This window comes from Miniopterus schreibersii (genome assembly GCF_964146895.1).
Source record: "Miniopterus schreibersii genome assembly, chromosome: 17".
In the NCBI taxonomy this organism is placed as follows: Eukaryota; Metazoa; Chordata; class Mammalia; order Chiroptera; family Miniopteridae; genus Miniopterus; species Miniopterus schreibersii.
This window is the reverse complement of record NC_138117.1, coordinates 20,775,279-21,031,510: the sequence shown is the minus strand read 5'-3', so window position 1 is coordinate 21,031,510 and position 256,232 is coordinate 20,775,279. Positions and strand designations below refer to the sequence as shown.

General features: G+C 44.2%; 1 protein-coding gene and 1 pseudogene across 3 annotated transcripts; one reads left to right on the top strand and one right to left on the bottom strand.

The window, feature by feature from the left end:
• The first annotated feature begins 49,809 nt into the window (after positions 1 to 49,809).
• LOC308546955 (ribosome production factor 1 pseudogene) lies at positions 49,810 to 51,181 on the top strand (annotated as a pseudogene). Its single transcript has 3 exons — positions 49,810 to 50,044; positions 50,265 to 50,402; positions 50,601 to 51,181. The product of its transcript is annotated as a ribosome production factor 1 pseudogene (transcript).
• A 13,409-nt stretch (positions 51,182 to 64,590) lies between these two features.
• On the bottom strand, positions 64,591 to 242,652 carry CHD7 (chromodomain helicase DNA binding protein 7). Of its 2 annotated transcripts, none has more exons than XM_081117201.1 (38): positions 242,308 to 242,652; positions 180,866 to 182,702; positions 145,859 to 146,289; positions 131,627 to 131,765; positions 126,386 to 126,523; positions 125,251 to 125,316; positions 119,239 to 119,294; positions 113,104 to 113,218; positions 109,829 to 109,912; positions 108,252 to 108,389; positions 108,033 to 108,154; positions 107,429 to 107,672; positions 106,262 to 106,438; positions 102,074 to 102,217; positions 100,725 to 100,980; positions 94,822 to 95,032; positions 94,100 to 94,295; positions 93,332 to 93,499; positions 92,926 to 93,105; positions 90,084 to 90,194; positions 89,790 to 89,995; positions 86,866 to 87,065; positions 86,545 to 86,704; positions 82,238 to 82,327; positions 81,666 to 81,769; positions 80,197 to 80,326; positions 79,736 to 79,808; positions 79,520 to 79,577; positions 78,617 to 78,845; positions 78,174 to 78,382; positions 77,383 to 78,048; positions 76,117 to 76,277; positions 73,531 to 73,758; positions 72,855 to 73,298; positions 69,741 to 69,962; positions 68,572 to 68,712; positions 68,268 to 68,372; positions 64,591 to 66,565 (listed from the first exon to the last, which is right to left on the bottom strand). In XM_081117201.1, the coding sequence occupies exons 2-38, from the start codon at positions 182,522 to 182,524 to the stop codon at positions 65,654 to 65,656; spliced, it is 8,973 nt and encodes a 2,990-aa protein (XP_080973327.1). In that variant the 5' UTR covers positions 182,525 to 182,702; positions 242,308 to 242,652; the 3' UTR covers positions 64,591 to 65,653. The 2 variants fall into 2 exon arrangements, with proteins under 2 accessions (XP_080973327.1, XP_080973328.1); XM_081117202.1 differs by having other exon boundaries at positions 76,117 to 76,274.
• Between the last annotated feature and the right edge of the window lie 13,580 nt (positions 242,653 to 256,232).

Genomic DNA, 256,232 nt, shown 5'->3' with positions numbered 1-256,232 from the left:
AGCTTGTTCCTTTATATCATTCAAGCCAGGTTTGAATGTTGTTTCCTCACTGAGCGCTCCTCCCCTACCATCCAGTCAGAAAACAAAAAACAACCTCCCAGTCATTCTGTATTAAAACAACTCATTTTATTTTCGACCTAGCACTCTCATTTCCTGATATTTTCTGGTTTTAGTCACTTATTTATTTTCTGTTCCTCCCCATTAAAACGCCAGGTCTAAGAGAGCAAGGTTTCCTTCTGCCTCTTCCACCTGTAAACCCCAGCCCCTAGAGCAGTGAGTGGCATGTGGCAGAGGTTCAGTAAACACGGCTGAACAAGGTTTCCGAAGGCCACATCCATACATAACACCCAAATTTCTTCCAGTCCGTCCTCTGACATGACAGAAGAGAGGTCGGGATGTTAGTATACCTCTTCTGAAATCTTGCTAACTTGAGACTGTAAGCTCTCAGGTGGAAGAGGAACTGTAAATTGATATGACAAGATGCTAAAAGTCTAAGGGAGATGCTTAGGGAAAAATAGATGGTTGCCATTTAGCTAATGTGCCAAGTTTTGTTTAGCTGAGAGGGTATGTAAGTTAAAGAGAAGAGATAAATTGTTGGGTGTTGCTCTTAGAAATACAGATGACTAGATATTTTGAAAATTTATGGAAAATTCCCAGAAACATAAAGTAAAATAAAGCAAAACAAAATGTGCCATGAGCAAAAAAATAAGAAATTTCAGGAGCTGGACTGCTCAGGGGGAAATGACAATTAAGCAGACCATAGCACGCAGGTCAACCACTTGTTTTGTAAATAAAGTTTTATTGGCACATGGCCATGCCCATTCATGCACAGTCTATGGCTGCTTTTGTTCTACAACAGCAGAGTTCAGTGGTTGCAACAAAAACCATATGCCAGCAAGCCTAAAATATTTATGCTAATACTTTAAGAAACCCCTTAATGGCTTTGCAAATAAATGGGGTCTTTGGAGTTTGTACAAAGTAGAGGAATGAACCTGAGACTCACAAAACTTGAATCTTCAAAGGAGCTCACTCTCCAGGAAAAGGGTAGACTAGACAAACACATCTGCTGGCAAAACAAGTCAAAGGGAAATCTACTTGTTTTTGCCACAGATCCAGGTGGAAGACATTAATGATAATAATAATAATAATTTTAAATAATAATGATAGTCTCTCCTGGGAATTTGTAACTATAGGCTTGATGTCACATGAGTCCAAGGTTCAAATTTTTACTACCCACCTAATCTTGAAAGTCCCAAGCAAAGAAAATAAAGTAGTGTCCTAGTTTGTTACCACCTACATGCCTAGCAAAGGGAAATGCAGATCCGCTCCAGAGCAAAGCCTTCTTAACCCAGTCACATGAGGATTCTGACAGTTTATATTCAATTAAATGTAAGTTTTAAAAAGGAGAGAAAATTTACTAAACCACAATGATAACCAACCACCATTAGTGAGAATCAGCAGAAACAAGCATGACTTAAGCCTCCAAGAACTTTGAATAGAATAGAGCTATCAAATATAGAATGTAAAATAGCTATGTATGAAATGTTAAGAGATAAAAGATAGAAAAAGGAGCAAGGAAAAGGGAACCAACAAAAGTGACCACAGATTTGACAAAGTACCAAACAGAACTTACAGAAATAAAAATAAAACTATATATAATTTAAAAAGTGTAAATATATATACTTACATACATAGATACATACATAGATACATTAAACTATAGATAGATACCTAGATAGATGATAGATAATAGATAGATGATAGATGATAGATAGATAGATGATGATAGATAGATAGATAGATGATAGATAGATAGATGATAGATAGATGATTGATAGATAGATGGTAGATAGATAGATGATAGATAGATAGATAGATAGATAGATAGATAGATAGATATGTGTGCATACTACTAGATAGGCAAAACAGCAAAATAAAGATGGATAAAAAGAGAATTAGTGAATTGAAATCAAATTTTAAGAAAATAGAATGCAGCACAGAAAGATAAGAAAATAGGAAACAGAAAGAGAAAGGAAGGAAAGAATGAGTTCTAACATATATCCAAATTTACACAAGAGAAAATAGAAAGAATGAAGAAGAGACCCTGTTTCAAGAGATAAGAGCTAAGAAAATGCCAGAATTAATGAAAGACATAAATCCTCAGAAACAGAAAGTACAATATATCTCAAACAGGATAAGGTGGGGTTTTTTTGGTGATCACAAACACTAGGCACATCATGTGATACTATAAAACACCAAAGCTAAAGAGAAAATCTTGAAAGCAACAAGAATGAAAAGACAGATCACCTACCACAGAATGACTGTGGTCTGACAGCAGACTTCCAAAAAAAGCAATGAAGCAAAAGACCATGGAACCATATTTTCAAAGGCCAGAAGAATATTACTGTCCATCTAGAATTGTGTTCTCAAAAATATTATCTTTCAAAAATGATAAGGAAGTTTTGAAGTAGCCAAACAAAAACTGAGACAGTTTACCATTAAGAATCTTAGCAAAGAAACTTCTAAAGAATGAGCATCTAGAAGAATAAAAAGATCCTAAAAGGATGCTCTGGAATAGAAGAAGAAATACTGAACTGAATTGCTCGGGAAAATAGAATTCTGAGGCCAAAGAAGAAAGGGAGACAAGAAAGCCGGCAAAAAACAAACACTTTGTAGGAGTCAAAAGAAATGTCTAATAGGATATTTTATTATGTTTTTACAGTGTGGAATATATTCTGAATTCTTCCTCCTCAATTCCCACAATACCTTCAGTAAAATGTACATTTTTCCTAAGTATTTTGTAGATCTGAATCTATTTCTCAACATGGGATTAAGAACCAGATACATGCTCAACATGTATGCAAAGCAAGAACAGGGTTACACAAGTCCTACCTATGGTGTGTTGGTAAGGGAGAGGGCACACTCTAGATGTGGTCCCTAGCTCTAGAGGGAGCTACCTAAGTATTTTCTGGAGGACTCTACTGCTCTTGTTTCTGTAGTGCACTATCATTGCTTTTCTCTCCACACCGACTCATGATGAGCACAAGGGATTACTCACCAGGTTGAATTATGGAGTAAAGGAGGTGCCCTTCTTACCTCAAATGAAAAGTTAGGGCAGCACCTCCATTTCCACTAAGGTCAGGCCTCAGTGTCATTGATACCAGTTTCCAAGCACAACCTTAGGGGAAAAGGGAAATCAGGAAAGGAACATTTACTGAGTTTTCACATAACCAGGCACTGTGCACCACTCTTTTCCCAAAACATGTCATTTTACCCTCACGTATAAGCTACATGTGGTCTACAAGGTTTGTGTGGCCATTACATAGTGGGAAAGAGGCATGGAAAAGGGGGCAGCCACCATGAGACAGGCCCTCAAATTTGGAAATGTTTGTCCCTAATAATTACATTGTAAAATCAACACATAATGGATGAAACCAATGATCCAAGAAGTTTTCTAATTAGAGGCAACCTGACTTTTGCCTAAATGAGGAGTCAGCAAACTATAGTCTGCAGGCCAAATCCAGGTGACTACCTGATTGATTTTTACATTTTTGTGGTTGAATGATTGAAATAAAAAAGAAAGAGAAATATTTTTTGACAAGTGAAAATTATAGGAAAGTCAAATTTCAGTATCCATAAAACTTTATTGGAATACAGCCATGACCATTCGTTTACTTATAGTCTATAGCTGCTTTTACCCATAGTGACAGAGTTGAGTAGTTGCAGTAGAGATAACAGGGTAGTGGATGCATAAGTGGCAAGTAAGAGGCTGCAACTTTTATTTCAGAGGAAACAGTGCCTGATAACATCAAGGGTTCCCCCAAGAGGCACATTTGATCCATCTGCTCCAATACCCCACCTTCTCCTGCTGCTTCTGCTTCTTTTTCTTTTGCCCAAATGATTGGCATTAATATATTTAAAGAAAAAAGTGTAATAATCAGAAAGGTCAGTGGATGTTTAAGGGAAAAAAAGTCAAGAAAATGAAAGCCAGTTGTACCCACATGAGTGTTAACTTAGGAGGTTAGCTTAATGACGACTCAGTTGCGAAATCCTGGTAGGACCTGTTGCGAAAATGAAGGCATCACCCTTCAATAGTGTATCAGTAGTTGCTGTAGCGCCCTTTACTGAGCACGTCTGAGTGCCAGACATCTCACTTAGCACTTTATATGCATTATTTAAGTTAATACTCAAAACAAGATTGTGAGTGAGGTAGGTGGGTGCTATGTTCATTTTAGAAGTGAAAAAAAATACGAGGTTCAGAGAGGTTACATGACGTATCCAAGGCTAAACAGTGAGTAAGTGGAAAAGCTTGAGTCTTGTACCATGTGATTCTAAAACTCCTAGCACTAACCTATACAGTCATAACATTCTAATGTTCTACCTACTAAGGAAAAGTCAGTGTGGTCACCACTACATCTGCAGCACCCAGCCCAAAGCCTAGCACATCTTAGGTGATTAGAAGTTGTTTGTTGAAAATGCAAAAGACCCTCTGCTCACTCAGCAAGTTATCTATCGTAGTTTGGCTTCCCATGACTACGTGGAAACATGCATCAAAATGCAGAACTCCAGACTCCTCCCTCTTGCCAGCCCATTCTGGCTCATCATCAAGTAAAATAAAAATGGAGTTTAATTTACACATGAGTCATTTATGAAGTTGGTTAGTGTAAGTCAGTCCCTGATCCACTCTTGGGGGATAACAAAATCAAGATTTATCGCCTGCAAAGCTGTGGGGACCAAGTCCTGTTCACACATCAGAACCTGTGGAGCTCCAGGGACCCGCCAGATGACAGCACTGGGCCTGGCTGTGAGCCCTCACCAGTGGGAGTAAGAAACAAAGACCAAGTGCCAAGGCCACCTCACTAGTAAGAGCACAGCTGGGATTCTCCCTCTAGAGTCAATGCTAGCTCTTTCCACCATATCTTCTCTTTTTTATGACAAGATGTCCACAGTCTTCCATTTTCTTTAATTACGCAGGGAATCCATATTCATTTTAGGAAAAATTAACATAATAAATTAGAAAAAAAGAAAAAAATTACATATAACCCCTCTCCTAGAGATAATCTACTAATATTCTAGGTTATATTTTTCCACATTTTTTTTCTTATGCATATTTTAACCAAAAATGCAATTATACTGTTTTAAAATCTCCTTTGACCTCTAATAGAATGTGAATATTTTATGACAATCTAGATGCACATATAATCGTTTTAATGTTATTGTGTTTTTTTGTATTGCTATGCCATAATTTATTTAACCAAAATTGTACTGTTAGATACTGAGCTTATCCTGGTTTTTAGCTTATAATCTAATGTGTCTTTTATTCTCAGTAAGCAATTTCCCCCAACTCCAACCCTAATCCTCACTTGATCTTGGTCTCAAGTGCTGGTATTAAATCCCGCAGTGTTAGCATTTTAGCAGTGATAATCACAACTCTTTTCTTCCTTGCTGAGTTCAGAATCAATTCAAAGTAAAGTCTAACTCCAATACCATAGTTTAGATATGACCACAACTGTGTCTTCCTAGTGGGAGACCAAGTCTAGACCTGAAGACAACCCAAACCACTGCCTGGGACCCTCCTCAACGCAACCAGTTTACAGCAAGCAACAGGCCCTGCACTGGGAGCAGGGAGAGGGTGGAACCCAGGACGTATGTGGGCCAGCAACTCTTTGATTGAGGAGAAGGGCTAAGATGCCACACGCGCTTCTCACAGCCTCACCAGTTGGATAGAAATAGCCCCATACCTGGGCTGAGGGAGGGAAGAGGGAGGCATGTCACACACAGGCTGGGAGGGTCAGTCCTGAGGAAGTAGCCCAGGCAGTTGATGACATGCGCAGGCCAAGGCCGCCTCTCCTGCTTCAGCTGCCCCTGTGTCTCTCCTCCCTCCTTCCAATTCTAAGGCAGGATTGCTCCCCATAGCTTCCCCATATGTCACATGCCTGTTAGAAGGCCATGACCACAGAGCTACGCATTTGCTCTGGCCACAGCCACTGGTTCAGTGTGGTTGCCACCAACCCCACTGACTCAGCCCTGGTCAGGATGGTCAGTCTGCAGAAGGCACTGGGTTTTGCCCCTACATGAGTCATTCTGAGTAATGATAACAGCTGATGAACTCTGAGGGAACTTATTCTGCTCTCCCATGAACTGAGGCCCAGAGGTCTCTCTTCTGTCCTTTCAAGAGGGCTTTTGAAAGTCCTGGCCACCTTTGAACTGCTCCAGCACTCTACAGCTCTGATGGCCACCTGCCCCATCCCAGGAGGCCACACGTAGGCCCACCTTGAGTTTGGATTCCAGCTGCCCTCTCTTCCTGAAACAGCAAGGTCAGCAGATCAGAAATCTAGCTCTGCTTCTGGGCTGTGTGACCTTGGACAAGCAACCAGGCTTTCTGAACCACCATGCCCTCATCTGCAAGCCCCTTTCGGAAACTATTGAAGTTGGTGTGGCAGGCAGGGCACCCCTTTAGCCTTCCCCGCTCCACACCCCACTCACACTCGGGGTCTCTCTGCCTCGGCCTCTGATATTCCCTGCCTTGGCATCTCCCTCCATGCTCAGCTTCCCCAGGCAATCCCTACACCCAGGTTTGTATACATGTTACTCCCAGGTGCCAGTGGCCTCCCCTGCATACCTCTTTCAGACCCTGACCTCAGTGCTTCGAGATTATTTCCACACCTGCTTCACCTGTCCAAGGTCCCCCAGGGCGGGAAGCTTGATTTTCTGTCCCTCATCTCCATGCTCAGTGCCTGGCATGTGGCAGGGACTCTGATGAAAGAAAGGTGAGGGGAAAGGAACAGGAGAAAGTTTTCAAATCACAGCATTTCTGAGTTCTGGAAATCTATGCAATCTGTCCCTTTTGGTGTCTACAATCCTCCAAACACAAATTCTGACCTGTTATATTGAAAATGCTCTTTAAGGGCACTGGGGTACAAACCACGGCCACTCAGCAAGAAGCTGTGTGTGCTGCCCACTGGCCCTGGATCAGCAGCTCCGCCCCCAGGGTTCCTGAGAATCCAGGGCAAGAGTTTTGTGTGCACTGTCAGTGGCCTCTCCAACACAAACAGCCCCGAAAGACAATACCAGTTTGTTTCAAAGAGAGAGGGGAATGCTAAGCAGTTACCGTTTCCTGAATGATTGAGCAGTCTTTACCCTGCCTACCCAGTCTCAACAGAATTTATTCAAAGCATCTTCTCGCCCCTGTTTCAAATTAAGGGGTCAGTGTTACCTCTGACCAGTTTGTAATAGTGATATTGGAAACAGGGAGGCTTCTAAGGGATATTTCAGTACAAGCCCCTCCAAGGCGTATGCAAATTCAAGCAGAAAAACCAGACAGGAGAGTGCACCGGAGAATGTCAAGTACTCGGCAGTTTTCTGCGAGACCTGTAGGTATAATTTCCACCTCTGATCTGTCTCATTGTGCAAATGATTTTGCATGTAACATATAGACTTTTTTTTTAAGATAGCTTGACTGTTGGACTAAGGAGAAAAACACTGCGGCCTTTTATAAGGGAAGGGGTCTCCCTAAGGAAATAATTGAAGGCCCCAATTGCTCAAGTCTTTCAAAAGAGACAGTACAGAGCTCTCCTGAAAACACTGCAGGGAATACTCCTGTGTTAGCTAGGGAATTGGCTGGATGATCTAATAGGTTTTTGCCCTCACTCTAATTTCTATGATTCATGTGTGAATTATTTAATTGTTATCAGCTATTGCAGATATATAAAAGAATGCTTTTATTCTTTAAAACAATCTAAATTCAAATCATCTTTAATATCACACCAAGTTCTTACTCCCATCACCCATCAGAACACTGACATATTAACTTTTTGACCTGCCCCGAACCCTCCTGCTACCTCCCAGGATATAAAAAGTACATCTGCCACGCGAGGCTGGATGTGAGGGGGAGCCCCCACCCCACAGTGCACTGAAAACAGGTTTAGGAGAGCTAAGGGTTAAGTGAAGTCCCCCAGGAATTCCAATCTGTTGCAGCCTGCTAATTCAGAAGCTGCCTGGGGCCTAGGTGTAACCACAGCTAGAAAACAATGCCTACTGCCTTATCCTCGGCAGCGTTTAGCATTTATCATGGTCAGAAAACCACCTGTTACTTGGGAGAGATTCAAAAGAATCCTGAGCCATAATTAAAGCAATAATGAATAAAAACATATTGTGAATCACTACCCGAACCCCAGGCAGATGTGTTATTTAACTGTGGGCTTGATCTGTGCTATTAATTTGGAATTAAAAATAACAGACAACAAAACATATACCAAGCCAACACCCTGACTGCCCCCTTTCAAGTTCTTGACAGTTGTGGTTAGCAACCCATTGCAAGCAGAGCTGACTGATCTTGCAGACCTGAATGGTGTCTGGCAGCTGGCAGCCAATCAGAATCAAAGGAACCACTGGATCCCTGTGACTCCCCATAAATGAACTTGAAGGAGATGGGCGAGCTGCAGGAGCCAGGTTGCATCCTCCCAGGCTGCTGAGGGCTCCGTCCCGCAGAGGCCTTTTAACCCTGCCGAAGCCAACAGCAGATCCGCTGCCCTGGAAGAACACACACAGCCGAGGACTTGGATCCCACCAGGAGAGAGCCGGTGTTTCACCGGGAAACATCTTTCCAACCGCCGGCGGAATTGCGATTAAATACAGAAGCGCGCAAGGAAGGGTCAGTGACAGGGTGGGGTCAGTTTCTACTGGCAACTTCTGTTTGGTGGCTATCGGTTTGTGTTTAAGGCTTTGATTCTATCTCTTTAAGCTCCTGTGGAGCGTTCAGAGAGGAACGTGCTCTAGAAAGGGTGAAGGGAAGGGCAGTGGGGGTGTGAAGCGAAGAAGAGAGGGCAAGGCGATGCTGTGGTACGCGGGTGTTCAGAGCTCTGTAGCAACGCTGCTCTTAAAAGAATTCAGAATTCAGTTGACAGATCTATGCAAATGTCTGAGAAGTGGAAAAAGACAAGTTAGCGTTCATTTCAAAAGTTGAAAGCCTCACTTTGATTTGCAATGATCTTTAATCTACCTCTTTTACCACAAAGAAACACTGCAAAGAAAGAAGCCACAAATGTCACGAAATAAGCCTGATAATGTTCTGTTGGCATATATTTTAATTCTTGAACAATTACTCTGCCATATACATTTATTCTTGAATTTTATATATTGACACATTAAATTTTGAAGCTGTAAGGGAAAATGACACTTATAAATACCCCCAAATGTAGAACTGTCTTTAAGATGTAGCCTGCTCATATGTGTGCGTGCGTGAGTGCTCACGTGTTTGCTGCAGTAAATCTGGGACAAGTGCAAAGTAGTGCTGATTTATTGCGCTTGGCTCAATGTCACCCTCAGCAACTAAATATACACGTTTGTGCCATGAACAAGTTTTGTGCAGGTATTTTCTGGAATAGACTATCATCTATTTAGGACATGATCTCTAAACTAGCCGAAATCAGTTGCACTAATGTGAATTCATAGTGGAGAGTGGCCTTTATGTGATTGCAATCATTTTATTGCCCTTCGATGGCTCTCCATTGCCTTTCAAATTAATTACAAAATTGCTTAAATATGGCCCCAAACACCTTTTCTGAGTTCACTTTCCATTACTCTACAAACGTCATCCTGGTCACAGATGACTCCTGATCATTTTACAAAGCTTGCTTATTTTTATCTGTGTCTTTACTCACTTAATTTCCTCCTTTGAAAATGCCCTTCCAAACCAATCCCAGTTGAAATCTTATCCCAAAGACCACTTCCTGGATACCACGACCATATCTTAGTCATCACGGTACTCCAGAGTCTGTCACAGTAACTGGCGAAGGGTAGAGCCTCAACATGCATTCAATGGACAGATTTTCACATCTTTTTCAAAAATTAGTTTTTTAACTAAGCCTTTTCTGATCCTTTCTCTCCTGGACCCCAGATTGCAGTGTTGGGATTCTTTTGGGGAACTTTCCATATTCAGCCTGGTATTATAGTTACTTGTTTACTTCTCCCCAGCCCCTCCCTTCAGCCCCCCTCCCCAATGGTAGTTGCCTTGTCTTGCTGACTGTATGCTAAAGCTATTAATTCACATACCTTACAAGTACCTTACACTCAGTCAGTGGGTTTAATAACAATACTACTATCTAACATTTGAACAGTGCAGGATATTTTATGAAGCACTTTTGCATTCATTATCTCCTATCGTCACTACAGTAAGTATATAAATAGAAGGAGTCACCATTTGATAGATAGTAATAAGAGGTAACACTTATTGAGGGCTTACTTCAGGCCAAGCATGTTAAATGCATGACCTTATTTAACCCTCACGACCTCACGAGGACACCCCTGTTTTGCCCTCCTGTTACAGAGGAAGAACCTGTGGCCTCCATCTGCTAAGTAAAGGACACCCAGATGGGAAGTGGCAGAGCAGGGCGTGTGAGCCCGGATCTGTCCTGCTCTGGCGTCAGGGCACTTAGTCATTGCCCCCACATGAAGCTTAGAGAGGCCGTCTGGAAACAGAGCTGTAAACAGCAGAGCCGGACAGGAAGTCAGGCCTTTCGGCTACACTGTACCACTTCTTCTGTCTTCTCTGGAAAGGACCTTGAAAAAAAGAAAACTAAATATAGTTTGAGAGCAGAAACTTGACTGGTGGAATAGTAAAGAGCACTAATAATGGAACCTCACTTCCTGAGTTCGAAGTACAGTTCCAAATGAGCGGTGTGACATTGGGCAAGCTGGCTTATTTCTCTGCGCCTCTTAACTTCAATAGCACCTACCACTTAGGGTGCTGTGAGGACTGATGAGGAAATACCTGAAGAGCATGAGGAATGGTATATGCTTTATGCACATTTGGCCCCTCGCGCCATCTGTAGGGTTCTGAAGCCCATCGGTAAGAGTCTTGGTCCAAAGGGGCTTCACTTGGAGTTCCAGGATCTCTGAATCCCAGCTAGGGCCACTCCTAAAAGTTCAAAAGGATGATTTTCACTCCACACGGAACAGGCCCTCATGTCTCAGCCCCAGGATAATGACTTGGTGGGTACTCTACCATCTCCCCAGCCTCATGTATAAGCAGGAGAGATGACTTGGGCTGAGGGTGAAGCTTCCTGCTGTGAAAACACAGGTCTTCCAGCCCACCCCCTCCCAGAATTCACTCCCAGCCATTAGGGAAATACTAACGACCATACAGATGCTCACTTTGCCCTTATTTCACACATGGTCCTCCAGATGGGACTGACATTCTACACTATCCCATTTTCCATTTGTGTGCACTTAACCCAACTAAAAGGCCACCAACAGTGCCCGTCTGGACACACTCCCAAGCCCTCTTATCTGTCCATCTCTCTACTTCCAGCTCTCTGTTTCTTTCTTTGTTCCTTTCTCTGTCTTTCTCTCTTCTCTGAGTCTCTCTCTCTCTGAGTCTCTCTTTCTCTGAGTTTATTCTTCCACCCCCACCTCTCTTTCTCTCTCTCTCTCTCTCTCTCTCTCTCTCACACACACACACACACACACACACACACGACATGCTAATTGGGCTCCTAGGTGAGTTTTGCCTCACCCTTACAAGCAAAAGTGAGTAGAGACGGGTTAGAAAGGACATACTTCACACCAGTCAATTAAGCTCAATGGTTTGTTGTGTGAAAATAGGCCCAATGCCCAGGAACAGGCAGACCTGGCAGAGTTGGGCCCAGCCTCAGCTGTCCCTCCAGAGTGGGCTCAGGGAACAAATGCTCCTTCTGTTCTCAGTGGATGAGTGTCTCCTGGAATGTCTCGGGAGCAGGTGTGGGCCTTTCCATTGGGTGGACACAGAGGCCTGCTCCCAGAGAGTTTATAGAGCTATCTGTGCTGCAGTTGGTCAGCTATTTTTACAAAATTCCAATTACACAGCAAAAGGACAAACACTACACAAGGAGGAAATAGGTGATGTCCCTCTGCTGATGTCACTGGAATATATCAGTAGCAAGGAAATGTCTTGAGAGCAAACTGGCCATAATAGGAAAGAAATATTACCAGAAACAAAGGTGCCTCTCTTAATATATTACTTTCTATTTCAAATGGGCTGCCAGCTGGAGCAGAGCCCACTAAGAGTGAAAGCTGGATGCTGCTTCGAGGGAAGGGTGGGAATACTTGTAAGGTTAGGCTGAGATCCAAGTCTTCTCCTACCATTTCATTCACTTGACAATTATTTGAGGGCTCATGGTGTGGAAAGCCTGGTGCTCGGCAGAGAATGTCCCCCAGCTTCACAGAGCTTACAGTTTAGAGGAGACTGAGAACTAGTGAACAAGAGATGACCACTATATGTGTTGACTGGAGAGAACGGGAGGACTAATTAGTAGAGCAGTTAGGAAAGGCCTCCAAAGGCAATGACACGGAAGTTGGGTCCTGACCAATGTGCAACATTAACAAGGAGAGGGAAGGAAAGTGTGTTCTGGGTAAAAGAGACAGAAAGGGCAAAGGCCAGAAGTGAAAGAAGTTGGAGGGGGACGGGAAGCCAGATGACAAAGGGTCTGATTGGCCTGTTGAGGAATCTGGGCCTCATTCTAAGGTCAATGGAAAGTTATTAAAGGGTTTTAAGTAAGGTACAATGTAATAGAATTGCAATTCAGAAATATCACTCTGGCTGCTGTAGAAAGAAAAGAAAGGAGTTAAGCAGGAGCCTTATAGTAAACGATGGAGGGAATGAAAGAATCAAGTGGTATTTAGGAGGCAAACCCATAGGGCCCGATGGTCAATTGTAGGAGAAGCTGGTTAGGAGAAGGAATCAAGATGCCTCTCTGGACCTTCAGTTTGAAGGGTGGCACCATTTCCTACTACAGCAGGGAAGAGGAAGAGGAGCAGAGTGGTCAGGAGGTGACGCATCTGGGGCATGTTGATGACCCTTATTGGTCATCTGTGGCACTCAGACGCTAGAGTGACTCATGATCCAACCTCCTGGTGTTTATGCCCCTGTATAATCCCTTCCCCTTAAGTATGGGCAGGACCTGTGGCTTCCTTCTAACCAACAGAATATAGCAAAGGGGATGGGATGTCACTCCCGTGGTTACATTATGTTATAGAAGACTCTCTCTTAACTAGCTGGGAACAGAGCCTCTCCTATAGGCTTGAGGAAGTCAGCAGCCCTGTTGGGAAAACTCATGTGGTGAGGAACAGAGAGCAGCTTCTAGAACCTGAGAATGGCCTCCAGCCAACAGGCGGGCCCCGCGTCCTATAGCCACATGGATGTATTACACCAACAACTTCAGTGAGTTTGGAAGTGGATTCTTCCCCTGGTTAAGCCTCCAGGTGAGAACACAGCCCAACCGATAGCTTGCAGCCAAGTAAGACCTTGAGTGGAGGACCCAGCTAAGCCATGCCTGGACTCCTGGCCCAAGAAAACGGTGAGATAATGAACGTGCATTGGTTTAAGACACTAAGTCTATAGTAATTTGTTATGCAGCAACAGAAAAAAAATACATCACCTAATTGCAGATAACAAACAAACAATTGGATATTTGAGTCTGTACCACATGACAGAGGTCAAGCCTGGAGATACTTATTTGGCCAGTGTTAAGATGAAGATAGTAGCTGAGGCCATGGTAGAGTGTGCAGTGACAAGGAGGTCTAGGACAGAAACTGAGGTCCACCTTCATTTACTTGATAGGTAGATGAGAAAGAGTCTTAGGATGAAAAGGAGTGCCCAGCGGGCCAGGAGGAACTGAGAACGAGGTCATATTAATTATGGAGTTCTTATATTTATTAAGAACTTCCTGTGTGCCCGGCCCTGTTCTAAGTGGATGATAAATATTAACTCAGTTCACCCTTACAACTCCTCTATGAGGCACTGTCTTGTTAGTATCCTCATATTGCAGATGAGGTGACTGAGGCACAGAAAGAATAACTTGCCCAATCACACAGCTAGTAAATGGCAGAGCAAAGATTCCAACTCAGGTGGCTGCCTCCTGAGTCCACATTCTCACCCATTTATGCCAAAAAAAGCTCTTTCTGTTCTAAGGAACAGAAACCCAATGCAAACTGACTTAACCATATGCGGGAATTTACAACTAAGAAGATGAGGAGTAGAACTTATAAAAATTTCCGGCTCACCTGGGACGAAGTGAAGCAATGTCATCTCTCTCCCCCTCCCCCCCTTCTCAGCTCAGCTTTCCTTGTGTCAGCTTTCTTCTCACACCTGCTCCGTTGACAATATGGCAAGCATTGCTCCCAGCAGGTCCAGCCTGACGTCATCACTTAACAACACTAAACCCATTATTGGGTCCAGATAGATGAGTTCCTCCTTCCTCATCCCAAATTTAGAATCAATTGAGAGATGGGTGCAAGAACCAGACCAGTAAGAGTCTACATGTCATGTTTAAGTGGGAAGGGGGTGCTACACTAAAGACGTGGCTTAGGCATTTGGCAAAATGGGCTTTCTAGTATTGCACTTAAGAGAAGTTGCCCCCAGTCATAGGCAACACTGGACAACTGGCAGTGGCCCAGCAGGGACAGAGCCTGGGAACACAGCCTGCCCAGCTAGGCTTGCCACGTGGCATCGTATTTCACCTTCTGCATCATGATGCACCTTGTCTGCAGGCAGAAGGATAGAAGGGAGCCGAGTCACACAGGCCTCCCAAACTCACCCATCAGATGATTCACCTCTCTACGCACCTTCCCTCCCCTCCACCCTCCCCTGGAGAATAATGAAGAAGAAAAACAATAACCCAGGTACACTTCTATTAGAATGGCTAAAATTTAAAAACCTGATGATACCAAGTGCTGATGAGGGAAGTCTCACCCATTGCTGACAGGAGTGCAAAATGGTACAATCACATTGGAAGGCAGTTTCTAATGAAGCCAAATGTACCAGCAATCCCACTCCTAAGTATTTATCCAAGAAAAATGAAAACATATGTTCACACAAAGGTCTGTATGTGAATGTTTACAGAAGTTTCATTTATAGTCACCAAAACCTGGAAATCATCCAAATGTCCCATCAACTGGTGAATGACTGAACAAACACTAGTGTCCACACAATGGATGCTACCCAGCAATTAAAAAAAACAAAACCAACCACTGATACACAACATGGATGAATCTCAAAAGCACTGTGCTAAGTTAAAGGAGCTAGTTTCAAAGGGCCATATACTATGTGATTCCATTTATACAATATTCTGGAAATGGCAAAATTACAAGAACAAAAATAAGACTAGCAGTTGCCAAGTGTTGGGGGTGGGGGGAAGATTAAATAGAGAGTGGGATAGGGGAATTTTTGTGGCTATGGAAATATTCAATATCTTGTTAATGACAGTGATTACCCAACTGTATACATTTGTCAAAATTCCTAGAACTGCATGTCAAAAGAGTGCATATTACTGTTTGTTAGTTAAACTTCAATAAACCTAAAATAAAACAAATGACAAACAACAAAAAAAAAGGAGATATTAGCTAGTTCTCAAACTTTAATGTGCTTCAGAATCACCAGGAGAGCTTGTAAAACAGATTGCTGAGCCGCACCTCAGTTTCTAATTCAGTGAGCCTGGGGTGGGGCCTGAGAAGCTGTGTTTCTAATATGTTTCCAAGGGGTGCTGATAAGAGGGGAAGGAAGTGCGTGTTCCTTTCTAGCCGGGTATTTGAGCCAGCAGCCCAGGGCAGGTGGTGGATCTCTGAGGGAGACCTGCCTTTTCATGGCCAGTCCCACAAGTAAGGCTGGGAGTGTCCAAAAGCACACGAAGGTTCTTTTTCCAAAGGAGGAGGCTCAGAAGGTAAGTTGCCCAAAACAACATCTACTCTGAAGGCAAGCCAAAGGAAGTGTTTCTTCAAGAAAGAGCTGGGAGTGCTGTGAGATGCTCAGACAGGTCAAGAAGATAAAGACTAAAGTGAATTCACTGGATTTAGCAGCATGGAAGCAAAGTCACTGTGACCTTGGGATGACCATACAGAGAGACGGTGTTAAGTGCTGACAGTGGAGCCAGATTGCGGAGGGGTGGGGATGCCCGGTGGGAAAATAAATGTGGGAATTTACACAACCCATCCAGTAAGTGTGGAGCACATATGTACTTAAGCAGGGAGGTGTGACGGGGGAATTACATTTCTTTTAAATATGGGAGATACTTAACTGAGAAAAGGAATCAGTAAATGACAGGAGGTTGACGCTATAGGAGGAAGAGTCTGGTCATTGAGGGGGGTCCTTAAGAAAGCAGGCCAGGGTGGGGCCCTGAGCACTGATGGATCCCGTAACTGCAGAGAAGCACAAGGTAGGTACAGGGCAGGAAGGTGGGGTGTGATGTAGGTAGGTTTGTAAGTTTAACAGAAGGAAATGAGTGTGCTCCCATTTGATGGCTACTATTTGTCTGGGGAGAAGGTAACAAGGCAATCAAGGGAGGCCCTAATGCATGGGGTTGAGAATTCGGTCTTTCAAGTCAGAGTTCAAACTTGCTTGGTAATATTGGATGAGTTACTCCAATGCTTAACCAATGTCTGTAGAGTGGAAATACTAATAGGACCTTTCTCGATGTAAAAGTGCTTAGAATTGTGCCTGAAACACAGCAAATGCTCAGAAAGTGTTTGTTTCCTGTGAGTGAAGAGGCTGAGGGTGAACACAATATTTGAAGTAGAGACTATTATCCATAGAACTGCTAATAGGTCGCAGCTATTAAAATTTAACTCTCTACCCAAAGAAGTAAAACCCTCGTTAATTCAGTCACCTGCAGTTCAGGCAATCTGTGGCATGTCATTAGTTGACCCTCTTCAACCTCGAACATAAAGTCAACCTTATTTGTAAAACTCTGAGAGTCAAGATGCTCTAAAGTGCCAGGTTTTCCCAACACCTGAGCCTCCACCAGCTGTGGGAATGTGAGCATTTTGTAGGCAAAGCCATTATTAAGGTCACCTCTAAAGTTCCATCAAGACCCAACACGTTGGTGTTTCAGAGGCTCAGAAGTGAGTCACTAGCCTACAGCTGGCACCTTCAAATGGATCCATTGTGTAAGACACCTGGAGAGCAAGAGTAGGGGGCCACTGGACTCAGTTAACCTGGGAAGACCGAGGGTGACTCTTCTCCCCACTCAGACCACCAGCCACCAGCCAAGGCCATGGGTTAAGGACACTGCTTCCATTTCATATAACAAGTTAAAAAGGGAGAGCTTTTTTATTTCTTCCCCCAAAGCATTCCTTCTTCCATTTTGTGTGCCAGAGCTGAGCTTGCATTTCCAAAGAAGCTTTTTCTCCTTGAATTCTTTGGGCATGAGCAGGTAAGCGAGCTGTCCCAGGTGTGGGCTTCAATTTAATCACAGGAAAGCAGAACTGCTCCTGTTCCTTTGTTCCTTTCCAGAAGGTGAGGCATTTCTGAGCTTCTGTTTTCCCCTTTATGACCTTTTCACTTAGGAACTCACTAAAAGGCAGTTACCCTATTTCATCAGTTCTAGAATGCACATTTTCCTCCCATTTTAACATCTGGGAAAGGGGAGTACATTTTACAGTCCATGGCACCTTAGCTTTGTGTAATAGTTTAATTGCCCATCTGACAACTAGTGTCTACGTTTTGATAAACTGTGGAGGTTGTCCTTCAGTGAGTGCCTCAGTGCTGGAGCTTTACTTCAGTGTTTTCTACAGGTCTAACAACAGCCTGGGCATCTGGTAGGAAACCTCCGTATTAAGGTAGAACACAAGGATTAGACAGATTTAGTGACCTACTTGAGGCCACATGGTTAGCAAGCAGCAGAGTGGGATGGTACAAAGTCACACTGCTTCTTGGATCGGAATTATCAACCAACCATATCCATGAACATTACAAAGGAGATGAACAAGGTTCGCAGGAGGATTTCAACTTAAACTATATCATAATGTATGGACATGTGCAAGGAAATTCAGAACCAGCTATGGCAAGAAGCAGCCAGAGAACTGTGACTTTCCCTGGGCCTCAGGGCCCTTGTAAATACGGCCACCACTTCTTGAGGACTTGCCTATCGCTGGATCTGTGCCAAGCATTTTACCACATTGTCATATGTATTTCTTTATTTCTCCAACAGCCCAAAAAAGTAGATATCATTTTCCTCATTAGAAACTGTTGCTTAGAATGTTTAACTCACCCAAGATTACAGGTCTAGTAAGTATCAGAACTGGAATTCAACTCCGCCTGGTTGGCTCCAAGGAGCCCTTAAGCCCCGTTCCACTCAGCCCCATCTGTCCCAGGGAGAACGCGACCACATGACCTCCGAAGTCCCGTTCCTGGGAGACAGCGATCCTGCTTTCACAAATAAGTACTCAATGACACTGTGCTCGGGGACCATGCTCTGTGACGAGGTGTTTAAAAGTGATTTGGGGTTGGTGCTTCCTCAGACACTGACACATAAAATGGCCACATGACCCAGCAATTCCGCTGCTGAGCATATACTCAGAGAACTGAAAGCAGGGGCCCAGGCAGATATTTGTACACTAATGTTCACAGGGGCATTAGTCACAATCACCGAAAGATGGCAACAACACAAATGTCCGACAGAGGATAAACAGAATGTGGTATATACTTAAAATGGAGTATTATTAGCCTTGTAAAGGAATGAAATTCTGATATATGCTGCAACAGGAATGAATCTTGAACATTATGCGAAGAGTAGTAAGCCGGACAAATTCAGTATGATCCAATTGATGTGAAGTACCTAGGAGAGGCCAGTTCACACTTACAGAAAGCAGGAGAGAGGTTACCAGGAGCTGGAGGGGGGGAGGACGGGTACAGACCTGTTTGGGATGGTGGAAAAGTCCTGGAGCTGGATGGTGGTGATGGTTGCACAACACTATGAATGTGCTTAAGGCCTCTGAACTGTGCACTTTGAAATGGTGGCTTCATGTCATGTGTATTGTATCCCAATTTTTTAAATCACAAAAAAATATATATACTGGGGACTGATCATGCCACACCAAACCAAGAACGGGAAACCTTTGAGACGTGTGTAAAGGTAGAGTGAGGAATCGTGTTCGTCCTGGAGACGGTGAGAGCGTGAGAGGGGAGAGGTGCATGTGCTGGGAAGAGGGAAGGTGGAACCCGCAGAGAATGCGAGTTCTGCTAGACAATCCCGGGCACAGACCCAGAGCATCTCAGAGCAGATGGCAATTCGGTCATGACAGCAAGGACAGAGCAGAGGGATTCCGTGTCGTTGAGAAATAAACCATCTATCTCAGGACGCTGGGGAATTACTTTCAAAACAAGACACACAAGCTCTTTCACATACCAAACAATACTGTATCCTTCCTCAACCCTGTAAATAAACATCCGTGCCTCCTAATTTTCATTGCAAGGAAGCTGTTGATTTATGAAGTCACTGCTTGGCCTTCAGGGAACATTCAAGTAATCTAAGATGTTTATTCACACCAGATCCCAAATATCTGGGTTATGGTGTGCTGCTCACGATAAGTGTGTGCTGAGGGGTGGGAAGGGTTTTGCAGGTGGCTCTGAGAGCTCCGTCCCCTGCAGGGAGGCGGGGCTGCCAGCTCACTGCCTTTCTGGATGCCTTGCCTGCCTCCTGTTGGAACAAGCTGAGCCCCCATGGGATGCTTTCATACTGTTTTTACAGAGAAAGGACTAAAGCACTCTGTTCAGAAGAATCAGGAAGGACTCTCGTATTCAACCCGTCTCAACTCTTGTTTGTGTGGGTGTTGTGGGTGGAGATGAGAAGGGAGATGAGACAGTGCACGTCTCATCTGGGTATTGTGGGGGCTGCGGAAGAGCCTGCACTGGTTTCAAGATTTATCAGAAAAACAAACAAAGGAAAGTATTCTCTGAAAATGTAGCAAAAGTCCCAACTCAGGATCACAGGGCAATCTCACTTAATCCCTCCTGTCTTTCCGCTGGCCCGCATAAATCTAAGAACCAACCCAACTAGCTCGGTGCAAACTTGACCTGCAGGGTGCAGGCAGAGCTCGGAGCCTTGGGGCTGGGCGGGGCTGAGGTGCTGGCAGCTCCTCCGTCGCTCTGTGTCAGCTTCCTTTCTCCAAAGCGAAGAGGCTGAAATAGGTGGTTTCTAAGGGTAACGTATGTGCAGTGTCTCCATTCATTTTGTGTTTATAATCTTTAATGATAAAGGTAATATAGCAACGGTAAAATTAAGGAAATGGAGACAGTTAATCACCTCTAATCCTACTATCCTAACATAAGTCGCTTGGTTTCATATTTAAATGTTTAAAACCTTGCAGCGTAAGTGGTTTTGCAAGGCATAACTGCTTCTGAAAAGTACTGAAATGTTTTACCTGTGGTTTTTTGTTTTGTTTGTTTTTGTCTTTAGAAAAAAAAATTCTCAATACTTTTGATTTTTTTTCATAGTTAAGCCCTTATGCATTCTAGACTCCAAGGCCCTGTTCCCTGTCATGACAGTTCTTGATGAGGGTTGTGGATTGAATGGTCAATCCACAAATGGTCCCCATCAAATTCATATGCTGAAGTCCTGACTCCAGATACCTCAGAAAGAGACTGTATTTGAGGGAGGTCTTTAAAGGAGCTAATCAAGCTAAAACGAGGTCATTATGTTGGGATCTTCATAAGAAGAGATTAGGACAGACTCACACAGAGGGACACACACAGAGGGTTGATCGTGCGCAGACCCAGGGAGGGGAGGGAGACTACAGGCAATGGAGAGTTTCCTCAGGAGCCGACCCCGCAACACCTTCATCTGAGACTTCGGCCTCCAGAACTGTGAGAAAACAAATTTCTGTTGTTTAAGCCACCCGGTTTGTGGTGGTTTGTGTGGCGGCCCTAACGGAGCAATGCAATGAGATGTCACTGTCTTCCTTGGTAAACTGTGCTCATCCTACTGACGGCCACTGATCACAAGGCCCTCCGCGTAGTCACAACACCCAGATAAGCACCCACGCGGTCGTGCGCGCCTGCCTGCACGCACACGCCCGCATGCACACGGTTCCAGTGGCTAAAAGTGTATTAAATTCTAACATGAGTGTGTTTTGCAACAATTTTTTTTTGATCCTGTAACAGAACAAGGTCTTGCAAAGTAACCACATCCTCTCCTTCAGCCGCTTCTCCGTGCCTGCCTGCCCGCTCCATCAGAGATGCTCCGAGAGGGGGTAAGTGGACAAGGGGGTAAGTGCAATACCCTCCCTTCACCCGGGGAGGTTTGGGTAAGTCTATCAGCTTTTCCAAAAAGGGGATGAGCAGCCTCCTCACACACCCCGAGAGCCCGCAGCCTCCTCAGAGCAGCTGGAGGCAAGAAGCATTCTCCAGGGATCAGACTTTCGACGGCTCATCCCTCCTGCTCCGTCCTGACAAACACAGTGATGTCCCAGCAGCGTCTAGAGTGGCCTCATTCACCTGCCTAAAGCGGAAGATGCTTCCCAGCGGCACTGTATTGTTTGCTTTTGGATTTAAAGCACCAGCTTCCCCTGTGCAGACCTGGTGCCGGGCATGGCAGATGCGCAGACTCTTGAGCGTAGCTACCGCAGCAAACAACAGAGAGGACAGAGAGTGGGCTGCTTCACTTCAGGGGAGCAGGCCACTAGGCCCCTCGGCTTTAAGTGGGTATAACCAGGAACCACCGAGAACTGGAAAAGGGAACAGCCCATCCTTTCCTCATTTTCTACAATGTTCTGAAGCGAGTGGAGGCTGAAAGGGACTGGCCCCCTCTGGACCAAACTGCATGAAGGAGTTGCTGAAAACAGCCGCAGGCCGGCACCCAGGGTGACCTCTAAGGGGTGGGAAGTAGGAATGAGCATTAAACGCAGTGAGTGCAGGAAAGGGTGGGGCCTGCACATCCTGGAGGCTGTCTGGTCTGTCAAACAACCAGTAGCAGCACTTGGGACAATTGCTGAAGGCACAGCAACTTTAATGAACGTCGCTACCCACTGCTGCGGTTACAACTGAGTTTCAGCTTTTGCCTCAGCCAGACAGTTCCTCCTCCTTTTAAGGGGAACTCTCCCATGACCAGACTTTACCTCCTCTCATTAAAGATCAGCCTCTGCATGATCACTTCCTTTGCCTTGTCATTGAGGCCACAAAAATGTAAGGGAGAGAGTGACACCCACTAGCCCTGCCCGTTGGTGCTTCCTCCAACCTCGGTGACATCATTTTTTGCAGGGTTGGGAAGCCACTCAGTAGGCTTCCCACAGAGGCGCTCCTCCAGGCCAGGGCCCACCTCCAGAAGCAGGTAACAGAAAAACAGTGCCAAAGCCCCCAGAGGGGCCCTCACCTTGGGCTTAGTCAGCGCAGATGGTAACACTGCCATATCAGAAGAAGGCATCGACAGGACAGAGGCAAGAGGCTCCATCTCTGTGGGCATGCCTTCCACACACATCATCCCACTTACCCCCACAAGTTTGTGAGTTATTCATCCCCCATCCTGTCCTGCCCAGGAAGCTCCCTCCTTCTGGCCTTTGCTCAATGTCAACTTCTCAGGGAAGCCTTCCCTGGCACCTTGTGGCCTCCCTTCCTGGCAGAAGTGGACAAACTGCTACATCAGCTGGCAACGTGGGACAAGTTGACCAAACAAAAGTAGATGCAATAGAACCCACCGGGGAGCAAACATGTGCTGTTTGCATTTTCTCTGAGAAGGGCTAGGAAAGCAAGGGCAAGCTGGAGGACCCATGAGAAAAGAGAAAAGTGACGGCTGATTCCAGGCTGCCGAAAGAAGAAAAACATAGGAAGGGGAGGCAAAATAAAAATAGAAACAGAGCTGGGGGGGGTGGGGCCCACCCCTTCCCCCGGGCTTTCTTTAGCAGCAGATGGAGAAAGGAGCAATTCATTCAGCTTCCGGTAGAGTCAGGAAAAGACAGAGAGCAACCAACGTATGAGAGAGTGGGCTTTTTAACAGCCTATGGAAGCTCTGAGGGTTGGAGTGGGGGTGGGACTTTGAGAGGGTGGGATGAGAAAGTTGGGGGTGGGGGGCTTCTTTTGGAGTCGTCTGAAGAAGTGTCGAGGAGCCTGGGTAGAGGTGTCATATTGAAGATGAGCCAAGTGGAACAGCAGCAGGAACTCCATGACTCTCTGAACAAGAGCTGCCCACACAGCCAGACCGTACAGGCCCCACTGATGCAGGTGTTCCCGGGGTCCGGGGACCTGAGGGTTTGGCACCCACTGTGGGCACTTGGCTTTGAGCAGGAAAGAATTCAAATTCGAACTGGCATAGTGTTTAAAGTGTAAGTGATGTTACTAGTGAAGCAGTGAGACAGTGGGCTCCTCCACAGGCAGAGAAGCCTATGTTAGCAGAATCTGCTTCTTTTATTGAGGTTCATTTCATTGGGGGGTAGGGTATTCAATAAGGAGGAGAAATATTCAGGATCGTCCTGGGAGAGGGGTGATTTCTCAGAGGAGCTCAGGCAGCCATGTTGTGTCCTTATATGAGCTTTCCCGTTTCCAGTCCTGGTGCAAGGTGTCTCATTTAGCATGCTAATGTATTACAATGAATTATAGTATAATGAGGCTAGGGGTTACCATTAGGTGAAATTTGTCACCATGTTGAACCGTGCTAGTCTCTGCTGGGTTTAAGTCATAAACCTATAAACCCAGTGTGGGGTGGTCTTCTTTCTATGTGACAGTTTCTGTACCTTTTATCAATTGCAGCTCTTTTGCCACATACCCTATCTCGCCACCACTGAAGGAAGGTTAAACCGGGCTTCACTGATGGCTATTGCCAGAGGCTCTAAGCTGAAACCTCCCCTTTCCCGGTACCAGGAAGTATAAGATGGGCAGGCAGCCCATAGCGCCTTCCGGTGGGGTATGAGCCCAGGAGCCTCGGAGGATACACCAGGCTTGCACTGGTGTGGATTCCACCCCAGCCCCTGAGGTTCAAAGCCCTGTCCTGGGAAAGGTGCCTTGTTAGGAAAACACTTGAGGGTAACTTGTGGGATTACATGATGACAGTCTGAGGCTAATGACCCGAAGTTGAGAGATGGGGGCCAGGTGGTGCCCCAGTCCACTTCCCAGCTTCGTCTGGGAAAATCCAGCGGCGTCTGGGGACTGGACAAGCTTTGCCGGCGAGGAGCTCTTTTGGGGTGGTCTCAGAACCTGGATGCATGGGTGGCTTTCACCGAGGCTCTGGACTTGCCCCAGGGTGAACTGACCAGAAGGTAGGCTGAACGGCCAGCCCGGCTCAGAGCATTTAGTCCTCTTGACTCAAGTAACCACTGAATTAAAGATCATCCATATGGGTGAAATGACATCAGGTCTGGGATTTGCTTAAGTCTCCAGCAAACCAAAAAGTTAGGGGAGGGTACAGAGGAAGCAGGACGGGGGAAATGTTATACATCTTGGAGCTGGTGAGGGTTACAAGGAAATTCATGATACCAGTGGATGTCACAGTCCCCTCCTTCCCGACCAGCACAGCAGAACCTGAGGATTCTAGCAAGTTGCAAAATCTCAGCCTGGAGCAAGAGACCTGAGAGATACTAAATAAAAAACTCCGAGAGTGGGGCCCAGCAATCGGTGTTTCCCAAGCCCTCTAGGGGCTTCTGCTCGGAGATTCTGCTGCTTTCTCACATTTAAGACCCACTGCATCATACCATTTTCTCTTCTCCAGTGTTGGTGCGATTATTTCCATAATAAAGGCTTCCTAAAAGCCATCCCAATGGGCATATTTGTTGTGGAGTTGTTTATTTCTTACATCACTTGTCTTCAATTGCTATTTAACTATTGTTTTGATCTTTTCCTGAAGCCAGAACAAAAAGCCAGGAAGCAGATGCGTCTAGGGCTGTCTCCCTCTCTCCTCGCAGTTTGCAAATGTAAACTTCCTGTAAGAGACGCTGGGACGGCGACCAGCACTCACACCTGCAGAGCCGCGTCTGCCAGGCGGGTGGCCCGGGAGCAGCCCGGGCCAGGTGCGGCGTTTAGGAGAGGCCTTCCCAGGGGCTGGGCCGGTGCTGCGGGCGCGCGCCCGGCCTCCTAGCGCCCGGCCCTGACCGCACGGCCACGCGTGGACCCGGGGAGGGGGGGGGTCACCCAGACTGCAGCTCACAAGGCATGGGTGCCCTGGCCTTTTCCATTCTCCCCTGCAGAAGTTCTTCCGAGAGAACAGAAGCCGGCACCGTGGTCTTCCCCACTGCTCCCCCCCCCCCGCGGTTCCCAGCCCTGGGAGGCCCTGGGCGGCCGCGGGAGGGCAAGGGTTAAGAGCATGGGGCCACCTTCCCCCACCTTCCCCCTCCCTGCGCGCTGTAAAACAATCCCTTTGTCTCCTCTTTAAGTCGTTAGCCTCAGGGGCCATTATGGGAAGGAAGGTAGCCCGGCTCTTTTATCTGCGAGAATCCATTAAGCTTGGCCTCGGTCAGCGGGGCTGCTGGGCTGTGGGCTGCTGCGCGAGGGGGCCCTGGGGGGACCTCTCCCCGGCGAGGACCCAGGAGCACCTGTACCCCACTTCACTACCACCCCTCGGAAGCTGGGCTGCAGGGGGAATGGGCAGTAAGAAGCCCCAAGCCAAGCATATGTTGCAATAGCAGAGCCACGGAGCTCTGCCGCTCTCGGGGCGTCCCCCAAGGCGCCCAGTTTCACACCTTCCTGCCCTCGCGGCCTGACCTCGTGCACAGCCCGAGGAGGAGGAGGGGACCTTCGAAGGCGAGAGGGGACAGGAGCTTTCCCTGCGGGCACGAGCGGCTGCCCCGGAGGGCGTGGGCAGGTGCGCGCGTGGGCCGTGGGGCCGCTGGGACAGGTCGCTCCAGCGCCCGCCTGGCGCTCGGCCGCCCAGGCACCGGCTCCGCGCGCCTGCCCTGGCACCGCGGCCCGGGCGCGGTTTCCCGCCGAGGGGCTGGAGGAGGGCCCCTCACCTGCCTTAGGAAGCTGTGATGCAAAATGCCCGCTGGAAAGCCTTGGGAAAGGCATGAGAGGTTTCAAGCAGCTCATCAGAAAGTAATCTAGCCCCGATTCATTATCAAGCGCCAGACAGACCAAGTGCCCCCTTGGCCAGTGCGCTCGGTTACCCTGGTGACTTTGTGTCCCCGTCAGAACGGGAGAAACGCCGAGAGGTCCAAGGCCCAAATGACCAGAGAGTGGCTTTGAATTCTGGTCTGGGGATCAGAAGCAGGGGGAGGGAAGGCGGGCAGAGCTTGGCAGGGCCCTGGGAAGGTCCAGTGTGATTCATGGAGCTTAGGGGGAGGGATAGCCCCTTTTTCAAATTGTCAACAATTCAGATTAAGAGGAGCAAAGGAGGCAGGAAAAGCGACAAAAGAAAAGAAAACAGAACTCTTCCATTTCTCCCTCGTATCCAGGTCAGAGACAGAATATCAAGGCTGCGCGTCTCCTGCTGAAATCTCTGTGGAATGACCTTGTTTGGATCTTCTCCTGCTCTTTCCCCATGAATATAAATATTTTCTCCACTTGCCATATGTTACCCACGCACTTCCACAGACCCCACCACCCCTGCCCTGCTGGGCTCCTTGCAAAAGGAAAGCCTGCCCTCCTCTCAACCGGGAGGGCAGGGGGAGGGGGGAGCCGTGTTGTTTAAGGGACAATGTCACTTTCCCCTTCGTCAAGATTCTTTGTCAATTGCTGGGGAAATAATTGACCTCAAGCTACTTCAGTCACAACCAATAGAAAAGTGGAATGGTGATGTGTCCAGCTGTTAAGGGAGGCAGGCAGGCCGGCTGGAAAACAAAGGTGGCGGGAACAGAGCTGGCATGAAAAATATGTAAAGCTTCATGTTGGAATTCCTGGAAAATAGAAGAATGTCACCTAAAAATACAACGAAACAAAAAAACCCTGTATTCTGTTGACTTGCCACATCTTCAAGTTTGCAGTTCTTGATTTATGCCTTTGGATGGCTTAAAAGGAGAGCCCCAGCACAGAAGCCCTTCAATACAGCTGCAGTCTTTTGGGTTCTCTGACCCTTAACTCGCACAATGGTACTTCTTTCCAACATCCTCCACTCAGTCGGCAGCCAGAATGACTCAGTTCTGTCCGATTCAGGGGCCTAGGGAATGATTTGAGAGCTCAGTGAGTATTGTTTGGGGGTTTTGTTTGTAAGCAGTGGGAGAAAGTAGCAGGAGGGAAGGGGGCCACCAGGAGGACCGGGAAGGGTTGTAGTTACTGGACGGAAAGCCAAGAAGAAATTCATAAATTGCCTTTGCCTGATTCCCTGGGAGAGATGCTGGTTGAGATGGTTTGTTAAAACAAATCTCATATTTCAGACCACAAGATGTCCCATTTACGAAGCTGATCCTGTTCCAGGTTGGACCAATCAGGAGAAAATCAATAAGGACATTTGATGCCACCAATGTGGTAACAAGCAAGAACAATCTCAAACAGCAGCTCAACTGGGCCTCAAACATGAACTCTGAGCCTGAACTGTGCGGTTGGTCTTGCAAAGGGGAGAAAAGATGATGTCAGAGGAAAAAAACTCCAGATGATACAGAAACAGCCCAACAGCTTTGCGGGTATGAACTCTCTCCTCTAATGAGACTAAACTGGTATGGGGGATGGGTGAGTATTGACCAACAGTCACCATACAGAACTAAGGTCCTGCCTTCTCCAGGCTTAGCAATGAAACAGAGGGTGAGGCATACTATCAATATGACACAAACCCTGTCCCCTGGGTAAAAGAAGCCACCAGAGCCCACACATGAATTTCCCAACTATCTCCATCTTCTTCGTGGAGTTGCAAGAAGGGTATGTGTGCTTATCATCTTAGAAGAAAGCACATCAGTGCACAGAAAAGGCACCATGGTAGAGCTAAGAATGGTAAAGCTTGGTGCAAATGTTCAGCAACATTCAGTGTCACTGTAGAAATGCCCTCAATAGCACGATGCTTTTTTTCTCAAATAGTATTTTTGAAATTTGTGTGTCTGCTCTAAGAATACCTCAGGTAAACAGGTTAATGGGCATGTTTCCAAATCTCTTTAACCTTTCACAGGTACTTTCCAGGATCTTCTCCAAGGTTCATTCAAGTCATAGCCCAAACAGTAGCTACACTTTACTTCTCTCAGAATTGCTAACTCCAACCAGTGGGGTATATTACAAAGAAAGAAAGCCTGTTCAAGGAATTCTCTAGGTTCCTCCCTTATTTGAAGCTGTTAACCCCTATTTCATTTTAAGCGAGAGATTTTTTTTTTTTTTTTTCCACAAACCATCCTTGAAAAGAGATGGATCTGGACTAGTTTTGTTCTAGCTGCATCTAGAACTTTTATTCTAGAATCCAACAATTGTTCAATCATGAAATATTCTGATTGTGCCTATTAAGCATCCCCCACCAAGTTCACCTAATGGTTCAAAGGTGAAGCCTGTGAGTTGGTTGTCTAGTCCTGGCAATGGATTTGCATCGAATGCTCCATGTTCTCTTTCATTCTCCCTGGTGACTCCTGCCATTCACATCACCAAGCTTGAGGTGAAATCTGTGGCTGTAATAGTTAGTAGGGCTAATTGGCTCATGGGAGAAGAATAAAACCTATGGCTTGGCCTCGTTAGCCTTGCATTAAATCCAACATATCAAAGTACGATTGAATGGACATAGCTCTTGCCTGGAACATATTTGCAACTTGGTAGAATTAAATGTTCTAACTGAACATTGCCTCATCTGTGAAATGTTCTAGACAAAACAGGAAATCAGAGTAAGATGCAAATCAGTATCCCAGATTTAGGAAAATTAAATGCTTTTAAAGTGTATATATTTTTATCTTACAAATAATTTGTTTAAACATTTTAAAACTCTTTTTTATTATGTGTAAACTATTATTCTATTTCATTTTAAAAAAAATGCCCAGGAAAAGAACTGACAAGAAATACAGTTTTTATTTAGATGGCAGGATTATGGGTAAATGATTTTTCCTCATTTCAGTTTTCCAAAATGTTACTGAATGATTACAACTACTTTTAATGGAATAAAATACTTGATTATTCTATAAAGACTTATTAATACTCACGCATAAGCATCACTATTAAAAAGTGACTTCACTACAACCCTGTTTTCTGGGAATACAGTGACTTGAACAGGCAAGCCGAAAGGAGAATAAAAAGAAGGAAGGAGCAGTCGCTGAGTGTCTCCTGCCATCTGTCAAGCATTTCTCAGCGTTATCTCATTTAATTCTCTCTCCCGGAGAAGTAGACAGAATCACTGTCATTACAGAGTAGAGAAATCAAGCTCTGAGTGTGCATATAAACTCCCCAACATCTTACCGGGAAAGAAGACATGGCAGAATCAGGTTTGCCAAAGCTCTTTCTTCCTGCTACAGGGAACCCATAGAAACAGCAGAATCGACCATTAGGTGAACTTGGTGGGGGATGCTTAATAGGTTAGACAAGTAAATAAATAATGTGTCAACCTTGTATCTAACCAAAAGTCCTGTACTCAACCGCACAACTGGCCTGACCATTCCCCTTATCCAAAATCACCCCTCCACTCATATACACACATCAATATATACACACATCTGTGTGCACACACATAGACATACATATACATATACACATACATACACCCCAAAGCACATATATATATACACAGACACACACACACACACACAGCATTTAAAACCCTCCCATGGCTTTCCTTTGCCTTTTAGGGTAAAATCAAAACCCACGTGCACCATCTACAGTGCCCTGCTCATTGTACCCCCTCCAGTCCTGACTCTCAGCATCCTGCCCACACTCTGCCCAGGCCGGACCTCTTTCAGTTCCTCAGAATGTCGTGCTCCTCTGCCTGAAGGACTTTTGTGTACCCTGCTCCCCTCTGCATGGAACTCTTCCTCTACCTGGCTGACTCCTGCTCTCCTCTAGGGTCTCAGCTTAGCTTCCGTGTCCTCTGCAAAACCTCAGCTGACTCTCAGCTTGAGCTGAGGATCCCCGGTCTGCGGTCCTGGGACCCTCTGTGCCTGCTCACCCACAGCGCATGCTCACCTTCATCGATTACTGTCTCCCCTGCTGGCCTGAAAACTCCCTGCAGGCGTATCCCCACTGCTGGGCCACAGTGCATGCTTAGAAAGTATTGCAGGGATGGGTGCATTTGTACATGAAAGTGGTGTTCTCATGCTCCTAGCACACGGATGCTTTTGTGACCAGCTCTTCTACGCGTTTTGTTGTAGCTTATATTTCTTAAGGATCTGGTTCAGGCCTGAAAGGGAAGGCAGGCAGTGAGGCTAGAGAACAAGGTGAATGATAATATTAACTGTTACTATTATTAGCACACCCTGAAATGTCTCCCTTTTTGCACTATCCCCTCCTTACTCTGATTACACTTTGACTCTCCTGCCCCTTCCAGGGGTCCTTACCTGGGACCCTCTTGGAACTTCATGCAAATCAAACCACACAGACCTTTCCAGAAATCCCGCCTCCTAACATCAAACTTAGGGTGGACATAAGCCAAAAATCTCCACTATACACATGCAAAAGCATGTGATTCAGATGAGGAAATCAAGTGCATACGCAGTGAGGCTGAGCTAAGAGGCCAGACTGCCGTCTCTCTTCCACAGGCTGCCTATGGGGGCCAATCAGTTTACTGCAGAACAGATCAGAGAGAACGTGGAGCTGGGGTAGGGAGGCAGGTAAGGTAGCAACTAGAACATTATAGGCAGGAAGCACTCAGGAACTGGACGCGTAGGATGGTCTTGGAAAGAAAATTGCTGTAAGAAGGGGACACACTGAACGAAGATGCTTTAGTCTCAGAGTCTCAGAAGATAGAGGCTGTGGTGGGGAGGATGGGTATTCAGGAGAAGATGGAACCACAATAGCTCCAAGAATAGAGTCATACATCTGGAAGTGGGAGATTTCTGATTTAGAGGGAAGATGATGAATTGGTTTTTAAACAGGGTTTGTGATGGAAAGCCAGCTGGAGTCATGGAAAGCCAGCTGGAGAGAGGTGAGGGCTGGGCGCGACAATCTGGAAGTGACCCACGTAGAGCCGATAGTTGCAGAATGGATGAGGGAGATTCTACAAGGTAGGCCATGTACACGGCCAACAGGAACTCCCCAGTTAGATCAAAGAGAGCAGAGAAGATTGGGATAAGAACTTGAAGGAGATAGAAGAAGGCCGAGATCAGAGGTCATCTGGGCATAGTGTGAGGTTACAAAAGCCAGGGCAGGAGGGAGCTTAAGAGGAGTTGGTTCGCAGTATTCAAAGCGGGTCATTGATCTCAGCCCTTACCATGGACTAGGCATGTTTCAAGGGAGTCTTCATCAGTGATCTCATTTAATTCAGTTATTGAATTAAGAGGGGCTATTATTACCCTCATTTAACAAATGACTTAACTGAGACTCTGAGAAAACATAGAACTGATCAGGGTCCTATGGCCAATAAAAGGCAGAGTTGGATTCAAACCCACTGTCTCAGAGGCCAGAGCTGGATCTTGGCGGACAAAGGGAACGAGAGTAAGATGTACATAGGTTTGCTATGACTCTAGGTAGCTTGACGAAACAAAACAGAAGTCTCTATTCTGGATGGGAATTGAAGTTGAAAGAGATAGGAAGCCTGGAGACTCTTCTGATTAAGTGTGGCCAGGTTAGGGAGCAAGTGTGAGAGAAGGAGCCCAGGCGTCAGGGCTGGAATCCCGGCTTCGGCTTCTGCTTCTGCTCAGCTGCTTCCTCTCCTGGGCCTGAGCAGGGGAGGCTGCTGAGAGCCTTCTCCCTGCCGGGTTGCGACTGGCACTGTAGACCAGGGTTGCCATTCAGGACGCCTTTCAGTGGCCGAGGAGCCAGGGGGAGCGGACAGACCAGAGATGGAGAAGCCCTCAGCCACTTCCCAGGCGCTGTAGTAAAACTCCCCAACCCAGCAAGGAGGCAGAGGCCCTGAGAGGAGTGGGCAGCCCAGCCAGGTTAGAGGCCCCGCTGGCCGCTCGTGTGAAGCAAGCAGCTGTGGGGGGAATGGGGAAGGCGCCCAGAAAAAAAGAAAGGCCGAAAAAGTCAACTGTGGGGCACATGAGTTTGCTTACAGGTAAAAACAATTCTTCCCCAAATTTACGAATCTAGGGATTAAAGTCAGAGGTGTCATCCCACCCCTGCTGCCTCACTTAATATTCCTTTATTTCTTCTTACTCATATTCTACCCCCAAACTGGAAAACCCCTACGCCTCAAAAATCTAAATTTAGGAAAGAGAAAAGCAGGAAGCGGAAAGAGGAGAGCTCTTTTCCTAGAAAACTCAGAGGCGACTTTTATGGGAACGAACCATGAAATCTGTCACCTCACACCCTGGATGCTGTGACAGATGAAGAGAGTGAGTGAGGGACGCCCCAGGCCTCCTGGAAGAAATCTGAAGCAGATCTGGGGCCTGGATGTCGTCGGGGCCCTGAGATGTGTAAGTTAGAGGAAAGGGAAGAAGAGAAATGAAGGCCACCCCAGGTCTGAGAAATGAAGGCCATCCCAGGTCTGAGAAATGAAGGCCTCCCCAGGCTGGTGGGCACAAGTCTCTCCGGAGGGGGACCATTGGTTCTGCTTTGTGTCATTGATCTCTCACCTCAGAACTCTGTAACCCAAGACTGTTCCCCACCAGTTGGCCAACTCCACGGACACACACCTCTCTACTTCCCCTCCCCCATCTCAGGCCCTTTTTTTTTTTTTTTGGCTCTACAATAGCTGTGTCTTCTGCTTTCAATCAGTATTGCTGGCTTTCAAGTCCAGTCAAAGAAGGTTTGTAGATAAAGGGACTGCGCCTGACCTCTCAGTTGTTTTGCTGGTTTGCATGTGGAAGTCAGTCAGGGCAGATGCTGGTTGCAGGCAGGCTGGAAGTTAGGACAGCGCCCCCTGGAGTTGTGCAAATCACCAACCCTGGAGAGCACGGAAGAATCTGAAAGTGAAGGAACCCTGAACCTCTCTGCCTTACTTGTCCTCCAACCTGAAATACAGCTTCTTTCTGTCTCTGAACTCAAGCAGCTCATCCCAGCCTCAGGCCAGACAAGTCTCTCTGCGTGGACTACCTCTGACAGGAAGCTGCTTTCCATGACTGCCTCCCTTTTGTTTCTAGATCTCAGCTCAAATGCCAGCTCCGTAGAGAGGCCTTCTCTCTGCCCTGTTTTATTATTTTCAAAGCACATATCCCTCTCCAAAAGTTATTCTTAAGTTACTTATTAGCACTCTCCCTGACTAGAATATGAGCTCCAGGAGCGCATGCCTTGGGATGTCTTGGTCCCTCCCGCGTCCCGTCCTTTGCACCCAGGCCGATCAGTAACGGTGCAACAAATTGAATTCATTTGAATCGAAGCTTCCACTCACAAAAAGTGACCAAATGTTTAAAATTGTTTATAAACAATTAAAATTTCGTTACAAATCATTATTTTTGCCCATCCCTACAAACAGCTGTCCACTTTCCTCCTAATTATTTGCCTCTCCCCTTTCATCTCACTGGACGCTACATCCGGAATGTCAGGCATGGCTGTAAACTCCCAATGGTTAAAGGGAACCTATGACTTTAAAAAGACGCTCATCTCTGAAGATTGTATAAAACACGCTGTAAAGAAAAATCTCCAAAGGAGATAAAGGGCATCAGGAGTAGGGTGTCTCCTTTTTATGAATAGTTCCTGGGTGGTGCCTGGCCAGCTGCTCCACCCAGTAAAATAGGCCAGCGGGGGGAAACCTGCCCCAGGCCTGGCTTAACCCTTCCCTGCCTCACCTCAGTAAGATGCTGGGAAAGATCAGAGGAATTCAAGCACCGCTTGCCAGACTGGATAAAAACAGCCCAAGTGGGGGGAAGACTGATTCCAACGTTGCTCCCCACCCCGCAGCTTTCTTCTCCCAAAGAGCCTTCTGTTCAGAGAAACTAAAGGACTCTGATAGCAGATCACAAACTCAGGACAGAAAAGCTTCACTATGCCGCCGGAGCCTGTATTGTGGGGAACCAGACGCTGGACACTTTTTGCTTATGAACTTTTGGAGACCATTCGAATAAAAGACTATTTGTTCCTGGACAAACACTCACAAGCAAAGAAGCCTTTAAGAAGACAGGCAATTTTGTTTTGCATTTCCTCTTTGGGGGGGAGCAGGGGTGGGGGAGGGAGAGAGTCAAAGATAGAGACAGACTAGCTCTACTTACTTTTCAGATAAAAGAACCTAGACTAATTTGTTTACTATTGCTGAAGATTCATATTTACAAGTTCCTGTGCCATTGTGGTAAAAAGAAATGCTATTTTTAAAAAGTAGAAACCCACACAAGCCTCCATATGTAGGGCTCTTCACCCCCTTCCTGCCTCCCCACTTTCATTTCACAGGTGGGCCCTGAACAGACAAGCCAAGTTGGATAAGTCAGAGGCGCTTGCTATCTCTCCCACACTCCCTTCCAAAAAGGCCATACCTCAACTGGGAAAGCAATCCCTAGTCAAAATTCTACGTGTCTCAAAAGTCACACCCCAGATGTGCTCCTTTTCAGAAAACCAGCCTCCTGGCACAGTGAACCCACGCCCTAGGTTTCCATCCTCCTGCCCCGTGCAGTCTTCATTTTCCTCATACACACGGAACATTTCTGAAATCGAACTAGCAAGAGGTTGAATGATGTCCCTTTAAAGAGGGTATGCCATAACTGGGTCACTAACTCTGTGACTAATCGCAGTTGCCTGTAACCACAGCGACTGTGGCTTCAGCCTGACATGGTCATTTGTAAACCACCAAATGACCCAGCCATCTGCAGGGGCTGCTGGCTCTGGAGTTCGCAGATCATCCCAGACCTGCTGCCTCCTCGGCCCAGGTGGAATGGGCCGCTGGAATGGATGTGACCACTTCAGACCTCTTCTTCGTCAAGTCTACCCACATTTCTGCGGGCGCCGCCTCAGCAAGCATTTGCAGCAGTTGCACTCTGGTCTGCATTCTGAGGAGCAACACTGAGCCCAAAAGAGAAAAAGAAGGCTCCTAGGATAAATTTCCAGAAGAGAAAAGGAGCTTGGGCAGGCATGGCTCAGTGGTTGAGCATTAACCTAGGATCCAGGAGATTGCAGGTTTGACTCCGGTCAGTCAGGGCACAAGCCAGGGTTGCAGGCTGGATCCCTGGTAGGAGATGTGCATGAGGCAGCCAACCAATGACTCTCTCTCATCATTGACGTTTCTCTCTTTCTTACCCTCTCTGAAATCAATAAAGATATATTTAAAAAAAAAACAAAACGAAAAAGAGATCAGGAAAGGAAACTTACCCCAACTTAGTTTGGGGTCCTTTGTGGGGCCGATCACTTACTCATTTATTACACCAAAACTTGATAAAATCCGTAAGTCTTTCCCCAATCACTGCAGTAATCACTTTCAGGGCAGGAGCATCCTTTGCCAAAGGGTCCCTCACGGTGTCCTTTCACCTTGCAAGTAGGAGCAGGTAACCCTTCCCTTCCTGTGACCTAAGTCTTCATTGTTGCAGGCCTGTGGTGCTAAAAGAAATCACTAAGGCCAAGAGGTTCTTTCTAAATGGGCACATGATGGGTGGTGGTAGCCCTGGGAGATCTGTTCTCCCTAAGTCTGGGCCCAACTCTCCCACCCAACCGCCTGGGAATAGAGTTATTTTTCTCTAGTCTGAGTAAAATCAGTGGAAGGTATCCAGTCCACAAGGCACTCTCTTTCAGCCCCTTCCCTTACCTGTGTCCCCCGCAGCCCCCTCAGCCATCTCAAGTAGAACCCACTTATTTTTCCAATCCCAATAATTCAGGAGGTAACCGCCACTGTGTCGGGAAGGCGAAGCGGCGGCTTCTCCAAAAGGGTGGAAGCAACAAATGGGAAGGGACCAGACAGAGCTTGTGAAATCCCAAACCGGACGGGTAAGAACAACATCATAAATTATGGATCCCTCCAGCCGCCTCCGGCCTGTCACCGCGAGGTCTGTCTCCATGGACTTGCTCGGCTGCGACACTGTTGTCCGGGAGCAGAGTCGCCTGGGTCTCCGAGGGCCCCCCCTCGCCCGCCGCCAGCACCCGGAGGGGTGCCGGGGCCCAGGGCCCCCGGGCAGCTGGGAGCTCGGCGCTGCTGGACGCGCCAGCGGCGGGGACCCCCAGCCCCCGCCGGCTAGCACAGGCCTGTCATTGTTCCCGGGGACCCCTGCAGGAGCACCAAGCAATGGCCTCGGCATTCAGGTCCCAGCGGGGCCAGCCGGGGGACACCAGGGCGCACGCGGGGAGCGTTTGGGTGCCCCGCCACCCCCGGGCCTGGCGCACGAGGCGCGGGGCGGCGCGGGCGGCGCGGTGGGGGCCCCGAGCGGCGGCGACATCTGCGCGGGAGCTGGGAGGCGGCGGGAGCGCTCGGGACGCCCATCTGGCCCGGCGCCCCTCCCGCGCCAGATGCGAGGAGGGAGAAGTCAAGGTTAAGCGCTGCGCGGGGCTGCGGGGCTGCGGGGGGGCGAGCCCGGGGCCCTCCGCCCGGCCGGCCCGCAGGCCGCGCGGCCCCACCTTGCTCTTTGTCTGCCTGGGAGCAGATGCGCCGTGACCCCCGCATTGTTCGTGCGGTCGGGATTAAAGGAGCCCCCGCCCCGGTGAGAAACTGCAACTCCCGGCCCCCGCCCCCAGCAGCCCACCTATTGTTTTGTTTATTGGCAGCAAGTCAGGCGCTCGCGGTAAGGTGGGCAAGCCCCGCGGCTCACATTTAAATCTGTTTGCGTGCCAGACCCGCCTGCTGCTCTCCCGCACCGCAGGAACAATGACTGACCCGGGATTAAAGTTACGAAAACCCGCTCGCCCTGCAGATGTGTCTGCTGCAGGCTGCGCCCTGGCCAGCCTGTGAAGGGTCTTTGTGTGTGTGCGCGCGCGTGTGTGAGTGTGTGAGTGTGTGTGCGCGCGCCTGTGTGTGTGTGTGTGTGTGAGTGTGTGTGAGTGTGTGTGTGTGTGTGAGTGTGTGTGTGAGTGTGTGTGTGTGAGAGTGTGCGTGTGTGTGTGAGTGTGTGTGCGTGAGTGTGTGTGTGAGTGTGTGTGTGTGTGAGTGTGTGTGTGTGAGTGTGTGTGTGTGAGTGTGTGTGTGCGCGCCTGTGTGTGTGTGAGTGTGAGTGTGAGTGTGAGTGTGTGAGTGTGTGTGTGTGTGTGTGTGAGTGTGTGTGTGAGTGTGTGTGTGTGTGTGTGTGTGTGCGCCTGTGTGTGTGTGAGTGTGTGAGTGTGAGTGTGAGTGTGTGTGTGTGTGTGTGAGTGTGTGTGCGCGCCTGTGCGTGTGTGTGTGTGCGCGCCTGTGCGTGTGTGTGAGTGTGTGAGAGTGTGTGTGAGAGAGTGTGTGTGTGTGTGTGTGTGAGAGTGTGTGTGAGAGTGTGTGTGAGTGTGTGTGTGTGTGAGTGTATGAGTGTATGTGTGCGCGCCTGTGTGTGTGTGTGTGAGTGTGAGTGTGTGAGTGTGTGTGTGTGAGTGTGTGTGTGCGCGCCTGTGTGTGTGTGTGTGAGTGTGTGTGTGAGAGTGTGTGTTGCGCGCTCGTGTGTGTGCGCGCTCGTGTGTGTGAAAAGCCACATTTGTTCTTTGGTAATTTGTCTTCAATATGCCTTTTTTTTTTTTATGATGATGAAAGGTCAGTCATGGGACTCAAAACTGAGCAACCCTATGTGGCCAGCCAGGGCCCCCAGAAATGAATGGGGGGTCGGGGATTCTGGTGGCACAGGGAAAGGGGGCTCCGAGTCAAGCTGGATCGTGTGAGTCAGGCCCTGGAGAAAACTGTGGGTAGAGGAAGCGTGGGGGGCGGTTTCCTGGATTTCTGTCGCAGGAAGAAACCGCCAGTGGGAGGGAGGGAGGCAGGGAGGGCGGAGAGGGGAAGGGCAGGGGGGAGGGCCGAGGGGGGGGGAGGGCCTCCCGCAGGCCGAGCGGGGCGGGGGGGGGGGGGGGGGGTCGGTGGGAAGGCTGTGCGGGCTTTGTTCTGTGCGTGGGCAGGGCCCGGGCGCTGGCTGCGCCGAGTGCGCCAGGCGGTCAGCTGCCCGGCGAGGTAACAGCTGGCACCTGTGCGCGAGGAGGCAGCGAGCATTAGCCGCATCATTATTCAGCAGGAGAGCATTACAGGCATAATTACTGCCCGTTAGAGAGGCAGAGGACAGGGGGACTGGAAACCCGGACCCCTTGGCTTATCCAGCTCCCGGGTTAAGTGTAATTTCCAGCAGCCTTGGGAGGGCCACCGCGCACAGAGCTGCGAGTCCATGACTTTAGATCCCTCTAGATCCGACAGCTGGAGCCAGTACCCTGGGGCTCTTTTCCAAATCTCATCCTGGCTCTAGGGCCAGGTTAGGGTCACAGATAAAATATCAAAAGTCACCACACTGAAGTTTTCTGATAACCAAAGCAGTTTTTACCTAATGCCCAAACTCTCTTTTTGTCTGGAATTAAAGGGATCAAATAAAGAAGAGCAGGCACTTTGGTCTTCAAAGAGCAATAATAACATCGCTAGTTAGCAATTGTTGAGCTCTTGTTATGTGTCTGACACTATGAAAGTACGTTAGTGAATTCCCTTCCTTTATATCCTCACAGCCTTAAAAGGACACGATTGTTACAACCATTTGATAGATGAGTAAACTGAGGCTTGGAGAGGTTCAGGAGAGCGCATTAAGTTACCCAGCAGTTTTCAGTCCTACCCTACTGCCTCCAGGTGGAGATGTCATTAGGTGCCCAGTACTGACCAGAGAGCAAAGAGTGTACATACATATACTCTGGTTTTCTATGGCCACTAAAGACCCTTCCCCAAAGCTTGAGATTTAGTACATAACTGCTAATTCTCCAAACACATTCTTTTTACATATATTCTTTGTTGGGTCAGAAGTAAATCTCACAGAAGGACATGTTATGATTTTTGGAAAACAGAGTGTTTTCAAGAAGTGTCTTCTTAAATGTCTAACCACCATGGTGTACCCCTGAAACTAATATAATATTGAATGCCAACTGTAATTGGGGGGAAAAGTGTCTTCTTTTATAGATTGGCATACTAATTTAATTAGTGTAAAAATGTTTCACAAACTTGCTCATTAAAAAGCTTGCACTCACCCTGGCCACATGGCTCGGTTGAAGTATCACCTGGTTCACCAAAAGGTTTTCAGTTTGATTCCCGGCAGGCCACATACCTACATTGCTCATCCGCGGTCAGGGGCATCTGGGAGGCAACCGATCTATGTTTCTCTCTCTCTCTCCCCTGCCTCGCCCCTTCCTCTCTCTGTAAAATCGATAGAAACATATCCTCAGGTGAGAATTAAAAATTAATTAATTAAGGAAAAAAGTTTGCACTCAACACATACAACTTACTATATGGACAATAATTAAGACTGGCTTTATGTCTGAGGCCCAGCCAGGCCAATAAACTCACTTCCCAACTCCTGACCTAATTTTTTTTTTTTTTACACTGTACTGAATGAAATCAGAGAAGACATTTCATTTCAGATGTACGTGTCGAATTCGTGCCATCAGATTATGATGCCAAACTGAAGTATTATTGTTATTCATATGGACAATAATTACTAATAATAATCACGAACATGAACTAAGTAATTATTATGTGTCAAGGTTTGCACCAAATGCTAAGCATTCATTATCTCATTTAATCCTTACAAAGAAAGCCCTGGTTTCCATGGCTTTCCAAAGTGTTGAGGAAAACTCCAACTGCTTCCCTTGGCCTACAAGCCAGTACCAACTACTGCCCATTTCCTCCAGCAGCCTACATCACTGTCTTCCAACCAGGAGTCGGGATCATGCTTCACTGAAGATATTCATACCTCAGGGCCTTTGCACATGTTTCTCCCTCTGCCTAGGATATCCTGCCTTTGCCTGGCTAATTTTTTTCATTCTTCACTTTAAATGTTTCCAAGTCGTGGAGATCTTCCTTTGAACCATCAGATCACTCTAGTACTCTTTTTTTTTCCCCCCAAGACTTCACATGATGTAAAATGACTTATTTTTTGTTTGCTTACTTTTTCATTTCCCTCTCTCAGCCATAAGAGCCAGCAGGACAGGGACATACATTCAGTGTTTTTCCCCCACTCCATCTCTGATGCATGGTGCTTCTGGGACAAGCAACAATGGTTAATAAGTAGAGAAGCACTCTCAGAGATAGATACTATTTTGAAAACAAAATGACATTCACCCATGACCATGAAGAAATGTTAAAATCAAATTGGAGTCTATAGAAAATGAACTTATGGTATGAACAATTTAAATTTACATCAGGGTAATATTCCCAAGCCCCTCAGAGATTAATATATCAGCTTGCACATTTATTCCAGCGACACAGGTTAACATTAACTATTCTAGGACTTCAGATGTCATGTTTCCTCCTACTTCTGATTTTTAAAAAGTTTTAAAGTATTTGAGCATTTAAACTATGTATGGGCAGATGGGCATTCCATCTGGTCATTTCTGCTCTTACCTAAGAAAACCAGCAGAACGTGATTTTATTGCACAATAGTAGGAGCCCAACATAGCCACAAACCCAGTGACCTAGTCTTCCAGTACTTCTAAATCTTTAAATAACTCATATGCAGTCCTCACCCAAGGGAAGGGTGAAATTCAGATAAACGAGGAGGGGCCCTGTTCATCCTTCCATTGACAGAGGCCCTTCAAAATCAACGATTCTCTGTTTCTCCAGATAGTAAGCAGACAGCTTTTTTGCAACACGGAAAACATCCTGGGTCTTATCTTTGTGTTGCTTTCGTGATTTAGCTAATCCTGCATGTCTACCAAGAAAACGGGTTCCAGTAAAATGGGGTTCCAGTAGAGGCCTGTGTGCTGCACACGGAGTAGCTGCCGTTCAGAGAACCGAAGTTTTCGGTTTCCTTCCAGCAGGAACCATAGGTGCTCTGTTGGAAAATATAGGAATTAGATTCACATAGGACAAAACACAACAATGCCAGGGGTTCCTGAAATATATGCGTTTCCCTGGCCTCACATGACACTGGGTGTGGTTTGTAATTCATGTACCACAGGAGGCTGAAATTGTTATTTCCTGGCACCTCCAGTGGTGGTTTTCCAGCGAGGAGAGCATTCTGACTAATCAGTGCTACTTTTTTACTCGCTCTGAGTCTTCATAGTAGTGGAAGAAAGCCAACCTATACTTGGGGGAAGGGTTGAGAGGTTGGGCTACAGAGAAACAGCAGTCGGTCCTGTTATCAATCATCTCCACCTTCTGTGAGGGTTTTAACAAGCAATCTACCCACACAGACTGGCACTGAGGTGCATTTTCAGTGTGTTACTTAGAGCATAGATGAGCCAGCACCTATCTGTCTATCAGAAGGGCTTTTTAATATAAATATTCAGACCAAAGTGAGATTTTTTAGAACTTTGTAAAATCCAGACTAGATTGTGAAAACATAGGCGAGAGATTTTATGCACTTTCAGGGTTTTTTGGCACACAATCATATTTTCACTGGTTCACCCCCTCTTTTGTATGTGGACGTGTGTGAGTGTGTGTGTTGGGTGTGAAGTTTTCAAATTTTGAGACTTCTGTGTAGCATTTCTTTGTTGTTATACTTAAATGCAGTTGACCTTCAGCAGAGGTGGGCAAAATGAACCTTCAATTTGCTCTGGCATCATAGATACATCAGTCATTTCTCCTCTTTTGTGTGAACATGGAGGCGACATCAGGGCCCACTCAGCCCTTCAGGAAGGGCCCCTGTGACAAGGGGAAAACCTTACTAGATGAGATCAGCTGTTTGCAGAAATGATAGGCACTAAGGGATAGCCAGTGAATGCATGGCTTCCAGAAATTTAAGAACCCCAGACCCACAGAGTGATGAGCTTACATTCTCAGGAAGGTAATATCAAGTCACCAAACAGGAGCTTGGGCCAAGCATAGTGAGTGAATGACGTATACAGTCTCAAGAAAGACTCTCTTACAAAGTGGAGATGATCAGTGTGGGAACTAAAAAGGGACTTAGATCCAAAAAGTGTCACTCTTTCCCCAGTATTGTTGGGGGAAAGAGGAAGAGGAGGATGACTTGACCAATGAATAATATTATTATGTGCTCTGGGATATACCTCCCTATGATGGACATGGAGGCAGGAGGCTTTTATGGACAGATGTCAGCAACCACCAGGGTTGTTCATATTCTTGATCATTTGGTTGGTATATTTATAAATATGAATTAACTGGACTTATGGTTGATATGTCAGTTTCTTGGTTTTGATTAAGTAAGAGGCAATTCTAAGCCAAACACTCCCAGGTGCCCTAACTAATCATTTCTTGCCCTGAGAAGCCCAAGATCAGACTGGGGACTCGCCATGATAGTGCCCCCTGGGAGACCATCCTGACTAGCCGAAATAGCCCCTAGATGACATCACCAGCTTGACACTAACTGAAATAAACAAGCTGAAGCAAAACCCCACAACATTGTGAGCCCACGAGAGGGAAAGTGCTCATTTCTTCACAACACTCCAGACCAGAGTTGCAACACCAATATTTGGTATTTTTTACATGATTCATATCTATTAGTAAAAAAGCAGTTATTTTTCAATATAGTCTTGAAAATAGACACCCCCAAAGTCAGGGTTTCTAGGGATATCCCCTCCAGGAATACATGTTTGAAGAAGCATCTTCCTGAATGAACTATGTCTAGTGGGCAAGAAGCCTGGAATATTTTCCAAGGAAATTCCGTGCTTGCTATTACTCAGCTTAAACGGTAAGGCCTCTTAGGAGGTGGAAAAAAGACTCAAGGAATGAATGAATTCAGCGCTGCTCAGACAGCAAGGAATTGAGGACTAACAGGGCCCATGGTTTTCTGGGGGGAAGTGCTGAAGGAGAGCCACACACAAGGCGGTTATGTTGGGCAGCCTCGAGACAAGCCAGATTTTCAGTGAGCATCCTGGTCCCATCTAGGTTGGTACTTGAGGCAAAGCTCAACTCATCAGCCTCGAGTGACTCAGGTGATCCTTCAATTTACCTAAAGCCATTAGAGGGGTAATGTAAAAATCTAGAAGAATTGAGCTCACAAAGTGATAAGTAACAGAACTCTGCCAGCCTATTAGAGAGGAAAATTGAAAAGGTTGCAGCCAATTATTAATAAGACTGGTGAACAGGAGATGTCTGGAGGGGCACTAGGTCTATAGGAAACAGATTGTGGATATGAAAGTGCTCAGAGCACAGGTGGCCACCTGGCAGCCCGGGGATGAATCCAGACAGGAGAGGAGGGGTTTGGATGGTCCACAGGGATTATTTTTTTAAAAAGTGAGCTAGCCTGAAATTAAGATTTTCTTTTTTACATTTAGGAAAGTCTGAATTTTTACCTTCTCTGTCTCACGTGCTTACACACAAAAATCTTTATTTTTAGTTTGATTTCTCTACCAGGGTCAGAAAGGGCAGAATAAAGTGATTCATCTCATCTAAATGACCAAAACGTTTTGCTTTTAGGAAAAGGAAACCACCACACTTCTGTGAAGAGGGCCAGGACTCCGGTGCTGACAGCAGGAGCCCAGGACACAGGAGTTAAGGGGACACTGGCTCTCGGGCTCCTGAGAGCGAGGGCCTCCTTAAATTTTGTGCTTGCCTCACCCTAGTTCTGACCTACTAGAGATCACAGTAGGCTGGAAGGAAGACAGCCTGGTAGATAAAATGAAGGCTTTTTTATGAAAATGAATTCGAAGAAGTATTGGGCTTCCTGTTTCCTATTATATTTCAGAACTCAAATGACAAAGTGATAAATTTGAATCCCCCTGACTGCCCTCAAGTAGTCAGTCATCTGCTCTACCACCTCATCAAAACCATGCTCTTAGGAGCTCCTCTCAGTACTGCAGCCCAGGGTGCAATACGGTGGTTTCCTGCTACTGAAACCCCTCTGCCAAGTTCAACACCCCCGTACACGTGGAATAGCTGAGCAATGTCCTTTTTAACCTTTATTTTTCTAAAAACACCCCATGGTCACCTTTTAGCCTTTCGAAACCCCTTTCTCCTTTCCTTATCAAACCCATTTTCCTTTACTCATTGAGATGGTTGGTTTCTAGAGTTTCCATCTGGTCACACGCCCAACAGTGGGATATGAGTAAACCTAGATTTGAAAAAGGGAAATCGTTGTCTCTACAAGATCTTTCTTTCAGCAGAAGTCGTTTTAGGTTTACGTGGCACATACTTGAATTCATGGGGGTGATTCTTTAGCACAAAAATACAAATATGTTCTTTAGGTCACAAAGCTCTGATTGTCATGCTCTCTAAGCAGAGCTGAAGATGACACCTTCTGCATGGGCTCTTCATTGATAGCATGACACATGGCTTCATTTTCTGGGTTGACTGTCCTAGGATAGGGGTTGGACCTGAAGGAAACACCTGTAGGCTGGTTGGAGGCCACGAGGAGGCCTGACGTGACCACACTCTGCACTAAACGCTAATGAACACTATCAGATCCACTGTCAGGGAACCGAGCGTGAGTCATTAAAGATGAGCCACAGTAGAGTGAGCAGAAATGGAACAAGGCCCAGAGAAGAGCATGGGCAGAAGGCAGGAAGGCGTGGAAGCCGGGGGCAGGAAAAGCCATGAGCTAATAGTGCCTAGGAGGAGAAGGGAAGGAGGAGAAGAGAGAGGCTGGATGGCAGTGACAGGAGAAATGGAAGCAAGAAGTGGGGGCTGAGAGGGGCTGAGAAGCTGGTGTGGGCTGCGTTTGCCTGTGAACATCCGTGGTCCTTTCTGCAGGCAGCAGCAGCATGATTTTCCTTGGAGCATGTCACCTCCCTGCTTTCAGTCACTTTATTTTTGTAGGGAGTGGACTGGACCTAGCTCCATCTGAGCTCCAGCTCTGGGGCTGGCCCACCAGAGCATCACATCTACCTGGCCACAGGGACTGATGCGGGGACGGGCCTGGGACCCAAACCACATCAGTGAGAGCCACTGAGCTGACCCAAACTCACTCTACAAAAAGACGCTATTTTTGCTGCAGTTGGGAAGCTAAGAGTGCCAGAAACCACCATGTGGGAACGTCAGCCCCAAAGTGAAGTCAACCCACAGAAAAGCAGAGCCAAGGGTGGACGGGGACCGCCCAAGCAGTGAGCGAGGCCTACCCCCAGGCCTCTCTGATGGAGCGGAGGCATCACAATGGGGCACCCGCCGGGTGAGCGCCGCCAGACACCGGCTCCCGAGGACAATGGCATAATTGGGTCCAGCTTGGAAGGATCGGCCCTCATTATTTCCAGTATCTACTACATAAACCTGACACAGTACTTGCTGAAAGAAAGAAGCTCGGGATACAATTGCTTCTTAGCAGGTGAGAGTTCCTATCAGGACGCGAGCCACTCGTTAGCATCCAGTGGAGTCCCTTCCCAGAGCCGCAGGGCAAAGCCACCAATTTTCAAAAGTACCCTTGAAAATTCCTTAGGAAGCTGTCACATTGGAGAGAGCTGCTCCAAAGTCCAGTACATCTAGTTTTAACTCATTTCTGGACAAATCACGGCTCCTTCAGCAAAGCACCAACTGGGCTTGTGGGTTTACAGATGGGAGCGTGAGGAGAACCCATCTCTACATGCCAGAGTCATGGAGCTCAGACCACAAAGGCACGTGGCTCTGAGACTCACTGAGGGGATGACAGACTTCTGACTCCCACATCAGCCTTCTAGGGGTGTCGCTCAGTGGGGGGACACGCAGACATTGGTTGCACTATTGTGTTGTGCTGTGCCTCTATCTGTGTGGTGTGTTTTTTTGGCCTGAGTGCCCATGGCCAAACTCACTTAGGCAAATACACACGTGACTGTTACGCTGTAATATTACTGCCAGTGCAGGCTGTTATCACCATCAAATTATGTACTATGTGGATCAGCACCCAAATATCAACTGCCAGGTAAACCCATCTGGAAAATACATTTGGATCGCCTTTCCCCCGACATGTTAGGACAGCTATAGGAGGCATTTTCAGGAAGTCAACTTGGTGGCAATTCTAAAATCATTCTCTAATACTTTAAAATACAACAGTTTAGTAACGCAGAGGTCTGGCTTTCCCCAGAAAAGGAATAGTTGATAACACTAGCACATGCATCGTTTCCTCCGTGACCCCACTGGCCTGACAGAGTGAGCGTTTTCATGGAGGCTGCCCAGGGGGAAGCAGCGTAGTGAAAATGCTCACCACGGGGACACTCAAGTGAAGGTGTTCTCAGAGGGCCTACGACCCACCTCAGGGGAGGACACTTCACTCAGCACCCTCTTCACGCACTGAACCTAGATGGGATGGAGACTGGATATGATTTGAGAGGGAGCAGGAGGCCCTAGAAAAATTGAGACCACAGCCCTGGCCGGGTGACTTGGTTGGAGTGTTGTCCCATGCACCAGAAGGTTGCAGGTTTGATCCCAGGTCCCGGCACATTTGGGAGGCAGGCAATCAACACTTCTCTCTCTCTCTCTTCCACTTCCTCCCTCTCTAAAATCAGTTATAAAATTGAGACCATAGAAGAGGGGTGGGGGATGGGAATGAGCTGAAAGTCATTGAGGCAAATATTCTAGTCAACTTTCTGGAGCCACGCCTGCCACCTGGGAGAATTAGAGGATGGGATGCTTAGTAGAGCCAAGGAACATTCTTGAAAGATCAGAAATAATCTGCCAGAAGGCGTGGGACCCTATCAACTATTGGTTCTGGGTCTCTCTATGCCTCTTCCCTCCAAAAGACTACAGACAAATAAAATGGTTGAGTTCAGGGTCTGGGTCAGATACACCTGCATTCAAGTCTTGACTTTGTCACCTGGTAGTTGGATGACCTGAGACAGGATATTTCACTTCTCTTTGCCTCAATTTCCTCATCAGTGAAGATGATAATAATATTGTCCATCCCCCAGGCTTGTAAGAGATGATGGATGAGAAGTGCCCGGCACATAGAAAATGTTCAGTAAATATTGGTTGCTGCTATAATACTGTTTTCCTATCCTTAGTTATTTACAAAGTGCCCTTCGATAACTGATTACTGACAAAGCACCATTCTCCTCTCGCCATCCTGAGGCTGCATAGAATGCTTAGGATGCCACTTTGATCTTTTATGTGTTTACAGTCAGCAGAAATTAATTCACATACTAGCTTTGTCAATTGCCATAGCCTTCAGGGTCCCAATCAGGAAAGACCTTGAGCAAAATAAGAAAAACATTCAATGTCAATAAGTGGGTCTGAATCTTCACCAAAGTGGCCTGTTATTCAAATAAAATAGTATAAAATGTGAAACTTCTTGGAGTGATCTCTCTTTATACTCAGGTGAAAGCTTTGGTTTTTACATTTCAGAGAGAAATTACAAGAAATGGGCCTTGTCAATGACCCCGGATTCACACCAGAAAGAAAACATCTAGAATATCTCCACAGAAGCTCTGTCGTACACAAACTTGTTGGAAAGTGGTTATACATATCTTTGTAACTTCCAATGTCCATTGAGGGTGGGTTTCCCCAATGAGGGGACTTAAATTGGGTTGGCTATTTTAGAACAAAGGGAAATCCTTTGATGATGACAATATCACATCTATTTTCTGCTGAATTACCCAATTAACTGTGGTTTGCCACCTTCTGCCTTTGCGTAAGGAGATTTAGATTCATGAAGTCATCTACTCATCTTTGAAAAATAAACCGGTTAAGAAAGTAGCTCTGGTAATAATATTCATTACAGTCTCAAACAACTCTCTCTTTTTCCATTTCATCACAGTCGTAATTAATTTCGTGGCTCAGGTACACGAGGAGATTTAAAGCGATGTTTATGAAATGAATTAGCCTCTCCCTCATCTTATTTAGAGTTCTCCATTGTGAATATACTCAAATTGTAATGGAGAGGCAATTTGTGAGAAAGCTCTCTGGTGTCCTTGATTCTGTATTCTCTAGAGGATTTATTATTTAGTTCTTTGTTTTATTTATTATTTAGTTCCTCCCTCAGGGCCAGAAGACAGACCTTGTGGCCGAAAGACAGTGGCTTTGGGCTACTTTGATGAGGCTCAACAGAGGGGGGCTATGGAGAAGCGAGGCAGGTGGGGAGGAGTGGAGTGGGGTGCATCCATCGCTCACCAGCATGTAGCAGCCAGAGCATGAATGCAGTGCACACGTAATCTTTAGTTCCCCGTGCGAGAGGCCACATGCAATCATGCTCAGCCCTGGAATGGGGTGGGGAGACTTGGTTCTGGTCCTACCTCTGCCCTGGAAAAATCACATACTCCTTGTGGTCTCCAGCTTTTTCCAGTAAAATGAGGAGGTTGGAACAGAGGAGCTCTAAGGTGTCTTCCAGTTATGAAATCCCACGATCTTCCCATTTACTAACTGTAAAACTGTCCATTTGGCTACTCCTTATTTCAACTTGTCTTTGTGGTTTAAGTAGTTGATTACATGCATACACAGGCCTCTTGAAAATGATCTCTCTTTATCTGTATTGGGTCATATCAAGATCAACAGGAAAAAAAGGCTTGAGCTAGTTACTAGAGGGCTCTGTGCCATGTGACAGCTGTTAGTGAGGAGTGACTATCTCGTTTAAATTTGTTCTTCCATGACGTGAGCCACATTTCAGGTGCTCCACAGCCACGTGGGTTAGTGGTAACAGCAAAGGGCAGCACAGGTCTAGGACGTTGCCATCATCACAGAAATTTCTATTGGGCAATATTGTAATTAGGAGGAATATCGTTTCTAAATAAGAGACCAACTCTTCCTCCTAACCCCAGATTGATAAATTACGATCTCCAAAGTCCCTGCTTGAAAATATCTTCCCCAAGAGCGTGTTATGGGGTCTCCCCGCCACCTCTTGCCCACTTCTCTCTTTCCCCTCCCACCCTGCCTACTGTCATCCTGCTGATCCCTGGTGCCTGGTAGTCCTGATGGGATCACTCAGGGAAACAGCAGATGGAGAGGCGAAAATACCGCATTTTCCCTCCATTCAAATGTGCCGTTGGTTATAGGGCATAATATTGTTTGTTTTTTGGTTTAACTTGTCATTTTGAGATAATTTTAGATGTATAGATGAGTTGCTGAAATAGCACAGAGTACACCTTTCATACAGCTTCCCTAAATTAACACCTTACATGCCCATAATACGATGATTAAAACTAAGAAATTAATGCTAGTGTAATTCATTAGCTAAATTGCAGACTTTCTTCGGGTTTCACCAGTTTTTTCACTCTGCCATTTTTCTGTTCCAGCATATTTCCGGGCTAATACCAAACCCAAGCAGAAAAGACTTACCAAACAAGGAACTGACTTTCTCACAGATCTGGCAGGTACTTACGGGGCCTTGGGAAAAGCCACACAGAGGAGGGAGGACATATCTGTAGACTGAGCTGACTTTAGTTGATACAGGTATTTCCAGAGAGTCTGGATTCGGGGAGCCAGCTTAGGCCACTCAAACAGTCGCAGCTGTTTACTTGTTTAGTCAACTGAAGTCTGTACTCACTGATAGTCCCTGCTGGAGACTGAGATGCCAAAAATCAGTTGATAAAATGTAGTGGAAGGACTCGAAGGACTTGGAGTCTGGAGAGAGAGTGTGAATAAATGAAACACATTCCCTCAGACCTTACCACGTCTCCAAAGCGAGCCCCGTGAGAACAGCCTCTTTGTCAAAGCATCAAGAATGGCACGGATGAGGTGAGGGCCACGTTTTGTATTCGCCATAGGCTGGCTTGCTGGTGGCCTTAGGAAACAGCAGTCCTGGAGACCAGAGCACCACCGTAGCCCTCTCGTCAGAGTGAGGCAAGAAATAGGGTTTTGACCAAGGTCCTCTCCCGGGAGATTCTGTGAAATCCTAAAGCCCTCCCGCAGTCACCAGTGTGTCATCTCAACAATCAAAGAATCCTCACTTTGGTTCGCCCTACGAGGTGAAGTGAGGGCTACTATGGTCAACGAAGTGGATGGACGTCTCTAAAGCACATGGGCTACCCCAAGCAAATAGTAAACCAAAAACCATGCTTTATTTTTGGGAGAACTGCAGGGATAAGTTCTCTCACCACAGACCCAGGGGTTGCGCAGCATATAAATCAGCCAGAGTCGGTTACTGTTGCCTGTTATTAAGGATGTCCATCGATAAAGGAATTGAAAGCAGAAGTGGTGACGGGCAGAAGTGGTGATGCAGAGGATAGGTGGGTTTTGGAGAATGAATGACGGGGACTTATCGCAAAGTTAATAAAGTGGTCACTTGTTTCCATACAGATGCCAAGGAGCAAACACCATGGGGAAGACCGGCAGCAGCAAAAAGAAAGGCCTGCAACACAAGGCACCATCGAAGGACCTCAGGAGGCTGCAGTGGTTGACGATGGGGCAACGGAAAGCGCCTGCCTCTCCTCCGGGCTTCAGCACTTCAGAGATTAAAAAATAACAGCGGTGACACTTAATGTTCACTCCGTGGAATCAGCGGCAGCGGAAGGAAAGGTTGGCAGCTAAGAAAAAAACTTAAGAAAGAGAAAGGTTTGCCTGGCCAGAGTGGCTCAGCGGTTGAGCATCGACCTATGATTTAGGAGATCACAGTTGGATTCCCGGTCAGGGCACATACCGGGATTGCCCGCTCGATTCCCAGTCGGGGGCGTGCAGGAGGCACCCGATCAATGATTCTCATCATTGATGTTTCTGTCTCTCTCTTTCTCCCTTCCTCTCTCTGAAATCAATAAAGACATATTTATCCCAAAGCCTATGTCCAAGACCATTGACAAACAGCGAGTATAGGATGAAAACACAGTGGACCCTAGTGATGAAGAGGTGGCATATGCTGAAGCTACAGATGAATTTGCTTCTGACTTCCACAGACAAACTTTTCCCAAGGTTCTCATTATGGATAGACCTCATCTATAGATAGACCTCATCTATAGATAGGCCTCATCTATAGATAGACCTCATCTATAGATAGGCCTCATCTATAGATAGACCTCATCTATAGATAGGCCTCATCTATAGATAGACCTCATCTATAGATAGGCCTCATCTATAGATAGACCTCATCTATAGATAGACCTCATCTATAGATAGGCCTCATCTATAGATAGACCTCATGGGAGGACGGTTTGACTCTGTGAACAGCTCACGTGTTTATTACAGAAGAGGACTGGCTCTGAAAAAAACTATTCCACAGTGCATCTCATAGACTTCACAGATCTAATCATTGTTCATAAAGATCGTAAAACACCAGGTGGGTTAATACTGAGTCACTTGCCAAATGGACCAACTGCTCATTTATGAGCTGTGTTCATCTGTGTTAGAATTTAAGAGAAGAAGAAAGGACCCCACAGAACACATACCTCAAATAATTCTGAATAACTGTACAACGTGGCTGGGTCATCCTGTTGGAGGGATGTTTGCATCTCTCTTTGCCCACAGTCAGTTTATCAGAAGGCAGGTTGCCGCATTCCACAGTGGGATTATATTGTCCTCAGATTCCACAGATACATATTCAAGAGTGGAAAGAAAATGGGAATTCAGGAATGTGGGCCACGTTTTACCTTAAAATTAAGATATTTTCTGAAAGGAACCTTTGATTCTAAATATAGAACATATGAATGGATCCATAAGCCTTGGAAATGGATACAAGTAGAAGAAAAGTCCATTTATAAAGCACTGAAGGGATACTATTGGATTTTGCTGAACAGGCCTGTCTTGAATTTGTGACAGAAAACTCTTCAAAACAGCATTTACTGATTTCATACAACCTCTTCCGTGTCTGGACAAATTACCAAGTGCCATGAGTTACCAACCACTGTTTCTGCAGGAAATACAAATAAAAGTCATTTTGGTGAGAGTTTAAAAATATAAAATAAAATTTAAAAAGTGGTTGCTCTCATTGTGCCACCACTCTTCCCAATGTGATCTCCCTCTACCGAAGTAAATCGTCGCATCCCCGGGTGCTGATCTAAAGAAATGCTTTTTCTCCACCCCAGCGAGCAGAGGGCATCGGACGTTTGCTGTTGCCTGGCCGGGCAGCAGGACCTCGTCCTGTTTCAGGGCCCTGTGCCAAAGGGTCCCTGATCATCTCTCTTTCCCCAAAGACATCGCGCTGGTCCACTGCATTGAAAACATCATAATAACAGAACTTGCAGAGCAGGAAATAGCAGGTGCCATCGATGTCCTGGTAGGATGTGTGTCAGCCTGAACCGCACCTCATGCAGTGGCCATCAACTCGGGCATCCTCAGAAGCACCCATCATTCCAGCTGAGCGGGCACTGAAGGCGCACAGAAACTGTATGAACAGGTAGCTCACACGCCCAGCCTGCCTCCTCCTACTCCATTACCACCCTTATCTCAGCCCACACCCGGGCCTCGTAGAGAATCCTCCTGCTCGGTTGACTGAAAATGATCTGAGCATAGCAGGTGGGGCAAAAGCAGGTTTAAAGGTGAGTATGCAAAACACAGCATTTATTCTTGCATTATTATTTATTAATTATTGTATTATTTTCCATACCAACAATTCTGAAAGTTTTCTGAATTTTATTCCTCCATTATATGTCCTAACTAAATTTTAAAGTGATCCATAAAAATAAGAAGTTGATAAGTTGTACTTCATCAAAACTAAAAACCTTTGCTTTTCAAAAGACTCTCTTAAGAAAGTGAAAAGAAAGCCATAGACCAGGAGAAAATTTATTGTGTATCTGATGAAGTACTTATATCCAAATTATAAAATAACTCTCAGGATTCATTAATAAGAAAATAAACACCCTCCTCCACACCTGGGCAGAAGAAAATATGGATACCTCACCAAAGAAGATATGCAGGTGGCAAATAAGCACATGAAAATATCCTTAACTTCATTAGTCATTAGGGAAATGCAAATTAAAATTATAATGAGATACCACAATGCGCCTATTAGAATGTCGAAAACTAAAAGGACTTTCTATACCAAGTGTTGGCAAGTTTGTGGAGAAACTGGAACCTTCAAACGCTTCTGGTAGGATAATGAAATAGGGCAACTGCTTTGGAAAGAAGTTTGGCAGTTTTGTAAGAATTTAAACATACACCTACTATGTAATCCAGGCATTCAATTCCTTTGCATTTATCCAGAAGAAATCAAAGCATTTGTCTATGAAAAAAGTAGCACATGATTGTTCATTGCAGCTTTATTTGTAATAGCCAGAAACCGCAGGAAACCCAAATATCCATGAGCAAGCAGGTGACTAAGTAACTAAACTGATAGATTCACACAGTGGAATGCCACTCAACCACAGAAAGCAACGAGCTCCTGATGCCCACAACATGAGTGAATCTCAAAAACAGCTCTGCCTTGTAAACGAACTCAGACAAAAAAAAGACTAGATACCATATAATTCCATTTATAGAAAATTCTAGAAAACGGAGACTAATCTATAGTGATAGAAAGCAGATCAGTGGTTGCCTGGTGATGAGGGGGCGGGAGGGTGGGAGGCAGGGCTTACAAAGAGACAGGAGGAAACCTTTGGGGTGATAGGTTCATTATTTTAATTGTGGTGATGGTTTCAGAGGCATCCGAACTTATCTAAACATGGTCAGTATAACTTAAGCCAGCGAGACCTCAATAAAGCTGTTAAAAATAAGATCAACTCATAAAAGTTAAAAGAGTAGACTGACACATAACAAAATGTCATTTATATAATTAACTATATGTATGTATTTGCACACAAAACAACACATTTTGAAAACAAATATATGAGCAAAAATAAACATATGAGAAAGCTGTCCTGTGGGTGAGTGGGAGCCGAGGAGGTGGAACTGGGGGAAAAGAGAAGAAGGAAAGAAACTGAAAAGGAGAGAGCCTTGTCCACATCAGTGATGACGGGTGACAAACATGATAAACCCTCTCCAGAAAAATTTATTTTCTCTTTATTGATTTTTTTTTTAAGTTTCTTACAAGATACGTTAGTTTTCATTGCTGAGATTATTATGAAACTGGTGCGATAATTTTGTCTCCGAAGGGAGACAAGTTACATTTTAGAGCTTTTGGAGGGTGACTTGTGGTTTGTGCATGTCGCATCTCTGGAAATCCTGCTAGAAAACCCGCTAGCAGCAAAATGCCGCCATTCAGTACGGGCACAATTACCTTGATGTTTACAAAACTCCATCACGCCCTCTGTGTGGGCCCATTGCACAGATGTTCAAGCACCTTCGAGCTGTGCTTTCATATGCACGGCTAGTAATTCCTAGGTGGGTTTCCCTTTAACTAAAGCTAACAGTAACCAGAGATACGCTGGCAGAGAGGTTTCCCTATGTAAAACATCGTTTATTTTTAGTTTATTGCAGAAAAATGTGCGTGTGTAGTGGGGGAGGGTGGTGGTTAGAAAATAATTAAAAGTGTGTGCGTCCTTATAGCATGCTATCTCCACTAACTGAACTTCTAACCTGACATAAATACATTGCCTACTGTAACCTGTTTCTCCTGATTATTAACCTTGAGCGTGGCAACCTATAAATCATCCCCGAAACAGCTGGCGCTCAGCATTGCCCCAAAGGTACATGATTACGATCGTTTTATATATATCTTGGTATGCAGACATGAAAAATTCATTGAAGAGGTTGGTATTGTAAGACTCATTATAATGAATTTTCTCAAAAACATAGATCATGCTTAAAATAGGTGTCTGCTTATTATAATGCAGCCATTTATATCTTCTTGAATTACCTTGCCCATAGCTCAGCCATTTTCTTAAAGTCAAACACGATGATACCTAAACAGATTTACTGCAGTCACTTTGCACAGCTTAAAAGTAGAAGTTTGCTGGTGGGTTTTTTTTTTTTCCTTTTTGTGTCAATGTCTACAGAATCCAAGGGTACAGATTTTTTTTCAAGGGAATCATTTGGAAGGTCACTCCTGAAAGGCATCCCCATTTACTTGGGTTTGTCAACCACGAACACACAGAGCATAGAAACCCCCAAAAGTATTTTGCGTCTCACAACTCACCAAGGCGTCCCGTTACTCCCTGCAGAAGGGTTCATATCAATATTCATCAGGCTGATAAAAGGTTAGAGCTGAAAGGGTGCTAACTATCACCGTGGTCTTCAGGTTCCAGTCAAGCAGCCCCAGGGAGGCAGTGACTCCCTCAAGGTCACGCGTGTGGAAAGGAGGGGGTTCCAGATTTGGAGCCCTGACCAGGTTTTAATAATAACAAAAGAATCACTCAGAAAAAAATTTTTAAATAAAATCTCTCAGAGAGTGCTTTCTAGGTGCGGGTGCGGTGCAAATGCTGGGCACGCGTTAGCCCGTGAACCCTCCCCGCGGGCGGAGCGCGTGGGCACCGCCATCGCCACCCTCCCCCTCCCCCTCCCCCTCCCCCTCCCCCTCCCCCTCCCCCTCCCCCTCCCCCTCCCCCTCCCCCTCCCCCTCCCCCTCCCCCTCCCCCTCACCGCCACCTTGCAGGGAAGGGAGCAGCCCCGGGAGGTGGGGGCTGGCTCCGGGCACGCGCCGTGTCCTCGGCAGAGCAGGGCTCGGTCAGACACGGCAGCCGGGGCCCGCGCCTGCCTCCGGCCGCATAGCGCTGCCTTCATCCAGGGGCGGCTCTTATCTTACCCTTTTCTCATGTGGTTGGCCAGACTCGTCAACCATTGTTATAGGAATTCGTTAAAAAGATTTCCTTGTTTAATTTTAAAAAATGCACTTGGTCTGAGTTTGCTCAAGCTGCTGTAAAAAAGTGCCACAGACTGGATGGTTTAAAAACCAAAACTTTATTCTCTCCTGGTTCTTCTAGAGGCTGGAAGTCCAAGATCAAGGAGTCAGCAGGGTTGGTTCCTTCTGAGGCCTCCCTGCTCGTCTTGTAGATGGCAGTCTTCTCCCTGTGGGTCTTCACATGGTCCTCTCCCTGCCTGTCAGTGTCCTAATCGCTTCTTTAAAAAAAAAAAAAAAAAATGTCTTTATTGATTTCAGAAAGGAGAGGGAGAAAGAGAGAGAAACATCAATGATGAGTCATTGATCGGCCAACGCCCGCACATCCCGCACTGGTGATCGAGCCCGCAATCCGGGCATGTGCCCTGACCAGGAACAGAACCTCTTCTGGATCCTAGGTCGACGCTCAACCACTGAGCAACACCAGCCGGGCCCTAATCTCTTCTTAAAGGACACCGGTCAGACTGGATAAGGGCCCACCCACAAATCTTACTGTACCTTAATTACCTCTTTAAAGGCCCTATGCCCAAACAGTCACATTCTGAGGCGCTGGGGGATAAAATTCAGCTTGTAACACACACTATTCCTTTTCCTGGTGGAAAACCTACACATAAAAACATTGGATTGCAAACCAGTAGGCCCAGTCCCTGTAGGTGCACAGATCGTCATTCTTTACCAGGTGTGAGCTGTTAAAGCCAGTAAAACCTCTGTCTCTGTCACCCTTTAAACCAAGCGTTGGAAAAAAAGCTGCTTCCTGGCCGAGGACTTGTTTGCCTGCCTTTCGCCCTCTCCTTGGGGACCTGATCCACTGTCCACTTGTGTCCTGCACAGCCCGAGTCTGCTGCATTTCTGACTGCTGACCCGAGTTGCTGCTGCGTGGGGCCCCGGCTCCTGTGCCTGAGCAGCATGGATGCAAATTATGTGGGGAACCTTTTAAATAAGAAAGCAGAAATCCAGACTTCCCAAAGGCAAGCACCTCATGCAAAAAGACCTTTTCCCTTTCACCTCAGCTTCTTCCTGAGAAAGCTGAGGGCAACTCTCCAGGACCTATTTTGTTATATTTTAATTTGATTTTTATACCACATGTGGGGGCCAGAGCTCGATGGAGCGAAGGAAGTGGTGACTAAGGTGCTCTCTGCCATCTGGCAGGAGTGGGCACACCTGTGTGCCCAGGAACCTGGGTCAGCTGGGCAGGGATGCTATCCAGGTCCAGGGGCAGCTTCCAGAAGCCAGATGGGGAGAAAAGGTCTTGTTTTTGTCTTCTAGTTTTTCTTGAGGACCGAGAGAAAGGCCTCGAGATGTACTAGGTTGCCCTGAGTTTCCATCAGCCTTGGTGCTGATGGGTGAGAAAATAATTCATCCCAGTAAAAACAAACACACTCACACAAGAATGGGGCCGATACAATGGGGACGACCTTCCCTGTGGTACCATCGTCACGCAGGGACAGTATGGACAATACTTGACATTGTGAAAGTGTTTATTTTGTGCCAGTTCTGCTCAGTAGCTCCGCATGCATTACCTCATTCAGTCCTCAAAACAGGCCTAGTCGGTAGGTGCTATTACCATGCCCACTTTGTGCAGGAGAAAAAGAGGCAGTCACGACTGCTGGCTGGGCCACAATGGAGACAGGAGTCCTCTGTGCAGGAGGCATGTGGAGGGAATACTCCGTTTAATTGCAAACTGGGCTTTCCTCTTCAAGGACTGGTCTTTCGTCAGATTCCCATTTCCAGTGGCATTTAAATGCGACCCCAAATGTAAAGTATAGCAGAGGGAATACAGTCAGTAACATGGCAGGAAGTATGTCAGGTGTCAGATGGGTACCGGGCTTAAGGTGATCACTTTGTAAATGTCTAATATAAATGTCTAATCACTATGTTGTACACCTAAAACTAATATTTTGTAAGACAACTGTAATTGAAAAATAATTTATAAAAAATTAGAAAAAATTAAAGCAATCCCAAGTCAACTCAAATCTAATTTTCTGGTCCTTTCTTACTACCATCTCAAAGAGGGAGTCATAGATACATTAAGGGCCGGATGAAACTTAGGGACCCTCTTTCCAGACACACACACATAATTGTACATCTGACTTCAGAGGACGTGGGGCTACCTTTACCTTCCTTCCTCAAAGCCCATCTAAGGACCCATGTTAAGAATCCTTTTTTAAAAGCACAATTTTTCAAAAAGAAGGCCGCCACCCATTATTGAATGTTAAAATCAATTTAGAGGGGAATGATAAATTCTTTAATGAAATAGAATACAACAAAAAGATTAGAGTGCATTACAGGGAGAAAGAATATGTTGCATTTTGAGAAGTTTTGAAAAAGTTCTTACCTGAATATGAATGTGTACGAGGTCCCAGTATAACTCTCTCTCTTGCTTCTGAGAGCCAGGGCTCCAGAAAGCCTCATGCCCACCGACTCCCTCCTCCAGGCCCTGCTCTGCTCTGGTCCACTGAGAACCTCCTGTGTTTTCAGGATGGCACCAGCCTCATTTCTGTGAATGTCCCTTACAGACCACATCACCCAGCCACGTCCTCAGGGCTCTTCACTGCCCTCTGCTACGTCACGTCCTCAGAACTCATGAGATGATGGTTTACATGGAGTGTCAGTCAGTGCTGGACACTAAGGACGCCCCAGATTCACCCTAATCCTCACACACACTATCAGGAAGCAGTATTACGATCAGTATGATTATTATTCCAAACTGACAAGCGAGGGTGAGGAAGGCAAGGCTCAGAGAGGAACAAGCTCTTGTACGCAGGGCTGCCCGCTGTGCAGTGTGAGAATGTGCTAGAAAGAAGGATCTCTGGGTTTAGAGTGCAGGCTGCCTGCAAGTCCCAACCAAGCCCCTTGCTAGCCTTGGATCTCGGAGCCTTAATATCTTTAATCTCTAAAACGTGTGGTCTCAAGGCCGTATCACTTGAGATGACACATGCAAAATGTTTTGAACTCTGTAAATTGCAGGCAGATATGTTATTTATATAAACTATGTCTGCAACATGCTAAGGTCCTTGAGACTGAAAAAACACCTGACTCCATTCTCTGCCCCTCAGGCCCAGCCCCAGCATAGCCTCCAGCTGCAGTGAAACATTCCCCGACGGATTGCTGCTTAAGGACAAGAATGATGCCTACTATTCCCTTTCTCCAGTGAACTGAACCCAAAGTGTCCTCAGTATACACCGTGGCATTTGCCTTGAGAGAGAGGAGGCTACACGTAGGGAGGCCCAAAGCGCGACACGTCTGCCTTGAGCCCTCAAGCAAGGTGTCCAGTCCCAGAAGGAAACTGGCCTGTGGACCCTGGCAGCAGGGGTGCTCTTCTCCATCACTGCTGCCATCATTTTTAGGCCACTGTTGGTGGCACCACCAAGCGAAATGGCATCATAACCGTGCTCATGCAGGAGAGGCTGTTGTGTGAGTCATTTAACTGAAGCTTCTAAAGTTTTTTTTTCTGCAATGAAAGCAGCCTAGATGACCTCGCCTTCAGGTAAAACCAGGTGAGTTTAAGCTGCCTGGGCTCTGGGTGAGGCTGTCAGAGCAGGGAGGTGAAATTACCTGCAGCCGAGGACAGCCAATCGGGCCCTCTCCCAGGATCTATGGGCTCAGGACCTTCTTAATTACTCAGTACATTTTGCTGCAAGTGATGCTCAACTGGCCAGGCTAATTCGTACCGGTAACAGCCATTCGAGCTGTGGGTCTGCCTAAAGCCTCTCGTTATGGTGGAGTCAGTGTCCCCTTGAGGGCAGGGAGGACACCATCCTTCGCATGGTCCCGAGAAGAAAGGTGCCTCATCAACCGCGTTTCAGCTCTTGGGCACATGTCCAAGAGCATGGCCCTGCCACCCGCCCTCTATCTGTCTGCCTCGCTACTGGGCCACACCACAAAACAGCAAACTGCTGAGAGGAGGCTTTCGGACGCGCAGACAGGCAGGCGACAGAAGCCTGGGCGGGTCTGAAGCAGGTCGACCGAAGATGAGTTTTTAGCTCTGTCGTCATTTGAGCTCCAAATACAAGGAGAAACAACAAGCGAGTCTCAAAGTTGCTTTTCTTCTTGCGAAAATTTTACACCTTTGGTGTCTTGGTTCCATCCCGCCTCTCACAGGTCAGCGTTGTTTGCGCACTCGGCTTGCTCCCAAACCGCGTGAAAAAAACCAACATAAATACAAGCAGCTTTTGTTTCCTTGACATCAGACAGTGTTCAGATTTTTCGCAGTAATTATCCCCAACAGGGTTTTAATGGTAATAAACAGTTGATACTTGTATTAATAGACAGGTGTGGGGCTGAAAAGTAAATTTTAAGCTTTGCCCCCCCCCAAGGTACCCCCACCATATGTTCTGATAGCCAATGGAATTGTTGTCTCAATTTTCCCGAGGGGACCGAGGGGCAGGGCCAGGCACCTTGCCACCGCCACCGAGCTGCCATTACTGTTAATCAGTCTGGCTTCTGTCTTAGCACACACAGGTTCTCTGCAAAATGGGACTCTAAAGAAAAAGGGGCTATGGGGTTGGTTTGTAATTTTACTTCGTGGAGAGTGAGGGGGAAAGGGAGGTTTTTAAATGGTTTTATGTCACCCTTCGGGCTATTCCGATTAGCCCAGCTGCTCCTCAGCAGCTCGCCATGGCGAAGCTGCAGAAACTGAGGAGCAGGCCCGCTCAGGGGGAGCACGATGCTCCGCGGCCGGACACAGCGGCCGCTCTCAGCCTGGGAATCTCACAGTAGGATGCAAAGGACCCTGGAGGTGCCTCGCAGGGCCCCTGGGCCCAGGGAGAGAGCGGTAGCTCTGCAGCTACGGGTTTGCAAAGCCGACAGCCCAGAAAACCTGCTGCTGGGGTTCCCATCCTCGCAGGAACTTCAAGTTTCAGACTTAGCTGGGGCCGCCTTTCAGAGCGATTCAGAAATTCAGAGCTCACTCACTACCCAAGCCCTACAGGACAAGCTTTCATAACGTACACAAATACGCAAGACTGTCAGTTCATAGGTGACACATAAAATCAGCACGGATGGGAAGCGCGATCGTAACTGCTTGTTTTTTAACTTGAATATCTTTCAATTGTCCTTCTCTAGTTACCTTTTTCTTGCAGCATGAGAATCTGGAACCTTCTGGTTTGTTCTTCCTCAGATCATAACATCAGTTGTTATTAAAGGAGTTTGTAGCTTATTCTAATTTAGGTTTGGGGTTTTTGTTTGAGACTGTATGCAGACCGAGTTAACGTGAATGGCAGGTTTGTACTTGAGACACAGAGTCCACAGCTAGACACCCCCCCGAAGTCTAAAGGTCAGTTCTCCCCACCACACTTGTCTTACCACTGGGCCTTGGGCAAATGACCCCGCCTCACCTAGGGTGGTGGCAAGAACACTGGGGTGTGGCCTGGATTCACTCACAAGTGTCTATTAACAAAAAAAATGCTGAATTCTAAAATGTGAAGAGTTTCCCGACTCCCGAGGAAACATGGTGAGACATGCTGGACAGGAGGCTTCTGTTCTAAATGCGATGTGTGCTCCCCAAACTATTAAATTTACAGCCTGCTTAGGTTTCAGTCGCCCAGCCTACCTCCAAGTCGAGGTCTCTTGAGCTGCGACTGGCGAGTGGGGTGGTTTTGGGTTGCAAAGGATACGAAGCCACTGCGGTACCTGGCTCCAGGCACAGAAAGAATCAGGTTTCTCTCATTTGTAATTTTGAAATCGAGCTTTCAGATCAAAATGCAGAGGCAGCCAAGCAACAATGGAGGAAGCCACGTCAAGTAGAGTATTAAGTGATTACTGAACAATATTTTGACTTGGTGTTTCTCTGTATTACACATCAGAAATCTATTATGCTGTCCTTTAGCTGTAACTTAAAATTCACCGTGACAAATTTATCTCGGAGTCCAGTAAGGGCCTCGTGAATACGGCAGGTTCACAGGAAGGAGCCGTCGGGGGAAGCACCACCACACTCACTTGGAGGCGGGTCCCACCATCTCTGTCTGCTCAATTGACGAAACTTTTGTTATAGCTTAGGAGCTAAACAAGTTATAAGAGTAAAGTGTTGTGAAGATGATGCTGGATGAAAGAATATCTGAAATTTTAATTGTTGTTACCCTGTTCTTCAATTTTATTTAAATCACATGGTAAACATTCACTGATTAAGGAAATGCAAATTAAAATTTAACTCTACATTGGTAGATCCAAAATAAGATCTACTGACCAACAGACCCAGTAGGAGGTGGAGCCACATCGCCAACACATACACACAAGGAGTATTTTTGTGCTGCTTTAGACTTAGAGATTCAGTAAGAATGGGAGAACAGGGAAGTTGAGCAGAAACCTTAAACATAAAAATGACTTAATAGTTCAAAATACTTTGAAAATCACCATCCTAACTCCTACCAGAAAAATCTCCAAATTGGGTGACTCTCCCAATAAAAAATTCAAGATGAAATCCTTCTCACCGAAGGAGTCTTACATTCGATTAAGTAATCCAGATGTTAATTTATTCATCTATTTTGCCAAATGTAGTTTACTTTACTTTATGAAACTGTGGTAAATCTTATCCATGCTAAGAAAATACATAAAATTGCTCATTAGAGAGCCAAGTTGAATGAATTAGATATAGTCTAACTTTTAAGTGCTTGTTAGTAGAAGTCGTTTGCATTGTTTTGCTTCCTAATTTAAATTTACTGGTGGCTCTGGAGACACGGTGATGCTCACGGCACACACACATTTCAACCACACACCAATGCACATACCGTCTGACCTCCGCTACCTTTAAGAAATAGTTTAAAACTCCTCCCAAACATAATAAACAAGTAATTCTAATTGAACTGAACAGATAATCTTGTAACGGCATGGAGGGAAATTTTTCTGTTCCCTGTACCTTGTAACACTAATCATGGAGTTCTTTTTAAAAAGCATAGTGTACATTCACCTCTTGGTTTTACTTTAGGTATATTTCAGTAGGAGTAATCCTGAAGAGTTAATACAAATTATCCAGCTAATGTAAACAGGAGGCTCCCTCTCTAACATTCATATGACCAGGTCACTTTCCTGCATAAATCCTTCCAAAGACTTTGTACCGCACTTAAAGGGAAACCCAAACCCCCACCAGGGCCACCCTGGCCCCTGCCTTCCCGTTCTTCCAGGCAGACAGGTTCCTCGAGCCCCCTCATCTTTCAAACTCACTCCCAATTCATGGTCCTTGCGTTGGCTGTCCCCTTTGCCTGGAACTTTCTCCAATCAGCTCTCGTCCGGCTCCTGCCTCTTATCCCTTGGGTGTAAGCAAAGCTGTCCACTCCTTAGGAACCCCCTTGACCACTCACCACATTATTTAATACATTCCTCAATCTACGTAAGTTTTATTTGTAATCTGCTTATCACCTGTCTCTTCCTTCTAGAGTGTAAGCTCCGTAACAGCAGGGGACTGGGCTTTCACTGCTGTATTCTCGCTGCTGAATCAGCAGCCAGCACCCACTGTGTTGGAGAATGTTCGTTACGCTAGTGCACCGGTCAAGGGCCTGGACCTTGAAGTTGCATCCATCTGGGTTCCAATACCAGGTTTGCAAGTTACTAGCTCTAAAGCTTGAGTAGATTCACCTTTTATAAGAGCTTGATTTCTTAATAAAATATACTCATAGGGCAAGATAAATCCAAATTTGAGTTAACTGGGACTTGAGTTTCTTTAGCGCTCACACTCTTCCAGGCTCTACTTCATATAGACTTTCTCTTAATTCTCAACATCAAACTTCAGATTCCTTATGGAGGAATTTGTGGAAAAAACAGAAAAATACAGAAGCCCCCAAACACTTCAGCTCATCATATAGTGATTTTCCCTCAGAGGCCCGAGAGTGCAGTAGCTAGGAGAGCATAGGTAGGCTCTGTAGCCAGCGTGCCTGGGTTCGAATGCAGCTATGTTTACTGCTGGCCAGTTCCTTAAACTCCCATGTGTTTTCTCTGGAAAAACTGCATTTCCCTCTTGAGAAGTGATGATTAGGCAGCCAGGCCATGGAAAGCACTCAGCACCTTGGTGCCCAATTTACACTAAGCACACAATGACCACCACTTAGCACCAGGCTGCATTTAAAATATTTCTAACTTAGGTCAATTCAAGACCTAATGTCAAAAATTAATTCCATTAGGAGAAAGAAAAAAAAGCATTTCCCAACGTGGAAAATGGAATGTTTTAACAGGTGAATTCCAGAAAACCCAAAGCTGGCCGTGGACTAGCTACTCAGGGTTCCTCTGGCAAGAGCTAGCGATGCCTCTGCTTTGAAGACCATCGTTGCTCTCAGCATTTCCTTCTCACAGCGCCAGGCACATCATACGCTCTATTTACAGAAGGTTACAGGAAAACTTCCAAGACTATAAAGAATTTTAGAAAAAGACCCTTTTATGACTCATTTTATTAAACAGAAGTCTCCCTAAGTCTTATTTTAAGGCTTAAAAAAAAAAAAAAAAAACCCTTTCAATTATTTAAATATTTAAATTCTCTGCACTTCACGCAGATCTAGTTTTATTTCCCATGTTCAAAGAATTCCGTTTCGGAGGATCTTCTCTGAAAGGCACTTTCCTCAGTGCACACCTCCCACTGGGTAACTTCCAGGCAAGAACGGTAACGAGGGAGAAACAACCACGGGTTCCCTGAGGTGGCGGCTTCACGTCGTTCCTTTTCCAGGTCATGATGGGCGTGTTTTCATCTTGGGATGTAAATTAAGCAAATCTCACTGTCTACAGGGACTGAGACGGCCGGTCCTGTAACATCGGGTGGGGATGGGCTGTGTGCGCGCGTGGGGGAGGGCGTGGAGGGAGGCGACATTCGCAGGCCTGAGGACACCCCTCTTCTCTTTTTTCACTGCTTGGAAACACAGCTTTGTGTTTGGTCAGGTGACATGAAAAGGTAAGAACAGTAGCTCTCAAATTGGACTTTACCTCAAATATCAGAGGTCACAGAGGGGTGCGCGGATCCGCCGCTCCCGAGTCTGTGCGCGCGTGTGCACTTGGCGTGCTTAAGCGGGTCCCTTTTCATTCCGCCTGGGTTTTCCGCCGTTCCTGGCATCAAGCACTGGTCCGCGGGACACCAGCGTGCCTTTGTGTCCCTTGCTGACACTCGGCATTGTGTTTTTCTACCCATTAACCAAGGATAAATGACCTAGATATTGTGCCTATTAAAGCTTCATTTTTCTCCTGCCCTTTTGTTCTGCAGTGTACCACATTATCAGGCGCTGCACACATTTTTAAGTATTCTCGGGCGCCGATGCCCTTTGGAGGGAGTAATAGGGGGTTTTTGTGTGTGGTTCTGCTGAGATATCTGGAGTGGAATTATGTGCAGGTAATTTAAGGTTTCTCTTGCCGTCTCGTCTGAAGACAATCCGTTTAGCGCACTACTAACAGCTAATCTAGTAGAATAGGATATATCAAGAAACTGTACAAAGGCCAGAATGCTGTATTTGCATCTATTGCGGATACAAAAAATAGAGTGAACACCAGTTCCCCTACACGCTACATTCTATAATTACATTTCTGCATATCATGGGTCACTTTTATTAAAAGCATCATTACTACAGTTGGCAGCAATTTACATTTTATCTTACATGATAGCAGTTTTCAAGGAAAAAAAAAATAAAAGGACATCACAACAAAGAAAAACAATACATTTACAAAGTCATGTCTGTAAACTTCAAGGCTAGTTTAGAGCTGAGGTAATGCTGTTTTAGCTTTGTGGCTAAAGTAACAAAGTCCTTTAATTTAAAAAAGGTACCTGATTCTCTATTCTCTCACTCTTTATTCATCTATTTAGTTTGTTTATACCAGTGCATTACAAGACCACGAGACAATGGAACTGTAGTTCTATCTGGCAAGAACCCTCCCAGTAGGTTAATTTCCAAAGGGACCCTTCACATTCAACAGCTGCCTTATTATTGCTGCGCCTCCGGACAGAGACGTTCACACTAACGTGGAGATTGTCAGAGTGTACGGTGTGTGTCTGTGCCAGTGTGGGAACCCCCTACCGTCAGAAAGGGAGACAAATGAGCAAGTGTGATATGTATGGTAAATTTCATCCTGACCTTCACAGCAAAGAAATTAAAATTAAAAAAATTAAATATATAACTTCATACTTCCTTTGAGCAGCGCTTCCTTCCATTAGTGCCACTCGGTTACAAATTGCTCTTTATTATAATACCAATGGTACCAAAAGAAGAGGGGAGAAAGCAGAGCATTATGTGAGTTTCCTTAAAAAGACATGATCACCTCTCAAATTTCATCTCTCCTAGGGATAATAAATAATGCACTGCACAATACTTAATGACCAAGATACCTTTTGACACACCTGTATAACATGACTTGGACTTTTTTTTTTTCCTTTTTTTTTTTTGCTACACTATGTTACAGAACAGCTTATAAAACTAGGTATGAACATTAACTGTGAGTGTAAACAGTAGGACTACCACTTGTCAAAAGTTTTAAACACTTCAACGGGAACTGGTACTGGTTACTCGTCGTTCTCATTGTTTTCTGCTTCGTCCGCCCCGTCCAGCGAGTCCAGCTCTTCGCCCTGTGCCATTTCGTCTTCTAGGAGGGAGGACTCGGCAGTCTTGTCCAGGTTCTCCTCGGCGTCGCTGCCCTCGAGGTTCTCCTCCTGGAAGGCGGCGCCCTCGGCCTTGTCGGGGGCCTTTTCCGCGCCGGAGCCCACGGCGTTCTGAAGTCCTGCGAGCGCGGGGAAGCCGGGCAGCGTCAATCCCCCCAGTCCCGGAGGTAGAAACATGGACGGGTAGAAGAGGCCCGGGGCCACGGTGGACAGGAGGAAAGGGTTGAAGGCCAGCGGGTTGGAGGGCAACCCGGCCGGGGCGCTAGCAGCACCAACGGAGCCGTTGGCGGAGTCGGCGGCCGAGGCGGCGTCCGCGCTCTTCTCGGAGTCCTTGCTCTCGTCCTCGTGCTCGTGGCCTTTCTCCTCGCCCTTGGGGGCGCCGTCCTCCGGCTCGCCCTGGCCGGCAGCAGTAGTGGCGTTTCCAGCAGCAGCGGACAGCGGGCTGTTGAGCAGCCCGCCCAGCCCGAACACGTTGGGCAGGCCCGCCATGCCCGGCAGCATGAGGGGCAGCACGGCAGCAGGGTTCTTGGCGTCGCCTCCGGCAGCGGCCGCCGTCGCCAGGCCCGGAGGGAAGCCCATGAGGCCCGCCAGCTGGAGGGACTGGAGGCTCTGGAGGTTCTGAAGGCTCGTGAGGTCCATGCCAGCGAACAGGCTGTTCACCAGCAGAGGGTTGATGCCCGACGTGGAGGCCGCGGCGGCCGCGGCGGCTGCCCGGGCGATCTCGCTCTTGGGCCTTCTTCCTCTCCGGCTCGCTCCCTCTCCCCTCACCACAGGTCCGGTGAGAAGCCGGTCAAACATCGACTCGGGAACAAAACCCTGAAGGGGCAGAGGGGCAGAGTGGCCATCAGAGCCGCTGAAGGCGGCTTACCGTCAGCGGGGCCTCTGCGCCGGCCTCAGAGCTGACGTTCCGAATGGAAACACCAAGCGAGTATTTCCGCTCTACAACTTACGAAAGCAAAGTTTCTATATTTTAGCATCACATTAGCTCACTGGATTGTGCTGAGGTGCATAAAAACTGTCAAAGGCTGCTCTGCCAGTGAGGTCACTGTAGAGCCAGAGGGCTGCTCAGCAACGAAAAGGAACAAACTTCCCCCACACACATGCAACCACCCGGCTGAATCTCAATGTAAGTGAAACAAAAGGTTACACACTTTATGCTTCTGTTTATGACATCCTCAGAAAAACAGAACTCTAGGGACAGAGAACAGATCAGCAGGTGTCAGGGTGGGGGGTGGGAGGTGGTGAGGGAGCCACTGACACCGGGGGTTCCGGGGGGTGGGGCTGCCTGCATTCTGATCACGGTGGCAGTTCACGTGCTATGCATGTGGTAGGGTTGGCATTACTAGACACCAAAAGAAAAATAAACTGTTTTACTGTATACTTCAAAACAAACAAACAAACAAACAAAAAAGAATTAAGACATCATTAACAAATTAATCTTAAAAAAATTTAGGCAGAATTGTTGTATTTTAGTGATTTTTCAACCAGTGTGCTGCAAGTATTTTTAAAATGTGGACTACCTGACTATTTAGTAAGAGGCACTGACCTCTTTTCCCTTAGATTGTCAAATAAAAAAATGACAATAGCCAACACAACAACAGCCATCCAGTGTGAATGCCCTGTCTTGAACCATAAATATATAGGTCATATAATAGAATTGCATCTTATTGGGCACATCACATAATAAAGCTGTTTCTGATTGGTTAATTCTTGGTACCAGAAATCCTTGTATGCAAGTAAGGCACCTGAAGTTCTAAAAAGTCACTTTGGAGTAAAACAGGTAGGTAATCAATCAAAATTATACCTATTTCTTTTGTGAGATTGGCAAAAAATATATTTTTTGGTATGCCGAGGAATTTTAGGAATTATCAGTTTATGTGTGCCATGAGATGAAAAAGGTTGGAAATTGCTGGTTTTATTTAAAAAATTTTTTTATGTATCTTTATTGATTTCAGAGAAAGGAAGGGAGAGGGAGAAAAAGAGACAGAAACATCAGTGACAAGAGTGATTGATTGGCTGCTTCCTGTACGCCCTCTATCGGGGGATCGAGCCTGAAACCTGGGCATGTGCCCTGACCAGGAATTAAACCTTGATCTCCTGGATCAAAGGTCGATGCTCAACCGCTGAGCCACGCAGGCCGGCTGCTGGTTTATTTTAATATCAGAAATCACAGTTAATCTTAATACTCTAATCCACCATAAATTCCATTCCATAGGTAGACTGTTAACTAAGTTTACCTGGGGGGGGGCGGTGCTCTGTAGGAAGTTCACCTCTGAGATTGTGAATGTGCATTTCAACACAATCCTCTTAAATCAGAGCTAATTAACACGCTTGGGATTAATGATGTATTGACACAAGACACACTGTATTTATGATGTATGAAAATGATGTATTATGTCAATTCTCTTAGGCTATTCTTCTACATCTTTCTATTCGTGGCCAGTAGAAAATAAATAAAAATTCAGGAAAAGTTTTGTTTAGATACCTTCCTCGGCAGACATGCAGAGCGTGTACTTACAGACTGTTTAACGATATCAGTCCAGTCTGGAGCAACTGCAAACTCGGGGTTTTCTTCCAGCCACCTGGGCAGATCCTTCATTGGAGGCGCCATAGCTCCACCCATCTGGGGAGAGGAGTGGGAAACATAAGTTCTCCCCTTCCCTGTACCATCTCTCTACATACACTTTTCATGCACATATCACATACATACATTCAGAAAGAAATGTGATCTTTTTTTAAAAAAATTAAAAATATCAGGATAAAACATTTCTTTCTGGGATAAGAAATCACAGAGATCAATTCCCCTTTCCAACAGCGTTTACCTTCTTTCCATTTCGTTTATTGACAACAGGCACCCTTTCCTCTCCTGTCAAAGTGTTTATATCCAATTTATTAGGGTTTCGACACCTATGTCGTTTCTGTTTCGGTTTCTGAAACGAGGAAAACAGCACATCTGCATTCTTCTGCAAAAAAAAAAGTACATATTTAGTAAAACTGTATTTAAAACTTATTTTTCCTGTATAAATCAAGTCATTTTCAATTATTATGGAAGTTTCAATAATTATTTTAATTACTGGATATAATACTTTTCTTTGAAAGGAAAGTCCTATTCCACCCCCCCCCAACCTCAGTACACATTAAGAAACTAAACAAACTCGTAAGCTGAGAATCTGCTTTGCCTTTTGTCTATCAATAACACCGCTAAAAGTCTTTTCTTCACATGTTTAACCACGTCATGCTATTTTTAAAGAAAACTTTCTCTAGTTCCTTTGTTAATTTCTATGCAGTGATGGGAATGAATGCAGAGATGCTATCCCATCTATGACACGACTGTACACGAGGCGAACCAACCAAGGGACAGGAGGACCTTTGTAGGAGGGCCATTCTGAGGGGCAGAAAACAACTCAGGCTGAACTCAATAAAATGAAATGCAGAATCCTACCATAAGTGTTTAAAAATCAATCACGTTTAAGTATGGAAGTAAAAGATTTGCGTTGCTAGCTAGTAAACACTGTATATGACAAATCATCTGGAGACTGTCTGTTTAATCTAAGGCATAACTATTAGTTAGTTGCTTTAAAAAGAAGCTAATAAAGTCGTGGGCTGCATTAGCTGGTCAAATCTCTGCAAGTAACATCTTCATAGCATTCTGAGCGGGTCAGACCTGGGATGGAGACCAATTAAAGTGCATTCATGAGTGTTATCCCAATAATGAGACCACCTGACAACCATGCCAGGCAGGGAATACTGAAGAACTCATGTCTAGTTGGTGAGAGATGGAGAAGTAAGAAAATGCACAATAGGTGTCTTCAAACAGCTACAAGGCTGCCCTTCACGTGGGACAGACCTGAAGCTCGCTTTTCTAATGTAGAATTATATAATGCCAAAAACTGGGAAACATTCACGATGAGAAGGCATTCAAGCTAAAGGCAGAGAATGAAATGGATTGTCCTAGCAAGACTCCCCCCACTCCAAGCTCCGTGACACTTACTGGTACATAACTTGGCATATCGACAGTGTAAGCAGGGTGCAGCTTCAGCCATTCAACTAAGTCCTTATTTTTAGGAGCGTCATCCCCCACCAGCCTTGTCCCATCTTCGAGATTTATAACAGGGATCCGCGTGTCGGGGTCCAGCTGTCCAGGAGAAGGAATGTTCCTTGTTGGTGGGGTCTCTATATCTTCTTCAAAAGCTTTGGTCACCTCAGCATCCTCCTGCAGAAAGTTGACAAGGGTCTGAATTCTCACACGGAAAGAGATTCTGGGAACGTACTACCCCAAGAAAAAGCTATCCCAGCGCAATGAATCTTTGCTCAAAAAGGGAAAAAAGTTACTTGAAACAATGTCAGTTTTGGAACAGCTTTTATATTAGAGGGTGAAACACTAACATCACTCTTTACACTGTAGAATTACTAATTAGGTAGAAAAATCACTGGGAATACAACATTGGCCGTGTAGTCTGACCTCATCTGCACAAAAGGCAGCCTCTCAATCTCTCTTGAAAAATCCACAGATAAAAATCATTAAAAAATTTTAAATTAAAGAAACGTTCCAAAAGTCAGTTTATACATAGCTTTCTGGCACTTTGTAAATAGTACAATTTTGTTGTGGTAGAATATTTTGTGTTAGGTGTATGTGGCAACACTGACAAGATCAACTTTAACTTAAGTCTAGACTCTACCATCGTCCAGCCACTGGTCCTCAAACTGGTTTTTCAAGCTCCCGACATCTTTTATGTCAGCCCGTTTCTCAACTCCTCCTGCTCTGACTTCCCACCCATATTAACTGCAATATTCCTAAATGGTCTCCATGATCTAGTTCCATCCCACCCTTCTTTAATCCAACCTCCACACTGCTACACTCCAGTCAATTTTCTAAAATGCACTCTTTGTAGTTTAAAACCTTGTCATACTCTCCTGTTTTAAACTATTTTGATAACTGAATCCCCACCACCTTCAATATAAAATCCATTTTCCTGGCATGGCAATCAACGCCCTCCACAATTTGTACCCCACTTTGCCTCCAAGCTCACCTCTGCTGAACCTCGCCTGCTCACCAAATTCCCAGCCAACAGCTTTCAGTTCATCAACCATGTTAGGCTCTCCCTGGCCTCAGGCCCTTTGCACATGTTCTCCCCACCCCTCCTCCTTTAAAACGACCAGCTTCTATACAATCTTCTGAACTTAACTGAAGAATGACCACCTCTAGGGACCCTTCCTCATCTGCTTCTTCTCATATCTTCTTCCTTCCATTCCCATTCTTCCTTTGGGCTCACAAAGTAATCCTACCATAGCCCACAACTATGATGATTATTATTTATCTTAAACACTGAGCTGCCTAGTGCAAGCACCTGTCAGGCCTTCATTCTCGCACGCCGGTGCATGGCACAGGCGCTGGGCCAACGCTCGTATTGCTGCACCCTGACTTTTCATGGCAGCACAAAATGATCTCCAGGTTGAGTGCGGACATAGCATGTAACCCTCCACAACACCAAAACAACAACAAAATATATATATATTTTTAAGTATATTCTCTAACATCTATTGGGAGTTCTGAGCTAAATGTGACTTTAGAAAAATAAAAATATCAATAAATTCTTAGGTACAACTTAAGATGTATGAAATGAATAAAGTGAGCCTTAAGTTTATAGGTGTTTAATTACAACAGGGAAATAGCACTGGTTGCAACGACTATAAATTTCTGTATGTGCCACGATTCAAATATTGAACACAAGAGTAAATGAAAAGAGGTGTGAGCTGCAGAAAACCTCCAACTTGTTGATGTGGACAAAGAAATGATTTTCAGTGAACAAAACCTGTTAAAGTGTTAACAGGGTGGGTTTAAGCAGGAAGGTTAATCACTAGAGATACAACTTTGGGGAGCACACACCTAGAAACAGAATTTTATCTTTTGAAACAACCAGCCACAGATGATCCACTATGAGACATATGTTCACAAGATTCTAAAAGTAACCATATGCTCGACAAAAATGACCATTATTGCAACTGGAGCATTGATAATAAATTTTGAAAATTAACTTTAACCACCTGGATGCTTCTGTTTTACTCAGACCTCACCAGGAGGCAAATTCCAGTGAATGCTATTTTGCAACAACTAGATTTTAATTCAACCACGCCTTTTCCTACCCTTTTAAGTTATTAACTTTCTCTTGGTTGAAGAAATAGAAAATGGGCAAATAATAACAGGAATGGAATAGAACAAGAAAAAGAGTATTAAAACAAACAACTGCTCCCCTGTTTCAAATTGCAGTGTTTCCCAAACTGTCCCGCTTGCCCTGGGGAAGGGCCCAGGGTCCCTGGCAGCCCCCCATGCAGACAAGGAGGTCCAGGGCACCAGTATTTGATTCAGGTTTCAATTCAACAGGCGGAACATGTCCAATACTAATCAGCCTTTAAAAAGGAGCTGCATGGAATTAGGCTCTTTGGAATAAAACCCTCGCCATTTTCAGGCAGCACATTTTTAGGTGGTGTGGTTGACACAGACTAGGGAAGGGAGTTTTGATTACACTGCACTTGTTTCCTTTAAATTGAAGAAAAAAAAGAAGTCAAAATCCATTGACACATACATTCCCTTCAAACCTAAATAAGCACAGATCCTTATGCAGTTGAGATTTTTTAAAATATCTAGTTATGGAGATAGGGGAATTACAATCGCCATCTTGTATATGAACTTATACTTTAAGTCTGAAACTAAACATTTTTGATAATCTAATAAACACCAGGCCCCAAAAATATCAATATTTGTAAGAGCAGAAGCTTCTTCCACCTCAAGAACTCAGAGATGGCAACTACAGGCCCCCAAGACCATGTTTCTGTTTGGGGCTGGTCTTCTGAGAGTAACCAGTGCCTCAGAGTCTTGGGAAGCATAAACCTCCAGCTACACCTGGTCGGGCTGAGTGATCTGCATCAATGCTCGACGCAACTGCAGCTCGGAACCATGACTCTGTTCACTGCAACTCTCTCTCTTTGGTGGAAGAAGCCAGCCTTAGGCCACATCACTGGGAGGCACGCAGACCAGCGTCACCGGCAGCGAGGGACCTGGCTATCGGCTTGGGCACAGACCATGGAAGCGAGCTCTTGAACTTACTGCACTCAATGACGTCCGTTTGTGGCTCATGAAAAGCACATCGAGGCCCTCCACGTTTTTCCTCCTTCCCCGCCTCCTCTTCATGGGAGGCTCTCCGTCCACGAGGGAGCCGTTCAGCAGATGCCTCGTGGGTGTGCGTGACAGCCCTGCCTGCAGCAGCTCCATCTGAGTCTTAAAGGCATCGGACACCGGTGTCGAGACGTTAGGCAAGATAAACTTTGAAGTAAGAGATGAAAAATTTGAGGTAGAGCTTGTTGCCTCTCTTGAGGCCTTTGATAAATCGACAACTTTTTCTTGTCCATTTTCTGAGACCACCTGAGACTCCCGAAGCTGGGCGACCATCTCCATGAGGTTTCTCCGCTTGGCAGCTCTTTCGGCCTCGATTTCAATCTTCCGCCTCCTTCTCCTCCGCTGGCGAGGGACAGAGAGGTTGAGAGCATCTTCCTATTGAAAAATGCCAACCAAACAATGAGCGCCGACCATGTGCGACACAAGCTGGCTTTCAGAACGAAAGAGCAAGCAGCTTAAGGACTTAGATATCCCTGGCTGTTCGACAGAGCTGGGGAAGCAGCAGCCGTGTTTCTCAGCAGGACCACTGGAACACAAGCTTCCAAAGTGAGAGGAGATTCAGGGCCAGCTGATCTTACAACCGCAAAGACAAACCGCTCTGACCTACCTTTGACACCTGGGGAGAGGTCGTGAGGTCCTCGCTCCCGCTGACGCTAGCCTGGCCGACCATGGAGAGCTCGGCAAAGCTCCTCTTCTGCAGGGGACTGTCCACGGTGGGTGGCGTGTAACCAGGGAGGAGGCCCTGGAAATCAAACATCTGGCGCCTATTGACCGGCCATTTGCCTTTCAACACCGCTTCACAGATACTGTCTAATCGGTTTATCATTACCCGATCCTGGAGGGCCAAGAAAAATCACATGAAATTGCAATAAAGACCTGGTGAAAATTACTAGATAAATATTCCTATCAAAATGATAACGAACATAAAAGGTTTGAAAGTCAATTCGTGGGCCCTGGCCTGTGTGGCTCAGTTGGTTGGGCACCCTCCCATGCACCAAAAGGCTGTCAGTTCAATTCCTGGCCAAGGCACATGCCCAGTTGTGGCCTTGATACCAAGCAGGGGTTGTGCAGAAAGCAGCCGATCTGTTTCTCTCACTGATGTTTCTCTCTCTCCTTCTCCTTTCTTTTCTCTCTAGAATCTTTTTTTTTTTTTTTTTTAAGTCAATTGGTGGGCAAAATGTAAAAGAAAACCAAAAAACAAACAAGTAAACAAATTCCATACAAACTGTCTGGCTATAATGGAAGATCCTCGGGTGGCTCCAATACAGAAAACCTGATATTCTGCAATTACGAACACAGAACCACATAAATTAGAAAACACTGCATGACTGCCACCTCTAAAATGTCCCCATATTTAAAAAAATAACTTTTATTCAAGCTGAAGAACTATTGGTGAAGGTCAGCAGATAACAAAAGAGCCCTGCATTTGGCTTCTGGAAGCTCCTGTGCTTCAGATCCACAGGCAGGATCACAGCCTGTCCCGGGAAGTGGGACATCATTAGCGTCACTATTAATAAAGTTCAGCATTATGAAATGGGCAACAACCTAGGAACACCTAATGAATGTCAATTTGCATTCCCCACCTATTATCACTCAAATTTCACTGAAGCGTGTACATTAAAAATTTCTAATTACAGCTCAGACCCAGTTTCCATAGATTAAACGTGCCTGCCTGCTACTACAGACTTGACTGATCTGGGCAACTCCCTTCTATACCTGATAAGGGAGATTAGCATAACAGGGGAAGTGAGAGGGCATATAGAGAAAAAGATATCTGCGATAGTACACTTTACAGTTAAAAATTTCACATGGTTTCTGATGCAACTAACAGTATGGAGTGCCAGCCTAGGGATGAGTCGACTGAAGCCATTTTTGTGTTGTTTGTTTTAAACCAGACAGGCTCTGTTACAGCAATTAGGATAATTATTTCCCCACCCTTAAAAACAGACCCTAATTATACAGATTTATTATAAAATTATGCTAGTCAGCCTAAGAAAGTAATTTCCACTTTGCTTTTGGTTATAGATAACTACATTTGGAATTACCGCATAATATATTGGACCGAATGGGTTAACAGTCCACCTCCTCCTGACTGAAGAAGAGTAGATTTCCAAATATATGAAACTTGTCTTAAATCTGAAAGTCCTACTTCAGACTAAAAATAATTAAAACACAGGTTTAAAAGTCCACACATTTTCCCTTGTGCACTGTTGGTGGGATTGTAAATGGTGCAATCACTATAGAAAACAGTAAGGAGGTTCCTCAAAAAATAAATCTAGAACTACCATATGACCCAGCAATCCTGCTTCTGGGTACATATCCAGAAGAACTGAAAGCAAGATCTCAAAGAGACAGGAATGCACTCATGCTCACAGTAGCACTACAAGGAGGCATGAGGTATAAGGAACCCAAGTGTCCCAATGACAGATGAATGAAGAAAGAAAACACAGTGTATATGAACAATGGAATATTACCTAGCCCTGAAAAGGAAGGAAACCCTGTCACATGGATAAACCTGAGGACATTATGCTAAGTGAAATAAGTCAGTCACAAAAGGACAATATTGTATGATTCCACTTATATGAAGTACCTAAAGTAGTCAAATTCACCGAAACAAAAAGTGCAATAATGGTTGCCAGGGGGCAGGGGAAGGGGCTGTTTAATGGGTATATAGTTTCAGTCACACGAGATAAAAAAGTTCTGGAGATCTGCTTCACAACAATATGAATATACTTGAGAATACTGATCTATACACTTAAAACTGGTTAAGATCATAAATTTCATTTTATACATTTTTTTACCTGAATTAAAAAAAAATTAAGTTAAGTCCGTACATTTTATATCACCAACAGGTTAGTCTGTTGAAACAATAATCCGTATGTACTGGTAACACAATTACCACCCTAAAAACCTCAAGGAGCAAACAGTCCATATAAATTTATGGTTCTATTTCTTAATATCTTCCCTTTATGTCACCTTTCCTATCCTATTACAAAAGTATTCTACAGACTTTTTTCTTTGGGCTTTTCCAGATCAGTCTTTAAAACATGAGAAACATCTACAGTCTTTGTACATTCTGTCAAAGTTTACCTTAAAATTATTTGAAAGATCAAGCTAGAACAGTTCCTTCCACCCCACACTCTCTTTTGGTCAACAAAACAAAACAAAACAACACAGCACAGGACCCACCCACCTTCGGCCAAAATGAGAAGGCAAATGTTCTCTCGTGGAGGAGCTGAGCTACCGAAGGATCTCCTTCCTCCATGTAGAATCCATCTCGGGTTTCGTCTCTAGCAGTGCTCATAGAAGCATTGCTCTCCTCGTCAAAATTCTTCCCTCTAGAGACGGCTCCTGCTGAGGAATGAGTGAATGTGCGTTACTCACAACCAGAACATCACTGGAAAAGAAGTTTAGGAAGGACACAATGAGAGGACTGAATGCCAATCCGCTCCGTTTTACTGAGTACCTAGAGCATGGCTGGCATGGTATCAGGCATTTCACAAATCCTGTCATTTAAAGCCTGTGACAGCCCTTTCGTGACATGGTTATTCCCATTTTACGGACGAAGAAGAGGAGTAGCTTAGGGAGGTTACATCACTAGTCGCCTGACGTCGTGCAAGAGAATCTCAGAGGAGGCCGAGGGATGACCAAGGCTCTGACTCAAGAACCCATGTCCCCGCCCCCCCCCCCCCTCGGGAAAAAGGGCTAACCTTTTAGGCCAAGTTCAAAGTTCCAGCTCCAGCACTACAATATGCTCAATATTGTGATGTACAAAGAAAACTGGTTATTTTCAGATTCTACTCCTACCTTTTCCTTCTGAATTAAAACTGCATTAATGAAGCATCATTTGTTTAAATATAACTAGCAATGTTTACTCAGCGCATGAATCTTGTCCCTCACAATTAACTGCTCAAATTAAAATCGCTTGGGCCCGGCAGGAGTGGCTCAGCTGGTTGGAGCACCATACTATGCACCGAGAGGTTGCCGGTTTGATGCCTGGTCAGGGCACATACCTGGGTTGCAGATTCGATCTCCAGTCAGGGCATGGACAGAAGGCAACCAGTCAATGTTTCTCTCTCACACTGATGTCTGTCTGTCTCTCTCTCAATCTCCCTTCTCCCTTCCTCTCTCTCTCTCAGTATGTCCTTAGGTGATTAAAAAAATAAAATCACTTGGCATTTTTAATACACTGCTACTATAAAGTTAACCCCTATCCTTAATCCAGAAATTACGTGTCCGCAAACCTCTTCTAAGAGATTAACTTATTGGAAATATCATGCTTCTGTGCCTTATTAGAGCAGAACGTACATCGAAACCAAACCTAAAATTATCCCTTCACAGAAGGAAATGCACACTAATTACCCTTAAGAAACGAAAAAAAGAGCCCCTGTGGCTGAGTGACATGGCAAGTGGGCGCACTGCCACAGCCTCACAGGAGGCGCCTGGGGGCAGGCGTTACCTTCAGGCTGGGAAGACTCTTCGGACTTATCGTCGTCCTCCAGCTTCTCCTCTTCGTCTTCCTCGGAGCCCTTCTCGGAAATCGACTTGGGCCCCGTGTCGGCACCGGCCTCCACGCCTTTCAGCTCGCTCTTCACAGAGCTGGCCTCGGCCTCGCACTCCTGCTTACCGCCCTTCTCCCCGCCCTCGGCTTCCTCCTCCTCCTTCGCTGCAGGCTTCTCTTGGGCAGCTGCGTTTTCAGGCTCCTCCACTTTGCCTTCGGTTTGCCCCATCACCTTTTCGTCCTGAACGTGAGTGGATGAGATGACTGCAGGAGCCTGGCCAAATCCAACCGCCAGTGGGTTCAAGGTCGCTATGTTACCAGCCCCTCTGTTCTGAGCGAAGTTTTTGTGTGCATCCAAGAAGGACAGCTCAGGGTCGTTGAGGATGTGGTAGTCCGTCCGGCTGACCCCGTGTTTAGCAGCACCCACCAGCAAGTCTCGGTCGTGCCTGCCACATTCCCACCACTCCGGCAAGTCCAGGCTCGGCTGGCAGAGCTTCAGCCTCTCCCCCAGCTGAGGGTGGTGAAGAACCTGCTCCCGTATTTTCCGGAGCAGTTCGATGCGGTAGAGAGTTCGAGAGGCGCGCTCTTCTGTGATTGGCTCGATCATGGAGAGGTCTGGTGGTTCTGAAAACGTGAAAATAACTGTGTTTACTTGCGAAAAACCCAAGTAGGCTTTAAATTGTTCACTCTCTTATTTTTCATTTTATTGGCCTTTTAGTATATTGGACTTTTGTAACTAATGGACCTACCATCATCTGGCTTAGTGGGCATTCGACACACTCGCCTACACATGGCCACGAAACAGCTGAAGTATTTCTCCAGACTTTCATCAGACTTTTTGTCCAGTCTGGCAAAGGCTCGAAATTGGTTCCAATCAAACTGCTGTTTCACAGGGTCAAAAATAACCCCAAAAGTGGACACCACACGGTAAAAATCAGCCTCTTCTCTTCTTGTCCACCTATTAGGAAAGAAGACATTAGCTTGAATTGTACTTGGGTAAAAAGGCTTCAAATGTATTATTTCTTTTCCTCTTTTGCCCCACACTTAATACATGGTACTTATTTTGGGGGTGGGGAGACGAACTGCTTTGATGGCCATTATCTCTCATGTGATTCCTGCCTCTTGCTGGCCTAGAAGAGCAGAGTGAAGAGGAACGTACCAGGAATTGGGTAAAACCCTGAAATAAACTCACTTTTGCCGCTTCTCAGATATTATAGCTTCCCTTTCCGCTTCCAGTGCTCTCACTTCCTCCCGAGGCCGCCGCCGCCGCCGGTCAGTCTTCATTAGGGCCTCTTGCCTCATCTGTTGCCTTTTATAGCTGCGCTGATAGGCAGTAATGAGCCGGCGCAGCCGGGTGGTCAAGGTTGAGGTGTTAGGCCAGTAAAGTTGGCCTAACTCAGCAGTACTCTCACTGTGCTTCCCTGGGGAAGTGGAAAAAGGAGTTTTGAAATGTGTAGCTTCGATCTTCTAACACATAGGATTTTCCACCAAAACAAAATGACTCATTAACATTCAAATGACAATGTGGGAAAGGGCATCAGAGTGCCCTCACTTTGAAAATATTAATAAAAAATAATACTAGTATGAAACCTATAAACCATTTCTTTTTAAAATCCTTATGGGGAAAAATTTTATTTTACATAAAGATACATACTTTGTCACAAACTACATTATAAGGGTGTTCTCTTGTAATATAATAATCTTGAGCTTAAAAATATCACATAATTGTTAGCTAATGATTTTACATTAGGCAAAAGGTCAGTATTTTCTAAAAACTGCCAACATTTCAGATACTTGGCAAATGCCCAACTCCCAAGAGCTACATTTCTTTCATTTTTTATATTTTTTTGGAGATATATTTCTAAAGAGGCTTAAAAAGTTTTCACTAACTGATATAAAACAAATATATAAATTATCTTAATCCAAAAAATAGTCATTTTATCAAAGAAATTCAATGTAATGAAAAAACCAGCAATAAATAAGAATTAAAATTATTCCCAAGAGAGGGGCATTGGTCTACACAAGATAACGTTTTGAGGGAGCTGCCCACACAGCGCACGTGTGCTCTGCTGCCCAAGCTCTGGTGGAGCCATACCTGTGGCACGAATTTCCACAGATTCTTCCTTGTCTTCAGGAGGAGAATTGGCAAATTCCTTGAAAGCAAAGCGAGAAACTGAATTATTTTAAATTTGGGATTTCATTTTGCTTTATCTTCTAAAGAGAAAGCCATTATCTATAAAGTTTAACAAGTCTTATATGGGCATATAACATCTGACTGGTGCTGTAAAAATCAATACACTCAAGCTCTTACATCTAGTTCATCCTTGAACGGTGTTCTAGTTGGTTTATATTCCGGGTCTTCATCTTCTCTATCAAATTCTCCCCTATATAAAAAATTTAAAAATGTTTAAATCACACCGATAGGAAGAGATGGAAGAGGACTGCCTAATGCAACGTTTAATTCTGGGTTCAACATCAAAAGCCATTCTCTCAGTATTTAAAACATGTGGCCGTGGAGGGAGGGGGACTGTGGGAGGACTGGGGGTGAGAATGGGGGTATCTGTCATCACTTGGAAAAGATGAGTTTCAGATTACCTAGATACTATATCATGTTTAAATAATCACGATGATATGTATGCACACTATATTGGAAAATGCCACTTTGTTCAAATCAGACACAATATAGTGCACCGTGCAGTGGAGGAACTGAGCCCTGCCAATAGATGCAACACTGATGTAAAGTTTATTAAAATTTTAAAATGTCCTCCTTACCCGTCACCACCATCTGCTAGCATGTCTGTTCCTCTCTGCTCAGCAGCAATGGCCTTGGCATCAGGCATACCAACTCGTTCCAGGAAGCACAGCGCAGGGTCAGCTCGCATGGAATTGTACTTCTCGTAGCCTGTGCCATCCCCGCCAGCCCAGAGGACACACACAGAGACAATGAGAGGCCCGTTACTGACAGAACACAGCGCTGCCACAACACATAGGCTCCGTTTCTCAACTGAGGTGATCATTTATGTTGTATGTAAAAGAACCTTGTTTTAGCAGAGCGTTCTATGAACTGCTCAATTCCAGGGCAGATTTTGGGGGCCAAGTTATATTCCAGGGACGTTATCAGAATGACCACAAATACTAAGAGAAAAACAGGTTCACCATAACTGCAAGGTGCCTGGGAAGATATCTGACCCTATTTTCCCCAAGATCTAACTTTGCTTGACATTTAAAAGACTTCATAATGCTCCTCTACGACCTCCACAGAGGGACTCCAAGACCACCCTGTCCTGCCGGTGAGCAGCCTCAGCTCTGCAGAAACTTCCACCGCTAGCTGAAAACCCCCGTCCACGTCAGGCCAGCAAACCTGTCTTATCAGGTTTAGGATGATGCATGTCAGTAAGATGACACTGTTCCCTCTATGGCTTTCAAACTGCAATTTGCTTTTTGACTGCCCAAGCTGACTAGATGGGAAATGGCAGATCCCAACAGTGCAGTGCGGGGAAAATGATTTTAAGGCTGAGCTCACAAAACGTCGCTGCAGTACGTAGGCAGAACAGCACAATTCAATTAGGATGTGTACTACAACACACCGCTCCTAACTGCTGTAGAGCCGCAAGCCAAACTATAATCATGAAAGGTTTTATAAGCCATCATTCTCCCCTTTAGTCAGGCCGGGCTGCTGAGGCTACCTCGGCGACCTCCAGAGAATTGGGATTATAATCAGGAATCGCTCACTGTATATATCATGCCAGGTCTGCATCCCCAGCCTTTCAAAGTTAACAAGGCTGCATCCCACTCAGGGGAGCCGGGAGTTCTCAGCACTGACATTTGTGAAATATTGCTTGGAACAAAGCCCAGGAGGCACTTGTACAGATTAATAGCAGAGGTTAAGCCCACCGTCCACTTTGACACGGATTGGCAGAGTTAGCAAGGGGAGCCGTGCTGGAAGCAAAGTTTAGGGAGAGCTATAGGACAGTTTGGCTATTCTTAAAACAAATATGTTTTTGGTTTTATTTACAGCCAAGAAAGAAATGTTTTCTTCTCAAATACTCAACAAACATTCAAAAACAGCATCTGATATTTACAGTTCGTATTAGATTTTTAGTGTAGGAAAATGGCAGATGCCAAGAGTCCTTTGGAACTATCCTTGTTAATATTATGACTTTGGAAAAGAGTATGCAAAGAGCTCTAAGTAAAGAAAAGGCCACACGGTTGAGATGTGGTCGAACGGAAACATCACTTACCGTGTTTGAACACCCCAATTAGGAGGGACTTATCCGCTTCCTTATCCCACCAATCTGCGGGGACCTCGGCGTGGAAAGGCTCAGGTATCCACACATCAGCTTCACTATAAAGACAACCATTTGTGTGATATTTAAAACAAATACCAGTATTAAAAAAAAAAATCCAAGTAATGACCATGTTACACGCCCTCATGTGCCCCCTTCCCACAATAAGCACCTGGGCGTCACGGAGAAGAACGAGCCAAGGTTAAAACAAAGGGCGTAAGTCAGCCGCTTTCCACCATGACCAGAAATGAACTTTATCACCAGTGTCCCATTTTAAAGGTCATCTCAGAACACCTGTAATTTAGTTCATACCTCTTTATATGAGCGCACACGCACACACACACACAAACAGGCTCTCCCCGATTCTCATCACTTCCCCAAGCTCATAGGACCAACACTGCATTCAAGATGCAGGAGAGGAGGTGTGCGTCTCATGGTTTACGAAGGTTCTGAAACACGATCCATGATGTTTTCCGACTGCCCGATTATTGCAGGGAGGCAGGGAACCCATGTGCGCTTGCACTAACCTTGAGTCAGCACCCTCTAAGATCTTATCTGCCTGGTCTCCTATAACTTCTTGTCTTAGGTAGTACAGCATGCGGACACGCAGCAGGACCCTGGAGAGGAAGACAGAGGGGGGAAAAAGTTCTTAACTTCAGGACTGTTTGCCAACAGTGGCTTTTGGCAGCTGCTGCTGTTCATCCATCATCCTGCCAAGGCTGATTAGCCATGCTGTATGGTAGGCTTGAAGCGTGACAGATGGTGGCACATAATCACCTCTGTGTGGTGCTTTCTGCTGGCTTCCAACAGGCCTGCCTGGCAACCGCTCACACTGCACAGAGAGGGACCGAGCTCAGCCCAGCCCAGGCGCACTTCATTTAGTTCTACCTAGTGCAGCTTGTGAAGTTTAGACACGTACCCTACCATTGCCTCTGAAGTATTGAAGCAAGTTTGTAAACAACTGAGCAGATGGCTTTCAGTAACTGTTCTGCTTCATTATCTCATAAAATTTCCTCAGCTGCTGCCTTAATGCCATTTTTGGAAGCACATCAGAAGTTGTAGGAATACACGCAATATAAAATCTGGTTTTACTACCTTACAATAAACCCTCAATATGGAATGTCAGGTTTTTCAGATTATAGAACTTTGCTTCCGAGAAAGGAAGATGGCAGTTGGGGTGGGTCTTCATCTTCTCCCTGAAGGAATATTCAACGTTTTTTATTCCTTCTAGTTTATATTACCTGGAAGCCTAAGTTGTAGATTAAAAAATAATAAAACATTACTAAGGTGATTAAAATACGTCTACTTCACTGAAGCTATTAGTCATTTTCAAGGAATTATGTGTTCAAAAACCCTTGGAATTCTAGGAACCAGATTTTCAATCTCACTTGGATTTCCTCAATGGCTGTAAACATAAGTCTTTCAATAAAGCCCACCTGGTAAAGCCCCAAGGCCTCTGTCTGCTCCAAGTCTAGCATCTCCTGCTGGACAGCCCTGGTGTGCAGTCAGGATGGATATTGGAGACTACACCTCCTTGCCATGAGTAAATGACAACACCAAGTGCTATTTCCTCAGCCGGGAAATCCCAGCATACACTTTAAAACCAACATTTCACATATACCAGCTCATTTCATCTACACAACGACACTATGACAGAATGGGGCAACTTAGAATTTCTACAATTTCCATTTTACAGACGTGAAAATTGAGACTAATAGAACACAAGTGGCACAGCTAAGGTCAGTCACTTGAGCATGGACCACTCAGAATCAGGCCTTCTGACTACCACTTCACACTGTCTCTTGGGATGTGGGAATTGTCCTTGAAACTATTACATGATAACTAAGGGCAGCTTCACCAAAACATACTACTCCTGATCAGACGAGAGTAGGCACACCTTCCTCCACCAGGAGTCTGCTCCAGGCCAACGTGGGCTCAGATGGGCAAAGTGTGAGGCTGTAAACGTCTGAATACACTTCAAGATAAACCACCACTCTGGGTAACATTTTTCTTTCTTTCTTCCTTTCTTTTGATAAGATTAAAAACTGGCTGTGCCACGACAAGCCATCAGAAGAAAAGACAGTACTGGCCTCTGTGGCACACCTTGCCTTCTCTGGTTAGAGGGCTTGCAGGCCAGCTCCTCCGAGAACTTACAGAGGATGTTCAGACATGGTAGCTCCAAAGGAAATACCCTCCACCTTAGGCTGGATTCTCTTTTATTCACCAGAACTTGATACAGTGGCAGCAATCCTGCCAGTTTCTCTTTCTTTTGGTAGGAGACAGAGTTTTCTAGGTCGGGGGAATTTCAGTTACGTGGAGGCTTTTGTGTCATCCTTTTTCTGGAGGAAAAAATTCAAACCAGCAAAACCGGCAAGCTCAGTGCCCTTGTGAAAGCCACGGTAGGTACTGGCAGGGTAGTGAGGTGCGCGGGAGGTGGCCTCTGACCTGAAGTTCACACCCGGTAAGTCAGACAAGAGAGGATGGTCCCCAGACCTCATTTCCATTTCATTGGCTGTCTTATCCCATGTGACTGTTCTCCGGACCAGTACCCAGTCTGGGACCACACATGGCAGTAAACTGTCCTGTCCATTTTGTCTCTTTTAACCCGAGACAGTTCCTCTGTCTTTGTCTTCTTGAAGAGAACTGGACAGGTCTTTTCTAGGAGGTTCTCAATCTGAGTCTCATTTTCTCTTACCAGTCCTAACACTTCCTCACTTGAGCTCCTGAGGTCTTAGGAGTGATTGGGAAGGACGAAGGGACTATTTGCTCATCCCAGGGAGCGGATGGGAAGCAATGCCAGTCTTGAGGCCAAGGGGAAAGATGTGAAGAACGTACTCTATGCAAGCCTGTTTCTGACATTAGAAAGGGAAATTAAAAACCACTGCCGCCACACTGGGCCCAAGGCTGGAGCCACCATTCCCACGGCTGACCCCTTCACTTACATCTGAATCCAGAACTCAAGAGGCTACTGACCCAAAGTTCATATAAACTACAAAGAATCAGAAGTTTCAGAACAGCTATCAGCGGGGCAGGACTTCAGGGGAAACTATCATGCTACAGTAATAACAAAACGGTTCCTGAGGCACCAAAATGGTTTGAGGTAATGGTTTTGAAGACTTAAAAAGAAAAATATTTGTCAGTCAAAAGTCTAAAGATAGCGATCCAAGGTAGGCCCTGAAAGCACTTTCATTTAAAAAGGGGTGAGAGCCATCAGTCAGTGCAACCTGGGGTAGCAGGTATGCTCCCGGAATTGTTTCATGTGGGGATGGAGACAACCCCGAGGAGGTGACGGCGTCTGAGGTGGTGGTGGTGGGGGGGGCCACGAGCAAGGGTGCGCCTCATCTGGTCTGGGCCTCCCATCCGGCCCTGCCCCTGAACTAGCTGAGGGACCTTAAGTACCTGAGTCTCGATTTCCTTGTCAGAGAAATAGGATAAAACAGTACTTCCCGCCTTAGACAACTCAAACACAAGTCCATGTGAAGTGTGTGGCATGCTGAAGCAGGATGTGCTCAGACTTTGGTTGCTAATTTTAAAGAGCAATACAATACATTTCTTTATACCCTGCCTCATCAGACTGAGATCTGTTGCAGGCTCTGTTTGACTAGCATGGAAAGGGAATCTCAGAGAGGCTGAGGCACTTGCCCAGGTAGCACAAGGCCAGGAAGTGGTAACGCTGCTCAGCAGCAGTGTGGCTTGGACTGCTGGCAGTGAGTAAGGCATGCCCAGAGCAAGGAAGGAATCAACATATGTAGATGTTAGTTTAAGAGGTAGACAGCTAGCAGAGCTCCAAGCAATGAAATAAACGTAGATTCAATATCGTTCGATTGTATATAATCAATTCTGGACATAAAGGTAAGGAATATGAGTCTCAGCTCATAAGGTTAGCAAAACAAGACCAAACAACTGAGGTATTATTAAGTGAAAATTCCCCAGTCCTTCCACTGACAGCCGTCAGTTGAGGATGGGATCATACAAAGCTAACCATAATTCCCTGACACACACTGGTTAAAACTTAGTTATCCACAGGTACACCTGAAACTAATACAAAGTAATATTTAACGAAAACTGCAATTGAAAAATTAAAAAAGAAAATTAAAAAACTTAGCTATCCGCAATGTCATACAGCACTATTCACAACAGCCAAAAGGTGTCTGTGAACCCAAGTGTCCATTGACAGATAAATAAATGAATGAAATGTGGTCTATCCACACAATGGAGTATCATTCAGCCATTAAAAGGCATAAAATTCTGGTACAAGCTACCACATGGATCAACCCTGAAAATACTATGCTACGTGAAATAAGCTGGACACAGAAAGACAAATGCTGTATGTCCCACTTCTGAGGTGCCTAGAATAGGCAACTTCATAGAGAATGGTGGTTGCCAGGGGTTTGGGGATGCGGAGGAGGGGAAGGCGAGTTACTGTTTAATGCTACAGAGTTCATACTGGGGTGAGTGGAAAGGTTCTGGGTATAGAGAGTGGTGAGGAGTACACAGTATTTCGAATGTAATTAATCCCAATGAACTATATACCTACAAATGGTTAAAACTGTACATTTTTATAATTGTGTTATACATCTTTATCACAATTTTTTTTAAATCAGTCATCCAAAGGTATGCTGTGATATGATGTGGCATCACGTGTGAAGAAAACCAGTAAGGCTGTGCAAAGACAGTAACTACAGCTTAACAGCCTTTACACACACATGCACATATATACACACATAAACACACATATATATGTATATACACATATATACACACATATTACACACACACACATATACACACACAGGAACAAGCTGAGCTCTCCGCCTGCCCCTGGAAAACCTACTTGTTGCAGTGGTGCTTCAGGTGCTTCCTGTAGCTGTCCTCCTGGAACAGGGCGTCAGGGTTGCAGCCGGCCAGCCAGTCGGCATCCTGCACCACCGGGTGCGCGCTCTGGGCTTTCACCTTCTTTCCCTTTCTCCCCCTCGGCACTGGGGCTGATAAACCTAGAATCATAATGGCGACGATAATTATAATAATTATTACTGTAATAATAATAGAAGCTTTCTACCATCCCAATTTTAGCGTCAGAGCCAGATGCTCACTTTCAAGGCAGGGAAACGCGGGCCCAGCGGCTCTGTGACCCTGCGGCGCAAAGACGACCCACCTGAATGATTGACCAAGGCGCGGGTCTGGCCGTCAGCCGTGGGCGTGATCAGGTCCCAGATAAAGCTTTTGATGTTCTCGTCTCCCTTGTAATGGTTGAGACAGTACACGAGGATCGTTCTGCAGATGGTTTCCACATCTTGCTCCGTGAGCTGACGTTTATAACGTCCATGGGAAAGGATGTCCGTCCACCGTCCCCAACTGCAAAGCAAGCACTCGGCATGCACGTGGCGCCTTTGGTTCAGGTCTGGGGCTTATTTTCAGTCAGGGAGCAGTGTTAGTAAATCTTGGGTCAAAACTAGCGGTATTTGGAACCTCTCCTCCATGTGGGGTCTCTGACTTTCATGTACATGGGTTTCTCAAACAAAAGGCAGACATTAAATGTGGTTATTTTCTCTTGCTAAACAACAACAAAAAACCTAGCAATATTTTATGTCAGGTGAAAGGAAAGCCACCCAGGGCCAACAGTTAAAGACTCCCCTCACAGCGTGGGCTGTAGGTCACTGCTCCTCAGTCCAGGAGGGGGACTGTCACTGAAGCATCACCTACGGAGCTGACACAGGCTCTCCCACTCAGATCCAGACTGGCAGCAACTCCGAGGGTGTGAAAGCCAGCCAGGAGCTGGACATTTCACACGCTCCTTCACTCTGTCATGGTTTGCATGCTTTGATGGTGACCAACCATTTGAAATGAATGGGGACTCGAGGTGGGCGTGACGGCCCCCAAGTCAAGGATGCAGTGCTGAGAAGTGTGGTTTCATCAACCCACCTCAAAGGGGTGTCATGATAATTAATGAAAGACTGTGAACAGGTTCAAATTTCCTTTATAAAGAGAGAACGCTAACTCCAAGTACAAGAGCATGCACAGGAAAAACATTTGGCCGGCTCTCAGGTCCTCATGTAAAATGGGTGGGAGAAGGGGCTGTGGCTAGGACCAAATAGACAGCACACTGCACAGCCTGGACCACCTATTCAGTTACAATTGCGGTTTAACACAGTGCTGTGCTCTCTCTCCTGGGTTCTGTGGACAGAGCCCCCAGGGCTGTCCCAGGATAGGAATGAGCCTCCACTGCCTTCCCGACTGAGCATGGTGCCGGCTGGTGGGGAGTCTTAGCTGAGAAGCACAGTGCATGCCCTGCCTTTTGTCCTGACCTGGTCCTCCCTGGCTTCCACGAACCTCAAATTGCAAGGCTGGCCCTCACCTCTAGGCCTTTGGACACACTGCCCTCTCTGCCCAAAACTCCCTCTTACCCTGGCTAATTCATGATGTCCATCAATTCACAGACTACACACATCACCTTCTGTGATTCCTCCTTTTATTCCCCTGTGATTCCTCCTTTTATTCCCCTGAGCCCCGGAGGTAGAAAGAGAACACCTGAACTGTGTCTTAAAGGAGAGGAGACATGCTTCTATGCTCCATTTGCATAGAGCTTCCTGGCCAAGGCATTATCACCGTTTACTGCTTTCTACTGTTCACCTGCCTGCCTTGAGGCGGGGCTGCCACTGTCCTGCTCACAGCTGTGACCCTGGTGCCTGAGAGTATCCTATCACAGTGCCCAGAACATAATAGTGATGCCTGTGGAAGGAGGGAAGGGCTTTACTAAAATGCAGTATGCCCTAAGCATACTTCCTAGCTTCAAGAGTTATGAATATGTTCCATTTCTGAGGTTATCAGAAAATTCTCAACTTTGATCATTAGGCTGAAACATGGGAGCAGGTAAAAGCAGCAAAGGCTTGGGTGGGGGGAGTCTCTCCACCATATGAGAACAGACAGACATATTACTTGTCAAGCTTGCACAAGTAATAGTAGAGGGGATCTAGCGACCAGACATAGAATGGGCTTCGGTTGAACTTCATTTATTCCACAATCAGTGTCTGAGCGCTGTGTCTGCTGGCACTGCGCTCTGCCTGAGGACACAGAGAAAGAGCCCCTGTCCTCAAGGAGCTCCTAGCTGGGTCTCTAGCAGAAGAAGCCAACTATGTAAAGTCATGGAACAACATGCTGAGGGTGGTGGAAAATGCAGACCAGACTTTCTGGTGCAGGGTGCCAAGGTGACACCTGCCCTGGACGTGAAGGACAGGAGAGGTTGGGCAGATCAAGCTGGAAGGGAGGGAAGCCCTAGGCAGTGGGAAGGGCTAGTGGAAAGAGAGAGATGAGACAGAGCACGGCACATTGAAGGAGACAAGAGGTCTGTCCTAGCAGAAATCTGGACTGCCCATGGGAACAGTCAATAAGATGGACAAAGGCCAGGACAGGGCCCTGCTACATTAAACAGAATGTTTGTATTTATTCTGAAACTAACGATGACCCACTGGAAAAAAATTATCAAAGGATATCTATGATCAGATCTATAGAAATGTTGTTTTGGTGGCAGTTTTTTATTCGAATGCCTCCAGTCCCCAAATATGCTAGAGATATCTTATTTACAGATTCAGATATTTACTGAGCATCTTGACCTTCAAAGCACTGTGTGGGGTGCCCCAGAGACTCAGAGGTGACACATTCAGAGATTGAAATGACCATCCACTGGAAGAGCTTTACAAGTAAAGTATTTGCCTTTAATAAGTTTTAAGTATTAAAAGTATTAAAAGTAAGAAAAGTATTAAAAGATTACTATAGTCATAAATTTCATGTGAAGGTAAAAGAGAGAAGATTTTGTAATTCTGAGACTGAGTTATTAATAAACAACAAGTAAATCTAGATCTGACATAATTCTTAGGGGCAAACTTGTGCTCCTTCAAATCCATGACGGTCTGAACAACTCTGAGCACTTTAATCAGCGACCCAGGCCCCACCGTAGTTGCTGCAGAGTTCGCCCAACTATGGGGAACCACAGAAATCCAAACACAAATATTGTTTTTCTCTGTCAACTGGAATTCTAACTATTTTAAAAACAACGTTCCATTTCTCACGAGTCCAACTTACCCGTAGACGAGCAAATTCTTCTCCACTCTAAAGCACTCACTCCGTGCGTAGCCCTGCGACCTGTCCTGTGGCCGCCGGGGCTTCACACAAGGCTTCTCTTCAGAATCGCTTTCCAAGTCTGAGAACTCCATCAGCTCGTCTTCCTTCACGGCACTGTACAGCCTGGTTTGCTTCCTCACTCTTGGAGTGTCAATGACCAGGTTGTTCTAAAACAGACAGCAGATATACTTGAAACGTCTATAAAAGCAACCTTGGGTTAGATCAGATAGGGTTTGAAGGGAACCTCTCACTCACCCTCCCATTTAAGGCATCAATATCCAATTCAGCCTTCTTAGCCCACTTTTGCCAGAAATTTGGATCATCCAGGGAAATATCTGTCCTATTTCCAGACGCAACAAAACTGGCCTAAAAGAGGGAAAAAAATACACATTACTTTGAGATGCTTTCTTCAGAGGTAAAATGCAGAGTAGCTTTCATTTTTCCATCCACTCAAACATGTATGCATTCCCCCACTGTGTGCCAGGATGAAGACCGTCCCTTAGGTAGCTCACGGGCCAGGGGTTGAGGCAGATCAGGAAGCAAAAGATGACCACACAGCACAATAATCGATAGGTAGCAAAGGTATGTACAGGTGCAACTGATACACAGAGGAAGGCCCTAACCAGGTGAGGGTGAGGGTGGGGGTACAGGGAGGGCACTTCTGGGAAGAGAGAACAGGCTCTCAAGAAAATAATGCCTGGAGCAGACTGTTAAAAGCTCAAAGCACCGGAAAGCATGTGCAAAGGCACAGTGGAGAAGATAGGGGATGTGTCCCGTGGCCGGGGTAAGGGTAATCAGGAAGAGTAGCCAGACGTCAAGCTGGTGAGGCAGGCAGCAGGTCAGGCAGGGCTTGTGTGTCCTGTAACAGAGTCCGAACTCTATCCCGAGGAAGCGGCGCTCTCCGAAACTGGGAATATCAAGATGGGGACCATCATGTGCAAAGGCACAGCTGTCTTGGAGGGTAGAATGGGGTAGAACAGGCTACTATAGTTTAGGGAGGAAACAATGAAGACTGAAAACAGCTATAGCAGAAACAGACACAGGTTCTTTAAAAGGTAAAATTGAGGGAGAATCTAGGTAAATGTGAAGCGTGAAGAAAGAAGCCAGGAAAGACTGCAGCATCCAACTTTGGCATCTGAACGGTGTTACTCAGGTGAACAAACGGGTGTGTGTGCGCACGAGCATGTGTGCATCCACACGCACACAGGGTGGAGGTACAGGGTCATGGATTTGGTTTTGCACGTCCTGAATGTGAAGTGTGTGTGAGGACCAAGGAAAGAACCTGAGAAGAGGCAGAGACATGAGGGAGACATGCTGGGTCACAGAGCCCAGAGGAGGAGTGGCCGGGACAACAGGATGTCCGCACGCAAAAGGAGGGAGGTGGGCCCTGTCTTACATCACCACACACCAAAGCTCACTCAGAAGGGTTACAGATCTGAATGTAAGAGTGAAAACTATAAAACTCTGAGAAGATGACAAATCTTCGCAACCTCAGGTTAGACAATGCAGAAGCACAAACAATAAAAGAAAAGAAAACAAGGGGTAAACCAACCAGGCTTCATTAAAACTAACCACCATTGAGGAAAGACTAGAAGAAATATTTGCAAACTGTATTATCTGATGAGGAACTTTTATCCAGGATATATAAAGGATTCCTAAACTTCAATAATAAAAAGACAACTCAAAAGGTGAACAAAGAATTAGAATAGACATTTCTCCAAAGATGATACACAAGGGCCACAAAGGAGAGGTGCTCCGTGGCATCAGAGAAATGCAGACCTAACCCTAGCGGCTCTCACTTCACACTCACTAATATGACTACAATCAAAACGTCAAGACAATAAAAAGTGTTGCTGAGGATGTGGAGAAACTGGGACCCTAAAAAACACTGCCAGTGGGAAAAAGCAAAGGGTACATTCACTTTAGAAAACAGCCTGGCAGTTCCTCAAGGGTTAAACATGGAGCTAACACATGACCCAGCAACTCCATTCCTGGTATATATGCAAGAGAAATGAAAACATGTGTCCACACAAAAACTTGTAGGCAAATGCTCATAACAACATTATTCATAATAACCAAAAGTTCCACTATCAACTAGTGAATAAATAAACACCACCAATGTCCATTGTCAACTGGTAAATGAGGTATAGACGTAATGGAACACAGCTCAGCAATAAAAAGGAGGTGCTGGCCTGTGCTACAGGGTGGATGAACCTCGAGCACAAGTGAGTGAGGCCTGACACAAAAGACATGTTGAACAATACGATGTATATGAAATGTGCAGAGCAGGCAAACCTATGGGGATAGAAAATAGATTAGTGGGACACAGATGCATGCACACACACAAGACAGGAATGACCGTTAATGCGCATGAGAATCTTTTTTGGGGTGCTAGAAATAGTCTAAACTTTTGATGTGGTGACAGTTACACAAGTCTGTAAATATGTTAAAAACACTGAACTGTACACGTAAAGTAGGTGAATTTTACGGTAAGTAAATGACATTTCAGTAAAGCTATTAAAAATAAAAGTGCAGACTGGGGCCCGGGTGTGGATGGGTGGATCAATACCCATGTGAAGCCTAAGAAGAGGCTCTTGGTGGAGTGGCTCCAAGTGGTGGCCTTTGCCAGAGGCGGGCTGGTGAAGAGGCAGGGGAGGCTGCAAGCTGGAAGTTGAAAAATACGTAGAAAGGAAGGCAGCGGAGACAACTGGTGTAAATAATGCTCGTGTGGATGTCAGCTATGAAAGAAGAGCTATGGAATTGAAGCTGGAGGGAAACCAGGAGGGTTGTGATCCTTCCTAGAGGCTGTGTCAGGAATGGGGATCTCAAGAAGTGGAGAGGGTGGGGTCAAGGACACAGGTAAAGCATTAGCCTGGGAGCCGGGAAGCAGATATGAAGACGTGGTGAGAGTAGCCACCGGTGCCATATAAATAGAACAGAGCCCCAAACACAAACAAAGAATGTTTTATGCATGAGGGGCTCCACGGGGAGTTAATTAATTTCTTAATTCGGACTAGAAAGCAAACGTTCACAAGGCGCTGTGCGTGCACCCTATTAAGCTTCTCTGGAAAACCTGCCTCCTCGGATCTATTCGCACCTTAGCGAACGTGGAACCCTTCCCTTCAGACTCAATGGTGATGGTGTGGGTTCGCCGGAGGAGAATCTGGTCGATGTCTTCTTCGCAGAATTTAGACCCTTCATCCCCCTCGTCCATGAGTGCACCATAGGCCCCTTTTCGCAGAAGATCCTCTATCTCTTTCTTGGAAAGCTGTTGAACCTGTTTTAAGGATCATTTAGAATTGAAATGTTTTTAGACTAAACAAATGTTTTTTTTCCTCAAAGATGATAAACCTAAATCCTAACAAAGGAAATGTGAAGTGGAAATACTGCCTAAAATAAATACTGAAGTTGAAAAACAATCTGATGCTCGAGAATTTCTCACTGTCAGCTAAATTGAGTCCAGGAACCGGAGCAAGTGATTGGGCTGGGCAATGTGGCCTTACCCCATTGGTAGCGTTTTCCCTTCCGCTCATGGACTGCAGCACCGCTTTATCCAGGCCGAGCTTCAAACTAGCCTTGTCGAACATCTCCCTCTCGTAAGAATTTCTTGTAATCAGCCTGTAGATTTTCACAGATTTGCTCTGTCCTATCCTATGACACCTTGCCTGAGCCTGGAAGAACAGGGAAATTAATGACGACCAAGGAAAGAAAGACTCAATTGTCAGCTGGAAGAGCATCTGTTCCATAAACAGAGGTGCGGTTTAGAAGAGGGTTAACATACAAAGAAATTACTTTTACATTATTAATAAATTGATTACTAGTTGGTTCATTTGCCCCAATCATGGGACACCATCTGAGTGACTACATGACTTTAATTTATTGGCTTGACGGGGATTCTCTGTCACAGTAGAATGACTTTTAAAAGGGGGGGGGGGGACCCCAGCCGGGCGTGGCTCAACGGTTGAGCCTCGACCTAGGATCCAGGCGATCAGGGTTCGTTTCCCGGTCAGGGCACATGCCCGGGTTGCGGGCTAGCCAATCAATGACTCTCTCATCATTGATGTTTCTCTCTCTTTCCCTCTCCTTTCCTCTCTCTGAAATCAATAAAGGTATATTTAAAAAAAATAATAAAATAAAATAAAATAAAATAAAATAAAATAAAATAAAATAAAATAAAATAAAATAAAATAAAATAAAATAAAATAAAATAAAATAAAATAAAATAAAAAAATAAGGGGTGGGGCATCGGGAAGATTCTCTTGCATGTTTACCTGGAGATCATTTTGGGGATTCCAGTCAGAATCAAAGATGATGCAGGTATCAGCAGCAGTAAGATTAATGCCTAGACCTCCTGCCCGTGTACACAGGAGGAAAACAAACCTATCAGAATCAGGTTTGGAGAATCTGTCAATAGCTGCCTGGCGGAGGTTGCCTCTTACTCGGCCGTCGATCCTTTCGTAGGGGTACCTGGAAAATGTCAGCATGAACAATGAGGCCTGACAAAGAGCTACAATATACCTGTTCCTTTTTATTTTTAAGACAATAATACAATTTTGGTTATCTATTAACAGAATGATATTATGTACCAGAAATAATTTCAGAGCAAACAGGTTTTGTTGCTTTTCACACAACTGGTTGAATGCCCAAAGATGACATTTTGTTTTACTTCCTTTTCATTGAAACATCTAAACTCTAAAAACAGCTGACACCTCCAACAGTAAAATAACAAACAATTTCAATTTTAGGTCAGAACTATTCTCTCCTGGTCAAATGAAAGAAACGGGAAACAAAATTGCCCACAAAATTATGCAGACCTACTGCAGTCACTGCACAGAATAACGGCCGTGTACATCTAGAGCCTTTAAAAAGAGATGTGACACACTTCCCCGATTCTACCCCCTTTATCCTAGGGATCACTTCGAGGGGAACCACGTAGAGCCCTGTGAAAGGTCATTTTTATTTCCCTTTTTATTCTATGGTACCGTGGCCTCACCGTCTTTGAATGAGGTAGTCTTCCAGTATGTCCAAGCAGCGCACCATCTGGGAAAAGATAAGCACCCTGTGGCCACCAGCCTTCAGTTTTGGCAGCAGCTTGTCAATCAGCACTAGCTTGCCAGCAGCCTGGATCATCGCCTGGAGCTGAAAATCTGGAGAGTCTGCATTGTGTGTTTCTTTAAACTCTTCCAAAATTTTCTCTTCAGCACCTGCAGAGATTGGACAGCATAACATGAATACAGTAAAAGGTTTTTATTACTGAAAACAATGGACTAGCTTTCAAAACCCACCGCAAACCGTCGGAACCAGAACACCATTCTCGTGCTTACGAACACGAGTCCACCCCTTCCTCAAAGTTCTGTCTGCACAAAACCGGGAAAGCACAGAAGGGATCAAAGTTTTAAGCACAACACACTTAGGCATTTGGAGGGGGAAAATCACATTTTTCAATAAACAAATGTTTGCTGATTGTAGAAACCGAATTTCAACAACAGACTGTCGGGCTAGAAGTGGCAGAAACAAGCCAAGGGCCAGATACCTACAGAAAATTTGGAACCTAAACTGCTGAAGAAATAAAGAACTGTTTACTAGCTGAGTATAAACACAAACAACAAAATCTGCTCTGAAAGGAAGAGCAAGGAGACAGGGAGTCCTAACAATTACAGGGTAAGGGCAGCCGCCTGTATTTATAATTGTACAAGAATACAGCCAAAAGGACTGCAACAAAAGGGAACTCATTTTTCAGGATCATTTTTAGGGATTTTTTTTTTTTTTTAACCCTCACCCAAGGATATTTTTTCCATTGCTTTTTTAGAGAGAGTGGAAGGGAGAGATGGAGGGGTGGAGAGAAAGGGAGAGCGAGAGAGAGAGAGAGAGAAACGTTGATGAAAGAGAGATACATCGATGGGTTGCCTCCCGCACGAGCCCCCACCAGGCCGGGGTTTGGACCTGCAACACGGGTACGTGCCCTTGACCGGGATTTGAACCAGAGGCCCTTTGGTTCGTGGCCGATGCTCTAACCACTGAGCACGCTGGCCAGGGGTTAGGGATGTTATTTTTTGGCGGACAGCACACATCTTCTACGGCAAGCTCTAAATCTCCTTCCACATTCATTGTCACCTGGTAATTTCATAAGGGACAAATATTCTATCTTCAGTTATTCAAAGCTTGAAAAACTTTAGAAATTAAAAAAACCCCTCTGTTTCGTGTAAGATGTCTATGCCTAACCCTCTTTTCATCACAGCCCCACAGAGATTTCTGCTTGTTCAAAGATTTGGGGGGCATCACAGAGAAGCCTCAAGAGAATGACATCTTTGTCAGGGCCTCCTTCCCTGACCCCAAACACAGGCTTATCCAGGAAACAGCAGGCTAAGCTTCCTTCAACTGCTTAGGTGGCTTAACTAGAATTACACAGCACCGCCCGGCCTCCTCCCATCTCTGAGGTTAATCAGGGCACGGCTGCCTGCTTAGCTCCTCTCCCCAAGGACTGGGATGCAGTCACCTAGCCTCTAGGAAATACAGACAAACAGATCCATCTAATGGGATTGGTTCCCAACCTTAAACCGTGTCAGAAACTTTAAAATACCCTTGTTACCACCGGTTTTAAACATGTGGACTGACTACTGTACACAAGAGGGGGATACACAAACCTCAAACGGACTGTAAACATTAGGTCAGGGAGGCCACCAGGCCACTCACACAGCGGGTCCTTTGGCAAGCAGCGGCCAGTGCAGCAAAGGGCCTCCTAGCTCCATTTTAAGGGCACTTGCAGAATTAAGTTATGACACGGTCATATGTACAAATAAAGCTTGCTAATCATTAATCAACAAAGAATCTTACTGAGAACAGATTAAAGTCACTTAACACCTTTCCAAAGCACTAAGGCCTCTGGAAAGCACTTTGCTATTTCTTTCGAAGGGGGACTGGCAGCAAATGCCAGTTTCTCTCTCCTCTCCACAAGTAACAGGCTAACATGCAGGATTTTCCTCTAAGTGAAAAAAAGGGCAATGGTTTGACTAGAAAAATAGCAAAAACCAAAATGCTATTTAAGAGCATTTAGCAGGCAGGCTCTTGAATAGTTAATGTTTTTTGAAATGTAAAGTTTAGAAAGGTAGGTTCTACATTCAGGAGACAGCAGAAACAGATTTAAGTCCATATACTACATTAGGTGTTTTTAAAAAGTTTGTTCCTGTTGGACAATATATTATAAGCTCTTTGCAATTCAGGAAAAGAGAGATTTTACTCTTATGACATTTGGGTAGTTATATTATCCACATTAAGATTATAATCCATACTCAAAATAAAATATAGTGTTTTAGTTTAAAACAAGTTAATGGTCAATGAATAGATTTCAAAAATGAAATAATCAGTTTTGACAAAATAAATATCAGACATGTTTGGATTATTTTAGTAAAAAAGTTAAATATATATATATAATTCAGTCAAAATAATAAAGAAATTTATTATTTTTCATTTTAAATTGATGCAGAGATGAGAAAAATAACTTTTCTGCTTTTTCAATGCTACCAATAATTTCTCATCTTATAAAGAATAGTCAAAATTAAAATATGCTCCTTCTTACCTGACAAAAGCTACTTCTGAATTAATCAATTCAGATCTTTGTTATGAATTCTGGTTCTTGAGTGGCAGTCAGTTTACACTAATACTACTTCATTTTAAAACATCAAGCAAACATATTTCCTATGCAATTCCTTTAGCACTGAATTTATTATGGCCAGACTGAAGGGAAGGGTGTAGGAAAGGTGTTGGGGAAGAAAGCAATTTCTACCTTCTGATGTCATAGCCAAATTTTCAAGTTTATCAGTTAGATTTACCTTGAAGTTAACTGTAAATATCAATCAGAAAACGAACTGGAAATGGGTATAATAAGACAAAATACATAGTTTGTTGGCACCACCCTAAAGTACCACTCGTATTACTATTAAAAATGTGTGTATCAAAGACATTTTAAAAATAATGTGTAAATCACTGCAGTGTTTTCTAGCTATATTAGCCAGAAACAAACACTATTTTCTTTTGAAGATTACCAGAAAAAAAAACAAGTTACTATTTTCTCTATCAAATTCATTCCATCATATAAGCTTCAGTCTTGTTTTCTTTCTGCTCACAATTCCCTACATTCCTCCTATACCCCCAACAACAACAGCAATTAACTCAAGTCACCTCCAACCATTAAGGGAACTTGACCACGTTTTCAACATTATTTTTACTGTCACATAGCAGATCTAAAATTAGACATTCCATTCTAATAAATCTTGAGCCGATAACAGTATCTCCATTTATGTTATCCTATTACCTGCTTAACCTTTAGCAAGAAAAACAACTAGTAACACTTTCTGAGTGTTTACAGTGCACCAAACACTGTTCTAACCCCATAAGCACTTAACATTAATGCACATTCAAAATATTTCTCATTTATATACAACCTGTGTGCTATCCATTACTTCCAATTTTTTTTCTGCTTTGCTTATGTTACCCCTTTCAAGTTATGCACTTAGTTGTTTCTGTTTCCCACGTTTTCAGAAATGTTGTGCTATGTTGAACTGAACTTAAGTTTGATTAGGGCTGCTTTACTCTGCTACAACCTAGACAAATTTCAATTATACCTCCCCCAAGTTGAAACTTCCTTGACCTGTTCAATAAATGTGTTCCTTCCACTCCAGGTTGTGGATGACACCGGCCAGTACTGGCCCTGGAGCCACCCCTGTGAAACACGAGGTCTACAGAAGTTACCTGGGAAGTTACGCCTCATGTGTATGGGTATTTTTTTACTACAGTTTCCCAACATAAAGGCATGTAAGTATACCTGCTTAACAGACACTTCATAACTTGTTGTAAGGACAGAAAAGCTGAGCACAAGGTGTGACCAATTAGAATTGTCAAAGAGCCAAGCCTTAGAAGTCCTAAGAGCCTCCTGGCAAACAATAAATGACACAGGATGGCCCTGGAGAGAAATCAGCTATGGAAAAGACCCACCAGCTGTGTTTTGGGGAAACTTCCCTGTCTCAATGCTCAATGCATGTAATTAGCATGTAACCAAACAAGGTAAACTCAATGGAACTGGGAGTGGATACCTGACAACCATCACTGAGATCATCCCTTCCACACACATCCTGCTGGCAGCATCTAATCTCTTTTGTGAGTGCCTTTTCTTTCCCCTTGGAGGCTACTTTCCCTCATTTTCTTTCCACCAGATAGTAAATGCAAAGTGTGTGTGTGTGTGTGTGTGTGTGTGTGTGTGTGTGTGGCTTTACTCACACCATCAACTGCCCTGAACCCCAACTTCATCTCCCCAACTCAGGAACAGGCTGGCTGACACGCACCATGAATGGCCTTACAGGCTCTCAACCACACGGTGATTAGCAGGTTGGCAGCATTAAACATATAATTACCACACATGATACTCTCTTTAAGAGAAAAAGCTAAAAGCACAAAGTTTGAAAAGGAAATTCACTGATGTGACACCACAGCAATGGCCTAGGGTGCTCCGCTGAGACTGTCTCCCAGGTGTGGACCATCTGTCATTTAGTAGCAGGAACTTCTGGATCTGTGGTCTGACAGTAAGTTACGGAAGAAAAAAGAATTAGGAACTCTTTAAGTTAGGGGCCCTTGAACCCCGCGGGTTGTGGTAAAGACAAAATCAGGCTTGCCCCCTCTACTGTGGAAAGGAACCAATTTGTATTGCTGGCCAATTGTAGTTGAGCACAAGCACCCCAATTTAGTGGGTCGTCACCTTTCCTCACCCCGTATTAACTCCGGCCTGGACTACAGCAACAGCCTCCTAGCTGGTCGTTCTGTCTGTCTTTCCCAACTCCCATCTGTCTTATACGACGCTGCTGGATCCATCATCCTGGATCACATTTCCACTCGTTGGTTCTCACTGCCTACAGCCTGAAGACAAAGTTCCACACCTAGCACGTGAGGCCCTCCACAGCAGGGCCCCACACGTCTGGGTCCACTGCCGCACTTCTTGCATGTACTTTACAGATTGTTTTCCTGACCCCTTTTCTTTGCTCATGTTATTACATCAGCGCAGTGCTCTTCCTGGTCCCAGCTCTGACTGACTGCAGCCTTCCCAGCCCCGTGGGCTTAACTCCATGCCACCACTTTCTAACGGCTTTCCTAATCTCAGTCCCTGACAAACGGAAGGTATTGTACTTTCCAGAGTATGTGCCACGTCATAGGCATGAAATGCTTACTCCTTTAATAATTTTTGTAAGTATATATAGAATACAGGTTTTTGCTCATATCGGTTACATAACACTATCAATTTAGGTGAGGAAGCAAGAAGAGCATAAAGTATTCATTAGCAACAAGAACAAACCATTATCAAAGCCATAAAATGATCTTTCATTCTTAGGGAATAGATGCTAGAGGCCTCCAGACTGAGAGAAATTTTCTCCTATCGAAGTCTTGAGACAGCGAATAGCTGCCTTTTCACACCAAAGCTCTTCTATGCTGTAACTTCTCTGATTTAAACACACACACCCCGAAACACACACACACACACACACACACACACACTGAGCAAGAAAATCTCAATCAGGGGCTAATTTTTCTTGAACTGTTAACAGTTTTGATGGTTTTCTTTTTTTTGCCATGGAGCACTAACACCTCCTCTCAACGAGTGAGACAGATGTAGGGATGCAAGAGGAAGGTGAGGTGAGATCCTGCTTTGGGGACCAGCAGGAGCAATAGTCCTCTGCCCTCGGACACCACAGAAGGAGGCATCATTGCTGAGAGCGGGAAGGTGGTGAGAGCCACACAGAGGTGACAGGACACAGCCGCGACTGTGAACCATTAAAACCCTCAGTGCGGAGGGAGAAAAGGATTTCTGGTGCTTGGGCCGCCAATAAGAAGTCTGCAAATAGCCAGGCTCACCATTAATAAGGTAGGGATGATTGCAGCACTTGCGTAATTCCATCATAGTGTTTAAAAGGTTGGGCACGTTAGCTTGACCGCCACCTTTGGAAAGAAATGTGAAATTCTTCTCCAGGATGGCGCGGTAATACTTCTTCTGAATGTTGGTCAGCTCAACTTCAATAATAGTTTCTTCTTTGGGGGCCAGGTTCTTTTCCACATCCTCCTTGAGGCGTCTCAGCATCATTGGCTTGAGAATAGCCTGGAGCTTTTGCACCTGAAAAAGGACCTTACGTAAATACCGGTGCCACGACGTGCTTGCATGACACAACATACGCCACATGGGAAACCAGGATTAGTATCCTGTTTACCGTTCACTTTCATTTGTCAAAGCCCAATAAGGGGATGGATGGAAGGAGACTTGACTCGGGGTGGTAAACACACAATACACAGGTGATGTGTTATAGAATCATACACCTGAAACCTGTGTAACTTCATTAACCAATGTCACCCCAATAAATTCAATTAAAAAAAAAAAAAAGCCCGGTAAGGGTATGAAGGCAAGAAACGTTCAGCTTTCATAACGGAAGTGCGTGAAGGTTGACCGATCCGATTTCAAAGGGACCATTTCGCCTGTCCAGCAGTCCTGAACAACCAGAAGGCTTGAGAGGTACACGGCAAAAAAGAACCAAATTTATTCGTTTCTCTTTCCCTTCTGTTTGTCTCACAGGGATGATCAGGAAGAGGGGAGAGACCGTGTCAGGGGAGGCCTCTGCTTCAGTTTTCTTGCTCTCGAGAAAGAGCACGGAAGCCAGGAATTACCCAGTCCCTGCAAGCAGAGATGTCTCTCTCCAGTTCTCTTCTCTGTTGACTGGCAATAGGATAGAGCACACCAGACAGTTTTTAAGAAGAGCAAAACAAAAGACGGACTACACTTTGAACTAAACGGAGAGGTTAAGACTAGACCTTAAAACTCCAGGAGGCAAACAGCTCTACAAATTTCAGTGGCTTCTGACACTATCCCCAAAGGTATACAAAGTTCAAAAGTATACCTAGCAAAACCACCCACCTGAATAGCACAGCAGTCTGAAAATCACATGAACAGGTACATAACCTCTACAAATCAACAGCCCTTCATGAGGGCAAATGGACAAACAAAATAACAAGAAAACCTCTGTCATGAAGACTTGGAATGCCCGAGGAAAGGAGCTATAAAGCTCACTCATCTACTGGATATGGGGGGGGGGGGGTGAGGGGGGCAGGTGTTTGACATAATTTACATTTTTAAGTAGTTTAATATTAATCCTTTGCCATTTCATGGGTTAATCTTCAGTTATTTGACTAAAATACAAAGTAGGCGTGATACATACCTGTTCTTCTGTTTTCAGATCACCAAATTCTTGCATAAAGGTGGTCTCCGAAGGGAAGCGACTAGGTTCCAAGAAGTGAAGCAGGCTGAAGAGCTCCTCCACAGTGTTCTGCAGCGGGGTCCCCGTCAGCAGCACTTTGTGTTCCTGCAGCAGGACAAGAGGAGCCAGTGACCAAATCATAACCAACAGCTTCTGAAAACCAAAGCCTCTGTCTACATACCCACGTTCCTACTTCTCATGAAAGTTAATTCAGCATCCGCCCTACGTCCTGTAGCTCTGCCTTCCTGCCTAATTCCCACAGGAGAGAAAAACGGTCCCTGCTTCAGGTGCGCTCTCGGAGGGGCTGCCTAGAACTCCGCGGGCCTGGCGGTGACCCTGTCTTGCCATCTCGTCTCTTCCTGGGGTTAGCCAGTCAACGGTGTAGTGCCATGGCTTCGCAAGTCCCCGAAGTGTCTCCTTTTTCTGCACCAAAGCTGACGTTTTTTCCTAAAATCCCTAGACTCAGATGAAGCTTCCTCCATCCTTTCTGTCCTCTACATCAACAGCGCTCTCGTCTCCCCATCTGCTTCCTGCATGACTCACGCTGGAGACAAAAGGAGTTCTTCTACAAGCAACAGCATGGGAAAAACCATTTTGTTCTGCAGAAATTTCAAACTAGCAAAGGGGTAGCTTGTTTTAAATACTACTTTTTTGAATATATATATATATATATTTAAAACAGATGCTATTTCTAACTTTGTCTCTTTGGACAAAGTTAGGTATTTCTCTAAAACAATCCTTCCTGTTCAGGAGCTTTCTCAGCTCTCCTGGCGCGTTTGTGCCCTTGTCTTATGTCTGTACATCCAACATGGAGAGCTGTTTGGTAGTGACCAGTCTTAGTAACAGGGAGTTTATTAGCCCCGAGGGCTTTATATTTTCTACTTTGATACACAGCACAGCTATGAAAACTATTTCAAACAGTGATTACACCTTCTAGTGGGTTCAAAAGCAATATTCTGATTTAACTGGGAATCTGACAAGGCTTGGCTGCCACGCAGAAAGCATATGCTCAGTAAATACTAGCTAAGGACATGCTATTTATTGTCCTTAGTATCTACCATGTCTTATCTTTGAAAGTGAGGGGAAGCAGTTCAATTCGCTTTTATTCTTCCACTTGTCCCTCTTGAACAAAGCCGTCTCTGGTTCAGAAGATATGCAGACCACCACCATCATCTTTAGACTCATTACATTCACAAAGAGGAAGGAGTCTGCGAGTTGGTTTGCGATTTTCTGAAGTATAACCATACTGGTGGGGAACATGGGCCATAATCCCTGACGTATTCAAGTCCTGAATTACTTTATCCAAGATTTTTAAAAAATACTGTCACAATTTCAGGAAAAGAGTCACTGCAGTGGGAGAGCTGTACTGATACCAAATGGTCCCCCAGTTTTTTCATATCCTTTATTACCGAGTTAAATCCCAAAGCTCTCACCAAATACTTCAGAAAAAGCCTTTTAACAAATTAATCTCAAAATGAACTTATTTGAAAAAAGGAAAGAAACGCTTTTTTCATGCTGCTTCCCCATCAAGGGCTATTTAAAGCCAGTTACACCAAATGATTATTTGCACATGCGACCCTTTTATAAGGCTGCCTAGGGGTAGTGGAAGGAATAGAACCAGGCTTCCATCTGAAAGCAGAGACCCGATGAGCTAACATAAGATGAACACACAGCGTATCCCAAAAGTCATGTGAGAGATTCGGGAAACCAAGCTTACCTACCACCTCCAAGCTCCACTACGCCAGCAGATACGCTGTTGGCTTGAAAATGTCACCACTAGCTCTGATGGACTGATGTCCATTTACTCTCATTTCAGCACTCTTTTAATTTGTGTGAGGCTCCCTAACAATGAAAGATGTAATGGAATCCATGAGGAACGACTACCACCTCCAGAGAATTCCCTCCTGCTCAGTGAGGGATGAGGGGGCAGCTTTGCTTTCCAGGGGTCCTGTGGAGGACACCGATGACCTTAAATGTCCCTCGACATATCACCTCACAAGCATTTCCTTTGTGGTGGGAGAGCTGGAGACGCCTACTGGTCTTTCCTCTCTGAGAATGCCCTTGAAGATAATTCTCATTAAGTGCACTTTCATGCTGACTGAGTCTAGTGCGAGTAACAGCAGCTCCCTATGACCTGATCCGTACGTAGTAGGCTATAGTTATTATTAGCTATTTTCACCATGACTTATTCTAGGAAAGAAGAAGAAAAAGGTTCACTTTTGTACGTTCTCATGATGTTTATTTTAAAGTGAGGATTTTAAAACCAGGCAACGATCTGTTCAGAACTGGACAAATACAATGATGCTCTAATTCTGAACTATTATGTGCTCCACCTTAAAAAGGTCTTTTCTGAGATAAAAGGTTCTTAATTATCCGAAAGACAAACATTTTGTTTATTTGTTAATCAGAGCTTCCTGGTTGGTGTGTCATGAATGTCCCTGGGGCAGCCGGAGGGGCTATGAAAAGTCAGGGTCCCAGGACTGGTCACCTGTGGTGGTGGGCAGCCTTCTTGGCTTACCCCGGTGTGACATACATCATTTTCCAAATGTGAGGCTATGTGAAAAGGGTAAGGGAACACTGCAGTGTGTAATAGGAAAATTATCTGGGTAACAGATTCAAATCCATTAATGAAGTATTACCATAAACAATGGAAAAACCTCTGAAGTCTCCCAATGACAATTAGATTGTTTGATGCTGACAGAGTTCAACCAATGGAAGACTGTTTTGCAGCAAGATTCTACTATCTGGGAACGTGAACTAATAATAGAAAATAAACTCATTTGGGTGACAATTTAGCCTTCAGGAAATGATGCTATAATGGTCTCTTATGTGGACCACCGTGAGGATGGGGTCCTTCTAAGAAGATATAATCAGGTATTTCATGAACATTAGTGGTTACCTGTAAATACAGGTTTACCTCAATGTAATGCTGAAGTATCACCTGAAGAGACCAAATATAGCCACTGTATTTCTCTTTGCCATGTTTACCCACGTCTTCAAGAGCATTCACAATGTCTAATGCAGTCTAATTTGTTTTGTGGATTAGCAACCAAATAATATAGAGCACTTTGAGAAAGTTTTAGGGTGGTTTTAAATAATTTATTAAGGAAAAATAGTTATCCTAAGTAGGATAACTCAAACTTTTTCCTTTAAACAAAACTAGATTTTGTTTGTTTTTAATTAAAAGGATAGCTGGCTAATCCAATCCCCTTAATTTAAGAATAAAAGAAGCTGCTTCTAAGAACCTGCTGCAACAGAAAGCTTTAAAGTGTCCTTTTCAGTAGTACCAGTCTTTAGTAAAAACAATCTGTAGCTGGAAACATACAGAATATTCCTTCCCATTTCAAACTCTCAATTAACAAGAGATCAAATTAATCTACAAAAGCCAACATTAAAGGGATTTAAAAAATCTTTTTGTACTTTTCTGAAACTGATCAAAACATTTCCTTTTAAAATGTACATTAAAAATGAAAAAAAATTATCAAAACCCACCTGTAAACTACAGAGTGAAAAGAAGCCTGATGACGACTGCGGGCATGTAGCACCTTCCACTAGGAAATCATATGCACAGCAGTATGGAACTAAAAATCAATCAAATTCTACCACTTCTACAAAATATTATGCCATGATACTCCAACTCAAGAAAATCCAGAAAAATGTAATTAGGAAGAGCTGGCCATCACTTCAGAAGCTGAAGAGTATGAAATAAGTGTGGTCTAAAACTCCAGATCAATTTCAAGGTCTTGTAATGCCCCAAACTTCTACATGTCTGTGCAAAGTGGACTAATTCCAGATTTTGGCCCAACATATGAGAATTTGCATGTACTGGCCCCCGCTGAGCCCTGGAACATAACTGGATCATAAGGGCAATATTTACAAACAAGGGAAAGCAAATACTTGAAACTCATTTTAGTGAAAATATCATGACTATATTCCGCTGTGACACAACCGTGCAGAAATACCAGTTAACGACGGAAGAATCGGGCAGACAGCAGCCACTTTTGAGTAACTAAAAGCTTAGGAAGATATATCACAATATTTGACAGACTTTGCAAACACCCTTCACAGGCATCAAATTCAGAGTGGCAGGAATGTTGAGCCAGTAACAATTCTACTTGGGTTCAATGGAATCACCAAATGATCACTGACCAAGTCCATCATCTTCAGTCCCTCCAACAGCTTGCAGTTCCTGTTCTTCAGCCGGTGGGCTTCATCAATGACTACACAGCGCCATGGAATATTCCGCAGCTCGGGGCAATCCGTCAAAATCATCTCAAAGGTAGTGATGATGGCATGAAACTTATAGGACCCCTTTATCACTCGACCCTACAAGAACAACTCTGAATTATTAACTTAGCACTACAGATTACTAACAACTTCGAGGATGAACAAGAGTGTAAGACATATGGATTTATCTCTCTGGGGACATCTTTATTTTAGGTGACACATTTTGGAGGTTTTAAGCTGTTATGGTATAACAAGGCTTTAAAAATCTTTCCTTTTTAAAACTTTTTACCTTTTCTTACTTTTGCGATATATTTTTTATTTTTAAAGTGGTAAAATAAAAAACATTCACTTAGGATAGTACTTATAATAATAATTTCCCAAACTTAAAGATAAATACAAAATTCAGATTTCAATATTTTCCTCCTTTAATTAGTTACAGGACAGATGTTTACACTTAAAGCAAACAAAACTCTGTCCTATTTCCAGTTATAGAACTTCCATGTACTACCTATAGCTTAAAACTAATTTAGCACATACTAGTCTCTCTTCTTCATCAGGTCATTTATAATTTTAATATCAAAGAATAATTGCATACAGGTAACTAGAATAAGTAAGAATTCACAGTAATTGCTACTAAGAGCCAAAGTATAAACTCTTCCCTTTGGATGCATTTCACTCAATGTGTCACTCAATATTACATGCCTAGCATTTTTCATTTCTAGCACTAATATAATAAAATATTCTTTCTAGTCACATTTAATACCACCATTTTTTTTGTTTAGCTTTCTCTCAGAATTGCAAAAGAAAGCCAATAAGCAAATCGACACATTAAATGATTTTCAGTGATCATTCAAGGTAAAAAATTTGTTTTTAATCTAATAATCAGAATGACCAAAACTATAAAAATAAAAAGCTGTAATCATAACACGTAGACATATAACAAGTCATAAGTTAGGTAAGACACCTAAAGCAAATTTCTTAGTTTTGCAAAATCTAGACCTTTCCCCCAAATCGCTGAGACCATTTTAAAATCCCAACACCTTAAAATGCACATACTGAGCACAGGGAAAACCACCCGTGAGGTCTTACCTGGGGATCTTTGAAGTACATTTCATACAACTGAATGGTCCGACGACTAGCTTGACTCCCATGATACACAACCACGTTCAACTCTGTCCAGGTCCGGAATTCCCTTTCCCAGTTGGGGATTGTGGACAATGGAGCAATTACTAAAAAAGGGCCATGGATTCCTTTCAAATATATCTCATAGAGAAACGTAATGGACTGGATAGTTTTTCCCAAACCCATTTCATCTGCTAAAATGCAGTTTCGCCTTTGGGACAGAAATAGAACAAGGGAAGTTTAATGAGTACAGATGTTAGTTACTGCTTTCTTTTTACAAAACATGCATTACTATACTCACGAATGCCTATCTTAGATGTTTTTCTTAGATTCAGTAAAATAACACATTTTCAAACAAAATATTCCAAGAAATAACATACATTTTTACATACTTTTATCAATCTCTGTATTATCTGTTGAATAAGTAATAAGCATAATTCCAACATTTGCTGTTTTTTTATAATCTTCTTAGAGAGTTAAAATGTTAAGTTATATTTGAATACTATTTTCAATAACTACAAAGAAAAAACCATAGGCCTTTTGAAAAGTGAAGGAAACTTGTTTTACATACATGTTGTACCAATTGAAAAGTAGCCAGTTTACTCCCTCCAACTGGTATTCCCTGAGTTTGTTATTGTTTTTATACTCCCTGGAACTCTCCGATTTCTTCCAATCCTCAGCAGGAGGTCGCTCCTGTTTCAAATAAAGTAAATCCCATTAGCGGTTTCTCAAAGACCACACCACAGTGCCGTTTTCAAATGAAATCCCCTACCCCTTAGCCAATCCTCACCACGCGCTCCGTTTCCGGCTCCCTGGACATTAGTTTCTCAAACTCTTCGATCTTTGCTTGGTCGATGTCCTGCCTTAGCTCCCAAGTGCTGTCTTCGTAAGGCAGGGAGCACCACTTCACCAGGTAGTGAGTCACGGGCTGGGGCAGGGTTAGGGAAATCAGAATTGGATTCATTTGACCAAAAACTATATGCATAAAAGAAAAAACGTGCTCCACTTCATTTATCAATAGACACCACCCAAGAAACAGTAAGACTGAGTGGGCAGAAGTGTTAAAAGTACTCTTTAGTTATAGAGTCTCAAGTCTAAACCGGAAATTGTCTTATTGAGTAGTAGTATCAGAACAAATTAATTTTTATCTAAGTCACTGGTAAGTAATGTTCAAAAGCCAAGAAGTATAAAGAAATGTCTAGTAAATAACAGCTGCATTTGAGCCTGTGCAAATCACAGATGTATATGGTAAATTATCTTAGTGTATTTATATATATATATATATATATATATATATACACACACACACACACACACACACACACACACACACACACACACATAATTGGTTAGCTTCTTAAAGAAGAAGAAACTGGCTTGAATTTATAAGGATCTCTGCCTTTTTCTTAAAGAGAAAAGTACTGTTTGTATCCAATCACTTTAAAATAATGTGTTTGAGTCCTGGCTGGTGTGGCTCAGTTGGTTGGCATCCTGCTGTGCACCAAAAGGTTGTTGGCTTGATCCCCGGCCGATCCCCGGCCGGGGCATGCAGGAGGCAGCTCACTGATGTTTTGCTCTCACACTGATGTATGTTTTAATTTCTCTCTCTATCTCTCCCTGCCTTCCTCTCTAAATTGTAATTTAAAATCTTAAAAAAAAAAAAAAAATGTGTTTGAGCTCTAGAAGATTGGGGAGCAAAATATTTTGTGTAGTACAGATCAACAGAATTTCCTTTGTCTTTTCTTTTAGAAAATACTTGGTTCTGTTGACCTTCATTTCAGGACCAAGGTACACTGACCTGATTGTGATGTTAAAAACCATTGGCTGTACTATGTAAATATGCTATGAAACAGATTTTTTTAAAGTAAAACCAAACAAAAATTAAAAAGTCAAAAATCATGTTACAAACACAGTCTTCACTTTATAATATCCTCTATGCACCACATTAAATGCAGTTCTTCAACTTCATTAAGGATGTCCAATGTTAAATAACATTAAACTCCATTCTTTTACAACAGCACTCGTAATTACATAAGGAAAACTTGGACTACATAACAGATGTATAACAAAATGTATTGAATTCTTTTTATTGATCATATCCTGGAATTGTGCAAAATGTCAATGTATTTGTTTCTTATTGAAAATTGATTTTTTAAAAAGCTCGCAGACTAAACATAAACACATTTAGCACTATTATTAAGTCATAACACCAACATTAAGTCAATTAATTTCAGTTAAATTTAGAACAAGTGTGCCATGATCCAAGGCTCTGACCAGGGCCAGATCTAGGGTTTCCACGATCATTCTCTGTAAACACACATAAGCTGTCTGAGTCTCCGCCCCTGAATACAAATGATCTTCTGTTACCTCTCCCCGGTCATCTGTGCTACGTGCAAAGTCCATTATCCGGTCAACCTCCACATAATCTGGATTAAAAAGCTCATCTTCAATCTGCATCAAAGGAAAACAAGTTAAAATGTTTATGCAATTCCTAAGAGTAAACACTATTTCAGTTTTTATCTGGCAGTAATATTTTGGGTCACAGCAACACAAAATTTATATTTGGCAAATTCTTGTATATTAATTGAAATGCTACAATTTAGCAAAATCATCCCCCATGAGGAAATCAGACTTCTCAGACTTTGTTAACTGGGCCTTTTAATTACTGTGTGAAACCTTTTTACTGTGAGAGAATGTTTAAGAATATTTTAAATGAAGTGTGAAATTACAATTCACTAATGAGCAATCCAAAAGGCTTATGGCATGCAATGCATTTCGCATTCTTGAAACTACAGCTTGCAATAAAGAACCAGAGCCATACACAGTAAGTGTTATTGGAATCGTCTAACTCCTGAAGTTGTCTGCTGCCTTACAGCATCATTTATAGAACATTACTCAAAAGCTAAAAACACTGAAACCAGTGAATTTCATATTTTAGTGTGAACAGAGTTTATGATGTTTGATTGCCTTTGCCAATCAATATCAGTACCACATTTGAATACAGTCTTGTCATTAAAGGTTCTAATGATTTACTTGTATAGAATATAGAGCAGTTAGTTAAAAGTATTAGGGATAAAGAAATAAGGCTTAAATAACTAGGTCATTTAGCCAACATATTAACAATTTTTACAAAAGGAAGTAATACTGCTTGCTTGCAAAGTTCCACATATAAAAAAAAGCAGACTATGACTCAAAGGGAAGTTATGGACTAAGCCAGAGTCAGGTAAGTTGAAAAACAGAAGACATATTATTGTATTCCTACCAATTAATTTACGAGTAATATAACTGCATTAAAGTGCTTTGCAAGGACATATGAGAAGTCACTTAGGCACCGTTTGTATCCCCTGAACTACAGATTGAAAGGATAAGGTGCTGGATCACAGTTGGTGCAACGATAACACGATACATCCTCTGGGCTACTGTTCCCATTAAAAGACAGGTTTGAATGCTCTGAACTGTGAACTATGAAACAAAAATCAAAACTACAAAAATGTGTTTCAACTGCCTCGGGCTTTTACATAGAGTTGATTAGTGAGGCAAAAAATTCATTGAAATGTTCAGTTAATTTAAAATGTTAATATATTAATGCACTGGCTCTGTCAAAAGAGTCTAGATTTAGGCACACAGTATGTATGTATAATTCACAGACAGCCTAAACACTAAAACTTTCTATAAACTAGTTCTGATGACAAATGCTCCTTAAGACAACTGATTCTTAAACAGAAGCTGACATTGCTGAATGCAGTAAATCCTTAACTTTACTCCTAAACATTTCTATCCTTTGCGCGAGTAATCTATGCATGCCATCACACATGTGATGCCTTTGCCAGTCTCAATAATCTCTCTGAATAGAGATTTTAGTTGCGGCGGACTTATAAGGAAGCATAAGGTGAAACGAAGAATACAAAAGTAGCCATAACTTCACATGGAACACCTAAGTCCAGGACCATCTACGAGATATGGACAAATAGGGGTGTGTGTGTGTGTGTGTGTGTGTGTGTGTGTGTGTGTGTGTGTAAGAGAAAGAGGAAAGGAATCTCTTTACCCTTTTCTGCTAACCCTCAGATTCTCTTTTCAGACTTCCATTCAAAGTCAAAACTTCAGACTCTAGTGGAGAAGTTACCAGCAAGACAACCTTGGTGCAGGTGATTCACAAAGACAGACCCACACAGACAGGCTACAGAGCCAGGGCCAGGCACAAGTCCCTAAAGCGCATCTGACTCCAGCAAACGCAGTCCAAATAAATTTAATAAACAGAACCAGGATCCAAGGCTGCGGGGGGTAAGTTACCAGGGCACGCTTTCCTGTTCTGTGCCACTAATCCATAGAAAAGGTCAGCAGCACATACATGTCCCTTTCTGAAAGGGAAGCTAAATTATTTCAACCTGTCCAATGTCACAGACATTTAACCTTAGTTTCATTAAGAAGGGCATGAAAAATAGAACTTCCCATTATTTTCTTAGAAACTGCCCTTTCAAATAATCACCTAAATATTCTCCAAGATGTAAGGAGTGAGTCACATCCGCACACCTCCCTTCCCCGCAGTGCTAACTGCTGCACTGCAAAGAAGCTTAATACTCAGAATAACAGAAGTGGTGATACAGACATATGTCCAGTAAAACAACCACCGCCTGACCCCCCATCTAATACAAACTTTACAATCTGCCTGTAAATCATGTAAGATACGCATGGAAATCAGATTCCAGGGGAACACAGACCTGTCACCTGAGATTATAAGGATTTTATGACATAAAAGTACTGAACACTCTTCTATCCCTGCCCCTATCTCTAAAAAAGAGGTGGGGGTGTAAAGCAGGCTGTTAAACAGGTATTATTTTGCATCACATTTCACACTTCTTTACATTTTACATTCTGTTAACTTCTTTATGGAGAAGAAAACTAATAAATCAGCAACTTTAATCTTTCAGTGTGAAGGTTTCTCTTTTATCTACTGGAGGCTCTAAGTGAAACCAAACTGGTGAGCAATAGTCCAGAGCCCCCAGTAAGCTGTGTGTGAAAGCACTTTTTTAAACATAGTTAACTATCTGAGGGGGAAAAAGGGGAGCTTGGCACTTCTTAAAAATGCAGATTTTTCTTCCCTGCCCTAGGTATGGTTACCTTTTCATCGTAATTGATAAACTAAGATAAAGGGAGACAGGCACAGACATTACCCCAACTTCTGTACCACAGCACATCGTTAATTTAGTGAACTCCTTGTAATGAGGCACTGACTTTAACAACAGAAACTTGCCTCGTATTTCCCCAAGAGAAATAAACTTGCATTTCCTAGAACTTGTATTTAATACTTACTGTAGCAGTTTTAACCTGCTAAATCTTAACACAACTTTTGTCTACTTACGTTTTCACCATCTACTAACTGTACTTTCACGACAAGACTGTAATCATACCATCATATTTCCACATAATACCGTAAGAACCAGTATCTTCTAGACTAAGCAACAGGAAAAATGAGAAATTTCCTGTTTACAAATGTTTTTAGCAATAACCAGTTACCAATATGCAAGTAACAGCACCGAAGGAGGCAAACTAGTTTTTCTAAATAAATTACTGAACTAAAATTCAAAATTCAGAACATTTTAATAAAGTAAATACTTTAAAAAAATTAACCACGTATTTCATACCTCTGAAAGGAACTTGTTCTGGCCCTGCTTTGCCTTAAATCGCTTAATCTTTTGCTGAATTCTCTTATCTTTTTCCAGATCTTCTACAGATGCCCACTGACAATGAAGATAAGAGCTAAAAAAAAATAAATAATAATATACTTGAAACATGTCAAAAACAATTAATCTTTTATTATATATCTTTTTATTGTTCCCCCCAAATCAAGTAAACGGATAATTAGCAAAATAACCTGTTTAATTACTCATAGAGGCTGCTGAGCAACATTCAACATAATTACTAATGTTTGAGAATAAGAAAATCAATAAAACAGTGCCTAAAATTTGCCTTCTGTCTGAGCCTCCAGCTCTCTTATCCACTTCCCATAAAATAAAAGATCCAATAACAAGCTGTTTTCATAAATGAATGGATTACACTTCAATACAAAGCAATTAAAACTAGAGGGTGGCCTTAATTATGAATTTATGTTTTGAGCCTTTTACAACTAATTGAGAAATAAAAGGTTTTTATCAAGCTAAAAATTCAAACTTGAAATAGCAAAGGTAAACCTTCTAGAGCAATCCAAGAGAAAGGCCCACCCCGCCCACTTTCTGAACACCCATGCCCCCCCACGGTTCCTAATCAGTGCCTGCCCTCCCAGCCCAGTCCTTCCAGCTCTGAAATGATGCCCCTGGTTCCCTTGTGCATTCTCCGTCTCTAATGTGTACCTGTTCTTGCAACGGGCAAGTCCCCTCCCTTTCAGATTCACCGCCAGCCTGCTCTGAGCACATGGTGTGTCTTCTCTAACCTTAAGCTTCAGTCCTCTCCACCCTCCCTCTTTCTTCCCCAAGACTCACAGGTATATACTTAATGTCTTATGGTGCCCCCGACATTATTTTGTGTGGTATTTCAACATTCTTTAGTACTACCTTTCTCTCCCTACCCTGACGGCCTCAAGTGTCTCTTATTTCTCTTACTAGTGATGACGTTAAAAAGGAATGAGGTGCTTGAATATATACCTCTTTCAAAATCAAGGTACTACTCTTAGAAATTGTGCAGCCATTATAAAATCTTTCAAAAATGACTAATGATACGGAAACGCTTATGATATTAAGTATCGTGTCATTTACGTTTACCTAATGTTTAACATGCATCTTCAAAGAGAGGACTGATTTAGTCCCACAGTTGACTGAGGGAGATAGGACTTTAAATACACATACGCCTTATATAGATATGAATTGATATAAACCCTGTCCACACATATTCATAGAGAAAAAAGACTAGATGAAAATACATCAAAATGTTAATAATGATCATTTTGGGGTGGTAAGACTGCAGGTATTTTCTTTTCTACTTTCAACCCGTATTTCCCAAATTTTCAATAAACAGTACTCAGTACTGCTAGAACCAGAAGCAAATAGAATAACCTAGTCTAGTCTCCAGTTACTGGGTAGAGAGGGGTCTGTACAGTCAGTACTCTTGTCCTGGCTGCGAGGTGCAGGCCTTGGAAGCACGATCAGTGTGAGCAGGAGGTGGACAGAGGCTTCTCTCTCTCACAAACTGGGCTGAAATTTTTGGTCAGGGACTCTGCTTTACTAAACGGAGAAAAACCACAGGCTTTTCACCAAGATCAGAAGCAAGGTAAGGATGCGCACTCTCCCCACTACTATTCAATATCAGAGTCGAGGCACTAGCCAATGCCATTAGATGAGAGAAAACAGGAGCAATAACTGGAAAATAAGAAGTAAAACTATCTCTATTGGCAGATGATATAATTGCATAACTGGAAAACCCAGGAGAATCAATTAGAAAAGTAATTCAAAAAATAAAATAATTCCAGTAATGTAGCAGGGTATAAAATTAAGTCAACAGCCTCCATTCACACAAACAATGACCAGTGAGAAGATGTCACGTTAGAGAAAACCTCTTTTACAATATTAACAAAGATAAAATACTTAGCAATAAAGTTTAATAAGAAATGTGTGAAACTTAATATAAGGAAATGTTTAAAACTCTCCTAACAGACACAAAAATAGAGTTGAACCAACTGGAAAGATATCCTTGTTTTTAGACAGCATGATTCAACATTATAAAGTTGCAAATTTAACACAATGTAAATAAAAATGTAAATAAGCATTTCTATGGAGCTAGACAATTTAATGCTGAATTTATATATAAAAATAAACATGCAAAAATATCCAAGAAAACATTGAAAAGGAAATGCTCTCAGGAGAAACCTAGACATAGCAGACATTAAAACACAACGTAAAGCCTCTATAAGGAAAACAGTGTGCCACAAGCTTATGAATAGACAAAGGATTAGACTACAGCACAGATCCAGATCCAAATAAATATGTAACTTTAGTACACAATAAAGGTTGCATCTCAAATAGGCGGGGCAAAGATAGACTTTTTAATAGTGCTGCTAGAACAACAATACTTGGAAAAGAATAAAATTAGAGCCATGTTTTACGCCACACATAAGAATAAACACCAAGTGGGTGAGGCACCTAAACATGGACAATGAAACCATGCAAGCCCTAGAGGAAAACACAACAATTCCTCTCTAACCCGAATGCAGAGAAATGCTTTCTAACTATGACTCAAAAACCAGAAGAGAAAAGATTAATAAATATAACGACATAAATGTATATATACATACATATATATATGTGTGTGTGTGTGTGTGTGTGTATATATATATATAAAATAAAGTAAAAAGACAATTGAAATGGGTGGGGGAGGAGAGGAAGTTACAATAGATAACACAGACAAGGGACTAATATCCCACATAAAGAACTCTTAAAAGTTGAGGAAAGCACAATAGAAAAATGGGCAAAAGACATAAACAAGCAACTGACAAAATAAGATATAAAATGGCATTAAACTTATGAAAATACGTTCTACTTCATTCATAATAAAAGAAAACACTAACTGGAACTACACTGAAATACAATTTCTCACAAAAAGTATAAAGTAAACTATATACTATGTTGGAAGGACTGTGGGAAAACAGGTGCTCTCATACACTGGATTGGAAAGCAAACTGACACAAGCCTATGGGAGGAAATGTGACAATAACAGAACTTCATACACCTTCGGCCTCTGAGCTTGCAATCCCACTTCTAGGAACTTGCCCCAAAGCTATGCCTCCAACAATTTGAAAATATACAGGCATGGGAATATACACTACAGCGTTATCTGTAACTGTAAGCTCCACGAAGCCACTTACATAGGGGACTGGCTGAATACGCTATGATGCAGCCCTGCAATGGAGTACTGTGCCGCTGTAACAAAGAGTGAGGAAGACCTCATGAAATGGTGCCCAGTGTTTTCCAGAATATAATCTTGTGAAAACAGCAAAGTGCAAATGTGTACTGCTAATATGCTATTCATTTGTGTGCAAGAAGAGAGGGAAAGTAAGATACAGTGTTGTATTTCATATGTGTGACACACATAATATGTGTGCATATATATGCACGTTCATGGCAAAATTTTGGAAAGGATAAATCTGGAATTAATAAGAATGGGGTGGAAAGGAAGGATAACACTTTTTTGAGTATCCTTTTGTGTACAATTCTGACTTTTGAACCAGTGAATATTCATGAACTTGAATTGCACGTGTCAATGAGGATGGGGGGCAGGGAGCTAAAATGGAAGATAAATACAAATAGAAACTAATGAACCAAAATAAGTATCAAATCAGTAACAACCACACTGAAAGGGGGCAAGAGGAGAAAAAAAACTAACCCAAGGAAATTTTGGACAAAGTATTTAGCCTCTATACTCTCCGGCTAAATCGAAAAAACTCTAAACAAGGACCAAATGAAGTCGTTGGTAGGCTTCTTTTTCACAGAAATATGATCTAGTAATTCGGAAACCACTTCCTGTATATTCTAGGACTGACGAGTAAGCAAGTACACTGTGGAGAGTAAGAGCCAAGTTTCTTGTGGTCAAAGAAGGGAGTTATTAATATCAGCAGCGGAAAGGACAGAAGGAACCCTGTGGCACTGAAATACATTTGGAAGTTATCAATACAAAGGCACTGTTTCTCACCGTTGTTAGTTTGGTAGGCAGGCAGAGGTGTGTGTCTATGTAATTAACATGTGTGTGTGTAACGTGTGTGTATGTACATCATATATACATACACATGTCCATGCACATAAGTGTACACGGACATAAGCACACCCCTCCTAGACCTATCCGCTGAGAGAGCCCAGAAATGACTCCCCAGCAATGAGCACACGTAGGAAAGCTACAAGGTGAGTCTGGAGTATCCTCCTGTACCAGGAAAGCAAGCAAGAGCTCAAAGAGGACAGGACAAGCCAGCTGGAAGGGGCTCCCCATGGCCAAATCTGGGATATTGTGAGCAAAGTAAATAATGATATGATAATAGAGAGTTATGACCTGTTGCGATAAAGTAAAATGCCACAAGTCTACACTGCTGTAAATAAACAAATGGGTAGAAAGGTAAAGTTCCTCCTTATAGTTGAAACCCAACTAACAAATTTAGAAGGGGTGATGACATTAGTAAGTTGCCACTTAGCAGCCATTATCATATTTAATAATCTCAAAGTATCTTTCTACAAGATACTTTTTAATTATAAAAAGAAAAATTCTTTGTATTATTTTTGCATTTTTCCTGTAAATCTGAAATTATGTCAAAGTAAAAGGTTCACAGAAACTGTTGATCTTATGGAAATTTTAATCTCCTTTAGATCTCAATAATGTCCAGTAGGAAACTATGTTTTAGAACCACCTTTGCGCCTCCTCTCATACGACTGGCTAAGGATGGCTGGTCTCCCCTGGCCTGGCAGTGGTCCCTGGTCAAAAATACTGTGACCTCCTCTGGGGTTGCGTACAGGCCAGATTAGATGTTTCCTATGAGTCCAACACCCCAGTTCCCACTGCCCCACACTGATTTGGTAGATGCCTATTTAGTGTCCTTTTATGGCAATCGATACTTACACATATTTGCTCTGAGTTTAATCTGATAAATGTACAGAGAGTTCACTCTCCCTCTCGGGCTTAATTCATTATCTCCTCCTTACCTACCCCCTACCACTTTCTCAATATGACTGTATAAAATCATGTCATACTCATAATTTCCATCACTTTGTAAACTCATCATGCTCTGAGTATCCAACGATGACGACATCTAATGTTTACCGAGCATGTTTTATTGCCAGACTCTGTTATTTCCTAGAACTCTTGCAGTAACACTGGTAAGAGACTTCCTTATCTTACTTGGTAAAAGGTTTTGCTCACAGAACTTCAGAAGTGCACCAGCTCATTACCACAATGCCAAGTGCAACAGCAGAGAATGACAGGAGGCACGAGGCCTGGCACGTTCATGATCTAGGGTAGGGTGAGTTTTCTTACGCTGTCTTGACAGTAACACCAAAAAGCCTCTCTTTAAATCCTAGAATTTATCAACATGGTACTTGAGTTCCTTCCCTTAAAATGTTTGTAGCAAATTTAATGTTTCTGTTATCATTGAGTATTTGTGTCTTTCTTCTCCGATTGTTGCTTAGGCTAGAAAATGGCCTCAGTCGTCTTCAGCAGGATGACTACTGATCCTTGGAGCGATGCCATCTCATCAAAATGTGTGTTTGGTCCTAGTAAACTGCCTACGTTCAATTCAGCTTTTTAAAAGTTATACAATTCAAATTCATTAAACAAAAATTAGAAACAAAAACAGATAAACACAGCTCACTGCATTTCAACATGTGAGTGGTGTCATGATTCTCTAGAGCTCTGGCCTGACAGTGGGGTTCTCGTCTCCAGTGCCTGGCATCCCACGCACAGAGCGGGGGAGGAAGGGGAGCCCCACAGAGGGAAATTCCTTCTCAGGGGACAGGCAAGTACTGCTACTCACTCTCCTCTTACTGCATGAGTTTTTATCCCCTCCAAAAAGAACTTCTTGGCTATACACGAAAGTTAGTCAACTTTTCCACCCATTACACATTTTCCAGAAAAATTAAATTCGTAAAATATCAAACGTTATTAGGCAATGGTCTTCAAAGTTCTAAATAATTCATACCACAGTTTCCAAATTCCCAATTATTTTTTATTTTCCTAATATTTTTAAACCATTGTTTAGTACTTTGAAAATATATTCCCCAATTTAAAAAAAAAAAAAATCAAAATCTACTTACAAGTTTTTGTATTTCACATAGAATTCCTCAACTTCTACCTCCTCTCCAGATTCCTTCTGCAACAAAAGAAAATTTCAGGCACATACTTAAAACCATCTACTAGAATATTCCAGAAGTAATGACTTACTCCCATATGCACATGAAACAGGAATGACAGAAGCAGCACAGGAGGTTCCTGTAAAGATGATCACATCGTAAGCTGGTGGGCGGCAGTGAGTTGTAGACCGACACACTCAGGCCCTCGCACGTTGCTCGACGTGCTACAGCTTCTAAGACATGAATCATTTTAACTCCTCCCTAACCACATGCAGCTTCATTCACAACAACCTGACCCCAAATCTGGCTTTCTGCCAAACCCACAGTGTTAAGTAGACGCCAAGTGTACCATTTTCTCAGGCAGCAGCCAATTAGCAACTGCTCTCCTGAATGCCATATGTATTATTTTTGGCTGCCTCATGGCAACTTTACATTGTGGGTTTTGTAATGTTTTAAAATATTTAAAAGACATTTATTCCTCCATATAGTTAATAACTCTAAACAAGAAACCATATAAAACTGAACCTTGTGCTTACGCTGTAATTTCAGTGCATCACGATTCAGTTTTAGTTTTACTCAATGGCACAATTAAAATCTCTCAGACAAGATGTCTCACATACATAGCAGCCAAATAAAATTAACACTCCAAATACTACACTGAGGTAAGGTTAACGTTGTGATGAACGCCAGCCAAATCGAGAGTCCCATGGTCACGTTATCAGTAACATCTCCCTTCATCCTGCCGACTGCAGTGGATGCAGAAGGTACCACTCACGTGACACTCGAAACATCTCTTTCAATATGTTTTTCCTTTTGGTTTTAGGCTATTAAACAAGTCATAATATGTAATTTTCTTCTGGAACATTTGATCAGATAAGTCAGGGATGTAAATATAAACACCACTTACAGATGTTTAGGAATCGGTTTTACACTCTCACAAGAGCACCCAAACCTGCCTTGAGGGTCACATTTGGCGAAGCTGTCTAAGAAATGCTGCAAAAAGAAATTAAGGCGAGTAGTAACACGAGAGAAGACGAATAAAGGAGCAGACTTCAACTGGATGACAGGCTACACAGGATCTGTTCAAAGAGACTATAGTTTCCCTCAATCCCTTCAAACTATTACCAGAGATTGTGAACTTGAAACTTTTCTTCCAAACTCTCACATGTATCAGTTAAACCTAAATTTAAAACAGCTTTTCCACCTGCCTAAAGATCATCAAGAGGATAGTACTCAGGAGTGTGGTCAAAACCCATTAATACCTGGTGCTGCCCTATGGATCTATAAATGGTCATAACCATAAAACAGCTCCTTAAACCAATGTATTCAGAACACCGTCTATGTTTCAGACCTTTAGTTGTCCAAAATGAAATGTCTGCTGCATGCCTTCAAGAGCTAGCAACATAAACCTGGAATTAATTTAGAGATGTAGTCTAGCCAAGTCTAGTGACAATCCACCTAGGACCCACCCTACTTTTTCCTAGCCCCAGTATTACGCCATTCTACTACCACAATCCAGCAGTGATCTCAAGGTATGTTATCTCTGTGCAGAACCGGAGACTCTGGTAGAAAGGCAAAGACAAGACAGCAGACAACAAGGGACAATGGAAAGCCCAGGTGAGCCTACACCTTCTGACACTTCTCAGAGCACATCATGAAATTGAAACCTAGAATGGAATTCAAATGTCTGATCTGCTGTTTTTACTCTTTTGACACTAACTACATGTTTTTCAATTCTGAAAGGGTTTTTCAAAATTATGTGTGTTTGAGGTGGTAGAAAGACAAGCTTTATCATTGCTCTACTATTTCCTGATTCCCCCTCTTCCCGACCTTTCCTCCTGTCCTGTCTCCTTTCCATCTCACTCTAAGTGGTCTCACCGTCCCACAATTTCCAAATGGGCACCAAAGCACACAGGATCAGCTCTTGAACAACAGATTGCTTTCATTCTGTCTCAATTCTGTTCCCAGAAAGCTCCGACTCTCACAACCATCAACTGTCTGTCCCTGACTCTCGTTAATACCCATTTTCTTGTCATGATCAGCTATTCCTCTGGGAACCTTCTTTGGAGATGCCTAACAAGAGGCCTACAGCAGTCTTGGAGAAGCAATTAGGTTCCAAGGCCTCATTTAGTAGCACTTGGAGCTGGTGCAGAATTGTCCCTAGGGCCCATTGTTTTTGGATGTCCCAAATTATAAGTCTGTGCTTTAACTGACTACACACTGAATTACCTTCTTGCCCTTAGAACTAGAAACAGAACTGTTTTGAAACATTTATTTCACATAAATATGACCATGCTGACCTCTTCCTCATTACTAAGAGCTAAACAATTAACAAGAGTGTGAAAATTCATAAGCCCTCAGGAGCATTATTTTAATTATTCTAAATGGTGGTCAGTTTGACCAGCCTCTGGTGACAGCTGAAAACAGCTCCAACCCCTACCCCCAATGCCTTAATTTGCAGAAGCTACTTTATAAAAGGCATACACAATCAATAACTGAGTCAAGACACTATTTCTGTGCACACACAAAATCCAGTGGACTTTATCCCTTGGTACAGTTACCATTAAATATGACAGCCCTCTAAAGTAATTTTATATGTTCAACAGAATAATTTAAGAAAAGGGTTTATCTTTTCAGAAGACTCCAAAACTAGTCTATCAAAATCCTTATTACTCATAGGATCATTACAGTTCTAAACATATTGAGCGACTCTTGTCTCACTGTCACATGAACCAGAAACCCTGATCAGGCAGTAAAGTGACTCCTCCAGTCACCTGGACCCTAAACCAGCCACCTAGCCTGGAAGAATGAATGGCCTTTCCTAAGCATCTTATTAGTGAACTAGGCAGTCACCCTGGAGAAACAAAGCTACACTGGAGTACATAAAAAAGAAAAAAACTCTCCTAACGCACAAAAGAATGAGAAAGTACCTCAGTAAAGTATCACAAAGGTATGAGCCCCTCCTACTTCTGGGCCAACCCACCACATATTCCATCAGAGACACCAAATCACAGGTTTCCGCACGGAGAAAATAGGGGCATCAGAACATATGGGATGAAGACTTTTGCCTTCCTTATACTCTGTTTTTGGGGGGTTTTTGCTACTGAGTTCAGCTAAAGATTAAAACAAGCACCTTGGAATTTAAAATCAGCTCTCAAGAAAGAAAATATTATCATGCAGAGAAAAATAAAGAATTTTAAGAAATAGTCAGAATTGACTTTTGAAACAATTCTGACCTTCTGATACAGAAAGGGCTTGAGTTCTCCTCAAAGCAGAAAGGGCTACCTGACGATGGAATGTGGAAAACGAAAGAATTAACCTTGATGCCACCCAAAAGTCCATTCTTAAATCTCCCTCAAAATTCGAGCATCAACTATATACCCCTTGCACTGGGTCTCACCCACATTAATTTGGGTTTAGGGCAACATACACACCTGAGCTGCCCCTATTTAACAGGAGGTGCTGAATTGGGGGGGGGGGGGGGGTTGCCAGGAGCTCTGGGAGTCTGCAGAATCCATTGTAACAGATCATCCCTTCGGGCTACAGTGATGAGGTCAGCTGACTCTGAAAGCCATTAACTGAGTCCCCACTATGTGTCAGCAGGGTCGGCTCAGAGAGCTCATGGCCAGTTTCTATAGCGCTGCCAGTGGGAGATAAAGGCACCTTCTCAGAGCTACTTCTTCAATTATTCATGGTAACAGGAAACAGACCAGCAGGCATAGCTAGAATCCACAGGAAAATCTCAAATTTCCCTGTTTCTATTTGCCACACTTTCCTCCAACGTTATTAAAACTGATCACTAACGTAACTATTTCGAGAACATTAGCAGTTTAAAAAGTTAGTACCTGCTAATGTGTACAACCTTCTAATGTGTGTGGTTGTTTTTTTTTATTATTGTCCTGTATGAAATACCGGTAATTTTCAAGCAATTCAATGAGCTCCACATCTCCTCTTTATTTTAATCACACCTCAAAGGCCTATCTTCCCCTCCAGAGAAATTTTTCCATTAATTTTCTCCATCCTAAAATTCACCAAGTCAACAAATACTCCACCCTCATATAGAATTATAGTAATATTAAATTTCTATGATAAGATAAACCTGGTCGTCTGTAAATGGTAATACTCATTCCTAAACTCTGGGTACCTCTCTTTTTAAAGTAAAAAGAGAAAAAAAAGAAAAGAAAGCCCTCAAGTGGGCAAAACAGAAGGAAAAAAGCAATGTCCTACATAATGCATAGTCTAAGTAGCTCTGAATAATAGAGCTAATTATAATTTCAACCCCCCAAACCTGCTGAGTATGCCTGCCGAAGCACTTTTAACTGAATGAAAATTAATATATCCCACCCACACCACACGCTATTTACTCAAACAAGTCACTTCAGTTCCGTGAAGGGGGTTATTCTTTAAAGCGTGTCAAGTATTTAAATTTTTACCATATATCTACAATTCACAAATTAACAGTTCTAGAATCATTAGGACAAAAAACACAACCTTTCTAATGAGTTAAGTAGTACTCATTTCTGCTTGAACAGGTGGGAAATTTGGTTGAGATTTAATTCATCAGAGAGGAAATTGGCATGTTCAAAGAGTCACCAGACAGCCACTCCACATACCCCTCCACACCCTCTACACTCAATCTGAATGTGAATAATACAAAAGCAAAGAGTATTGCAATAGAGTAAAGAGAAGTTTACTGCTGGGGCGATACCATTTTCAGCCTATCTAGATCAGCGGTGGGAAACCTTTTTTCTGCCAAGGGCCATTTGGATATTTATAACATCATTCGAGGGCCATAGAAAATTATCAACTTAAAAATTAGCTGTGAGAAAAGCTCCTATATTTATTGAATTTCGAGTCCTGCTGCAATTGCCCTGGCAGGGCCAGACCAAATAATTGGGCCAGACGTTCGCTATCCCTTATCTAGATAGTAGTATTTGAATGGTAAAGGTTTCCTATTTGATAAGCCCGGGATCTCACTTTAAGTCCCATAATCCCTCCATACCTATCCCTTTCAATGGGAAGTTACGCTTTGCATATATTTTACTTCAAAAAAAAAAACCAGTAACTGATTTTATGTGTCAAAACAATGAGGTTGTACTTCTACCCACCGTGAACGCAAATAAAAAGAGAGACCTGTGCGTTTGACAATGATTCAAGCTGAAAGACTGACTGACACCTGTATCTAAAGAAGACCACTTTCCAGAGGCACCAAAAACCATAGGCTGGAATATGTAAATGCACCTGGATGCCTATGCAATTCTTCAAACTAAATCAAGCATTTCCTCAAACTGGGCAAGAAGAGAGATGGTTGGGATGAAATCAGGAATCTCAGTTAGTAAAGGAAAACACAGTGTTACTGAAATTCTCTGTCACAAAGTGTGTGTCCCTCAACAACAAAGTCATCAGACTAATGACAGGTACTTAGAACTCGCTTTTGCAGATCAGCATGAATTTTTTAATAATTTTGAAGAATGTCGTATTATCTTCCTTCAAAAATTACACTGAAAATAGTTCTGTATGTCACCTTCACACTGACAAAATATATCAGTGAATGTTTTAATTGTATATGAAAAGTATGAGAAAACACCTATTCCCTAAAATGATAAACCACCATGGGGTATTGGGAGGCAGGGGAGAGCAAGAAACCTTCTTCCTAAGGTAATGAGAGAGCAATTCATGTTTATGATTTTTATGAATAATATTTATGAAAAAGGCAGCCTATAACCCTGAAAGTCCTACACATTTATTTGAAACTTTTGAGTTTCTTGCCTACTCTAAATGGTATAATAAAGCACTGGTTGGTTGATATATTTTAATTTAATTTGGGGCTGAATATCCCAAAGATTTACACTTTTAGCATTATCACCAGAAGTATTATTTTCCAATAGTAAAATTTTCAAAGAAAATTATAAAGCCAAAAATAATTTAAAAATCATACATACACTATAGGTTTTAATCACTCCAAATGGTGCTTACCTGTTTTTTCACTGAACGACTACTCATGATTTTTTCTACCACTGGACCTTCTGCATCAACAGATTCCTAAAAAACAAAATAGAATGAATCCATCCAAATGGAAAATATTTTGTTATAAGCTATAAAAGCAAGAAATCATTCCCTTTTAGCATCTACCTCCATACCCTTTAAGTTCATATCCTTTAAAACACTGGGTACAAAGTCGCAGTGGGGAAAAAAATATGATTGAAAAGAACAAAAAATCCCACTCTGCACAAAGGCAAAAGGAAGATCTGTGTTTATAACTTCGTGATTATGTGGTTTAATTATGTGGTCTAGCACAGATCCCTGAAGCCAGAGAGCATTCAGAAACTCCAGCTGCCAAAAGAAAATCATCTCTGCATGGGAGCAGCCAAAAACACAACCTTTCTTCATCTGTACCCATGGGGTAAATGCACTCATCACTCTGTTGTTATTGCAGGCAGTTTTTATCTATGGAGGTCACATGAAACGTTCCATAACAATCTAACATAGCACAGATTACCAAATAAAACACAAAACTCCAGTTAATATGCTTTCCAATGGGTTACCAGTTTGTTAACTAAAGAACAGTAATGGTAAGAAAGGGGCATTATTATTATTTTTCCTTAAAAGATCTTTATGATAATCAATCCTGTGTTACTACCCATATTTTATACAAACTATTTTATACATCATTTACATTGCACAGAGAATAAAGTGTGCCCTGCTGGGTACTACAAGGCAATAATTTCATAAAGGGGCTCTTACAGTGCCTAGCAGCAGGAGACAAGCCTGAGTGGTTTATTAAAGTCTCAGAAGCTACAGCACTGAATTCTCAGAGGTAAATTCAGCCTCCTCGCATCCTGGTTCTGACTCTTCCTCAACACAGACCATTAATTCTCCAAAATTGTGTCAAATTACATATCACAGGCTTGTATAAAAATACATTTCCATGAACAAGGCCTTTTTAAAGACGCTGCTAAACAGCGCGTTTCCCGTAGCACGTTCACCGACGCTAGACGAATGCTCCCCAGCTCCAACTCCAGCGCTTCAGTTGCACTTTTTGGGTTCCGGCTACAAAATTCCCAGTCATCGTGCCAGCTGCGGCGAGAGCCACACACACCCGGACACTCACCTGCTGCTCGGACTGCGAGGTGTTGGAGGGGGAGTCCCTCCCCGCAGCGTCCGCATCCTCTGCCTCCTCGTCAGAAATCTTGAACTCCAGGTCTTCCGTGTAGCGCTTCCTCTTCACCTGCCTGCTGGACCGTCTCTTCTGGAACACAAACCCAACAAAGTGAGCCCAATGCCATCGCTGGTGCACTTTACAACTTCTCAGGATGGCGAGGTGCGTATTTTTAAAGATTAATTTTAGCCCTAGCCGGTTTTGCTCCGTGGTTAGAGCATTGGCCATCGGAGTGAGGGTCCTGGGTTCAACTCCAGCCAAGGGCCCATCCCTCGGGTGCAGGCTTGACCCCCGGCCCGGTCAGGGAGTGTGTGGGGGGCAGCCAGTCGATGTGTCTCTCTCACATAGGTGTTTCTCCCCCCCCACCCCCCAACACCTTCCACTCTCTCTGAGAAGTAATGGAAAAAATATCCTCAGGTGAGGATTAAAAAAATAATACTCATCTTGAAGAGAAGCTAGCTTTAACCCTGTAAATCACATAAGACATCATAGTGGCCAATGACTATAAAGGAAATAGGGGTGGGCATTGGAAGATAATCTGTACTATCTTCTGATTATAAAGTTCTAGATAAATACTATTATAATATTATCCAAGGCACCAATAATATTTCAGAGGGCCATTTAAACAGAAGGCTTGCATTTTCATCTTGATCCTAAAATAAACAGTCGGAATTTTTTTGAAGAGATGAAGGAATGAATATCAGAATTAATAACGAATGGCTATGAAAAGTAATTTTGTTTTTAAAATTTTTTTTACCACACTGATTAGAATGTAAAAGACTCGTAACAGCTAGTATTAGTTGGATTATTAGCAAAATGGGGTCCTTTCCCATCACAGTGATCAAAACAGAACCCTGCATATCTCTGCAGGACAGTGTGGCCAGTATCTATGAAAATTTAAAACATGCCCACCCTGGACCCAGCAACGGCACCTCTAATAAGCTATGTAGCTTCAGAATATGTGCAAGAGAAACTGTGAAAAAGAAAAGCAAGTCACATAATAAGTAGCTTATAATTCTATTTAAGATAACAAAAAACCTTGTGCATTTATTTGTATGTGTGGATTATCAATACAATGGTAGGCAAAAGTAGGTTTAAGTTACCAGCCATCATTACCTAAAACATAAATTGTTAGTGAGGATATGAAATAATAATAATAAGGCAAATAATACAAATAAATAATAATTAATAAATAATAATACAAGAATAAACTGTTTTGTGTACTAACAACTGTAAATCTACTTTTGCTCACTCCTGTATATAAACTCCCCATGACAAGGACATGGTTTGTCTTGTTTACTTTATGACTCAATAAATATTTGCTAAAAAATGAATGTATAATCTGTATGTTTCCAATAACAACAAAAAAATGTGAAAACACACACAATAAATTGTTGATAGCTGTTAATTCTGGGGAGGGAAGTAAATGAGGCAGAGGTAAAGGGTTTTACACATTTTGTTCAAAATAATTCTTATTGTTTAATCTTTCTCATAAAAAATTAGTTTTGTCAGTTAATTAAAAATGGGGAGAAAATAATCTTTTCATTAATGTGTTGTGATAAAATCTAAGATAACTCCAAAATGACATTTTAAATGGCTGATAAATGCAAGATTACAACCTACAAATGAGTTTGCAAAGCGCATAGGAGATAAAAATATGAACAGAGGTAACTCAAACTTTTTCCTAAGAATTATGAAATAAAATTTTTTTAAAGAGCCCGGTGGATTTTAAATTTGGATAGTCAGACAGAGAGACAAACTGCACAACCATGTGAACCCAAGGAGGGTCAGACACAGCACCTATGTAGCTTATGCCAGGACCAACAAACAAACCCCAGAGTAGGACTGACTTTTATTAAGTCTCTGCTCTCAAAAGGGGATCTCAGGCAGCTCAAAATACAAACTCAGTGTACTATGACCATCAAATGGGTAGCTCGAGACTGTGAACTCTTAGCCTTCCTTACACTGTCACGGCTGCGAAGACATAAAACACCTTTCTGACACAGGTATTTGGTATAACAGACTTCCCAGTGGCTTAGACCAGAGGGAATCCCTCCTCTGACCCTCCCTCGTCAGCCTTGCCCAGAACAGCGAATTCAAGGTCAAAATGGGGCAAAAACCAGCAGGGGTTCTGCCATCTGTCACTCCTCTCCACATAATGGGGGGCAATTTGACGCTGTAGGCTCTTGAGCTGAATGCCCATGTTTAAATGAGCCCAGACTCTCACTCTGTGACGTTAGATGAGTTATGTTGTGGACCTTTGTTTCCTGGTCTGTAGAATGGGTTAATGATAGTAACTACCTCATGAGTAGACTGTGAAGATCGCATAAGGGAATTCACCTCAAGCATTTAGAACAGTGCATGGTACATATTAATGCCAAATGCAATTAGTAGAATTAAAGTCATCATTAATTAGCTCCACCTTTCCAAAGAAAAATCAGAAAACAGTAAGGCTACAAGGCTACTTTGTATAGCTCCCTTTTTCCCTTCCCAAAGCTGACCTAGGCTAACTCCTGCTCATGGCCACTTTACCATCCCTCACTTCTCAAGAAGACTGCCAATTTCTTTAAGATAATAAAAGAACAGAATTTTAATTTTGTGATATTTAGCATAATGTCTGTATTTTGTTTGATGTATCAATTTAACTAAATTGAAATGGATTAATCTATATTTTCATCTTTATGTCATTACTATAAGGACTAATGTGTTACTAATGATGTATCTATGATGTCTTATCAGGTTTCCATGGTTGGGGCCACACTACCAGAGTATTCTTTCAGCATAAGTAACTAAACACCCATAAATAAGTCTCAGATAAATCCACTAACACCATTCTGATATTAAAGAAATGTTCCAGTACAATAATATAGGAGAATTTTCTCTTTTTAAACAGACATTTATATATTGGTGGATATAACTTTTATAATGGAAGTTTCTCTTCGTATCAAACTTGTATTATAAATCTATGTACTAGTGATGGGCTTAGCTAGTAATGGATACGAGGTCACTTAATAATAGTAAAAAACCCAAAATACAATTAGAACTCAGCTTTCTGAAATATTTAAGTGTTATATGGCTTCTCCAGTTTCTAAATAATAATTGATCTTAAGTTCATTTATTTTGAGTACAAAAGCTTCTATTAAAATTTCCCAATATAAAATAAAATTATATATTATATGATATGCTTTAGTATGGTCTGTTAAAATGTTACTATTTGAAAGATTTTTGTGAATCAACATGAAGTGTAAGAATTACGTTTAAACTAGAACTCAAAGCTTTTAAATGGACACTAAAATCATAGGTCAACCTGCTAAACTTGGATTGCTTTAGAAAAGCTATTTATAGTGAAAACAGGTACACTGAAGAGAAAATTTAAATGTTTCCACGATCTCACTGTTGTAGCACTTTGTGATACAATTTTGAGTTCATTAAAATTTTATGGCATTTACTGAAGTTTAAATAAACCAATCACAAAACTCAAGAACTTTAAGCCCTTTATGCATGTGGTACAGGAAGGAACACAATACACAACAGTCCAGCAGCACTTCCTGTGTCAAAGACACCGAGAAAGGCCTGCCTTCGGAGCCAGATCTGCTGCTGTGGCTGCTTGTATTAGCTGCGGAACCCATAACAGTTAAGCATTAGCCAATTAGAAAGGATGCATTGATGTTCATTTGAATTATCAATTTTCTATGACTAAAATGCAGGGGGGGAAAACACCCTGAATTAGTATTTCATAAAGTCCTTTTGAAACTGTATTAAAACAGACAGACTTCTAAAAAAATGGAAGCGGTATTTGTGGGGAAAAAACACACAGAAACAGAATTTTCTTGACTCATGTAAATAAATCCCCTTAACATTGTCCAAATACTATTGTCATAGAGGTCCTAGTTTAAGCAAACACAATTCAGAAAAAAAAACACACACCATTGAGCATAAAAATGAAATTCAGAATCATTAAAATACTTTAGTTTAAAACTCCCTAAGCAATGAATAATAAAAAGATACCTACTTACCTTCCTAATATCTTTTCACTGCTGTGTAAAATCAAAGTACATTACAAAATTAACCCAAACTGCCAGAGGTATTGCTATGGTATAGAACTGAACCAAACGAAACCAAAACACATTCATTCTCATTCTCTCTCTCTCTCCCTCCCTCCCTCCTCTCCCTTTCAGGTCTTAGATTAGGCCATTCTGTGCATCTACAAATATTATCAGGGAGTTCTACTAAAAAGAAAGAAAACTACCTGAAATTCTTTAGAGCGGAGCTGTATACTGCAAATATTCTGTTTCTAACCTTTAAGTGAATTGGACGAGGTATAGGCAGAAAGTACTTAGTGCACTGGACAATTAGAAAAAAATCCAGCGAGCTTCTAGGGGCTGGCCTCCTATTCCAGCAGGATTCCTCGGTAACTGCTCCCTGATAACTTAGATGTCATTCGCAGAGGTTACATTCCCAGCCATCCCAGTGGACCGCGCTGGCATGCTTCCAGGGAACATAACAAGGAAATAATGTTTAACGATCACGTGTAAGGGCCCCTCACCTTGCAGTCCAATCAGCGACGGCAGTGTGCTCTGCGCACGGGAACCTAAATCCCTAATGTTGATTTCAGGGCTAGTTTTCCAGCTGATTCCTATGAAATTCTTCAAAAGTCAGGAGAATCTAAAACTGAAACATTCTGTGGCACTGCCATTCAAAAAGTCACTAACATGTCACGGAAACTGTGGTGATGCAGGAATATATCTCAGCTCTCACCACGGGGCATCAGAAACCTTAGCATAAGCTACAGATTACATCTTATCTTGATTGTTTCTTCTGCAAAATAAAAGAATTGACAAGCAACCCAACTTCAGAGAAAATCAGAAATGTGCATGAAGCTTTATATGAACCAACATAGTAATATGTTAACACTAGCCTTTACATAAACATCAGGATACATTTACAGAAATAAGTGATGATTCTGGGTTTTACTTATCCCAGAGTCGAAGACAGCAAAAGCAAAAAGCCAGGAGTTTAATTTCGCACTGGCCCCCCAGCTCTCATCACTATGGATATAATGTCCCAGACAACAATACAGCCATCTTCACAGCAGCTCTGTAACAAAGACAGGGGAGGGCTAGTGCACTTGATACGCGGCTAGAGTTACCCATGCTAAGTAACCAAGGCTGGGGATCAGGATAATGGTATTACCTGAACACCTGGGTCCTCATCGTCTTCAGGAGGAGATGGTGGGGGCGTTTTGTCTAAGTCTGAATTTTCAGAACCTTCTGTTTTCCCCTTGTTGACCTTTTTCTTCAAAGCACTTGCTTCTGAATCAGGTTTCTTATTACTAGAATTCAAAGTGGATCACTTAGTGTTCACTTTTTAATGATGTTTTCCACATGCCCCATGCCTTATATTTCCCACATTAATATCCCTAAAGTTATCAACGACAATTGGTAAATCAATGCATGTTGGCCATTTGTAATTAAATAGTACTCTCAATTAAGTTTTTTATGGCAAACCCCCAAACTGACGACCTTTAGCAAATATCTAACCTAACTGAAAAGAAGAAAAAAAACTGCATGCAAAAACTCCTAATACCACACAGAGTACATTTGTTCACCTAGACAATGCAAAAATCCCTGTCAATGCACCAAGCCATAATGAAAAATCAGATTATGAGGTAGTTTCGTTGTGGAGTATTTAAGGTGCAGAATATGTTTTTTAAAATTGTCAAGGAAAACTAAAATATAGTGATCATTTCTGTGTGTCTCTTGCGGATAGTTATAAATACTCCTACTTAAGTGTTTCTTGACCAGTACTATTAGGTGCCCTCTTTTATATCACTCAGCTCCATTTTTATACAATTTACAGCTCTTTAAAATCTAACAAAATATATAGCAATTTCCTTTTCTACATAATTTTAATTAATGCTGTGTTCTTAATTAAAATAAGCTTTATTTTGGTGCAAGGACTTTTGTAAGGTAGTCACTATAGCCTTTTTTTGAAAAAGCTAGGTCTTCGAAATACAAAAATATAGCAAAGCAACTCCAATAATTAAAGTACATGTTCCAGAGTAGGTTTCTATCAATCGTTAATAGGCTTTGAATATTACATAACTCAAAAGCCATGGATAAACTCTACCAAAAAAATGTTAATTTACATTTACCATCACCTTTAGAAACTCTGACGTTATTTTAAAACATACACTTAGTGTTACCTTACATTCCAATTTCCAAACCGCCCCAAGGTTTTCTAATATCAATTATCATTTGTTATCCAACATTTAAAATAATCCAACCTCAGTAATGACTATATTTATTATCTCTAGAAAGCCTAAAATTCTGCTAAAATTTAAAGACTAAGAATATTTTTTAAACTTTTAAGAAGTTTATTTACTGAAGTTTGTATATTCCCAGAAAAGTATGCAGACAGAATGCATTAAACAGCATTTTTCAGCCTCAGCTACTACAAAAGGAAACGAGGCCAAGACATCGATACACCGTTATGTAAGTAAAGCATGTGTCATATAAAATATTTCAAAAGTATTTGTTAATGTAATGAAGGATCCATCACACACCTAAAATGTATTTTTGTAATGAATAAACATCTTTGATAAATTTGAACAAGTTATTTTTAAGTACTCAGAGCTTGTTTTTATTTTGTTTTCTTTTAGCATAGTAAACAGCCACATAAGAAAATAACTTACAAGTCAAGATTAGAGCAAATGGCAGTCAAGTTTACAGTACTTTTTATTTAAAAAAAAAAAAAAAAGGCCGTGTTCTAAAAACTTCAAGTGCCCAAAAGATCCACAGAAAGAATAATAATTTTTAAATTAAAAAAAAAAAATCCATACAACAGTTCCTCATCCAACTGTCCTAGTGTTTACGCTACACATGGACAGAAGTCTCCCCCACTATGAGGCTCCATTTCCAGCATTTATTTCCGCTCTAACTGCCACAAATTATACAATACTACAGCTGAACGCTGGGCCCCTTCCCTTTCATCTGCACGCCAAGAGCAATCAGATTACCCTGGTAACCAGCGGTCACATGACCAGCACCTGCTCTTTTGGCTGGATGCCACTGACTAAAGCCATCTGCTTCCCTCAATCAGCTTTCAAACATTCTCAACACCTGCGCTGCAGTGTTTTGTGGTTTCTTTTATCAAATCAGTGCAAAACTGCTTCCAAAACTTTACATATTTCTCAAATTTGTTTAAATCAGAGGTAGGCCTGTCACGGAGCTGAACCACTGCCAGGTAAAGTAAGTTGGCAGCAAGTGCTTTCCACGGTGACCTCTCTACACCAGAGCAAAGTACACAATTTAATTTAGCGGGGTTACTGTGCCTTGCATGAACTATCCTATAGGAGTAAAAGGCCTACTGTCCTGAAGCCCACCAGAGTCCAGGTTTGATGAAATATCAATTTGCTGCAAGAGAGACGTGCTAATGATTTTCCATCTGCCCTTCCCAAGAACAAGTTACGTGAAACCTCCAAGACTGCTAAAAGTCGGACAGGACCTCTCCCAATGCTTAGACAAAAAGCCTGTAGCCAAGGGAAGCACTCATCCCAGATCTGATTACTAAAAGATTTCTAAACTCATTAGACCTTGCAACTATTAACGTTGCTCAGAGACAGCTAAGCATTTCCACGCGAATGTCTTCTCATGACACCAATATACAAATCAAGCACACGCTAAGAAGTGAAAAAAGCTACAAAATCTTCAATGTCCACCCAAAGATATTACAATCAAGGACAAGATGAAGTTATCTAAATTAAGTGGCCTTTGCTACTATTTTGCAATAAACTAATTTGGATTTTCAACAAAGTGTTATATAAAATCTGCTTTGCCCAAAAAAGCCAAAGTCAGAATTTTTCTTTAACAAATGCGGGTAATGCAATGGGTGGTGGTGAACAGCACAGGCCTTAGTTCACACTCAAACTGTGTCATTTATAACCTGTCTGTGACCTTTGATTAAGTCACTTTATTTCCCTCACCCTCAGTTTCCTCATCTATAAAGTGAGGTTGGAACTCATATCTTCCTCCAAGATTCGTCATCAAGTTTAAATGAGATACATAATGGATGAAAACCTTCTCAGTGCCTGGCACAAATGGCCACATTCACACATCTGGAAGACAAGCAGCTGGGAACATATCCTGGGAAGTCTGAGAACATATTCTGTGGCTCTGGCTCTGGCTTTGGCTCTGACCCACTTGGGCCGACTCAACTGCAGAGACATATGGACAGGACCCCACTTTGCTGTGATCACTTTATACAGGCAACGTGAAGAGAAGGAAAGCCCTTTATCATCATTGCCCAATGCCAGCAGAAAGAACAAACAGGCCGGCAACCCCCAAGGCCACTCTTCTCCATGTCCATGACCACTGCTTTAGTTCAGACACACAGCATTTCCCGTCTGTCACCTCACGATCTCCGGGCAGGGCTACCTACTATCAGACCACTGGAGAGAGGACACATACTCCACATTCAGTCCATTATTTAAACCTATAAGATTCAAAGCCAGTCTTGTATAATGTCAAAGCCAAAACATAGCCATATAGACACTGCTCTTCCAAGTCATAATTTAGAAAGCTGGGATGCACAAAGAAGGCAGCTTTTCCAATTGGGGAGAAAAGAATGTTGTGAAAAAGGAATGTCCTGCCCTGGCCAGGGTTGCTCAGTGGTTAGAGCATCAGGCTGTGCACCGGAGGGTCACGGGTTCAATTCCCAGTCAAGGGCATGTACCTGGATTGCAGGTTCGATCCTGGCCCCTTGTCAGGGTGAGTGTGGGAGGCAACCAATTGATGTCTCTCTCTCACATAGATTTTTCTCTCTCTCTTCTCTCCCCCCCCTTCTACTCTCTCTAAAAATCAATGGGAAAAATATCCTCACTCCTTGGAGGATTAAAAAAAAGGAATGTCCCTTAAATGGACACTACAATATTGAGGATGAGGCCACTGGGCTGCCCGGTGCAGACACAGAACCTTGATGGGCCTCCAACAGCTGCAGAGATGGCTACTCACGGGCTTGGACCAAAGATGACCAGGTGTGTGCCAGGAATGCTCTCATTCTGGCCCTGAATGGCCTCAGGCCCAGAGAAATCACGTCTGCCCTCACCCCTCTCCTGAACCTGCTCACCTCCCACCTTTCCTAGGTCAGTGACAAGGCACTGCCACCAAAACTTCACCCACAGGCCCATCCTCCAGTCACCAGCAGCGTGACCAGCTAATGCACGTCTGACTCGATCATCTGTCCCCTTCAAGTCCGATCCCATGCGTATTAAAGACAGAGATTCTTGGCATTAACATACAAGGCCCTCTGCAATTTTTGCAACTGGCAACATTAACTTTATTTTGTACCTTTCCCACACCCCAAGCTCTGTGTGCTGTGCTGAAGAGGTGAGCTCCACCTCTTCCACCTTCACGTTCCCCAGACTATTCGGCCGCAAGTTGTGAGCTGGATGTCACTCGTTCAGAGCAGCATTTTCTGGCCGCCACAGTCTGGATTAGTAAGATCTCACTGCACACCTACACGCCGCGTGACGCAGCCCACACAGGGATATTTAAATTACACAAAATTTGATGGTGATGTACTAAACCCAAAACACTTTGTGTGTGTGTGTGTGTGTGTGTGTGTGTGTCTTTTTCCAACTATCCTGTAAGCTCAAGAAGAAAAGAAACAACTCTTATTTATCTTGGTATTTCTAGCGCCCGATGAGGTAGGTTACTGTGTTAGCTGATTAACTAAACAGTACGAATCAGAGTGACATCAACATATATACGGCCCTCAGTGTGTGCCAGGCACTACTCCAAAGGGCTTTCCTCATTAAGTCATTTAAGAAACCCCACACAGGCCCTGCCGGGCGTGGCTCAGCGGCTGAGCGTCGACCTAGGATCCAGGCGATCGGGGTTCGATTCCCGGTCAGGGCACATGCCCGGCTTGTGGGCTCGATCAATGACTCTCTCATCATTGATGTTTCTATCTCTCTCTCTCCCTCTCCTCTCCTCTGAAATCAATAAAAAAGATATATATAAAAAAAAAAGAAACCCCACACAGCCCTAGCCAGTTTGCGCAGTGGTTAGAGCACTGGACTGCAGACTGAAGGATCCCAGTTCAATTCCAGCCAAGGGCACGTACCTTGGTTGCAGGCTTGATCGCCGGCCCTGGTCGTGCATGTGCAGGAGGCAACCAATCGATGTGTCTCTGTCTGTCTGTCTCTCTCTTCCCAGCCCCCCCACTCTCTCTGAAAAGCAATGGAAAAAGTATCCTCAGGTGAGAATTAAAAAAGGAAAACCCCACACAGATTCTATCTTTATGGTGAAACACCTATGAAACTCAATAAAATGGAGCTAAAATACACCAAAACAGAGTGAACCTCAGCAATTTTTCTAAGCCAGTGTATTTATATATACTTCCCCTCCCTACTCACAAAGTTCTTTCACTTCCTGATCCCTATCGCCCGTCATTACTGGTGCGACTGACACACAGAGCCACCCACTCCCGAAGCCAGACTCTCCCTGTGACCGTGGAAGGAGCAGCTGCTTCTCCTGGGGCAGCTGCTGGCGGTTTTAAAGACCACTGTCCTTTTCCGGCTTTACCCACATTTCACATTTCATCATGAGACTGAGGTCACACTGGTGGGCAACTGGATGTTCTCATGGCTCATGCCAAATGACACTGAGGTCACCTCTACCGCACCACACTGTAAAGTGCTGTGACTGCCCTCAAGGTGATCAATACATGTACCATCTTGATGAGAACTCAAGGAGGACTTGAGGAGAGACAGCATTAGGAAAACACAAACTCTGTGTTCAGAGAACAGTGTCTGTCCTATGGAGGGACACTCCGAGGAATCCACCCTAAGGAAGGACTCATAGTCGGTTTATAACAACTGTAGGCCCCCACCCCGATGGGCTGAGCGACATCACCTGAAACGGGGTTGGATAAACTCACCTAAGCTAAGATATGGCACACAGATTACCAATTATTTTTGGTGAGAAAGAGTACAGGCTTTTTAAACAAGGCTTTATGCAAAGGGACAGAACTTACTAGAAAGCCAGTTAACTGCCCTGATTTATTTACAAAACAGAACGTGGTGAACACTGATCAGCATCAGCATAAGGATCCAATGCCCCCCCCCCAAAAAAGTTTGAAAGGAACCCTATTGTGGAGCCACACGCGACAAGAACAAGGTCAGTTATGAAGATGCCTGCACATGGGAGGGAGGTCGCAACCCAACGGGCCCTTCAGGCGGGGCAAGTTAGTGAAGAGTCTCATCACTCTGGGCAAAATCAACCTGGAGGCATGAGTCATAAAGATCAACCAGGTCGGTTCAGGGACTCCAGCCAAAATGACACAGTAGTCTTTTAGAAGAAGAGAGAAAGCTACTAAAGCGTATCCTTATATTTTGTATGCTCAAAGGTGTTTTAAAAAAGAAATGAACCTAATGGATGAGCTGCGGTGATTAAATACACACAGAGCTTTGGGGTCAAGGGCTCTGCGCCGCCGGTAGAGAGGAAAGCATCAAGCCTCCCAACGTAAAAGCACAGAACCTTCTATGCTAAGCTTTTAAACAATGAGAAAGAAAATGAAAAGATAAAGAGGCAAACTAAAAAAAGTCACCGGGAAAAGTAGTATAAGTTTAAAAGAACCAATGCAAAACATGAATCAGATACGCCAGAAAGTAAAATTAACCCCACGAAATAAAAATTTTTAAATGAAGTCCTAAGACTAAAATAAAACTTAATGGCTATCGCAGAATGTAGTAAAATGCAGATGACAAATTAAACTAATGAGGAAAAAGAGAAAACAAACTCTGCGTGACAGACAATAAACCCAAAGGTCAACGCCTGCACACAAAGGCATCAGCCCTCCCCAGACAGGGCCCCAGGGGTCAGCCGTGGTCTCCACAGGGCAGCCTTGGGCCGAGGGCATCTGGGCAGGATGGGGAGCTGGGAGCCAGACTCCTGGCCCAACCCCTGTAAGCCTGCCCCAGGCAGTCAACCTTCGGGTGCGCCAAGTGGGGCACCCACATGCATCACGCCAAGCAGGGGCCTTGCCACCCACGACTCCTGAACTCCACCCACAAATTCTTCACCCTACTCCCCTAGTTGAGGAAGAGTAAGGAGAGTTGAGAAAAGAAAGAGAGAGTTGGGGAGGGGGTTCTATTTCTAAACATGATTTCAGTAACAAATTATTAATACTATGTTTTGTGAGTTTGCCAAGAGTCCCTGGATGGAACACCTCTAACACAAATAATTTAACCTAAATTGTTACCATAAGTAGCTCTTATAGCATCAAGTACTCCCTAAGTACGTATGCTAAATATTCAGGAAAGGAACAGCAAAGAAAGTTAGGAGGATAGCAGACACCTAATCCGCTTTCGTTTAAAAATGTGTTATTTCAAACTCAACATACCTCACCATTACATTTCACAGTCAAGCTGCCCAAGGATGAGGAAACTGAGGGTGCAACAGGTTACAAGAAGTGGCAGTTCTGGGACTGGAACCAGGACTGCTCTGGTTGCAGAGCCCACGTTTGATCCTGGGGTTGGTCTGAAGGCCTCTAACCCCAGATCTCCTTAGGAGTCTAGCACTGGCCTGGCCTTTCTTTTTTTTGGGGGGGGGGGGTATCCTTCAGGCCTCAGAAACCTTTCCTGGTAAATGTCTTCTGCTCCCTGGGATCATCCCTGGGGAACCTTCCAATAACATCAGGATCCCGTACTGAGGATCGCTACCGTGCGGACCATGTTCTAAAGAAGATATATTTTAAAAAATGAAAGCGAAAGAAGGTAAAATAAGAAAACCCTCCTGAAAGAGCCAAGTCCATCTGTACCACTGAACATATTCTAGAGGAACAACAAAAGACTCATCATGCAGTCAAGAATTATCACTGAAAACCCAAAGGTAATTTGAGTTTTATGGACTGAATCAAGGTCTGCCAGAAGTGACATGGAAAAGAAGTCTAGTTAGCTAATAGGTTATCTGACCACAGAGGCCCAACATAAACACTAGGCACTTTGGCTATTCGGCACTGCAGTGCCACCCAAAGAGCTGAATACATGAGACACTGCAAAACTGATGCCAAAAGTATGCCTTTCAGTGCCCCTTTACTATATATAGGATATTCATCCAAGTGGCAACAGGGGGGCAGACATTTGTCTGCTTGTGCCAACTTATAAGATATTCTTATTTGTGCACAGCATTCCCATGCCCCAGGAAGGGGGACAAGTGAGGGTAACTGTGGCAATCAGAACCACACTCCCTGCATCCACAGTTACCTTCTCTGACCAGCCAGGTTGCTCATACAACAAACGAGATGCACTGCCCACCGGCGTTTTCATCAGGGGCTACAGGGAGGATGAGGCAGGGCAGAGGGTAAAACCAACATGGAGACAATATCACCACCCACTCGCAAAGGAGAAGCCAAACTGCCATGAAATTATATTGTTCCTACAGGAATCAGGGCTCCATATAAAATCAGTGTTCTGATGGAAGTTGTCTTTTCAACGTCAAAAATAAATAAATGAGGGTGACTAAAAAGGTGAAAAAGGTGAAGGGATTAAGCAAAACAAAAAACAAAACAAAAAAACACACACACCAAAAACCTCACAGACACAGACAACAAACAGTACGGTGATTGCCAGAGAAAAAAGGGTGGTGGGGGAGCTAGGAAAGGGCAAAGGGGACATAAACGGTGACGGAAGGAGACTTGGCTTTCGGTGATGAACACACAATACAACATAGAGATGATGTATTACAGAATTGCATCCCTGAAACCCATATAATTTTATTAACCAGTCATCTCAAAAAATTCAATTTAAAAAATGAGCAGTGCCCTTTTTCTTAATTCACACTCTCCAGCCCCCTATTTAGCATTTTTAAGCTAAAGCCACATAGACTTCTATGTAAAGGTGGCTGAAGGAGGGCTGGCATTTCAGATGACTGATGTCTTGTGGTGGTTTCCACAAACATCCAGGGACTCAAAGGGGCCTTTATCTAGGCAGAAGACAACTAGCAAAATTTTTTTATATCACTGGACAAATTTTGCATTTGTACAGAACTTCACACTTTTCAAAAGCATGTTTATAGAGAGAGATTTTAAATAATTTTAAAAATCAGCCATCATTCTTTCTGCTCTCTATCTCCCAACTCTAACATCGTACCCACATCTACTATGGCAACACATGCTCCACCCTAAAATTCAACTTACGAAAGACTTCAAAGGACTGTCTCCAGAAAACTCCCCCTCAATGTCCTACTGCTGCCCACGGCCTCCTCACCTCTCAACTTTCGTTTGATGGGTGCAGTGAGAGTTGAAAACGGGATCTACATCACCGTCTCCCACATAAACCAGAGTGGCCGCAGGCCGCTGCTTTGAAGTCACCGAAGCTCACTGATGAGCAGAAACGAATTTCCAGCAGGCCCAGCGTGGTCGACTCAGCAACCAGCACAGAGCACGGGTTAGCAGAGCTCGCTATTCGAGGGTCAATACGGTTAGGCATTTTCTTCTCCCACTAAGTATAAACTGAACCACACAAAGTCAAGGATATCAGGATCTCCTGTAAAAAGCAGCTGACCGCTCTTCCTCGCTGCTCATTCAGCCACTTTAAGACAAATCAGATGGCCGAAGGGCCACAACATGGTTTCCACTGGCAATGGAAAGACTGAGGTGGTTATTCTGAAGGAAAGGAGAGGACTGGGGACCTAAAAGACTTGATGGTCCATTTGTCAAAGGGAAGATCATCTTTGAGACCAGCAGAGAAGAGGGCACCTGGTCCCATCTCTGACCGGGAGCCTGGACTATGAACCAGAGACGAGGCCGGGCAGGCCAATGGGCAGACACACCCCACTCTTCCCTCCTGGCTCCTCTCCAACACCGAGGACTCAAAAGTCCATCTTGTGACCACACGTTAAAGAAATCTACACCCTTTTCCGCAGGCAGTGTTCAAAATATTTAATTCCGTTTCTCCAATTATCTAAAATCTTGGGTTAAGACTAAATCAGGGCATGTGAGTAAATGAAAGAACAAAAAGCTAAAAAGAAGAAAAACTGTGGGTTTAATTTACTCTATTACCCATGTACCTGATGAGAGGTACCTAACTACCTGGGTTTTTCTACATATTGGCAAAACTAACTTAATGGTCTGCTTTTGTGTCTCATCTCTCCGGAGAAATTTTACACGTGTAAGAGCACATGATAAAATGTGTGTTAAGTTTATCAAAATATCCCACCATTGGGCTTGCTGGCTGCATAAAAATATTTCTTGGGTAAAATGCTGCTACTCTCTCTTAGATCGCCGCTGAGGAAACAGTATCTGAAAAGCTAGGCTCCGCAGAAGCAAGCTGCCACATAAATGTTAACGATAATGACATCAGGTGGTTTGCAAAAAGGACACTTTCCATGTTTTTGGTACTTAATATGTTGTTGTTTTAAAAATGAGACCAGTATGTTTATTTTTCAGTTCAAAATAAAGTATCTTCACTCCAAAATAAAATATCTTCCATTGAGAAAGAGCATTTGACTTTTCGACTAACTTTAACAGCAAAGGTGGAAAGCAGCAAGGAACAAGCAGTCGTGTCCCTAGAGACGGCATCAGGAGCAAGTCTCCACGGCGTCATTTAACTGACGCTGCAGCGGTCGGGTCGCCACCTTTGGCCAAGTTCCCTTCTCCGCGTACACGCGAAGAAATCTCGGCACCGCTAAACGGGCCTTCAGGAGTCATTCAAGGGAAGCGCTTCCTCCGAATTCTTGCGCATTTCACAAGGGCCACGCACACACAACAGAAAAGGCCTTGAAAAGAAGACCACAAATCCCCGTATTTCAGCCCCACGAACCCCTCCCTATGCAAGCTGGCATCCTCTCAGCCCACACGTCTTCGCTTTTATTTTCAATATTAACTGCCAATATCTGAAAGCTAGAAGGACACCGGGGGACAGCACATAGAAAGAACAGGTAGAAAATATATACATATATATATATACACCTATTACATACATATATATATATGTATGTATGTATATATTTTTTTTTTACCAAAAAAAGATACAGGGGGAAAAAATGATGTTTCTAATAGAAAAGAAGCATGTGGTCCGTCCACCTATCGGCATTATGATCTTAAACATCCTTTTCTGAAATGCCGGACACCTTTTTCTATTTCACTCCCATTCTATGAAACAGCTTCTGGGTAAATTCTGCTAGGTTCTCCTGCATGGGCAAGACAAATGGAATTATACCTTGGTTGCCCAAAAAGGCCAGTTCACTGGGAATGGCCACAAAGTCAAGCCTCTGGTACTTTATGGAATGAGGCGGGATGACAGCTAGTGAGGTCAGCATAAACGCACACAGGAAAGTCAGCCCCACCGATGACGGCCGCCCTTTCTCGCGGCCTGTGTTACTGAGAGTGTGTGAGTGACGCAGAACGAGCTCTCCCCCGCCACAGGCACAAGGCAAAGCACCAGACCACAGTGGGTCACTTCCATCGCCACTGCTCAGGGGACAGCGCGTCTGTCTGTAGAACCTCACAGCGAGACGGCGCAGGGCCGAACGGAAGATGTGAGTGGTTCTGCCCTGCGTTTCTCCTCTCACGTCTCTTTATTCCCTCTATTGCAGCCCTCTGTGGGAGAATTATTTCCTGTATAAACAAATTCATCACGTTAACTTATTCAAGGATGGAAATAACTGGTATCACGTAACATTTTGCAAAACAAAATTGTCACTGCTGTATTCCAGTGCTTGAAAGCAGGCTGCTATGGCAATTCAACCCCAGTACTAACATAATCCAAACCCCCTATTACCTTCATCACCGCACAGTCAATTTACATAATTATTCTGAGATGCTATTCAGAATTTACACGTAGTTGTGTGCGTTCTACTTACCCCTGCTTCGGGGTGCTACTTCCCTTCCAGACCTAGCACAACAATCAGATCACAATTCTACATAACTCAGCTCATCTGACCGATAGAAACCCTGTGGCTCAACAAAGCAATGGGCTGGTTTGTCAATCTACTGAAAATCTCTCTTCAATTACCACATCCTTGGACAGGCATCCCATCGACAACAGGAATGCCTCTCAGGAATGTCCTCATGGCAATTCATCATGAATCAGCAAGTCGCCGTACAAGTGAAAGTCGCCAGGGCCAACAGAGGTGCCACAAACTCGGTGCCCCCGTGACGTGGCCTCCTGAGCATCTGGGCCGCATGACATCAGCTCCCTTTTCATTTGCGCCGTCTCTGTACTCAACAGAAGCATCCCACTCGGGTCCTTTCATGCTACTTGGGGGAAAACCTATAGGACTCTCCTAGACTTTCTTCCTAAGAGAAAATAACCACAGGCCCTTCCTCCTACCAAAAGCATGTGACGCTAGTGCCAGGCCATTACTCAGCTTCAGCAATGCCAACAACGTCCTCTGCACAGACAACTCGAACTTCAGGACTGAAAGCTGAGAGCGTGCAGGCCAGGCCCGCACTGAAGGTTCCTCCAGCCTAGTGGACGGGGGCAGGCCTGCATCTGAACCACGGGGTCACGGGGCGCCTGGCACTCACTGGACTTAATGCCCCAAGTTCCTAAGAGTTGTTCAGTTGTTAGGGAAATTTTAACAAGTTTCACTGTCACAGACAGCATGGTAATATTTGACCCCATGTATGCCAAAGTACATTTTTAAAGACAGGGCCAGTTCTATGTAGACTCAGAGCTTGAAAGAACATACCTGGAAATGTGTGACCAGGTCCACAACAGAGTGGGTTTTTCTTTTCTTGCTTATCAGTGTTTACCACTGGGTGACAGGCTCAAAAAAATTAAGATAGAAACTGAAGACAGATACATTCTCTAGGCTAGAGCTAGTCTTGGTGTTGTGTTTCCTCAGCTCTCGAAAGCTTCCCTAGAACGCAGACTCTTACACTTTAGTTTTTAAAAATGCATCCTTTTTAGATTTTGCTGCGATGTCTTTCTCCAAAATAAGAACACGCTTTCTCCTACCTAAAGCACAATGCTCAGATTTAGGAACCGTACATTTTCAAAACCCTTCATAAGTCACACTGAAATTCTAACCAAGTCCTCCCTGCTCAGGCCCCTAACGTTAACAGAGTACTTACGGACACAAGTACTTAGTGAAATGTTTCTATAGGATGGGTTGCGAGTTTAGAAGAATGCTCACAAGGAGAAAATAATAATGGTTTTCAATTAAGAGGCCACACGGTGAGGCATCAAGGAACATTTCTAAGTAAATGCAAAGATTAAGTTGCCTACAAGATTGAGTTATTGAATATAATTCAGCTATTCTGACACCAAAAAAAGTACTGACGGCAAAGATTTTTTTAAATGGCTATGATTCACACTTTCAAAACACTACAGGACAATGTATTGGGGGTGGTTTAGATATTTCCAGCGGGAAGCCGAAAATCCAAGTTTCTTTCTTTCCTTTGCAGCACCTACAGCCACAGAAAGAACCTCCTCTTTGTGCACCTGCCCATGAACACGCAGAAACGCCTGCCAGAGGCGGCTCTGAGCGAGCTCAGAAAGTCCGCATCAAGCGCGTCGGTGGCAGAATCGAGGGCGCCCACGTATGCGCACGGCAGGGGGGAGGAGGGGGAGCGTGTTTTCTAATGGAGTTTGCAAACAGGTTCAGATTAACCAAGTCTGACCATACTTCCATCTGGAAACTATATTTTCTAACATGAGCCATATTCTGAAAAACAGATTCAGATGTTTGGAACTGGTTCAGAACAGTTGTAAGAAATGTTCAGTACAAATGAAAAAAATTAGTCTTCAATGTCTTCTCCTCTCAACTTTTCTTACTGAGTAAATATGCCTTCTGGGGGGCCAGAGCGCTGGTGGGGGAAATACGGAGGGGAAGCGTGGCGTGGAGGAGGGCCACCTCCTAGAACCTGGACCTCAAGCTATTCTTGAATGCGTATCTAGTGGATAACTGCCGTCTGATTTCTCCCGCGTTGCCCGCTAGGGTTTCAACCCTGCCCCCGGAGGCCTTACTCCACCAAGTGGAGAGAAGTAACTCCCCGTTTCAGCTTTTGGGCATCGGGGCTGAAAAGCTTCGTGAAACACAGCGGCCTGCCCTGCTTCTGTAGCCCTTCCTTCCCAGCTGCGCACCATCACTGACAATGAGGTTGCTGGGCCTATACTTACAAATAATTACATGCTGGCAACTCGGTTCTGTTTGTCGAATAAAAAGATTTTCACAAAAATACAAGAAAATCATTTAAACATAATAATTATTTTATCTAAAAAGTCTAGAAAAATGTACTATCCAAAATTAACAGTCCATAAGAATTGTGACCCAAATTTTCAAATGCATAAGAACCTTGACTTTGCAAGTTCGGACCTTACGGGAAGAAACTGGGCTGTCGTGACGGCAACGGCGGCGTGTCCCCCCCCCCGCGCCCCCCCCCAATCCCAGGCCGCTGTCCGCGCGCACGGCCTACCTTGCCTTCTTGCTGGACTTGGGTTTTGGCGTGGCGGCTTTTGCTTTCTTTTCCTTTGGCTCTTTGGGAATCTTGGGGGCTTTCGGGGTCTTGGGTTCCTTGGGCTCTTTCTTCTCCTTGGGTTCTTTCGGTTCCTTCGGGTCTTTTTTCGCCTTCGGCCTTTTCTTTTTCTTTTTCTCTTCCTGAGACCCATCCAGCGAACCCCTACTCAGTTCCTGGCTGTCGAGCCCGCCAGGGACGTCGTCCTTCCGGAAGCCTTTACCGGGACCCTCTGCCACCACGTGGTTGTTCCTCTTCTTCTTCTTCTGCGGCGGCGGCGGCTGCTCTGCGGGCGGCCGGCAGTCCTCGCTCCTCACGAGCTGGGCCTTCGGTCCGCTAACCTGAGTCATATCCGGCGCTGGCTTCTCTAGAAAGGGCTCCGACGGAGAATGCTGAGAGACACAAGCAGGAATCGAGATTAGTTTACCACTCTGGGCAGTGAAGAAAGGAACTGAAAGTCACAGGCCTGTGTTTCTGAAAGTTACTCTATACTCAAGGTAGCAAACATTTTGCTATCTACACAGTTGTAAAATGTATCATTTTCTCTCATCCAAAAAAAAAAAAAAAAATCCACTTTTTTTTTTTTTTTTTTTTTAAATAAACGGAGTAAAAAGGGGCAACCTAGTAATACAGTAAAAAGTTTAGTTCAGGGAAGAAAAAAAAATTTTCATTCAGCTGAAGTCACTGCCCATATTCTTAGCAGCCTGTGTAGGAAATGACAAGTGACACAATAGTAGCAAAAAACTAAACCACGCAGAATGACTTTAAGTGGAGTTCTTCTCCCTGTGTGGCAATGGGAAGTCAAGTTAAAAACCCTCTCATTAAGCCGCTTTAAAAAGAGCAAGTGTCCTGAGTGGGCGCTGCAAGGCTCTGGTCCTGGGGAAGCTTGAAATCGAAATGCGAACGCATCCGTCTTAAGCGGTGCAGGTCGTTTCTGGTTTACGTAATATCAAAATGCCAAACTACAAGCACCTGTCTTCAAATTGGTTACATTTCTTGTACTAATATGAAACACAGATAGTGTTACTCATAAATTCTTAAGTTTTACATCTCCAAATTTCACTGAGGGGAAGGGAACCCAGTCATTGGGGGCTTGCCTTGCAGATGACATTCACGAGGCGTTCGCCCAGAGATGGTCAGAAATACCACAGAGAAGACCAACAATCAGGATGGGAAGCTCCGTGGTCAGCGGAGATCAGAGTCGGGGACTCAGCCCCGCAGTTCACGGTGCAAACCAGGGCAGCGGCAGACTGTTAACTCCACGGTCAGTTATGACATCTCCTGAACCTTGACTTTCCAAGAAGATACTTGCAAATGTTATACCTGCAAATGCCACTCGTTTTCTGTCTTTTTTATACATTCTCCAGACACTTAATAGTAACTATAATATAAACGGCAACAACAGTAACAGCTGCTAGCGTTTACTGTGAGGAATCTTTCTATGTGAGAGACATGTGCTAAGTATGTTATACCCCTGACACCATTCAATCCCCACGCCAGCCCTAATGACACTAAGACGCAGCAACAAGCCCAAGGAGTTACGGACGGTAACAGAACCGAGACTGACGTCAAAGCTGATGGCTGCAGGGCCCACGGCCCCCACCGCAGCACCTTCAAACAAGACAACGTGGGAGCGCCCAGGTCCAGGTCTGCAGAGGACTCGAGAGCAACTCAGAAGCTATGGTTTGCCACCAGCAAGAACATAAAATAGATTCCAATACAACTAACATTTATTGAGCACCTATTTTATGCCATGTACTGAGCTGGGTGCTTCCAGAGTCAGTTCACCTGAATCTCACAAGAAAAAAATGATAAACCGCCCCCCCCCCCAATCTTTCGGAAAGGAGGTAAAGTTTGAGCAGGTGATGTGGCCACCCCAGGCCACACAGCAGGGAACAGAAGAGAGACTTGAGACTAGGTTTCCTAAATCCAGACTCTGCCCGTCTCCAGAAATCTTACACAAGGGTATCCTTCTGGGAAAGGCAACGCAGGTTTCGTTTGATTTTCCGAAGTGTTTGGTGACCCAAAACACTTTAAAAAAAAAAAAAAAAAAATCGCTGCCTGAGAATAAAGCAGTTATACTGTTTCCATTAAAACCTGCCATGGTTACTTAAAAAACCTACATTCAATTCTCCATCTGCACAAGCACAGGAGAAAGAGCCCAGACCCCTGAGGCGAGAGAGACCAGTTCCAGTCCCGGCACTTCCGTTCGCTGTGCTGTCGGGGGAATCCCTGCACTCATCTGGGGCTCACTTTCTTCAACTGTAAAACGAAGGATTTGGGGTCAGATGACTTCTAAAGTCCTTTCCAAAATCCTATCGTAGTAGAACTTAAAATACATATTGTCCATGTTTAATCAGACTGAGAGTGAACCTCAAAGAGTGAGGACATATACGGAGAGAGAGAAGCCAGAGCACAGGTTTGGGAAGAACACCTGGGCGTAAGGCCACGCGAGCAGGTCCCCCACAGGGACGGCACAGCTAACCCACCGCTGAGAAAAGTTACCCTGCCCTCTATTTCCCCTCACAGACACTCTTAATAAAAAGTCAACCGAGGCGCTGTCCAAACCATCACTACCTGAGAATTCATGGGGATGTGAGTAAACTGCTTTATTATATTTAAGTTGAAGTCAAATTAATTGTTGCATATTATTTTCTAATGTAAATCAAAAGGAAAAAGCCCTATTTTTTGGTAAGGGACATAGAGATCAAACGTATCTGGGACAAGCTGCTTTTCAGGAAATGGAAGAAAAAGTTATTTCCTAGAAAGGGAAGGAGAGAGGAGTCTACCAGTAAAGAACGCTTAGGGCTCAGGACGGTGAGTTGGTTCGGGGCACGTGTGCCTGTCTTTAATCTGCAAGGCACTGACTCCAGCAGCAGAGCGCCGGCTTCTAAGGAGAGATGCCTGGTACACATTAATAAATTAGAAAAAGCATATAACACCAAATACAAAAAGACTGAAAATGTATTTACACACTCCAGCATGCAAATGATTTCAGATGCTCTTTTCTGTAATAAATGAAGCCATAAATGAGTATCCCTTAAAAATTTTAATCTTTCCTAAGGAGGAGAAACGTAGATTAAATACAAAAAATTATGATTCCTGTTCGATATGCAGCAGAATTATGTTTTGGTACCATTCGAAATCGGGTGAAAAAGGTGCTCAAAAATATTATAGTGTTTACCAGACCTACACCTCCTTAAATCTTTTAGAGAAAAGCTGTTTTTGTAAACATTTAACAAAGAACAGATGGCCTGCCTTAATCATGCGGAGGGAAAAACCTGGAGCTCACAGTAATACCCTGACAAAGTCTCCCAGGCCCAGCCGTGTCCTGCCTCCCCCTCCGCCCCCCGCATGGTACATTCTCTAATGCTATTTAATTTTACAGCGGACATTTTCCCATCAATTCCCACTGCCTGACAGGTAATCAATGCCATTAACATCTGATATTACCATATAGGGCATTCCTAAAACCTCTCATTTATTAGAGCAAATGTGGAGAATGTTAGATACCAAAGGTATTTTTAAATACACCCTAAAGGACTTTCTGCTTAATATATTTTCTATCGTATATCAGTATGCCTGTTGGAATATTATGGACTATATAAGGACCATGCCACGGACTTTTAGAACTAAAACAGAATGACTGATATTTAAACTATAAATGGACACGATCCAAGGTGTTGTCAAAAATATTACCATAAACTAAAGCTAATTGTTTTTATCCTTAACAACATTTTTCATAACATGTATAAATTAGACAAACACCAAAACCATATCTTATATATAAGAGCAGAACAGGCAGGATGCAAATTTAACCGCTGGGGAAGTGAGGGCAATCCTTCTGTTACCTTTAAGCAAAGGTGGCTCAAAATGCTCAGGAGCATGAAAAAAGCAAGAAATTTTCCTCTATCTCAGGTGTGATTTTCCTCCTACACTCATCAGCATTTTCTGATTTAATCTTACTTAATCATGTTGTGGCTTCATATTCTTGAAGCCTTAAGCTGTTAGAGACGTTGAGCACCATGAGTGAGCAACGTAGTGTTAACAGGGTGCAGTGTTTCCCACATGTACAACTTCCACAAAGTAACATTTTGTAACACAGGACATCTATGGACAAACACTGTGTTTACTGAGTGATACAAACAAGTCTAAAATCAAAATACTACTTTATGTAAAAATATAAATATTAAGTATTCATTTAAGATAGAAACTTTTTGTTGCTGTTGTTAATCCTCATGAGGATATTTTTTCCATGGGCTTTTTAGAGCGAGTAGAAGGGAGGGAGGGAATGGCAAGGAGAGAGGGAAGGAGAGGAGGGAAGGGGGAGGGAGGGGGAAAGGAGGGGAGGGAGGAAGAGAGAGAGTATAACACTGATGTGAGAGAGACACACATTGACTGGTTGCCAGGCTGGGGACTGAACCTTCCACCCAGGTACGTGCCCTTGACCAGGAATCGAACAGGAGACCCTTTGGTGGGGGAGCCAACGCTCTAACCACTGAGCCACACCAGCCAGGACGAAACTTCATTTTTAATGGCTCTGGAGACAAGATTTCTATTAGTGACATTCTTCACTCCTGTTTTTCCAATATGTGGCAGGTTCCTGATCCCTCGATACGCTTTTCAAAAGGAATTCCAGTATAAAAACTGAAGCTCAGTCTTCAGCAAAGAATATACAAAGGTTCAAAAGTGCTTTTGGCAAGGGTTCAGTAAGTCCTGTTGAGATTTTAACACCCTTTTCTTGTCAATGACATTGATAAAAAGAAGATGCACTCTATGTGTGGTGTCCAATTCATTTACTCATTCAACAAATACCTGAGGACCTAACGACAATCACAGCAGCCACAGGAGCTGCCAGGTGGCGCAGAGCACCTGACCCTGCAGACCCGGGGCGGCCTCCTGACAAAACTCAGCCAGGTGCCGGCCCGGCCGCTCCCTGGATGGACCTCGCCTTAAATGAACCATGCCTGAGACTGGATGGCTGAAAGCATAAAAATGCATCCAAGCAAGCTTTCAAAAAACCTCCTTTGTGGGGGATTAGGTCAAACTGTGCAGAGATCAGTTTAAACAGTCAACTGAAATTATTTTTAACTTTGATTCCTTGATATAAAATAAGTATAAAAATATTCTTAAAAAGAGAATCAAGAGTTGTAGCATTTCCTGCTTGGCTAATTTTGGTATTAAAGTCAGGGCCTCAATTTCAAGCCTTTTATATTAGTTTTACTCAGCTCATTCTTAACAATCTCTAGGAAAAAATATTTATTAAATGAGGACATTTATGAACCAAATAAACAAATGAGTAACATCAGCACTGTTGGTCATGTGAGTTAAGAAGATAAAATGTTTAGAAAACATTTTTAAGTTTAGGATAGGAAAAGCTGTTACATGAAAAGACGACTCGGGTCACGTGTGTTTAGAGATTTCTGGGCTAAGCAAAATCGAACTGTTTTCTTTACTGCAAAACTCTCCAAGCCCTTTCTACTCTCTGAGAGGAGGTGGTACACAGTGTGTCCTAAAGATGTTTAACCAGAGCATCCCTTTTTTCCAAGACTATCTTGAATAAAAATGTTCTTCAAAATATACTTTGGATTACACTGATAGAAGCTAAAGCAGGGCAAAGTCATCTGCTCCTCTGGGTGGGGGTGTGTGTGTGTGTGTGTGTGTGTTTCTGCCTCATAGCAGTGGTTATCAAATGTTTTATAACACAGCATATGACTATTAACAAATATATCAAATGCACTTAAAGGCAGTTTCTTTTATGCGCAATTTAAGTCACTGGTGGGAATAAAATAGGAACATCGGTATAATCATATAAAGATGATGTATAATTCCTGTTATATACACAGTCAAGATAATTACCAAGTTAAATAAAGTGAATGTTGAAATATCATAACGTAATAATTTATCTTTGCCTGTAACTAATCATTAAATTTTAGAATTAAAATTTTTTTAAATTACTGATGAAATACCTCATTTAGAAATCATCTGAAGGTATTTTGAACGTCTTTTCCACTTGTGTCTTTAAGCTGTCCTCAGAACAGATTTGCCATACTAACAAAATCTTAAACAGCTACAAATTAACATGAGTCGCTCTCACGGCATCTAAATTACAAACACATTCTGAATCAGTAGAGCCCAAAATAATGAACCAAGTGGTTATGTTAAATTTAATGTTACAGTTTCCCACCGAATACTGAATACTGACCATCCAGGTATTTAGGAGTGAAACTCCATGCTAAAGGAACTGTCACAGCAGTATTTTTATCACGCAAAACACTGTGCTGTGGTGTCTTCACAGTCAGTTTGACTAGAATAACACAGCAGTGAAACTCCACCAATGTTAACCCCTTTCTAAGTGCCTGAGAAATCCTGAGTGGACTTGTTCTCTGTGCTGACCAGGCTGTCACACGGTGCTGAGGGACCTGCAAGGCTGCCTCCAGCCTGGCCCCCCTCGGGGTGACAGAGGAAAAGGGTGCAGGGTGCAGCCTGGTGTTCGAGCAGAAACACCACCAGGACTGCCGGGCAGCCCTGTGGCCATCCCGGCCACTGTGCTGCATGTGCCGCGTGTTCTGCTAAGCATCTTACTTCTCCCTTCTCCTGGGTCCCTATGAGGTTACTGAGGTGGTTGATGTAACTGCTCTTTTAAAAATGATGCTTTGCACTGGCTGGTTTGGCTCAGAGGTTAGAGCACTGGCCCTCGGACCGATGGGTCTTGGGTTTGATTTCCAGTCAAGGGCACCTACCTCGGTTGCAGGTTCCCCACCCTTGCCCAGAGGTGTGGGGGAGGCAACCAACTGATGTGTTTTTCTCGAATCGATGTTTCTCTCCCCGCTCCTCTCGCCCTCCCTGCCACTGTCTCTAGAAATCCATGGAGAAAATGTCCCAGGGTGAGGATTTGAAAACAAATTTTTAATGATGCTTTAAGATGAACTTGCCCAAAGTCATACAGCTAGAAAATGGCAAGGGCCAACACTCTAACCACTGTGCCACACCGGCCAGGGCTCAACATACATTCGATGTATCTCCATTGCTTTATAAACGCTTGGAAAAATTAGCTTGTTTGTTTGTATAAGACCTAAATTATGTTTAGTTTCCAAACTAAATTATGTGTTAGTTTTCCAAAAAGTGTATGCAGGCAATCGGACTGTGTTCCTGGTCTTGAGAATCATTTCCTTAAGTCCTTTTAATTGAGGGGATCAAATGTAGAGGGGCCGATGGAACCTATCGCTACTTTGGGCAGGGGAGAAACAGAAGCGACCAAAATTGAATACAATTCAAATCCTACTGCAGTAATGGCAAACAACTTCTTGGCTCTCCCTGTCCATAAGCAGAGGGATAGCCCCGGACACAGCAGGCCTGCTCAGAGACTACATCCGCTCGCCTCCAACAGCTCCCCCAAAAACACAGGGTCCGCAACATGGACATCATGGTGTCTCTGACTTACAATGAGCAAACCAAAATATGAATCCATTACAGGAGTCTGAGATACAGGCACACTCTCACTCTCTTGTTCTAAATCATCAAGTGCTATACGTTCTACCAAACATTACTTTCTACAAGTAAAAATTTTTAAAATAATGAATACGCTCAGGGTGCTTAACAAAGTCAATTTTACTGTCCCTCCCTTTCTTTTCTCCACTGCCTTGCATATAATGTTCCCTCAGTTGGCTCAACTCTAAGGACCCAACTCCCAGTTCACAGGCATTTGTCTTGCTTATTTCGAGTTCGCTCTTAGGTCCACATAGTTCTCGGAGAGAGTGGAGGCTTGAACTTGGCAGCAGACACCTAGACCTGAAACTACCCAGCTTACTAGGGATCGAACTCAGCAAAACACAAGACTACAGTGCTTCCAGGCTGGCCAAAACGTTTTGCATGAACAGAACCTATTCTAAGATAGTAAAGACAAAGACCAAACTTACGTACTAAAAAGTTAAGTTCAATTCAGAAATTCTTTGCTTTACACTATACCCAATGGCATGTTTGATCTCTAAACTGGAAAGGTAACATGTATGGAGTTTGGCTCTGGAAAAGCAATTTATTCCAAGTTTGCATTTAGGTTTCTGCTATTCTATAAAGGTCAATGTTAAAAGCAACTTACTATGCTACTCCTATGAATCTAAAAAGTCAACCTTCAATAGACTTTTTGGGGGGAAGGTGTGTCTTTATCCAACACTGAACAAACCCAGGGGTTTGCGCAGAAATGAGAAAAGAACGAACTTTGGCGGGGGGAGGGAGGAAGTCAATTTACAAGAAGCTTACTGATAAAGCTAATTTACAAACACTGGGTAAATTTTCCAGGATTCAGAGACTGTGTGAGTTTAGCAAATTTAGTTGGCAATAAACGCTTACTGACTACTTTGGTCCTATAAAAACTCACCCACATCCTGTAGGAGGTAGAATTCTAAGGTGGCCTCACGCTCTCCTCCTCCTGACTGTGGGGGCAAAGGTAAAAGAATTTCTCAGGTGTGATGAGGCACCAAGTCAGTCAGTCAGTCAGTTCTGAGTTACTCAAAGGGGAGACTTTCCTGGGTGGGCCTGGCTTAAGCAGGGAAGTGTGTAAAGGGGAGCAGGCTCTCCCTGAGGGTCGGTGACTCTCTCAGCTGCTGGCTTGGAAGAAGCAAGTGACCCTACGGGGAAACCCACCACGGTGAGAAACTGCGAGATGCCCTGAGGAGCAGAAGGCAGGGTGAGAGCTGGCGAGAAATGAAGCCCCAGTCACACAGCAGCAAGAAATGAATGCCGTCAATGGCCCGAATGGACCTGGGAGCAGATTCTTCCCCAGTCAGAACGCAATCCCGACGCCTGACAACGGCCCTGTGCGATGCTCAGTGGAGGACCCTGCTGAGCTCTGCTCAAACCCTGACCTGCAGAAACTGGGAGACAAGAAAGGATGTTGTCTTGCCCTGGCCTGTGTTGCTAAGTGGTTTGAGTGTCCACTCACACACTGAAGGGCTGCAGGTTTCACTCTGGTCAAGGGCCCGGACCTAGGTGGCAGGTTCGATCCCTGCCCCAGTGGGGGCCGTGCGGGAGGCAACCAACCGATGTTTCTCTCCCCTCTCTCCCTCAACACCCCTTCCTTCCACTCTCTCTAAAAATCAATGGAAAAAATATCCTCAGGTGAGAATTAACAAAAAAATAAAATAAAGGGGATGTTGTTTTAAGCCATGAAATTTGTTACGTAACAATAAACCGCTAACACATACTTCAGTGTCCTCTACAACTCCCATCTGAAAATTTTTCGGTCTTTTTTCCCATCCAGGATGCCCTTTCCATGCTCAACATGTGTCCTTCCACACAAGGACACCTGAGCGACGCTGCTGCTGGCAGTAACGCTGCGCACTTTCGGGACAAGCGCCGTTGCCGGTTCACAACAACCTTATGACGTTACCTCCGTTCTATAAAAATGGGAAAACTAAGGCACACGAAGAGGCTAAGAAATCTGCCCACAGTCGCAGAAAGCCGGCTCCAAGAAGAGTGAGGATTCCGCCCCGGCAGCCTCTCTGCAGAGCCGCGTCTCCACCGTCCCGCCTCCTTGCCTCGCTGCTGCGGCTCGCGCCGAGGCTCCCGCTGACGTTTCTCCAGGAGGAAGCCGCGGCGGCAGGGCTGCTGCTGTGCACAACTGGGCAGCGGTGGGCCGCGCGGGCACGGGGCCCGGGGAAGGGAAGCGTGTGGCTGCCACAGGCAAGCGGCAGGTGACGCTGCTGGGCAGTCAGCTGCCCCCAAACCTCCACAGGGAGGGGGTTTTTATTTTATTCTATTTTTAATATATCTTTATTGATTTCAGAGAGAGGAAAGGAGAGGGAGAGGGAGAGAGAGACACATCAATGATGAGAGAGTCACTGATCGGCTGCCTCCTGCACGCCCCCCGCTGGGGATCGAGCCCGCAACCGGGGCAGGTGCCCTGACCGGGAATCGAACCCCGATCGCCTGGATCCTAGGTCGACGCTCAACCGCTGAGCCGTGCCCAACTGGGCAGGGAGGGGATTCTTTTAAAAGAAAATAACTTCATTTTCAAGTAAAAAAAAAAAAAAAAAATACAAGAAACTGCTCTATAGACAATATTAAAGGCTCCTGGTACTTAGATGAAAAGAAAGTGTATTGCACATCAGAAACAGTTTAACACTTACAGGGGATGGTGTCCCCATGACTCCTTCCAGCTGGAATCACACATGAAACAGAAGATACCAAAGCAATTAAGTATTTTATAAACACTGCTGAAGGGTCAAAAAGAGGGAGGTTCAGTCACTGACTAATAACGCAGTAATAAACAAACAGCGACGTTACGCAACTGAGGAAATTATTATAATTGAATCTACACAGCTGGGCACAAACAAGAAGCCCGCTTATATATATTAGCTCACAAATGCTTTGTGTGGGTAGGTTTTCGGTTTAGAACGGTTTCAGATCTGAGTCCCTTTTACAGTCGGACTTTTTTTCCTCTTATCTGAATACAAGTTCCACAATTACAACTGTAGAACAGATAACATAAGGAACTGCCCCACCAATTACTTGCTGTTCTATTTAGACTACAGAGGAGCAAATGTGTGCGAGGGGTTAGGAAGTTAAACTTTCCTGAGAGGTACTCACTTCAGATCTCTTCTGGAGACATTTTACCTTGTGTGCAGCCATATGAATAATGAATGACTGTACCTCCCAAGCCCACGGGAGGGAAAAGCCCAGAACAAAGTAGCTTTTCACATTTTAACATTCAGCTCCCACTGTGTTCTCGGAGTTTCCTTCACACCTTGGTATTTTCCCCTTTGAAAAGACAGGCAGAGAAAACGCTGACGGTCACCATAGGTAAGTTTACACATACGTGTCACAGAGACAAACAAGCGATTCCTGTAGTTCCCCGGAATTGTTGAAGTCATAGCATTAGGGTCGGAGAAACATTATTATTGTCTTGAGTGCAAGAATGAGCATGGTAGAAGCCCACTCTCCTTCCACTGATTAAATGTAGTTAAAATGCAAACCAACACAAAATAAGTTTCTTTTTGGAAGATATTCCAGCTAGATATTACCCTTATTATTACATGGAATTTTTTCTTAATTGTATGACTAAAATCTGAACAATTTTGTGATCTATGTCAAGTTCCCAGCTGCATAAAACCTAACTTCAAACAAAAATGGATGATTAGCTAACCATCAGGGCAGAGGTACAAATGTATCTTCAACAGGCACACATTTTACATCAATGATATCTATTTTTATGAGATAAAAGTACTAAAGCTTTAATGGTGGCAATTAAAACAGCCAAGAGTTTGAGTAGCTCGATGGCTGAGTCACAGACCTTTTACCTATAATGGGATCCATTATATCCCTGAACTCAGTTTGAGGGAGTGAAAGAGGAACAGATTTTTAAATATGGTTATAAAACAGCAGTACCCTCTGAACTAAGCTGTTTGAGTTTAAACTGCTGTGTGATTTACCCTGGGCTGCGCCTTAACGTCAACATCCATTCAGCGCCTTCTTTATAGTTCTTAGATACTTGTGTCTATTTAAAAATATCTGAACAATTTGAAAATGCTACAAAGATGCTAGTATGTAATCATTTGTACTTCAGCAATGTTTCTGTTTTAATTTATTTACATTAAAAATGCATCTGTCCTAAAAATGCATAACTGCAGATGACTTCTGACAAAATATCATCATTTGCGCCTAAGATAAATATTTGTATTTTTATATTCTCTTTTAAAATACAGTTTAGAGGGGGGTGAATAAGAATGTAATTTGCAATAAGATGGTACGTTTTAGCAAATGAGTGGCACTCTTTTCATGGCAGTTTAGCATTATTCAAAAGTATTAAGATAACAAGCTCTGTAGTTGCAAAATTTAATAATCAACTAGCATCCAACACTAACCACTTCTCAAATGCAAGAACCGACAGACATTCTCTTTAGCTTCTATTCTAGCACATTCAGAAATGTAAATAGAAATTCTCTTGGGAACAACCTCACAAGTTTTTTTTATGTTACCATCATCATCTCCAGGAACAACTGGCAAACAGGAAACAGCACGCAGAACGGATTTACCTCCAACCAGGAAGGACGACAGGAACAGGAGGGGGACAGGCACAGAGCAGCCTTGGCCCAGATGACCTGCAGCCCCCACCAACATTAGATGGAACGCGCCCGAGGCTTGCTTAGGTATATTCCTCTATGTGCTCGCAGCTCTTTTTAGATAAGCTGTCAGAAGGAAGGACAGTAGGCCGGACTAGAGGATTCACTATTAAGGTTGGTTTTTCACTCTGGGAGCTTTAATGATCAAGTGAGAAGACAATCATCTCAAGATGCCCGACTTCTGGGAGATGAAGTTGGGGGAGCTGATTTACAAGGCCCTCCTAACTCTAAGATTAGGTCTCTACTGTTAAAATCTGGCTTCATTCCTGCTCAAATGACAACTATCCCACACGCCTAAAAAGAAATGAGCATTTGTAAGGTGAAGTGGAGAGTGAAGATGATTTCGGAGGAAAATTATTAAGGAAGTTTCCCAGATAAACGCACACGCACAAAAATAAGACTGATTAAAAATATCTACAGTAGAGAACCCAAAATTAGATAAGATATACCAGAATTTGTACAACAAAATCTTAAAATACACAACTTACTTCTCCCATAAAAAAGGAAAAACTTTCAGAATAGTGCTCCAATAATATATAATCTCATTTCATATACCTAGCAAATGTCTACTAGGTTTTCTCTGGAGTTGTGAATTCACACCAAATAAACCATGGAGAGGTGGCAGGGCCCATATGGGGCAAGAATTTAAGATTTTTAAAAAAAACAAACAGAAGTCATCAGCACAAGCCCCAGGGCCATGAGAAATCACATACAAGAGCCACGGCACAGGGAAAGGCTCTCACCCAGAAAAGGTCTGCTGAGACTTTCCGAGGAGGACAGTGCTGAATTCAGGGACACGGGGACAGGGAGTTTTCAGAAACCCGAATTCCTCAGGGCACAGCTGAGAATGCGGACTGCGGCGGCAAGTCTTCGCCACCGAGTGCCAAGAGCTTCCGAAGCCAGAAACGCCAGCCAGGGCATACCCTATACACTGGCTTCAGATCGCCCACAACACGTGACACCCTCGTAGCAACACTCTCAAAACCAGTCATTTAAAAGAAGTCTGCCCCACTCAACGATTAAATAACTCTATCCTTCAAATGACTTGCTTCCTGCCTTTCCACAGTTCTCTCCACCTACAGGATGGATCTTTCCACCCCTCGTTCACTTTTTCAAGTATTTTATGGAGCTTTTCTGGACCCCGCATCTTCCCCAGCTCTCGCCAACTTTCTTTGCTCCCTTTAGAGCAGAATCCTCAAAAGAGTGACAGGATTCGCTGTCTTCCCCCTCCTTCCACTCACTCTTGAATCTGCTCTAACCACACTAACAGTCTATGCAAACTGCTCTCGCCAAGGTGACCTCCAGTGGCCTGCTCTCCCCCTCTCACTGCTCCTGACCTGTCAGCAGGATCTGGCACAGCGGCCTGCTCCTGGCTGCTTCTCGTGACTTCCAGGACAGCCCTCTCGCCTCCTATCTTGCAGGTTCTTTCTTTACTGCTTTCCCATCAGCTGCTCCACCCGCAGCTTCTGAGATGCTCCAAGCCTCCCTGCTTGGATCTCAGCTCTGTCTACGCTTCCTCCCTCATCAGGTGCCACTGCCCTAGATCCTACCTGAAGGCTGTGATTCCCAAAGCCCTTTATCGAGCCTGGACCACTCCCCGGAGCTCTATACTTCTCTATCCAACCGTCCACTTGATATAGCCCCTTGGATGGGCCAGTAGGCATCTCAAATTTAATGCATTCCAAAACCGATTCTTGATTTCTCCACCGAACTCCATCTCTGTACTTTGTTACTCCACCAGCAGAAGTCATCCCTGACTCTTCGCTTAGTCTCGAACCACCTTCAATCCTCTCTGTAAATCCTGTTGGCTCCACCTTCAACATAGACAGGAAATACCCTCAACAACCTCTCCCACCACTGTCCTGTCCAAGCACCGTAAGATCTTGCCTGGGCTACTACAAGTGACCCCGATTTCTAGCTTTGCCCTCCATCAAGGCAGACTATTTGCTACACAGTCTGAGTGATCCTTTAAAAAAGCAATTCTGATCATGTCACATCACATCTATTCAAAACCTCCACTATTTTCTCATTTCATTCATAGTAAAATCTGAAGTCCTCGCCATGGCCTACAAGGAGTTAAGTGATGTGGACTCCTGCCACCTCCCTAATCTCATCTCCTACAATTCTCCCTCTCGCTCTCTTCCACTCCAACCACACTGTTCCTTGTTTACAGTCCAACAGCAAAGGGCAGGGGCCCTTCTACCTCAGGGCCTTTGCACAGGCTGCCTCTGCTCTCAGAGCTCTTACCCAAATATCTCCACGGTTCCCTCCTTTGGTCCCTTCAGGAGGTCTTAGGCACCAAGAGATTAAAGCAAATTGTGACAAAATGTTAACAAAGCGTGATTTTACAGGAAGGATATACGTGTTCATTGCACTATGTATTCCTTCGACTTTTCTGTAGACTGAAATTTTTCTCAAATATCAAAGTTGGAGGGGGGAACCTCTTTGCCACCACAGCATCATTCTGCTTTGTACCTGTTGCTGACCATTCCTCCCCCGTTCGCCCTTTCCTGACTCTCCTGGGCTGTTCTCCCCGACACCTCCATGTTCCTCAGGATTCCACTGTCCACGCGACACGGTCCAGCAGACCCAGATGCTTGTTTCCCTGAGGCTGGATGTGTTCCCCCAGCACCTTCAGGTCAGCGGGCGAAAAATCAAATCACATCAACTCTCCCCTACCGACAACCCTGCTTTCCCGTCGTGGTTACTGTCACAGCGAGTCTCAGCCACCCGGCCTCGGACCTTTGTCACCCTCGCTGGCCGCCCTCTCCCCCAGCCCCAGCCCCAGCCCCAGCCCCAGCCCCAGCCCGCACCGCAGGGCTGCTCTGCTAGCCTGGCTCCTGCTGGACTGACCTTCCATGTACGGTGGTCCCCCCTTGTCCACGGTTTCACTTTCCAAGGTTTCCATTAACCAAAAGAATTAAACGGAAAACTTCAGAAACAAACCATCCACAAGTTTAGGATGGCACGCGGTTCTGAGCGGGGGATGAAACCTCACGTCGCCTGGCTCCAGCCCGCCCGAGACGCGACTCACCCCTGGGTCAGGGTCTCCCTGCCGCACACGCCCTGCTGGCAGTCTCGCAGCAGCCAGCCCGGCGATCGGATCCGCCGTGGTGGTGTCACGGTGCTTGTCCGCAAGTCACCAGGTGTCACTTAGCAGTGGCCCCGAACACATTCACAGGACCGTTAGGTTTGGACGAAAGCTTCATGCTCCTCATGGCTGCCCCCCCCACCCCCGCATGAGAACGTAAACTTTTAGGGAAACTCATTTCGCCAGCCACGTTCTGCTCGTTACGCTCGACGGCTCTCACTCCCTGCATGAGGAAGTATCTCAAGCAACAACCTGTTCCTCACATCCAGGAGCCCTCTACTCCGACTCGGAAAAACCGGGCCCGTGTGCCAGAAAGTTCCCTCCCTACACCCTATAAAGAGGCTTCCTCCCAACCACTCGGGGCTGATGCCACTTGGAGCTCAGCCCATCTGCACTCAGATGCGTTAACCGTCTGGATTCAGATGCCCTAATAAACTTCCCTTTACCTTCTCACCTGGCCTCGCGTTCCTCCTCGGCAAGCCTAACAATAACGAGTATGGCAATGTATTTCTATTATTATTGTTAATGTCTTACTGGCCTCAATTTATAAATTAAAGTTTACCATAGGTGTGTATGTATAAGAAGAAAATGTAGTAAAGAGATGAGGTTCGATACCATCCGTGGCTTCAGCCATCCACGGGGGGTCTTACACCATATCCCTGTGGACGGGGGGGGCTGCCTTACTCTCTGCATCATAAAAACGGGATCATTCTAAAACGCAAATCGCCTACGCTGCTTCTCCGTGGTTCTCCATCAGCTACATTTAAAACGGAGCCTCTCGTGTGGCTGCTCAGGACCCTCCCCACGCCCCCCCTCCCAGTCCGGGCCTGCCTCTCTCCCCTGCGCACGCTGGCGCCCACCGGCGAACCAGCGCACTCGCGTGAGCGCCCTCTGCTCTCCCCAACTTAGTGCTGGCGGACGCGTCGCTCCTCCTGCCTGGGACGTTATTCCTCCTCTCTCCCCCCGGACAAATCCTGCGGAATCTTCAGATCTCAGCTGCAACATAAGCTCCTCCTGAGGCCTGGTCTCTCCAGGTGGAGCCAAATCCTCTCCCCCCAAGGCTAGGGCACCCACCACACTGCCTGACCACGATTATTAGGTCTTTCCAGCCCTCTGACCTGTGAGGCCCTCAAGGACAGCGGCACGTCATGGCTGCTCTTACGCACACAGGAGCATATACGTACAGGAACGTGTGTGATGCATACCACAGACCCAGCATTTACTGACGGAGTGTCAAAATCTCCCCAAACCTCCTTCAGATATTAACAAGGCATCGTAACACCTATTTCCACTGGAAGAATCTTTAACTCCACGCTGCAGGCACAAGGAGGGAGAGAGGTGGGCACGGTGCGCTCTGCCTCCCGCGCCTGAGGGGGGCTCATCTTGGCACAAATACGTCCCCATCACCCAGCACCAGGCCCCAATCTAAAATGAGTTTTTATGTAAATGCTCTCTCACCAAAAGGCTGTGGGAAGAAAATGGAAGAAGAAGGAAGAGAGGGGAGGGGAGGAGGAAGGGGAAGGAGAAGGGGAAGGGGAAGGGGAAGGGGAAGGGGAAGGGGAAGGGGAAGGGGAAGGGGAAGGGGAAGGGGAAGGGGAGGGGAGGGGAGGGGAGGGGAGGGGAGGGGAGGGGAGGGGAGGGGAGGGGAGGGGAGGGGAGGGGAGGGGGAAGGGGAAGGGGAAGGGGAAGGGGAAGGGGAAGGGGAGGGGAAAAGCCAATAGCTCCAGAAACCGCAGGTCCCTCCCTCAATGACAAAAGGAGTCCAGCTGCCCCCTTCTCTTGCAGGCACTAGATTCTCTCCAGCTGAAGACAGGGCATGGGAGTGATAGCAGCACCCTGACTCTGCTTTACTTTCTTCCCACTCCCAAACACAATTCAGATTTTTTCTAGACAAAAAAACCAATTTTTAGTTTTATAAGGAGTAGGCATTTGGAATTTCCCTTAAAACCAGCCACACTCAGTGTGCAGACCCATGGGGTCCTTGTGAGTCTCCAAGGCCCTTTCAGGACACCCACAAAATAAAAACTTTTTCGTAATATACCAAGACATTCTTTGTCTTTTTCGCTGCGTTGACATTTACACCGATGGGGCCACACAATCGAAGCAGCGACAGCAAACTGGACTAGTGGTCATGACTTCCTCGTGGCCACACCCCCACATTAAGAGAGGGGGGAAAAGACAGTTAAGAATGCCCTTGGCAGAACAGGAAAAGCCGATTTGGATTTATTCTTGAACACCCATCTTTGCCATCCTCTGTGAGGAGCAGGAAGCATTTCTGCTGCACACTCAAGTGCCGAGGATTTGCCAGGAAAGCACTCGTGCAAGTGTTGTGAGTTGAACTGGCCGGCCGCCTGCCGGAACGCTGTTTTTACTTGAAAGAATGACTGCAGAACAAGCCTCGGTTATTCAGAAGGTCATTCAGATTTGGGTAACCTGCCAGTAACTTTCTTGAAACGGACAAAGTGAGCCTGTCCCTTCAAGGCAAGTAACGGACAGTGTTTATTTCCAATGCTAAAATATGAGCTTTCAAGCAAAATTCAGAATTTTGAAAACCTGTGACCACAACAATGAACTCAACTTCCCAATTTCCAAAGACTTCTGGTAAGATGATAGTGATATTAACAAATGTGATTTCTAATAGTGTCTACTAGCATGTGTCAATATTTAGAAGATCAGCACAATTCAACACACCAGTATTTTCCAAGTGATCGATCTATGATGCTGCGAAATCATGCATGGTTAAAAGAGAGCTATTCAAAGTACAAGGATTTTAACCTAACAGTGCATGAAAAGTTCACTGATAGAGTTTCAGATCCCGCTTTCCAAATGACCTTTAAGATACTACCACTTGTTGCCTGGCTGGGCGTGGCTCAGCGGTTGAGCATCGACCTAGGAGCCAGGAGATCAAGGTTCGATTCTCCGTCAGGGCACATGCCCGGGCTGCGGGCTCGATCCCCAATGACTCTCTCATCATTGATATTTCTGTCTGTCTCCCTCTCCTTTCCTCTCTCTGAAATCAATAAAGATATATTAAAAAAAAAAAAGATACTACCACTTGTTGAGTTTTGGTGTAGTATTAAAGAATATCCGTTATTATCTAAAAAGTTATTAAAATACTCCTGTCCACCTACATGTGTATGTGTGAGAACACATTATCTTCATATACTTTAATCAGAACAATACAACAGACTGAATGCCGCAGCAGGGACAGGACCCGGATGTCCTCTGTCAGAAATTAAACGTTAGCAAAAATATAAAATTTCCCACGTCTCTCCACATTTCTTGTTGGAAAATAATTTTTTATTTTCAAATATTACTTATGTCAATGTAATGGGTTTATTATTTTTTTAAATAAATTAATATTTTTTAATTTTCTTAAAGTTAATTTCTGATATAGTAAAATATCCACAGGAAAAATTGTCATAAACAAAAGCTCTTTGGGGGTTGTCAATATTTAAGAGCATTGTTTAAGCAAAACAGCTGTAAATAGATAAGCGGTTACCTGTAGATATTAGTATCATTTACAGAATGATCTGGACGCAGACGCTCCTGCCTTTATAACAAGAAGATAAATGTTCTTTCTTGTGCTTTGTTTTACTATCTAGAAAGATCCTGGCATCTCAATGTCAAAAGAGAATCATTCAAAGTACGTTCTATCAGAACTATCACGGTCACCTTTGGCACCTATTCTCTAAAGGTTAATGATTCAGACCGAAATAAATCTATACAGTAAATCAGCTTGTTCAGTTACCTGGGTCTGGTTTCTACTAATTCGCCTTAGTAGATGTACTAGCAGGCTATACTACTCAACCACCTATGGAAAAATTACTAAAAAGGTTCTACACAGGTGAACAGTGGGTGGTAAAACCTGAATGAAGTTTTTCGGGCCCAAACTATCTCCACTGTACTTTGAAGTCGCCCTTCTCAGCCTCGGATGCACATAAGGAGCCTGAGGCCCAAGCCAGAGGCTTAGGCATCTTCGTTTGGATAGCAGGTGAATCTGGTGTGCAGAAGATATTAAGAAGCAATACCAGAGTCAGAATGGATCACTCTAGTGACCTTCAAACCAAATTAAGTGAAACCCTGGAGAACTCTAAAGAGTTTCTAAGGGACAGGGATAGTTTAAAAGGTCGTCTTCCAGTTCCCTAAGAGCCACATGAACTCCCTACTAAAACTAATCAGCTTTCCGCTGCTTCTCCTTTCCCATATTCCTTTTCAGAGTCACTTTTTACCCAAATGCCTTTAACTCATCCCCATAGGGCACCAAACAATTAGAGGAGTCTTTTGGCAGCATAGAGTTTCAGTAAAAAACATCAAAGGGGGCAGTGCCAAGGGACAAATGCCTCTTTAGTGAAATGATGGTAAAGAGAACAAACACATTTTACTACATTTATTTGAACTGAAAAATAAAATCGGAATGTCAAACTTTTTTCCCAAAATTCTTTTAGGGGACGAAAAAGTTTGAATATTATGGCCCTAGAATAGTACTGTCCAATATGGTAGTCACTAGCCAAATGCTAATTAAGTTTAAACTGCTTAACATTAAATAAAATTTTAAAATTTAGTTGCACAGTTACATCAGCCACAAATCAAGTGCTTCATAACTTAAGGTGGCTATAGGCTACCATAACGGACAGTGCACAGGACATTTCTACCATCCCCTTCAAATTCCACTGGACAGAGCTACCCTGGAACCGTGATCAAGTATTTAACAAAGAACTGAATTTCTTTTGAGGGGAAATACTGGATTTACTTACGTTTATGACCCCAAATGCCAGCAGGTAAAGTATTTCCACCCAGGTGACAATGCGTGTTAGGAAATCAACTTTTAAAACAGAACCTTTTTCCCTACAACCCTCTTACTTGGTTTTCAAAGAATAGAACTCTGCTCTCCACCAGTAAAATACAAAATCAGTACTTCACTCTAATTTTTATTGAACTGAGATTCATATAACATTTTAAAGCAAGAGATTCAGGCCCCAGCTAGGTAGCTCAATTGGTAAGAGCACCATCCCAATATGCCGAAGCTGTGGGTCTGATCACTGGTCAGGGCACACACAAGAATCAACCAATGAGTGTATAAATAAGTGGACCACCAAATCAATTCTGTCTGTCTGTCTCTCTCTCAAATCAATAACTTTGTTTAATTTAAAAAAAGATTCAGTGACAATATATTCACAATAATTTAGACTCTTGATGACCTAAAGAACTTGTCAAATTATCTTCTATGGAGGTCCAATCCATGACCTAATTAACAGCCCAAAAATCCAAGGGAGACTGCCTAAGGCATGTACCCATCCACCTCGGGCATCTTACGTCACTTATTCTACCAAGCAGGGTGTCGGACGCAGGCGCCTAGGCCAGATCAATGTAACCCTCACAGGATGACCTCTACCATACAGCCCTGGGTGTCATGCACTCAGATGGCATCATCAAGGGGCACGGAAGGAACTATCATGTGAAAAAACAAAACCCTATTTCTATACTTGTTGTAAATCTAGCTTTGTAGAGAAAGTATTTGTGATGTAAGTCAATACCTCCTACATATAAAATATACCACAAAAATAATTCTTTTAGGATTTGATACCAGGAAGAAAAAAAAAACATTTCTGAGAAAAAAAGAAATGTATATATATTTCCTTCTTTCTAATATGAGAATTATATAACTTATCATGTTTCTTGTTGCACACTCATCAGGAAACTCAAAATATGATTCCATTCCCAGTCCCAGCAACCAAAGCCATAATTAGCATAATTCCTTGCTCTTCCATTCCAGGACAGGTTTCCTGTTTCTATTTCACACATACACACCCGTATGCGTGCACACGCATGCACGCACGCGCACACACACACTCACTCTCTCACCCTTCTGTCAGAATGTCTCAAGTCCTTTTTGGAAAAATATCGACTAAGGACTATAACCTAAATTTTTATTAATTTAATTTATCTTCTGCCATTAATCATACATTATAAAATTTGGGGGCAACACTATCAATCTTAATACAAGACCAATTCACCCTAAAGTAACATCTTAGGAAAACTAACATTTCTCTGCTTGTCTTCAATACCAAATAAAGACACTAATGCCTTCTGGTCAATAGGTCCACTGATACACACAGTGACCTGGAAATATGGAAAGTGTAGCTTAGAGACCAATAAGCAAGATACAGTTATCAGCCATAAGCTCTTGAAAAAATATTTAACATTTTTTTTTCTTCCAGGAATAAGAAGACTGAATTTAATTACCAAATTTTGAGAAATCTTTTTCAAGGAATAAAACAATCTTATCAACTGTGATAGCCTTTAACTTTGAAACCAAATAACAACAAATGCTTTATATGAAGCATTTTTGACAGGGACTTCTTTGGGGGGAAAAATTAAAACAATAACTTCTGAAATATCACTTATACTATAAAACAAGACACTATTCACATTACTTTAAAAAGCATGCTGTGTTTAGCAACAAATTGGCTGCTACATAGCAGAGATTTATTCCAAAAATAACAAAGTGAATTGTGTCAGTGTTACCACGTGCAGATCACTATATTCTATCACTAGCTAGCAGGGCCAAAAGATACAGGGTATCCATGGTTTTAAGGCCATCTGGTAAGAAGTGAGAGAGAATAAAAGTAGGAACACAAAGCTTACACTGGCTACACGGACAACAAAAAACTCTTTTCTAGTTCTAGTTGTGCTCTCTCTTATTTTCTGGTGACTTAAATAATTTGTCTTGTTTGGTTATACCTGAGTTGTCCAATATGTAAATCACCAGCCACATGTGGTTACTTTAAATTTAAATTAATTAAAATTTGTAAAGAATTAAAACTTCAGTTTACTTAGTCTCACAGCCTCATTTCAGGTGCTCAACAGCCACATGTCTCATCCAAGTATCATCACAGAAAAGTTACATTTTCTATAAGCCCATTAATGTGATTCTCAAAGACAATGGCAAACTTTCCCCCTCGCCAGTTTGGCACCCGGGCTGGCCCGCGGACTCCGGGTTCCATTCCGGCCAAGGGCACGCACCTCGGTGGGTCCTGGCCCGGGTCGGGGTGCGAGCGGGAGGCAGCCAATCCATGTCTCTCTCACATGGATGTTTCTTTCTTTTTTTCTTTCTCTTTCTCTTTCTCTCCCCCCCCCCGTCCCCCCCCCTCTGAAAAGCAACGGAAAAAATATCCTCGGGTGAGGATTGAAATAAATAGGAAAGTACTACGCCCTTCCTGGCAAACTTCAGCACCCAGGTAAGCATACGCCCAAGGGTGCGCTTTTTCCCCTAAACCTTCAGTAAAGGGGAGGCCGTGCCAGGCCCGCACCGCCCCGCGCCAGCTGTTCCCGCGGACAGTGTACAGCCTCCGGCTCAACACGGCAAAGAGAGAAACGCCACCCGCGACGTCTGCCAAGCGCGTTGCGCGCGATGGCCACTCGGCAGTAACGAAGAGGTTTCCCGTTGCTGCTGTTTCTGCGACCTCACTTTTCTTTAATTAGTATATATAAAAAGGGAAAAACCGGCAGACCCGGAAGCGGCGGAGCGAAGGCCGCCGGAGCCCTCGCTCCCTCTGGCTTGAACCCCAGCAAACCTGCGCCCGGGCGGGTCCCACACACCTGACGGCCACGCGTGGCGGGCGCGGAGCTCCGCGCGCGGCGCCTCGGGCGGGGCCGGGGCCGGGCGGGCGGCTGCGGAGACATGGCCCGACCGCCCGCGGGTGGGTGGCCCGCAGGCGGGTGGCCTCCGCACGCCTTCCGGCCCGCCCCTGACGCCAGCCCACCTGAGGTCTCGCCACCTGCGCCGGCCACTAGCCTGCGCTCCCGGGCCCTCCCACCCCGCGCCATTTGAGGGCCCGGGCGCTGGGCTCAACCCCTCTGCGCCCACGGAGGCCCGATTCCGCCCGGCCTGGATTCTGCACCCCCGCCCCCCCCCCACCCATTGAAGGTGAGACCCTTCAGTGGGTGTGACAAGAGGAGGTCCCCTCCCCTCACGGGGGTGGCGTGGGAGCCGTGGGACTAGGGCGCGAGGATGGAGAGACAACCGGGAGGGAATGAGAGAGAGGGACCCATGATGGCGCAGAGGCGAGGCGGGGATTTGTGGAAGGACAGGGGAGAGAGAAGGGTGGGGAAGGAGCGAGGAGAGAGAAAACGGGGGACACAGACGAAAGGGGCGCGCTCCAGAGAGATGGGGAAGCAGGGGGGGAGGGGAGAGGGGCCCTGGGCTGGCAGAAGTGGGTGCGACAGACCAGCCGACCGTGGGCAAGGCACTTGGAGGGAGAGAGTGATGGGAGAAGGGGGGCAGCAGGGCGGGAGCAGAGGGGAGGCAGGGCGGGGAGGCGCAGCGCCGAGCCCCGCCAGCCGGGGGCGCCCGCGAGCCGGGGCAGGCGGCGGGGGAGACAGCCGGCGGCAGGGCCAGAGGGACCAGGGGACGGAGGAAATCCGTGGAGATGCGGAGCAATCAGAGAGGAGACACAGCGGCTGAAGGCGAAACAGGCTTCAGGAGTTCCACAGGGTAAGCGCAGGGGGAGGAACAGAGAAGGGGAGAGCGCAGGGGCGGGAAGGGGGAGCACAAGGACCGAGAGCAGTGGAGAGGGGCAGGAAAGAGCCACGTAAGCGGACTGACAGACAGACACAGTAGGGGAGGAAGGGGAACCGCGATCTGGATGAGTGGAGAGCTGCTGATTTAAGTTGTGATACACTGGCTTGTGGCTTTATAACCTATTTAATTTAACACTTGCTGAACTGTTTCAATTATACAGATCAGAACAACTGTAAAACTCCAGTTTATAAGGCTTGTGCATTTTATAATTATTTGCACCACCAGATAGCTCCCACTTGCAACCGGTATTCAGCCAGAGGGGAGAGCCTTGTTTTAGGCGGTCCTGGGTCCCTTTTTCATGTCCTGGGGCAGCATGGGAGGTGGCCAGGGCATGAAATGACAGGGTCTGCCAGTCACTACATGACGCTTTTTCAAGGACTATTAAAAGTTCCATGTGTTTTATTTTCTCTCAAGTGGATTTACACTTTCCTTTATACCTCTCCTCCACTCAATGCACTGTTTTTTTTAAAAAAAGCATAAAGGTAAATCTTAAGTTTATTGGAAAAAAGTCAATAAATAGAAGGAATAACTAGTGTATAAAGTATGAAGAGGGTAAGCTAAGGGGCTTCCTTTTACATCCCAAGTGGAGCTAAGATATAACTGTGATCTTTCCCGAAAAACAAAACCCTGTGCTCAGGGCTCCTCCTAACAGGAGTCTCCTAACTCTAAATTCAGATAGCTCTAGATAATGAACTTTTAAAAATGGCAACAGTGTTATGAGTTGCCTAAAAATTGTCTCCAAAATTGTAAATCTCACATATTCAAAAATGTGAGTCACCTTCTTTGGCAATTTTTAAAAATTTTGGCTAGTAAATCAAACTGCAATAATCCTTTATCTTCTTTTGTGACTGTCTTTAAAGTGCATAATTACTTTTTTAAAAATGGCATGACCCTCACAAACCAGCTGAGTTCAAAACTGCCATCGGTGCTACTAAACAAAATTATAATACCACCTGAAGGTGTGTGAGAACATACCATGAAAATACAGGAAGATGCTGTTGAAAACAACAGGGGTGAAGTCCATCGCTGAACTTGTGGTTAACAGCTGCAAGGTTAATTTTATATTTAACAAAGACTTACTATAGGTATATATCAGTAGGTTAACCTCTTTCATGCTGGAGGGAATACTAGCGAACCTCCCTCGCAATACAAAACAGGATGCCAACTTAACCTCTGCTGCTTCAAGTTTCTAAAAACTAGGTGATGATGTTCACCTTGATCAAAACTAGGAAGAAAATAGACACTGAGAAAGTTGTTGATATTTTATATACATAGCATCTCATTTCCTAGAGATTCAATTTAAAAGAATTACCGTATTGTGACCAAAAAAAATTCCCCCCCCCCATAAAAATCTTATGAATTTTTTTTGGCCTGATGGAGAATCTGCTAAATTGATTTTTAGGGCACTGATACATAATGCTCTGTTTTACAAAATTAAGGCCAATTTTTCTACTTTAATGTGAAAAAGGAGAAAGTGGGGAGGGGGACGGATTCCAAGAGCTCATTTCAACAACCACGTTAACAGAAGTTATAACAAAATATTTAACATTCATTGAGGACTTACTGCATGCCACACACTGATAAAAACTTTACAGCCATTATCTCATTTAATGCTCATAATAATCTGTGCAACTGGCACAATTATCATCCTCAGGAAACTAAGGCTCAGGGAAATTAAGTAAGTATCCAATGGTTTGACTTAGCAAACGTTTGTTAGACTGAGACTCAGATGCAGTTCCTGTGCCTATGAACCATGGTCTCACGGCTCTGCACCGCCTCCTCCCTTGACCAGCGGCGCTCTAGACGACCACCCAGTGTGTGGCCCACTGGACAGAACAGAGGTGGGAGGCACTTAAAAATGACAAGGGAAACACTACATGATACAAGTAAACTGACACTCACCTCTTCCCATTAAGTTAGTCTTGTGATTTATATTTAGTATGAATTATGATCCTAGCTAGCATCTAACATGGGATGGCATTGAAAAGATTTTCATTCAGGTCTTCAGCGAGAAAAACTTACTAAAATTGATCTTATGATTTGGCTCATTTTTGCTCTATGAACGAGTAGTCTCTTACTGGGCTTTTTTTTTACCACCCCTTCACCAATGATATCCTAACTTAGAGACCTTATTTATATGTAAATATTGGGTTTTAACTTTCTTGCAAAAACTAAAGCTGTGAGCTTGACAGTTGGCTCTAAGGACAGACCTTTTCCAAAATTGGACTCTTGAATATTTCCTTCCTTTACCTAAGTCTTCTACCATTATTTCAAAGTAAGAGGGACACCTGGTAGAAACTGAGTTGACACTGAACTGCGATGGCCTCTGCCGCTGGTGCAGAGGACGAGCGAGCTCCGTTAACATTCTGCACTGTTTGGGTGACTATCATAAAGAGAAAGGGAAAACATGCAGAGACTAGCTGGTAAAAATAAAATACTACTTAGCTCCTGACTAAATAATCAAACCTTTCCCCTGAAGAACTCTCACTCGTCTCCTTTCATCCAAGGTCTGCCCTCATGCGTTCCAGCAGCGCCCCTTTATGAAAATGTCTCTGCAAGATCAGAGTGGCCGAAAATGGAGCTAGCTTAGTAACGGGCCAGTTTAAAGCAACGCAGGCTCATCCTACTCAGTTGTGGCCCCAGGCCTACTTCTGCCCACGGTTACTTGCAGATTATCTGAGGATTTACAGCCATAACTACAGAGAATAGAGAGTAACACTAAAATGTAAAGATTAAGGTAAATTCTCCATTAGTCCTCTCTGCCCATTTCTGTCAACCCCCACAGTGATATTAAAGTTTAGCCATATCTTCATGCTGACTGATTATTTTGATGTGTTTTTAACATTAACAGCAAAAACAAAACATCGTAACTCTTAATCCCACAATTTTATGATTTTTTTTTAAGTTAAAGCAAATGTCCATCAAGAAGCATGATCTAAAATTTGAACTTTAATTTCGAATATTCCTGTATTCAATAAAAACTTTAAGACTATACACTTTAAAGAGCATTAAAGAGCACGCTCAGAAATACGTCAAAAAAAGTTTTAGAAAAAGAATGATCTAAAAGTCCTTGCCTATTCTCTAGCAGGGTCACCCACCCTGTGATGCTCCGAATCCCTTAACTAAGCAAGAGGCAGGCACTTCACAGCCCACCAGACGGGTGAGGGTGGGATTCTCACGCTACGGCTGCAAACTTGCTCCAGCTGGCCGATGGAGAAACAGGAAGGGCACAAGTTAGCATGTCATTCAAGAAACTCTTAACAGAAAGTTTCCAACATCACTACTTGCACTTCCTCAATGCCTATGACCAAAGCAAACAAACCAAAAACTCTCCAGATCGATACCTTTGGCACACAGCGTAAAACGATTGTTTTTACTCTCACACAGCTCAGTGTTCAAGTCTAAGAGTTCTCCTGAAGTCTGTGGTACAGAATTACTAATGAATTAAACACAGAAGGCAGCAGAGGAGACCAGGCCAAATGTACTATGAAGCAGATCAGAAATATCATGCTCATTAACAAGCATAAAAAAATAAATAAATAGCATGCCCCCTTCAAATAACTGCCTGGGTGATCACTTCGATTCAATCATTAACACAAGATGCAAGAGAACGCCTTCCAGCCATACCCGGCCACCACGCTCAGCATCTAATCCAAACCAGGGGACACCAAGCAGGATGATGGGTGTCCTGTACCTACGTTGACTTCTGACTTTTTTAAATAATTCCCTGGGATTTTGTCAAGTTCCTTCAAGTTTGTGTTTTTTCCTACCATCACCACGTCTAGTGCCAGCCCCTAGAAGGTTCGCCTCTATTAAAAAAAGGAAACCTTACTCGTGGTGGTGCACCATCACCTACTAAAGTTTTGCAAGGCAAAAAGCGCAAGTTTGCTGCTGACTTCCTTCGCTGATAAAAGAGCTGCGTTCAGTAACGGGGAGTAAGGGCCATCTCTTCGTGTTACTTAGAGATTATCTACAGACTGACAGCTGTAACTGCTAAGAATGGAGGATTACATTTAGATGTCAGGATTAAGGCAAATTCTCCTCATTAGGTCTAGCAACGCTTTCCCCCAACTTGTCCCCCCGACCCACTTCCCGATTCTCTTTCCCCAGCTAACTACTGCTCTGCAGGGCCAGATACTGCCTTTCTGAGTGATCAATAAAATGAAGCAGCAGCAGCGACAGGAAAAGCTGAAAGGAAAGGGGGGGGAGTGTGCGTAATAGTAAAAATGAAGGCTTTCTCCCTTACCCTCGGAGAATCGATTTCAAGAAACAGGAATTAGTGACATGGAGATGAAGAGAGATTCTGAGTCAGAGGGGGGGAAAAATAACTACTGAGTAACGACTGAAAGTATTCAAAACCCACGAGAAACCAAAATCTTGAAAACGGCTATAATCCACCTTTCAGAGAAGCTGGCTACTTCTCCCTACAAGACGATAGAAGAGACATTCAGACAGGCGTTCTCTGAAATCCAAATAAACGGAATTTCACTTCACTGATTTATCTTTCCATGAACTGATACCCATACAACACACACCCCCCTCCAACATTATACGTATTGTTGATACACCTTAAAAAAAAAAAAAAGCTACTGCTTTCCCAACCTTACAATGAGAGTACTAACACCCGTCTTAGAGGTTGACGGTCATAATCAGACTGAACGACTTTAAATGTTATTTATCTGCATAAACTTACTTATACCCAGACTTGTTTTCAAAAAGAATTTGAAGCCAGTGCTATGGAAAGAGTCTAGCACTGCTGTTCACTAGGGCAGCCACCAGCCACATCCTGCTGAGCACCTGAAATGCAGCTCAACCAAGATGATGGGCTCTGCATGTAAAACACACACTCGATTTCAAATACCTGTACAAAATATCTCATAAGTGATGGCTGTTGTTGTTTTTTTTACTGATTATGTGTTGGAATAATATCTTGAATACATTGGGTTAATTATATTATTAAAATTAGTTTCGTCAGTTTCTTTTTTTCTTTTAATGTCACTGCTAAAAAATTTAAAATAATACACGTGGCCTGCACTTGTGGCCTGCGCTTGCGACTCCCACTATATTTCAATTGGACAACACCAATCTAGAACATGGTAGGGACATAAAGAAATGACAGCTGCCTCCCACCACATCACCAATCTCTGTCCTTACTACGGTGCTTGGCACACAACGGGCACTCGATAAACATTTCTTTAGTGTAGTTTAACAAAGGCAACCAAGATGCAAGATTAAAATGCAGTATTGAAAAGTGGCTTTGAAAGTAAGCTAAAAAAAAAAAAACAACTTCTTGTTACCCACAATATTTTTGAGAGTCACAGAAAACAATCCTCTTTCACTACAAACAAAAGACACTAAGAGGCAAGGACACCATTTAGCTTGTGGCTCACTCAGCTCATGCTTTCAGACTGTAGGGTGAAAGGACAGATGGAGTAGAATTGTTTCCTTTGCTTTAACTCTACACTTGGTATCTCCCATTTTAACTCTGGCATAAGCCATCTAGGCTGAAACTCTGACCTCTGGCATAAGCCGTCCAGGCTGGAGGCAAACGCGGGGAGGTGCTCATTAAGCTGTCCTGCCTACAAATGGAGGTGGCCAGAGAAAGTACCTTAACGGTCTTCATGAAAAACAACAGGCTGCTGAGCACACTCGACCGACCAGTGACGTCGAGAGCAATCAAGGATGGTCGGCTTGCTTTAACCAAAGGCGTCATGAACAAATAACTAGGGAGCCACCAACACGTGGGAAAAGTGGAGATCTCTCCCACTTCCCTCTCTGAGCGCTGGCGTCCCCGGTTCCACGGATGTCTCACTGTGGGTGCCTGTTCTCTGAACAACCCTGAGTGCCATGTAGGTTACAGATATTTTGTTTCCCCAGTTTCTAAAAGGCATCTTTCGACATGTGGAAGTATAAGTGTGTCAAGAGTGGTATTCATAGAGATACATCTACTTTCTACTAAAGGGGGCCTTTTTCTCTACTTTCTGATCACAATTTGCAAAACGGAGGCTTGAAACACATCAACATTTTCTCCATGAAATTTATTAAGTAGTTGCCAATTACTCTGCGCATATCTGGAACCCTGTGTTTACTGGGTGAAATGAGAGAATGCCAGTAGAATACTGAGTCTACTTGAGATTTACCAGGAAAAAGGTTTTCCCAGAAATGCTGTTTTTTAAAAGAAATTCATAAGATGTCATTGGAAAGACAAAAGAACTGGAGAAGTTGCACCCCTGATTCTTTTGGGTCTTTTTTTTACTTTTAACCTCCTAGGGGAAAACTGAGACACAGAGAAATTATTATCTATTGCCTCAATCTCAATGGTCCTTTAAATTTTTTCTGCTTCTGTGCTCCTTCACCACAACCAGATTTCAGAACCAAATTAATGAAAGGGGCACAAATGTATCCAAAATATACACAATCTGAGGACACAATGTTGAAGATTCTGAAACTACTTTAAGAACTTGCTCATCGGTGAGTGTAATTCATGAACCGAGATAGCTGTGTAGACTCGTGCAATGTAAGTTACTCAGAAACTCAGGGATTTGCCCGTAACCTGAAGGGCAATCCACTTAACCCGTCTTTCTCAGACAAGCTCCTCAAAGGAACAGCACGAAGTCTGTGCTTTCCCCTCCTAGGTGTTCTCACCTCCGCCCCCCGGTGCACTGATAATTGCTCCATTCTCTGCTCTCAACCACTCTCAGGCGCTGCAAAGTGTGTTCCTGCCAAAAACCTGCCAGTGCGTCCCGCGGACATGGGACCTGGTCTAAGCTTCTCACCAGGACTACCAAGGCCCCACAGGGGTCTGACCCTGCAGCCTTCTCTCTCACCCCAACCCCTATTCCTAAGCCTTAGATTCTTTCTCCTCCCCCTTTACACCCATTTTCCCCCCAACTTGGCCTATCCTTCCCATCAGCCGAGACGTCAACGTCACGTAACCCAGAACACCCTCCCAGACCTCCGCCTCGCCCACTGAAGCACGCTGTGTTTGTCTCTACAGTGCGCTTTTCCTGGCAGATGCTTGCCTGTGCTTCCTCTCCCACCCCCCCCCCCACACCCCGCAAGATCTCTCTCTATGACCCCCAATGAGCAGTGCGTAGGGAGCCACGGTATTTGATAACTGTTTCCTGAAACAAAGGAAAACAAAGTCCAACTCCCACAATAGTTAGCACTGAAACAAGTGCTTGAGACTGTTTTTTAAACTTTGCAACAAGCACTTCTGAACATGTGCCAATGATAATGTGTCTCCCATGTTACTGCTAATCTCACTTTGTCTCTAACCAGAAAGGCCTATCAAGCCTCATTTTAGAGATAGTGCAACTGAGGCCCTGAGGTTAAGTAACCTGCCCAAGGTCACGGGGTCAGTAATCATCGGTGGTGCTTCTATTCCAAAGCCTGCACTCTTCCTGTCATTCCAGGGGTTCTCAGGGTGGACACTGGGGGCTCTGGGGGTTGTGAGCTCAGAACTGGTTTTATAGTGACACTGAGATGTGATTTCCTTTCACTCTCGTTCTCTCCAAATGTAAGCAGATTTTTCCAAAGGCTCATGGCCTGCAAGCAGACTGTATGCAGAAACAGATGTTAGTAGTTGAGAGAATGTAAAGCAATGTCATTAATTATTTTTCATTTAAAAATGTTATTTATGTTGACACAGTGGCTTATTATTTTTAAATGATTAATGAATAAATATTTCAAATTGTCCTCAGTTTAAGTTTCTAAGACAGTCAATATCAACACATATAACCCACATAAACAAAGAATCCTCGGAGTCCTTAATAATTTTTAAGAGTATAAAGGGACCTGAGATGAAAATGTTCAGGAACCACTGTCCTGATCAACTACTGAAAAAATATATTTTATAAGTAAATTTTATAAGTAATCAGGACAGTCCTGAGCTTCCATTAAATACGCCCACAACCACCATTAACATTAGAGACCAGTGAGCTCTGACCTTTCTGCTCTCATGCTTTCCTTTGTTGACTCTTCCATATAAAGTTAAATTTATCTTTAAACATACTTCATTGTGCTACATAATTTAGAAAATATCTGTTCAGAAGCCATGAAACATTTTTAAAAGTTAACTTCTATTTTTAAAAAGTGAAAGACTTGAGATAAAAAAGTGAGCGAGCCTGACTGTCACCCTGCAGCTCAGTGCATCAGTACGTCAACCTGCTCTGGTAGGGCTTCAACCACCGTTCCGTCGTGTATGACATGCAAAATAATTTGGGTAGTTCTAAAAGCAAAACACGATTAGATAGATATATCTGCTGGAGTAGAGTGTGAGTGGTTCGCAGGGACAGAGAGGTTTGAGGCTCCTGTGATAGCATTATTCCCATCACGCCCGGCAACATGGGCTAAGGGGGGGGGGGGGGCTTTGCACAAATCAAATCGCAGTTAGTGTTTTATAACTAAGGGTATAAATTTCATAATATTTAAGCTGTTCCTTAAAAATAAAAGTAATTTTACGTTGTATTTACATGGGAAAGGACATAATTATAAGTTAAGGCTTGCGCTGCAGGAGATCAGAAAATCAACCTAGAGGAGAATTACCATATGCGTACACACCACAGGCCGGACGGGATACCAGGCATGTGGTGCTTATTACCCCACTTGATCTCAACACCCTTTGGGGTGGGTATGGTTTTACTGACAAAGAATCTGACATTCAGAGAGGTTGAGTATGTTGCCCAAGGCCCCCACGCTAATAAACAGTAGAGCTGGGACTCAAACACCTTTCTGACTTTAAAGTCTACGCTCCTCCCAAGACTTTACACCTCCTCAGTATTATTTTCAGAACTGAGAGTTTCAGAATCTGAAGGGGATGAAAAGTTAAGCAGAAATAAGAAAGCAAATGCCGTGAGTGACATTTGAAAACTCAGCTGAACTTCCACAACGATACTACTTCGCGTGTACTTGTTTACACCCCTCACCCAGGTCCGCGTTTGCGTGTAATGGCACGCTAGAGAAGCTGGGGCCGGAGAAGGTAAATATACCTGGTGTGCCCAGCATCTGGCCAGCATCTGGCCAGGGCGCAGCACACAGAGACCGTCCAGCGTCCGGTGGCGCACCACGCACTCATATGCACCCTCTGAAATGGCCGTTGAGAAACATCTGCGCTCTCAACACTTGGGAAAGCTGGAGATCATCAATTCCCATCCAGGAATCAGATTACAGTCACAGGGTGTCTCCCACAACCTGCGCTTGCCCTCCAGTGAGAAAAGTCGACGCTGGGGCAGGACGAATCTACCACCACTGCTCTGAGAAGATGCCTTGCTGAATAAGAAACTTCCCAAGGAACAAGAAAAGAACAATTCCTGGCCCTGGCTGGTGCCGGCCCACACTCCCAAGGGTCCCGGGTTCCATTCCCGTTAAGGGCACATACCTGGGTTGCCCGTTCCCTCCCCGGCCCCAGTCTGGAAGCGTGCAGAAGGCAACCAATCGATGTGTCTCTCACAGGGATGTTCTTCTCTCTCCCCCCCCCCTCCCTTCCACCCTCTCTAAAAAAAAAAAAAAACAATGGGAGAAAATATCCTTGGGTAAGGATTAACAAACAAGCAAACAAGAAAGACAGAGAGAAATAAATTATTTTTTAAAAAGAATTCCTAGAAAAGAGGTCACATTCATTCCTGCCCTAGAAGCTGCCCCCAGGTTCACAGACCTCAGGAACGGCAGGCCTCGGGGCCAGCACTGTGGTCAATTTTGAAGGACATTTTGCCATGAAGCTGAGATAAAAGGGAAACAAATAAGCTAGGCCTGATCTTCATTCCTTCCTTTGCCCTTCTTTTCCTGAGGCCCTCTGCTCCCAGCATCTTGTCGGACCACCTTTCTGACATCCCCCACACGCCGTCTACCCTGGGCTGCAGCTCAGGAGGAGACAGGAAGCGGCTCCCCGGGCAGCAAGCAGGGCGGCTCCCACTGACCCCTCGGCTCCTGAGAATCCGCAAGTGTGCCTGACCTCAGAGGGCAGCTTCCCCAAACCCCTGCATGTCCTGTGCCCTGAGGTTCTCCCTGACCTCCATTTCCCCAGTCCTGTGTCTCCCTCCCAAATCCCTGAAGCTGAATTTTCTGAGTCTCTGTTCTAAATGCCTCTCCAAGCCCTGGCCGGATAGCTCCGTTGGTCAGAGTGTTGTCTCGATTCACCAAGGCTGCGCATCCTGTCTCCGGTCAGGGCACATATAAGAATCAATCAATGAACGCATAAGTGGAACAACAAATCGATGTCTCTCTCGCTCTCAAATCGATAAATAAAAAATACATAAAAATAAAAAATAAATGCTTCCCCAGCTGTGATGCCCCAAAACGGCTTTGCTTCCTGACCACAAGCCCTTTTACTTTCACATTGCTTCAATCCCGCCTGTTCCACTCTCCGATCCCTGGTCTAAACTGTCCTCACAGGCCTGGACCACAGGCTCAGAATTCATCTTCTGGTTCCTGTGGACCGTCTAATCGATTTCACTGGCTCCCCACTGAAGTCCGAATTCCTTAAAACAGAATAGCAAGACCTGGCCCTCTCCTGCACTAAGCTTGACTCCCCGTGCCCCAGTTAACCAATCATCCCCCAACCCGAAATGTCACCCTCGGTGCACTCTCCATGGCTAAGTCCCAGTCAAATTCCAAGCACCATCATGCACCCCTGGACGCTTGTCACATAATCACGTGCGGTCTTTCACTCTGCTTCGTACGTTCACATGTTGGTCCTGTCTCCCCAAACTGGTTGAAGTTCATCAAGAACAAGCATTGTGTTCTGCAACTTTGAAGCTTTATGTGTATTTTTAAAACAGAGAGGAAGAGAGAAATAGAAAGAATAGAAGAAAAAGGAGAAGAAAAAGACATTTGTCCAGTGTCGGCCTCCTGCTGGAAGTGACAGCAGACCCTGCAGGCAGGGACCTGCGCTTAGTTACCTTTGCATTCTTAGCACACAGCACAATTCCTGGGACAGGAGGACCCGAGGCTTTCTGAATAGCTGAATAAATGCATAAGTTAGTAAGTGACAGAGTAAATAAAGGGAGAAATAGTAAAAAAAAAAAAAATGAAATTCTGGGGCAGCTTAACAAGATCAAAATTAAGAATCTCGTAATAAAAATGCTTTGCATGAAGTTTAAAGGAAAAGTCTGTTAGATTAAGTCCACAGAGTTACGTTTTATACCACAAGGCAGGCAGGGTCAGAGTTCTCTTACCTGAGGCACAGGCACTTTCTGCGGGGTGTTCTGGGGTGATGGGTGGAGCTGTGCCCAAGGCTGGTGATGCGGGTGTGGGGGTGAAGACTGGTGGTGCAAGCCCGGGTGGGGCTGCATCGGAGGACAGGTTGGCAACTGCTGAAAAGACGGCTGCTGGCCAGGGTGCTGCTGGCCAGGTAGCAAACGTTCCTGGATTGCTTGTGGATCTGCAAGGCCAACACCGGGACAACCATTTGGTCTCATGTGCCCGGCCAGCTCCCTCGGTGCTGAGGACATGCCCATGAACGGACGAGACTGCTGCATGTTTCTGGGGCCCATATTCCTCTGTCCGATTCCCATGGCACCAGGGGGCTGGTGAGATGGCTGAGGGTGGGGCATATTTGGATAACTGCCAACTTCCATTGGTATCCCAGCACTCCCGGGCCTGACTTGCGGAGGAGGGGTGCCTGCTGGGTTACTCATCGCTTTCATGGGTGACATGGGAGGTGGAGAGGCGTAAGTTCCCTGAGGCTGTGAAGGATGCATAGTTTGTGTGTTCATTTGGTTAAGTGAGCCGCTGGGGTGGATGGGCTGCTGGTGCATTAGTCCCTGACCACTGTTCGACGGGAACCCTACAGCATTGGTGTATCTGGGTACGGACTGATTCATTGGAGTATTATTCGTAAGGCCTAAATTTTGATTCATCCCTGTATTGTTAACTAATCCCTGATTTAGGTTACTGTAAGGATATCGAGAATACTGCCCTGAGTTGTTTATAGTAGGTGAGGGGACTGTCTGGCTCCGAGAACTAAAGTTAAGGGTTTGTGGCCTGACAGCCCCTTGCTGAGGAGGATTCGGGGAGAATCTGGGACTGTGGGCAACGGATTCTCCATGGAGAGCAGTGGGGGGGTGGTGGTGGAACTGCTGCACTGAGTGACGTAAGGAAGGCGCCATGCCGGGACTCTGCTGGGGCACGTGGGACAGGTGGCCGGGTCCTGAGGTGGCAATGAAAGGGTTCCCCTGATTGAGGCCCTCCTGGCCTTGGGAAAACTGGCTCATCCTCTGCTGCGGCTGACCGTGCTGCTGCATGGAAAAGTCCCCGCGGGCCAGGTAGCTGCCCATCGGCGGCAGGTGCTGCGGGTGGCCCTGGGCGGGGGGCCCCGGCGGAGCCGGCTGGGGCGGCTGGGGCGGCTGCGGCTGCTGGTAGGGGGCTCGTGTCTGGTCCGGGACCTGAACGGCCCGGGGGCCCCACATGGAGCCACTGTCCACGAAAGACTGCCCATGCCTTTCGTTCTGCATGCCAGGGTAGACGCCCATCGGGCCGCCGCCGCCGCCGTGAGGGACCTGGGGAACGGGAGGGGTGTGGTACTGCGAGTGGGGGGACGCGAGTCCGTTCCCGGGGCCGCCGGTCATCATTCTGCTCGGCTGGTCCATCAGGTGCAACTTCTGCTGCTCATACTGATTATAGTGATCGAAATGGGTCAGCTTGGTTTGATTCTGATTAGTGGAGGGATGATGGAGGGACGGCTGCAGAGAGGCAAAGCCCTGGTCCATGGGCATCTGCTGGCCCATGGGGTTCACTGGATTTTCAGGGTAACCACAATCGCCGAGGCCTTCGAGGCCTTCACTGAAAATATTCCCATCCTCACCGAAAAGACTCATCATTCCCGGGTCCGCCATCTTCTGCCGACACACGGCTCCTTCCTCCAAACTACCGCTCAGGAGCCTGTCTGTGCTTCACTTCACTGAGGTGTTCGTCCTCAACGCCGGTAATCCTTAACTAATCTTCTTCACGTCATTCCATATTTCCTTAATGCTCTTGGACCCTGCAGTGTCAGGCAAAGTCTGGACAGAGGTCCTGGAAGGGAGCGGGAGGCGGGGAGGGGGAAGGGAGAAAGAAAACAAAGAATTAGGAACAAATGACGAAAACTGCCAGTATTTTTTACACATCTGAATTTGGTTTCCATCAACAGTACTAATCGAGCCCCCTTGCCGAGCTGTATTTTCTAAATCTAGTTCACTTTAAGAGAAACTCATTAGCTTCTACCAGGAGCATTATTATGATCGGTTACTTAGAAAGCAAGCAAAACACTAACCTTAACCTTAAATTAATCCATTCACTACACTTCCTAGCGTTCCATTCTTGGATGGAACAGAACAAAAGAACACAACATGAAGCAGCAGCAGCTGCCACAGCAGGCAAGCAGATGCATGAATATAGCCAAGCCGCCCATCTGCTGAACTACAGCCCTGGAAATGCTCTGGTTACCAACAGCCCGCCCTTAACCGTATTCCCCTGAGCGGTGTAATCAGATGAGCGGCCGCGGCACCGAGGGCTGTGAAAAGCTCAGCTCGGTTAAACTGACTGGAGGATTATACAAATACCGAAATCAGTCATTTCCTACAAATTAGATATTTGCGGCCCACGTACAACTATCTAACAGCAACAGAGGCGTCGGATGAAAAAGCGTTCATCACGACGCAGGAGAGCAAGTTTACAGGGTAAAATAAATTCCTAATTTCATAACGTTAAATGGCAGGAATATACAAGACTCAGACAGGACCAGAAGAAAAGCTCTCATGTTCCAAGAGAACCGGCCTCTCTTGCGGCCCTGGGCCTACCCTGTTCCCGGCCTGCCCCGCGGGCAGAGGGGGTCCGATCACAGGCCCCTTCTTCACCCAGCGGCACCGGCTCTGGTGATGAACCAGGGGCCCATGTGGCCACTCAGGCTCTAGCTGGAAGGGCAGATTCTACTGTTCTCATCAATAGAAACAGAAAACTTTCCCCCAAACTGGTCAGAACTGAAAATACTTTTAAAACAATGAAGTTCAAAATACCCAAGCAGCCCTACCCTTGTCTTAACCTCTTTTGGGACAACGCAGGACATGAGCAGGTAGGGGGCAAAGGGGGCGGGCACATCCGTCAGCACACTGTGCTCATGGCACACGTTATACACTATCCAATGGTCCGCAATTTATTCAAACAGTTCCTAACAGTTCCTAATCTGTGTCCGATTAAAATAACCGATGTATAGAGTATTTCAACAAGCAAAACAGGAAAGTTTTGTTGAATGCTAATTAAATGAACAACTTAATAAAGAACTAATTCACAGGAAAAATGTCTGAAATCCTAAACATCTTTGGAATTTAACTCATTTTTTCCCTCTTTCATAAGCACATTAAGCATTGTGTGATACTTGCCCAACTTGAAAAAACAATGTCTATGGAAGAATTTCCAAAGTGATGTTATGAACAGGCTCAGTCATAAATTCCACTGACACACTTCTCTGTGAGCATGAGGATGAACGGGCCACTGCTGAGGGCTTACCAATAAGACAGATAAAAAATCGGTTCCTGCCTGCCCTATTCTAACATATTCCTAACAAGGGGAGAATTTTGCTTACAGAGAATGTAAACATCATTCCTGTTCACTGTCAGAACTACAGACATAACACCTGAGGGGGTCTCTGGGTCTATAGTTTTCAGGTGACAGCTGTCAGCTAAAGGCAAAGGTCTCCTCACTCTGCCGCTAACTGCCATGAATTTTCTGATGTACATTCTCCAAAAACATGGGTCAGATGGGTGAAAATGAGATGAGCACGAAAGCCATTTTACTTACAGACACGCTGCTTTACTACACAACTACTTCAAAATCCAAAAGAGAGAGAATGGAAATCTCCAGTGTCAAATAAAACAAATACATATAAATTAAATTTACTCCTAAAAAGCCTAAGCAGTCAGTCTTCATTATTCAAGGCTCATTCTAGCTTTCAAGGAAATAAATACTGAAATGGACTTGATAATAGCTTAAACCAGCCACGCAGACTAACCACTTACCAAAATAACCTTTCAAATTAGCTTAGGGAAGGTAATGTCTACTTGTATGTCCTGGACGGCCTTGCTTTTATAGGATAACGGCTTCACCCTCCAGGGTCTACCCCATGCCACTGAGGAAATGCTACTGACTGGATGCAGCCAGCTCTGGGGAAAGGAGCCCAGAGGCAGGGGATGGTCAGGTCCACTCACTCGGGCAGAGGCACAGCCAGCCTGGAGAAGCAGCAACGGAGTTGAGCAGAAAGGGAAACAGAACTTGCCTACAGGCGTGGGAATGGACAAAACAGAACACTCACTGAAAGTAATCCTACCTGACACTTGGGCTTCCACTTCCCTCCTCCCTGCCACTGAGAGTCCATTTCCCAGTGGCATGAAAAACAACAGCATTACCTGGAATCAAGCAAACACGCTGCCCACCACAACTGGGACCACAATCAGGTGAGCTCCAGGCGGAGTTGTTCAAAAACCATGGCTTTAGTCTGTCATTAGTGGCTGCTCACACTTGCTCGGACAGCCACCACCGCCTCCCTGCCCCTTTCCTGACCTCAAGACTCGGCTGGCGACTATGCTAGGAATCCATCTGGTGGCTGGATTTCATATTTCTCATTTGAGCTAATCTAATTAATTTATTTTGGTCTTTTTTAATTTGATCAAGACCATTTGAATACCCACATTTCCAAGTCACAGCTGCAACATATAATTTTGTTTCTATCAAAGATGTTCATTTAAAACTCCTTTTGGAAGGTTGCTCCCTTCTCTACGTTTCTATGTTCATATCACACTATTCAATGAGCCGTCAAATCAGAAAGAACCATGTATGTAATTTTAAAATTTCTAATAGGCACATTTAAAAAGTAATCCCAAAAAGGGTGAAATTAATTTTAATAATAATTTTTATTTAACCCAATACATGCAAAATATTATCACTTCAACATGCAATCAATATTAAAAATGAATAAAATAGTTTACATTTTGTGTTACTGAGTCTCTGAAACCCAGTATCTATTTCACACCAGCATATCTCAATTTCTATTGGCCACATTTCAAGTCAAAAGTGTATACACATGGAGGCAGTGGCTAACATACTGAACAGCAGTTACAGGTTGTTAAAAAGAAAAAACAGAAATACAAGTTTGGGATGTTATCAAATAATTCTCATAATTATCACTTGGATAATAAATATTCAAGTTGTAGTTATGTTTGATTTGGCATTAAATAAAAACCAAGTTAAATCTCAAATCACATTTTTTATTCAAATCATATTTACTGAGCACTTTCTATGATCCTGGCTGGCACTGGTATAGGCGCTGCAGATGTCTGAATAAAAACAAATAAAATTCCCTCGTCTTCATGGAACTTACATTTATCTGTAAGTGATGAACCCCTTGAATAAGAATTAAGAGATGGGGGTTACGTTATAAAAATAAGGATATCACCCTGGGCAGGTGGCTCAGTTGGTTGGAGCATCTTCCTGTACACCAAAAGGTTTGGGGTTCGATTCCTGGTCAGGGCACATACCTAGGTTTCAGGTTCAATCCCCAGTCAGGGTGGGTACAGGAGGCAACCAACTGACGTTTCTCACACCAGTGTTTCTTTCTCTCTTTCACTCTTTCTCTCTCTAAAAAAAATCAGTGGAAACATATCCTTAAGTGAGGAGTAAAAAAAAATTTAGGATATAATTTGACAAAATATTTCTTAGCAATTTATGACAGCAAGTGTTTTAACTATGTGTGATATTATATAGTAAACAGTACAGATATATAGAATGAAGATGGTAATTTACGTTTCTGCTCGGTGCCCTACTGGCAAGTATTTTCTGAGACAAGAACAAAGTTCAGAAGATGCACGTGTCTGGGGGTGAAGTGGGGCCACAGGAGACAGTTCTGCTAACTGAATCATCTCCCCTGCAGAGGCTCACTGTGGAACCAACTGAACATTTAGAGCTGGCCAGCCCTTTGAAGAACTTCTAGTCCAAACCCTTCTTCATTTAACAGGTGAAAAAACCCTTTTACAGACTGAGAAGAGTGAACCTCTTCCACAAAATATTTTAAAGGAAATCATTCCCAAAGATGAAAGAAAACTGTATAGATGAGAGGGCACCTTACTAGGGATGGCAAAATAGTAAAGGCCCAAACTGGGTCCATTTTACTCAGAGATAAGTCACTAAAACAATTACTGAGGCTAGCAAACAGAAGAGTTTCCTTCAAAAAAATTTTTTTATTTATACTATCTCTACCTTTTAGGAAGCATCACATATTAGCACCACATTAAAGCTATTAAGTTAATTTTATTGGAAATGAGCAGGATAAAAAGTAGGCAGATCTAAAAAACAAGTAGCCCGGCCAGGCGTGGCTCAGCGGTTGAGCATCGACCTAAGATCCAGGAGATCGGGGTTCGATTCCCGGTCAGGGCACATGCCCGGGTTGCAGGCTGTGGCTGATCAAAGACTTTCTCATCATTGATGTTTCTATCTCTCTCTCTCCCTCTCCTTTCCGCTCTCTGAAATCAATAAAGATATATTAAAAAATAAATAAATAAATAAATAAATAAATAAATAAAATAAAAAACAAGTGAACAGTACATATAATGGGAGATGGAAGCAAAGGGTGTACAGCAAACCAAGATAAAAAAATAAGTTGTGTAAAAATGTGTATTAATATTTTGAAGTGAATTTCTGGCCTCCCAAAACTTACGCAGACAAATGTTTAACTACAGTGTAGTCCTGTTTTAATTTGGTATCACAGTGACCTGGAAAGCTAGCAAGAAAAGAGGTGAATACAAAAACTTTTCACATGCAAAACACTTCCTACAGCTCAACTGCTTTTTACCCAATTGTGTAAGTAGAATGTCATCCAAAGGAGGTTTTTTCCTAAACATCCAACACGTGGGCAAGTGCAAAGTAAAAGGATGACAGCCTTTCGGATGCTGAAGATTATTACTGTTCTACAGCTTCACTTCTAGTTGTTCTCTTTAAACTTCTCTCCGCCACCTCCAAGGAACCTGGGGTATAGAACATAACTGTGACAATGATGCTTGGGACCCGCTGGAGCATGTATGTGTCAGTATTTCCAAGGAAGCTAGCAATTGGAAAGACACACATCACCACCCTCAGCACAAGCCATAAAGAAGTCTTTCGATTGTTAAGGGTACAAATCATATAGAGAGGAAGGAGGCCTGGCAGAGTTGCTCAGTTGGTTAGAGCGTTGTCCCGACTATGCCATGGTTGTGGACTCGATCCCATCAGGGCACATACAAGAATCAACCAATGAATGCATAAATAAGTGGAACAAATTGATGTTTCTCTGTTTTTCTCTCTCTCTTTCAAATCAATCAATAAGAGGGGAAGGATCCAAGAGCTGATAGGTGAACACACAGAAGATAAACGGCTCAGCACTGCTGAGTTTCTATTCAAAGTGGAAGTCCTTTCAGCTAAACCCTGAAGCCTGTGGACAGCAATCCCCACTGGTGGCCCCCAACAGCAGCTGGGGGAAAGGGAAACCTAGCCAGGGCCAAGGCTTGCCATGGAAGAAGGAATCGGTCCAAGGGACAACGACCCAGATAAAGAATCAGAAAATGCCTCCGAATTACCAACATCAGCTCACCACAAGTCAGCTCCAGATCTGCCACCTGGAGCAGATGATACCCACCCTGAACCCCTGGACAAGACGACACTTTCTTCCTCATTAGTACACATGGGGGGGGGGCAGTTCGCCCTGACTGTGCTGTCCTACTCAGCAGCAACTAGCCACATGCCATTTAAATTAATTAAAACTAAATAAAATTTAAAATTCAGTTGCTCAGTTGCACAAGCTACATTTCAAGTGCTCAAGAGCCACATGGGGCTGGTGGCTACTGTGCATACATGGAACAATTCCATCACTGCAGAAAACTGTATGGACAGTGCGGCTATCTATTTCTTCTTAGAGGTAACATTTTTAGATAAAGACCATATCGAATGATAGAAATTCTCTTTGATGAAAAATATTTTCTCCTGCTCAGAGATGAGTATTCTTTCAAAGGTCTACACCCACCCTCACAACGAAATTTACAGTATTATTTCCATACATCATATTCAACCTATAAAATATCTCCTTTCTGTATTATCTCCCAACATATATTTCTATTGCTTAATAAATAATTTTTATTATGATAGGAACGATTCTCAACTATACAAAATTCAGGCACTTAGGAATAGTTTATTTCAAGATCCTTTTCACTTATAATTGCCATATGACCACTGCCCTTTAATAATTTGCAAGCTCAATTTTTACAACTAAAAAATCTGCATAACCATAGTAAAGTTCACTATTTTTCTTAGTGGCTTTGTACCTTATTTTCATTCGCTATTTTATTGGAAAAGAATGTGAAGTCCTTCAGAAGGTCTATAGGAATCCAGGCACCAAATGAAAAAAAAAAAAAAAGTATAAGAATTGCATTTATAGTTAGCTTCCATTTATATCACTAGGTAATCTCCAATTTTGCTGATATTAACTGAAGATATGTATGTGTATCTTAATAGGGAAAACTATGCTTGGAATTGATGCTGGATAGAGTAATGCTATGCTTTATGTCAGCATTCCCTATAGCAGCTGACAGTATGTCCATCCACACCTCCGACCCAGCCAAAGGATGAAGTAACCCTCAATCCTTCCCATCAGTCATTCATTTAAAAAATATTTAATGAGTGCCTGCTTTGCATGAAGCATTTCACAGAGTTGAATACAGATGCGGCTCCTTGTCCTGTCCAGCTCACTGTTCTAGTAAGTGCTCCAGATACCCCGCACGTTCAGCCCACCCACCAACCTGCTGATCTGCCTCCCACCTACCTCACAAGCCTGCCTCCTCTCTATTCACACTACCCTCTAGTGAAATCAGGCCTTCAGGGTTTCGTGAAGGGCCAAGCACTACAGGCTGACAGGGTCGCTCAAGTCCAGTCTCAACACATCCACACAGCTGATGGAATGACCTTCTAGAACACAAAATGCGTCATGTCTCTCCCCTCGTTAAAATCCTTAAAGGAGTTGCCATAGCTTTCAGCATCCAGTCCAAATGCTCCAGCTCGGTGGAAGGCACTCTGCAGTCAGATCCCCAAATTCCCTTCCCTCTGCGCATGAAACACATTTACCCAGACCAGCTCTGTCAAACCACTGCAAGTTTACTGACAACGATGCATTCGCTTCCTCACACCTTCCTCACCTCCACACCTGCCTGTCTACCCCCACACTCCCCGGCCTCTTTAAGTCTCGGTTCTTTTGTCACCAGCCATCCAGGGGAGCTTCCTGACCCTTGGCCCTCCCCTCCTCAGGCTGATTTTGAAATCCTCCGTAGAATTTCCACTGCACCAGGAGCAGGAGCTAAAAAACCAAATACATGGTGTTCTTGTTTGTTTACCTGCCTCTCCCCCTGCAGATGAGAACCTTGCAGTGTGAAGGGGGTCCTGGGACCATGGGCACCCCTCTAAGAGCTGGTGAGAGACGCAGACCTCCTGACCTAGAATCTGCATTTATTAACGAGGGCCCCTGGTGATTCCTGCACATGTGAAAGGTCAGGAGTCCTGCTCTCAGGCGCTGAGCTCCTCTTTATGATAGCTCCAAGCACCCCTCAATTAATGGGAGAATAAATAATCAAGAAGAAACAAATCGTCCCAAAGAATTACAAAGCAAGTGATACAAAGACATGCAATCTTCCATGTAAGGAAAAGGTAGTCTTGGCATTCATAACTGACAAAAAATGAATAACCCTTATCCAAAGAATTATGAATAACCCTTAGTGACAACTTTTAATCTGTAATGTTTTACAAGAAGTGGACATCTAAAAGTGGCTTAATTTTAAAGATACCTCCATCTGCTTGCCAATCATTTTTGCAAGACAAAAAAAAAACGCAGTTAACATTAATATCTAATGCTATGTTACATAACACAGTATTTCACAGGTTTCTTGCAGAAATCATTCAGTTATTTCTACATAACTTTGAGGAGTCTAAATATTCTGAGCTGCCTTTCAGATAAAGATGATTTTTGCTACCTAAGAGTGATGGGGCTAATATGTTTTCTTTCAAGGCAACTAATGAAACAGCACTCAACTACAGTTTATACTAAGGGCATGGTCACAGCACTAATATTTTTTTTCCTAAATGGGTCAAAAGGCACATATTGTCCTATATGTAAGATGTGTCACTAAAGCACAAGAATCATGGAAATCAATGTCCTTTAGAGAACCTTTATACCCTGCAATTAATTGTTGAAATATCACCTCCTGAAATTAACTCCTTTGAAGACTAAAGCCCTGAGAAGATGGCCAGCAGACAGCTGACCTGCTTGTCCCACCACAGGCCAGGAAAACGCATCCAGGGTGGTCTTTCCATTCAGAGCTTAGTGTGGTCCAGCAATAGACCAGTCAGTACGCATTCTAATAACACTGCAGTACTCTACATTAAATGGCAGAAGATGTATATACATGTCTGTACACAGCATATCTACATATGTAAATAAGGTATGAATCTATGTCAGATACGTGGATCTATCCCATATCTTTTTACTGCTATAATTAATTTTATTATAGGAAGAGAGAAAGCAAGTAAAGATAGGTCCAAAAATAAGTAAGTAAAAACTTTTTGGTGTAATTTAGTTGGGGTAGGGAAAAATTAAACTTCAAAAATCTATCTCAACACACTTGAAAGATGTTTATAGTTCAGACCAACAGAAGGATAATATAAATTTTACAAAATTTGGAGATTGCTAGTGTGCCTTGCTTTAAAATTGTAAAATATCCTGGGATGATTTAAACAAACAAAACTTGGTTGGTCTATAAAGGCAAATGACGCCACATGTTTATTAACCTAATAAAAAAAAAAAACACCATTTGGAAACATTTTCCCACTCACTCTAGACATAGTTCAAGCTACTGACTTCACACACACACACACACACACACACACACACACACATCTGGGTGATATCAAACCTACACAAAGTGAGAGGACAGAAGGAGGGAAGAAAGGAGCAGTGGGGCCACCCTCTTTCTGTCCAGGGGGGTCCTGGCAGAAACTCCTCAAAGCTGCCCCTACACCAGGAAGGATGCCCAAGTGGGACAAGAGCAACATGCTGAGGGGCTGGAAAGTAACAAACAGCCAAATGGTCTCGTAAGAACCATGCTTTTTGTACGCCTTTACTATAGCTGTCGCTGATTCACTAACCGATCCGGCAATTTCCTACATTCTTTTGCATTTTAAAAGGTTCTGGAAAGAGGAAAAGGGGATCTTGTCTCATATTCTCGGAGAGTTTAAAACTGTCCCCAATTCTGCTGGTTTGAAATGCAGGGAGAGAAAGGGTGTAGTCAGTCTTCTCTGATACACACACTACCAACATTCTTTTCCTTAAAGGAGAAAACAAAAGAACAACAAAAAAAACACCTTCGGCAGCACATCCCTGCTAGAGCAGAGCACGTGTGACGAGAGCCTTATCCATCACGAATAAACCTGAGCAGAGGCAGGCGACGTGTCACAGGACACCAAGGGCAGAGGTCACACAGCAACCTCAGTTTTCTAAGACGCCGTACTTCGTGCAAGAGGGAAATACACAGGAATTATAAAATTTCAAATTTCCATCAGGGGAGCAAGCAATATAAAAGGGAAACAGCACCGTCAGAGACGGCTGAGGCGGCCTCAGGAAGATACTGGAGAAAGTACTCTGGAGAACTGCACACAGTCTCCAAAAGGTAGATCTATCGAGAAAAGGGAAGAACATGGAACTCAGTGACCACAGTATTAAATTCTTACTACAAATAAATTATACTCGACCAAGGACATGGCATTAAGGCTAGAAGATACAGGAAAGAGCTTCGCATCTACTATTCCATAACCATTCTGACCTACAGAGCAAAGCTGGAAACGTTTTTCTATACCCACGTTATCAGAAATGTGAGCAGGGTCTACAATGCTACCACAATCAACACCATTTGCTAATCGCACCTACTATCAAAAACTATCATAACCCTGGCCGGGTGGCTCGGCTGGTTGGAGCACTGTCCTACACACCGAAAGGCTGTGGGTTCGATCCCCAGTCCAGGCACATACAGGTGGCAACCGACCGATGTTTCTCTCTCACATCGATGCCTTCCTCTCTCTTTCTCCCTTCCTCTCGCTCTAAAATCAATAAAAACATATGCTCAGGTGAGGATTTTTTTTTTAAAAAAAACCTACTATGATAAAGTAACTATTGATAATCAAAACTATCAATGTCATGCAGCTAAATAAGCCTGCTTTATCTTTTAGCCAAATTAAATATCTCCATTATATTAGAATATGATAGAGAGACACAAACATGTTACCCATAAACTCTGTATTTTTAACTTTACATTTTCCTGCACCCACGGCACAGCTCAACCCTAAGCTCAACCTCTCCTCACTACCCAGGTATCTTCTGAGCTTCCCTCCCCCAATTAGCTGTGCACTGTGGGATGACTAACTATATGAAATATCTTTTATACTAGTCTAAGTAAATGAATTCATAACTGAAATCTGTTTCAAAAAACTACAATACATTCTGTAACAAATTCTTTTAGTATTCTGCCGCGCCACACTTTTCTAGTGTCACTGAAAGCTCGCTGCAATGACCTGCTTCACATATTTCCCTTAAGTATCATCTGACTGGCCAACTCTAATTTTAAGTACTTTTTACACAAGTATACCAGGTTCCTAATATTAGTGTATCATTCTAACTTGCAAGTAAACTTTGTATTTCAGTTTGAAAAGGGATCCTACTTATGCAGTCACAAATTTCTACACTGTGCACATTTTTTTTTTTTTACTTAATCCTCAACAGAGGATACTTTTTCCATTAATTCATTTATTATTATTTTTTGTAGAGAGTGGGAGGGAGAGAGGGGAAGAAAGGAAAGGGGAGGTGCGGACATCAATGTGAGAGAGATACGTCGATTGGTTGCCTCCTGCGCGCACCCTAACGGGGCCGGGGATGGAACCTGCAACACAGGTATGTGTCCTTGACCAAGAATCAAACCCTCAACCCTTTGGTGCTCGGACCTGACGTTCTAACCACTGAGCAACACTGGCCAGGGCTACCCTGTGTCCATTTTGATCACAGATTAAGTTCACCTCAAGTTGGCAAGTAAGAGACTATAAAATGAGAACAGGCGAAGTGAGAAAATGAGCTCCCACCAGGTACGACGCTTGTTTTGCATAATGAGGCTCATCAGTATAATTTGTGGCTAACGGTGAAGCCTTATTATTGAATTTTACTTGATTTAATCAAACAACACAGAAAGAACCAGGCACTCGGCTTTAAAATACGGAGTTTACTAAGGCCTCCGCCTGCTGTACGTGATCACCCATTTATAGGTTTCAATGAGTTTAAATGCTAAACACCCATCGCTAATAAAATTATGATACAAATAAGAAAATCTAAATAATTAAGTTTCATCAGTGGTACCTAAACACATTTTTCTAATTTCCTCCCTCAAATCTATGACATCTCTAACCATGCCAAATTCTCTACTTCGTGCCCATTTCTCAGAGATGATCTGAAAATATTCACGAGTTTTCCTATATACAGTTCTGAAGAATATAAACAAAGGTTTCTAACTATGCTACCAAGAGTTTAGTGCCTTTAAAGGCCACTGGCCATAACAAACACATCCCAGAGTTTCTAAAACAGCCGTAAAGATTCGGTATGTAAAGCAAAGAGCCCCATTAAGTAGAAGATGTTACTTCCCACACTACAGCATCAGGCTGCATCTCATACCTAGAAAGAGCAAAAAATGTTCTCACAGACCCTATATATCAAGTTTCTACTTCAAAAACACACTCGCAAGTCCTCTGAGCTCTGGTTTGGCCACCTGTCAAGAGCTCTGCACATTCAACTGTCAAGGTTCCTTAGCACTAAAACTGCCACCCTAAATGGTGAGAAAACCTTTTGTTCTCATCGTGGTAAAGGAAAAGGTCTTTAAATAGCATTCGGTACTTGAAATTGTTTAGATCATCAATATCCAAATAAATTTTACTGGTTGCATACAAACTTAGTAGTAGCTTTTTTAACCTATCAGAATCATTTATAACTTTTTTGTACAGTGAATTTTAATTTTGCTACTTTACTTTTGAAAGAATTATTTTCATTTTCCCATATTTTTCTTTAAATAAATGATGTCCTATTAAAAGCTTAACTTGTGAATATAGACTACATTTCAACACTTTCATCATGAACCATTTAAATGTCCCCCCCTATTATCTCTATAAAAACACCCAGAGTGCCCAGATAGGGGAGCACATAGAGGAAGATCCCACATTTTATGTCTATCACTTGCAATCCCAATGCCTGACCCAGTGCCCCAAAAATATTTACGGAATTAGCCATTATATTACTAGCACCCCCTCCTCCGGCCACAAAAACATGGGGGCGTCAACGAGCTGCACTGCGCCCCCCTAAGATCCTATGCACACAGGGAGCTGAGCTGGGCGGGAAGTTAAAGACTCTTACAGCTCTCCACTGATACTGTGCCATTTAAAAGGAGAACCACATACTGGTGACCATGTTCTAGCTTTACAAGCCTTGTTTGTGTAATGGCCATCTCCAGCCTTCAGAGGACCTCCCGGATCAGCATGGCCTGGGGCAGTTTCCCATCAATAGGCTCCAAAGAACTAGGCAATCTTTCCAACTTTCCACTCTAACCTATACGTACACCCAAGAAAGAAGTGCATTAAATGTTATTCATTACCTGTATCCGAACATCTTTTCCCCCCAAAAGTCCAAAGATCTCCACACACTGCTCTCACCTATTTTAAGTTCCACTGATACCTGCGTACAATTCAGTATCTAGTATCATGAAAAACTACGATGCTATCTGGCATCCACAAACAATAAAATGTTTGAAGTAAATTTTGATTATTAATTTCACCTGGCCTCTTCGTTCACAGCTTATATTTAAGCATTTCAGTATAAAAGAAGTAGCCACGTGATTATGTTGAAAATAACTGGTTCTTGATAAATCAAAATTTTTTCTTGGTAAAATTATTTTCCTGCATTATAATATTCTTACGTCTTCATATAAACATGATTTGAGTTCCTGAGTTTGTTTTTGGAGAATTTTTTCTGACCCCTCCAATATTATCAGCTCTTTTGTTGCTCTGCACAATATAAAGGTGAAGCTCTCCAGGGAGAAAGCTGAGCTTAAGACACGGCTGTTCACGCCACTGATCAACAGAAGGAAGGCAAAGTCTTGGTTGGAGTGGATGAGATCGCCCAGAGAACATGTTTAGAGTGACAAGAGAAAAGAACAGGAGAGGCAGAGGATCAGCCAGCAAGGCAGAAGCAAATACCAGAAGAAAGTTTTAAGGAAGTGATCAACAAATTCAAATGCTATAGAAAAAGAAGATAAAAGTGCCCATCAGAGTCCACGAGTAGACAGTACTAACTCGAAGGTGCTTTCTATAAAGCAGAGGAGGCAGAAGCTCCGGGGCTCAAGTTAAGGTGATAATGGGTGGAGAGAGACAACTTCCCAACTTCTGCCTGAGCAGGTCGAGAGAGAGCCGGCCGCAGTGGAAGTGCACTGATGAAGGACGGGTGTCTGTCTACTCCACACGCCAGAAACAGGACCGTGTCCAAACACAAGTCACGCAACACGGGGCAAGTTCCCTAGTCTCTCTGTGCCTCGGTATAAAACAGGAATAATAAAGTATTTCTTTCATAGGGTCATCGGGAGAATTACGTACATTAATATTTGTCACCCACTTAGAACAACGTCTGCCACCATAAGCACTTGTTAGAGAAAATATATAAACACTAATAGGGGGAGGCCGAGAGCAAGGGTCTAAGAAGGGGCACAGAAGAGGTCAGTTAAGGGCACGAGTCTCTGGAGAAGGGAAACGGGAGAAGATCCAGTGCACAGAGGCAGAATCTGCCCCTTCCATTGGGGCAAGGAGAAGGGTTACAGATACAAAGAGGTAAACAAGAAATAAACGTGTGGTTTCACTGCAATGGCTTCAGCTGGCTTGTGGAATTCAGGGGGGCGGGGGCAATGGTTATGAAGTTTGAGTTTTAAAGAAAGAAACTGAAAAAGACACGAAATAAATAAAAAGATATTCCATGCTCATGGGTTGGAAGAATTAATACTGTTTAAAAAGTCCATTCTACCCAAAGCAATCTATAGATTGAATACAACCCGTATCAAAATTCCAAGGGCACTTTTCACGGAAATAGAGCAACCACCCTAACGTCTGTAATGCACAGGGCGCTGTGAGCCCGCTAGGTTCTGAGAGCCACGCTGAAATGACACCCCGTCCTAGAACCGCCTCATCTTACTTTTAAAATACAGATGATACTACCTCCCTCTAATTCATGGGGACTAAGTTAGAGTGTCTATCTCTACAGAGCACGTTAGCACAGCACCCAGCACACAATCAGGACACAACGCAGACGATCACTTTCTTCCTTAACACGAGAAATTTAAGTACACAAAGTATGGCGAGGCTGTGTCTCTCTGGTTCTTGGCTTCTCATCTGTGGAGTGGGGGGGGGGGGGGAGGTGGCTAAACAAAGTGGTGAATACCCCCAGAGTAAGACACTAACCTAAGTAGTTTTGCCATTATAAATATGCAAAGTATAGCTGTCCTCTTCTGAAATTCACACTTCTCAGAGACCAAAATCTCAAGAAGTACAGACAATGGGTAAAAAAGCGATTACACGGGTAAGTCCAACACACTTATATAAATAATTCTAGGAAGCTTCAGTCTTAAATGTAAAATTACCCAGAGGACAATTCCGCTAATAGTTCTAAAGTAACAGATCCCCCCTAAAGGTAAATTAGAACCTGGATTACACAGATCACAAAACCATCACTTGTCAGAACACATTCACTTCCAATGCTATGAAGAGGCAGCCTGTGTAGAGAAGGGGAGTCAGGGCGGTGGGATACCCACAGGCACCCCCTCTGTGAGAAAGGCCTGAGGCGGCTCCAGGGTCTATAGTGTTAGTCCAAAGACCAAGCAATCACCTGAAGGCAATGCCTCAGAAAAGTAAAATCTCAGGCTACCTCGATTCCTAACCGGGGCTGGCAGCGCACAATCAGATCACCAACAGTAAGTGTGCCCTCACCACCCCACCCCCACCCCCACCCCCACCCAAAGGGCTGCTCAGAAGTAATTTCACTCCGCACCAGCCTTAGCCTAGGCACCCAGATTTCCCTGTTCCCAGTTTCACCCACCAAATTTACTGGGTATCTCTATGGAGCCGACACTATGAAACTCAAATGGTGTCACACCAAGTTCTGAACTCTTCTGCCCTAATAAGAATCAAAAACTTCTTGTAAAAATCACCACACAGGAGCTCGCTACCTGGCTAAGGCAGAGACAGAGCTGGTGGGAAGGGAGAGGAAGGCTCCTGCGCAGGTCCCCCGTGAGCCACCTTCCCAGATTATGAAGGGAATCCTGCTTTCATGCCTCTAGAATCTGGGCATCACAGAACACGAGCACCAAGACTCAAGAGAAACAATGCGGAGAAAGTGCTTTGTTCAAGGTCATCCAGCTAGTCAGAGAGAGAGCTAAGGCTTGGCCACACACCTCAGACTCCAAGACTAGCGCTGGGTCCTGCAGGAATGAAACATCCTACACTGCGCTGAAGAATGTACGCCCCTGGTTCTCAGTTGGCCACAGCATCCCCTCAGACTAGACAACTGTATTTATATATCACGGGGGAAATGTTAACAGATATCTGAGGCAATACAATTTTAAAACAGCACATCCAAACACAATCTATAGAGTAAACTTAAATCATAACTTGAAGCAATTCCAAATAAGGTGGCATTCTAAAAATGTCTTAACCATTGGCGTGATCACTGAATGTGGTGTCCTGTCTTCAAGGTCACTACACTGAAGGAAATAACATTCATATGCATAATTTCTGGTGTATTAAATCAACTACGTTATGAGAATTTTTTTCTTTAAGCAAGCAGAGTACTTGCTTCCCCAAAATATCTGTAAGTAGCCCTATGTATTTGCCCTCTGTGCCATCATTTCTATACACCTGCAGCCCTTATGACATGGTGGCTCATGTCATAAACCCTTGAGTTCAGGTAGTGCAAACGAGTTGCAAGCTTTCTTCAAAAACACCATTTTTTGTAAAAAAAAATTAAAAAATAAAAAAAATTTGACAAATTATGGTTATTCAGCCTTGAGCACTTGCCAGGCATTTTCTCAAAAATGAACAAAAATAAGTCTGTCACTTCAAGGAAAACAAGTGATAATTTTGTTGCCAATGATAAAATCTGAGCTTTCGAGCAAAATCAGAATTTTGGAAAATCTGTATCCACCATTTTAAACTTGTCAGCTTCCCAATACTTAGACTTTTATGATTATTAGCTGGTGATATTAGCAACTGTGATTTTTAAAAATATTGTATAATGAAATGTGTCAACACCAGATTTAACTCACTGAACCAATATTCCCAAATTACCTACAAAACCATGCATGGATAAAAGATCCATTCAAAGTGTAAGATACATCAATTAATTTTAATGAAACGAAGTACAAGAATTTCACTGATACGATTTCAAATTCCACGCTAAAACTAAGCTTGAAGAAATCACTCCTTATAGTTTTAAGGTACTATCAAATAATCTGAAACGGTTATTCAAATATTACTCCCTCTTCAATTACAAATCTGCAAGCCAGATTTTCTTAACGTTCTTCAACCAAAACAACGTATTACAACAGACGGAACACAGAAGCAGTTACCAGAATTTAGCTGTGTCCTCTTGAGCCAGGCGTTAAAGAGATGGGTAAAAATATAAAGTACTGCCTTATTCTCACTCAGCTTTTGTTTTGGGAAATAATTATTTTTCATAAAAATTATGTTTATATTAACATGTAATAAATTTAATGTTATTTTTAAATGAATTAAATAAAATTTTAAAGTTTTCCTTTCTAATACAGTAAATATCAATAAATATAACACTTATAACACAAAAACGCTTTGGGCTTCTCAATAAGAGTATAAAAAGTAGCCCTAAGATCACAAAATTTGAGAACCACAGTTCTAAATGATTGGCATCGTTATTATCGGTCAATAACATCGCTGAAAATACAATATACCTGAAACGATATAGACATATAAAGCTTTTAAGTCATAAAACATTTTAAACATGGCAAAACCAAAACCAAAACCAAAAAAAAAATAACAACTTTCTAACATAATACCCTGGACACAAAAAACACGGCCACAGCCTTCCCCATGGAGAACTAGAACCTCAGTCATTTCCATGGCCCAGTCGCCAAGAAGCCACAGGTGTCCCTGACCACGGAGAGGCAGAACAAGGAGCCACAGGCCCCACAGTACAGACTGCGGGTCCACAGCGCCTGGCTTTCAGGAGCAGATGGGTAGGAAAGTAGAAAAGAGAAGTGGGTAGAGAGAGTTCCAGAGAATCAAGCGACTTTTGCAAGGTAGTTTACTATTAAAATACTTGGCATTCATCCGTTTGCTCTTCTCTTTTTACAAGAACGCAACATCGCTGGCTCAGTGGTTGAGCGTCCACCTAGAATCCAGGAGATCACGGTTCGATTCCCAGTCAGGGCACATGCGGGCTCGATCCCCAGTCAGGAGCGTGCAGGAGGCAGCCGATCAGTGATGACTCTCAATGATGACTCTCATCATTGATGTTTCAGTTCTCTCCCTCTTCCCTTCCTCTCTCTGAAATCGATAAAGATGTATTAAAAAAAAAAAAAAAAAAGCAACATCCCCCACCCTCACCATTTCGTATGAAGATCGGGCAAGGAGCCAAAAGCTTTTATTTATGTATCTTAGCTTCAGTAACTCTGTAAGATAAGCGGTATAAATATCCCTATTTTATAGATGGTGAGACTGAGACTCTTGATTGTTGAAAAGACTTCCATAGTTGGGTGGAAGAACCAACATCCCTTCCCAAGTCTCTGGGCTCTTCTTTGAAACTTCTTCCACACGCTTCGACGGTGGTTCTCCAGGTGAGCTTCTGCACCAGCAGCAGCAGCACCACTGGGGGACTTGTCAGAAATGGGACTTCTCAGGCCAGCCCAGACCTACTAAATTTGAAATTCTCGGGGTAAGCCCCAAGCCCTCTAGGTCCTTTTAAGGTATGAACCAATGGCCTAGAAACAATGATACCCCAGGCAGGCAGGCAGCCATCCATCCACCAGAAAAACTGTCTTAGTTTGCTAGAGCTGCCGTAACAAAACACCACTGACTACGTGGCTTAAACAGCAGAAATTTATTTCTCACGGTTCTGGAGGCTGGAAGTTCAAGATCGAGGAACTGGCAAGGTAGGCAGGTTTCATTCAGACGCCTCTTCTCTGGGCTTGTACATGGCCACCACCCCATCCTATGCTCACAGGACCTTTTTGTGCACAAAACAGGAGAGAGAAATCTTTCTCTCTCCTGTTTTTATAAGGCAGGCCATCAATTCTATTGGAATAAGGCCCCATATGACCTCGTTTACCCTTAATTATCTCCATAAAGGCCCTATCTCCAAATATAGTCACACTGGGATTGGGGCTTCAACTTATAAACTTGGGGGACACAATTTAGTTCCTAACCAACTTCAGAAGAAAAATGCTCAGGCCTCACGCTAAGGCGGATGCAGCTGATCCAAACCTCACCTGCAGAGCCTGTGACATGGAGGGAAGGACAAACAGAAAGCATTCACTTAGAAAAGCAGCAACTGTCAAGGGAATCCCAGCACAGACAGGGACCCCAGGCAGCTGAGCAGGACTCTCAGGGATTCCCACAGGAAGAGAGGAGGGAGGGAAGTCATTTCCTACACTGGTGTCTGATGCTGATGGTGGCAAACATTTACTGAGCGTTTACTCACATCCAGGCCCTGTGCGAAGCCTTCTGACCCACTCCTTCACTTAATCCTTGTTAGCCCCCTAATAGGGATGGAAACAGAGGATTCCAAGGTTAAGTAGCCTGCCAAAGAGCCACTGCTGGCAAGTGGCATCGATGGGAATCATCCCCAAGGCTGCCTTCAGACGAAGCCAGTGGTCTTAACCTCTACTCTCTGCTAGAAGGGAGAGAAGAGCACAGGCTCACATCCCACCTCAATCACAGGGAGATGGGCGGGGACCGAACAACACAATGGTGCAGAGGGCAGGCGTTCAGGAAACACAAAAGACCAAACACACACGGAAAGATACTTGACTTCACTGATAATGAGAGAAATGCAGCCCTAGCCGGTTTGGCTCAGTGGTTAGAGTATCGTCCTGCGGACTGAAGGGTCCCGGGTTCAGTTCTGGCCAAGGGCATGTAACGCAACCAATCAACGTGTCTCTCTCACGCCAATGTTTCTGTTTCCTCCCCCCCCCCCCACACACACACACTCTTTCTGAAAAGCAATGGGGAAAAAATATCCTCAGGTGAGAGTTAAAAAAAAAAGTGCACCTATCAGAAGGCAAAGAACAATTATGTCCTGACTTGGTAAGTGCAGAAAAAGTAGGCGATTCCCACACCATTGAAAGGACTGTGAACTAAGCCAACAACACCGTGTAGCAAGTGAACGCAGCTGAGACCCCATGACCCCCTTTGCAGGAATGTACCCTGAAGGTGCACAGAGATGCACATGAAGTGCTAATCTTTACGGCAGCACTGTTTCAGTAGTAAAACACTGGAAACTGCCTAAAGTAAGTGAAGTTACCTGGAATTGGAATCATTGTTTGCGCTATTTGAAAAGACGAAGCAGAGCTCTATGTACTGATATAAAAAGATCAGCCACAGTATTTGCGAAAAAAGAAGAGTGACATATGTTTAATACGTTCCCACCGTCAGAACTTTTCTCTCACCAAAAAGCCTAGAGGAATAATTAATGTTCCAGAGTTGGCGGGGGGGGGGGGGGAGCTTTCACTTTTTATACTATACATGTTCTGTGGTGTGAATATTTTAGAATAAACATACTTACAATCAGTCAGATGTTAGAAATATAGTTTATTGCAATTTTTTTTTCCTGTGTCAAACTGATCCATCCAAGTCCTGCCAGCTGGTAACCCTGGCTGGGTTATCAGTTCTCACGAAGTCCTGATGTCCTCCTAGGTGGGCAGGGACAACTGTGGGGCTGAAGACAGCACTTACCCGGGCGGCACTGCACCCCGCCTGATGGGACGAGGGTCTGCCGGGATGGGAGGTCCACCAGGATGGGGCTCCCTGTGTGCACCCGTCATCCTAGCTGCCCTAAGTACCTAATACAAACTGTTAATCAAGTAATAATTCATAAACAAGACAATCTACAGCCAGTGTATTTAATCAACACTAATAATCAAAGAATGTGTCTGTCTGAGGCTGATATATATTTCACTTTCAGGGGAACGTGGGAGGGAAAAGTTTATGAATCTGCGAAACTCCACAAATAATCCAAATAGTTTAAAAGCATAAAACTGATCTCCCTATCCAAAATAAAAGATATTCCAATTGTCCACATTTCTGCTTTGGAAGTTTAAAAACTACTTTCAGTCTGCTCATCTGAAATCATAATTCAGACATATTTGAAAAAGGAAGCCTGTCCTCTCCAAAGTTGCCTACCCCGTGGTGATAAATTCTTTCCCATATCCAAATAGTGCTGTGCATTACTCAAGTGATGGTCCAGAATGCACGATGCTAAACATGCACTTGGGGTCAGACTTAAGTCAGTCACCTCTTAGAGCTAGCAGTCTTGCACTTTTACACTCATCCCCCCTCCCAGCCCGAGCATCGCGACATAAACACTGGAGTGGCAGCAGGACCAAGAGGAAAGGACCTATGGAGAAGGTGGGGCTACTTAACTGTAGCAGCCAGAGCCTCATCTACCTCAAAACCACAGTAAGCTCTCTCTCCAGATTAACAAAATAGACAGTGAAATAATGAAGGTGAAATAATTTTGAGCTCTCAAAAAAGTTCTACACAAAGGTATCCCCAAGTCTAATAACCAAAGTGTTTATATTATAACCAACAAAAATAACTAAATGAAAGCACCACAATGCAGGCAAATCACTGTCATTCTAATTTGACTATACACTGAGGTAGGTTACGAATGGGGTTCCAATGATTTCCTTGCCAAGACAGAACGTATCACTTACATCAAATGATCTAACTAAACAGCACCAGGAAACAGGACAAAGAGGAGTGAGGTGCCCAACGTGATGCCATGAGGAAAGACACACCATTGCCCATGCATTACTCTGGCCAAAAAAGGCTTACTTACCCTAAACCTAAATAGGAAGAAAAAATCTAATTTGCTACCTAAGTTGCTTTTTTAGCCATCTCAAACAGAAGAGAGGTCCAATTTCCGAAAGCCACTACAGTGTAACAACATTCACTATCTTCATAAAGTGTCATCCGCTGTTCCATGTCAGAGTATACTACAAAGAAGCAAACTGATGACATTTTCCCTCCGATGATTAATTCACAGACTTTTACACAACGAATTTCTGTTGAGCACCTGTCACACGTCAAACACTGTCCTGGGCACTGGGGCCGCATCAGTGATCATCACAGAAACAGCTCATTCCTTCAGGGAGCTAAACTGCATTTTAGTGAGAAGAGACTGGAACAGAGCAAATAAGTAACCTAGTATAAGTAAGTAACCGAAGGGCAAACAGGAGAAACACTACAGCACAGTGGGAGGACAGGAAGTTTGGAGGAAGGGGTGAGATTTTAAAGTGGGCGGTGCAGGGACACCTCCCAGGGAAAAGACCTCTGGAGTTCAAGAACTTGAGGGTCCAGAAGGAGCTGAGGCAGAGAGGAGCTCCTGGAGAAAGACCGAGTGCGGATCCCAAGGACCCACGGAGGGGACGCAGGCCTGCTGCTTGGGTGAGGGCTGTGGTTCCACCTGAGGGGGGGCCATGGAAGCGCTCGGGGTGTGATCTGACTCGGCTTCGACCCTTCGCTCTGTCTGAAAGACAGAAGGCAGCTGGGCAGACTGGGAGAGCAATGAGGGAGCAACTGCAGTCATGCCAACAGGGGACAGTGGCCACTTGGGCAGGGTGACAGAAGTGGAGAGAGAAGCTGTCCGAGTCTGCACACACTCTGAAGGCAGAGCCAGTAGGACCAGAGGATAAATGTGATGCAACATGCAAGACAGAGAGGAGTCAGAGGATCCCGAGGTCTCCACCTGAGGCCACAGTGTGACAAGGCTCCGAGAGCAATGCTGATGCCGGAGAGCTCTGACGTAGGCCATCTCACCTCGCACCACGGTCCTAGGAAGCAGGACGAGAAGGTTCGGTGTTGACACCTTTCATAAGTGCAGGAATGAGGCTGCAACAGGTAAGTGTTTTGTCCACATACAGCAGTATTCGAAACACAACAGCAACCTAGAGTTCCTTCCCAAGGTTACGGTTTTTTCCATTATATCATGTGGCTGTTTATCTGGGGGTTTTTGTTGTTGTTTTTTTAAGGCAGAGTGTTACCATATACAGAAAACAGAGACACCTCATTCTAGGGGCTTTCAAAGCCTCGCGTGCACCCGCAGCCTCGTTACTGTGAGCTCGCCTGCAGGCTGAACTCATCGGGAAGCTCTCTGTACCACGCAGACGCTGGGTCCATGCGAGCCATCCGTATGCTGGAAAGGTCCCTCACTCAGCCAGAATCTAACTGCTTATTTAAGGGATACACACAACTAGAAGAAAAGCAAAGGTTCATCCATCCCTATTAATCAAAAACACACTTCAGAGCGGAGCCAAGTTGTGGGCTATTCACCCCGATCTCTCTCAGGAGGCAGAACTCCTGTCAATGTTGCTGCTGTTTCTCAACATCACCCGTAAAATCCTCATGTCTTTCTGCAGTCACACTTCTCAGTAATCCCAGGAGACACATCCCATAAACTCAACAAATCAAATGGTTCAGACAGAATATTTCTCCGTGACCCTTTTGTCACTGCCTGCCTCCCTTTCCTTCCCCACTGTGCCTCTCGCACCCTCAATGCTCCACCACCACCCTTACTAGCCTGTTCAGTCCATTCATTCATTCACTGAGCCTATCTTTCATGGAGCTAAGCCTGTCCTAGGCTCTGAGGTCCCTGTCTTCCGCACCCAGTCTCGGAGCACATAATTACCAGAGGGACAAGGGCTCTGAAAGCAGAACAGGCTAGAGGCCGACAGCCTGGGTGCCTAACCAGGTTACAGCCAGGGCAGGTCTCCCTGAGCAAAGATCAGAGGCGAAGGAAGGGCACGAGCCAACCAGGTTGGGGAAGGCAGGCGGGCAAGGCTCTAAGCAGAGGGAGTGGCCTTGCAACACCTGAGGCAGAGAGAGCAAAACGATTTAAGGCTGAAAAAGGAGGGCAATGCAGCTAACCAGAGAGGCCAAGGGGGAGGAGGAAGGGCAAGATAGGGGTCCTGGAGGGGCCAAGGGCTGAGAGTCTTAGAAGTCACATCAAAATTCCTGGCCTGTATGAAGGCAGCGAGAAGCAGACATAGGTGTTAATCAAAGAAGTGAGAAGGTCAGGCTTTTGGGGGAGAACGGTCACTTTGATTAAAGTGTGATGCTTTTTATTTCTTTTCCCAGAATTGCTGTTGCTTTGCCCCATACAGCAACAGCTCTATATGAACTTCTCATCAACTCTGACCACCTCCCCCAAAAGCCTCTGGCCTCCAAATGGTCTTCAAACCAACACCCTATAGAGAAAGTTGCCTTTGTAAATAAACCAATGTTTTGAGCCTGTCACTCTCATTTCAGAAGTGTGACTGCTCCTGAAATCAAATCAAACCTACTGATCCCAACTGTCCAAAAACTGCCTATCACCCACTATATTCCAGAGAAGAAAACATGATTACAAATCACTCCTCAAATACAGTACTGCCTTTAAGTTTTAAAAAAAAACCACAAAACCTTCCTCAAAATGTTCACAAAAGCTGCTGGCTGGTGTGGCTCAGTTGGTTGGAACATAGCCCCATACACCAAAAGGTGGCGAGTTCCATTCCCAGTCAGGGCACACCCCCAGGGTGTGGGTTCCATCGCTGGTCAGAGTGCATACGAGAGGCAACCTGATCAATGTTTCTCTCTCACACTGATCTCTCTCTCTCTCTCTCTCTCTCTCTCTCTCTCTCTCAAATCAACAGGAAATATATCCTTGGGTGCGGATTTCTTTTTTAATGTTCACACAAGCTTCTACAGCAATTTAAGGTGGATACACACTGTATCCAGCTTTTAGTGATATACACTGAAATATCTTTAAAGTAATATGCTGAGATTTGCTTCTATATAACACAGAACACGGTGGAAGCCGAGTGTGTGAATGAACTAAGACTGGCTTTGAGTTAATGAACCTGGTGAAAGGTCCTTGATGGCTAATTCTGTTGTTCTGTCTGCATTAGTGTGTTGGAAAGGTTCTCCTATTTGGGAATCTTGAAGCATCTCAGAATCCTCAAACTTTGTACAGTCCTCTTCTCTTGTTCTGTTACTTTCCCCTGTAAAACCATTGCTTGGGATAAATACCAAGCATAATCCTCAGAGATTAAGCTATAGTGATTCTTCAGCAAATGTTTCAAGGAAGAAAACTGTAATTCTAGAGCAAGTTACTCAAGGAAGCATCTGTAATTATTTTTTTAAAACCATCCTGCCTAAACATCTTCCTTCTACCAAAATTAGTTTAGTCAAACAATTATACTTGGCATTGACAGTTTTGTAAAGCTACGGTTGATTTCTGCTAACAGATATGTATGCATTTCTGAACAATCTTCTTACATTAACTATTTATCTTCTACCTCCTTTGTAACAACCCTCAACTCTGAAAAACGTTCAGTAAATGTGGTGCGCCGACTTATAGAACCACTGACTTCCAAGGTTGAAAAGAACATGCGAGGTTGTGTAGCCAACCAGCCATTTGATGTTTTTATCTTTAGATTAACATGCATATGTAATCTATTAAGATTTGGTGGGTCATGTAATGCTGCACACATACACTATATACAGTAGGAACTGTGAAGGCCCAGGAAAAGCTTCCTCCATCCACCCTCAGATCAGCTGCTAATGTCACACTCTGAATAATTATCACTTTAGGGAAAAAAATAACAGTAATATCTCTATGTCATGTGAAGGCTTCCATTGTAGGCAATTACAGGCTACAAAGAAATTTTGTGCTCAACACCTCTGAATAGCATACTTTACCATACTGTATTCGGCCACTGGGCTTCCCCACAATTACTGTGAGGAATAACACCACTTCCCCTCTTCGCTCAACATTTAGAGTCAAAGTCATCAAATAAGGAAAGATTTCATTACCACCCTGTACTGACAGAGACCGATATTAATTATTATTTGAATTAACCTCTGAGCCATGGTTTTCATCAGTACTCAGAAAAGACAGAGACAATTTCTAATTACATGCCACCCTCATTATAAGTCACTAGGCCGCAAAGCTGTATCTGATGAGGCTGCCACACTTTGCCTTGAAACTGCTTGGGACCCCATTATAACCTCATCTCATGCCCGCAGAAATGGAATTCAGCAAGCCTCAGAGATTCTTTCCCCAGGAGTTAACATTTTTTTTCCCTTTAAAATTGTGTTGCGGGCCCTAGCCATTTGGTTCAGTGGTTAGAGCGTCAGCCCACAGACTGAAGGGTCTCAGGTTCGGTTCCCGTCAAGGGCATGTACCTTGGTTGCAGGCTCGATTGCTGCCCAGTCAGGGCAAGTGAGGGAGGCAACCAATCAGTGTCTCTCTCACGTCAATGTCTCTCCCTCTCTCTCCCCCCCTTCCACTCTCTCTGAATAGCAATGAAAACAATATCCTCGGGTGAGGATTTTTTAAAAAATAATTGTTTTGGGACTGTATATAAATCTATTAGTAAAAGTCCTTAATGCAAGGTAAACAGTATTCAATTTTTACACTTTACTATAAAGCTGAACAGTAAAGGCCTTTTCATAGTCCCACTACCAACTGACTAAAGGTCGGGGAGTGTCTACCGCATGGACTGGACAAATGGATGATTCACTTCCCCAACGGGATGGGGCAAGAGAGCCTGAGATTTCATCACGCTACTCAAAAGGACTTGCAATTTAAAACTTACAAAATTCCTGGAATTTTCCATTTAGTACCTAGGACCTCAGTTGACTGTGGGTAACTGAAACTATGAAAAGCGAAACAGCAGGTAAGGGGGGATTACAATATATATTTCATTCTTAAGAAAATGTACCATTTTTAAATTCTAAAAGTTTCAGGCTAATCATCCATGACACAAATAATCACATTTAAAAAACACCTCAAAATTAAGGATTCAGGTATGGCATTATACGACTCCTAAAACGACATCAAGAGAGTGGAGGTTAGATAAAAACAAAACTATGTTCTCAACAAAAAAGATACTGAGGAGTTCTTTTTTTATCTTGATGAAAACTTGATTTTAAACTTGAAGAAATCAATTGTATGTTAGGATGCTAATTTACCAACTTTAGTACCTTAGGTACAAAGGAAGAAAGATGTCATTTTCCACAAGGCAGAGAGAAAAAGCCAAATGGTGCATTTTAAGTGCAATGAACCCATTACTTGTCTATATAATGGCATCTGTCACCTACCAGGTTAGTATTCCAAGTATGGGAGTTTTTCTATATTACTGAAAACAACACTGCTGCTGAGACTAACATCATCAGTAGGACAAAAACAAATTTTAAAAATTAAAATGTCTACCCAAGAATTATAATGAATTAAGAACATGTATTTTGATATCTAAAATATCTTTCAAGGGTCCTGCCCACACTCCTCTCCATTGTATGAACAAAAGAGAACCATTCATCTAAATAAGATGTAAAGAAGAAACTGGTATTTGAAGAATTCTTTCCCCAAAACTAAAAGTGAATTTTCATAATCACTTCAAGAACAACTATCACAAACAACATTAGTAAGGGAATTAAAACCTGAGATTTAAAAGAATCTCCAAAACGATTCCTATCAACCTATGTATGTGAATCCCCAATCTTAAATAACCCACTGCTAATAAATTTAAAAGACTTGAATTTATACAAATTGCTATAAGGTACCTTTTAAACTCCTCTGTAAGAAAACCCCCCTTTCAGGGTCGTTTCCTATTACCACTGCTATTAGAGACAAGAATTGCAACTAAAGTATCCTTTCACCCTTAAACGCAGTTCAATTTGTATTTAAAAACGTAAACGTGTGTAGGATATGAGAGACACTGTGCTACATCCCGGGAATAAAAAGAAAGAAGTTCTCGATGAACCAGATCAAGTCAGAAGAACAAATAATAAAGTAGCAAAGACACGCGATTTAGCGCTATCACAATATAGTTACAAGGTACCAGGGTTTTCATCTCATTTTCAACTGAACCAAACGTGCACCGACTCCCACAGGCTGGCTGCTGGCTGCCGCGGGGACACGAGGTAGAAGGCGCCCCGCGGCCGGCGCGCAGGCCGCGGACCAAGGGCCCCATCCCCGCGGGGGCGCGCCAGGCAGCCAGGCCGCGCGCGCGCGCCTCTCACACCAACGTTTCCTCCTTTCTCTCTTCCCCCACCCCCACCCCCACCCCCACCCCTGAGAAGCAATGTTAAAAATACCCTCGGGGGAGGATTTAAAAAAATGAAAATGAATACGCTTCAGTGATTTTGACACAATCAGGACCATTCGGACCTTCCCCTAACTTTAGTTCTAGTCGCACATACACGAGATGCTTTGCTTTAAGAGCCCATCATTGTATCAAGTTAAAACACTCCGAGCGGTAAGAAAGCCCCCGGTTACTTACTAGGGAAAGCACAATGTAACGACCTATTTCGGAAATCCAACCTCAACCCTCAATAGGCGCAATCGGGAAACTGCTAATAAGTATTAGGAGAGCCCCAGCCACCTCCAGGGAGCTTACAGCGCGAGAAGAATCGGGAAGGGAAAGGAATCCCGGAGAAGCGCCGCGCCGCAGGCCTCCGCGCTGCGCCGCCTCGCGTGGCCGTGGCCGTGGCCGTGGCCGTGGCCGGCGGCCCCGTGGCCTGTGGGCGACGTGGCGCTCAGCAGCGCGCGGTGAGCGGCCGAGCGCGCGGGTCCAGCGACGGCGGGAGCCGGGCTCCTCCCGCGCGGCAACCGCACCGCGGCCAGAAGCGACGGAGAAGCCGCCGGGGCCGCGCCGCGTCTTCCCACCCGGACCTGAGGCACCAGCTGCAGACGGAGGCGCAGAACCCAGCAGGACACGGCGGTGGCCAGGCCGCGGGCGCAGAGGGCCACCCGCAGGCCTCCGGGAGCCCAGCCGGCCAAGCCCCACCCTGCCCCACCCCCGCAGGCTCCTGGTCAACAAGCGCAGCCCGCAGCCACCTCCGCGTCAACAAGTGGCTCTATCCAGGAACCGCTGCCCCGCGGTCACCTGATGCGGAAACGGAAAACGAAGCTCTAGAAAAAGATGAGCCTTGGGACCCGAGTCTTACGAAAGACAGGACGAACGTTATGCATACCACCCTGCCCACGCAACATCCGCTTCCAGCTGACCTCCTCACCTCGCTCACCTCTGCGCACTGTTTTTTACCCTAATAGGAAGGTACCAGGAATTTCCTGGGTCACGGAGGGTGCAAGACGTGTTTTGAATGACAGCTGCAAACTATGGTTGGGGGGGAGGGGAGAGCATGCTGCAGGCAGACAGAGCGACAGGGACAGAGTGACGAGGCCTCCCAGGAAGAGAAGTGGCCAGCGAAGACCCCGCGGGGGCAATCAAGTGGCAGCAGGGTAGGACACCGCCCCAGTTACCCGGCGCCTCCCTTGCGTGTTCACTGGCTGAATAATCTACAAGGGGACCTGTGCCCCAAATAGCCTGAAAGAAAAGGCACTGTAAGGTCAGGAAGTTGCATCCAACTGGAAAGAGTCAGAAAGGGCGTCACAGAAGAGGTGGCACTTGAAACAGAATCTGAAGACAAGCAGGATTTTGACAGGCCACGGCGAGCGGACAAAAGCACTCGAATCGGCACAAGCGAGAGCAGAGGTACAGAAAAGAGAGTATCCGCTGTGTTTAGGGACCATGAGTAATCCAGACAATCCTGATCATGGGATATATTTAAAGAAGAGTAGACACTATGGTTAGGACGCTACGTTGGCATTGGGAATGCCAGGTGGAGGCAGTCCACTTGGTCTTCAAGGGGGGAAACACAAAAGACTGGCGTACAGAAGTGTGAAATGAGGTGGTGCTGGCATTAGAGAGACTTCCGGCGCATGCACAAGCAGATAATTCATGTAAGAAGTCTTCGCAGTAGTCCACGGAGAAGGCTAGTAGACACTGAAATGTGGGCTGGGTATGAGAACCCACATCGGAGAGAGAATCTACAAACTATGACGACATTCCGGATTTGGAGGATTGCAATGGGACAGGAAAATCAAAGACGAAGTGAAGAGAGTATCCCTGGGCGACTGGTGGGGGGAAATATCCTGAACACAGAATATTCACAGCACAAGTCTAATGTCCTCCGCCCAAGTGTCAAAACCTTCAAAGGCTCCCTCTGACCGTGAAGCAAGCACAGGCTCATTCGAAAGCCCTCCTTATTAAGCTAATATTCACATCTACTCTATTTCACCCAGACCAAATTCTTCCTGTTTCCTAAATATAAAACTTTGTTGCTTTCCTCACGTTTTTCCTCCAGCTCATTCCATCACCACTCTCTCCAGTTATCAACTACTCTTTAAATCCTTCACAAAAGCTAATTCCTCCAAGAATTCCCCCCAAAATGTTAGCCACATAGTGTGTGTATGGTCTTGATGCTTTGAGAGACTATACCCTTAGAGTCGGATTCAAACATGAATGTGTATGTATCTGGTCTTGCCATAGCAAGTCGTCAGCAAGTGCTGGTAAGTTATCTAGCAGTACCTACCCAATTCAGATCATCAGTTCTTCATAATCACTATGAAAGTCCCTCAAAGTAAACTTACAGAAGGGTAACTGTAAACCTTTTTCATGAATCCGATCCGTTAATCAATAAATAGGACATCTGTTATATTAAGAGATATATCAAAGTCACACCATTTCATGGGGAACAAGTATATGACATAAGGGTAAGACAGTAAATTACAATCTTCAAATTTGTCAGGACTGCACAGAGTCACTCAGCAGAAAAGCAAATTCCTTTCCATATAAAGAGCTGTCGGTCAAGAGAGACTCCTGGATGCACAGACTCACAATATTGCAACTGAAGTCCCTTATCAATAAATCTAGTTGCCAATACTTGCATATTTCAGCCTCTGTGGAGACAAGAATGAACAAATTCTAAGACTATACTAGACAGCATCAAAAGGTGTTCCTTCTTAACATTTATCAGAGTTTATGTCACAGATTCAGGGCTCCTAAAGAGAATCCTAACACTAACATATATTTTTAAATATCTGCTAGACCCATGTACACTGTCGAAAGGACTTCCCTTCTCTTTATATATGAAAACTTTCAGCAGATTGACTTTGTTTTTGTTTAGGACAGTACTTAGCATGTTGACTTTTTTTAAGTGGCAAAACATTTTAACTGACAGGTTCAAAACTTCTTAAATCACCAAATCATAGCTAAATTACTATACTTCTGTCCTCGCAATTTGAAGATAAATGTGTTACTCTCTGATTTATCTTTATATGTGTTACAATTCTAATTCTTACTTTTCATTATGACTATTCAATAATTAGAGCAAGATCTGCCATTAACACAAAGTTCTGTAACATGTAATTACGTAAGTGATCTAGCATCACCCTTGTTCTTTCATCGCTTACATTGTTTTAGCATACTGTTTAAATTACTTCTATTGAATTATATGTGAAGTTCTAGTCATGAACAAAAATAATCCCAGTATCATAAAACTATTTTACCAAGTATTTAAAAATATTAAACACTATAAAAATGTGCCATACTAAATTATTCCTAACTACTTCCTGAACGGGACCATCTTAAGTAATTCATAAATGGCTCGACGACCTAGAGGAAACTCAAGCTTTAGCCATTTTAAATAATTTTGCATAGGCATAATTAGAAAATAAAATATTAATCAGAAAACTTGCTGCACCACCCAATAGCAATCAGATCAAATGAGCATAATCACCACAGTGTACAAAGGTCCGTTTTTGTATCAAATACTCGTATTTGAAACTGCATGGCCCTAGCCGGGTAGCTTAGTTGGTTAGAGAGTCATCCCGATATGCCAAGGTTGTGGGCTCCGTCCCCAGTCAGAGCACATATACAACAATGAACATACGAATGCATAAATAAGTGGAACGAGAAATATCTCTCTCTCAAATTAATCAATAAAATTTAAAGAAGAAACTGCATGGCCAGGGTCCACTTAAAGAAAATCATCATTTCAGGATGTTCACGATGAAAAGGCGTTTGGCTCCCTCTTGGAGTCATGAGGCCTGGAATCAAGTACGTCTCATCCACGCATGTGGCTTTGGGTAAATCATAAATTTCTTCTTCTATAAAATGCCATATGGATTATAGTCCAATGTGTGTTAAAGAGCCTGGTAAGCAATAAAACATGCTACAAATGTGATTATGTAATGATGTTGATCGATGCATAGGAGCTGAAGTCAAGAACCATTACTCCATGTAGCTTTCCTCCCTCTGCTTTCTCTTCTCCGTGTGTCACCATCATCTTCGTACTAACCATATCTCTCAAAAAGTGGATTTCTCTAAAATCCAGGCATCAAACTATTAGCAAGAATTCTGCATTTTCACTCAGAAGTTTCGTTTGTTGATATCTTATTATAAATTAGATTGGTAACATTCAGGGAGTAGTTAGTGATAACGTAGTATGTCACATGTTTACAGCATTTAACATTTTTTGCCAACTTGATAAATAGTTGAGTTAGCTTTCAGGTGTAATATTTAACCCCAAGTAACAAGTCTAAATTTTCAATGAGCCCAATTTTTTCACTGAAACCCAACAATTAACTATCAACCTAGTGCTATGAAGGAAACATGATATAACGGACTACTTTGGGCAAGGGAGGTGCCTGTTAAAGCCGAAAATCTGTTACATAATAAAGCAGGTTTTCCCAACGTGTATGTCAAAAAACTGACAAATTAGTTTACCTGTTTTTACTTCTGTAGACATGTTTGTATAATTAAAATTATGTATGAAAAGTTTAACTTCACAGAAAAGTTTTCTACATGTGTTACAGTAATTTTAAATTTATACTGAATAGATCTAGTAAATGTGCGCATTCACCAGTCACTGCAAGTAAACAAATGCACATGGCTGGGGCATGGCTTATCACTCACGGGGACATCGGCCAGCACGCTTAAAAACTGCTGCAGAAAGTCACGCCACGGGACAACAGAACCAATTACCGTGCGTGATGCAGTGCGATCACAGGCTAATCATTTATGATCGGGTGACTCCTGGATTTAAATATATAGACTATAGTTGTAGATATGTAATATTTATTTATGTTGGCAAAATTACTACAGTGTTTTTTCCAACATACGGCCTATTTGCTAAATTTTGTTAAAAACAACAGTGAATAACAAAAATAAATAAATAACCTGTTAATTTTATTATGAGCAAATCTTGGTTAAAAGCATTTTTAAATTAATTTTCACATATGACATACAGACCAGAAATTTCGTCCGTTAAATCTGAAGTACGTTAAATCGAGGCCCACGAAATCGAGGGTTTACTGTAAGCATATCTGCGCATACACACGCCTTCATCCTGTGAATTTGCATCTGGTTGGAGGAGCGAGGCATAAATGAGTAACCTTATTTCCTACTCCGAGGGGAAACAGGAGCCCTCCGTGGCTAAGCTGGCTGGCACGTGCACCCACCCACTCCACCTGCCTCCGGTTACCACAGGGCAGCTGTGCTCTTGCGGGTGAAGGCTCATCCCTCCCCCTCTGCACTCCATCCCTTCTCCCCATGTCAAGAATCACACTTTATCAGTTATCCTTTGCTTTCTCCTCAGTCCCATATAATCCATCTCTCAACTGGACCCTTCCCGCTTGCTTTCACACACTTCAGTCTCTGCCATTTGATTTCAAAAAGAAACAGTGGACGTATCTCACGTGGTTGGAGGGGAAGGGAGAAAAAAGCTGGCACGCCTGCATCGCAGTGCCTGGCCAGGGCTGCTACGGTCAGTGTATGGCTGCACAGCCCTTTCACTGCACAAGGGGCTGGGGAAAGCAAGTGGTGTAAGCATCCAGCCGATACCTCACTACCCACCCCATGTGCCCTGGAGGAAGGGTCCCTATGGCCTAGGGGTGGCCTCACAAACATCGGTCACCCAGCTAGCCGTTTGGGCAAACCAGAAACCCAGGAGCCACCCAGAACATGTTCTTCCTCCTATGGCTCCCCACATATAATCTATCATCAAATCATACTGATTTTATCTACTAAACCTTTCTGCGTCATCTACTTCTGTTTGTATAACAACTACCACACTACGTGGAATCTCTATTACCTCTCACTGGACAGTAGCCTCCTCCCCCATCTCCAGGCCCCTCCAACCTAAGCACATAGCACAACCAGAATAACTGCTCCCCCTTATCCTTGGGGTACAGGCCAGGCCCTCCCCAGTGCACCCACTGAGCCTCCAGGGAGGAAGACCCTAGCTCACACTTACCTTCCTCAGGTCAGTCAGTCTTTTCTGCATCTACGTCAAATGCCTGTTACCCACACCACAGCACCTCGTCTCCTTTTTTAAAAATAATTGCTGCAGTTGCACTTTCACATGTTTTTATGATTGATTAATGTCCATCTACCTCACTAGCCTTGGGTACCTGGTACAGTTCTGCTTACCTTTGTATCCCCAACACTCGGCATGGTGCCCAGCCCACGGAGACTCATAATTACTCTTTTGGATCAATAAACATGAAACAACTAATTCTATAGCCAATACCTTAGGGGAAGGTGAGATAAAATATATGATCAAGTACAAGACTACTAAGGAAACTCAAACAAGGGAGAAATTCTTCTGACTGGGTTTAACATGTTAAAGGGCGGGGAGGGGGCAGGAGAAAAGGCTCTGACGGCACAGTTCAGGGCATGGCATGGCATGAGCTGCGCCACGCGGGGGAGGGCAGGGGAGGGGAGGGGAGGGGAGGGCAGGGCAGGGGAGGGGAGGGGGGAGGGGGGAGGGCAGGGGAGGGCAGGGGAGGGGAGGGCAGGGGAGGGGAGGACAGGGGAGGGGAGGGGAGGGGAGGGGAGGGGAGGGGAGGGGAGGGGAGGGGAGGGGAGGGGAGGGGAGGGGACTGGGACAGAGGGTCTTGAAAGCATAAGTGAAATTTTTACATGGCAGATCCAGGAGCTGAGACATGCTTGAATCAAGATTAATTTGGCAGAATGACGTCAGATATAGGAAGAGGTGGGAGTTGTGGGCTGTTTCAAAGATGAGGCATATCAATAACATACCAGGCTCAATAACTGGCCAAATGTAGGAAGGAGAGCAGTTTGGGAGATTAAAATCTGAAGGAGTTTCCCGAGATGGCACCAGGAAGGTAGGACTGCTGGTGGGACAGCCCTTCCAGGTGGCGCAGAACGACACGGTAATTCAGTTCACACTTAAAGACAGGAATGTAATATTAATTTTTTTTCTGTAGCTAAACAAAATGGGAGCTGAAGCGGTGGTTCCAGCCACTGGAGCATCATGAATGTCTCCTTCGCGGGGGGGACGGGGCGCTGGTGGAGCACAGGCTGTTCTTCACTGGCAGAGTTCTGACCAAAGGGGATTTCGAGAACTTACCCTAAAACAGCTTCTAAGATTTCAGGACTCTAATGGAGGAAATGAAACCATAAATAGCATCCTGTTCTTATTTTGTTTTCTTCTTTTGTTTCCTACCCATAACCTCGACCAATGACAGGAGAAAGCGATGAAATTCTAACACGTTCTCCCCAAATCTTTTCATTTCAGCACCATCACTAGTCAACCCAAAGGCACTTTAGAAGAATTAAGAGGGACGCACGTTCACTATGGAAGACGGGCTCACACCTCCACTAAGCCGTGCCTCTCACACGGCCCAGCCACGGGAGCAGGTAGGTGACTGATAAATTCACTAGGTGACTTCAGTTATAGGTGTCTAAGCGTGAAAGCCAATTCCTTGTCGCTTGTATGTTCCGCTCACCGGCAACTAAAAAGTTTTGATACGGAAAAGATTGGTCTAAGAGATTTTGTTTTTAAGTTTACAACTAAAACCACAGTCTCCACCTTCTCACACGATTCTTGCAGAGAGGTCTTAATATGAAAAGCTTTACTTAGGGGACTAAATAGATTCCAGTTGTTCTATGAAGTTGAAATGCACAGTTAAGTTGAAGAGAAAACCAAAGTAACAACTACAAGAGGCAAGCTGTGATGTGGCTACAACTATATTTACCTATGTAGAAATCATATCAGGAGGAACACCTCCTCCTCTAAAAAAGTGGACTATTGCCCTGGCCGGTGTGGCTCACGTGGTTGGGTGTCATCCCACACACTAAAAGGCTGCTGGTTAATGCCCGGTCAGGGCACATGCCCAGGTTTCAGGCTTGATCCCCAGGAGGGGGAGTGCAGGAGGCAATCAATCGATGTTTCTCTTTTTTTTAAGTGTAATATTTAAAATAAGAAAATCCTGTATTTTCCAGATTATATACCCCCATTTGGAAAATAAGCATCAAAGGAAGGAGTGGGGGGAGCAGCTAACAGTGTGCCTACTATGGACAGAGCCCTGTGCGAGGTGCTCTGACACACACACACACACACACACACAATCATCACAACTACCCCTGAAGTATTTTCTGCCCATATTTTGTAGATGAAGAAAATGAAATCAAAGAAATTAACTCTTCAAATCAAAAAACTAGTGAATGGAGAAGCTGGGTTTTCTCATTTGTCCTGCCTACGAAAACCAACACTGCAGGAGAGAGCACACAGGCCTTCGCTCCCACCGGCTTTGTGCAGAGCCCTACACCAGGGGCCGGGATTTGCGTAAGAGGCAGAAAAAGCACCCTACAGGAAGGCAAACTTCCTCCACAAAGAAATCCAATGGGCGGCAGGGGTGATGGGTGCCTCCCTCCAAAAACCAGGGAGAAGCTTTTAAAAACAGAGACATAGATCAATAGAAGAGAATCAAGAGCCCTCTGACAAAGGAGGCAGGAACGTACAATAGGGTAAAGATAGTTTATTCAATAAACGATGCTGGGAAAATTGGGCGGATACGTGCAAAACACCACCTCCTTACGCCATACACAGGAATAAACTCAAAATGGATTAAAGACTCAAATGTGAGACTCGAAACCAAAAAATCCTAGAAGAACCCTGGCGTGGCTCAGTGGTTTGAGCGTCCGCCTTGGGTCTCAGGTTTGATTCCAGGTCAAGGGCACGTACCTGGGTTGCAGGTTCGATCCCCAGGCCTGGCTGGGACACAGGAGAGAGGCACCCAATCGATGTCTCTCTCTCACATTGATGTTCCTCTCTCTTGCCCCCTCCTCCCTCCTTTCTCTCTCTCTGGAAATCAATGGAGAAAGTATCGTCAGCTGAGAATTAACAACAACAACAGAAAAAAATCCTAGAAGAAAACAGGCAGTAAAATCGTGGACATTTCTCATAGTAGTATTTTTTCTGATATATTGCCTTTGGCACGGGAAACGAAAGAAAAATAAACAAATGGGTCTACATCAAACTAAAAAGGTTTTACACAGCAAAGGAAACCGTCTACAAAATGGAAAGACAACGGACTGAATGGGACAGCGTACCTGCCAATGATACATCTGATAGGGGGTTAATATCCAAAATCCACAAAGACCTTTCAAAACTCAACACCAAAAAAAAAATAATAATAATAATCCAATTAAAAAATGCTCATCATCAGAGAAATACAAATTAAAACCACAATGAGATATCAAGTCATACCTGTCAGAGTTGATATCACCAATAAATCAACAAACAAGCGCTGGCGAGGGTGTGGAGAAAGGGGAACCCTCGTGCCCTGCTGGTGGGAATGCAGACTGGGGCAGCCACTGTGGGAAACAGCATGGAGGTTCCTCAAAAAATTAAAAATGGAGCTGCCGTTCGACCCAGCGATCCCACTTCTAGGAATATATCCTAAGAAACCCAAAACACTAATATGAAAAAATATATGCACCCCTACGTTCACTGCAGAGTTATTTACAATCGCTAAGATCTGTAAGCAGCCCCACTGAGTGGATGACAGAGCAGTGGTACATTTCTACAATGAAATATTACTCAGCCGTAAAAAAGAAGGAAATCTTACCCTTTGCAACTGCATGGATGGACCTGGAGAGCATTATGCTAAGTGAAATAAGTCAGTTAGAGAAAGACAAGTACCATATGATTTCACTTATATGGAATCTAATGAACAAAATAAACTAACAAGCAAAATAGAAACAGACTCCTAGATACAGAGAACAGGCTGACAGCTGTCAGGGGAGAGGAGTCGGGGGGCTGGGTGAAAAAGGTGAAGGGGTTAAGCAAAAAACCTCCTAGACACAGACAATAGTGTGGTGATTACCAGAGGGAAACGGTGGGGGAGGTAGAAGACGGTCAAGGGATAAATGGTGATGGAAGGAGGCTTGACTTGGTGAACACACAGCACAACGCACAGATGATGTAGTACAGAATTGTACACCTGAAACCTATATAATTTTACTAACCAGTGTCACTCCAATAAATTCAATAAAAATTTTAAAAATCCCCAGTGTGGTGAAAAATCTCTCGTAAGTTCACAAGGAACCGTTGCTACACCAAATACCTTTCAAATGAGCAGTTTTTTTCTCACCCAAACCCACCTTTCCAAATAAAATACACTCTTTAAAAATTGTAATTACCTGAGAAAAAGTTGTTCCAAGAGAGAATCATATTAAGAAATACTCCCATTACACAGACAGCTACACAAAAGACGGAACTAGGATACAATAAAGCAGTTCATGCTATAATTACTGTGTATGTGGAACGGCCACCATATAATCTCTTGGTAAGAAACACCCTCGCCACTGTAGCTAGTAAATCCCATCCATTCCCAACCAAATGTCCACGTATAACCATGTCGAAAAATAGGGAGGAAAAAGACCTACTTCACCTTAAGGGACCGACACTTATTTGGGGAAATAGAAGTAGCAGTCCTCACAGGAAGATACTGAGACTAGAAGACGTCTGCACACAGGTTGAGGGATGCCTGGAAAAGGCTCTCCGAGCTAGTCTTCTCTGTCGGGACCGCATTTGCCGAGGCCGTTAGTGAGCGCTCGGGGCCGGACTCCCTCACAGACATTTTACACAAGCTGGCTGTTCACAAGCACAGCGACTAGGCCCCTGCTGCTTATAAAGATATATTAACTGCAGCTTCGTTATTTTATCGGAAGCCTGCTGATCTGCTTGGACTGCGGCTATCTATCCGTTCTTATTAGGTAAGATATTTCGAATTACAAGTTTACATCTGCATGCATGTGCGCGCTCGCTTTCCAGCAGACGGCCTTCCAGCCCAAATATACATGATGCACAGACTTCACTCTGCTCGAAATTCAACTTAACATGCTGCTCTAATCGGTGAAGCCAGCCCTCCACTTCTGGAAACTATTTACTGCTCCTGAGGCAACGACAGACGCGCGGAAACTGCAGCCCCACGGTCCTGTTTCATCCCGCCGTCCGCTTGGAGCGCAGCAAGCCGGGCGCCGAAACCGGGCCCACAGAGCTCAGGAGCCCTCCCAGGGCCCGGGCCAGCACGGAGCCTGAGAACGGAGCGGCCGAGCCCACGCCCGTCAGGTTACACTGCCTCCAACGGCGGTCAACCACCCATCCGGCGTTTGACAACTTTCATATTTATAGGCCATCTGATTAAACAGTCACTGGCAATATATTTTTTTTTTAAGTTTCTAAAACTATTCGGTCACCTGTGGGCCAAACACAGATCTCCTAATTCCGTGGCCCTGACTCCTTTGGGTTTAACGTTGTCTTCCTCTAGTTCCAGTTGACATATATACGGGCCCTTGGTTTTCGTCAGGTCAACGTGCAGCCTCAGCGCCGCATCAGTGAAAAGTTCCATAACCCATCAGATAGCACGTGCCTGCTACAGAACAGTCACTGGCTGTTACCGTGCGACGGAAGCTTCCAGAAATGTCCTACACACAATTTGTGAAGGTGCCAATATGGATAGGAAAAAGCTAAGGCAAGCAATCATCAAGCATCAACTTGGCATTTAGTTTTACCCTTAATGATCTTTTGAAATTTGGCAGTCTGGAACCTAAAATATTTCCATAGGCACAATCTCTGGCTATGAAACACAAGAAAGAAAAAAAAACCCACTTCACCCTTCACCTCACCCATGATGTGGCTGAGAGCAGAAAGCGAGATGAGCCTAGAAGTCAGTGGTGCCTGGCGTTGGAGAGGAAATGAAAGTTAATTCAACTATAAGGTCCTTAAGGTCCTGCCCTATCTTTTTTTCTAGTTTTCTATGACCTCCCCCACTCCATCCAACAGTAGAGAGAAGGCTCTCAGGAAACAAACAGAGGAGTTGGGAAATATTCCTTAGCAACGGGGAAGACGAGACGTTGGTTACAGCACAACAGGCTATCCTAGTCCTTAAAAGGGGGCCGGGGCGGGTGTAATAAAACAGGACCTATCACACAGCCCTGGCTCACCCCAGGTGACTAGAAACAAAACAGTTAAAATAGCCGTATCTGGCAATTTTGAAATCATCGCAGTTCTTCTTGACGGTCATAAAATTTTGGGTGAAATTAAAATATTTGGTTCTATCACCAAAGACATAGAAATCTGTGTGATAAAAAAAAAAAAAAAGAAATCTGTGTGATAAAACAGAGACTTCATTATACACTACATTTCGTTATAACCTAAATCCACACTGTCATTGTACAAGCACTCCTTATTTAACCACATGACACAAGGGGAAATCCAGAAAACCCTGGCCAAGGTATTACCAGCAAAATGTTCTACAGGTAGTTGCCATAATCACACTTTCAATCTTTTCTTTTCAAGATGTTAATAACTAATTGCTCACGGGTTGCAGCTGTGATGCCAAGAAAGGCGTTATCTACCATCTTTATTTGAAACCTCCAGTCATACTAACAGACACCAAGGCCCTCAAATCTTTACACCTCTCACTTTCATATTCTGTATGAAGAAAGAAAGCCCTAACAATATGAATAAATGCTGTTTTTTAAAAATTTATTGATTGATTTTAGAGAGAGAAGGGGGAGGGAAGGAGGGAGGGAAAGAGAGAGCAAGAGAGAGAAACACGGATCTGTTGTCCCACTTCCGTATGCATTAATCGGTTGGTTCTTATGTGCCCTGATGGGGAGTCAAACCTGCAACCCTGGCGTATCAGGACGAGGCTCTAACCGACGGAGTTACCCAGCCAGGGCAGTAACTGCTCATTTTAATGAATGACTGATACGTGCCAGGCACTGAAGAAGGTACTGTTATTAACCCCACTTTGTAAGTGAGGAAACTGAGGCACAAAGATTAATTAACTTGCCCAAGGTTCCCAAAGTAGTTAAGGGTTGGAACTAAGCTTTTAACCTGGGCCATCTGACTCCAGAGCTCTTGGCTTTAACCTTTATCCCATGCTATCTTTCTGATCTGTGATTATACACTGAAGGAATTTTACACTGTTAACGTTTTTAACTGAAATTTTTGTTTTCTGTGACTGGTGGAGGAGGAATCCCAGGCTTCATTGTACGAGGGTCTACCTTTGTGTCTGGAGAAGTCTACCTGCCCTGTATTCTTTCCACACTGCCCTCACACTATCTCATGCAAATGCCTCTCAAATTATCCCAGATTTAAAAAATTAAAGGGAATCCTTCCTTGCTTTGTATCACTGAGTAATTAAGATTTTAAACTTCTTATAAACAAGAAGCACTGATTTTACTACTTTTGCACACGTAGAGTGTGGGCAGTGGCCTCGTATGAAGCTCAGAGTCTATACCCAAATACTTGATTGTTAAGTCAGGCTTTTGGTGGTTAGCAGTACATTTCTTGTTTTACTGTGAGTTTTATAGATTCTGGCATCACTCTTGTGGAACAGTCTTGGTGACACTGCTTTATGGTACCCAATGTGTTGACAGCAGTCTGGCAGATTAACACTATAAAACGTCGCCCACTGTCTGCTTGTATTAGGCCCGGTAGCTAAGCAGACTCATGTTGAAATACCTGATTCATGAGTCCATCAGTGCTGTACTCACGAAGTACGGGGCAAGGTGTGTAGGAGGCGGCACCAGGTGGGATTAAAGTAGCATATGGCCATGAAATATTTCTGCTGGAGATTAGAGGCTAAATGCTAATTTCAGATGCATTCAGGTGATTCTCCTTTTTGAAACAAAACTGAAAAACACAAATGACTGCAAACTGAAGTTGGTTTGTGTTGTTTTTTTTACTGATTTTTAGAGAGATGTGGGGGGAGGGGGGAAGAGACCAATTTGTTGTTCCAGTTATTTATGCATTCATTGATGGATCCCCTGACTGGGGATTGAACCCAAAACCTTGGCAAAGCAGGACAATGCTCTAACCAACTTGAGCTACTAGGCCAGGGCCTGAAGGGCTTTTTTCTGTTTTTTTGGTTTTTTGTTTTTTTACTCACTACTATATTTTAGTGAATCTAAATCATATTTTTGTCACATTTCAATATATCAGAAATAAGGCCTATCTTACAACTGGTACCATCTCAGATTTGACAAAATACAGTAATAAAATATATTTGCATATATTCTGGGTTCTATGGTTTTTAAGTTCTATGTTACCATCAACCCATTTATTCATAATTAATCTAGGGGACAATGTTAACAGCTTGTCTCTTTCCTTTTCTTACCCTCCCGTTTGCTACAGAAGATATAATAAAGAATATTTGAGGTAAATGAAAGGTAACATAACTTCAAGGAGACAAAGCTTTGAAGCTATCTTACTGTAAGTGCAAAGCTGCTACCCTCCTGTGAAGAAAATGTAGCTTGAAAGTTTCTCCAGGCTGTATGCAGCCCAAATGTGTTTCTTCTATGAGAAAGACACAATTCCAAGGTGAAAGAGTTCCAGATGCTAAAGTCTTCCTCCCAGCTTACATCAACTGACTCTAAGGCACAAGAAGCCTTTTAACTCAAGCTGGAAAATCTCAAGGGCTTTCTACTCCACCTCCCAAATATCAAAATCATGCTCACATATTTAAACAATTAGGTGAGATGTACAGAAGCTAGCACTAAATATGTCTGAAATTTGAGTGCTAAATGTGCAGTTAATATTAACCAAATTCAGATTTCATCTACAGAAAATTTTGAAAACATGATTGTTTTCTTTGATTTCAGAAAGCTTAACAAAAAGGGGGGAGGGTCTTTTAAATTCACCTTACTGCGGAAAAACATTTCTTTGGGATAGAAAAAATAAGCCAAATACTGCTAAGAGATCTAGAAAAAAAGAAAAAAAAAAAAAACCTAAGAAGCAAAAGTTGGGAGTATTTGTTTCAGAATTATAACTAAAGATTACTTTTTAAAAAATTTTTCCTGTCTATACCACAAAATACTGAAAAACTGTCAGAGTCCTTCCTTCCATATAAGGCACCAGATGGCTTCTTGGACTGGTTGCTGTAGCTTTTCCAGCAACCAGTGCTTTTCACTAAGTCAAACTGCCATCCCCAGATTACAAAAGTACCTTTCAGTTTAAAATTTTAAAAATATTAAAAAATAAAGGTTTAAATAAAAGTCACCTGCAATCCAAATAAATAACATGTACTGAGTGCTAACAAGGCAACAAGCCCTGGGTGAAGTACTTTACTTTTTATTTTAATCCCCACCTAAGGATATTTTTTCCATTGACTTTTTTTTTTAGAGAGAGTGCAGAGGAGGAGAGACAGAGAGAGAGAAACATCGATGTGAGAGACACACATCAAGTGGTTGCCTCCCACACGCATCCCGACTAGGGCCAGGGATGGACCTGCAACCGAGGTACATGCCCCAGGTTGGAAATCAAACCCGAAACCCTGTAGTCCAAGGGCCAGCGCTCTACCCACTGAACCCAACCAGCCAGGGCTTGTGCGAGGTACTTCAGACGCACCGTTGCACCAATCCAAATAAGCCCAGGAGATAAGTACTGTTACCACCCCCCAGGGACGGCTGGAGAAACTGAGTCTTAGACAAGTTTAAAAACTTGCTGATGATCACAGAGCTAATAAGCCACTTGCCCAAAGTCACAGAGCTAGTGAGGGGTTAGGCAGGGATTCCAACCAGAGCTGTTTCATTCTGGAATCAATGCTCTTTACTAAGCCAAACCGCCATTCCCTGAAACTAATCATTTTTAAAACTGATGTACAGGGTGGAGCAGAAGTAGGTTTACAGTTGTTCGTGTAAAAAATAATACATTAATTAATGAATAATACAAGAATAAACACTTTCTCATACTCAGAATTGTAAATCTACTTTTGCCCACCCCACCTTTCTCCTAGTCTCTTCCTATGCCTATGATTTAATTTGTATAAAATTGGGACCATAGTTAATATATTATTTTGTGCTCTACTCTTTATGTTTTCCAAAAATACGGTTTGTGATGCCTGCGTGATAGTCTAACACATGAGTACAGCGCAAATTTAACCACTCAGTTTCTCATTCAAAAAAAAAATGTTGTGATTTCTTATTCATGATAGTTGAGTGCATTTCAGGGTTTTTTCTCAGGACAGCTGACTGATACAACCGGACTGGCCATTTAAAAGGGTCTTGAAACATATATTCCCTCATTTATTTCCAAAACATTTATACCTACTGAACTTTGGGCAGCAGTGAGCATACAGGTCTCATTATATTCTCGCAGCAATAAAATTATTTTCAAATCTTCACTAATTTGATTAGAAAAAGCATCTCATTTTAATTTGCATTTCCCTTATTACTCCATAATTTGGAAATTTTCCTGTTTATTGGCAATTAAACTTTTTCTATACATTACTTAGAACCTTGACTGCTTTTCTATTGGGCTGCAATGGTCTCTCCACTGCAGTCTCACAGAGTGTGTTGATGTGTCTTTTTAATAGATCCATGCCCACACGTTACAGCAGCTGAAGTATAAAACATGGGACAGTTCATCCTGACGGTGGAGCTCGCACATTCACCAGAAAGTTCAGCTGGAACAAACCGATCAACTTCAGTTTGTAGTAACTCTATTTGTATAGCCTTCTCACATGCTCCTAATCAAATCGCCATCGTAATGTTTTCACTCGGAAAGGGTGATGTTAATATTCTGTCATATTATTCTGACTGTGTCCATGTTGTAAGGACATTTACAAAAATTATTCCAAAATGATTTTTATAATATTCTGGCTTATGTATCTTTTTAAGGGTTTAATCTTTTGCTGTTTCTTGACTTGCACGTTGCACAACTTCATCATGAAATAGCTTTACTTTGGAATCTTTCTAAAGCGACTTTTTTTTTTACCTTTTCATACATCTTTATTCTCCTCAAATGTGTTCTATTTTTTAATCTAATCTAACTTCAAAATATCAAACCTAAGTTCTCTTCAAAGCCCATTCTTAGCTGGAACGGACAGCTACTCATCTCCCCACTCCCGAGTCTCTCCTCTCCTCTTCAATTTTCCCTGCCACAGTCAGAGCTCCTCTGCCTGTTGGCTGGGCTATTTCAACAGCCTCTGACATTTTGCCTCGAGTCCCTCTTCAAATGCAATCCATCACATGTTGCCAAACTAACCTTTCAACTCCATTTCCAGCATGTAATGTAAGTTGGGATCGCACTCTGTCTAAACTTCCAGTTTCGCCACAGCCCACCCTCACCCTGTCCCTCTCCTCCTGGCTAACTCTGACCTCCCTGCGCCCGAGAGAGCGTGCCCAGCTGACCCAGGAGGCTGAGCAGAGGAGGGGGCGGGCGTGTCCCTCTGCCGAGGCTCCACTCTCCGAGGCTCCCACTCTCCCGAGGAGGACACTGGGGTGAAGGTCCCTGCCCTGACCCCTGCAGGTTGCTCCGGGCTGTTTCCTGCCAGGACGCTGGGCTCACAGAATCTCCATGGTTTCGTTCATGTTATTTTTCAGTTCCTACAACCTATCAAAAGAGAGTGCAAGTCATACTTCCTAATTTCTCTCTCCACCACCACACCCTGCACCAGCCGCACCCCTGCCAGCATCACACCTTGGAGCACTCGCACACTGAGCTACCCTGTCACACCCTCACCATGTGTTACCATTCTCAGTATGCCCCACAGAACCTCAGCAGTGTCACAATTCTGCATAAGTGCCCTTCACAAACATGAATGTCACGCAGAAATGCTAGCAAGAATATTCTGAAGGTCTGCACACTCACGATTCTTATCCACCTTTAAAGGAGGTAGTAACTTTCACCAGCCACATCCATGTTTCCAAAAACCAAAAAAGATTTTATTATGAGCCACACACAAATATCGCCATTTACTCTTCAGAGATGTAGATCTAGAAACGTTACTGAATTGTTTCCTTGTCATAACAAGTCTTCGCCCTTCCTAGAACTGGCCTGGGCGTGGCCCTGCATCACAGCTCACTCTGACATGAATTTGGATAGGATCAGCTTCCCCGAACCCCATTCCCAAAAGCCTGCTGTCTGCTCCAGGCCTGGGAGACAGGTGTATGCCTCCACTCCAGAGTCACCAAGTGTGTCCTCGGTGCTAACACAACTCGTTCCAGTACAGCTCAGTCAGCAAGAGAGTCCCTCCCAAAATCATTTCAGTTGCTAATTTGTCTTCTCTCCAGCACAATATCATAATATGAACATTATTGCCGATGACCTACAAAAGCACCAGATGAACCCACAGTGCACCTAGAACACCTAATCAAAACAATGCTACCGTGGGGAAATGCTCCACTCGGGAGCCAGGAACATGGTGATGGGGTCAGAGAAGGCCAGGCTCACCTCTTCTCCCACCCACATTCTGAAACAGCTGGGAGACAGCCAAGCAGGGGGTGGTGCCTGTCACGGAGGAGGCAGGGAGGGGACAGGCCTCAGGGGCAGGGTAACCTCACACCACCGGAGACACAGCCCCATCACTGAACTCGCAGGGCCCCGCTGCACTCAGAGGCTGCTCCCACGGAGGCCAGCCCACAAGCCTGCCCACAAGCCCACCCCACAGGGAGCAGAGCTGGGGGCAGGCTCCTCTCTGCAGGCAGCCATGCCCCAGAGAGGGACTGAGGGGCAGGAGCTCGGGCAAGGGCAAGCTCGCAGTCAGGGGGGTGAAGCACCGGCTGCAGGGAGAGCGGGAGGGGGTTCCCCCACACACTGGTCACTGCCCTACTCTCCAGTGCAAACAATGACAGCAGTGGCCTTGCAGACCTGGGGCTGCGCTCTAGCAGCCGGGCGGGTGTCAGGGAGGGTGCAGTGTAGCAGAAGGAACACGGGTGCCAGGACACGAGGACGCGGGGCCCACGGAAGGGAAGAAGAGTGCAGAGCAGCAAGGGTCAGGACGCGGGAGGTCAGGGACAGAGGACATCAGTGCGGCCTGGAGATGTGGAGCTGGGGCTCTCGGGGAAAGAGCTGCGCTTGGTGTTCCGGGCTTTTGTTATGCTTTCGCAGGGAGGAGGAGGGGTTGGGAAGACCAGATTTTAGACAAGCTGGGAACCTTCAGGACAGAAGTCTGGGGGAGACACTAGAAATAAAAATGCAGATTTAGGAGTTAATCACATGGGGCTGAAGCTGTGGGCCTGAGCTCGCCCCCAGACAAGGCCCAGAGGAAACCCCCGAGGGCAGGCTGTATTTAGGGAGAAGGGGAATGAGGAACTGAGAGCACGGAGGGAAGGCCAGGGCCCTGACAGCGCCTCCGCGCCAGGTCCAGGGGACAGGTGTCGAAGAGGATGGTTGGCTCGTGATGAAGAATCTGATGAAGAATCGGGAAGGAAGGGAGAAGGGGAGCTGAGAAAAGGGCCCCGCGTGTACTCCATGTGCCTTCCACCTGACATCCCGTCTGTTAGGCAGGACTATGCTACCAAGTCCTCAAAGGTGGCGGGAACCCGCTCATCAGATTACCTTGAAGACGACTCTCCTTTTAAATGTATCACATGCCCTTGGAAATACCGGCTTGAACTGGGTTGCCCCCAAACTGTTGCTGCTGCATATTAAATCAATTTGCTTTTTCTTACCACATAAACGAAGACTACACACAAAACAAGTTTTTAATTATTCCGTGGCAGTAATGAAAAATTTAACAAATAAATACAAAACATGCTGTTCTCCACCCGTTTAAGTGGACCGTGCTTTTAAACTCGTGACCCCTTGGCGATCTTTACCTTTCATGCTGACTGGTATGCCAAATCACAGCTACACGTCACGCATTTATGTGTAACAACATTACCGGCCAAATTCCAAAAAATATTCTTAAGAATATATGAGTTACCATTTCTCTAAATTGTTTTCTATTTCCACAGAATGCTCCCTGTGTAACTAACATACTGGTCTCAACATGTGGCTTTTTACACTGTAGAAAACATCAGAAGCACCTAGATGAAAGTTCAGATCCTAGATAGCCCATGGAGATTTTAACGCAGGAAAACCTGTGTGCGGTTGAGGAATCTGCATTTTTAACAAGCATCCCAGATGACCGTGTTGATTCCAACGCCTGGTAAATAGCTATTTTATTAGTCATCCTCTTATTACCAGATGAACGTTTTAAATAATTACGTAAGAGCCTCAAAATCATCTATTAGACCCATTTTACAGGCCCCTTGAAGACAACAGATGAAAAAGCTACCTCAGTCCAGCTCAGCTTTCTGCTCTTCCTGAAACACCAGTGGATGCATTGTATCTGCAAACCACCACGTACCTTCTGCGTCCTGGTGAGGGGGAGGGAGGGAAGACAGGAACGGTGTTGAAAAGCTGCAGGATCGACGCAGAAGGCCAGGCCCAGGGCTGCCTGTTCCCTCCTCCCCGGCAACAAGCAGCAGCAACCATTCCATTAGCTTTCTGTCCAGGGAACCAATGGACAAGCACTTTCTATACAAATGTCTCCCGACAGTGAAAAAAGGGGAAAGCTGGGGTTCCTTTCACAAAACAAAATACTGGAAGAGTAAGAGCTACATGAGAAAATTTCATAAGGAAAATAAAGTAATAGTCATGCTTTGAATCAAAAAGCCTAGTGTAGGTGAAACAAATCAGAACGCTTACCAGATTCAACAGCTAGCCCAAGCGGCCTCTTCCAGAGAAAGAAAGGTAGCAAAGAGTCATTTTCAGTTTGCCAAGTGACCACTACTATTATTATGATGATGATGATTGCAATGCTCCACAAAGGACAATGCCAATGGTGTGAGCACTTCCCCAAGTTCTGAGAAGCCTGAGCACAGAGGATGACACTCAGGCCTCAATGTCAACCACCTGCAAGCCAAAGCCTGGGTTTCCGTGCAAAACCTCAAACAGGACATTGCCTTTTGTTCACTACACCGAGACAGCGAGAGGCGACACACATACTTCAGCTAGAGGCCAATGGCACGGCCTGCCAGCCAGCCACTCAGTTACAGCAGCAGAACCACCAGTGGGCTCAGCCGTGCGGGAAAATTACCCATGTTGCTGTAGTGTGTCCTTATTGGACAGCACCCAAGACTTACCCTGCTCAACCCTAGCAGCTAACAGGAACTAGCCACAAAATTCCTTATCAACCTGAAGTTTGTTTCAAACACGAGCCTAGATTTTTATTTGTTTGTTAGTGAGAGGGAAAACAGAAAACTTAAAATGCTAATTCTGGTGATAAACTTTGTACATCAAGACAAAAATGAAAGGCCCTGACTGGGTAGCTCAGTTGGTTAGAGCGTCATCCGGATACACCAAGGTTGGGGATTTGATCCCAGGTCAGGGCACTTACCAAAAAACCAGTGAATGAGTAAACACAAGGAGCAACAAATCTATGTCTCTGTCTGTCTCTCCTTCTCTACAAAAATCAATTAAAAAAAAAACAAACAAAAATTAAAATTTTAAGTGTACCAAAAATAGCAAAATTTAAGTTATAACTAGAAGCTCACCATACTCAAGCTAATTGACAGCTTGTTCAATTGTGAAGGAAAAAAAAAAAACTATAAACCTATACAAAATCTAGAAATATATCACCATAGAATATCTCTACAAGACAAAGTAGTATTTGGATCTGGGATTTTATCTTTTTTTAAAAGACAGAAGTCTGCTGACTTCTGGATTTGAGTTCCATGCCTATTTAAACCATGCAGTGTGGCTGAAGGAGGGGCCCGGTGGTTTTGTGTGCTAGTGGAAGAGTTTGCTCCACGGAAGCTGCGCATTCACCCAAGTTGATGTATCAATGAACAACAAGGCCTTAAGCAGCAGCTTGGATTCTTTCCTGGGCCATTCAAATCCTGTGTAGTGAGAAAAAGACACTAAGTAAATTAATACATATTGGATAAACACTGGAAAGGAACTCTGAGGAAAGCCAATTGTTTCTGAGGAAAGCAAGCTGAATTCTTTGGTGTTGGCTACATCTTAGACTGATAAACGGAAACAGGGCTGGAACACTAGTAAGTCTTACAATGAGCGTGCATCTTGGGTTGAGAGTGTTTGCGACTGGTAAGATATGACACCCGAGGAAAAGCATCCGACTATACTCCATTAAGAGACACCTTTGAGCCTCAGTTTCTCTCCAGGAATCAGCCCTTGAAAGCACAGGTAAGTTCTTGACATGTGCTCTTTCCACCCGTCTAAGGCCTAAGTCTTTTTAGTGAGACCATCCAAAGCGGTTTCTGCAGAGAAGTCAATGCTACAGCCTGTGGTGATGGGAGTCCCAACGCCACCACTAATAGCTGTGCTCTTAGGCACGTTTATTAAACCACCTCTAGAACTCCATTTCCTCACCTATGAACTGGCAATTAGTGTTCCTACCTCAGCATTTAGATTAATCCTACTTTGATACTTAGTGAAAACAGTTATGTAAATAAATAGTTTCAGCAAAATGCAAACTCACATAAAATCCAAATCCATGCTCCGTAAGTGTTAGCTATGGAGATCAAGTCCTAGAGTCACTGTTATTTTAACTTTGATATAACTTTTCAAATTTGTAAAATGGGAGAATCGTACAGAAACTCCCATTTATCCATATTTATCAACTTTGCCCCCATTTTATTTCTCCCTTAGAGTCACTTGTAAGTGAAAATGAAATAGAATAAAATAAAATGAAAGTTGTCTACAATCCATCTCTTCTGTTTTCATGCCAATCCGATAGCAGAGACATTCCAAGGAAGCCACCCCACGGCCTTAGCCTTCCAGAAGCAGGAGTCTTCTCACTTTCTAGCTGCGACTCATATCCGAGATACCAGCCCCAAAGCAACTCTCATTTTAGACCCATCTTCTCTCCTTCTTAAGCAATAAACAAACTTTGGAGGGAAAGAAGTGAATCAAATGTTCTTTGAGAACACCCTATACCACTCTGGTCTATACTGGAAAGTTCTAGAATTCCAGAAGGATGGAATATGCCCCACCACTGGTCGTCTAGGGCGGCATCGCCCATTTTTGGAGAACTGCAGGTTTGGGGAAAAGAAGGAACGACTGGCTCCCTCGCAAGACACTCACAATCCAGTTAGCAGATGAACATCTTCAAAGCTAGAATAGAAGAGCTGCTCCCGAAAATGCACTGTTTTTAGTCCCTGGGTTATCTCAATCACCTCTGCGTAACTGAGAGGATTCGGGAACAAAGGCACACACAGATACTATTTTGGTGGAAACCACCCAGCCAATCACCACTGTAGGCCACTCCTCCTTTCCTGGTCATAATCTAAGATTAGGGGGATTTTTCAAATTAAAAACAAAAATCAAGATACATGGTTTGATAAGCTCCATGATTAAGCGTGAGCCAGTGACTACTCAGTAAATATGCCTGACACCATACTAAATCCTCTAGATGGAGCACCTCCTTGAGTCTCCCGCCATCATTCAGGGTAGTTAACGGTATTATTTCCACGTTTACTCGATGATCTGTCTGACGTCACAACTCGAGTTCTCAGCCACCACAGAGTAAAACCCCCACAAGAACAACTGCCCTCATCTCCATGGACGAAGGAGGAAATTAAGGGTGACAGGCATGGGACTTGGGCACCTTTGGTGCCAAACATTCCAAGGCACATGGCTACACAAGTACAGCGGGCACAGAGAGAGGAAGTGTGGACAGAAAGCAGCTGGGCTGGCAGGGCACAGCGAGAGGGGCTGATGTAGGATTGCAGGGGTTTTCGCTGGCATTTTTAATGGGCCTTTCCCTCTGAAGACAGCAGTGGTGCAGGCCTCAGAGCTGGTCTACACAGCAAGGTGGCGTGACGGTCACATATATAGATTCTGCAGAAGGCCCAATCTGGACTCGAACTCCTCTCTTCCACTGCTTTCCGGGGTTGTGTGACCCTGGGCAATTTAACCTCTCGCCCAAGTATCCTCATCTATAAAATAGGAATAATAATTCTATCTCTTTCCTAGAGTTGTCCTGACGAGTAACTGGAACCACCCACGAAAACACTCAGCGTCGTGCCTATCTCACTGGGAGCGCCCAATGACTGCTACTCGTTAGGGGTATTACTGTTATTTTTAATGTCGTCGTGTTATTTCTGCGCTATTTTAGCTGACTGCCCCCACACACACGTAAGAGAGAAAATAAACACTGTTTAATTTAATCAAGATTTTTACATTCTCAAGACGAGTCTGCATGACTTTTATGATAAAATCAACACCCCTACCATCGGCCAAAGCAAAATCTCAAGCACAAACAAGGTCATGTATACAAGAATATAAAATACTGCAACAGAAATGTATTTTTTAAAGTTCACCTTGAGGATCTAGGCTTAACAGTTTCAATATACCGTCAGTCTCATACACACGTAATTTCCAGACTCATAGACTTTACAGTGCATCGCCAACTAAGGCATTCTTCTTATCGCACACCTGTGCTCAGGTTGGTTTTGTTACCCACGTACGGCCATGGCAAGCACCGCCTTGGAAACCATACGAGGGACTTCTCCGTTTGCCTGCTTAGTTAGTATCACGTTAAAGGTGATAGTTTTTAGGTGTATTAAAATAATACGCACGTTTGATAACTGTTTTAAATATCAACAGAACAGATTCTAAAATGTTATGTCTCTTTCAGAGGGACAGAGACCAGGCTCTTCAATCAGTTAAAGTCGTCCCCCAACTTGCCTCGGGAAAAATGAACGGCAGAGGTATCACTACCTTTAGCAGACATGATGCAAACAAAATACGGTGTGGAGACCCCTGGCCTTTAAGCGGAGGATACCAGGGAGAGTGACGTGTCAAAATGAACACACGTGTCTCACTGCCTGCCTTTCCCTACACAAAGGCTTGGTGACAGTGGCTCTTTGCCCGGCCCCCATGTTGATGAGACGCACGGTGGTAAACCAATCTGCTGCCTCTGGGCCACTGCTGACGGGTGGGGCTGGGGGAGAGCGAGCCCCAAATAAACATCCTCTTTATTCTTCCACTAAAACCCACATCACAGGAACCTGCATACAGCTTTCCATTTAGTATTTACACCTTTGAGAAGGCAATGATTTCTTAACCCATAAGAATACACTGTTGACTGTGACCAAACAAGAGAACATATTTTCAAAGAATACTGAAAATTTTTAAACTAGCAAATTGAAGAAAATTCATTAGAAGTAAATTGCTACAGAGTAGTTGGCACAAGTCCATCGGAAGCCAAGTCAGCACACCCAGCTTTTCTTTGATTCCAGTAGTACTACCCCTAAATTTATCCAAATAGCCCTCAAAACCACTAAGATGAAAGTAAAACTTGCCGATGGAGCATATCCCTACAACCAATGTAAGGCCCTAAATGAACCTGTAAAGCCACACGTCTTGCCAACCCTGAAGACAGACAGAAAGGACCCTGGTGGACTTGACCAATTCATACTGGACACCAGAAAGGTCAACAGGGAACAATGTCAATGAAAGCACCTTTGAAATAGACCCCTAACCAAAGAAAATGAATGAGTCTCAGGCAGGGGTATTTATGCAAATCAAAACCAAAGTCTGACCCATAGCAAAAATAAATGGATGCTAGTGTTACCTATGCAAACTGGCAAAAACTAAAATACAAGCACCTTCCTCAACAAGTTGTTTCAAGATAAATGTTCAGGGTTTCCATAACTTATTTCACAGAGTATTAATGTCAGCAACTTAGAAGCTTTTCTGGTCTGGATTCACCAGTTAGTATCTCTCATGGACTACCAACCATGTCATACAACCCCCTTTTTATAATAATTAAACGAAATGACTTTTCAGATAAATTACATATAAAAGTAGTTTACATATACACTAAAGATCGGGTAAGTATTCTGACCGAGGATGATATTTCCCCCCACAATTACTTAGGTAACGTATTCACTTCTACCACACCCATTTATAACTGCAACCAGTTCCTAAAATACAACTCCCTCCACTAAGGGCACAGGGAGCCCAAGGACCTTGTCCGAATATGTAACCAGCAGCAGAAAACAGCTTCTAGAATGTGGATACCGACGAATAAAATGTAGCAAAGTCCGCTTACCACGGGATTCTAGCCTCGGTGCATGATGAGCGAACTGTTACAAAGTGCTTCACAGTAGGCAGGGAACAAATGGAAAGTGTCACATCTTAGACGAGCAACAAAGGTCCCCTCTCCTCTCCCATTCCATTGATCCCCACCAGCAATCCTTGGTGGGCTCACCACTCGCCAACATCTTGCGGGGAAGCTGGAAAATTACTTTGGAAAGTTTTAGAAAGCTACCAGCAGTGACGCCATGGTCCACCAGTGGCTGCGTCAGTCATCTGCTGCACGAAGCACGAGCCTCCTCCTCACACCCGGTCCTCCCGAGGAGCTCCCTGCCCTGGTGAACAGCACCAGCAGCCAGCCAGCCACGCAGGGAACACACTAGAAACCTACGTTCCCTGATACCTTCCTCTCCCTGAGAACAGATCTATCTTCAAGTCCTGTTCATTGACCCTCTTAAATATGTCTCAAATCTGTCCATTCTGCTCCATCCCCATGGCCACCAACCTAGTCCCTACCATCACTTCCCCATCCCACGGACTACAATAGCAGGCTGAATGCTGTTCCCCACCTACTCTCCCTCCGAGGCCCACCCCCCAATTCAGTCTTCAAGTCTGCTCACGTCCAGCATCGGTGGCTCTGCTGCTTTTTTTAAAATCCCAAATTCCCAAATTCCATGTCCTGTAAGCCCTTTCCATGCTGGCCTCTGCCTGCCTCTTGAGTCTCACCTAGCCGCTCTCTGGTGACCTCAAACACACTGCCTCCCCCTCCAGGTTGGTGAGCGCTGCCCCCCATCTTCTACGGCCCTGTGGATGGCGGTGCTAAAGCTGCTTCCACGTGGCTGAGTCCCCACATCCTCACTCCCCCTCCCGATACCCACCACCAGTGACGCTGTGGTGGCTGCTTATTTTTTGGGGGGGGCCCACCATGTCTTCTCATGGCACCCCTGTATTCCTAACTCATACATACCCAGCGCTTTCCAGGTAGCAGGCACCCCATAAATACTTGAATCAGTGAATAAGAAAACTGATGACACAGGAAAACTGACTGCAGTCCAGAGTCACCTGCAGTCCACAGCCCCGCCTGACACCGACGGCACAGAGTAAGGCTAACGTGGCCCATAAAGGAGGCTTCTCGGATTCCACACTGGCCTAAGCGAACAAGCCCAAGACCAATCAGCCTTTCACTACCAAGTTCTGCTTCTTCATGACTACTCCACATTATTTTTATTTTTTAAAAGATAGTCTTTTACTTTCAAAGTAAAAACAAAACAGAACCCTCCAAAAATACTTCACTGAGACAACTATCATGTTTGCAGTCACCTAACATTAGTTAAAAGGTTCAGGAATCAAGTTATGGTAATGAATACATGCTTCTAAAATGAAAACAGTAATCAAATCCTGGAATAATTCTCTCTGCGTTTTTTTAGATGGATAATCAACCACCACCACTCCCTCCGAAAAAAACCTCCAAACTATTACCCAGTAGAGGCAAATAATAAATTATTGTTGGCTTAAGAATGCCTTTAAGAGCAATGTTAGCAGATGCTGTAGGATTCTTAACCCAAAAGGTACTCTGAGTCAGAACACAAGGGGGACAGAGACTCTTCCAGAGCCAGCTCAGTCATCCTGCAAAGACAGGCCCTGCCACGGCACCGACCTAGGCACTGAGCTGGGCACCGGAAGACAGCTGCGACCAAGACGGCTCTGCAATCACTGGTGACCAGCCAGGGGCAACTCATTTAATTAATCTCTCTGGGCTTTAGTTTCTTACTCTGTAAAATGAGAAAGTTAAACTAGCTCTCTACGGTCCTCACACTCTAAATATCCAAAGATTCATTAATGATCGTAAGACAAATTCCTATTTGGCAATATTGTTATGACTTCCTGTTCCTACCTGTTATTTTTATCATACAGGTGTAATTTTGTTTAAGATGTCTAATACATTGATACAAGTAAAACAATAAAAGAGTAGCAGTGTTTTTAATTACCTTCCCAGCTCTAACCACCACCAGTCAGCTATGGGCTTCTGCTATAATTGCAAACTGACCTGAGCAACACCCAAATTAAAATAAAGCATCATATCTTCAGATTTTTGCAGAAAAATTCAGCGATCATTTACTCACAATTCATTTTATATTTTAACCTTATCTATCGTCTTTAAATATCAGGTTTTTTGAGAACATAAAATAATAGTTTTCCTGCTAAAGAAAAAAAATTTATCTCCCAAACTAACAGTGTAGAAACCTGATAAGATACAATACTAAATTCTGAATTTCTAATGGCTTAAAAAGAATAGCTTGTAAAAAAAGAAAAAAAAATACACAAATGAATCCATGTGAACGAAAAAGACAACTGAAGAGTCACACAGGGCCAATATATGCCTGGCATCATCTCGTCATCACCAAAAATGCTGCTCCTCCATCTTCCCTAGTGAAGTCAGCTACGTGACCCACATCTATTCTAGCGCTTGTCTGTTTACATCTAGAAAGCATCTGAATACTGGAAGTGAAACACTTTATTACAAAGCTGAAGTTTTAAGGGCCGTTGTTCTGCAGTCAAACACTTTGCTCGGCCCTGACTAAGCATTTTTTATTCTTGCGATGCCTTATTTATAGCAGATGTTTATAAGATGGCCATGGTGTATGCTATCAAACCCAAAAGGCCATATATGGATAATATAGGATAAAAGATTACTACCTCCGAAGTTAATCTTCGAAGTGAAACGTATCTGGTTACCTGCAGAACTCCCTCCCCTACTAGACGGTAAACGCTCTGAGGGAAAGCACTGCCTCTTCATTTGTCGTTGACACACTGAGAGCCTGCCAGCGACCGCAGAACCGAAAGCAGCTGAAGGGACATGACTGCATGGCAGGCAACCTTTCCCAAGCGTAGGGAGTAAAATGCTGGGAGCGTAGGTTTGAAACGAAGACTCTAAACTTGGCGCGGAGACTGTTCTCATGGGTTACACAGCATGTACGTAACAGCATTCAGACTGTGCTCTCTCTTTGAGACCTAATTGCTTAAAATTTTTCTTTCGACCTAATTGCTTAAAAACTATACTATAAATATTACATTCACTACATCTGTATGAAGAAAAATTGTAACGTTTCTTTGATACATTATTTAAATGTACTCCTCATGTATTCACTTTAACACTCTCGTGAAAAAAGTTTCAGAATTGGTCCTGTAAGTTGAACTGATTAAAAACTAGATCAAGTGCAGGTGAATCTATGGATGTACTATTTTTAAATTAAGTTACTATAGGAGTTATTTTAAACTTGACTTCTGTACTTTCACCTTGGGGGGGAAAAACTTATGTTTTTCCTCAAAAGAGGAAAATGCTTGTGTTTTTAACCATCACCATAACCTGTGACAACCTGTATCATTTCTCTATCCTGACTTCTGCATTTAGACACCAAAAAAGTAATTGTTTTAATTAATTTAAAAATATGTCCTTTGATTAAACCAATAGAACCAGAGTTTGGAATTCACACACCAGTCTCTTTTATTAGTATTATTATTAATTTCCTACCTAGAAACTCACTTCAATCTCAAAAAACCTAGAATAGAATTCATCAAGCCTCAATTTGCTGGCTTGCAGAGGGAAAATAAAATAGAAAATATCAAAATAACATAAGTGATAAAGTCCATAGTGCTAGAAAACAATTCTTGAGTGGCATGTTGAAGAAATTCACCTGTTAAAGCCTCCCAAAGATCCATTGTGCCCCTTTACCAGGTTACCAAAAAGGGGGGAATGTCATATTTCAACTATGTAGCAAAATAAGAACATTTAGTTCCTAAAACTTGCTGCAAGCCCCTTTCCATTTCCAAATTATTTACTCAGTAACTTTTTTCCTACAGTACAGATTTTTTTTTTCCAGGGGAAATAAACTTTTCCTGAGCAAATCTGGAAGACATAAAATGTCTCCTACTTATTATCACCTAGAAAGGCAAACCACGTGCCCCAAGCATCTAGCTTTCAGCCTCTTTATTATCATTGTCAATGAATGGGCCCCAGTCAAATGAAAGCTGCCATTTTAGGGTAAAGACTGTAGGGCTCTGTTGTGCAACAGCCAGACAAAAACACTCCGCGACAGATGTACTCTGGGGGCTGGGAGACGATTCAACTTCATAAAATCACTGCTCAAGTTATTTCTGAAATAAGAATGACCCAGTCCTTACACATTACTACAATCTAAATGGAATTATAACTGGGATAAACCAGGTTCCCAAACTGCTAAGGTCATAGATTTTTGTTTTGGTCATCGTTAGAATAGATCTGTGAGGGGAAAAAGACAAGTTGTGTGTGGGTTTTTTTTTTTTTTCTATTTGATTATTACGTATATTGCGTGCTCCCCCTCCCCTTATTAGGAGAGGATTGGGAGAAAATACACTCAACCTCTTTGAAAGGTATTGCCTACTGCAAAGACGTCTTAAATTAAGGTGTTTAAAAATAAAAACCAGGGCCTTCACATAACCCTTTAAAAATAAATTAAAATATTTAATGCATCCCAGAAATCAAGCCCAGAAGATGGACATATTTCAAGGTAAGTTATTTAAACCGATTGTTAGATAATATACAATGGGAAACTAAAAAGTATACTTAGCAAGTGGAGAGCTGGATAGTGTATCTAATTCTAGCAATTCAAAAGGAAACTCTCCATGTGGGTTGCTACTTTTCTTTTGTCCATTGTCTGTTCAGAAGAGGGGGAAAAAAACTAGTTTAAAATCGAGGCGTGAACAATCTCTAAAAGTGACCTCCGGGAAAACCGTCCGACCCGCGAGCAGGAGCACTCCCCGCGCCGCCCGCTCGACTGGGGCGCTCACAAAGCGGGCGGCCGGCCGGGAGTTTGGGGTGCGCTCCCACGGCGCCGGGCTCCTCGAGGCAGAGCCATTCGGAGAAAGGCGGCTCGGTAATGATGGCTGCTCGGGGCCGGCGGCTCTTTCCCCGGAGCCTCCCGACCCCCCCTTCCTGCCCCGGGTCCGCCGCCCTCCTACCCCCGCCCCCGGGCCGTGCTGGCCCCGAGCGGACGCCGAGCCCAGCACCGCAGCCCACAGGGTGCCCGCGCCCCCGCACCCCCAGAGAGCTCAGTCCCGGGTGCGAACCAAACAAACAACGCGTCCCCCGCCGCCCTCCTTCCTCTCCCCGCTGACCGCTTGGCCTCCGGCCACCTCCGCTGTTCACGCTCCGAACCCGGGATCTCTGCGGGGGCAGAGCGCACCCAGGCCGCCTCGGGGGCCTCCTGGTGACCCCCCCCCCGCGGCGGGCTCGGGGGTGGGGGAGCCGAGTTGCTTTCGGGGGCTTAGAGTCGCTATTATGCAGCCGCCGCCGCCGTTGGCCGGGCCAACTCAGCAAGGTGGGGTCCCCGCCTCGCCGCGCCTCCCGTGCTCTCCGTGGCCCCGCTCCCTTTCTTCTCCTCGCGTACTTCGGCGCCGCCGGGGAGCCCCGGGAGCCCCAGGCCCCGGGTTCGCAACTCCGCGCCGGCGGCCGGCAAGGCTGGGCTCCGGACGCCCCCGGCACCGCGTGTTCACGCCGCCCCCGCCCCACGCGGCGCCCCGCGCACTTTCCCCGCCGCGGACCCACCTCGCCCGGCGGCCGTCCCCGCGCGGGCCGGCACCGCCGCGCCAGGAGGGACGCACTTTGTTCGCGCCGGTGCGGCCGCCGCTCCCGGCGAGCGCGGCGTGGTCGGTCCGGAGCAGGGGGCGGGGGCGGGGCGGGGGTCGCCGCCGTCCCCGAGCCGCCGCGCTCAGCTGCCCCGCGCCCGCGCGCCCATCGCCCACTCGCACTGGAGTTGCAGCCCAACTTTTCCTCCTTCCTTTTTCTTTCGAATGGAGCCGGCAACTCGTGCTCGGCGCAGGCGGGAGGAAACGCTCGCGCTCCCCCGCGCGCAGACACTCTCCCTCCTGTCCCCCGTCCCCCCGCCCCCCCGCCTCAAGCCGGCAGCACAACAAAAAGCCATTTACATGCGAGGAAGTGACCCTCGGCCGGACCGCGCGCCCCCGCCGCCGCCGGCCCCGCGGACGCAGGCAAAAGTTGGGGCGCCGGGCGGCGCTCGGGGCGCGGGTTCGGGCCCGGCGGACGGCGCCGCCAGAGACCCGGGACCGGCGGCGCTGCGCTCCTGCGCCGGCCCCGGCCCGGCCCCCGCCCGCCCGCGCCCCGCGCCCCGCGCCCCGCACACGCCCAACTCCTAGCTCCCAACTCCTCGCGCGGCCCCGGCCCCGGCCCGGAGCGATTTCCTGCCGCCGCCGCCCCTCCCGCGGGCGCCCGGCGAACTCTCGTGCTCACCGGGTCGGTCGGCCGGGCTCCTCCGCTGCCCGGTGCCGACGGGGAAACAAAACGCAGAGCAAGCTCCGGAGTTGGCTGGGCGGCCGCGGCCAGGGGGCTGAATCCACGGGCGCGGAGTTGGCCGGGAGCGGACGGGGCTCTGGCGAGTTTCTGGGTCTCCGGGTCCCCGGGCCGCCTCCTCCGCGGCGCTCCTTTGTGTAATTTCACTCGATTCAAGTTTAATCCGATAGTTCCCGAGCACGAGCGCGTCCGCACCACCACGGCTCAACCCCCGCGCCGCCACCGCCGCTGCCGCCGCCGCCGCCACCGCGGCCCCAGCACGCCAGCCCTGCGCGCCCCCGGCACGCCGCGCGCCCCCGCACGCCGCCGGCTCCCTCCGCGCCGCGCCGCGCCGCGCCGCGCCCGCGCCCGCGCCCGCGCCGCGCCCGCGCCCGCGCCCGCGCGCCGCCACCTGACGTCAGGCGCGCCTGGCATAATTTATGCAAGAATTCGGCCGGGGTGGCGGAGGCCGAGGGAGAGGCCGAGAGAAAGGGGGCGGCGCGGGGCTGCGGGGCCGCGCGGCCGCGGGCGGCGGAGGGCGGGCCGGGCGCCACTTCCCGTCCGCGGGCGGGCGCCGGCCCCGCGGGCGGTTCTTCCCCGCGGCCGGTGCGCGGCGGCCGCGCGGCCCGGCTGGCAGGGCTCCCCGAGCGCTCCGCCGCCGCTCGGCAGCGCCCCGGGCGCGGGCTGGAGACGGTGCCACGTTTCCCCGCGCGGCACCTTCCCCGAGCCAGGGTGCGCCGCCCGGGGGCGGGAGGGCGGCCGGAGCCGGCGGCGGTCCCGCGGCCGCCGCGAGGGGTTTCCAAGGCTACGCGGGCTGCGGCGGCTCCGGGGCTTTGGACGTCTCTTCTGTAATTATCCTTCAACTTGAAATTATTTTCCCACATGAAATTATTTCGGATGGACACGTTCCACTCCGAAGACGCTCGCCCTGCCTCGCCGCCTGGCTCGTCCTGCCTCCCGGCTGACGGAACTCCGGAGCCACTACCAAATCAGAAAGTTGAACTAGGTGAGGCAGATTTTGTTGAATTTGTTGCCATGCCAAAAAAGGGAGAGACAGCGTGATGGTTATGAAACAAAGAAATAGGTTGTGTGCCCATTATTAAACGTGTCAGGACTAGAATGTTTTAATCATTCTTTGGCAAAATGGCACTTTTATATGATCTCCTAGCCTTAAATAGCCAAGCCTCCTATTCTGTTTCTCTTCCCGATGCAAAACAAATACTACACCTGGAGAAATTTTCATTTTATTAATTTTACTTTTAGGAGATAGATCTGCAAACGTTTATCAAGCACCTTCTATGGGCAAAATACCGAGCAATTATAATTCTTTTATGCTGTAAACGATTGTACACTTTAAGATGATTTTATTAGGTTTAAAGATGACTTTTATTTTTAAATCAAGGAAGGAACTTCTATCGACCAAAGATAGTTTCATAATAGATACAGAGTAAAGTGTCTTTGTAGTATCGGGCTCCAGAATAAGCAGAAAAATTACAAAACTATGCAAAATGCACTTTCTGTTCATTCACCACCTGCCATGCTAAGACTTTCGAAATCACAATATTTCTATTTAGACAAAATATTTCTATTTAGACAAAAGGGTGATCAAAACTATTTTGCTGTATAACTACTGCAACTATTCAGTAACTAAGTTTGAGTATCCTAGACGTAATCGCTGCGATACTTATTTTCCCCATTGGTAATAATTATCTAAATATTTGTTACATTGTACCGTCAGTTATTGAAGGGGAGTAGTTTGGGCTTTCATCTTACAGGAGTGGGCAAAAGTAGGTTTACAGTTGTTCTACAAATAAATAATACAATAATTAATGAGTAATAATACAAGAATAAATGTTCCGTGTATTCACACCTCCTGTAAACCTACTTTTGTCCACCCCCTGTGTGGCTGAGTGGTGTTTTTAAAAAGGTAAATGATTCATTGAAAAGATTTACAAATAAACAGCAGAGAAGATTGACACCACAGAAAATTCTGACATTAAAAAATTGGAAAACTAAAATCAGCTTCTACCTTTTTTATAGCCTCATATCATGAACCAAGAATCAAAATTCTGAGGTTAGTTTTACGTTTCCATTAAGTTTGTATTTCCCAGCGAAAGCATATGGGGGATGCTTTGGGGGGGGGTGAGAGAGGGGGGGTGAGGGAGAGGGAGGAGGGAAGGGTGGGTTGAAGACAGGGCACAATGTCTACAAGGAAATCACTCGTACCTGACTATATTACAGAACATAAAGGTGGCATAAAAGCAATTTTCTTCTGCAGTATACCCCAGCTCATTGTCAGAAGTGCATATATTATGAGTCAGATTACAAGCTAAAGAAATGGCATCTACATACAGTGAAAGTGTATTAGTTAACTTTTAATCAACAAATAGTATTAAGTGACCACGAGTTGATCCCCCTGTAACTAGAAAGTTAGGACACGTCTCTTTGAAACATAGGGGAAGTGGTAAAGTAGTACATCCAAAGCTCAAAGCAAAAACAAACAGCCCTGCAGCCCTCTCTGATTCACCCTCTCCCCTCCTCGCCCCTGTCCTGACAGCCATGAGGAAGTCTCTAAGCCTGTAAATGTGCTTGGTGCAGAGCTTGAGGGACACCGGAAAGCTGAAAGCCTCAGGGGCACACTCCTAGGCAGCTCTGGCCTACTTAAATCCCAACTCCCACCCCCCACTACCTTTAGCCTCCAATGTTTCCTCTCCATTTGCTTTACTATTGACGTTTTCCCAAAGAGAATACTTTGAATTCACAAGCTTTCCTTTTAAGTATGCAAATACCTTAGGGAGAGATAAGGGACTCGGGGTCGTTCACAGAGGAGTGTTAAGTTCAATGGGTGGTTTTCCTCCCAACACAAGCTGAGACTAACAAATTTAAAGATCTGCTGGAGTTTGCTGTCTAATGGGCTGGTAGTTTTGATTCAGTGGTAAGAGAAAATAGTGATTTGGGAGTCTGTTTGTTGTAGCCAGAGGGCAGTGAAAGGTTCTAGAGACCTGGGAAGTAGTGGGGCATTAAAGAATGCAGTGGGTGAGCTGAGAAAAATACCAAAGACACCTTGACCCGATACAGAAAGGCTCTCTGGCTCTCCAGACCCCATGAAATGAATGAAAAGTCTCTTCCAAGAACTCAGGCTAGTGCGAACTGACCTATAGTTCAGCTACGTCACTCCTTAGACAAATAAATATTTGTCTTTGTTTGGGAACATAGCCATATGTATCAACATAAAATACTTCATGGGGATGGGGGGACAATTTGCACATCCAGAACAACTGAAAATTACCCCAACTTTGGAACACCTCCCTATCTGTTCTTCCAAATGTTATGTGCTTAAAATATTACATAAATTACACTAATGCCAGTGTTGAGAAGAAACTTTGATGCATTTTTGGAACTCATCTTTGAAACTATTCAGAACCAATTTGCAAGTCATAGAAAATAACTCTCTTTAGAGCCCTATCTCTTGTTCCCCACTAAAAACTTTCTTACTCTGTGCATCATTTACCAAATTTGCATCCAAATAATTTTGGTGAGTTCCAAACAATACATTGCCTTTATTTTGTTTTGTTTTATTTTAAATATATTTTTATTGATTTCAGAGGGAGGAAGAGAGAGAGACATCAATGATGAGAATCATCAATTGGCCACCTCCTGCACGCCCCCTACTGGGGATTGAGCCGGCAACCCGGGCATGTGCCCCAACTGGGAATCGAACTATGACCTCCTGGTTTATGGGTCGACTGTTAAAAATGTTTCTCTTGCCCGGCCAGCATGGCTCAACAGTTGAGCATCAAGCTAGGATCCAGGAGGTCGCAGTTCAGTTTCCAGTCAGGGCACGTGTCCGGGTTGCCGGCTCCATCCCCAGTAGGGGGTGTGCAGGAGGTGGCCCACTGATGATTCTCATCATTGATGTTTCTCTCTCTCTCTTCCTCTCCCTTCTTCCCTCTGAAATCAATAAAAACATATTTTTTAAACAATGTTTCTCTTAATTGAGAAGTGTGGTGTCCCTTCCCCACAAAAAAAAATTATTTAAAGAAAAAAAAAAGCAATTACCAACTTCTTTGTACTGTTCAGGCTCAGCGTGTTGCTAAATGCTTGTTGCATGGGCTGTCGTCCCATAGGGAAGACAAGCCAGACCTGAAGAACTGCTCTGCCCTGTGCTGGAGGAAGGCAGTGTTCTGTTTGGGGAGCGTGGGGGCAGTGGTTCCAACGTGGCCCCCGCAACCAACCTAGAGGGAGCCATTTTGCCTATTTTTCCCCCAAGTTAACATCTCCAGGATTCCATGATTTATTGTCACCAAATTTATCCTAAGTAGTATTGGGTAATACGGAAAGTCTCCCATTGTCTCCATTTCTAAACAAATAAATGAAAATTTATAGTGCTAACTTAGCCAATTATAATAAGATACTTTTACAAAACATTTTTATTGATTAATTTGAGAGAGAGAGAGACATCAATTTGCTGTTCCATTTACTTATATATTTATTGATTGATTCTTGTATGTGCCTTGACTGAGGATTGAACCCACAACCTTGGCATATTGGGGCAATGCTCTAACCAACTGAGCTACCTGGCCAGGGCTACAAAACATTTAAAATGGGAAAATATAGGGTCTTATTTATTCAATAGCTATTGAGCACTAGCTTTGCATTGCACACTGTGCTGAGAGTTGCAAAAACAAAAATAAAGCAATCCCTGCCCTGAAGGAGCTCTCTGAATCTATTAGGGGTGACAGACATTTAAGCATGTCATTACAGTTAAAATCTGTACCATCATGGTCATATTGGGTACAGTGATGGCTCAGAAAAAGGGATGACTAATTTTGCTTCTGCCCAGATAGGCAGGGAAGGCTTCACAGAGGATATGACATTTGCATTGGGTCTTCAAGAACTCTGCAGATGGCAGGGCTAGGGAGGTACACCAGGCAGGAAAACTGTCTGGAACATCCATGGGGCAGATGGCTAGTGTTGGCATTGCAAAGAATTTGGCTCAGAGCACAGCATACACAGGGACAGGGCAGGAAATGAGAATGGAAATATAAGTAGGGCCCGATCAGAAAGGCCTTCAGAGCATACTAAGAAATCTCTACTTATTCCATAGGTGATGAGGAGCCCTGAAAGGATTGTCAGCAGGAACGTGACCAGGGGAAACATGGATATGTTGGCTGTGTGGACCAAACCTCAAAGCAGGGAGGCAGTGAGTCAGCATTGGTGACGGTCAAAGTGTGACATGACAAGTCCCTTGACCAGGACAGCATTCGAGGTGCTGGAAAGAAAGGAATAAATGGGAGACATATTGGTTAAGGTGACATATTTGTTAAGATTTGGTGAATGATCGTTGGCAGTCGAATGAAAAGGGAGGGGTGAAGATTCGCATCTGTATTTCCTCCCTGAGTGACTGCTAACTAGTTGCATCATTAATCAAGATAAGGCGTAAGAAGCAGGAGCAGTTTGTGGGAAAACACAGGACTTTGGTGAGGGAACTCAGGGTGATCTGTGGTGTAGTCACATGGGTGCCCAGCAAGAGATGAAGCTTGGTAGACTGATCTGGTCCAGAAATGTGGGTGTAAGCAGTAGGGAGTGTAAAGGGTGCTTACAGTCATTGGAAAGGATGGCATTGCTTGCAAAAACATGCAACATGAGACCAAAGCAGGCGGACAACAGGAATCTTTAAAATGCCATGCTATCTGTTGCTTACTACTGTATATCAAACCAGCCCAAAACTTTATTATTTATTTAGTGGGTTGGTTGGGAGTTGGGCTTAGGCTTAGCTGGAAAACCTGGGATAGTTCTCTCTCTCTCATCTTTTTCCCTCCCTTTCCCTCCCTCCCCATTTTGTTCAGCTTGATCTTTCATCTTAGTCAACCAGACAACATGCCAATCTCTGAGCAGTGTTCTGAGAAGACAAGCCCCTAAATGCAAGCACTTACCAAGCCTCGGCTGGCTTCGTGTTTGCTGATGTCCCTTTGGCCGAAGCAAGTCACGTGGTCACGCCCAGAATCAATGAGAGCAGGAAGCTGCATGCTTGCCCAGAGGAGTGATTCACTGGGGAACCTTGCCTATCCATATAAAACACATGTTAAGACATAGAAAAAAACAATAAAGGGGTACATCAAAAGAGAACCCATTGAAGAAAACTCACAAAGATCAATCTGAAAGGAAAAATAAGGCATTACGGGGAAGGGTTTCTAGAACGAAACAAGTCGGGAAGGGATGGTAAGTGAGTGATAAACTCGGTCTTGTTAACCTTTTCAGTTTCAAGTGTTGAGGGTAAAAGCTAGATCGCAGGGGGGTGAGAAAGTTAATGGGAGTTAGAGAAGTGTAGACAGTTGGTGCAGACTTCAGACTCTAATTAGACATTTGGTCATAAAATGAAGAGAGATGAGTAGTATCCGGAGAGAACTCACGTTAAAGAGGGGATATAGTAGGATTTTTTTTGGGGGGGGAGGTGTTTGTTTTTTTGTTTTTTCTACATGTCAAAGTGATAAGCATTACTTTAGACTAAGAGTCAGGAGCCAGGAGAAAGAGAGGATAACTCCATAGAAGAGTCAGTGGAGCGGGGAAGGGGACATGATCAAGCTCAGGGTTAATGGGAGGAAGGACACCTCTTTTCCTGAAACCAAAGAAAAGCTAGTGAAAATGGCAGTAAGTTTATAGGTTGGGCTAGAGTGAGAGGACAGAAAGTTAAGCAAATTCATTTATAATAGCTTCTACTTTTCTTATTAATTCAGGGATTACTCATCTACTGAGATGGAGATGTTCATGGATGGTCAAGAGACTTGAGGAAATTGTTTAAGTTTTGCAATAGTTCCCATGGGAAAGAGCTAAGCTGCAAAAAAAAAAAAGAGCTCCCATTGTGTCTCTGAGTCCTGAGATACCTTGAGTCCTGAGCCGATATTGCAGAGGCACCAAGTTGTTATACAACTTTTTTAAGCAATGTTCTCCCCTGGGGAGAGGAGTAACAATGGTGAATTTCCAGAGTCACCCAGGGGAGTCATTGTCTTATGTGGAGACTCAGAAGGGTCCTGGACCAGACCAGGGTCCCAACGGACCAGGCGAGATCAACTTGTATTGTTACCTGGAGCCATGAAGTAGCCACAATCATGGGTCCTTTGTTTAAAGGCAAGACATGAGTTGTATGTGACTATAATATGATATAGAGAGATTTCTGGCCATCTCACATATTTTTCTTTTTTCAAAAAAATTTTTATTATTTATTTATTTGAGAGACAGAGCCAGAGAACCAGAGATGTCAATTTGTTGTTCCACTTTTTCACGCATCCATTGGTTGGTACCTGTATGTGCCCTGGCATGTCAGGATGAGGCTCTACCAATTGAGCTCCCCAGCCAAGGCTCAAATCTTTTTCTTTGGAAATAAATCTGTTAGCAAAAGCAAAGAAATAGCTAAGCACGGTTCTTCTTCTTTTTATTTCATTAAGTCCCTTGGTGGCTGGTTGCCTCATTTGGTTGGATCCCCGTGTTAACAGGCCAAGGCCTTGGGTGCTGTTTTTCTTCTGTGGTTCCCAGTAATGTCAATGTCATGCAGTGGGCATAATAGCATCATTGCAAGCTCTTGGACAATTCTAGGCTAAACTATGTCAAACTCAGAGTTGTACTTTGATATGTAAAATGAGAACAGGTCATAACCTGAGGTTGCCTAATTCCATATCTCATGTATCAGACCTCATGATACTCCTACATTTAACTCTGGTTTAGATATTTGCCAATAACTATTGCTGGCACATGGCACTCCAGCCCTCTTCCTCCTCGGTCAAAAGGTTCACAGTAGCTAGAGGAGTAGACTTGGTTTTTGCAGACCATGGACATACAACCCAGTTTTACAGATGAGGAGCCTGAGGTTTGAGAGGTTGCCCTGCTGTGAATGACAGAGATGGGATTCAGACGCTGGCCTTCTAAACCCTGTGCAGGGTTCGCCCAAACAGAAATCTAAAAACTGCCAAAGGCTACTTGCCTTTCGCAGGCCCAGTGAGATCTTAACTCCTTTACATCCAATTGTTTATCTTTATCAGCATTAAAGGGGGGAAAGTCGCATTGGAAAGACAAGTCTGCACCTTGATTCTCTCAAGATCTTGCCTGAAGCTGCAGCTCTGGCTGGGTAAGACTAACTTGAGAATTTTGCAATAGTTACGATTAATCCCTTTCTCCGGGTTGGAAAACTGACAACTCTGCTGTAACTGATACACAGTCACAGGGACCTGCAGATTCAGAGCAGCACTCAGATTTGTGAGAGGCTGGTTTGGTGCCGGCACCTAATACAGTGCCTGGTACATGACAGATGCTCATGGAATGAGTGTTGCATTTAATACCTGGGGATGCCTAAATACAGAAAGGCAAACATAATTTTGAAAAAATATTCTGTGGCCCAGCTGGTGTGGCTGAGCGGTTGAGTATCGACCTGTGATCCAGGAGATTGCGGTTCAATTCCTGGTCAGGGCACATGCCCGGGTCGTGGGCTCGATCCCCAGTAGGGGGCGTGCAGGAGGCAGACAATCATCATTGATGTTTCTATCTCCTCCTCTCCCTCCCTCTCTCTGAAATCAATAAAAACATATTTAAAAAAAAAAAATTCTGTGTACTTGAATCTGAAAGTGGAACCATTCCTAATTCTATCTTAATTTGTATTTTAACATAACTTCCACCCAAGTCATTACTTTGTAATATATTTCTAGTGTGTTTATAATATGATTGAGCTGCTCTACTGGGGCTTTTCACTTAGGAAGCTAGCAAGAATTCATATTAACCCATCTCCTACGCTCCTCTCTGGAGCTTCTCCAGCAGGTAGTGCTGCTGACGTCAGTTCGCAGGGCAGAGCTTTATGGGACCGAAAAGGCAGAAGCCGACCAGATGCAGAGCCACGCCCCGCCCACCCTCATTCCCGTTCCCACCCTCACAGGCTGTCGCGGGGCCCTTGCTCTGAGTCACCCCTAAGCCACCTGGGTCGAAAGTTGTTTAAGTGCGATTTCACATGTTTTACATACAGCCGATTCATCTATTACCCCCTCAGGAAAAGAAAACATAACATCGCCAGCCTGACTCACACGGGCGAGTGGCATCGAGTCAGTGCGACCAGAGTGACTGCACTGGGGAAACAATACCACATCCTACAGTCTACGTGTCGCCCTTGCTTTGTGCTCTTTTGAAAGATAAAATGCCTTTTGTGATGAAATACACATGATATAAAATATTCCATTTTAACCATTTTTAAGCGTCCGAGCCTGTGGCATTAAGCAAATGCACAGTGTTTGTGCAATCTTCCCCTCTATCCATCTCCAGAAATTTTTCGTCTTCCCAAACAGAAACCCTGTGTCCATTAACCAAACACTTCCCGTTCTCCCCGCCACCAGGCCATGGAAACCTCTCTTCTACCTTCTGTCTCTACCTACTTGCCTTTTCTAGCTACCTAAGTAGAATCATACAATGTTTGTTCTTTTGTATCTGGTTTATTTCACTCAGCACAGCATTCACCCGTGTTGTAGCGTGAGTCAGAATTTCCTTCCTTTTCTGTTTTTTTAAAGAGTAGTTTATTGATTTTTAGAGAGAGAGGAAGGGAGAAGAAGCGTCAGTGTGAGAGGGGAACACCCATAGCTGCCTCCCGCACGCCCCCTACTGGGGATCTAGCCCACGACCCGGGCATGGGTCCTGACCAGAAATTGGAGAAGCAACCAACTGAGCCACACCGGCCAGGGCGGAATTTTCTTCCTTTTTAACACACACACCCCTATTCCATTGTATATATGATATTCCATTGTGTATATATACCTTCTATTTCATCATGTACGTAATGTTCAGATGTAGATATAGTTACAGATGTAGCTGTGGGTATCGATGTAGATACCTTTCTTTACTTATTCACCTGTTGATGGAAGCTTGGACTGTTTCCACCTGTAGCTATTTTCACTAACGCTGCTATTAACATGGGTGTAGCGTAATCCTTTTAAAGACTGGGACCCATCCAACAAAGGTCCTGGCACTTTGTAACTCCTTCCCTAACACCATTCCACCCCCTGCTCCCCTTGTCCCTTTGCCCACCCTGGTGAAGGCCTCACCTTCTGTGAGCAGAACGGCACTGCTGTGCTCTCTCCTTGGCGAGGTTCTCGGGCCTGCAGAGCCCCTGCTCTTGTCTGTAAATATGGGACCTCGGCCTCCTCAGGCCTTCTCTTCGGGAGCTGAAACTCAGTGTGCCTCAGGCCAAGCCTTTCTATAACATGCTGTAGATAATACCACAGGTATATTATAACATGGACAATTTCACTGAAAGGCAGGCGTGCCTGACTGGATGGTGCTAGAAGACTTTCTCAAGTTACTCCTAAAATATTTTTATATAATAGACTTACTTGCTACTTGACTATTCCCTGGTAACATTGACAGTCAGCAATTACTAAGCTTTTTCTATGCGGGAGGTGCTATAGTCTGGAATTCTGGGGGAACATATAAATGTAGACATATTCCCTCCACTGCTTTCAGAAAGAGTACATTTAATCAGACAGCTATAGGCCATGATGGCATAACTAATCACATAAAGTATGGTTTAGCTTTACCATAGAAGCCACACAAAATGAGGTTGATATTTATGTACTGATTGCTACAATCTCGAGCTGTACAGTTACATGAAAAAACGTTTAGATGCAGACGAATATAGATGGTATGTTCAGTTATGGGGAGAGGGTGAAAGGATTTATAAGTGCACGCACACACGTATACCTATTTATGTTTGTGTACTGTGAGCACTCGTGTGCGTGTGTGAATGCGCAGGTGTGTCTGGAGTGATGCACAGAGCTAGCAGCAGTGGTTGCCGCTGAGGCAGTTAGGGGTGACAGAGTACCTTTTACCTGTGCACCCTTTCTTGTACATTTAAATTTTCTATTGTGTGCACAATATTATTTTCAAATTTTAAAAAATGTGTATAAAGCTAACAATAAAAGACTGTGCATGGGAAGTGGTGTAATGAGCAGTGTGTGAAGAACGTGAAAGGCCCTCAGAGGACAGAAGGCGTGCCTGGGGGTGCAGCCAGGGCTGTTCATGGAGGAGAAGGAGCCTTCCACCTGAAGTGTGCAGATGGATAGGCTTGGGGGGGGGAGAGTAGGCTGGGACCGCGTTCCAGCTGAAACTCACGGAATAGCCCTGGCCGGTTCCGCTCGGTGGGTAGGACGTTGGCCCACAGACTGTGGGGGCCCGGGTTCGATTCTGGCCAAGGGCACGTACCTCGGTTGCAGGCTCGACCCCCGGCCCTGGTTGGGGCACATGCGGGAGGCAACCAGTCGATGTGTCTCTCCCACATCGATGCTTCTCTTTCTCTCTCTCTTCCTCTCTCTGAAAAACAATGGAAAAAATATCCTCAGGTAAGGATTAAAAAAAACCAAACACAACCCTCACAAAACAAGCAAACTGGGAGTCATATGAGGTAAATTAGTTGACTTTGCCTGGGTAGAAGGATGTGGGAGTATTTTATTTACCTAATGTATACACTGGCACATTCCAAAATGCATATTATAAGATGAACAACACAAAATTATTAAAGTAGAAACAGAAACTGAAATCAGAACATAGGGGCAAATATAAAACTTCTACTGAAAGCATTAACCAGTTACTGAGCTCAGAAATTGTATCGCAGCCTCCTGATGGCCAGAGTGAAAGGAACACTGTAAATACATAGCTTTTCCTGTGGAATGAAGGGCGGCCTGCCAGCTCTTTGAGTACCAGTCCTTTCTGTCAAATTTGGTAAGGAAGCATCACACAGGAGACCGTGAGCCGTGGCCCCGGCAGGATCCGTGTAAGCCAGGACAGTGTTCAAGGGCGTCTTGGTTGGAGGCCGTCTAGATGTTCACTGGCCTACCTTGAAAAGTTCTTGGAAGAACGGATGAATATTGTGTCTCAGAGTTTTCCTAAATGTCCCTCTCTCAACTGTGGGTTTCTTGGTGGTGCTGGGTGTTTGTGTCTTTGGCTTTTACTGAGAGCCAGAGAGCAGGTGACATGAGGGCAGAGCCTAGGTGGCTAGCAGTCTCTATTCCTAGGCAATGGCTGGTCACGTGTTTTAGGACCAGACAAACAGGTAGTAGTGTAAATATCCTATTAGAAAAGTTGGGAAAGTCAGCAAGCAGTGTTTTTCCAGAGTGACAGGCAACTTCCCTTCCCCTAGTGTGGGACGGCGGGTGCCCCTGAGACAAATCCAGGATGACTCTGAGAGAGAAGCTTTGCTTATCCCAGTGCTAAGATAATTGTTCATTTCCATCTCCAGTATTCAACACTGCTCTAAACATTTTCCACTCTATTGGTTCCCACGCCTATGGAATAGCATCTAATCCTGAGCAAGGTGAACTGGGGAGTAGACTGGAAATGCAGGTTACGAGCGGATTGTGCTGGAGAACTCTCAGTAGGTTAGCCTTTATTCCGTAAGTAATGGGTACGCATTAATGGTTTGTGCGTGGGAAATACATAGTAAGGAGCACACAATGTATAAGCGGTTAAAGGGGCCAGAAGGGAGAGGGTATTGTAATACTTTTTTATTTATTTAAGATTTTTTAAAAATTGATGTTGAGAGAGAGAGAAACATCGGTGTGAGAGTAACATTGATCGGCTGCCTCCTGCGTGCCCTCTACTGGGGATCCAGCCCAAAACCGGAGCATGTGCCCTGACCGGGAAACCTGAGCCACACCGGCCAGGGCGGGTATTGTAAAACTCGAAAAGCTGTACAGGGTCAGGGTGTGAGAATCAAAAGGAAAGGAGGCTGACGCTCTACAGAGTGATAACTGGCAGGCCTTTGTGGCTGAATATGGGAGCTGAGGAAAAGTGGACCGTGGCCCAGGTGATTGAAAAGAACAATAAACGCTCCAGAAATAAGAGAAAATGTCGAAGGGGAAGCTTGTGTGTGGGAAGATGAATTTGTTTTTAGGCATGTTGATTTTGAGATGATGGCAGGATATCTAAGTTGAATGATCTAAAAGTTAGCTGAAGACAAAGGAATGAAGCCGAACACAGACTTAGAAGCCACGTAAGTAAATGAGATTCCTGGCCCTTGTCCGGTAGCTTAGTTAGTTAGAAGCATGGTCTCAATACGCCAAAAGGTTGAGGGTTCGATTCAGCAAAATCCAGACTGTGGGATATTCCACAGTACAAATTATAGCTGGTGTTTTCTACAAATAAATTGCAAGGAGTAAAAAAGAGAGGGAACCTGGCCAGGTAGCTCAGCTGGTTAGAGTGTCGTCCCAATACACCAAGGTTTCGGGTCCCATTCCCAGTCAGGGCACGTATAAGAAGTAACCAGTGAATGTATAAATAAATAAGTGGAACAAGTCTCTCGCTCTCTCCTTTTCTCTCTCTAAATCAATAAATAAAAATTTAAATTAAAAAAGAGGGAAAGAGAATCTAAATATTAAAAGAGATTTAAAGAGTCACATCAACCAAGTGCAACTTGTGCACCTTATTTGGATCCTGATCTGATCAAACCAACTCTTTAGGAGATTTATGACACAACTGAGGAAATTTGATCTGATTGCATATTTGCTAATATAAAGGAATTCTTTTCTATTTTTAGACATATTAATATTTCGTGGTTAGGGCTTTTGTAAAAAAGAGTCCTTATATTTTAAAAATAAATACTGAAATATTTGCAGATTGATGTGATTTCTGAGATTTACTTTAAAATAATCGGGGGGGAGCATAAAGAATGGTGTGGTACAGATGAAACAAGAGTGGCCATAAATGGGTGGTTTTGGGACTAAAATGCTGGTACCTGGAGGTGGGAGGGGCATTGCACAATTCTTTCTGTCATTGTATATGTTTAAAATGTTCCATAATAAATAGGAAATAAATAAATAAATGTGTTCACTCCATGAACGTCAAGTGCTTCCTTGTGAAAGTAA

Excerpts from the sequence above, each read along its gene's own strand:
- CHD7 (XM_081117201.1), bottom strand. The coding sequence starts at position 182,524 with ATGGCGGACCCGGGAATGATGAGTCTTTTCGGTGAGGATGGGAATATT. Across the intron at positions 93,500-94,099 it reads ATCCCCAAAATGATCTCCAG|GCTCAGGCAAGGTGTCATAG; the intron begins GTAAACATGCAA and ends CTGTTCTTCCAG. Across the intron at positions 86,705-86,865 it reads CGCCTTGGTCAATCATTCAG|GTTTATCAGCCCCAGTGCCG; the intron begins GTGGGTCGTCTT and ends TTATGATTCTAG.